Here is a 288,358-nt window from a genome sequence, read left to right on the forward strand (position 1 = left end):
ATAGGAGCTGAACCTCCTACATTGCTGACATAACCAGCATGCAAATATTGTAGGAATATATTTACAGTGTTTATATGCAGCTACTGTCTCTTTGTCTGCTATGGTAGGAGCACAGAGAACATATTGTCTATCGGATGGAAAAGAGAACTACATATGCCCACTTTCTTCCAAATGTGCTAAACTTTTTCAGGTATATTTGCCTTTAAGAACTTCATGATTTCCACAGCTTTTGAAAAGTGAGCCAACTCATGTCTGGTTTTTTTGAAAGTATCAATGAATTACTAAAATTAGGAATATTTTTTCATTCTATATTGAAGCCATTTCTTAAGAAATTCACACAGCCTTGTGTATTAAATTTAACAGAATAGGAAGTATTTCTAGATCACTTTTTATTGTAAATTCTGCCCCTGCAGTTGTGTGATTTAATAAAGAAATGGCTTTGTATAGTATCTTTTGCACAAAATTTATCTCCAAAACACTATGCAGAGTTAATAAAGTTAAAAGTTTTTTTGCCTTTTTACTAGAAGTTAAGAGACCCAGACATGAGAACAGAGACATATTGTTTCCAGATGAAGGCTGAAAATAGATGGAGAATTAGGGAGAGAAATGCAGCACGGTGGTTCCAGATGGCAGGCATTGCAGAGGAGAAGGTTCTTGCAGCCATGTTGGCCAGAGTATACAAAAGGACAAAAAACCAGTCTGATGCCAAGCAGAGGAAGCTGAAATATAAAGTAATGAAAGTAATAATGTAGGAAACTCGTCAAATATTTTTAAAGCAATTAAGTTTTCTTTTTTTTTTTTTTAACTGAGTGAAGAGCTGGATTTTATTTTTTTTTGTGTGTGTGTGTGCAATGAGGATATTTCACGTGAAAAGATGTTATAAGACCTGAGTTTTACTGATGTTCTGCACTCATTAGGTGAGCAGAGTTTTTTTGCTTGGTTGGTTGGTTTTGGTATGTTTTCAAACAAAATAGTAGCTTGTAAGTATTTAAAAGTTTATTGAGTCTTATTGCACTTCTGAGTATCTTATAAATTATTTAATTGTCTGATGGATATGTGGCTATAACTATAGGGCATGAAATATGCTCCGTTCCTCTAATACACTAGAGGAGAGACCTGTTTATAAAGTATTTAGTATTGGTTTTATAATGCACTGTTGTCAACAGGAGACCACGGAGCTCAAAGATCAATCTCATTTTGACCCACAGTATTAATGCTGCTTTATGAAACTCTGTGACAGGTCACTTAGACAACAGCTCTTAATGAAAGGACCTTGTGCCAGTGTGTGGTCGTGTGACTGTCTGTTAGTAAGGCATACTTCAGTCGCTGCCAAGGCTGCAGATGAATCTCTTCGTCCAAGTCCCTGAGGTGACTTTGTGGCTGCTGCTGCTGCTGGCCAGGTGATGGAGCTCATCATTTCCCCAGTTCTCCAGAGAGAAGTGAGACAGAGAATGCTGAGTTCTTACTAATGCAGCTTTTCCTAATTGTCCAGAGAGATAGTAGGACACTGGGCAGTTCAGGCAATTCTGTGTACTGTGAATGAGTCAGTAATTAGAAAAAAATAGCTGCTCTTAATTCAGTCTTGCATTTGTGCATGCAGTGTCTTTTCAGCTATCTAATATTCAGCTGTTCTATATGCTACCAACCTGTCCCCTCTCCTTTTTAGGTAATTTTAATTATTTAATTATGACAGACTTATTTTTTAGACACCAAATAATTGCAACTAGGAAATGGCACAATGGATTATACTATGAAGTAATTAGATCATAAACTTAGCCTACACTTAAGCCCTTTAGGCTGTTGTGGGATCCAAAGGCCTTGCTTTTTATAGACAATTTACTAAAAGGATGAGAGTAATGAAATTAGCTACCAAAGAATAAATCGCTTTGTAAAGGTCTTGTACTAAGCTAGCATCCAATGGACAATTTCCACAGTTTTAGGTTGTTTTTCAGAAAATAAAGTTTCAGAGTTTATTATTAAAACAATAAACCTTGCTTAACACAGATAATCAATAGCTGAAGGATACTTTAATATAATAGTATACCTGTATAATAATATAGCAATAATCTGTGAATGTAAACTTATGTAAATGTGAGGTTTTTCAGACTGAAGTGTTTGAATTGTTTTTCTCAATGATTTACATAAATGAGGTTGATGTGGATTTTTTTAACCATTGCTGTGAGCTTGGTAATATTCCTGTTGAATCTTGAACTTAAGTTCCAGCAGATACAACTGGTTTTGAAATATTTTATTTTAAAGGTGAAATACAATTATTTTTTGTGTTATACAACTTCCTATATTATATGGCATGTCAGGTGTCCTCTGTCTGCTTAATTCTACTAAATCAAAACAGAATGACTAAATACCACTATTATTTCAGTGATGAGTTATATGGACTGTTCATTAAATGCAGTTTAAATCAAAGTCTTTTGTATCTACTCTGCTTTGAACCAGATTCTCATACCTTAACATTGTTATCTATTACCATTTGCTGTAAACAATTAAGTAATAAATAGATAGTTTCTTGTCAGAAAAAGACACTAAAAAAACCACTGATGTGTCATGAAGAATGGATGTGAAACTGCCATATGTGCGGAACAAGCTGCCCTGTTTACCTGCCTGCAAATTAAGGAGTTTGCGCCAAATTTTTGCTGGCCATGTAAAATTCTTCTGAGAAAAGCATGGACTTTTTTTTGTTTATTGCTTTATCCATATATATGTAGTGATTATTACTAGTTGAAAGCCATGCTCATGTGGAGAATACCTTTTAAACAGCAACTAATCACTTCCAAGATTTAATTGGTATATTCAGCAAACTGCTATAACTTGGCATTATGTTTCTTTTTATCAAGTTATTTGTTTTTCTAACCTTTTGCATCTTCCATTTCACCTACATTTTTCACTTATTTATGCGGAGCTACTGGAATTGTGATTCTTTGGTTCCTTCTGCTTCACATGTGTACTCCTCTGTTGTTGGGCAGACAAATTAATATATTTGACACATCTCCCTTACAAAGTAGAGAAACATAGATGTGAGCTCCCTATAAAAAGGAGTTGCAGGTGGCCTGAACTTCCAATATTGGCTTGTTTAAATAAAAAACCCAAACCAAACAAACCCACAAACAAACAAAATGAAACAAACACCCCACAACCAAAGAAAAACAAGAAATCAAACTTGTGTGTTATTAATCACTTTAAGATTACAAGAGCTTTCCTCTAGTTTTTGTAATATCTACCATATTTATGTTCTTCCCCCTCAAACCAGCAAGTAGTCTCCAACATCATGTTACATACTGAAGGACAACATACATAAATGTAATTGTCTTCTCAGTGTGCTTACTTTTTCTGGATTTCACTTTTCTTTTGTTTCTTTTACTTGCTAAAATGTAGCATCTGCATGACTAAAATCACGATAATCTCTGTTTGATGTTTTATCTGCCAGCAATAGGTCACAGTTTTCCCCGTATGTTTGCTAGTGCCACGTCTCCATAAGGGCTCTGTGGTATGGAATGCTGATACTTAGTCTGGCAAAGATGTGACTAGGATTAGTTGCAGTGTGACAGCTTGCTAGGAGCTACAGCTCATAACAGAAAGACTCATGATCAAAAGTTGTCTTTGAGGATAAGTGTCCTGTCACTTCACATACTAAAGAAAAGGCTGAATAACCAATTTAGAGTAAATAGTGTTTGAAAATATGATTTTTAATTAAAGCAAAAATTCAGTTGAGGTTTTGCCATGCTTCAGTTCAACTTGAAAATTCTTCCTAACAAAAAACCAAACAAACAGCAAAAAACCAAAACAACCAAAACCAAAACAAAAGAAGAGATATAAAATATAGATGTGTACACTTACAAATCAAAGTGAAAACCAGATTCATAAATGCACAATAGTTTAGATAAGATAGAGAAGGATTCAGCAAGGACATTTGGAACACAGGGCAGGGGACTTAAAGAAATTCAGTCTCATTGTTGCATGATGACATAATCAGTCCAATGCCTTTTGGCTAAAAATCAGAAGGTGCCTATTAAAACTTACAGAAAAATGTTTTACAAAGTAAGGATGACAGGTCTCAGAGACAATACAGTGCTGTCAATATTTTTTCTTTAGAATGTGGAAATTTGGGTGGATTATCTGTTCAGAGGAGGTTTCTTTTATTATCCCCTCTGACTTCTTCTTTTTTCATTTTAGACATCTGTTAACATTTCATAGAGTCAAACAGATGTTGCAGAGTGAGTCCCTTATATAATTCTTAGGGAGAAGGAGTTGATAAAGAATGACATTACCACGGGTGATTCACCACTTCTTTGAATATGAACATCAAGATGGCTTTGCATAATTTTCAAGTATGAGATAATATTCCTGATAGGACACAATTCACAGCTTCATTGTTATCCATGGATAAAGTATTTAATGTGATTGTTACAGTCCCTGCTTACACATTAAGGAGAAGAATTATTTCATACTTGGTCAAATATATACTTTTTTGGAGGCAATGTGGAATAGTTAGCTCCAAAATGTCTTTAAAACAACCCAACTATATAAGCTTAGTTGTTTCAGCACAAGCAAGGGCTGATTGTCATGCGATGTAGAGGACCATTTTCATTATTTTGGCAAGAACAGGGACAGTTTTGTCCTGACGAGCTGTTAGATGAATAGCAGAATGTGTCACATGAAAAACCACTGATCTTTAACCCAGCTATCTACTTAACCAAGCCTAGAAATGAATAGTGAATGTGGGAAGAGCAAAGGCCAGTTTGCTGTCATTACAAATTAGAGAAACTGTTAATATCTGCAGCCAAATGAACTCTGGGAGTTACAGGTACTAGACAGTAAACTGGTTGAGGGTAGAGACACTTAGGAGAGAAGTTCAGTAACTGTGTATGGTGGGTGTATCTATCATTATTATTGAAGATTGGTACATTTGTATAAAAAGACAAAGTTTTCTAAATCTTCTCCTGGTGACTTTGATGAATCCAGTGAATGAACATCAAATATAAGGCCCTCTCCTTTAGAATAATCGATTGCTTTTTATCTTTAAATAGAATTGCAAAAACTAAATGAAGAGAAATAATAAATCTCTGCTCAGTGTTTTATCTTTTTTTTTCCCCAGGAGTCGTCTCGGGGACACTGCTTCATGTACAGTTAATATAAACATTTATACTGAACTCCTAGATGTTTGAAAAACAAATACTGTAAAGATCAGTAACATTTTAAAATGATCAGTTATGGGAATTAATGCTTACAGAAAAACACCATTCTTTCTTGCCCTGCGAGTAGAATCACATTGTCTCCCTACAGTCTTGTTAGCTCATACTAACTGAAATGCAAATTCTTTCCAACTAATTGGACCTCGTTGAACGTACATGTACAGTACATAGTTATATGCATGTAGATTTTTTTTACTAAATTCCTCTGTAATTATTTTCTTGATTAATATCTAAAGCAGAGACGTGGAACAAAAATCTCTTTAAAGAGTTTACATATTATTGAACATTAAGGAGATAGTAACTGTTGCATGTTTTAACAGCTTAATTAATAATAGAGAATAATTGGAACAAAAAGAAGAAAATATTTTTTCAATGTTTAGTCATTTTGAACTATTTGCATTAACCCTTTGCCTGAACTAATTAACACTTAAACTGTCAGAGTAATGGAAATTAGAAAAAAGTAGGATACATATACATTATATAGCATATTCTGCTGGCTAGATTTTCTTCTTGGCATCACCTGGATTTTCTGTAATCACCTTTCCTATCCTTTCTTGCCATATGGTGCATTTCTGTACCAGTAGTTTTCAGAGGAGAGATGAAATCAACAAATTATATTTTTAAACGATTCAGAAAGTCATGCATATAATGTAATTGTCTTTGAAAGTAAGTAATAAGTATTATTTAAAAGGAAAAGAATAAAATACCCTTAACACCACATACAGTCCACAAAACATGTAACATTTTCAAAAAACACAAGCAGACAACTGCAACTGCACTCTGTTTTAAAGTTCCATTAGAACCTGGATTCTGTAGGCACCTCTTCTATTCAGCATCTGGATATTCCCAGGAGGTGAAAATGTAAAATAATTCCACAGATCCTTTTATCTGTCAGCACAAATGCCATTGGATAGCAGTAAAATACTTGCAGAACATACTCCCTGATTAAAAATCTATTGAAAATGAGATATTTTTTAAATGCTTTTAAAAGGATTTTTTTCAAATTCTTTTAGAGCCCTTACCTTGACTATAGTGTTTCAAATTCTCATATGAGCTAGCCAAAGAGGAGAGAAAATGCTTAGTTTGTGCCAGACTTGTATACTAAAGTTGTGGGGTTTGCTTTTTTTTTTTTTTTCTCCTCTCCTTCTTTTCTTTCTACCCTCCCTCCTTTCGCCCTTTTCACCCCAATCCCCAAACTCATTGCTGTACAGTTAGGTGAGGCTTAAACTGCTACTTGAGGAGGTTGGCTTCTGTTGTATTTTTCCTGCTTGGTTACTTTTATCTCCTTATTGACTGCTACTTTTCATATCCCTGTTTGAAATTCAGGGATTTCTTGTTTTCTTGAATTCAGTATTTCTTGTTTTGGTTTTTCTGTGCTGGCATTATTTTGCCAAGCAAGATGCAGTAGAGACACTAAATTTAAGGATGACCTGAGCTGGACTGGGTCTGACAGAATAAATTTTGTTTCTTCTCTGTCATGTTAGTGGGGTTGGGGGGGGTGGGGGGAATATATCTTTTTGAAAACGTTCTGAAGCTGGGATGTAGAAGTCACACATTTGACAATTAAATGATAGTCCTCCTTTGATACAGTGATATGAATGAGCTTAGATTTCTTCTAAGGTTGTATCATTCTGGCCAAGATTTCTGCTTGGGAAGACCAGATTTGGATGTATTAGCTAGTCAGCCTAATAACCCTGTACAGACTGTATTGATTTTCTAGGAGAGAGTTTATGAACTAAATAAACTTGGAGTTGGTGTCTTAATAAACTGCTTCTCTCAGTCTGTCACATTTCGTTACTTAGCTCTGCAGTTTAGGGGAAAAAAAGGCTAATTCTGTTACAGATTGTTCACAGCAGGGTCTCCAAATTAGCCCTTTGTTTTGTAATGCCACCTTGCTTGGGCTGGCTTTGAGCACATTTCTCAGTTTTACCCTAATGAGTTGCAACACTGATAATGTGGCTGATGATCTTTCATTGATTTCACTATCACTTGCTTGTCTGGTAATTGATCCGTTGCTGAGCCTCTAGTTAATTATATCGGCTTTGACATGGCCCGATCCACTGGGAATTTCAAGTCTTGCAGAATAACAGTTTTAATAAAAGAGTCTATTACTGCAGGTGCTTGCTGCTGCACTCCAGTTGATTTTGTATGTTTGTGTGCACACGCATGCATGCGTGTGTGCATGGATGTGGGTGTGGGGGTGGTTTTTTTATTCTCTGGGAGAGGACTGCAGGACAGGAAAACGATGCAGGGGGAGGGGGGGGGAGTGGGTAAGAGATGGAGATAAAGACTGTGAGCGAGAGCACACAAGAGATGCAGAACGGAGAGGAGGAAGCTTGCTATTGACAGTGTCCTTAAGCCTCCCACAAATAACAGCCATTAGTGGGAAGGTCAGAAGCTGAGCATGCAGCTTGACTGAGGCACTGAGTGCCACTTCAGAAATGAAGAGGCTGGCAAATTTTAGAGGGAGTTGGAGGGGCTAATAGCTAGCTGTAAAGGTACAGCCACTGTTGGTACAATTGACTCCTAAGTGTCATTTTCCCCTCCCCAGTAGAGAATATTTTTATTGACCACAAGTGGACTTAATATATTTTAAAGCAACAGTTCTTGGGGTTCTTCCTTGTTTCTTCTTGGATATTGAATTTGCTGCTTCTGAGACTTTTTTTTTTGTACTTAATGGTGCTGAACTGAAGGAAAGTTTAACAGAAAAGCTTTCAAGAGATGTAGGGTCTAGAGGGGAAGGCACATTTGTGTCAACATAGTGTACATCTTCTCATCTTTTCTCATTGCACACTAATGACACAGAGCTGCCACTGAAGCTCTCTTCTGTTTCTTTTGTTGTTTCAGAGAGTGAGGTTTATTGTTATTCCTGAGTTAAGAAAAAAGCAGTGAGTGGTACATTTGTCCTCCTAAATTTGTAGATTTTATTAGAAGATGAATGTTCCTTATGTTGGAAAGGATACCTTTTTTTTTTTGTTTGTTTTTTAAACTCTGGCCATTTTTTATAAGGTTGCATGAATTTTGTTTTATTTATGAAGTTTTTGCAGAGTTATGATTTCTGTATATAAAGGATGAAATGGGTAAGAGAATTTTTCAAATAAGATTAATTTTAGAAAGCCTTTGTAATTAAGAGCAGTATTGCAATAGTATTATTTAACTTGATGTATAGTACTGTACCTTAAGTACAGGAGATCTTAAAGGAAAAACATTGGTTTTTTTGCATTACTTTTTAGCTGTGTGGGGCCAGATTCTTTTTTGCTGTGGTTAATTTCTTTGTTCTTTACTATTTGAAAGGTGTATTGTATCTGCTTCAACCAGCTTCTTAAAAAAAAAAAAAAAAAAAACAACCAAAAAACTACTTTTGATCTTTTGGGGGAGGGAAAGGAAAGGCTAGCTTTGTCATTTTTTCCATCCTTTCTTGCTCTCGATTCTGCTTAAGACTCTTAGCAGTGGGCAACAAGAGAGAGGGGTGTAGGAGATGAAATGAGTGTGTGACTTTCTAGTTTTATTTCAAAAGAAGTTGGATCATGTCTTTTTTCCCCTCTTGGGTAAGAGTTTCTTTTGGGATAGAAGCTAACTTCTGCAATTCTTTTCTGACTAGTATTTAGAAAATAATCAGGCCAACTTTTATGTTTTATTTGTAAGTTAATATTGAATGTATTTAATTGCTTGCTTTCTCGCTTTTTCTTTTTTTTTCTTTTCTTTTTCTTTGGATTTGCTAATCCTGTGTGGTAGGCAAGTGTCAGATATAACATGCTGTACATGACAGCATTGTTGAGAAAAAACAGAGAAAGACAGGGAAAGGGCCACAGCCTTTTTTTTTCCTCCCAATTCACTCTAATCATTGTGCTTCTTAGAGAGAATGTGCGTGTGTGTGTGTATCTGTGTATCTGTAGACTGAAGGGTTAGTGCAGGATGTCATTTGGTGCCTGACAGTGGAGCAGTGCAGTTGACTCTTTGCTCTGCTATCCAATGACATCCAGTGGCTGAGAGTTTGAAGCTGATGGTTGGGTCTCCTTAGTGCTGCATGCACACCTGACAGGCAGCTGTTAAACTGAGCAAAGGCGAGCTTGGGGAGTCACAATCTATGCATAAATGATAGGGGTCTCTCTGCTGAAGGTGCGAAAGAAGCTCTGACCCTCTCCCCTGAATCCCCCCTTCCCAAATGAAATGCAGAGTGCAGCTAGCTTCTTAACTACACTACACTCCTGCTACTCGCTGCCAAGAGGCTCAAAAAATCCACCTTCACTTTTCAGTCAGAAGAGGCAGAAGTGGATGTGAGAGACAGACACACACAGAGACACAGAGAGCGAAAGAGGGCAAGAGACTTGACTTTAAGAGACTCCTGCACTGACAACTCCATGCAGTTCGGAACAAGAACGGCAGCGACCGACTCTGGTTTCATGGGGACATGGCAGAACACTGACACTAACCTCTTATTCAGAATGTCCCAACAGGTACGTTACTTTCGTTTATTTTAAAACATGGAATTTTTGTGCTTTTTTCCCCCCTCCTTTTTCTCTTTCTTTCCACATTTCATTTTTGTTTCATTCATCACTACATAGTTAGCCTCTGAACTGTCATAACTATGTCATTGGAATGTGCATGGTTACTTCATTTCTTCCCTAAGGGCTCCTTTTTAAAAGAAGAAAAAAATATTAAAGCCTTAAGTAAAAGCAGAGCATTTGTTTTAAAGTTTCCAAATGGAGCTTTGCTCTGAGTAAGATTGTTTTTCTTTCTTTCTTTGCTTTTGTTTTGTTCCAGCATTTTCCCCTTTGCTATCCCCCCGTCCCATAAATAAAAGTATCTGCTATCCCAGGAAAACTCCTTTTTCTTCCTGAGTGCATAAGCCCCCAAAATCAAACTGATACAAAATTTAGGGAGCCCCTCAGAACGGCATAATTGACTTCATGTGGCAGAACACAGTTTTATTCAGGGGGAAGGGGCGATGAGCTGTCCTGCTGGAGCTGCTGCCAGCACGGAGCTGAGGGTCGTTAGAGGAGACAGTTTCAGTCCTCGGGTCTCTCTTCTCCCGCTCCCTCTCCCCGCTTGCTCCCTCTCTCGCTCCCCCTCTCTCTGCGGAGCTGAGCCTTGGCGTCCTCCCCAGAGCTGCTCCTTCACCGGGGGCCGCGTTTAAGGCAGCTTGGTATGCCGGTTCTGACGGGAAAGCGAAAATGTTACTGCAAGGCCAGTTATAACTGATAATTAATCACAGGAGCCAGTGTCTCTGTACCATGCACTTGGTGATACGCGCCTTGTGTGTTACAGTAAATTTTGCACAATTGCTTGGCTCTTCTGGGTGAAGGGGAAGGGAAAAGGGATTAAAAAAAAAGGGGAAAAAAAGGAGAGAAAAAAAAAGAAAAAAGAGAGGGACAAACTTTCGGCTTGGATGGGGCTCAAGCAGGGGAGGGAAGTTCAACCTGGAGGTTTTTAACAGGGTGACTCCCTACCAGGAGATGTTTTCCCCTTCTGAAAACTAGTTTCCAGTTATGGTCTGACACTGATGGATAATAATTGAAATATTGTGTTAGCCAGAAGAGGAGTTAATACATTTTTGTAGTAATATTTGACTTTCTTTTAATGCTGGATACAAAATCAAATTAATTAATTTACCTGAGAGGTGTTGTACCATAAGAAAAGAGAGGGAAAGTAAATAGGTTTTTCTAGTCTAAAGGAACAAAGCATGCCTGAATACTGGCCATAAAACAATATTTTAATATTAAAAAAAAAAACCCAACTTTTAATCCAAGAAAAACTCAAAAGCAGATAGTTTTTAACCAATAGCGGTTAAAAACTATGGGTGACCATTTAAGCAGTATAGCTCAGGACAGGATGAAGGCATTTGAATAAGGAATATTTTGATATATCCTGTAGAGGGACCCTGATTACTGCTGATACAGTATGCTGGTATAGAATGTAATCAACGTAAGGCAAATAAGCAACTCTGTTCAATTTCCCATTCTTGAAAGTAAGAAAGTTCATTTCCTGGTAGAGATGCACATTTCAAAAACACTGCTTGGCACTAGGAAGTGTGAATTGCTACCGCACTGCTTACAAACATTATCAGCTCTATGCCTGTCTGTGATACATAACGTGTTTGGTTTCACTGATATTAGGCAATGGCATGGAAAGCAGTTATCCTAATTACCTGCTGTATTCTTTTAGCAAGAAGTCAGATTAAATTTTAGGGGTGGAGGAAAGGTTCTTTACATTTCAGCCACAAAAGAGTTAACATAACTAGATCCAGATAACAATCAATTAATAAATGATGATTGAACCACATAGATAGCACTAGATTGCCTGTTTAGTATTAGATCTTTTTCAACAGATTTAGACTGTGTGGTCTTTTAAATACCAGAAAATGTTCAACACTGACAAAGAAAGAAAACAAAACTAAATAAAAGAGCATCACAAGGTGTAAGGGGGTAAAATAATTTGAGACAACTAGCTTATTAAACCAGACCAAATATGTATGCACTTAAGCTAGGCTATTTGGTTGCCATTTTTCTTTTTAAATAATATTTTTATGTACTAATTCTTGAATATTAACTGGATTTTGTACACTATTGAACATGAATGCTCATATATTCTGTATAGAAAGTGAGAAGTAATGTACTAAATGACTAAATGTGTGGTAGATGCTGCATCAGTGTAAATTGGCATACATACACAGTAGCACTGAAAAGGTGGTAACATCGAACAGATTTATTTCTTAAAAGTCTGCTCATGACACATTTGTATACTTGTTAATCTCCTTGTCATATTTTGTTTGTTTGTTTATCATGTGCTAAACAGATCCAGTGCAAATATGCTTTCATCATGCTTTTAAAAGGAGGATAAATTATTTTGCTAAATTCATTTCTCCCCTCTTTAATGATAGCATTTTTGCCTTAAATTTCTGATTTGTTGGGACTGTTGTAACTTGCTGGCTTGCACATACAGTGTGCAAGTGCAGTTGCGAATTTGTGTCTAACTTCCACTGTTTCTTTGTAAATCACTAAAATTTTGAATATTGTTTTCTATTATCTATTTTCATTCATTTGCTAGTCAATTATTTTCAGTCCATCTTCTGGAAATGTAAGTATTTTTTCAACTTTTCCTATGCTTTAACAAAAATTGTTTTCACGAGTACAAATAACATGAAGTTATGAAATGTGCATAAGTTGCAAGCAAAGTTTGGCATGGTTTGAAAGAACTGTTTAGTGAAACTTTTCCAGCTATACACAGTAATGCTAGGGATATTTGTCTTTAAAATTTCTAAGTGTAATGCTGCTTTTCCACATATTTTTAGAAGCAAACAAACTCTGAGCACCATCACTTTTCCTTGGAACTGTAACTTAATCTCAAGCAGGTTTTTAGTGGAAAAATTGAAGCATAGCAAGATTTATTTAAAATAAAACAAAACCTTTCAATTCTTCCCTCCTCTTACCTCTCAACTCACACTGCATTGCTATTTGCATAATATAGGAGTGAATAACTTTCCTCAGAATAAAATCAACTTCATTGTGATATGTGTCTTAGAAAAATTAGGATTGATTGTACAAGTTTGGGCTATTTAAACAAGTGTGATGGTACTTACTTTTGGACTATTTTCGCTCGCAAATGAAAGCATAAAAAATGGTATCTCCACATTCCAGAGTGCATTTAGATTTTGGTGGGGTGAGAGGGGAAAAGGAATACTATCCTAAATTACCTGTGAGAAGTTTATGACATGGCCACTTGACTGCATTGTTTTGCCTATGTACCTTTTGTCAATGTAAAAGTCTGTGATTTGCTTGAAAGGGGTCATCCTTTCTGTATACAGAAGAATGTCTGATAACCTCAAGGGGCGTAAATCTTAACTTTTAAAAAGGAGTGCTTCTTTGGGTCACTTTGATCAGTGACAGGTCGAGAATGAGCAGAAACCCTTGGCTTCTTTTCCATGCTCATCTGGTTAGGTCCAGGGCACGCACTGCCCATTCTAGTTCTGGCAAGGAGTTGTTAACAACAGAAAAGAAGGTCTGGGCTTGATTGATTAAAAAAAAAACCAAAACAGGCTTTTGTGATTGTCTGCTTTCATAAATGTTTTGTGCATTGGTCAGAATAAGAAATGCCATTTTTCTTCATCGACTTACCTTAAGGGCTGAAATGTTCTAAAATACTTAAAAGTCATTTCAGAAATGACACTGTAAGAGAAATGGCTGTAACCCACAGTGACACAAAATGCCAGAACCATCCACCTTTTTGTTGAGAAAAAGGTATGCTTAATCCATTTCAGATAAAAAGGTAATAGCCTTTCCAGAAGCTATTTTCAACATGAGAGTGAAAAAGCAGTATACAGAATTATAAATGGATCTGTACATCATTATATTGTAATTTAGGATTCACTCAATGATGTAACAAAATTAACAACATAATTTCATTGTGTAACTGTATCTTATTAAAGAACAACTGTCTGACATTCTCTTACAGTTGCTTTATTTAACTTCATGCAAATATTATTAGTAGTGACATTTCTCTATTGTACATTAGATTCTCTCATTAGCATGATGTGTTAGTTATCACCAGAGAAATCACTTCTAGATAGGTGAGCGAGAAGCCAAGAAAACGAAAAATTAAATCAATGATGTATATTAATATAGACGCATCTGTTCACAAGAGATATGGTACAGTAAATGCAGCTTTTTTTCCTTGCATAAATGCATGCTTATTCCAAGGAAAACTAAATAATACTTATAATATGTGGAGTATGCGCTTATATTACTAGAAGTATTAAATTGCAGACAGCATGCACTGCCTGTTTTGAGCTGTGCTTGTATTCCTGCATCTGATAGTTCCTAGCATTGATGTAGGCATAGGCACATAAACTGTTTATTGAACCTGTATTTAAAAATAGGAGAGTAGTGTAATGTCTAATGGATTGAAGGTGAAAGCTTTTTAAATGTTTCCGGGTTGCTGGTCGTAGAGGTTGTATGCAATTTTAACATTTATTAAGTAATTAACTGTTTTACTGTAGCATATAACTACGTACATGTGAAAAGAGTTCAAACTTAATTTGACAACAGGCTGTAATACCATACATTGATTTACTATGAACATTTTGAGAGGAAGATTGGCTTTGGTAAAACGCATTTCATAGCTTAAAGTAGCTAACAATCACCTTTGTAAGTAAGAATCAGCAAATATAATAATATTTTAATTTTATATATATGTCACACCATTCTAAAGAATAGCTGAGCCCTGGTGGAGTTTACTCCTTTTTTATGCTGTTTGTGATTGAGTTCACTTGCTAATATGAATTTAGAAGATTTATCGGTTACATTGTCTTATTTCAGACACTTGCTTTAATTTTTTTGGGTATTTTGGTAAAGCATGGTTTAAACATGTACTTGTCCTTTTATCAAATAAAAAATATTTGCCTTAAGAATTTCTTGCTGTTTCCAATATACCTCAGAATAGAAACATTGGGAGATATTGTACCTGACAAAAATGCAGGATGTTTTGTGTAGCATAGACAACTAGACATACAAGTACATGCAATGATAGATACATAGCTATGTGCATGATACATGATCAAAAGTAAAAAATCCATTTTAACAGCTTCTCTCACTGTGTTCAGCATTTAAAGGAGAACTAAAATACAGCACATTGTTTCCAATTTTTTTCTATACCTATTAATCTTGAACATATACATATACAGTGTTTGAACATATTTGAGCCATTCTATATCTGTTGATGATGTGTTAACACTGTCAGAGCTTTGAGATATGTATGCACAACATTGTAAAATCTGCATGAATCATTGAAGCATATTAAATCACATGCTTAAATATATATTATGCAATAAGTACTAGTGTTTAACAATTTAAAATACACAGTTTCATATTTTTTTATTTCTATTTTAGTAGTTATTTATTCATGTATAGTTTTATAGGGATTTGATTAATGTAGTGACGGAACAGATTTGGTATCAAACAGCAGCAGAGTCTCCTGCTCTTGTGTCAGGGTTAAGAGCCAAGGCAAATCTTCCCTAACTAATTAGATGCTGAGTAAGGCATCTTAGTGAAGTTGGGGCAAAAGTGAATGGGTCACAGCTGAGGCAAGATTGCAAGGACTGTAGTGATAGTGAAAGCATTCGCATTTGCCAGGTCATTGTGACACTGTGCTGATTGCTAAGGAACACCCTGTTCACTGATACAGAACTGCCGTCATAAAGTAGAATCAGAAACAAAAGCTTTAAAGAGCATTTGCTTCTTACTAGAAATGCTCAAAACCTATGCTGTGTGTGTAGCTTCCTTCGCTCAGTTTTTTTTTTTGAACAATAGTGCTTGTGCTATTGTAAAAGGATTTGCTTTGTAGACTAATGTTTCTTCACAGTGTAAAAGAATTTCCAAACTTGGGGCTCCTAGTATACCCAGGAGGTGATGAATCATGCTGGCTCAAACAGGAGAAGGCTGAAACAGAGAAGAGGGAGAAAGGGAGAATTCCACTGTTACTGTCTCAATCATTTAGTTCAGAAAGAGAACCAGTAATGCAGCTTTTTGCTATAATTCAGAGAGTGTAAAGGCAAAATTTCAGCATCTAGAGAAACTCTGATCAAGGGGTTTGTTTTATGCCCGGCTGACCTGTAGAAAAGAGTAAACTTAAAAAGTATTTTTATATAATGAATTTCTGTGTGTTTATGTACAGTTTTTCAGTGAGTTAAAATGTATTCTTTAGTTTAACATTAATCTGTGTAACAAATGTCCAAGATAAGAGACTGTACATCAGCCAATGGACAGGCATCTGTTGCTTTACTCTTCACCCCACTCATTATCGTAATGCCCTAATACCTCCTTTCCTTTATTGAAATACTTGACAACTGTTTTCTAAATTATTTTAGTTCACTGACAGAGAAAACAGTGCCACTTACATGACTGTGTCACACAATATTTTGTCACAGAAAGGCCATCTCTTTTGGAGGGTGGGGAGGTGAGCATCTCAGAATTGCTTTGATCAGTGTGAACTTGCCAACAGTATACCATTGATGCTATTCTGACTCTCTCGGGAAGCCATTGCATCCCCATCCTCTACTGATGATGCGTATCTGTGCACTTGTGCAAAGGAAAGGAGAGTGTCATCTGCCACTTAGAGAACATGGGAGTTCAGAAAAGAAAATGTCATGATTACGATCGTGCTGTTCCCTCCCATGCACCACACAGAACTCAGCAGTCTGCTCTTACAAAGTGAATAATAAGTGGTACTTCAAGAAGTTTTGTGGAAAGTGAGAAAATTTATTCTGAGCTTGTCATTAAAGTTGAAATGTACTGTAACTGGCAGGTAAACTTACTGTACTATTTGAGGTGGTTTTTATCTGAAAATGGACCACAACACAAATACACCAGTAGAGATTTGTGCTGCAGTCTGCCTACCTGTGGGATTTGGACTATTTCCCTTATAAAGGAAGTTGAGTGACGTGGTAAATGCCTGTCTATTTTTTGTGATAGCTACTGCAATTAATGTTGAAAACAGTGCTTTAATTGTTTTCCTCGGTAATTTTTAACAACCCAGGGAACAGCAAGACACACCTATATGAACACAATTTGTTTATTTGTGGTATTTCTTTTCAAAATTTATTTTACCAGAATTCTAGGGAAAGAGATAGATTACCTGAATCTCATCATGTGTATTTTCTCCATGCATTCTTTAGTGTATTCCTTAAAGATTGGTGTCTTTAAAATGCAATACTTCTAGCTTTGAACAGTTTAGTTCTTTTCATCTGAACAATTCAACACTTGGTGTGCTAGTAAGAGGAAAACAGAATATAAAGGATCACATCCTCACTGCGACCCAAGCATGTGTTTTCCATTCATGTCATTGAAGGCTCTGTCATGCATCAAGGACAACATATAGTTTACGTACAAAATCACAGATAGCAGTGTACTAGCCTTCAGAGCAAGCTGTAAGCAGAGCTCAACTCTATAAGCCTTCTGTACTTGTGTAACTTTTATGGAGCTAAATGTGCAGGTATTTTGCAAGACAAGATTCTGTGGTGGTAGAGAAGGTTGCTCTTGTGTATTTTAATCTCTTCTATTACTTAGACACCAAGGAAAGGAACAAAATTTAAAAAAAAGTAAAAGAGCTATTGCACTTTCTTAAGGAAATCTAAACCTGCTTTCCTGGTTTATTAAAATCCAGAAATTAAACAAGGTTCTCTGTTAAAGTTGGGTCAGGTGTGAGCTTTTAGACATTATGGGCCTCTATATGGCTTTATGTCTCTTTTACTGAAAGCTCAGGGTTTTTGTGTGTTACCTTGGAAGCTACCAGTGCAAAATTATGGTTGCTCTCTGTTTTTCTGTGAACTTTTGCATTTTTCCAACCAAATCACAGAATGAAATTTGGGCAGGGTAATTCAACATGAAAAAAATTGTAGAAGAAATGTTTACAGGACTCTTTGCTAACTGAAATTGCAAACTTTTCCAAAGAAAAAATAGCAACAATAAAGGGTGATTTAATCAATAAGGTAGCATTTTGACAGGAATTATTTTGGTTTACATAAAAATTTGGCTTCCCAAAGTGTTCTTTCTTCTCTATTTTCTCATTAGAAATATATATGTGTAAAAACAAACCAGAAGATGTTATTGTCAGATCTTTTTATGCAGATAGATTTTCTTTTAGCATATTCATTGCCCTTTGCTTGCACAGAATACAAAACCTTGTGTACTGTACTGCAGTTTTATTGCTGCTTTCAGAGGGATGTCTTGTGAGATGTTGCGGCTCCTGCGGAAGTACAACGGCAAAATGTCATTTTATGATAGATCATTATTGATACCCTTTATTTATTTATGTCTTTCCTCATTTTTCTTTCCCTGCAGTTTTTCTTCCTCTGTATCTATATCTGAATATGTATTAAAAGAAGACCTCTTCTTGGTAGTAATTGAATAATTAAAGCAATCTTGATTATAAGGGTCTGTAGGAAGACATAAGGGGCAGAGAGGAGAAGCATCACTTCCAAGGATGGCTTAATGTAAATGCTGACATGGAGAGTTCAGTGTTGTTTTATTTTAGTATGTCTGCATGCAAAAAACATGGTAAAAATGTGTGATTTGCTGGATTATCACATGGAAGGTGCTGAAAAGCATTTCAATTTGACCTCTACTTTGTACAATTTCTTAACCAAAGCATTGCTAATATTTGAAAAAAAAAACTCATTGTATTTGTATTCTCAATATATCAAATATGTTTATTTTACAAAGAAAATATCAAGAAAAATGGGAAAATTAAACTCATGCAATACTTGAATACTATTTTTTTCCACACAGACTTAGTAGACAAAAATAAATCAGACTAGATTTCAGTGAGTTATTCAAAAGCAAATTAAGCTGTTCAAATCAAACCTACAAACCTCTATCACTGTGTTCAGAGTTAATTCTTAATTAAAAATGTGCCTTTTCTTTCTTGCAGGAATTCTCTAAAAATTTTATGGCAATCTGTAAAGTGCAATTCATAGGAAAACAGTCTCCTCGGAAGTGGTAGCAGAGTTTTTCTGAGTAGTGGATGTGTTTTCACACTTCGTGTCATAACTTTTAGTAGCTGTTTGTTCTCTGAACAGTTTACTTTTTAAAATACATAAATTTGATAAGAACATCTGAAATAGATGTCTTGGGGAGGAGGGAGGTAAAAACTAATGAAGAGTATGCAAGGGAAAAATAATTGCTTCCAGCTGGCTTTATATAATAAAGCTACTATTAAAATGAGGAGCTCCATTAGCAAGGCTTTAATTATATATTTTCTTACATTTCTAAATAAACAGTCTAGTCTTTAAAAAAATAAAACTTAAATGAGTAAAGTGTGACAGCTCTTACAATAGCCAGGGAAAAATATTAAGAAGTACCAACTCATCTACCCTGCCTTAATGCCCCACAGCAGTTGACATTGCTGGAATGCCTCCTGCAGCTGGTGGCATATGACTGTCATTTGCAGGCAGGATATACGGAGAGTTTACACAATGGAGGCATTCATGAAAGTGTTCCTCATCTGGGACTCCTGCAAGCTCTCATTTTATTGACCCTGTCAGAATTTAACTGGTAGGCTGTCAAATTATGTGTTGCTTTATCTAATATTAGTTTTTCTTTTAAATTAGAATGCGCAGAAGAAAGGATTGTGGAAAGCAGGTATGAAAAGTAAAACCAACTTCTGGCTTACTGTGACTAAAACAGGAAAAACATAACTGTAAAAACTCTATTATTTGTTCTGAAAATTGTAGGGATTCTGTATCTTGCTCATGATTAAATAATCTTGCTTATTTATGGATTTTTTTCAGGATTTGGAGTAGAGTGGGGGTTTTTTTTACCTTTCAAAGCCTTGAACAGAAATCCGTTTTCTGAATTACTGTTCCTCAAGTGTAACTCAAACATTGGTGTACAAACAGTTTTATGAAACAGCTCATTTTAATTGCTCATGTTCTTAAAGATGGCAGGAAAAGTGCTCTTTTTACAAACTTCTCCGGAAAGAGATTTATTCATATGCTTTTCTGCATCTTCATGCAGAATGGCATAAAGAAATGCCCAGCGAGAACTACCCATTAGCAGTTTTGATTACGTTCTGTAAACAATGTAATAATCTGAAAGTTGATTGATGATTTTAAATATGTTATTTATATCACAGATTGGCTGCTTATTAATTCAGTGGTGTTGAGACATGACCTCTCCAAAGCCATAATTTGCATAAAAAAAATAGAATGCATGCACAGCTTCATTGATATCTGGGAGAGAACTAGTTACAGCAGCAGACAGCACACCAAAACATTGGCTTCATGCAGATGGAGCATACTGCAAAGGAAGTACCTTACACAGTGAGTTACTCATTTTAATAGATCCTCCTATCCGCTAGTCCATTGTTAATGCAATGTTGAAGTTCAGTTTAGGGCGGAGAGGGGAAGAGAGAGAAAGGGAATGAGTGAATGGTCAGATCAGAAGAAAATATATTTTAACCTGGGGTCTATCAATGGCTTCCTTTCTGCTAGGAAAAAAGCCCTCAACTCACCCTATATCTATTTTTTTTTTCATGTATAGAAATAAGGGACATCTGTCTGTCTGACATGGGATCTTATTATCATACATTTTACCTACAGCATTTTTTTTATAATTGTGCTATTCTTTAAAAAAAGTTGGATTTCTACTGTAATAGTGACAGCTGAATAGTAAGCGCTGTTTTAAATTTGTAGAATGTGTATGACTAGCTGTGTTTGTTCTAGTGTATAATATCCACTGTATTCATACTTTGATTTCCTCCTCCTATAAAACAAAATAATTTTGTCACAAAAGAAAAAATAATCTAAATAGAATGTTATTATACTATTTAAAAAGACTTCTTAAAATATTGCTCGGGAACCTACTGAGATGCTGATTTTTCTCTGCAGGGATAAATAAGAAATACAACTGAAACATTTAAATTTAGTTGAAAATGTGGGGTTTTTTAACCTTTAGATACAGCATTCTGAAGACATTGTTTCCCCTAAATATTACAAAAAATTGTTTGTATAAGCTGCAATATTAAATTAGTGTTTAGATAATTTATTTACAAGGTAATTTATTTACAAGAACTCGACAAATGTATAGTCTCTCTCATGAGTGAATTTTCATTCGAAGGAAAATGGTACTTCTCCAGTTTTGGCATTGCAATTATTGTAAAGTGGCATTTTTTGTTTTCTTTTCATTAAAGATTGAGAAAAAATAAAGCTGGTACACATGCTAATGTATTTTTCTTTTTTATGAGGGTAGTTTCATTAGTGGCTTTCCAGTCTGATTGTCTAAGAAGTGATGCAGAAGCTGGGGTTTAGAACATGGGTGAGAATATGGAAAATATTCAGACAATAATAAACAGGGCTAGTATTTTTTCAACATTGTCAGACCTATCTGAAAATTTATTTAAAATAATTTCTATCTATTTTCTTGTGGTGAAAGCTTCATTGAGTTAGTCACCATGTCAGTACACAATTATAGGTGAAACCCCAGGTATCTCAAAATTTTCTGCTTATGCAAAGGTTTTCTGTGGAAAACCAATTCTTTACAACACTAGAAGATTGTAATTTTAAGTGCCTAGTCCTTTTCTCATTGAAATCAATACAAGTATACTTCTATAATCACAGACTTGTTGTGAGGGTTTTGCTCACTGTCTTTCCTCAAGAAAAACATAATTCAGGTTTTGCTTCTTCTGTGATGGAGCATGTTAAATATTGAATGAAGAAATAATTGTAGAAGTAAAATTTGGGGAACAAATTAAAGCATTGTACTCTAGTTTCAAATAATGTATTATTTGTAAAAGCATGACCTTTAAAGTCTAGATTCTTCAAAATTTTAATTATACACTTACAAGAGACTGTGTGGTATATCTAGTTTAAAAAAACCAATCCTCTGATAAGTCAGTGCTCAATAGCTCTGATAGGTAATACATTTTAAAAATTTAAAGTGCAATTTTAATCTTGCATAAAAATGTATGGTTTCTTAATCTATTTCTTCATTTATGAAATCTTTCAGAAGGCAGTGGAAGAAAATTATTTAACTCATAGCATAGACAGCAATGATGTTAAAAAGGAAAACATCACAAACCCCCAAAACAAAACTCACCCAAATTTAAACATCTATAGTTGATATTTATGTAACTGTTGCATGAAATGGCTTAGACATAAAATTATGTCTTCCTCTACATGCTTATTTTATTTTACTAATACTTATTGCTTTGTTTTAATGCTGAGGATAAAAAAGTCAGGTGTGAAAATGTTAAAGCAATTCCATCCATAAGCAGTTTTATAAAGAGGAAGTTGAAATTTGGTTATCTACAAACAAACCCAAATAAATCATGATTCCTATGAGTTTTGAAATTTATGTTTTGAATGGCTTTTTTAATGATACCAAACTGAAATAAAACTCTTCTAACATGTAAAGTTAATGAAATACCTAAATTTGTAAATGCATAAGTAACACTGTAAACAGGGGACTGATTTTAAATGACTGTTTGTTTTTGTTTTTTTCTGAGCCTGTCCTTTTTATACCACATCCCTATCCCTTCCAAAATTCAGCAGTGGTCAGGTGTGGCATTTTTTTTTCTATTTACTGACTTACATATGCATGTTTATACACCTACAAACTGTAAAAAGAAAACTGACTAAATGTGGCTTCAGGGAAAAGAAAGGAGTGGTGGGCGCAGATACCAGCTGGAGCTTGATGCATGTGTTCTCTTCTGTGGCACTGTTTTGTTGTTGATGTGGGAATGTAGCTAAACAGTGGCTACAGATGCTCCACTAAATAAGGATCCACATAAATTCCAGCTGTGAACTCGTGATTCATCCTTCCCTGCACAAAAGATATGTTTCCATATGTCCCATTATGTTCCATATTTGATTTTTATCACACACTGTGTGCCAGTCTGAATCTCGACTGCATGCTTTTTGTGAATTCTGTAACCCTTTCTTTCTTTTTCCTTTGAATTAATTATAACACACTCCAGTCTCCATGCAAAAATCCACATTGCAATCATACAGTATCCTTGTAAATAATTTTTTTGCTAATAAAGTATGTAAATAATGTATCCATGTAACCACTGTAACACTGAGACTGGACATATCTAAAAACATTATACTTTCCGCTTGGAAATTTCTCCAGAAGCTAACTCCTTAAAACAATCAGAGTCCTAAATAATTCAATCTTAAAAATGGTTTGTATCTTGCTTTATCTACTATAAATGCATTTTTCTTATATTATCTTTAATAATTTCAGGTAGCTAACATACATAGCCTCTTTATATTTTTAAAGCATGTAATTGACTGATAAGGAATTTCATTTTGAATTATGAGTAGTATCAATTGTTAACTGTTTATGCTCTTTGAGACTCACTGAAAAGAAGGGCAAAACCATCAGTGGTGCCACAGTACCAAATAAAATATGTAAATTCATAATTTTTTTAAAATATTGCTCTTATTCATGGTATTCTTCAGATTAGAATTCAGGGTATTTTTTCTTCTGCTACCATATTGTAGATATGGAAATTGGCTTCTAGAAATTTAGGTATCCAGGCCCCAAGAGTATAGAAATTCCTGTAGTTTAAAATTCTAAAAAACAAAGTGAGGGTTTGAAAATGCTAGCTAAATTTCAGTGTAGGCTTTTGGGTCAACTTACTATAATATAGTTAGGGGAAACATGTTCCCAGAATTCTACTTGGACTGAAATATGTTTGCTGGTCACCTCTATAAGGAGCAGTAGTGCGAGAGCTTTGCACTAAGTTTCATTTGTGATAGTCATTGACTACCATGAAACCACTCAAAATGTGAGGCATTATTTGCTAGATAGATATGGTCTAGAAAGTCACTGTCTTGGTGAAGATAAAACCTTGCTGTAATTATTAAAGTCATTATTAAAGCACTAAATTCGGTCATTGGTTTTTGCAAGTTGTTGCAGCCAATGCTTTTAGCTCCAGAAAAATTTTAAAATTACATCTCTGGAACTGGATGAAATGCTCTCCATCTTCAGAAGTGAAGTTACTGTGCAGATGTTACAGCAGTGCTGTAATTTCTGTACAGTCAATTACAGCACACTTGCTCATATAGATAGCTGTAATTCTGTTGACTGAAGAAAAGTGTTATGAGAGTACAGTTTTCTGAAACAAGGTATATCAAAGCAAATACTGATATATGCTGTAAGGATGCATCATTTAGCGGTGTGCAGAATTTGATGTCCAATGCCTTTTTTGTCCGTTGTGTTCAGGGAAAGATAAGTTCTGTTCATAATTGAAAATCTCAAGGGAAGCCAGGTATCAGCATTATACCAACTTTTTTAAAAGGAATGGATAATTAATTAGTTTGTAGTTTAAACTGAATTTGTTTGTGTTAGAGATTTCAATAGGAACGAAAGGGAGAATATCTAAATAAAATGATGAATAAGTGGGGTCTGTTCTCAGCCTCAGTACCTCTGTCTGAGGTACCACCGAGTTGAACCACTGGTCATTGTGAAATTCCAATCAAAATGCAGATAAGTTTAAACATAATAAAGTGTTGTTGTGTTTCCAGAACTGTAAAGAAGACTTTAACTGACAAAGAAGCTGGAGACTATCAGTTTATTTTACAGCTAGTTTAGGAATTTCAAATCAAATGAGTGGTGCTGCTTGTAACAAAGCATCTGCAAAGTGTGTCGTGTGACATTGATATTCTGTGTTCAAGAAGTTTGATGTCAACACAGCTGTGACTTACCACTTTTAGCAACCTTCTCAACTGGGAATTAGATAAAATACTTTTAATTTGGGCATGAGGTTGGGTGAGAGTACTGGGACAGGAGTATAATTTCAGATGCTATTAATTTTCATAAAATAACATTTGTGTGCTTTGTCTTGCCAGATACTCTACAATGCTTTTCCTCATTTCACGTGCCAGCCTGTTTTTATGTTATCATTTCCTTCTCTGCTGTGTTTATCTTTTCTGAAAATGGTGAATGTAAGCTATTACTGGCTGGGTGGGTGGCACACATTTTCACAGTAACTTTTAAAACACAGAGCAAGCATTTTATTTGGGTTTTAAAAACCACTGAGAGAACTTAATGCAGCTGCTTTCATGGCATCAAAGTGAAACATGTAAAAATCTCACTTTCTATTCTAAATAACCTTAGGGCTGTTGAGTCAGATATTTCTGGGTTGACATGTTTTGCACAGGAGTGACAGTGGCATTGAGTATATATAGTAAATCCTAGTGTTCCACTGAATCTCTTCACTCTTTCATGAGCTTCACAGGGTACTCATCCTTAACAAAATGTCAAGTTAAAACATGTCACTTTGCCATAGTTGAAATTACTTACTTGTTTTTAATCAAAAAGCAACTCTTAATGGGCTGTTTTACTGTAGGCAGTAAGGAAAGGAGCTTTTCAGTTTAGCAGCAAGTAGTTCCTCTGACCCATTATTTGCTGTCATTTCTACTTCTCATCCAACAAAGTGAAGGAGATTAAAATCTGAGCATGCTGAATCAAGATGCTGGTGCTGCATATCCTACACCAAATAGGATTAATGTTTTTAGGGAAAGCTAAGATTTTTTTAATGCATGTCTTTCTATGCTATTTAGGAGCAGTCCTGAGTTTCCTATGAACTTTACGGTATCTGTGATATCTGTTGACAGAAGACACTGCTGATAGTAAAAGTGATTTGTGGTACAGTGCCTCTTTGATTTTAGTTTTCCCAATCTCAGGATGAATCTAAGATGAGAGGTGCCATATATTCAACATAATCCTTGGATCATATCCTGTGAAGTGGAAGGCTTTCGTAACCTTAGTCACATGCTCAGGCTGCACAGGTTCAATGAATTTAGTTCATATTCTAAGACTGAAATGGCTCTTCAGTTTCTAGGCTAGCTAATAATCCTCCTCTTAACTATGCTGTACATATCACAGATGGTGCTTGACAGACTAGTCAGTGTCTCAAAGGTCACCACAACACTATTAGCTAGATCACTATGCCCTTTGTTTCTTGAGGATGCTTCTGCTACAGTACTTGTTTCTTGAAAAAATTATAGGAGTAAACTTTGGGGTTTGTTCTAAAGGGAAACCTTAACCACTTCTCTCCTCACCAACAAGTGCTTCAAATATGGAGGTTTTTGTTGTCAGTGAAGTGCTCTGAAGTTTAGCATTCTGCTAATCCAGGTATGGTCGGTGGTCTAGTCCTGTTCTTTGCTGTTCTTTTGTGGGAAGATGTAACACTGAGAATGACTGATATTTTAATTTTTTTATTATAGTTTCCTTTTAGAGCTTTCATTGTGTTTTGAGGGCTTATTACAGCACCTGACAAAGAGGAACATTTAAAGCCTTCTAGAAATTCTGGTGTCCAAAGCTGTATGTGTTCATTCAGTGTAGTTTAAAAACACTGAAATGACTAAAGGGTGTTTTCAAAGCAAATAGGAAAAAGTGAGGCTTTAAACACCATTGTTGCTGCTTTATTGAAATATTTACAACCATAGCCATAAAAATCAGCACACCTTTGTCATAGGTGCAGAAACATACCATGAAAAATCTAATTTCTGTTTTGGGTAATGCATGTTTATGAATGTATTTTACAGCAAAAAATTTATTTCTTCTCCCTTGTAACTAAAAGTTTGCACTTGTGTGTTATATTATTTTCAAGGCCAGGCTCAGATTTGGAGAGATAGCTTGCAAATTCCAAAGCTACATTTTTTTGATCTGAGACAAAGGCACTTCCTGAGGCAAGTTCATCTATACTGTTTATATAATTCTTACAATTTTTTTGCTTAAACTGATTGTGCAATGTGAGGCTTAATTTTAAAGTTTTCATATTATATGACTGACATGCTTTTTCTGTTGTATTTAAGAAGTCAAGTGAAAGTATGGTCTCATAGAAATATTTTGTAGTCATTTGTGCATTTTCAGTAATACGTGTTCAAGTACTTATATGCTTCATTTTTTTTGGTGGGCACTTTAAATTATTTTGAATGTCTTATTTCTGTAGTCTCCTTTTTTCCTAATTTATTACCTTTTATACCAGCTGAAACTCCATTTTTTATATATTGTTTTAATTTGTTTTGTTGTTATGTTAGCAGTAGGAATTGCATTTGTCTGTCAGTCAACAAATACTCAGGAAAGACTTGATCTCTTTATGGGATTTCCATTGGTTTCCAGATAGTTAAACCATTATTAGAATTTAAAATTATTTTGCGAAGTGCCATCCTGGATGAAAGAAATTTCCCATATACTAAAAATAAATTGAATACAATGGATGTCATTTCCAAACAGAAACACAAATGTTCTTTTGTAGTACATGATCTCTGTCATACAGGGAAGCATGCTGTAGAAATGATTTTTTATTTACATGAAATATACATTAAAAAAATGCAAATTCATTTAGCAAGCAACTCTGTAAATATTTTTAAACTACTTTTCCAGTGTAGGAAATTTCCATTTTAATTAGATTGCTACAGGTTAATAGAGGGATGTGAGAGATGCTGGAAGTTAATTTGTATCCAGGCAAACTCAGCTAATTTCTTATATCTTTATACTGCTGCATCTCTTTTCCCATCCTCTTACTCCTTTAAATTTCAAGGTTCCAGGAATATCAAGAAAATACTTAATATTTCAAAAAATATTCAGTCTTCACACAACTATTTGAATTGGCATTTCTTAGTGTCCTTGTCCCCACCCCCCGCCACACAGCTGTCACTAACAGAGGAAAAGGACTGGGGGGAGGGAATGAGGGAGCCCTGCTAAAATCGTGTCACGTAGCACTAATTCATCTGCTCTCATTAGAGTGAGCGAGGGACAGCAGTGATGGCCAAGAGCTGCACTCCACACATGACACACGAACAGTTTGGGGAATAGAAAATTGCTTTCTCAGGAAGCCCAGCCAATTAAGGACTTGACCATATTGAATGTCAAGTGTTAATTTAGGTTTTTCTTCATTTTCCCAGTAGTAATGCGGGTCCTGTGATGAGCAAATACATGTCAAGTAAAAGTTGATTGCATGAAGGACCTGGGTATTATATGTCACTGACAAGTCACAAATGTACTCTAGTCTTTTAACCCCTTAGGTGAGTCTAGAAAGGAGGGGAGGGGAGTAGCGGAGGGGGATTAAATGTACTATAATGATAAGAATAGATAGCTTATATTAGGGAGAAGTCTGGATGGGACAGACAGGATTAGAAATTTGTGCAAGAGGCTAGGATGCAGACTTTCTGCAATCAGTGCACATATGTGGTACCTTTCTGGGTTATAATTAATAAACAGACCTAAAGACCCCCTCAGGATCCTTTCAGGTTTTAAACAAGCCTATGAAGCATGCATGTTATATCCTTCATAAGGTTTCATGCAAGGAGAAGGAAAAGAGGTACACAGTGCCAAAAATATGAAGTGCTCCTTAAGGGATTTTTGTTTTGCAAGAAAATAATTTTGCATTCTTCATGGAAAGGAAAATATGTATTTCCAAGTTCTTTGTTTTAAAAAAAGTAACCAGAAAGAAAAGACAAAGCACCCATATGAGAGAATGAAATTATGAAACATTTTTCAGTCAAAACTAGATTTATTTTCCAGTTTCTGTACTTCACCAGGTTAATTTCACAATTATCAGAAATCCCCTGAAAGGCCACCTACCCTTATCTTATGTGGTTCCTGCCTCTACTATGGAAGCAAGGGATGGCAAAGGCGGTAGTACTGAGGTCCATTTAAGTGAAGTAGCATTTCCATTTACTAGATGTGGCTACTTATGTATCATCTATAGCATCTAATTTCCATTCATCAGCATATTATTTACATACGAATGTTCTGAAATTAAGAGAGTGTCTGTTTCTATTGCAATTGTATAATTGACCAAAAAAAATTTCCTACAACAATATATGTGTTGTGTAGTACCAATATAAGGAAATATAAATGGCAATTATGCAAGCACCTAGAAAGTTGTCCATGACTATTTAATTTAATCTGAAATGGTACAAGACACTTATGCTTTCCAGGAATTTTTAGAAATTATTTCCTCTGCCTAAAATTTGTTTTGTTTGTTAATATCTAACCTACAGATGGGTAACTGTTTGAAGCTGGTCAGAAAGCACTATATCTTTTTGTAAAATATTACTGAGCTGATCCTAATTTGTACATGTTATACCTATTGCTCCTTCGGTTTTTGCTTCTCTGCATTATGATGAAGATATTTATGTGGCAAGGTACACTGCCACTGTCCATGATATATATGTTCAATTGACATAAACCAGACTTCATTCTCATGCGGGTAGCTCGACACTTTAAATTAATGCAAGGTTTACCAATAAATATATAAATTAAAAAAAACAAACAACTTGAAACAGACAAACAAAAGCAATTTAGGTTTGATCTGTTTTCTGGGCTGACATTCACTTCTCTCTGCATATGAAACGGTGTTGTCTGTGTAATTGAAACAAACACATCTTTTGTCAAGAAACAGTTTCAAGAACCCGACCTCAAGCAAATCAGTAATACTTTTCTTATGACAGTTCCACTTCAAGTTTGCATAGAAGCTCCTTATACATACATGCTATCTCAAAATAAACCCAACTTACTTCTCCCTCCCCAGCCTCCTCTCCTTTGTATTTCAGGTAGCATCTGTAGATCTCAGCTGGCATTTAGAACGGCATTTTAATCGTGGCAGCTTCTCTTCTGCTTGGTGTGCAGAGGGATTTTGCCAAGTTTCCTTAAACTAAATTCCGATGATGGCATCTCAGGTTGCTGATTCAAGATTTTGCTGCTCTGTGGTGTCACTTTTGACGGATGGCACCTAATGCAATCAGCCACCACTAAGGCAAGGCCTTCGTTTGACCAAAGGGTCCAAAGGAAAAAAAAGGAAAAAAGAAAAAAAACCCCTCCAGCCGTCCACCCAACAACAAAATAGGGCAGACTGTTCCTGAATCACTATTTCCCAATGCTTTAGCAGAAGATGCCTCCCTTTGCGCATGTTTTTGATAAATTTAAGAAGTCAAATCACTGACACAGATGGATAATCCAAGTGTATAGGGTGAAGAGTTATAAATTAACACATTATTCCCTCTTAATGTGAAATACTTGAGAATGCATTTTCTCAGTCCCCTGACATCTACCCAGTGAGGGCTCGCATTGTACTTTTCAAGTGGCATTGATTTGTTAAAGCGCTGAATTAGCATCTCAGGCCAGCTGCCTGTTCCACTGTTGTGTTGTTGGGTTCATTCTCTTTCTCTCTGCCTTGCTTCCCGCTGCCTTGGCCACACACAGGGCTTCAGCCTGCTTACCCCAGCTTTTCCCCTCTGTTATTTTAGCTAATCCACACTCACCAAATGTGCCTTGCCGTGCTAAGTAAATTAACATATTTCTCATTGCATAAAGCTGCTAATATGCACGTGTGTGTGTATATCTGTGTGCACATATGTGTAATATTTTTTTGGTTAGACTGGGGAAGGAATGAGCAGGGGGCAGAGGGGAGAAGGCTACAAGGATGAATGTATGCATTTACCAGCCTAATTCTCTATTGAAGTTACACATTGTTCATGTATTTAATTTGTGTTGTGACGAGGTCTTCTGTACAGCAGCTGAGTCAAAGGGAAAAGAGAGAAGAAGTAATATATGTCAAGTCAGAAAAGCTATTGAAATGCAATATTAAACTGCATACCTTAGGTCTGAATTTAAGAGCCTCTATTACTTTGTCTAGTTGATCATTAGTGAATGCCTACTTGGATCTAAAGGCAGTTTGTGCTTACATGTTTGTATTGAAATATGTTATTTATAACTGTGGATTTTTTTAGTCTGATTGTTATTATCTGGTTTAAAGACTTTCTTATTCCCATCCTTCATTTCCTCTCTCAGCTTGTCCCTATTACTGCTGCCTTGCTATTCACTTTTAATATTTTCAGTGTAACTCCCCATTTTATATTTCTCATGGTGGCACCTGATTTGTAGCTTTGGCCTAATTGACTTAATTGCACCAGTAATATGTATGCTGCAGTAATGAAGATTATGTACATGAAATTGATATTATATTTCATTTAAGATGACTAATAAAATGCTCATATTTTTATCTGTTGTTCCTTGGCATAGATGAATGAGACTTCTAGAGTTGAGTAGTGAAATGACATTCTTGCATACTGCACATTCATTATTCCTGTATTATTTTGATTATCTTTTCCTTAGCATTTTTTCTGGTGATAGTTTAAGGTAATTTCCTCACAAAGCTTTGCTTCTGATAATGGGAATTTCAGGAATAATCAACAGAAATTTTCCTTTCTGTCTTTTATAGCATGACAAATTCTGTTGTTTGGAGCACAGTACTTCTGGAAAACATTTTCTTCTTGCAGTGATACATTTTTCTAGACATTGGAAACAGAGTGTGAGCTGGGTTTGGAGTCTCAAATAAACTGAATAAGATCCATGTGGGTCATCTATTTTGTTAATATCCACTAGCATAATCTTCTAATAATTGCATAATATTTAAACTAACTAAGGGCCAAGTTTTGTTAATCTTAATTGCCATTAACACAAAGAGACATTTCAACTGCATCGAAGTCTGGATTAGGTTTGTTGCCTATTTATCTTTTTATAGGTTTTGCATCTATTTGGCTTCCAACACAGTCAAACCAGAGTATTTGCTATTTACAAAACATATATCACTTTTCAAATATAGATTCAAAAGTGTTTTTTGCCTCGAGATTGCAAGATTTGCGAGATTTGCCTTGCCTACATTTAAAACCTAAACTCAACAAAGATTAAAATAATGTCCTGTCTGAGTAACCAGTCCAGATTCCATAGAGATATTTTCTGGTTGATAGGGGTATTAGATTTATGGCTTCATAGAGAAGAGGGGATTAAACAACTATTGTCTTTTAAACTGTGCTGTCAGATGTGAACTGAAACCACCAATAGAATAGAAACAGAAGACAGTGGGTCTCAGTAGCACGTTATTACTTTCTTCAGAGTAAAGTGCAGTGCCGGTATTGCCACTGTAACTTCGTGCAAGCTGCAGAGGACAAACCAAGTGTGCCCTGATGTATTTACTTTATGTAAACCAGAGGTGCTGTGCTGATGTGCATCTGATACATTGTGGATGCAGATAGATAAATTTCTACTTTTTTAGGCAAAGATGGTCTCTGCACCATTGGAGACTGGTTTAATTGTGCAAGTGGCACACTCAGCTTAGGGGCCCTGCAAAAATGAATGTTGTGTAAGTGATCTCAGAGCACCTAGTTTCAGTTAAGGCATAATTTAACCTTTAGTAAAGGTTTTTGCGGAAGCTTCTGGATGCTATTTGAGGAAAAGGTGAAATAAGAGTAAGGATGTACAGAAGGACTAATGAAGAAGTACCAACTAGAAATAAAGCTACTCACAATACAGATACCAAAAGCTGAAAGAGATCAGTGTCTCCTTCATTGTCCCAAATTTGGTACAAATCTGCAATATCTGATCTTTCATATCTGCAAGTCATATCATGGGTTAAAATAAAGCTACACATACCATCTTGCCATAGAAAAAAGGGTAAGATATTTGGCATTTGTTGCAGCCACAGATTTTAAGCAGGCTCTTTCTTGAGGCTGTGGAGCAGTGTCCTGATTGCAGTTTCCTATCTTCAGTAGGATTATTCCTTGCACTGGTTGAATCGAAACCTCAGTTGGTGCTGTGCTCATGCCTTCTGTTGTCATATTAGAAATCTATGCAGTCTTGTCAGACTTTAAAATTCAATGGGAGCACAATAAAGGAACAAGAAAATGTGGAGAATGAACTACATCTGTAGATAATCTGACTATAAGCAAGGCCGGAGTGGTCATTCCATACAATTAAAAAGAAAATTTTAAAAATTCAGTTTATAAGAAAGACTTCAATTCAGTCTTGTTATTATTTTTATGAGACACACATTAGAACCTGGACTTACTAGAATGAGTAAGCTACATGCATTTGACTGGAGATATATATATATGACCCATTTCACTTTTAAGAAGGAAATAGTGTTAAATAAATCTGTGTCACAGTACTTTATTTCTTGTGGAAGCTAGCACCCAAATAGAGAATTAAGTTACTTCCCTGAGTACTATGGCAAAGTAGAAACTGTATTTCTACGTGACACACCTGTTTGTAACCAAAGGAACTGGTATGTCTTTGTAGAGAATTTAGTATGAGGTATTGCTATTGCTCCACAATTAAATTCTTCTGGTTTTTAATGTATTTGTGCATCATTTTTTCGCCGAAGATGCCAGGATCCTTACAAGTCCCCAGTAAGGGGAACAGTTCATAACTGGGGCTGTGAAATAAGAAAAAATTATGAATGTCAGGTTGAACTGCAGCTCTTTTGTCAGACTCTTCTCTACATTTTAGTTATTGCACTCCACAAACCTCTTTTCAGTAACAATGATTCTTCACCTGCCTTCTGAAATGAATGTCAGTTGTGTCAGGCCATGATCTGGTTCCACAACCCTTAGTGATTTGAAATAGATGCAGGCATGCATATTGACTAAGTTTTCAGGTTGAGACCCTGATCTAATGTCATGATGGAAGGACGAAGGAAAGGAGTGCTGGTGGCCAGGCTTCAGATAAAGAGTCTTTCGTATGAACTGCCAAATTTCCTGAACACACTGTGTGAATATCTGTGTAGGAGTCAAAGGGGGTAGTTGATGGAAATAGCAGAGTTCGTGTAGCAGTCTTTCTGTGCCCAAATTCCCTATTCCCAATTTCCAGAGCATGCAGCCATTTTCTAGCATGTCAAGTAAAGGCTAGTTTCTTCCAGAATTACGCATTTGTATGAATGTTTCTACTAATTTTGCCTGGGAAGAAATCTGTATTGAACCTCTTGGGAGGACTTTTGTGCAGATGGTGATGTGGGAGCCCCCAGAGCCAGACCCTGGCAACTGAATAAGCTGCTTCTTCCAGGTCTTTGGAGGAACAGAAGAGTTGTACTAGTTTGATACCTCAGCATCCATGCCCTATGAACTCAGTAGAAGACTGTCATTTCAGATGCTTCTCCAGAGATACAGGAACCTGAACAAACAGCCAGAAAACCTTTAACTGAAGATGTGAATTCACTCATTTGCTGCCTTTTTTAGGACTCTGCAGCTGTCTCCTCTGGCACTAGCTGCTCCATTGATTCCAAATCCTAAATAGCAAAAGATTCTTATTGTTGTGGAGGAGGAGCAGACAGGCACCCAGATGTTAATTCTCTTGCAACTTTCACTGTGTTTTTGTTTGTGCTAAATGTCCATCCTCCTTGAAGGCATTAATGTGATTTATATTTCTTAGAGATACTACCTTAGCTTTTCAGTTCCAAGGAGTCTGTTTATTTTCTTCAGACCACTATCTTACTTTCTCTGGTTTTGTGCCAAACTCGCAATACTCAAGGCAACCTCCCTCAGAAAAATGGTTGAACTTTTTTTTCCCCACCCCATATAGCCCTGCTTTCCCACATATCCTGTATGGGCAGAATTCTGATGGACTGGGTTTATTTTCTGATACTGTAATATCTCTTTTTTACCCTGTCAGCAATATAAAGGTTAGTGGAGCACAGATATTTCTAGACATTTAGTACCTGCTTGCTAACTTCATCCATTCTATAATTCAAGGATTCATCAATTAACTTAGAGAAAACATAGCTTATAAAATGCAAGGCCATGGACAGAACTTAAAGAATATGTCAGGATCGCAGGATATTTTCTTTCTCAGTGGAAAGAAAAGGATTATTAGGAACAGCTCAAACCAAACCTTTTGTGAAACATTTAGGAAAAAGTAAGATTCTTGGTATGCTGTGGAAGTGTGTACACAATGGATACCTTTGATGATTTTTCTACAGAGAGGAGCTTCAGTAGAGATCCTTTGTCTTTCCCAGATGGACATTTTGTCACCTGGCAGAATGTGCAGGGAAATATCCCTTTTTTTTCCCTATCCTGCATCATGTTAATTTTAACTCCTTGAGAAATACTGAGGGACCTGAAAAAAAATAGATATGGTGCCTCATAGTATCTTTCTAAGCATTTTGTTTTGTTTTGTTTTGGCTGGCCTAATGGCTTCTTGGCACTTCTTTGTATTACTTCATGATGTCTAGAAGGTCAAGGGCAAATAAACCACTCCTAAAATAGAAAAATCAACTGATTCTGTAATTACACTGAAGTTGTATCTAAGTCAGTCCATGAGAATGTCTGTCTGAAGTGAAGGCAGGAGTGTATGACTGAAATTCTTAAGGTATATCACCACCCATAGATGTTCTGAGCTATGACTTAGAGAGCCATCAGCTTGTGCTGTATATACATTCTTAAATTTTTGTTGCAGTACAGATGTTGATGTGATAAAAGTCCTTATTTCAGTAGTTGCAAACAGACAATTTTTGCATCTTTTACTCAAAATTAAATTGTATTCTTCAACTCTGCAGCCCTGAAAGACCTCTTGATCCCTCTGCAGCATAGTTCTCTCCATCTGTAGTCTACATGCTCCTTGAGATTTGTGTCTAAGCTGCCTGTGAAAGATAATTAAGGGAGGCAGATCATATATCCTAGAGAGCAGTCTGTATCTGTTTATACACTCACTGTAAGAAAATTTTAGGCATCCATAGGAAAAAAATCAGGTTCAGTACTGGTAGTCTAAATTACTTGGGTATATATTAGAACCAAGTGACAGTTTTGTCACAAGCAAATCTAAACTCTACTACCTCTCAAGTAAATTTTACTCCAAGGTGTTTTGCAAGCACTGTTTGTTTTGCTGCTTTTTTGAATGGATACTATACAGCAGAACTGTATGAAACGGGCAAATCTGCTCTGCTATCTACCCATTACCCTCCTTTCTCTCAATGGATATAGTAAAATAAGGAAGCCCCTCTAGCTGACTAGTCTGTGCTATAGTGAACTGTTAACAGAATAATTTAATGGAAGAGCAGGGATATTTCTTTTAGGTGAAAGACCATTAGGAAAGACTCAATAGAGCTGTATAAAGCAGAATTTAGTAGAAATTAGCAAGTGCTCATTATCAGAACTGCATGAGAAGAAACCTTTTTAAATGAGAAGTGATTATAGGCACAGACAGGTCATATTGAGCACTAGAAATCCAGGGTTACTTGTCTGTATATGAGCTTGCAGGCATAGGTTTGTGGAGTTTACAAGCCTTCTGTATAAATGCTGAATACACTTATTCTAGGCGAAGTTAAAAGGAGGTCTTTTAAAATGATGGCAGGTCTTTTACAGTTCATGGGTTTGGGTCATTTAGCTGTAGAAAATTTTCTAAATTGCAGAGTGTACCTCTAAAAGAACAATTATGGATTTCTAGCAGCAAAGCTAGATTTTTCAGAACAGAAAAACAGTTTCTGGGAACTCTGTGTTCTGAGTCACTATATTATCATCCATAGACTAAATTTAAAGGATTGTTTACCTTCAGCTGGGGAACAGCTTTGACTGCATATATGCCTGCTTTTGTCTTTGCTTCAAATGAAATTCCTCATGAACAGTTACATCGCTGTATTACATATTCATGATAAGCATAAAGCAAACTTGACTCTTTACATCCAAGCATATTGGAAAATACTTTGTTTGTGTAAGGAAGTACTTTTTTTACTTCCATATTGCCTAACACAAGTACTAATTGTGATTTAAATGAAGAGTCAAGATTATTTGCTGTTATCAGAAGGAAATTCTGCAGACACCAGAACAGTATTTGCAAAGCAGAAGCTTTTCTCCCCAGATTATCTACATCTTCACATCATGCCATAAACCAATCCATAACAGGGTGGAGATTATAAAAATCTGTTCTGTGGGCAATCTAGCCTATGTTTGTCCAATAGTGGATATCTTTCTGTGAAGTATGTGGTACTAACCACTGTTCACTGCGGTTGCTTTGGCATTTATAAAATCTCTGACATTCTAGAAAACAGCGAATCAAACTTGAATTTCCTATAAACATACACTTTATTCAGACAAACCTGGAGTCAAGAGGAATTGCTGTTTTCTTTTCAATTATGGAAACATGATTCTCAACAGGAAATCACAGAAAAATTATTTTAAATGCCAATGACACAAGGCATTCTTCATCAGCAAAGCTGTTAATCTGTTGCAGCACTTGGATGTTGTGAATTGATGGAATATCATTCTAACCTGTGTTTGTTTCCCCTGACTTCTGGGTGATTACATGTGAAGATATGGTTCCAGATGTTATGATGTAGGAATGAGATACTATCTGACTAAAGCCTATCCCCTGGGCCTTCAGATGTGGTAACCACTTTCTCTTCCTCCTCCTCATCTATATGCACCCTATACTTGGTGCACAAATGCTAATGTCTCATTCCCTTTGTAAACTCCTTGGGCAGAGGGACCTATCCTCTTGGGTCATTCTGTAAAGCATCTGTGGAACCACAATGGCATGTCAATAATTATGATAACATTATAATCAGTCACGAGGGAGTGCTAGTTGACTCTCATGAGTTACAATCAATGCTGTGTACTGCAGAACTAGGAATGCTTTTATCTCCTTATATAGTTTACAGACATCTGTAATAATGGACAGACACCTGTAGAAGGGACATAACAAGAACACATGGTATCAGTGGTATCAGTTCCCTTTTTAGAGCAAATGCCAAAATGGCTAAAGGTATAGTTCCAGTTTTTGAAAATGTTTCCTTGCTTGTTTGTTCAGTGCACTCTGTCCACTTAAAGCAAAGGTAGTTCAACTGCAGAGGAATTAAAGGGAGTAATAAAGAAGGGTAAGGAACACCAGGAACACCAAAATTCTTTTTGGTGAAGTTGTCTCTGCTGCTTGTCACTCAGAAGTAAGTACAACAAAGTAAGTAAATTCAGGTCTTAGAACTCTGTGTTCACTGTTTCAAAATCAAAATGACAGGTAAAGACTTCTTGAGTTTTCACTGGTGCCTTACAGTTTTTGCAGCAATCCTGTTACACAAAAGCACTAACAAAAGGCAAATGAGATACTCAATGTTTTCCTATTGACATCATCATTCTTTGTAAATCATCAAGGAAATGCTTCTGTCTTTTCTTCTTTTCTTCCACTTTTCTTGAATTGCAAAAAAAAAAAAAAAAAATAGGCCTCATAGTCACTGGCAATTGGAAAGGTTGGGTGGGTTTGGGTTTGTGTTGATTTTTAATTTTTTTTTTTCCTTGGATGGAAGAGGGTGTATAGTTGCTGAAAGGTCTTTGGATTTAAAGAGAAGACATTCAACAGTAACAATAGAGTATATGTTAAAAAAAACTGCTGGAAAATGTAGGAAAAAAGAAGACGGGGGAAGCAACCACCCTCTGGCAGATGTTCAAGTGCGTGTTGAGACAGAGCAGCAAGTCAGTGAAAGGCAGGAGTTGCCTGCTCAGTGTTGTGACTCTGCAGAAGTCCTGAAGTGACACATGCATCACAGGGCTGTCACAGTGCTGACACAGGCCAGGGGTCATGGTTAAGAGCTGGGTGTTGCTGGAGAAGGCTGAGGAAGCAGAGGTGGCCCCTCTGTGCTCTGTGTGTGGGTCTGTGTACTCCTTTCCCGTCAACGCTGGCCCAGCACAGCCAAAAAAGCGGTTCCTTGGCAGGGCTTAATGGCAGGATGATGTAGTCTGTTGTGACTAGTGCATTCCTTTCAGGTTAAACTAGGGAAATGGCATTGTGTTAAAATTCCAAGTCGCATGAATGTTTTATTGCCACAAGTGCATTCAGGCCTCAAGGGGAGTGTGTGTGGTGGGGAAAGGAGGAGGGAGGGTGACTTAGTGACTCGAGAACTATCAGAAGAGCACTTCCCCTGGAAAATTTTACCCGGCAGCACGAAGCTTACGGGCTGCAATAGTCACTTAGACAGGTTTCACTTTTCCTAAGCTGTAGCTGTTTAAAATCTCTCAGTCCAGACAATTAGCAGCTGAAGAAAATATGACAAGACACACGCAAAGAGATTGGGAGGTAGAGGGAAAGGAATGCACTAGGAGGGAGCTGGGTTGCCTTCTGTAAACTGCCAGACCTCTCCCCCATCCCCCTCCTGCTCTGCTGCCCCAGCCCATGGCCTGGGACAAGGGGAGGGAGGTTTTTTCTCCTCCTTGTCTGTTGATGGCCAGGAATGATCTGTTAACTGTGCACCCCTGGCTGAGAGGCCAAAGCAGCTCATGGTACTGTATGTTACCATTACTACTCCCTCATTCCTTCTTACATTTTTTAAACATCTCTTTGTATTAATGGTTGACATGACTCAGGAGGATTTAATTTTAGACTGCAAAAGGACTAAGTAACAAAACATAACAATACTGCACATTTGTGAGATTTTATTTCTTTAAGGGAATAAGCTTATCCTTCCAACTGGCGTTAGTTGTAGTAATAACTTTTAAGCAAAGTTTAAACAGGACTGTTTAGTAGAGCAAGAAAAGGCAACTTGGAACTACAGTCCTGCAGATACAGTCCTTGGAAAGAAAGTTTGTCTTGAGTCATACTTGATTTTTTCAGTGTCTCTGTGTTTTTATATGGTCTCAGGCTACTCAAGTCATGTGCCATGTGTGATTTTTTAACGGATTTTTAAAAATAAATTACTGTGAAGTCTTCAGAGCTCTTTGTTGTATAAAATTATAGTATATGTAATACATTAATTGGTTTTATGCACAAATTACTGGTGATTAATGTGAAAGTACTCTGTGTGGCTGTGTATGTGGAAGTGAAGTTGGGACCTCTGTGACATTTGTGGGTTATCTCAATCTCTAAAAACCAGACTATTTTTACAAAATTTAGACACCTGTATTTGGCCAGTTTTGCCATGGAATTTGTGCACATGTGCACACAAATAAGCCAACTCCTTGGCTTTTTGCATGTACTCTTGGGAAACTGCTGAAGTCAAAGAAGCAGCAAGGATGTAAATAAAGACTTATTAGATCTCCCATGTGACAAAATATTCTAGATATTTATATATGTTTATCTAAACATCTTAGGTGGAAAAATTCAGTATGCAATTTTTGTTTACCGAAAAAATGACACAAGTGATGTGATGGGTTTTGGTTTTGCAAGTGAGAAATGGCCACAGAGGTCACAGAGAAGATTTAGTGTCTTGCAGTCACTTGCAATAACCATGTCGCTTCAAAGGTTGTCTATGGTCTTAAGTTTATTGTTGTTCATGTTAGCATTTTTACTGCTAGATGGTTTCCTTTCTTGCTAGGGTTCATTCAGGCCATGTATTATGTAGATATATAATTGATTTCTGAATGATATGCTATCAGTGATATCAAACTTTGTATGCAAGAGTAAATAAAAACTAATGATGGTTAATACTGACAGGTTAGCATGAAATCATGAAAACAGTGAAAGCCTACAGTACTTAAAATAAGAAAAAAATTAATGAATAAAAATAAGAGGAACTTCTTTCATCTTACGTAAGTATGTATATAGTCTCTCTGTACAGATGTACAATTTATTCTTCCAGAATTTTGAAGGTAAAAATTAGTGTAGTACATTTTAGCAGCAAAGAGAAACACAAGACTTGTTTGAAATGTTTCACAGTATAGAGCAGATGCACACACTGTAATTTCTTATTTTTCCCTGTATCTCCCAGAAAATCCAGTTATACTTGACATCTTTCCTTTAAAGAATGTAGCACTAGGAAAGAAAAGAAATCCCTAAACAACCTATAATAAACTATATCCTTTTTTATATATTGCATAAGAGCTGTTAGGACATCTGTATTTGGCTTTACGCTTAATTCTTTTGCTTGCATAAAATGAGAAAGTTTTATCAATTAAAGATGTTAATTTGATTATTTCCCATTTATGAAGGTTTAGGGCTGGTGTTTTTAAACAGTTGAATTGACAAGGCTTATGGAAGGTTATAAACTCAATAAGCAATCAGCCATAAAGGAAAATAATGATTCATAGATAGAATAATTACTTCAAATTTAAGAAACCCTTATTAGCACCTTTCATAAATTCTAAACAATATGCATTTTTAATATGATAGAAGTTTCAAACTATATTCAGAACAAACTCACTAAGAGTTTGTGGATGATGGCCTGCAAATTAAAATTTTAAAATTACTCTTATTGAAGATATATGGTGAGTGATCTATGATCATATAATGTATGTAAATATATTTATGCTACTATAGGTAACTGTTAAAAGTAGTTTTCCAAGTCAATTACAGTGAATGGTAACACACTTCTATAAACTGTGGTGAAGAAAATTTTGGAAATTCCCTGCAATCAGATTCCTCAAATCATTCTTAAAAGAGGTAATTTGACAGAAGGTCAAATTTAGCTACAGGTCTGATGTTAAAATAAAATAAAGTTCTTTGATAGTTTTTAAAACAGAAGATGCATTTTCTCTGTTTGCAAAACAATGTGAAAGTACAACTAACTTTCTACGTAAAGCAGAGCTAGCACTACATTCATTTTGCAGTCTTGTCTCAGGGTGAAAAATGATAGAGAACCATTTTGATTTTAGTGTCATATTATGAAGGGAATAATTGCAATACACGATGGTTGGGAATTTAGGAAAATGCTAAGCATTCATTGCTAAGCATTTTTTGGATTTTCCAAAACAATGATACTGGTGTAAAATGAAGTCTTAAAAATATTACATTTCAGATGAATATTTCTGCTTTTTGATACTTTGAAATACGCTAAGTTCAGACTTTTATACTTTGGCTTGCAAATATAAAGTAGAAATTAACCTTGTATTTTACACTGATGCTTCCAGTAGTTGGGTCATTGTGCCCCTGCCCTGTCAACCCCCAACCAAAAAAAAAAAAAAAAAACCACCAAAAAAATTCCAAAAACTCAAACCAAAAAGAAAAAGGTAATTTGAGGAATATACATGACCTAGCATATATCTGTATATACACATCTGTATACAGATCCGTAAGGTCTGTATATCCATGTACATACTCATCTAATTATGCTACTATAAGCTCAACTGTAGGCTTACTTGTTTAGACCTGTTTAAATTTTGGTATAACTACATTGAACTAGACCAGTAATTCAATGAACAATGACTCAAAATATGATCTGGTCTTGTAAGTCTGCTGAGCCACACAAATTAAGTCCATCTACTTAGCACAACAAATGTGAAGTAACACATGTAAGCAAAGCCCCTCTGTCACTGAACTATAATTGTCCACATTTTACCTCAGGATTACAGTGGGTGATAAATGCATGTGCCTTTAGGTATCATTGTCAAGCCGAGATGCAACAATTTTTTAAACCGTGATAATGTGTATGAACTCAAAACTAGATTTATACTAATGTGAGTAGATCTTATCTAAATATGTCTAGATTATGGTTTTGAACTACTGTAATGATCCATTTTTAGATGAATTCATGTATTTTGATGCAACCTTCCTAATAAAGACAGACCTCCAAAGATGATAACTTACATTATACCTATATTAACTTATAATCATTGCAAATGTTATTATTTCTATTAATAAGACAGCTTAAATTGTCATTTTGAGCATTTTTCTTAAAGGGTCTTGAGATATCATTTAAGGATGAGTTTTTTATCTCTCTCATGTTTGTGGTGTGCATATCATGTCAAGACAAGTTAATCAAAAGAGAAAGGTCTTGAAGGCACAAACCTGAATATTACCAGTTGTAGAGTTATTCCTTTAAGTGGGACTTTAGGTTCAGTCTTCATATACCATGCTCTCACATGACAAAAAAAAAATTAAAAAATCAGTGACTTCTTATCACTTAGCTATATTTGTTTTCCTGATTGCATCTCTGTTAGAAATGTGGGTTGTTTTTTGTGTTTTCAGTATATTCTTTTACACTTTGGTTAAAGTAGTTCCAGCTGGTTTATAATGTCAAAGATTTGCAATATTTTTTTCCCATATAGCTCAATCCCCACAACAATATATAGCTTTAAACACTGTTATGTAAATAATTCCTGTTAGCAGATTCTTTCAAGGCCAAATTTGAAAAAAATTATTTGGATATTTGGACTATGAATAAGCAAAGTATTTATACATAAAATGATGTTTCATATGTTTACACTTACATACTTGGCATATATATATGTAATCTGAATTAGGAAAGAAAATGAGAAATAGACAAAGCAATATGTATGTGTATCTACAGGAAAAGTTTGAAAAGTACATAAATGATTTGTTGTTGAGTTTGTAGCAATATTGTTAGTTTGTTAGCTCTGTTAATTAAAAAAATTACCATCTGACTGTGGCTGCAAAAATCAGTGGCAAAATGAAACAGTTGCAAGGCCTAGAAATAAAATGTAAACTGGAGCAAGCATATATGCTTTAATTTCTTTTAACTCTATTTGTTCTTAACTCATTCAGAAAAAAAAAAAAAAGACTGCTTGTAGGTATATTTAGAGTATTAGGAAAGATAAAATTTCCCCAGTAGTTTCTGAAAGTTTCCTCTTATTGCCTTGTAGAATTGTTTCCAAAACTGCCTTAGAATGTAGACTGTTTGCTGGTGAACTATTTAGTTACTTATTTGGCCTGTTTCTAGCTGTTTTCTTGTACTTTTAGGTAAGCACATAACCTCAACCAAATAGTGGACTTTTAGATCCCCATAGAGGACAGTGTGGACACGGGGGCAGACCTAAGTGGTATCCTTTCATACAGGCCGTATGTTTTCAGCAGATTAGTCCTCTGCTTTCTAAGCCTTGGATGTGAAGTGGAAGACAGAAATACATACATCTGCACCTTCTGAATATGGACTAAGCTTGATGCTCCTTGGCACTTGCTGACAAACTACTAAGGCCACTTTCAGACACTACTTTTTACCTGCACAAACCCTGACCCCCACCCATTCCTGTTTTATTAAAAGGCCTGTAAAAACATGTTTACAGCAAATAAATGGGTTTCTCCAGGGAATAGGCTGTCTTTAACAAAGAGAGAGAAGCAAACCAACAGGTTGCTCATTCCTTACATGGAAATTGAAGAATGGTAATAAAATGCTTAGAAATAAATTCATGTAGTTCTTGTTTTGATTTGCACATGAGATGGTTTTTCACAGCAGAAATGTTGCATAAGCACTGCCACTTGATTAGTGTTATCTGTGGTGGGATAAGCAGGGATAAGGACAATAAAACATGTGCCAAGTTGCACTGATTTACAGAGTAATGTATATTCCTCCCTTTTACATGTCTAGTGTTATCTAAAGGAATAAATTGCATGTTGAAGGACTCAGGGTATTAATATTTAGTTATTTATCTAGCTAGTCTTCCTTTCCTCTCTGAAAAACAGTGGATGCTTACCTCAGTCTAACATTGAGGTTGACTGGCACAGAACATGGGAGCCACCACATCATGCTATCACAAGTGTAAATTACTAGCCTCTTTAAGTTCAAAAAAAAATACTTTTATTTGAAAACACTTAATAAATCTTCAAGAATTTTAATTGAAAAGAGCTATGTGTAGAGCTTAGAATAACAGAAACATAGGAAAAATAGAAATGCAGATAAATAAGAAAGAGAAGTCTGATCTAACATCTAATGTGAAGATTCTGCATAATGCTCACAAAAAAAAAAAAAGAGAATCCACTGGCTGTACTGATGTACTGTTGGAGAATTTTCCTGCACTTCTGTTCCATCTGATAGCATTTAATCTCCTCATCTTTTCCAGGTGTCCCATTAAATTTTGACCAAGAATATAATGACAATTTTAGAAAAAGTAAAATACTTCTGGGTTTAGGCCTGAAAAGTTTGTATAATAGAGAAGAAAGTGTTTTTATATAAATGCCCATATTCAGTAATCAAGAAGTGTATTGGCAATGTTCTTATTTCTTATACAGCAAATCATATTCGCTCTCTTTTTTCTTCCTTTATCCACAACCAATTCATTCCTCCTTCCTATGGAGTAAACTACCTTAATTTATTGATCTTGCTCTAAGGACTATATTTTCATATTCTGTCACTAATAACTTTTGATTTAATGTTAGGATTTTACTTACATGCTGCCCATTTCTTAGAAAATTGCACTAGGAAGGAAGTTGGGTAATCATCTATTGAATTTTCTTGCAAAGTATGCTTTAGATAGTAACATTTTGTAATATTTTCTATAACAATAACATGTAAAATAGTTGCATATTTGGAACCAGCTGGAAGTATAGCCTTTAACAATATATTTGTCACAACAGTGTTTCTTGAATCAAAGATTTGTTTTTTGTCTCCATGCTTTGTCTTATGGGATTTTTCTCTTCCTCCAGGCAACAACTTCTGTTGTAATTTTCTGGTACTGATGAAAACATTGTATACTCCATTCAGTGGCTCTCCATCTCAGTCATTAGTGCGTGGATATCCAAAGTGTCATTACACTACTGGTGAAATAGTATTCTTGCCAAAGTCCTTAAGCCTTACCCATAGTTGTACCTGAGTTCTTTGGTCTGCACAGGTGTCTTCTCTGACTGTGTGTCATAAATGTCAGAACTAACTAAAGTAAGTGCTGCTTTGCCTTCTGCTTCAGAAATCCTCTTCTTGAATTTTTTTTGTGCTACTCATATGAGTGTATGGACTGTCTGCTGATTTATCCTTATATTTGCTCTGTATTTGTGAAGGCATGCATGTCTCTCAAGGGTTCTGTTGGTGCTAATGAGCCACAGCAGAACCTTTAAATGAGGAAAAAATCCCACTAGCATCAACCTTCATTCTAGCATGGTTTAGGTAAAAAATAAAAATTATTAGAGGGAAAGGACAGAAATTGCCTTTATGAAATAGGGAAAAATATTGAAAAGAAGACTGTACTTCCATCTTTTCCTGAACTTTCATCTGGTTTCAGTATCCAGACTCTTGGCACCATCTCTGGGACTGAAGAACATGCACTGCTTCCACAAGAGTTTCAGGGTTGCCTTCTGGTAGCCCTCAAATCCCTTTGAACTACAGAAAAATTTCCACAGTGTCAGTCACATTCCCACTCTGGTGACATGTCTTTGATCTGTCCATTGCCTGTTGCAGATTTTCCCTATGACCTGTTAAAATTCCATAATTCTTAACCTTTCCTTGACAGTCACTGGCTCTGGCCTGAAAAGGCATTCTGAGTCTCATTGTTATTTACAAGAAACATCTGGCTCTGGGCGCTTTCCATTAGCTGCACCAGTCATTGAAGTGTCTTTCACGTCTACCTCTTGTCACTTCTTCTCTCCCTTTGGCCTATCTTTTCAACTCCTGGTCAGAACATCATCATTCCTATTTTATTCCATGTTCTTATTGCCCCTGGACAGCCTTAGTATGGAAAGGCAATGTGTATATGTGTCTTCATATCAGTGTGAGGAGGGAAGGAGTGAAGGATTTGGCAGATATTTCTCCCATAGCTCAGAATAACTCTTACCTCAAACACCCCTAGTTTACATAAAAGGGCCATGCCTCTACTTTCCTCTCCCCTTATTTCCTATATGGGTGGGAGGGATAAATGTCAGGAGGGATAGACAGGGCGAAATGCCTTTATGCTTCTTGTATCTTTTGTTTCTGCTGATGATACACAAGGCAAGTTGTAAATAGCTCCTTCAGATAGTGTTGTTATTCCTTTGAGAGAGATTCTACACAGTAGCTGTGCTCTCAGCACTGCTATGCCCCAGGGATCAGAGAGGGACACTTTAAAGATCTTTTCATTCATTTCTGCATTTTTGACAGAAAGAAATTTGGCTTTTTATCAGACAAATGTCATCCAATCATTAAAGCTTGAACATTATTTCAAAATTTTTAGTAGCAGTCAGCACAATATCAAACAATGTCAAACTATGAATTTGCATGACACTCAGAATCCAAAGCATTTGAATCCTCGTACACTGCCTGCCATGTACAACATAGCACACAAATAAAAAGAACCAAAGAAAAAAAGACAGCTCAGGTACCAATTTTATCAGAGTAATAATGGGGTTTTATTCCATTTATTCACCCATCATTCAAATAAGGTTCAGAGACCTGGATAATATTAGAATTCATGAAGTGAAAGACACTAAATACTTGGCTAATTATACTTGTTCTCAACCTGGTTTTAATATTTTTACCACTTGGGAAAATAGATGACAAAGCAGATTGTAGTGTACATTTCTGTATTACATTTATTAGAGAATACTTTTGTCATTCCTGGGAGATCGACTTTATCTGACAGCTTTTTGTGTGACTTAAAATGTGTTAAGGGAGCTTCTGTGTGTACAGGTATCTATTTGCTAACATTCAGAGTAATAACATTCTTGTCTTCCTTGTTCTTGAAATATAGTGTATATGGTTGTATATTTAAATTTTAAAGTTTAAAATTGAAATCCTCAGCTTTTAATATATTTAAAACTGATGCAAAACTTATCATCTGCAACCCTGGAGTTCAGCAGATACCAAGCACCTTTCTGGAAAATTAAGGTCTAGTTCAGACCCTAATGGAATGGATCATTGGATATAATAATTTGGAGTGGAGGGAATCCATTGAGCCTGGAGAGCTAAGGTGAAGAACAGGTTCTAGAAATTATTTTGCGCTCTCATTTGTTGTATTGCTGTTTATATTGATTTGAACAGTTACAGTGATGATCATGAGTGGAAAAGTAAGATGGAGTAGCTTCCAGAGTCATTAATTTTTGATGATCTATGGAACACTTGCTGCTGGCTCACAGACATCTGACTAGTTCTGTGGTGTTGACTTTCTTCTTTGATTTCTGCTGCTGCATTGCATGCACACTTTCCTGCTTGTAGTCTTCTAGGACTCTGGACACTCTGGAATGTTAAGTAACAGCAGGTGGGAGGGGATCCACATCACCATGAATGGGAGGAAATGTTGTCCCACACAGCATTTTGTCTCTTAAGATGTTGTCCAAGCTCTTAAGCAGAAAGAGAATCCTTGAAGCATTGGAGAAAGGAAAGCTTGACTATAAATGCAGATGTTTACATAGGAGACCGTAGTTATGGAAAAACAGAAAGATGCAGAAATGGAAAATAAAAAGTCACTGAGGTTGAACTGGCCACACAGAAGAGGAAAGAAAAAGCTGAGACCTGGAGAAAGCTGACTTAATGGCTTGAAAAAGATAGTGAAGAAAGTCCCACATTCATAGAACAATGAAAATAGAAAGATAAAAGGACAAATAAAAGAAGTCAGGACTAAGACCATGCTATTTGCTATTTGCACTGTGTTAAAATACATTGTCAAAGTGAGTCATTGGAGTAATTTTGGATCCCTGGAAATTCAGATTTCTGCCTCCATGAAGACATTCGAAAACTAGGATGGCAATTTCAAATCAGATATAGGTCAAAATCAGAAACTGAGAACAATGATGCAATATTAATCTGCTTTCTGTTTGGGATTCAGTGTTTTGGTCCTTATTAGATCAGAATGCATTGAGCTAGACTGTGACTCCAAAAGTGGGCAGGATGGTAACCAAGATAACCTAAGATTTAAGACTCAGAAATAAATCTGTGTCATATCCCAGATTGAACTGACCGTGGGATGATAAGGTACAGGAGCTAATCATCATGCTAAAACCAACAATAGTCTCATTCTGAAGAGAGCAAAGCTTGTGACTCTGAGGCTGTGACAGTTGACTAGACAAGAAAAATAACAACATCCTATAAAAGTCTGTTGCTCATTTAGGAAAAAAAGAAAACAACTCAATTTACTTTTTACAGTTAATAGTGGATTTAAAATCTTTTGGAGGTCTTGAAAAAGGTATTTTTTTAAATAATCTATGAGGAAATTTTAAATTCCACAAATGTTTCATTTCAAACCTGGAATTTTGTCTGTGCAGTATTTTTCTGGAAATTAAATACATTTTCTAGATTAAAGAGGTCAGTTTTAGTTGCCACATTGCACTTAATGGTGAGTTACCATTGTTTCAGACATGTGACTCCATTCTGTGATACGTTCTCGGATTTCAATTGGTAGACTGCCCAAAATGGAAGGGCTTTCATGTGAATGATGGATTCTCTATCCTTTTAGATGAGTTCTGAAATGAATTTTTTTAGCTGTGAAATGGAATAAATGGTGGAGAGGGCAGGTGTTTAACACCATTTATGCAGAATAACATTCCATCCATAACAAAGGAAGCTGACTTCTAAGGCTGGAATATTGTGACGGTATATCAGGTCACTACTACTTTTTAGTTCCTTCTGAGGTTAAGAGTTCAATGTAAACTAATGGTTTATGCAGAGAAAGCATAAACATTCAGATAGGACTTGGTACTATGTTTTAGCCTTCTTATCAAACTGCATTTCTGCTTTCATTTCATTGTGATAGCTCTGGAATTCCTTAGTGTCCTTGCCATCTCTGTGTAGTTTTCTGTCCATGTCTCTGCTGTATAAAATCTCCAAAGCTGTTTGAGACATGTTATCCTTGTGTAAGTGCCTTCCTAAAAAGCTTACAAACTCAAAGAAACCCCCAAAATTATCACGACATGAGAATGCAGAAGGAAGTTGCCTGAAGATATTCTTTTTTCAGTTTCACAGTGTAAATTGTCTTTGGCTATTTTTCTTCCAGACTTTTAAATTTTTTCGACATGACAGGTGTCTTGCACAGTTGATACTTGACAAAAAAATGACAGTGAGAAAAAAGCTATCTTGCCTTCAATATTTTGTTTTCTTTTTTTTTTAAAAAGGTGTAACATTTCAACTAAATTCGGTTCTAGCTTTATTTTCCAAAGGACTCCCCAGTCTGGCTCTTTTATTTCACTTTTCTTCTTACAGGTGGGACTAAGATTATGTTCAGATCATCATTTTTTTCTCTTCTAACATCTGCTCAATAATCCTGCTGCTAAGGACAGAAGATTGTTCTACTTTGATTTTTCTATATTTGATTCTAAATCTCTTAAAAATCCTAAACAGCACAGCTTTCTGATTCTTGAGAATATTTCAGCATAAATACTATCCTGTGAAGGCATCATTTACATTTAAAATTATTTGAACTCTTAAAAAAAATATAAAAATGTATAGTAACAGCCAATGATAGAAAGATTTATTTGTAGAAAAAAGATTTAAAGTATTAATGATGATTTTAAAAGAGTGTTTTATTGAAGGGTAGTTAGTATACCTAGCACTGTGTGAAAGAGCAGTAGTAGATGGCCGTCTCTTGTAAACATTCATAACTGAAACTGATGTTCAGAATGGTCCAAGCGTGAAACACTGGCCCTAGGTGAATGTCTCTCTCTGAGCTCTGCAGTTGACATTTTATGTAAGACACAGGCAACTTTTTCTATGTGACTTAAAGTCTTTGTGCTTTACATAAGAAACCAGTTGTTTTAAAGGATGAGTGGATTGCAGGAGAGGAGGATTGCTGTACAGGTGTGAAAAAAGACATGGAAGACAAGAGGTAGCTAAATAGGCGAGGGAGGAGGAAGGCTATTGGCTGCAGGGAGTAGAGTGAAAAGAATATGATGGAGAACAGAAACATAACCAGAAGCAGGGTTGTTCACAGCCTTGAAGTTTAGCATGAAGAGCCTGGACTTGAATCAGTTTCCTTTACCTTCCACATCAAAGAAGGGAGTGACATGATCCAGGCAATAGGTGAGAAAGCTCTTATATTACAAGTTTCATGCTACATTAATAGGAAACATAAAAACTGAGGCATTTAAGAGAGAGGGGGAAATAAAAGAGTATTAGCAAAATTGTCTGTAGGTGAGAAATATTAATTTGACAATCAAACTGCAGTTTAGTTAGTAGCCATCTTTTGTTTAGCACTACTTTTGTGCAAAAGCAGGCCTGCACAGTAATGTTGACTACTGTACTGAGTGTACAGTGGAGAAACAGATCCACAAGACATTGATTTTATGAGGTGAAAAACCATGCAATGCACTGGCTTTGGGAACGTGGTGTGTTTCCTGTGTTGTTTTATGCTCAGAACCAGAAAGGGTAAATCATTAAAAAATGGACACAGCCTTCAGTTTTGTTTTAGCAGCCACTGGCTTTTAGCAGGTCACCAGCTTTTTGTTTGTTTGTTTGAAAGCAGCTTGAATAGTGTGTTTCAGTTTGCCTGTGTGGTAGTGTTCATTGTATTGGAGTGATTCAAAATAGCTTACAGCCCAAAAAGCAGCCCAACAGCAAGTTCACAAAGCTCTGTGTGGGCTGCTTCTCTCTGGAGCAAAATTAAGTAACATATTCTGCCATTAGAAGGCAGAACTCATGGCTTCAGAGTCATTCAAGATGTTTTCTTTGCCCAAGTTCATTTCTGTCTTAGCTCTACTATCCCTGCATGGCAACCTGCAGTGTAGAGAACTCCAACAATAACTTTAAAATATGATTTGAGATGATAAAAAGATAAGTACTGCTTGGGACACACATGGTTTGAATTTTGGCAAAATCTGTATGTTTCATTATTTCATTCAATGGAGAGGATTTGTGCTGGACATTTGGAAGGATCTCGCAAGCAGAATCAGAGCTGGCAGTTTTGAGTGGGTCAGAAAGGAAAGCAGTGGGTTAGAACCTTATTTTCTCGGTGTCTTTGTTGGTGTTGCCCAGTGAACATTGTGAGCTGGGTCTGCAATTGTTGGAAGCTGACATTGTTTCCACTAAAAATAACAAAATATTTTCAGCACTGATAGAGATATGAATGTTTCCCTTGATCCAAAAGTCACCATATTTTAAAGGCTATTTTAAACCTAAGCTAAAGGTTTTGTCCAGCCCTCTCTTTGCCCTATTTGATACTTTTATGAAGAAAAAAACCAACATGAATAAAGCAAGGGGGAAAAAACCAAACACCACATCAACTAATGGGCACGTATTCAGTTAACTGGAGACTATTTGATTTTGTGATCCTCCTTAGGTAAGAGAATGCCATCTCTCTGTTGTCAAGCAATGATCAAGAAAGAGTATGTTCATAATGGACTTGAGACTTTCAATAAAGACACCACATTTACTAAAATAAATGTTTGTGTGGGTGGACTTAGAGAGTGTGCTCCAGGCCTTATTTGTTTTCCTTAGTGGCTTAGGAGAGCTTGGAGATGATGCCACGATGGCTAGTGGCGTTTCTTCCTACTTCGATTACTACACAGGACAGCAGAGAGCAGAGAGCAGAGTAAGAACCATAGAATCATTGAATGGTTTGGGCTGGACAGGATCTTAAAGATCCTAACTTTCCAGTTCCAATGTAACCCTCCAGTTCTTAAAAACGTAACTATCCAGTTCCAACCCCCCTGCCATGGGAAGGGACACATTCCACTAGACCAGGTTGCTCAGAGGCCTATCCAACCTGTCCTTGAACTCTTCCAGTGATGAAGCATCCACCACTTTGAGAAACCTGTTCCAGTGCCTCACCACCCTCACAGTAAAGAATTTTGAAAAAGTGTATCTTCTTTATCTTAATATGTCAGTGAGTGCATATATAATGTTTTATTAGTGTATAAAAGCAAACATAATCCTGAAGTGCAAGCAGAATGGCAGACTTGCAATAGTCATTAAAGTTTACTTCCAGCTGAATAGTGACCCTGCTGTCTTTACAGGACATATCTGGTAGAATAGTTGTTTATTAATGTTTAGACAGTTTTTTGAAGGTGGAATGCTTTTATTAATTGTTGAATATTGTAACTTTTACTTATCTCTTACTGTTATGTGTGGCTTTATGTACAGCTAGTCAGGGGGATCCACCAGCAAAAAATAATTAATTCCATTTGTATTTCATACAATCCTAATAGTGAACTTTTTGGTGTAACGTGTTATTTCTAATGCTTCATTCCTGCTTGCTGTGAAATTTTCAGAATTTTCTCTAATAGAAAACACATATTTTCTCCATCCTGGCTTCTGTATGGTGTAACACCTTTGCTCAATCACCATTCCATTGCTACTAACACAATTGTTCGTTGGGCTATGCTGCAAACTTGATCTCTAGAATGATCTGAGGTGAAATCACCTTCTTTGATGTTTTGGGAAACCATTTCAGGCTAACTAATCCCTGGAGTTATCTTTTGTCATATTTTGTGATATTGAAGTATTAGAACAAAGTTAAACCTGTTTTTGAGGCTCCCTATATTGCCAGGAATAATGATTCATGTAAATTTGCACTCTGAGGCCTATATTTGCAATTGTAGTGAGAGTGAGATGATAGCTCAGAGCATAAATGGGATGGGTACAACCACCATCTGATATATAGCTAATTGGTGGAGGAACACTGAACGAAAGCTAAATCAGCAGATTTGTTTATACACACATAGAAAGTAAAAGAGAAAAAAAAAAGAAAAAAAGAACCTCTGTGCCCCAATGCTTAGTAAACTGTGTATTTCCCCCCCATACCCACATGTGTGGAAGCATTTTCTTCCCTGGTGCCCTGCTGCACTTGCTTATGCCAGAGAGACTTCATGATATGGTCTTATTGATATGCTGATACTAAGGAGCTTCCTGAAAGCATCTCCACCTCTCTGCCCCTCTTTTCTCACTGACTGCAAGTTTGGAACCTGAAACTCCATTGCACTGTGGAGGGTATCAAGGAGAGCACGAGCCAGTTGTAAAGGGTGGGTGCAATTTGTGCAACACTGCGCACAAAAATACATATGTACATGTTTGTAGATGAAAATACTTATCTGTCTATCTCTTTGTCTGCCTATATCTTTATAGCCACAGGTTTGGGTATTTTTTCTTTTTCAATTAAAATACATTTCATAGCATTTTGCTGATGTTTACAACTCCTATGATTAAAATAAAAAGAGTTGCTTGAGAACAATATTTCATGGCAGTTTAACTCAGTAAATATAATTATTGCTATGACTTGATCTAAATATCAAGGCAAAGTTTTTCTTCCAGTTTGTAGGTATAGCATCTTGAGTGATTCAGATGTTTGAGGTCCTTCCTCGTGTGACTGGAGTTCTTTTCCCAGGCATACTGAAGTACAAGTGCAAATTTCCATAAAATTTAAATAAGGTATTTCCTGTAATAATGAATAATTGTGGCTGCTCTCTGGTCTGCATTGTAATTAACCATGATCAGACTTGTTAGGCAGAGATATTGCTCCTGTTATAATTTGGCAGGCTACTGTGATTTTGCCAGCTTAAACAAACTGCAGCTTTTAGTTTCAGAATCACAGGGACAAGATGTGCTTCTGCTGCAGCAGTTTCTCCTTAAAAGCAGAGGAATAAAGTGACAGCTAGGTATGGAAAGCCACCAGTGGTACCAGTAGCTATTCAATTTTTGTAATGACATTTTCCCTAGGAATATTTGTAATACTGTATGGTGTGACAGCAGTGAATTAGTTAAATATGGCATTGTGGTTCAGGAAAGTGACCCTTTTATGTTTTATTTAGCAGATATTTCTGCAGGATAAATCTCTATGGAAAAAAAACAAGGGGGCAGGGGAAGGTAGGGGAGGAAGCACAAACAAAATCAAACCCAGAACTATAGCAGAATCATAAAAATAGCCCTAAATAAGTTTTTTGGTTTTTTTTTTTTTTTAAGAAACAGCAAGTGACCTTGTGCTCAAATACACAAGGTCTGCTGCTTGCACTAGAATGATCTCTGTGGACTAAGTAGCACTGCATCTGGACACTTGGTCAGCCTCTGTTTCTCTGTCTTTCTCTTTTTGTGTTAAGAACTGTTTGAAACATTACTGTCTAGTTACTGCGGTGTCTTTCATTTAGATTCTGTTTATTGACTAAACCACAAGGATTCCTGCCCAAAGTACCAGGCAGCCTACGCTTGAATGATTTTGATTTTCTAACATCAGCCCTGGAGTTTATTTGAAAAATGTACATACACTGCAGCTTTAACAAGTCAAGTGACTGCATGATTTTGACCATGGATTAAAGTATATCTGAAGATCATTAAATTAAAAAAAAAAGGTGGTGCAGGGAAATAAATGTAGTAGTCATTGTACTAGTACTGTGCATGTGTGACACATGTTTTTCGTCTTTTCATCTTCTACAAGAGCCAGAAAGTTTCCTGCCGTTCTCTTTCCAGCTATTGACAAATGATTGCCAGATGTGAGATCTTTGCTGTGCTCTTTCCCGTTCACAAACCTGCAGTGATGGGATATTCGATTCTCCCTTGCCCATTTCATCTCCTTTCCACATCTGCCAAAGATACACAGGCTATACATCCCTACATGAGAGTTTAAAGTTTATTCAGCTCCTCCACTCCCCCCAGTAAAACATTTAGAGACAACAGAATGAAGTCCATGTGACTCTCCATAAATCTCAGTGCATTTCAGGGTAGGTTGTTTTTTTCCATTTGTACATATCTAGGCAACTTTGCTTTATTTTTGGCCTGTATTTCACATATAAACTTATACCAACATATGTATATAAATGCACATATTTTGTGGAAAAAGTAATGCCAGTTTGAGACTCCTCAGGAGTTCCTGTCATTGTCACATTATATGACTCTCTCCTCCTCCTGAAGCTGAAGCTAAAGTGTAAAATTTTACAGGATTGTCTGATGAAGTTATTGAAATAAGGAACTAAAAGAAACTCAGTATGATAGCTGTGCTGTGAAAGATTTTAAAATACTTTGAAAAATGTAGATGGAAAAAAGTGTGTCTGTTACAGACTGTAAGATGATGCGTTAGCTCTCACTTTCCTCCAGTTCTACTACTGGATTTCTAGGAAAATTCTGAGGAGACTTTCCTTCAAAGTAATTTTTTGTAATCTAAGGAATGAACTAATTTTTACCGTAGCAGAAATAATTCTGGGGTGACCACACACATAATCAGACTCACGTACAAAAGTTTTCTGGCACTGCTGTCTAGAGTTTGTATTGATAGAGGTTATTTTTCCCTTCCAAGTCTGCTTTTACAAATGTCTAGTGAAAGGGAAAAAAAACAAAACAAAACCAAAAAACTCAAAGCAAACATGACCCCCCCAAACAAACAAACAAAGGAATGAAAACAGGGAGAGAGACAGAGGGACAGGCTTTCCAGCTCATGATCTTCCTATCAGGTGGGCTAACACAGGTGTCCTTTCTGTTTTAGGACTATACTTTCTGGCAAACTGAGCAGATCTTCAGTCCCTGAGACAGATCAGCAATTTCTTTTTAATTAGAAAAAAAGTCAGTAGAATGTCTGCCATATGTGCTCAAAATAGTGGATGGAACTCCAGGAACAGAGCAGACTTACTTGGGTTTTAATATTAAAAATGCAAGGACTTGCTGTTTTGTTATTCCAAAGGTTGTTGTTGTACAGTTGTTACCGTTTCTGCCTATGCCTGTTGAGAAATGATGGTATATCCTCATCTTTAGCATGTCCAGACTCACTATTTCACTTTTGCCCCTTCTAAGATCTTTAGATACCTCCCATAGAGAAAAATACTTGAAACTTATGAGAAGAAACCTGTAAGGGAAAATCATCTTCCCACTGGGCAAAACAGAACCCAAACCTAAGCTGAATGTGACTAAAACTTTTCTAAGACTCCAAGTTTTTTGCATTCTGCTTTTGAAGATGATTTGATAGTGAGATAACATTGTTGGTTAGAGATCATTGGCCTTGTGGTTACCATTTAAATTTCTCCTTTATTTTTTTCCCCCATTGAAGAAAGGAAAAGTTATTTTTGAAGGAACACAGAAAACTTCTCACCTTCAAGATCAAGACAAACAGTTGTCTGTCTTTTCATGAAACAATCAGGCTTGAAACTCCAGTAGGAGGAGATGAGATACATCAAGTTCAGAACGCTTCACTTAATTTGTCCTTACTAATGTGCTGACTGGTTTCTCATGTCTTCCTTCTTCTTTCACCATGGTTACTTGGGGAGGTAGAGAGGTGCTAAGCAATGGAGGTGTCATCCAGCCTGTGCAGTGAGGGAAAGTCCTTCAGAGGACGACTTGTCACTAGCCGTCAAAGAAGAGAGTGGCTTTGTGGTCTCTGAACATCTGGCAGCGCTGCACAGGAAGCTGAGGGGGTGTCATTAGTTGTGATGAAATAATTTAAACCATCAGGAATAAATGAGGCTGTTAAGCTAAGTTCAGATTCCATTTGCTGTGCACATGTGTCTAGCAGCCTGTGTGCAGTTAAAAAAAAGAAATGAATTATATTAGCTTGTGAGTAGAAGTGAAACAGATACTGTAAATGAAGTGAGTTACAGTGCGATGACATCATGTTGAACAACATTCAGAGAGTGAGTTTTGTAAAATCAGCATGCAGGAAAGTGGCATGTTACTTTGATAAAGTTTTGCTTAAGATTGCACCTGATGATGAGGGTAAAGCAAGCAATGGTTTGGTGTATGATTTGCAAAACTTACCTTGTAGTTTCCAAACAGAAGCCTAGCTTGTGAACAGAATTTTTGCCTACAGATTTAAGCACAACTTACCCATTATTCTGTACATATCAGTCTGATACATTTAGAACTGGGCCATAGCAGAGATATTTACAAATAAGGGCTTGGGACCCCTGTATGGAGGGGTGCTTTTAAAATTTTGTCAGCTTCATTTTGCTGGAGGTAGAAGGGGCATTTGCTGATGTGATATTTTCTTCACTTTTTGCCACATGTCCTTATAAATGAAGAAATTATACTGCACCAGATTTCAGAGAAGTAGGAAAACACATAATCTTGAACTTGTTGAAAAATGAGTAAAAGCATATTGGGTAAAAGGTCTCAATTTCCTTTTTACTTGCATGTTCCTCAGGTAAAGAGCATTCAGCATTCATAAAAATACAGAGAAAATGTCTGTTAGCCAAGTTATTTCAAATAGTTGTTAAATTCAAATGCAATTGTTTCTAAAAATGGTAGATACAAACTGACTTTTGCTGAGCAGTGGCCTGAGAAAGCAGAAATAGTTGAAAGTGATAGTCGTAGGCATCTCCAAAGTTAAGAAAGTTCACAAATTTACAGATTCATCCCAGGCAGATTTTTGGCATTTGTAATAATTCTACAAGACTCTAGCTGAAGGTAGGACACCCAGCCAGAGGTCACAGCCCATGCTTTCACTGTTGTCAGCATATGTACTGGTAGGCTGCTTGCAGTGATACAGCTGGAAGACTGCTTTAAATTCTGACAGTTACCAGCAAATTATTGTTGGGCTTTCTTTCTGTGAGCAAAAGAGACCATGGATACATGATTGGGACTTTCTTCTGCCTGTATTACAGTCAGCTTCTAAAATTGTGCTCACTTCTGTTCCATTGTCCAGTTGCCTGTTTGTGGAATTCCAGTTTTCTTTGGTCAGTTCCTGTTTGGAATAGAGTACTATAATATCTGAGTACATGAATTTGCAGTGGATGAGTTTTGGTTAGATAGGTCTGGCATCCCTGGTAAATTTTTCCATTTCCCTTGAAGGAGTCAGTGTCGAAAGTAGGAATTAGAAAATAGACCTTTTTTAAAAAAATAAAAATTGGTTATTCTTTTGGACTTTAAAACTATTTTCATTGCTAAAATTGGAAGTATTTTGTGTTAGTCACTTATATTATGTTGTCTAAGGGTGCCAAAACAGGATGCAATGGTACAGCAGTTGGTGAAAAATGATATTTGGTCACAGGAAAGGCCATGTACAGAACACCAGTGTTTCGGGAGTATAAACCTCTCCTTGCATACCCTGTAGGTGAAGTAACTGGTTATTTTAGTATAGAAATACTAAGGAAACACTTGTGATAAAAAAGTTATATCCATACAGCTTTGACTCAAAAGATTTTAAAATTTTCAGCTGGGAGTTCTGTACCAGTCTTTCCTTCTGCCTGTAACAAGAAATCTGTGTTTTGTTTATCAGCAAATTTAGGCTCATATCAGGGCAGTCTGTAGAATGCTGGGGAGCTGTTTAAGTGTGTAGGAGCAGGAGTCAGAAAGTGAATGCCTGGGCCCTGTAAGGAAACTGGCAGAACACTGGAACCTGGAGGTGCTCAGCACTTTCAATCCCTGCTGAGACTCCAGGTAAAATGGAAAAATGGTGCATGTCAGATTAAGGGATTTTAATATATCTCTAGATGCTGAACTGCTGGTCAGTGAATTTGAAAAGTTTGGTTTTGAACAGTTAAAATATTACCATTATTTCTAAATGAAAAGCATGTTAAATGTTTTTTCCCTAGAGTGCTTTAATAGCACAGAATGTACCCCACTTTGAATATATTTGAAATGTTTTTGCAATATATTTAGGTCATGTAGTTTGCTGACATGAAGTTGCAGAAGAAATGAAAAGTTTCGGTTTTAGATGATTCTGCCATATCTGAGATACTGGAATTCTCTACTCATCCTTTCAAAAGAAATTTTTCCTTTTGCAAGGCCTCTGCAACCTCTGCATTTTACTTACTGGCCTTCTAGACTGTCACTTTCTTTCTGCCTAATCCCTGTCATACATCAACCACATTTGTTTTCATCCTGCGTAAAGCCATAAAGAAACAATTCTTCAGTGATGTCACTAGAAAATGAATAAATAAAAGCTTTGTGTTACCCAGACTAGCTTCTTTGAGCTAGCATACACTGAGAGATATTTCTGTGAAACACTCTGTGTGTGTATTTTAGATTATACTTAAATAATTGAGTTAAAATATGACACAGTAGAGGAGGAGTAAGAAGGAACAAAATAACTACAGAATGAACAGATAGTGCTGCAGACATTGTTAAAGCTTAGACTAAATCTGAAAGTAAACCCTGAGAATAGGAGGCAAGGGTGGCTGTACTAGATGGGTGTAAATGTTAGTGGGCTAGCTGCAGTGTAATGGAAACTGCTCAAATTACTTTAATAATTATAAAATAATATTTTAAGGACCCTGTTTTATCTGACAGAAATAAACAAGCCCCCCCTCTGTCTAGAATCATGTTAAGTTAAAAAATATTCAGAGATGTAAATTGAACCCATTTTGAGCATGGAATATAAATGTGCTTAAAAGGCAACTTACCTTGTTTTGTAAAGCTCTTGGGTGAGGTTTTTGATATAATAGCACAACTATTGTGATTATCAAACAAGTTTCCGTGCTATAATTTTGTGATCTGTTAGGATCTTTGTTTTTTTGCCACTTCTTATGACAGAACTCTGAACAAAGTTGCTCAAACTTCTGGATAAGACGACTACATGCTCTACTCTTAATTACAGTTAAGTTTGTTTTTTTTTTTCTTTCCTAGGATGGGAATTGTACTCTTTTAACCCATTGTTCCCTGCCTCATTAAGTACAAATACCCTCCAGACACTGCTTTCTCAAGGCACATCAAAGTTTATTATAAATGCAGCTCAACCTTTGTGGGCAGTGCTGTTTTGTGCTGCTTTGGTACAAAAAAATATTTCACTGGCATGTTAAGTTTATTAGATATTCCTTATGTAAACCAAAGAGGTGTTCTTTGATGTTTAGACAAATCATGGTTTTAGCAACTAACCATAAAATCACTAGTTCAGTTGTACAAGAAACTTCCCTCAAATGCTGCATTAGTTGATTACAGATTTCTTTTCATTGCTGGAAAAAACAATAAGTAGAAAACAAAATACATGAATTTGAGTAACTGAGAGGTCCACAGAACATCTCTACATTTGGAACCAACACTTAGGCTTGCTCAGTTACAGGCTGGGACCTCTGCAAGGATTGGGGCCTGACTTTAAACAGGAGAGCTAATGGGTGCTACATGGGTCCTGAGTTTCCTGCACAAGACACTGATTAATTTCACTGAAATTTTGGAAGCCAGGAACTTATGAGAACCAGACCAGTAGGGTTAATCCACATTAAAAATAATGAAAATTGTTCTGAGTGCCATTTCAGTGGCAGCTAGTAGACAATAAACAGTGCCACATTTTTCTACATCCCTGTATGCATCTTTTGTGTGTCTGATTACATCCTCCCAGTGCTTTCCTACCATGTGAACATATTTTCTTTTGAGAAACTGGTTTGAAACGTGCTGTTTTCTATGGCATCAACAGGTATCACAAAGCCCATGTGATATACTCACAAATATTATTTTTATGAATTGAGCAATTAGTGTCTGATGTAGCAGGCATTTGTTAGACTTGTCCTTGATTGTGTTTGATTTATTCCAATTTACAGTGAATTGATGCAGTAGAAATCTGTACATAACGTGAAGGGTTCTTTTAAATTTATTCTGTGCTAAGAAATAAAAAAATGGCTGAGCTAATGCTATTAAAAAATAAATAGTAGTTACTGGAAAATTTAAGCATTGAGGCTGTTGCATCTGTGTCTAGATTTTCTTCAATGAAGCAACATTTTAGTAATGATCTCTTGCTTAGCACCATCTTTATTATTAAGAGTATGTCTCATTTGTGTTTGTGAATCAGGATGAAGATTTCTGAATAAAATATCCATGAGTTATTTGTTCAATGTTTTCCTAATGAAAAAAAGAGGATAATAAAACCACATTACAATAAGGGTACAAATTAATTGTGGCATTATACCTGGACTTCTGTTGAAGTACCTTAAGCATGCCAGTGAAACAAAGCACACATTTTTCATTTGAGCCATGTAGACAAATCTGAATTAGATTTCATCTGCTTTCTCGAGGTTGGTGAGTCTAGCTGTTATTTTGCCTTTCCTGAAATTGAAATATATATATCTATATCTATTAGAGCTGAGGTTTGTAGTGGAAAATAGAATGGCATAAACAGGAAAGGGGGATTGGCAAAGTGGTTTTTCTTAGATCTGTGATTAAAAGTTAAACAAATAATTGGATAGATATCACTGCTAGAACTGGGAAAAAATAATCATTACTATAATAATTTTTTTAAGAAGTAGTGAAAAAAAAAAAAAGGGAAAGAAGTCGGTCATTTGCCCACATAAGCCACTGTCTTTTCTTTGAATCTACTGATTCCCACCTGGTTTTCAATTTTTTTACATGTTTTCAAAGTTGAATAGATGTAGATACTTAATTTGTATGGTGCTTGAGTTCTGTTCCTTAGGTATACTTTCTCACACGTGTAGGTGTGCTTTGTTGCCCAGAAGGGAGGTTTGAGGGAGCAGGTAAACCAGGACGGATAGGTATCAAAAGTTATTTTCTAAAGAGGTGGCTGTCACTCTGCCACAGCGTGGCAACAACCATGTTGTATCTCTCCATCATTCTGAGACTTGTAAGTTACCACCAGTAAGAGACAGAGACTCATTTAAGCTGAAATTGTCTGAGGACAAGGTTTTCTCTTAATAGAATCATAAAATGTCTCATGCTTGAAGGGACCCATTGGGATCATCTCATCTAACTCTCTTTTTGCAAGTAGGGATGCTGGAGACTGGTTAATAACCTGGGATGTTCTACTTGGGGCATGCTTTTGGGATCATACGGTAGCTAGCTGAAGGGGATCTGCATATGATTTTGCATTTCAGAGGTGGGTGATCGCTGCTAAATTTTGCAAATGTCTGACTTTGAAGATGGAATTATGTAAACACTCTTCATGAATTATAATGGGAGTGAGGCAACATGATTTTTTGTGGTTTATTTTTTGTTGCTTATTTTATTGATTTCATAGTGGAATACTTTTATTTATGCATTTATTTTCATAAATTACCAGGTAAGAGACAGTGGATAAGCAGATGAAACAAGATCAAAGATTAAGCCAGAAGGCCTTAGGGTGAAACTAAATTCTTTAATGCTGTATTCGCTTGTGTAGCTGCAGAAACCACACAGTGCTTTTTCTGCTCTTTTCTGTGCTGTACAAGGAGCAATGAGGAGTAGCCCAAAGTCTCCAAAACTGGAAACAAATGTCAGTGCTGGATGCTGTCACCAGCTTGAATAACTGAGAGCACTACTATAGAAATAAGTTTAGCTGCTTTATAAAAATGTTATTTTTCTTTATTGTTATGACTGTGTTCATTATTTGTATTACAGTGGTGCATAGAAGTTTCAGCTATGAGCCAGGAGTCTGGGTATTGTACAAGCATAGAACAAACCTTATTTTTACAATGTGTCAGTTCTAGGGTGGGATGCTGCAAGTACTGTAAATCTTCATCCCAACGATTTGTGATGATTTATCAGGAGCTTTATATGCTCACTGATCTAGAAATAAGGAGAGGACTTCAGAAGAAGTGGAGCAACGTTAGCTAAAATTGCTTGTGCTTGATTCAATTTTCATTTTGCTATGCACATTATTTGGAAATTTCTTCTGTCATGTCAATGATAGCCAAGCAGGAAGATGCTGAGGAAGGAAACTACAAAGGGGGCAATATACCTGATTTTTTGGATGTGTTTGGGAGTTTTCTGGTTGTCAGTAGTAGTATATGGTGGTTCTGTTTGTTTTATTCACACTGAAATTTAGTAAGTATTTAGAAGATCTATGAGAGAGAGCTATGAGAGCTATTTCTTATCAGATAACAGAGTCTGCCAGCAGAACCAAATACTGGTAAGAAGACATAACAAAATGGCATCAGAGGCTTGTGACACAACTTTGTAGGCAAAAGCTTCTGCAGACAAAATAGAATCTGATGTGCACTTGGGAGGAATAAGACACTTACTGACTTCAAGTGTACTGTGGGAAGATGAGATGGAAGTTTCCTTTGAAAATTGTTGACTCTCAGGTTTAAAAAAGTGAAATCTATAGCTTAATGTTTGCTTTGTATCTTGTTCTCTGCCATCCTTTATCTAGTAATAATGACTTACCATATTCAATTAATCCAGTCAATATATACGTCATAATTACTATATGACCTAAAAATGTGAAATGTGGTTTATGAAGATCTGATAAATTTGAAAGTCTTTTAAATACTGAACATGTTGATACTGTGACTAATTCTATTCCCCTCAGCACAGTCAGATATTTTCCTTTGTATGAAAATCCTGGGAGAGGTTGGAGAGATATTACAATACCATAAGCCACTAGCTCAAGTTATTTAGATCCAGATTTGATCCATTGTCATATATTTTTCATTCATATGGTTGTGAAATATCACATAATTTTGGCAGAGATCTGCTCTGATTTAAAGTAATTTTTAAAATCTGAGAATCTATCAAAACCATATTTCTAGCTGTAGCAAAATGTATATTTACATTACAGTCTGTCCAAATGAGTAATGTCAACAATATTACAGTGTACATTTTATTCCAGCTAACAACAGTAGCTTTATCCAAGTTCCAATCAGAGGTACAGTGTAAACACAAACCTAAGTTTTATGTTTTTCAGTGGTAAACCAGTCATATTTTGTTTTTTGGTTTGGTTTTTTTTTTTAAGGTTGGAAGTATGTGTGTATATAACTATTACAATGCTTCTTGCAGATGCATTTTAGTTTATTTTTTTGTAGCCAATGACTTACTCTCAAATATTTTTGCATTTTAGTTGTAAGCATAGAAAGTGTGGGTTTTTGTAGTCTGCTCCTTTTTGAAACTACCTGTGAAAAGACCCTAATCAAGAGAAAGAGTTGAAACCTTTTTGATAGCCCTCTGTAGTCCATTCCACAGCAGGACATAGACTTGGTCAGGGCAGTGCACAGAAAGATAGCTGTAATGATTGTAGCATAACCTAACTTTCTAGTAATAACAATAGCAAAATTTAATAGGATGTGATAATTTTGCTCACTGGTTATTGACTAAAAACTCATAATTGGGCTAAAATTATGTGGTATGGCAAGTCAGTTATATGCCCTTTGGCTAGCAGCTGCTAGAAATGTCTTCACTCCTTAACTCTCCTGGTGCTTACTTGCTAAGGGTTATGTTTCTTAGAGGAGCAATAATGCTCTTTGCATGTCTTAGACTGAAAATCATTATGACATTAGACAAATATAAGCAAACTGTCTAGCCCAGATAGAATAGTTTTCTGAAGATTTGTGGCTTGATGTAGATGATTCTTCTGTATTTTTTTAATATCAATTTTGTTCTCATCTAGTTGGGACAATTTTACAAAGCTCAAGTCCTCATTCCATCATGATAAAGTCCTTTTGAGGATGTTTCTGTGCGGACTCTGGAATCTTGGTGCAGGATCTGACTGACTTAATGTTTCTCTGAACCTGGTAAACTTGGGTTCTACTTATGCTTTACACTGTAACAGTAGATCTAAAGTGAGCCTAGAATTACTATTTTAACAATACATAATATCTGTGCAAATTTAACCAGTGGAATATTATTAAAATGCATTATGTCAAGTTTAGTGAATTAGGATCTTTTGATTTAAAAAGGAAATAAAAAAAAGGAGGACTGGGGAAAGAGTCATTGCTGAAAATATTTTTGAGGAGTCTGCTTGGGTTAGATGAGAAATATTGTTCAGGATGAAAGGTTACCAATGATATTTGGAAGAAATACAAATTTGATATCTACTATGGTAACATGTCTTTTATTATCAATACAGAACATACAAATTCAAATAATCTGTTAATCTTATCATGTGTGTAATTATTTTCTTATGCTTTGAGATCTGTTACATAGTAATTATGTCTTTTTAATATTTTTGACTTGCAGATAATAGGAAGTATGTCCCCATGACATGGCACACACACACATGCACACAAATTAAGAGGAGGGGGTGGAAAGAGAGAAAGAGAGGGAATTTCTCTAAGCAACATAGGATCAAGGGATGCCAAAACTACTAGAAGGAAGGAAAGCAGAGAACTGAAGATGAGATAAAAATTAGGGTAACATGTAGAAATCAGAGCTCAAGAGGAAAAGTACATCTTCTGATGCAAGTGTCCAAGAACACTATAGTGATTTGATATATAAGTTAAAATGAAATTAAATAGAATCCAATAAAAGCAAAAATGAATATGTAAAAGAAATGTGAATCTCTTAATTCTAAAAAGTGGAATAATATATCCCTGAAGTAGAAAATAAAGTGAAGTGAAATCCATAGTCATTATGAGGTTACCAAGTGATACAAATAAATCTATAGTAATTAAGGTTTCCACATACTAAAAATACACACATATATTTCAGTTTCTGATAAGCATTACTCATACAGAAGACTAAGGTCCTTATCATAGACAAAAATTCATAATAAGAATGCATAGAGCCTTGAGACCTGTACTGTTATCTTAGTGCATAAAGTTAAATATGTTTTTAAAACTTTACAGTATTGAGGCCTGGGCATGTAAAAAACAAAGTACAGCAAGAAAAATACCATAACAGATTTGCCAAATATATGACATCAGAATAACCTGTATTAGAATTGTTTATTCCAAATTTATTGTTCAATTTCAATATAAAATGTGAAAATAAGTTTGGATCCAGAATTTTTTTTTTTTTTTTTTTTTTTTAACAGATTTACAATTTTCTGTGATGTTATGGTTTGGGGTACTATCTACCAGATATCTAATTGCAGAACAATATGCTGTGGAAAATTGTAGAACAATATGCTGTGGAAAAACAATATGCTGTGGTGCTAATTGTAGAACAATATGCTGTGGAAAAACAACATGCATGAAAAAAGGCTACAGATTAAAGCCTACTGGGATTTAAAGCATGTGTTAGAGATGTGCTTGTACATATGTTTTCTGCAAACCATGAAAGTCTGCTGCTGTATGAAATGTGAGTTGAATTTGCAGCATACATGTTGTATGGCACATTTTGAAAAGCCAGTATAAAGCTTCTACAAGTTTAGAGACACTGTACAAAGTGCTGTTGTAGTTTTACTGCACGTTGTGTGATACACATTTCTGCTGCCAGTCTCTACACCCTCACATTCCCCTTAAGCTGAATTTTGATTGAGGTGCATTGTTACCAATGACTTTAAATGTGGGAGAAGAATTACTCGTTTCAATCTGTAAATTGGCTTATTTCCTAGGAAGACCATGAATGGTTTGGACAAATTATGGAAAACCTTCTTCATTTTTCATGTGGTGTTTGCCTTCTGAAAATCAAAAGCAATACACTGATAGTTAGGAAGAGCAAGATAGAAAAGTCCTTTACTGGACTTTAATTGGCAACCGGTGAGTTCCATCTATTTCAATGAAAAAGAGCATGTGGGCTATTTTGGTATATTCTTTGTGAAGTATCATACTTCCATGGGACTTTATGATAACTAAAGAAAAAGAATGTGAGAATTCTTGTTTTGGATCATTTTTATTTGTTTATTTGGAGGACAACCATATGGCAAATGCAGTTCTTTCCCTGTAGACAGCTCCAATTATGTACAGATTCACAAAGCTTGAGGAAAGAATTGGATCCGTTGTTGAAAGGGTCACAGTGTGTAGCTAGTTAGCCAGATTTCTGAAGAGTAAGGGAATCATTAGGAGTTTGACATTCAGGGCTCTAATTGTGGTTTTGAGTATTAAGTTAAAGGATCAAAAAGTGATATTCTCCTTGGACCATCTGGAGTTATTCAGGCCAGCAGTAAATGTTCAGCAGATTTAGGATTGTTGTTAACTTTCTAACATTGTTTTCTGTGGAGCGGTTTGGGGTTTTTTTGGTTTTTTTTTGTTTTTTTTCCTCTGTTTATTCAGGGGTGGTCTTCAGGTCAGTAATAGTAGGTACTTCATAGAAATATTGGTGTTTTGGGACAGTGACATCATTTCTGTTGTGTGTGGGCAAGCAAGAGTGATAGTCCTGTGCTTTCCTCAGTGGGAGAAATCAGCAAGTATGGTATGGGCAGAAGGTCAGTTGTTCCTAGTAAGAAAGTGCTGACCCTTTGCAAGCTCATCAACATGACTTTCATTTGTAATGACTGTGCTTAAATAAGTCTTTGTTCATTAAAATATGCAAGCAAAGCTGCTTGTTCTTTCTGTGAATAGTGAGATGCTGATTTAATAAGGAACAGCAAAAGGATGTATGTGGAAGCTTGCCACTGTTCAAAATGGTGGGAAAGTGCCAAGGTGAACAATGCATAGAGCAGATGTGGTGATCTCACTTCTCCAAAACCAGTATGAATTAAAAGCATTTGCTCCAGAGTGTGCCTAATCCTTGATTGTCTTTCCTTCCCCCTTATCCTGGGCTTCTTCCCAATCAGATCTCATCCCCCGGCATTAAATCCAGCATAGAGGCTTTGATCTTGTGACCCAGCCAATCTAAAATATATTTTGCATGCAGACATGTTTCAATCCCTCACACAATGACTGGTGGCTAACTGTTGTTAAACCACAATTATTGATCCACTGCTTTTGCATTACGTGGATGAGGATTGGCCTCTTTGTTGCTGACTGGATCGGAAGAAAATTTGGAGCTTCTCTAACCAATGTTCTTTTCATGATGTCTTTACAGTGAAGAGTTACTCACCCGGCATTACAAGGTGTTTGGTTTGACTGAAACGGCTAAATTAACATGAATGGATGCATTTGATGTACTCAGAATGGATAATAATTGTCCATTGCACTTGTATCTGAGCTGGCTAACAGGTTAACTGCTGAGAAGTAGTGTACCTGGAAGAACAAGCCTGGTGTAAAACTCCTTCCAAGGCAAATATACCTGTGTGATATATGTTAAATTTTACTGAGGAAATGTTTCCACCCAAATATGCAGTTAGACAAAACAAATACATACTGCATAAACCTTGATTGGTTCAAGACTGTCCAATTAATTTTGTTCAAATTATGTTCAGTTAACTGTTTTGTTAGTGCTGGTTTTGCTTTTGGGTCATACTTATAGTTTTAACAGAACTGGCCCAATAATTCATATTCAGAAATTGAGGAATTAATACTGGCACTGACTGTTGGTGACAGTGACCCACAGAATAAAATACACGGTTATTCTGTTATCCAAGAAAAACGGGGGAAAAAAAAAAAATATATATATAGTGTATGTGCTTATATATAGTGTATATAATTATATATAATTTTTAAAAATAGATATAGAAATAGATAGATAGATAGATAGATAGATAGACAAAAATAGGTCATCTCCCTAAACTTTGTGTTTTAGCTTGGAAGGATGATGAACAAGAGAATCTAAGATGGAAAATTTGTTAAAAATGAAACCTGAAGGACTGAAACAAAACTGCAATTCTAATAACATTTTATTAGTGCCTGGGAGCCCATGCCTTTGCTACAACCCCCTGAATGTTTTATTTTTGTTATAATTACAGTATCTTGCCTGCACTTTGTCCCTCTGATCCTTTGTTAAAGCCCAGATCACTATGTGCAGACTGTGCTTGTAGGTGTGATTTATTGAGTGACAAGTAGCTGTAGGGTAGAACACACGCCTCTGTACCTGAGTAAAGTATTAGACATCACAGAGCTGGGGGGGGCGAGAGAGAGAAGAAAAGCACAGAGCAGTAACACAGCAGCTCCTGGATACAGATCAGACAAGAGGTTCTGCCACAAATCACCTAGAAACATGTCAGACGCTGCATGTTTGTTGTTTTACACTGAGGGCACAGCCGTAGTCCAAAAGTATTGATTCTTTTCTTTGTACAGAGACAGAAACTGTCAGCTCTAGCAGGCTGACCTTGGTATGGCTCAGACAACTATTCCCCACCCTGCCTACCATATGAACCCCACAGGAAAAGTCCAGGCAAGATATGCCAATGTCCGTTTCACATAAACAGTGAGAAACCCAAGCCTGCCGAAACAGCTCCCGTCTCACCCTCCAGAGGTCCATGGTAGCAGTTCTGCACCACATTCCCTATGACAGAGAATTTGATTTTTTCCACTTTTTCAACATTCAAGAAACATTAATTCTACTTAATCATTCAGGAATTCAAGAACTGTCTACAGAAAATAACAACAACAACAATAATAATAATACTAATAACAACAATAACATCTACTTCTCACAAAGAAAAAGCACTGGCATTGTTTTTATGGGCCTGTTGTGAAGAGTGAGAAACAAGCCCACTTTGCACTAATCACAGGCAGAAATGTTTTAGTAGAATTTTTGTGTTAGTATAGTAAAATCACCTAGACATATTGTACATATAAAAACATCACTGTACTTCTGGGAAATATTTGAGTTAACTTTAAACATTCTTTTGCATTTTCTTACAATGTATGTCAGTGCAGTAGAATTATGTGGTGTCTTTTTCAAGGCTTCACTGTTTTATTGATATTATTTCTCTCCTTTTTGTTCCCTGCCCCAGCCCTAACACCCTCATTCATTCCGTGATGAACAGAAATCAATATTAAGGAATACTATTGCTATGCAAAAGGTTAAATTGAGTAACAAATTTGATTCCAAGTATATATGGTTTGGTATCTGTGAAAGTAGCAAAGCTTTGAAAAGCCTTAATCTATCTGTAGTAAACCTTCTTCATCTGAGTTTTAATGCAGCTCCATGTTCTGACATTACACATCACCAGGTTCCATCATCCTTTGCTTAATAATTTTTTGCTGTGGGAGCATATAGAGTATAAAACTCACCGTAGATATCTTGGTTAATGCTATTTTTATTTAAAATCCCACCTTAAAACACAATGCACTTGGTCCTTGGACTATTTCATAACTTGAGCAGTATTTGCTATCTATATTTAAGGTGCTTTATAGAATGGAGAGAGAAGTACTGTGTACGAGCATTTTACTTAAATTTACTTAAATGGTTTACTTGTGTTTTAGTTAAAGCAGAAAGTTAATGTAGTTGACAGACGAAGAAAATCCAAAAGGATAAATGAAGAAAGGAGCATATAGAGCTTATATGTTATTAGAGACTTGCTTTGCTCTATAAGAGTTGCTTATTTTCATTATGGCTGTTATTTAGTTATTTTTTTAACTTGAAGGTACATTCCATATTTTTGCAGCTTTCCAAGGAAGAGTCTTGATCCAAACAGAGATTAATTCAGCTTTGTATTATAAACTGTAAACTACCTAAATCTATGTTTCTGCTGAAGTCTGTCACTTAACCATACTATGTGTTACGGAAGCATTAAATCACCAAGTTAGAGTGGTTTTGTCATGTCAGAAAAAGGTGAAGCAGATTGGTAATTGAAGTCCCTTAAGGATCCCAGCATATTACAACTTTTTGTAAGTCCTGCTAAACAAAATAACTTTTGAAACTTGTGAGTTCTGAAAATTCATACAATGTTGTACACTTAACTGAAACCCCACAGATTTTGGGAAGTGCTATCTGACATTTTGTAAGCATACTACCATATTAGTATGGCTCTTCATTCAAAAAATATGTTACTTACACTGAAAAAACCTCCTTGCTTCCAAGAGACATAGGGCCTCATAATCACTGTCATTGATCTGTCAAATGATAGCTATTGCAGTAATGAAAATATATTGGCAGAAAATAGTTTTCTTCTTTTGGTATTATTTGCGTTGTGCTTTTTATAGTGGTTTTTGCATGTTTTTTCCCATCTATAGTTATTTTCCCTTTTTCACTCAGTAACTGCAAAGAAGGCATTGCAAACAGTTTGAAATGGATTGAAATTTATCTAATTGCCTAGGTTTTTGAGAGAAGGATGCAAATGAAACTTCCTAAATTAGCTGTCTTGCAGACTGTGTCATTCCAATGCTTTATGTAGCATTCTGAAAACCTTCCAATCTTGAAGGAAATTTTCAAGAATTCTTCCATACCAAATTACTTCCTGTCACCAGGAAAATGAATAATATTGAAGCGGTACCTATGGTTTCTCCTCTTTAAACTGTTTCTATTTGTTATAAAAAGCACAATTGAACTGGAGAGATACCTTTTCTATTCCTTATGCCCTCTCTAGTGCTACTGTAACTAAATGTATTTTTCCATATTCTAAACTAGTATTTAAAAAAAATGTTTTCACTGTAACAAAAAACAAAAAAAGGAGATAAAATTATTTGTAAGTTTTTGAGGCTATAGAATAATATAATTATGCTATTTTCAACCTATTTCCAGGTTGAAGAAAAAATTATTTAAAAACATATGGGTTTTTTTATTATTCCATGACAAAACATTGAGTGAGGGTAGTATTCAGAGATGTAAATGATTCCTAGATAAAAAAATTTCTTTATGATGACGTGGATTCACAGGGTGGGTATGCAATAAGAACAGTGTATAACTCAAGTATTACAGCATAGACATAAAAGGAGCAGAGACTATATTAAATTTTTCTGGAACACCAGTGATGCAAAACTAAAAATGGTAGTGCACTGGATATTGCCAAGTCTTGTGAAACCTGTGTTATACTCAAGAACAAGGTCGTCTTCCCTTCGTGTATGTCACAGTCACATGATCTCCTTCGCTTTTCAGTACTGTCGACTGGGTTATGCTTTTCCTTGTTAGTATGGTGTCAGGACAGGATCTATAAATCACTAAGTAATATGCAGGTCTTTTGAAAATGCACCAAAGGTTTATTGCCAGTAACAGACCAGTGGCCTTATGTGGACTTTACATGAATAAAACAGATTGATGAGCCATTTTATAGCATTACAAGCTGTATTACAAATATATCACCCTTTTCAGTAAATTAACGTGAAAAACAGTCTAATGAGCTACCAGTTATAATCTCCCAGAGAACTGAAAACACTACTAAGCTCATAGACCAAGAGATTAAATTTTAATTAAAGGCTAGAAATTTAGAAGTTTTAAAACGCTTTTCCTTGTTTTGTGAGAGGTTTTTTTCCTTAGTTTTTGAATACTATATTAAACAGGATATACTATCACAAATTGTGTATAACATCTTATAAAATCTGGCAGGTGTGGGATAATGAGAGAGGATATAAGGAAAGGTTTCAACTTTGATATAACTATGAAATAGATTAAGTTTTTTGTTATATTTGACAAAATTTGCCAAAAGTCCTCAAGACTTATGTTGAAATATATGGATTCAAGCTATTAATATTTAAGAAAATCATTAGACAAAGGGAAAAAATGAATTAATAAAAGGAGAAAACCAATGAAAAATAGCAAGTTTCTGCGATTTTTTTTTAATATGGCTAGCAAACACACTTCTACATGAGTGCATTTTTTACTGGTTTCTTCTTTGTCCAGATTTGTGTAGTAAGATAGCAGGAGTTTCTGCACAAATATATAAAATCAGGACTTTGTTTTTGTCGTGACTGTTCATAGGCATAATAATTTTGGGCAAATGAGTATTCATGCAGTGCATGGGAGAAATTGCTTAACAGCAAACCTCTGACAATAGGAGCATACTACATACCAGGTATTTATTTTCATGTAGGAAAGTGAAAGGAAGTAGAAAAATTGTATGTGAAGGAGAAAGGACAAAAACAAATTGGCAGGCCTCTTGCCACACTTGTTCCTGTAAATTCTTTGTTGTTAAAAATCTTTCTGTCCTGCTGGAATTGTTAAGTAATATGATCTTCTCAAACCTTTTTTTTTACTTCTCTTGATCTCTATCTTTGCTGTCAAAGATCTGGTATCAAATCTTGATTATATCAAAGTGACAACAAAAGAAAACTTTGGTGGAGTTAGTCACTTTCAAAATTTATGCACAAATGTTTATCTGTAGAAATGATTTGCTTAGATCATATTATTTTAAATACAACTTTAAACTCAGAATTTAAACTTAATTTTTAAATAAAGAGATAAATTAACAATCTGTCATCTATTAGTTTAAGAGGTCCTTGAGAATTTTTGAAATTGGACTACAGTTTGAAAACTTTACTTTTATGGCTTAAGAACAGTTTAGAAACTAGTGTACAGTTAAGAATTCACAGGTAGATTTTAATCTTTTTTTAATGTGAAGCGGACAGGCAAGCAAGCGGCTCAACAGTTCACACATAAAAAAAGCCTTGGTTACATAGTCTAGAAGGCAAAGCTCTGAAAACACTCTTTATAGAATTTATAACAGTATTTTGCATGATAAGTCTAAACATTTGAGCAATGGCCAAATCCATAAGGGTCTTTGCCAAGGACTTATATACTGCGGATCCATATTCTTCACATAATTCAAAGAAGATGCGCCATTAATATCCTATTTACCCCTTTAAAAGTGGTTGAAAAGTAAACTCCCTTTTTTACAACAAATCTCTGCATATCATTTATGTTTTGGATTTAAGACAGCCTTCCAGTTTTTATGTCATTCCATATTTTGTATTCTAGTCTGGTTTACAGTACAACTACACAGGGTATATGAAGGGTTTTCATATCTAAGTAAATAGGGTAGATCCTGAAGCTCCATGACAAGCCCTGTGTTGCAGATCCCAATTGAAACAATGGGACCGTTACCTGAGCAGGAAAGCTGAGACTGGGAAACTAGGTTTCTCAATAAATAGTCTGTTTAGTCCTTCAGACTACTGTTTGAAATGAGGACTTCAGGAGATCTTTACATTAGCCAAGATGTTTTCTGTTATCCATAAATATAAGGGTCTTCAATCTATATTCATAAAAATCTTGTGCCTGCTTAGGGTAGCTGTATTGGCCTGAGCTACTCACCTTGCAAAAACTATTAAAATACAAAAATCTCTAGTAGTACTTTGGACAGTTCAGAGTCCTATAAAATTTTACACTAATCCTGTGTGTATTGAGGAAATTACAAGTCTTAGCATGATGTATCAGCATTTCAATGTTGTGAATGTATAGGGTGGTTGTGAAAAGTTTCAATATGGCACTAAACTGGGGGCAGTGGCTGATCCACCTGAAAGCTCTGCTGCCATTCAATGGGACCTTGATCAGCTGCAGGGTTGGGCAGAGAGAAACCTGGTGAGCCTCAGCAAGGGCAAGTGCCAGGTCCTGCACCTGGGGAGGAACAGCCCCAAGTGCCAGCACAGGCTGGGGTTGACTTCCTACAGAGCAGCTCTGTGGAAAAGGACCTGGGACTCCTGGTGCATCACAAGCTGTCCATGAGCCACCAGTGGCCAGGAGGGCCAATGTCATCCTGGGGTGCACTGGCAAGAGTGTGGCCAGCAGGTCAGGGAGGTGATCCTCCCCCTCTACTCAGCCCTGGTGAGGCCAGTCCTGGAGTGCTGTGTCCAGTTCTGGGCTCCTCAGCACAAGGGAGACAAGGAGCTACTGGAGAGGGTCCAGTGGAGAGCCACAAGGATGATCAGGGGTCTGGAGCTTCTCTCTCTGATGAGGAGAGATGCTGGGAACTGGGCATGTTTGGTCTGGAGAAGAGAAGACTGAGAGGGGATCTCATCAATACACAGAAATATCTCAGAGGTGGGTGTCAGGGGGATGGTGCCAGACTCTTTTCAGTGGTGTCCAACAGCAAGATGAGGTGAATGACCATAAACTAAAGCACAAGACATTCTACCTCAACATGAGGCAGAACTTCTTTGCACTGAGGGTGGCAGAGCACTGGAACAGCTGCCTGGGGAGGCTGCAGAATCTCCCTCTCTGGAGACACTCCAAATCCACCTGGACGAGTTCCTGGGTCACCTTCTCTAGGTGACCTTGTCTTGGCAAGGGGGTGAGACTAGGTGATCTCCAGAGGTCCTAACAATTCCAAGATTCGGTGACATTTTGCAGTAAAGGGCATTAATCTTTTTACATAGTGTTTTTTCTTATTTCTTCAGTGTTTATTTGGCTGAAATCATAGGAATCTTCTTTGTGATGTATCTAGACTGTGTAAATAGGGAAACTTAAGCAGACTTGTATGGAAAAGGCGCAGAGCTGCTATACTTTAGAAACTTAATAACCTGTTATAGTCACATTTCCTTGTGATGTCATATTTTTCCTGCAATAATTCCTGCAAATGTAGATTCCTACATTCTTGGAAATCATTCCTAGAAAGCTGCCCCTTAAGTTTGTTGTTTCTGCAGACCTTCATGGCAGAAAACAGTCTTCAGAAAGTAAACACAAAGGAGACATGAACAGACAGAGAGAATGTTCAGAAGCATTTTGAGTAACTGTTCATAAAAACCTGTTAATAGATACACATCTAGTTTTGTTAAAGAGAACTTTGAAAAATGCACTGTTGAGGGACATGATCTTCCCTAAGAATTACTGTGATGCTTGGACAGTTCACAGATAACAGTATCCACAATATTTAGTGGAAGTATTTCTTTCAACTTTTCTTCTGGTCATTAGTTCTAGTAAAGTGTTATTCCTGATATTGCGAAGTGCTATTACAATGTGTTCAATGACTGTTTACCTCATGACATATGATCCTAATCCTTACATTTCTAGGAAAATAAATTGTTTCTGTGTTACTCTTTGTGGTGGAAACAGGCAAATGAAACCCCTGTAAATCCCAAACTAAACAGATGTTTGACTGGATGAGGAAGAATAACTTAATGTGACCATCTCTCTAGAGCACTTATTAGGGTATGTTTGTCTTTCTGAGCAGTGGAGGATGAGGAAGAAGACATGCCTCCATATCCAGAGAAGGCTTGGAACAGTTTTTATCTGGAACCGTGCAGATAGGGGACTGCAGATTCCCCTGCCCATGACATCCCTTTGTGTATTTGCAGTGAAATGGAGATGCTTTTTTAACTCTGTCACTGGTTGTCCAGAATGGCATTATTATCTCAGACTTCCAGTGCTCATTTTTTCCCTTTCACTTTTTTCTTTTAATTGATCTTCTTATTTCCCACTCACTTTATGCCATCTTTGCTTCTTTCTTTTGTGACATCATTATTCTTTCCATTGCTATACCATTTCTTGTTACCCCGTTGGCTACTGTTTTGTGGTAAAAACCCCAACAAATTTAAAATTAAAAAAAAAAAAAAAAACCTCAAAACAAGTCTGATCTAGGCAATCAGCACAAGAGAGCAAACAGTTTCCAGCACAGTAGTTTTGTTCCTTGACTGAGGTTTTCTCTCTTCCTAGCAGAGACCAGAGACTGTGCTTCCTTTGTGTTCATGCAGTATTTTCTCAGTATGAGGCCAGGGTTCTCTTTGGGTAGGTTCTATGAGATTGTACTGCCTTGTCTGCTATTACCCAGGTACTACCCAGGTTAAAGAATAATAGTGACAGTTTTCTTTCCATCTCTGCCTTCTTGCCCAGCCATGTACGCATCGCTGAAGTGATGAGGGAAGTGATGGTTATGCAGAGGGACACAGTATTTAGCAGAGCTGTAATTTACTTCAGTCATTTATTTCCACTACTGTGAATCAAAGAGGCATCTTGGTTTTGTTTCAGAAGCATCAAGATGGCTAAGGGATGGCTTACAAATAGGGGGAAGTGTTAAGAAAACATTTCAGTCATGCTGATTGCCTAATTTCAACGTGTTTATCCCGGTTACTGAGTTCTCACTTCAATAATGTTTTTACAAGAGTTCTTAGGACCTTAACAGAATCCACTCCCTTTTCTTTCCTCTTTAAAGCACCTGAGGAGATGGTAGAAAACATTACCTAAACCATAATGTTTTCTAATCATTTTCATCACTAGTAACTTTTAACAGAATTTATTTATGAACAGCTTGCTCTCTTTTTCATTTTGGTATTTAAGTGTCTAAACAATGATAATTAATCACTTCAATTTTTCGATTCACACATTACTGTGCATAGGTCTGATTTTTTGTGTGTCCACTTGCTTGTAATCAAAACTTGTTTTGTAGAAATTACCAGAGAAGCAGAAGAGAAAAGTTAAAACTGCTATGCTAAGAATGTAATACAATGTAGAAGTGATCAATGCCCTTCTGCTAACTGTAACTGTGAGAAGAGTGCTGAGTGGGGGGGGGGGGGGGGGGGGTGTCAGTGTTTTTTTTGGCTTATGAAACAATTAAGATAAATCTTAACTGTGAAAAGCAGGTTTAAGCCAAATGCTACATGTTGCTAAGCAACGTGTTGCTTTTAATGTTTGCTTATGGCACGAGAATACTTGGCAAATACGGGAAAGTTCTTTTTTTTCTTTCTCCCACGTCTTTGAATTTTAGTAAAGACTATATTTGTGCTTAAAACAGAAGCAGGATGTTGCTATGGGGCTGAATGCAGTTGGGTGTACATGTAATAATTTAATGAATGTTAGACAAAGGTTTAGGTTGTATCTGGTGTTTTTATAATATGGGTGGATTTCCATCACTTTCTAAGATCTAAGGCTCGGTCTTCAAGGCAGTATCTATGGATAGTTTTCTGCAACCATATTCATCCTGATATATATATAAACATCTTCAAGTATATAGCGGTTCACCATTTTTTATGGCTGAGGTGTCCATGTAGTCACTCTCTAGATGTACTGAATCCCTCAAACGAACTTCAGCACTTAAAGGAGAGATTTCTGGAGGACTTTTTTGTCTGTATACATTTTGGCATCAACAAGAATGCCTCACTTCCTATTATCCAGCCAGAGACATTGACAGAAAGAATAATTGCAGTCACAGTTTTTGGAGTGTTCAAAAGTTAATTTGCAAGTATCTGTGTTAAATCTCTTTCTTCATGGGGGAAAAAGTAGCTGAGTTGTTTTATTTGTTTGTTTGTTTGTTTTTTATAAAAGGCTGCAATTTAAAAATATTTATTTTGATTTACAGGATAGTTTCTGTAGAAGGGAATGCTGACAGTACAGCAGTTTATAATGTTAAAATACCACACAGATTAAAACATGTAGTCTTTTCTTAAATGTTTAAATGTTTTAGAATTTTTCTTATCTGAAAATATTTTATAATATGCTAAGAATTAAGAAGGCTATTTAGAAATATTTAAAATTGCTTTTCAGATTGGTACAATCAACAGAAATTGTAGCACTGGATTATTTCACATGGAAAAGGTCTCCCTAGGAGGTGCTTTTCAGTAGAACAAAGGTATCATTATCATGTGGGTAACCACTCAGTTATTGTAACTAGTCCTGTTTATTCTACATAATTCTCATCATGAGGACAAATAATCCATCAGCAAGCAAGCAGATTTCTGATTGCCTTGTTGAAAGGCTGATGTGGTGTGTAACTATGCCCATTGTATTTTTGCCTAGGATTTCCTGGACATAAAAATGTCTTCACATTCTCTGCAGCACATGCTCAATGAGTCTCACGCTTCCAAGAAATGCCAGGCCTACTGCACGTGCATTGAGTCTCTGCAAAGTGAGGAAGGACAGTGCCTGTGGGACCTGTTGGGATTAGTGCATGTGAATAGACCACCTGTGCTACTGACCCTTCCTGAAAAGTCAGAGTAACTATGTATGAGTTGTGCAGTAGTTTTTGAAAGCTTGCCAGAGAGATAAATTGTCCTTAAAGCAATCTGTGAAGTACATATAGAATGGGGTTGATCCTACCTGGAGGTGCAGGACATGGTTATGATTTATAGGTAACCAGGCGGCCTAGCTGAAGCACAGAACTAACCAACTGACTTTGGATTTATCACAGATAAAATGGGATTGCAGGTGTTATGGTGCTTGTAACTCCCAAGTTCTTATAGTGACACCTTTGAATAAATCTCTTAATGGTGAGAATATCGACAAATAAGAGGGGGTAAAAACAAAGCAAGATCAGAAAATGGCTGCTGTCTGCCAGTGGACTTTGTGTAGCTGGTGGGAATGCAGCTGCAGTAGCTTTACTCTAGTCAAGCAAAAAGTAGGTCAGGGAACGTGAATCAGGAGAGTAATACGGAGAATTTCAGAAAATGGCCTTCATAGTATGCAAGCATACAGGAGACTTAGTTTAGGCAGCTGCCTTCTGAGGTCCCACATTTCTTCCCGAGTAATATAGGTAACAATTAATTCTTGGAAGTTTCTAATGCTTCTGTGCTTTTGAGGATTAGACTGTTCAGTATTGAACTGAATAATTTTAGGAGGTACTGTAAATGGAGCGGCCTCATACATCTGTATGTGATTTACCTGCTCTCCTTTCATGTACTGCCACAGATTGGTGGAACTGAAGGGTGCTGGATATGAAAACTATCCATTTTAATTGTGAGTTTGACATCATCGTGTAGCTGCTTTCCTGTGCTGTTTCTGTAGAACCTCTGCACTATGATTTGAGGAGAAGTCACTTTACAACAGCACATGTGAATGCTAGCTTACAAAAATGACTAGGAGAGACTGAAATAAAGGTGCAAAACCTGTGATGGTTTCTCTCTTATGGATTGAGTTCACGTTAACAATTTCACATTTCTGTTACCCTAACAGCTAATCTCAGCTTCTGCAAAAACAGTGCAATTCAGAAGTTCATAAAACAACAATACATTTACCCCATTTTATAGCCATATGTTGATGAGTATGTAGAAACTGGAATGTAATAATTACTATTTTATTGGCTTGAAAGAATTATATTACAGTAGAGTGACTAAGTGCAAGAATAGACTTAAATCTGCAGGTTTGACATTTGTTAAAATACAGTTTTTTAATGTAACAAAACATTGGGCTGACTGAAAGGGGAGATCATCATTGTAGTTTCCCACTCTGTAAAGTTCAGTAAATGCACATTTTAAATTATCTCCTATACTAGTTTTACATCTCTCACACAGGTAACTACTCACTGTTGCCCCTTTGCAATTTTTAAAAATTGACCAAATTAGACATTTTGAACAGAAGTAGATAGATGTCTATACTTCTGTTTCAGAGGATTACATATACAGAACACATTATTTCTATCTATCTTGAGAATTAGACTTTATTTTATGGTAACCACTTGATGACATGCTATTCATCAAAGCAGGTTTATATTCATGGCTTTTTATATCCCTGACTATTCTAGACTCCTGGATTTTTCCTTTATACTATATGTAAGTGTAAAATTAATTGGAATGCATGCCAAATTAAGATTTTGGTTTTAACTGTACTTTCTCCAGTAATGAACATGCTAATCTGAAAAGAATCAATAATCAACAGCCCAGTTTTGGCCATCTCTTTGGTTTTCGTCACCTTGAAATCATTAATGAACTCTGTGTGTTTGACATCTGTGTGCAGAAGTCAATGAGCCAAGCAGTGAGCTTTTGTTCTGGTTTTGACATTAGTAATTAGTAGCAGAACACTGAAATTAGAAGTTAGAAAAGTATGAACATACTTAAATTTTATGCCAGGAGTAACAGACTCACACAATAACAGTGAGAAGTCTGCCAGGTTTTCTGTATTAAATAGATCTGACCCAAACTGTATATAATTATCTGTGAAAACAACATGTGATTTTGTTTAGAATTTAGTGATAGCTACACAAGGAAAAAATATGATTGTTTATTGATATTAGATACATATTCTCTGTGAATAGGAACTCACAAGTTCTCCAAGAATTCAGATTGCTATCTGAAAAATAAGTAATCACTATCAGTGATTACACCTGGTTTTATAAAACAGAATCAATCATGAGGTTTTCATCTGGAAATTAAATATTGTTTGAGATATTTGCCTGAACTGTCCATGTAAAGTGCCCATGCTAAGTAGCTTTCTGTGTACTGCCCATGTTAAGTAGCTTTCTGAATATCAGGAATCTCAGCATATTATGCATAGCTGGATTCAAAGCATCAGTAAAACAGGAACCAAAAATTTGTGAAGTTTTGGATAAGAAATTCTTAGAAATTTCACAGGATGCTTGATTTAATTTACTCAACCCAGAAATTTAGAGCAGTTTAGCTTTACATAGAGATAATTTGTAGATGTTTATATAGTGTGAGGATGATTTTCTACTTGTTATATTAGAATTATAAACCCATTGCAATGCTGTTTATAGGTCTTTTCATCACCTGTGTATAAAAGAAATTTGTCGAGTAAAAGGATCCATAAGAATGAGTAGTTCCATTTGGTTTCTGGCTGTTCTCTCTCACTGATTTCTGAGTTTTCTAAACCTATGAAGTTGAACTTTCTTAATGGGACTTTGGTTAATTACTTCCAATTTCCATTTGGTATGTAAATCAAATCTGTAAATTGTGTTTGTCTTTGCAGCATTTTCAAGCTTTGAGTGATGCATGCTGTCTAATTGTAATTTGTTAATATAATACTTTATCCTGTTCATGAGATTTCTCGTTTAAGAAAATGTATTCTTCTATAAGAAATTTTGAAAAGTGCCCTTAAAGAGTAATTTCATTGTCTTCAAGTTGTCAGCACTTTTCTTGCTATTCCTCCCTACATTTTTACAATAAATGTTGCTGTTGGTATTTACCAGCTCCCTTTTGCCTTGCTGGAGAGCAGATTTCTTAATGGCCCTTGAAACACGGGGCTGATGACAGAGCCTGTGTTTGGGAAAGCTGTCGGTCTTTGATAGATAAAAGTCGTGTCAGAAGGCAGGTTTTGAGTAGTACCTGGATCCTACACCCACCAAGTATTGTCTAGTAGCTCATTAGGTTTGTGAAACAGCTCCGTCTTCAGGAAGTGGCCAAACAACTCTGGCTGTCCCAAACTGTGGAGAACACATCAAAGTATTCTGTGCACCTGATGGCAGGTAACTGTTCCCTCTGCTTTAACTGGGATTCTGCTTTTGATGAATCAGTTGGTCTGGAGAGAAATGCTGCCTCTGAATTATGGTATTATAAAGCACTAAGGCACTACAGTAATGTTTGGGCAACTGAAAGTCTGTTTTGTTTACATAAACAGCACCACCTCATCTGCACCCAGGAGGGGTGTTGTTCATGTCAGTGTTGGCTGTCCCTTATACTTTAAAACCTTCCTCTTCATACTGAAGTGTCTGTGTTCAGGCAGTGTGAAGTAAGCCCTACAATTCAAAAAATTTTGTGTAAGTATTTATATAGTGGTCAGTAATTCAGTTATTAATCCTTGTTGGTCAGAAAAGTAGGCATAAAAATATCCTCATTTCTGGAGTCTGTGAAAGTGAGGCAGCTGGGAATTCTTGACTTACCAGAAATCTTAGATAGTCCACAAATTTGGAATTGGAACAGGAATTCCTGGCTCTCCCTCATGTTCTCAGGCAAATAGATTGCATCTCACTGAGAAGTGTGCGAAAGCTGATAACATTATAGTCCAACTGATAACTCTCTGGGGAGAAGGAGAGCTCTGCCTTGAAGTTCACCAGATGTTTGGAAGTTTACATTGTATGTGAACTATGAAAAATTGTATCCTTAATACAAGCTTTCTCAGTTGTATGGAATTATGTTATAGGTAGGAATTATGATATAGGTATTTATACACAGAAAGACTAAGTTTAAGATTTTAGCAATGTTGTAATTTTCTATGAATTAATTCTGGTTTTCTAAGAAGATTTCGTCTAAGTTGGTAAGCACTACCTTAAAATAGCATTTCTTTTTTAATTTCCTTTTAACGTTTGTTTTTCTTAGTTCATGGTTTTCATTAGAGTTCTCTGACTAGCTTATTAAGGTAAAATCCTTAAGCTTTTTTCTTATATCTTAAAGATTTAAATAAAGAACAGAGGAATGGGGTAGGCCTGGTCTTGCTGTAATAGCTTTTTTTATTTTTCTGGAAGTGCTTTTGTTAGAACTTGCTTTTTCTTCCTGCTAACTGATATATTAAACACTTTATAAACTTGAGAGTTTAATCTGGGCACAGCAAAAGAATAAAATTGCCATGAACTTCAAAAGGATCAGAATTGCAGCCTAAAATTTTACAGACCTGATAGAAGAATTATCTCTTTTGCCCTTAGCTTGGTAGAGAAATCTAAGTAAGCTTGAAATGTGCAAGAAGGCATTTATGCCTATCATTAGTATATAGTTCTCCATGTTTTCTGTTTAATGTATACCTTATATCATGTCTAATGAAATGTAGAAGGTACCATAATTTTTAAACAGTAATACTGAAATGTTACAGAGGTACACAAAGTTATGATAAAATGTTGGACCATTTTGTGATTGTATTTCTTTGTGACCAGTTGGTTAATTAATTTTATATGAAAGGAGCTGAAGTAAAGAGACATATCATAAAGTAGACAATTAAAAGTCATTAATAAATTAGATAAATTATGATGTTCATGCAGTGAATTGTTGTTATCAGCCTACGTTTGAAAAAACTTTTAGATGAGGATAATTTAGTGCACTAAATTCCAAAGAGGCCAGTCATCTTGTTACCAATATGGCATGGGATAAAATTAATCCCTTTTTAACTGCAGTGTGAATATTCAAATTGCTTGTTTCATGAGCTAAGTATCTTATTAAATCACAGGAATTGCACAGCCAGAGAGAGGCGAGAAAGAGCCTGCCTGTGTGAGAGCAGGGCAGAGTGTTCATTATTAAACACTGGTTGCTGCTAAAATATGGTTTCCATATGGAGCAGACTACATGTAATTTATGTAAACCACATTGGTAATAGTTTTTATCAAGTGGTGCTAAACACGAGCTAAATCCAGCATAACTGTTTATGTAGACTGTGTGTAAGTAAATTGTGGGTATTACTAGGGCTGGTGAGATATTTCAGGAAAATATTTCCTTTGCTGTCCCCATTATATAATAGCACAACTCACATCTGCAGCAATGCCTGCTTTGAATAAGATGATTTTGGAGCTTAGACAGGAAGTGAAAGAAACTGATTTGTAATAAACCACCAATAGCACTGATCTAAAATATAAAATATCTGTTAAACCTTCTCTGCACGTGCAGTCATATGTTTTACTCTTCCTTCTGAAAAGATGGAATAAAGACATGGTAGAAGTTATTTACTCCAAACTATAATGAGGTACCTAATAGTGGTGATCATTAAGAAAAGGCAAGAAACTAGGAAAGTGAGAAGAGGCAAGAAAAGGCAAGAAATTAGAAAGAAGATGCTTATACATGCTTTTGTTTTGGGAGAGAGTTTTGGACAATATATGGGAATATTCTAACTTAGGTTAAAAACTGTACAAGAACGCAGCATGAGATGGAAATAAATGTTCCCTTCTGAGGTGATAAAAAACTTTAGTATTAGCCCATAAATGTTTTGTATGTTCATTCTTTTGTATGTTCATTCTTTACTTGGAAAGGAGTACACAGGGTTAGTTTGCTTCGCAGGTAAGAATAATGTGAAGTCTGTTTAAAAGAAGGAAAACACTGATTAGATAATAGTTTTTGATGGATTGAACTGCAAGCTCCTGGCCTCTGATTCTGCCTGCGCCATCTCTTTATGGACAAGTTTTCCAAAACCCATGTTTATTTTTCTTACTGCAGATTGTAATTCTTAAAAAGTTAAGTAAAAAAATCTGTATTGGTAACATTTTAAAACTAAGAAAAAAGCAAAACCATAATAAAATAATTTCTAGGAAAATTCAACCAGGAAAAACATGGAGCGAGCTGCTGAGAAGTATCCCGGCTTTTAGGACAGACTTGGACCACAGAACCTCCAGAGCTTCCTTCAATCTAAATTAGACTATGATTATAAAAATACCCAAACAACCCATTGAAAAAAAATACCAAAAACCCATACCAAAATAAACTGAAAAAACCCCACCTCCCAAAACTAATGGTGTATATATGTTACCTAGATCTGTTCTTGGGCAAAAGCACAAATTTCTTCCTGAAAACTTGTATTTACACATTTACAATTAGGCAATTAGGAAGAAAAATCTTCAGGTTGGTTTTTTTGGTTTTGGTTTTTTTTTTTTTTTTCATTTAACTGTGAAGGAGCCATCAAAGTGTATATATATAGGAACACAAACACAAAAAAAATCCAAATTGTAGATTTTATAGCACTCTATGGCTACTGTTTGCATGCCTCATTTTGAGCTGCCCATTCTGTTGCCTTACTAACATGTCCAGAGCACTGTTATGTCTGGGTCATGTTGAAGAAGAGATAGCCTCAAAGCATTCTCTACTGCCTTGGCTTCTTACTCCTCTGGGAGAGAAGGATAATTATTTCCAAAGAAACTCAAGGTAGACCTGAAGGTAGATTGGTTCGTGATTTTGATATGAATCTGCCCCTCAAAGAAGCAATGAGTAGTACTGTTGTTTCCAAATCTAAAATGGTTATAATTATTTTTCTTAGAAAAAATAATATGATTTTCATATATTGAATATTATCTAAGTACCAAAGGCAGCTACCACATTTTTATAATTGCTGCTCTTGATTATACTGCGGCCTAGTCAAACTGGTAAATTGTACTATAAATTCATTCCTTCCTTTCTATAAAAAGTGCATTAATGATTTGCAATTTGTAAAAATCATGCTATTGCTGGGAAAAAAACCCCAAAACTGTAGTTTTCACTTCAAACAGTCTGACCATCTCTGGAAATCACAGAATGAATTTTGCAGGTGACTAAGTCACATGATAGTGTATTTGAATCATAGTTGATTGGATTAATGATTCAAAACTTTTTGTCGAGAAAAATATTTAGTTCTTCAGTTTAATTCTTCTCAGAAATTCCTCTCCTGTAATTTTTTAAGCATCTGAATGTAGAAAAGTGAACCATTAATTATAGGGTAGGGCAAACAAATAAAAGGAACCATTAATTGAAGTCGGGAAAACAGATTCAGATTTTTGTTCAGGGAAGTGTGCATGAATACATTTTGCTCTTCTCAGGAAATTATAGTGGGGTGAGCTGACATATAGGGTACTGCACATTGTACGGTTATTTTTGAAATAATTTTAAATTAATTTTTATTTCCATAATATATAAATTTCAGAAAAAAATGGAAATGAAAATATTGTGAATATTATGAATAGGTGAATCATATGTTTAGTCAGTTCTTATTGTAGTAAAATGTAATAGGGAATTAGAATCAGCTGTATAATTGTACATGAAATTATAAGACACAGTGCAAAAGATATTCCTCCTGTGTTGATGCTGGATATTTCTAATTGTCCTCTCCCAGTTCTTTCTTTGCTGCTTGACTGATTTTGTTTTCTTTTGAATTTTAAAAATGAATGAGTCTCATTTTTGTACTCACAGAAAAATGATGCTTGCATTAGAAAGTAATGTAAATAGTAGAGCTAATTCAGTGATAGCTGCTTATTATTGTTATGACTATTCTTCTTTGGACTCTCCAAAGACCTCCTGAAGACCTTTTCCATTTTAAGAGGAAACATATTTTATTAGTTTTTAATTTGAGGTAAACCAGTAAATCATTAAAACAAAACCACCTTCTGCCCTAGAGTTAAAAAAAGGTGATTTTTAAGTGTGGAAAGAGCTCAGGTTTGTTATTTCCTTTTAGCTTATGTTTACTAAAAGGATTAACAATTGATTGCTGCTGTTGCTGGGCTGATGTTAGGCTAATACACAAGATAACTTAAAGAACTTTTCTATTCTTTTCATAACCTGCTATATCTATTCCACCCAAAAACACCCCTTAGTATGCAGACCATCCAGTGCACCTCTTTGAAGGGCTTATGTCTGAGCTGTCTTCAGTCTATCTTATCAAGAAGGAGGAGATGGAGATGAATTTCAGCATCCTTTGATCACTCCTCCCCATTCCACTGCTGGTGAGAGCTTCAGTTGTACAGCAAGAACAGCATCAGGATTTTATTTGGTATAGGAAACTTGACTACAAATAGATTCACAGGCTGATATACATATAGCAGAAAGGGATGAATACAAATATCATGAAGGGGATTTGTTTACCCTCTGAAAATGGAGTAAGTTCATGCTTCCTTGTTGAATACATGGCTCATCTAGGAATGAACAGTCAGAGCAGCTCTTAAAATCATGAAGCTGTTTGGTATGTAAAAGCTGACTTGAATAATTTTTCATCACTTCTTAGTACTGTGAGTTGAAATTCTTTTTAGTTGTTTAGCTCCCTGATTACTGAAGCAAGTCTGTATAATTTGACTTGCAGTTCATGCATTACTCTTTGTATGTCAGCATGATATCACAGGTGCATTCCATAGGGAGAGATCACAGTCTGTGTATTTGTATATACTTCAAATGTATATTTAAGTACACATATTTTATATTATATTTATACTATAAAAAGTATATTTATTTGTAAACTTAAAACAGTTTTCCTACAAAGTATGTGTATACAAAATATATAATGTCATACTGCATTGAAGTGTTGTTTGCTCTTGATTGGGAGACTCTGAATAGCTCACTTAATGGCTTTATGGCTTGGGGAAATATGACCATCCCCAGTGTGAAACAAAAGCCTGAAAGCTGCTAAACATGCTCACAGTGCCTTTGTGCACATGTAGGCTCTGTACAAAAACCAGTCACCACAGGTAGACAGACTGCTGTAGGTTTTGGCCTTTCTTACCTGCTTCCCAATATATATTGAATGGGGCATGTCTCTGTTTGCTGGAAAATCCTGTGATAGATGTGTGATGTACTGATTGCACTGTTCTCAAAAATCCATCATGAGACAATTACTTAAATCTATATTTTTTTCAAAAATTCTGAAAATTTGTGGTTAATTTAAAATGTATTCCTTTAAAAAATTTCACCTTTTGCTGTGTGGATACTCTCTAAAATGCATACCTATGTGAGCTGTAAGGTAAAAAAATACCAGTCCTCCACAGAACGCTTGAAATTTTAAAGAATATTAGGATTTATATCATGCATTTCTGCAGGCATGGAAACATGAACTGAGTTTTTGTTGAATGTGATAGGGGAGAAACAGGCTTCCCAATGTGATGTTCAGTACTTCTTTTTAATCCTGAGCTGGGAACACCAGACTTGCACTTCATAGCATTTCTACTTCTTATGTAAAGGAAAGCTACTCTAAGCCAATTATTTGTTGTTTTGGTTTTTTTTTTTAAATTGCTTAATTTTTTTCTCCAGCCTCTCTCAATCAGCTACAGTAAGTTTATATTAATTTTCTTACCTGGGCTTTCACATAGAGGAATCAAAAAATTGTCACTCTGAAAACTTGTAAAAATCTCTGAAACACTGCTGGAAAGTATTCAGTAAAGTATGTGGCATTTACAGCACATAACATAGTTTGGTGGGCAATAGCTTTTACTGGTTTTCCTGTCAGGGTGATGTATGCAATTAGAGATTAATGAAATAATTTGTGAGTTTTGTGACCTTCCCAGATTTAATCTGATAAAATCTGAAGATCTCAAGCAGCATTCTTCCCCAGATCCCTCTACATTTGTGCAGAGAATTCTGTGCTTTTAAGTACAAACACAAATTTGTGGACATAGTGTGTTTTAAGTATACACGTGTCTTTTTCTGTGCTTTAAGCTGTTGTACAAGCAGAGCAGACGGGTAGATGCATACTCTGTCTCTTTAAATTTCCTGACTCGGGCTGGTTTGACAAAGACCTCCTTATCATTTTCTTGAAATGCAGTTTCCTGAATCAGCGGATTTTTTTCCCCCCCTTGAAACTTCTGAAACTCTGAACTCTGTCAAAACAACATGGCTGGCAAGTTTTAGGGACAGAGCAGAGACATAGACAGAGACAAAGAAGCCCCTGAGAAGGCAGACGGACTTAAATTGCTTGTGGTTTTTCAGTACAGCTGGTTTCAGATGTGTCGGCCTTGTTCTGCACTGGTTCCACTGCCAAAGCAAGACTGTCACAGCTGGTAGTACTTACTGCACTTGCGGGAAAGTATGTGATTCATTAGTTGGAACCGTATGTTTTTCACCAGTTCTGGTCATGTTTTTGTTAGGATGTGGTAAAAGCATAAGCAGGGGGTGAAGGGACAATGGAAATATGTGACTTGTTAAAGATTGGCCCCAACCAGTTATTAGCTAAATTGTATGCTGTAATAAAAAAAAAAAAAAAAAAAAAAGAAAAAAAGAAAAAAAAACCACCAAAAAACAAAACAGCAAAACCAAAACAAAACAGAAAAAAAAACCAAAAAAAAAGGAAAAACAAAAAACAAACAAAAAAAAAAACCAAAAAAACCCCCAAACCCACACTAAAACCAAAAAACCCCAAACAACAAAAAACTGTTGCTCTTATGACAAATGATTTCATTTTTTACTGAGGGTCACTTAGTCATATATAGTAAAGAGAAAAAAGAATTGTCACCATCAAATTCATTTTCTCATCTTTTCTGTGGAGTACCACAAACTTTTTAAATGAAAACTGTAGTACAGGATGAAGACATGCAAGCAAAAAACAGTAATTTAGTAAAAAAACAGACAAACCGGCCAAAAAATTTGTATTTTTTGAGAGGAGGTAGTTGCTTCTACTGATAAAATACAACTGTGGCATGAAGGCTTGTGGCAAATGTTTGGTGTATTGAACTATTTGGTGAGAGCTGTAAGTGGCTGTTGCTGTGCCCACAAGTGATAAAACAGACCAGAATTGTAGGTGAGATGTAATAAGCTCTTTTGTTTATTTTTTTTTTTCCTGAGGTACCATTTACACTATTTTTGACTGCTGGAGAGGGTTTTTGTACTGATGTTTACTTTATCGCTGTTTGAATTTAAACATAATTGATGAAAGGAGAAAAAAAAAAAGAGGGTTGTGGGAAAAACAGTTAATTTGAAAGAAACATTATTTTATCATCAAGCTGTTAATATAGTTCCCCCCACTTTCATAGCACCAATTACATGAAGAATTCAATTTTGTGTATTTTAGAAAGCACTTTCACACTTTCCCACTCCCCCCATCCCATTTTCCCTCCCAGCCTCTTTATATGTATACACAACCACTGGACTTTATAGAACTAGAACCAGGTCTGTCTCTGATAATTAGCTCAGTTGGCTGCAGCATAAATAAAGAAATGCACTTAGGGGCTGTAGTCTGTGACATGGTTTAACAGAGCATAAAAAGGTGCATCTGTTAACATGCCTGAATTCAGTCACCTTACTGTCACCCACAGAAAGATACCACCTCTGAAATCTGCCAATGCTATTTTGCAAACAAGAGGCCACTGTTGTATTAAATTAACCAGACTGTGAATGTGCAAAGTGCTGCCTCTTAAAAATCATGCTGTCTTGGCTTACAGTGGTGTTGCAATGAGTCCCTCCAGTATCTATTAGGATGACCTGTGGCACTGAATACTTCAACACTCTTCTGGCTAGTATTGTTGACCTTTGTCAGCTTGATAAAAAAGCAGAGCCTAGAAATGTGCTTGTCATTTTTAGTGAACCAGGAGGCTGGAAAGTATGGGGAAGGGGAGGGGGCTGCAGGGAAGCACAGAGACGCCAACAGCCTGTTTTTGCTTAAATTAGGATGCTGAATCCAGGACAAAATTGCAGTCTGCTTCCCTTCTCCTCCCCAGCAGCCCCATGTCTCTCACCCCTTTCTTCCCCTGACTGTTGCTACTTGATTTGAGGTCTGAAATAATGAGGAATGTCTGCGTGATCAAAGTTACTGTCTGCCTCCTGATCTCCAAAGAAGCCCTGCTATATGTATTTGGTAGGCGACAAACAGCTTGTTGTAATGTATTTGAAGGTAATACAATCACACTTTTGTAATGTTCTTTGAACATTTATTTGCTTTCTAGTTTAGTAATCCTTATGAAAAAAAATTAAAACTATGTAGGGCTTACTTTTATTTAGCTGTATAAAGATTTTCAAATTATTTGCAGGGAAAATATAACTTCAACAGGGGATACAGCCAAGCATACTTCACTGAATTGATAAGTTCTTAATTTCACAGACAGGTAATTCCTTTGAAAATGTTGATTAAGATCTAGTTAGCTTTGTCCAGATACTTTGCAAGATAATAAGGTATCTGTTTTCAGTACACATTTGTGCTATACATACTTTAATTTTCTATTGGTATGTATTATATATATATATATACACACACACACATATATATATACTAAAACGTATTATTCAGATGGTCCAACTGTGTGTCTTATCCATTAGAGAGTGATGTAATGCCAGTGGGAGCTAGTCCCACACAACTTGAATCAAAATTTATTCCACTTGGCAGTAACAAAATGTGAATGACCAGGAGGGGTGATGCATTCTCTACTGTATTTTGAAGTTGTTACACTGGAAATATCCCACCCAGTTGTGCTTGGCCCTTTAGTCCTGACATTGGGCCGCACCTGCATTCCTGCTATCCAGACCCATCTTTGTTTTTGCCAACTGTCTTTACCAAGGAGTATCTCCATGGAAAAAACTTAAAAATCTGAAAAAAGAACCCAGAAAACCCACACATTAACATTTACCTTACTGCTTGTAGAGAGAGACTGGGGAGGGAATGAAGTTGCTATCAAGAGAAATGATAGTGCTGCAAAATCCCTTATCTAAGTGCTGTGGAGTTATAATAAGCCAGCTGTAAAGCAGAAGAAAAAAGTCACTAAGTTCTCTTCAGTTCTCTTGATTTTTTTTTCCCAGTTATGACTTTACCGTCTTTTTTTTTATTATTTTATTTTTTCTCCTCTCTTTTTAAGCTCCAGGGAATTTTGAGAGAAGCAAACCTAAAGGAAAAAAAAAAAAGCTGAGGTTTATGTAAGAAGAAATTAAGGTTAATGATCATTGGCTTATTTTCCTAGTCCGTGGGCGTGGATGGAGGAGTAATCAGTGCAGGTGGCCTTGCCAGTTGGGAGTTTTTCTTTGTCATCAAGAAAATAAGGAGAGTGCAGGGATTGAATTACCACAACTATTTCAGGGCTAACCGTATTTTGTTTCCCCATTGGCTCAGATTTAAGGACAGAAAGCTGGCATTAATTTTATCCGAAAGAAAAGCACAGTTAATGCTCTATATATTCTGAGATAATTTGACTGGATATGTAAGAATCTGCTTGTTCAAATGCATGTCTAGTGTAATCTTACAAATAATTTTGCATATAACACACTGAAAAGCAAAGTACTTCTCTTAATTTGTTCAGACAATTTATTCTTCTGTACCCAATTACCACTCACTTTATTGAATTTTTAAGAGCTGCTTATTAAAAAATGTGCTCCAACTGCTTCTGTTGGCTTCCCAGGTGCCTGTTATTACATGTCAAGATGCTCCCTTCTAAGTTCTAGAGGATGTACAGAATTGAAGGAGTTCTAAAGAAGTGTGTGCCCTGAAACGATATCTAGTGGGCATTCATATCTTCTCCATGGAAGAGCAGTTCTTTTAAATAAAAAAAAAAAATATTGGAAAATAATGAAATGACAGATAATTCAGGCAAACAATCCCTTGATAAATCCTACTTAGACATCTTCTACATCAATGATGTTTGTGTATGCTGTTGCTGGAAAAGGTAATGGTCAAGAGATTTCAATTTCAAATACGGGAAAATGAGAAATAAAAGTCAAGGGGAGCCTAAAAAGCTATAGAGTGGAGAAAACAGTAGTCAGAATGTTTTGATATGTTTGTGTGTGTGCTTATAACACATGCAGTTGCCCATCCATGCCCATCTGTCCATGTTTGACTGAAGGGGATTGTAACTACCAAATAGATAGTCTCACTTTCAGGACATGATGTAGCAACTTTCAGGACATCAGTAGCAACTGTTACTTAAGCACAAAATCTGTGTGAATTTTACATTACAAGTAATGTTGTTCCAGTTTAAAATAAAGACTTAAAACTGCTATGTGTTTTCATTGTTGTGGGGATTTTGGTTTTATTTAATAAAGCTGATAGCAATCCCCCATTCACACTGTTAGAGGAGCACCAGTGTTACAAATTTAGTTGCTATTATTCAAAATAAATTACAGCATGAGGAGGATTAACTTCAAGAATAGGGGTCCAGATTTTGGTTCCCTTGGTCCTCAGAGGTAAGTGTCAACATATAGCTGAATATTCATGAGACATTCATTAATATGAATAGTTGGTCTGCTGCTGCACCTTACCATGGTTTATTAATAACTTATGGACAGACCACTCCCAGGCATGCAGAGGGCAAGAATACTTTAATGATTGAAGGATCCTCTCAGTAAAAAAGAAAGAATGAGATGTTTTATTTCAGCAGCACCATTTGAAAAGCTGTAGTTAAGATGTGTGTCATACACTGTGATTCAGGTTGTATCAGTAACGTTTGAACTACATATCCCAATTTTTTTTCAGTGTTTAAAGTAGTATATAAAATTTTCTTCCAGGCTGAAAGATGACATAAAGAAATATTTGCCCTTAAGGAACTATTTTTTGGCCAAATCTTTTATCTTTTTTCTTTTTTTTTTTTTTTTAACTCAATGAATGGAGGGGAAATAAAATGAATGTTACTATTTCAAGGCTTTCTTCCTCTTTACTGATGGAAGTCACAGGAAATTAAATTAAAACCAAAAATGCTGGCATATAGTCCATAGCAAGACCTAGTGTTTCTGGCACTGAAAAAACAATGTTTCTTATTCATGCAAAAAGAAGTTTTTAAAAACTCACCTTCTGTTAAGTCACCCTGCTGTTGATAGATGATTGCAGTTATGATGCGTAGATAATCTCACTATAGAAGGAGAAAAATGTAGCAAAGATGGTGAATTTAGAATTTTTTTTAAAAAAAAGTTCTGCTCTTGAAAGCATTTAACCTTGGCCATATAATTTCTTAAAGTTTTTGAGATACTCATAGCATACTACTCAATAAGACTATGTAGTCGTATTTTGTAAATAGTATCTACAGTATAAGCATATCATGCTTTCTTTCATCATTTCCTAGTCAGTTAGAAGCTTAGTAGTTTCTCAAGTAAAAGTACATGCTGTGATACTTGATTGTTATCCAGAATAATGCAACTTCAGTCACTTCAGAGAAGTAGTCAATTTTACTTTCTGTGTACACTTTTACTCTAAGTTAGTAAGCGCTAAGGCTGTGTTGTGAACCCTCCATTAAGCTGAGAGTTGACAGTGTTGACAACACTGTTGTTACATCTTCAGTGCACATAATTACATTCCACAGCTTGTACTAAGACTACTCAGCCTTTTTCCCATTTTTCTCCTTTTCCCTTTTTCCCTTTCTCCCCTTCTCTTCACTTCTCTCCTTCTCCTTCTCCTTCTCCTTCTCCTTCTCCTTCTCCTTCTCCTTCTCCTTCTCCTTCTCCTTCTCCTTCTCCTTCTCCTTCTTTCTCCTTTCCTCTCTCCCTTTTGTGTCTGTGTGTCTTTTAAAATTCTAATCCTGAAAGACCACTGACATAAATAAAAACTGAGTCATGAAGTGGAACTGAAGAAATTTCATCCATGAATCTCTATCCAACAACAGTGGGGAAAATATTCAAGAATTATTAAGAAGGTTCTTTTGTTTGGTGTTTCTCCCCCTAATTTTTGGCCTTGATAAAGTTAAAAGAGGATCATTTGGTGGAAGAAACTGCATGTTTTTTCATAAGCTTTTAATTTTTTTTTTTAGTATCTAGCATGCTACCTTCCAATGAAATCTCTTCTGGTACTGTAATGTTTCTTTTGTGATTAAAAGCACTGAAGTACCCTGGATCAGGGGATTACTAGTTAGATACAGATTCTTGCTGCTTTAGGTCACCAGTTTGAATTCAGTCCAGGCCATCATCAGACTGCTGTTAACATCTGAGAGCATCATGGCATTCTCAGACCAATTCCCAGTAGGCACTTTTTCTCCCTTCTTCCATTCTCTAGTCTTTCTCTCCTGGGTTGAATTCCTTGTGTTGGGAAATCATCCTGCCAAGTTTAAGTGAGTTCTGTCATCCATGCTTGGATCCAGTTCTCTTTCACCTATGAATAGTTCATCCACAGTCACTTCTTTTATATTACTTACTCGGGCATGACATTACCATCATCACCATCATTGATGTGTCCTTTTAATGTTTTAAGACAGTGTGAAGTAGGCAGATACTTGCCACAGAAAACTGAAAACGAAATAAACAAAAAAATGCCCTAAAATAAACAGTTCTCCCCTCTCCTTACTCCCCCCCTCCCTGAAACACAGCTGTGCTGTGTAGGGTTTTATGGATTAAATGCTTGGCAGAGGTGCTGGAGTTGATAGGATTTCTGTTTACAGTAAGACAGCCTCATCCATGGAACTCACTTAATTTCATTTGGCTGCCAGACTCTGGGCGGCTACCCTTCTGATCATTCTTATCTCTCAGGAAAGATGAGAGGGTAAAGTTAATATTAATATCTCAAGGGGAAGAGGCAATGGGGTAAAGTTAAAATTACCAGGTTTTTTGTATAGGACATGGGAATATTTCTCTTTGGATGCTTTTACAATCATGGAAAGTTACAGAGAATTTTTCTGTATCTTTGTGGAAGAAATAAGCAGAAAGACTTCTGGGTGATATTTGTGTAGGGCCACCCACTGCAGCCTTTTTATCGATATGACCATTATGTTATGTGCCTGTATCTCTGTATTTGGGTACAGAAAAGAAATAAAAATAAATAAATACATTGGCTAAGTTGTCAGTAATCACAACAGGAGGCTGAAGGATGAAATGAGCCATGGAGGCTAAGCTACTTTTTCAGCCGTGAAATTGACCTTCTTAGGTCAGGGTTATGACATGCTGGTAGACCGAAGAGTGTATAGAAGCTGTACTGCTGCTGCCTGTGGTGGTAGAAAAAAGGGGACTTGTAGTTCTGAGGTTACCTGTTCACCTCTTATTCAACCATTACATTTGCCCTTTACAGTCAGATTTTTTTTAATGCTGATGTTATTCTGAGCATTGAAGACATCAGCAGATTATTATTGGAAATGTTTTGTACAGGGCTAGGAAATATTAGGGAAATAGCCCAGTTTGGCAGCAGGAAGGCAAGGTGGTGTAATTGTCCATTCCTTTCTAGCATTTCTATGATAGATTTTATAATTAGTGGGTATACTTCCCCCCCTCCCCTCCCCCCCCCCCCCCCCCACGAAGAAAAGAAAAAGTTACATCCTTTAGCATTAAAATAAATAATTTAGAGCAAGACATAATTGTGCTCTTAGATCTGAAAAGCAGAAGTCAGGTCCATTACTCTGCTCTGCCTATGTGTATGTTAACAGTGATGCCTAGACAGGATGGTGGGATGATGGAGAGTGGGACACAAGTCTTTGCCCTGCAGGTTTAAGAAGAGTGCATTTCCTTTCATCCAGCTGCTGAGTTCAGAGTTTATTCACATCACCTATATGCAAAGGTAAAGGGCATATGGGATAAGTATAGTTCTGAGTTTCCTGAAGTGTGACCATAATCTGAGTCTTAGATATCTACTTATTTTCTGGTACATACTTTGAAGCTTCCTAACTAAGTATATATTGCCTACATAATATTTTATTCTAAGAGTACGAGAAGACAGAGGCTGTCCATGGTATGTTTGTCATACAAGATTTGTACCTGACTTCTTTGTCATGAATGCATATAAAAACCCCATATTTTTCCAAGCCCTTCGACTATTGAGAACTGGAAGTTATCACATATTTTTCTGTAAAATTTGTTTTTTTCATGTCCCTAAGTGTTGCACAAATATTTTGTCACATACACTCTATTCTCTGATGCATAGTCAGACTCTTAGGGGTCAGAAGCGGGAGTATAGCAGTTTTACTTAAAATAACTAGTCTTAGAATTGCACTTGCACCACTGCAGGAGTAAAGTATATATCTAAATAGATACACAATTAAGTAACTGCACATTTAACAGTAATTTGCATAGGTAATGAGCTTTTTTTGTAAGCAAACAGAGTAAGAGAAAGAGGATGAAGGGGCTCATGTCTGGTGCCCATCTTTAAAAATTGCTGCCAGAAATGTCTCAGTTTGCATAGTGAGTAAGATTTAGCAGGATTTGTTTGGAATACTTGAGAGACTGTAAACATACTACAAAACGATGTTAACACAAGATTATCTTATTAGACAAACCTCTTCAATTGCTTTGGAATGCTTAGTTCGCTAATACAAGCCAAAGTCTTAGTGTATTTATTTATTTATTTATTTTCTATCCTTTTTTTTTTTCCTCCCTCTTGATACTGTTTTAGTGAAAGAGTGATTGAGGAAGGGGGAACCTCTTTTTTTTTCTTAGGAAAAGGAATCTTGCCCTATTCCCTGACCACAGACAATGTTACAGACAATACTTTGTGAGTAGATAAAATTGCTCTCATGCTTTCTTTTTGAGGGTAAAGGCAATTGTGCATGGAGTTGGCCAGCCTGTGGCTGTCCACCATCTGTGTAAGGAATTCACAATCCCAGACAAAAGAAATTGGCAAAGTCTTCTTTCTGTCTGTTCTCCAGAGCCTCGAGATAGCCATAAAACACCTGGACAAAATCAGCAGGTGATGGCAGGGGAAAGAGAATGATCAGTCACAGGCATTGTTGAATCCTTTGAACATTACTTATAGCTTGGACACTGCTGTCACCAGACACAGTTTGATCTTTGGTGAGCTTTCTGGAAGTGTTTTTTTCCCTGGCTTTATGACAACAGGGGGAACCAGATAATACTGTGGAGGCAAAGCAGAATTTCCCCATCTTGCAATTTTTATCTCACCTTGTAACTTCATTTTTTTTTTGTTACCTGTATTTGTGCTTAAATAATCTTGCAGGAACAAAGACAGATTTTTTATATGCAGAAAAAAAATGTATCGTATCTTTTTACCTGTGTTTCCATCCTGACAAGCAGTATTTATCTGTGACCTGAAATGTAAACTTAAAAATGTCTTAAAAACTGAGATACATTACTGTATTTTTTTTCCGTTTCATGCTGATTTGCACAAAATTGGAAATTATGACAATTTTAAATTTTCTTTCAAAGTTCTTCTGTTATCAAACTCACAGAAAACTCACTTTCTTATTTATGATTTCTTAGAACTTTTTGTTGATGATTAATTATGATCTTTATGTAACTTCATACTTCACAGTATGAAGTTTGTGAAAAATCTATGCTTTCATTCACTTAATGTTTTCTTGTACTCTTTCCACACCATGGGTATGTTTTTTGACCTGTGCAGATGTTAGCATAATAAAATTAATCTTAAATTTAAGAAGAGGATGAAGTGCGGTGACAGTTTAATATCTATAGAAGAGCATCTATACATGAAAAAAATACAGCCACAAGAACATGCCCCTTTTGACAGGAAAGGAAGAAGCTTCCTACCCTTTAACCTGTTGAATTGGAGTGAGAATTTCAGTGCAGGGATACTTAGCATTGAGACTGTCTTCCCAGTGTCAAGGGGTAAGTTTCTAGCTGTTGTTTTGTTGCATTCCCAAAGTGAAGTCTAAACCATATCAAAAAACTGGTGGATCACTTCAGCTGTCCCCTGAATCCTTCTCCCTCCTGGTGTTTTCTCTCTCTTGTCCCCTTTCTATGCTCCTGTAAATACAACCCTTCTTCACAGAGCTGGTGTCAAGCTTCAGTGAATATAGCTCTGTCTTGCTAAGTGTATTAATGCTGCACTCTGCTTCAGACATGAACCTCATTGCTCACCATAAAGCCTCTGTGTGGGTTTGTGTGTGTATATGTGCAGGCATGAGTTGAGGTTGTTTGTTAAGGGAGGGACTGAATGCTGCAATTGTTTGACTGTTTCTGTAGCCCATATTACGCCTTTTAATCAGCGTGTATGAACCTTAGGGAAATAAGGGCCAAGATTTAAGGTTAAAAAAAGTTAATTAGAGAAGATTCTGTTATTTAACTGCAAGACAATTTGTGGGTAACTGAAACTAAGAAAACTTTATATTCATTCTGCTTTCTCAATGTGGATAGCATCCGTAGAATGAATTACCAAAAAGTGTTAATATCTTTTAAAAGCAGTAACAATAATCCTTTCACTTTAGTTAATCATGTGCTAATCTCTTGGTAAGTCAAAAGTATTAGACCATTTTAAATTCATTGTGTCAGCTCAACTGAAGTAACTGGCACAGTAGTGTAAACATTTGGAAGAAAAATCCTTCAAACTAAAATAACAATGTCATAAAGTAAAGAATTTTGCTAGTTCTGCACAGGAATTCTAAAGATGTGTTTAGTTTCAGGTGCTGGAGAAAAGAATTTGAGTTTATACTGAAACAAAATACTGCTATTTTTTCCTAATGTGTACTATTTCTGAATTGAACTTCACTGTTTACTGCTTCTTACAAGCCATAATTATTACCTGAAAGATTTCTTTACTTGTAATGTTTTTTCCTGTAAATGTATTACTGATGTTTTCATGAAGCTACTTGTTCCTGAGATTTTTTAAGTTTGTAACTAATGAGGGAATTTAGCATACATTATTTTCTTTTAATATTTGTCTTGGTTGTGTAGCCTAAAAAAGCTAATACCTAAGCTTTTATCATAGAATCATAGACTTTTAAGGCTTGGAAGAGACCTTAAAGATCATCAAGACTCAACCCCCCTGCCACAGGCAGGGACACATCCCACTAGAACAGGTTGCTCAAGGCCTTACCCAAGCCAGCTTTGAACACTGCCAGAGTTGGGGCACCTGCAACTTCCCTGGGCAACCTGTTCTGGTATAATGTGCCAGCTCACCACCCTCCTAATAAAGAATTCTTTCTCAATATCTAGCCTAGATTTCCCCTCTTTCAATTTGTACCTATTCCCCTTTTTCCTGTCACTACAATTCCTGATGAAGGGTCCCTCTCCAGCTTCCCTGTAGGCCCCCATCAGATAGGGGAAGGTTGCTGTGAGGTCTCCACACAACCTTCTGTTCTCCTGAACGGCCCCAGCTGTCTCAGCCTGACTTCACAGGGCAGGTGCTGCAGTCCTCTCATCAACACTGTGGCTCTCCTCTGGGCTTGCTCCAGCAGTTCCACGTCCTTGTTTTGTTTGGGACCACAGAGCTGGATGAAGCACTCCAGAGAGGAGGAGAGGAGGAAAATCGCATTCTTCAACCTGGTGGCCACATCACTTAGGATGCAGCCCAGGATTCCATCCTTTTGCTCAAGCTTATCTCCTTACAAATTGTTTTTGGATTTGTTTTTGTCCCATCTACCACTCTTCTTTACAGTATTCTTCAAATCATTCTCTGAAAAGCTAAATCAATTATTCAAAATCTTCATAATTAGTGTAGTCAGTTTGGACTCAATATAAATAGTGATAAAAGTTAAGAATTTAAGAATAATTTTTGCTCCCACTGTGTCTTACATGAAAAATGGCAATATATCCTGTTTTATGTAGTTTTGCCTTTTGTAAAAGACTTCAGTGATTACCCATGTAGCAGTGAAAATCTCCTTTTTGATAGGTATCAGAATGGTTAATACACAGGCTCTTTTCTATGTCTAAAACATTTTCAATGAAAACGCACATTCTGAGAAGAGAAATTGTGTTTCATATAGAAAATGTGAGTATATTATCAGAATACTGGAAATCTCAATAGGCCTGTTAGTAGGAAGTTATTTCTATGTTTGAAAAATTGTTTTTATATAATAAAATTGAAAATTCATTTTTTAAATTTTAAGTCATAAATTTGAAAAAATAATTTTAATTTCTTTTTATGTTCACCTAAATTTCTTACTTCTCTGTCGAAATCATTCATATCATGTACACAAATGAAGTTTGTGTATGACTGTAAAGATTTAGTGATATTTTAATTTCTATTTTGTGGGGAGTTTTTTGTTTTGTTGGCTTTTTTTTTCTGTGTGTGTCCTGAGTATGTATGAAGGGGCCACAGGTGACCTCAAGATCATCTTCTACTTGACTTAGCATGTGTGTATTCTCTGGGTATAGCATAACAGATAGTTGTACGTTTTGATTAGTTTTGATTGCTGAAAGCAAATAGAACCCACAGCTTGGACATGGTGCTTTATGTCTGTCAGGTCTGAAGCACTCTAGGAATGAAGCCACTTTAGTTATTCTAATTTCTAGATGGGAAAATTGAGTGAAGGAAAGTAAGTGAATTGGCCAATGTAATCATGGTGGATTGTGTCAGGCATTATCCTTTGTGAAGCCTACAGTCAAATAAAATAATTGTAAACTTTCAGGTTTCTCTGTTTGCTGATCAGAGGTAATATTTAGATCTGGAGCTTCTAGGTGTAGTGAAAATGCAGATCATCTGAATCCATTTTGCTAAGTGGTTTAGTTAAACTATGATAATACTGTGCATGAGTGTTCTAATTCAGAAAGAGAGTAGCCTGAAGTATTTTTCTGTTTCCTTTAATGTCTAGAGTTGCATTCTCCCATCTCTCAGCATTGTTCATTCATTTGGCCGAAAGAGACTGTTGATGGAGCCTGATCACTCCTGCCTCAGTGTGCATACCTCAGCTCTCTGAGTTGTGTGAGAGGTTGACAGACAGAGATATGCTTTCAGCTTAGGCATGTTATGTTACTCAAATTGTCCATTTATTTTTAAAAGCAGCATTTATTTAAGGGGTATGGAATTATGTATTTATACAAGAGTGTGAGTTTAAACCAGTGGATATCTGAGAAAGAAAGAGAATCCCCTAAGCTAGGTACTTGGGTGACTTGTGCAAAATTGCCTGGATTGTAAACTTCTGTGTATGTGAAGTAATGGAAAATTATTAGTGACAGAATTACTCGTTGCAGTATTTACCAGGAGGTGAATGTTTGTAGTATGAGGGCTTCAGTTCGTAAAACATTAAATAAATGTACTCTGGTATATAAATATTTTTCAGTAGCTGTTATTCCCAGTTGATTCATGCTGCTGTTCAAGTGTCCTGTAAACAGCTCTAAATGGAGTAATAGTCAGTGTAGGATGAGCATGGAGGTTCAGGCACTTTCCCTACCAGCTGTCTCTCCCGACAGCTTCCCCCAGAGCCACTGCAGCCACGTGGCAGAGGGAAATTACACTCATTGATCAGCAGCTTCTGTTCATGTCCTGGTGAAAACTGGGACACATTTCTCCATCCTCAACTCTTTACTAGGACAGTAAATTATGGGAAAGTAAAAATGACAAAATACGGGTGGTAGCAATGTTGTGTCACAGCCTTTAACCAGTGAATGTGAGATGGACTTCTATAAAGCTGTATTTACCTTTACTGAGTGGAAATTATATTATGTAATATATGTACAGCTCAAGCAAAGCTGTATCATAAAAAAATCTACAGGTAAAATTTTTGAGACTAGAAGATGAGCTGAAAAAATTTTTCACAGAGCTTTCTTTACCTGACAGTGGGTAACATAAAAAATACGTGGTATGGAAAGAGCGAGCAGTGTTTTAGTATGAGCTTTTGGTCAGAAGTGGTAACCAGGATTTGTTAATATCTAGCTGATATCTAGCAGACACTTAACCTGCCAAATTGAATATTAATCATATTGAACAATTTTTCTAAGTCAGACCTCGGCACTGTAGAGTTTGTTTTTCCACCCTGTATTGGATGGTCAAATTAAAATATATTACAAACTGTCATAACTTCAGATATCTTCATTTGTAATTCAGAGACACAATCACAAAATAATACAACCTAGATCTGAAGTGTGAAGTGTGGTCCAGACAGTGATTTTTAGTGATTAAGGTGGAATAATTCTTTAGTTGTCCTACGCTTCTTTTGTTTTGCGAATGTATTTATTTTAAAAGTGGAATACATTTTTTCTTCACCTTTGATTCCTAGTTAAATTAAACATGAATGGATATTCTTTAAAAAACCCCTTCTATATCTGGAAAAAGAATAGCACTACCATTAATGTGGGCACTGCGTCATGGAACAGCTACTTAATTTCAGGAAACAGTCTAATGAATATGAACACTTTAGAAATTAGTTGCCCATTTCATTAATTGTTTATCTGTGAATGAAAAGAGCTAGTCAAGCAGAGATACTGTTTGGTTTCTGGAAATTGCTCCACCAAACTATCTCCAGATGTTGGGGGAGATGGGGAAGGAGGAAACTTCATCCACGTTTTAATACATGAAACTTAAGTAGCAAGCTCACAATTCATGACCTGTGTTTGGATGCCATTTTTGCTTTGTTTTCTGTGAAAGAAAGAAGATCTTCCCTCTTTCCAGCCTTTTCCCAGCAAAGCAAAGTTTATAGCAAGGAGTCTGCAGCAATATGTTCTGCTGAATAGGAAGTATCTAGCTGGAGAAAAGAAACTTGTTGTTACATTTTCAATTTAAATCATATAAAATTTGAACTTTTCTCTTAACATAAATAATTGAAAAATTAATTAAACTTTATGATATTTTAGTGTAAATTATACACATCTAACAAGAAAGGACAGATATTAAAATAATGAATTTCAGCAAAATACGTGGTAGCAAATGTATTTCTGGAGTGCCAGTGTGCTTTAAGATGGTCTCCTTCCAGCTTCTTATTCAAGTTATTTCACTCTTAAAATAGATTTCTTTCTGAATATGTGTAGGTGAACAAACAAGTCTGTGTTCTGTTTTCGATATTTCATTTATTTTTTCTCTTCCTTTTAAAAATGGAATTTTTCTGGACTGCGGGCTTAGATTTTTTGTTACAATTTGTTTGCTCTTTTTTGTCTGAGCAGTATCTCACTCCTTACACGCTTTACTCTTCCCAAAAGAAGAAATACAGCTTCTCACAATTTTTTCTATTAAACATTAGGGGAACTCATTTCTGAGTGATAACCAGCCAAAAATAATACAGGATTTGTGTTCAGGGCTGAATTTTTCATATCTGTTAAAAAAAGCAACTGTGACACAGTTCACTTTACAGTTATTTTCCAGATTATTTTAAATAATTGAGCATTAGAAGAATCTGTCTATTCCCACAGGAAAAACTGTCCAATAAGCCTCTCCCTTCATCTAAGGGTCACAGAGGAAACCCTGGCTAGACGTTTTGGTGACTAATTTAAACTATCTGGCAAGACAATTGATAGCACCCTTCCTTTGTGTTGTGACAAATATATTTCGACTGCAGTTTATTAACATAATCCAGCACAACCACAGACATATTGTATGTATTATAGCATAGAATTAGAAACATTTTTTGCACATCACAGTCTTTATTCTCTCTCTTTTTTGACAAGGATCTGGATAATTGCCTCAGCAAATGAACTGCTGTGTTCAGTCTGTTTCTGTAATTCCATAAATTGTTTTCCATGCTAAAACTAAGCAAGCTTTTACTGAGTAAGTATAAAGAACCACAGTGTAATTACAGAGGCAATATTATTAAAAAGTGTGACAGAAATGGCATTTTAACTGACAACTACTTTTTCTTTGCTTTATTACTACAAATCAAATATCTTATGAAGTGCCAGTTAGTGAGCAACAGTGTCTTCTGCTTCTCTCGGTGTCTCTCTGCCTTTCATGCACACATGCACACATATACACAGGCTTTGAACTGAGACTTACCATAGAAGATTAGCACGTAATCTGGATCATAAATTACTAGGTGAAGTTCCCACCATTCCAGGAAGTTTTATTTAAAATTTAAAGTAAGAATGTTTATCTCACACTTACATAAGTTGAATATTTAGCTTTTGAGCTTTTGTCAGAATATATTGGTTCCCTTTATTGGTAAATGGAATTAGAATTATTCCCATTACATGGATGGAAAAAGTGAGATACAAGAAGTGATTAACTTTTCCCAGACTCAGATGCAGTGAATGACCAGGCTAAGAATGAAACTTAAATTTGCTGTCTTAATCATTGAACCATACTCCCTGCAATCAATATGGCCTTGATCCAGAGCCCACTGAAATCAATGAAAAGGAAGGGTTTGACCAGGTCCTGTATGTAATGTAAAGTCCTTCCTTTAGTTTATTTTCCTTCTAATGATGTGGTTATTAAAGTGCAGTTTTTCCATACAATACTTTTGTAGGGAGTAATTAAATCAATCAGCAACAGTGATAGAATTTGAATTAGGAGTAGTGGCCAGCTTCCCTATTTCTGACTCCTGTCCTCTTATTTTAAGTGGGACACCTTTTTTTTACATGAAATGTTTATATATTTAAAATCCATTCATTTTATTTAAATATGTGTATTTAAATATGTGTATGTATAAAAATGCACATTTTTATACATATATGCATACACACACACACACACACACATATTATATATGTAAGGAATCTGGTCTACATTTCTTAATGGTTTCCAGGGTTCTGTATTCAGTCCTTTGCATTTAATAGTCCTCAAATGAGCACACATGCTGGTATGAACAACCCTATGTGAAACACTAGCATGTATCATTGAGTTTATAAAGTGTATGCAGGCTGGAGCAATGTGGGTTGTGAAGTTAACTATACTAAAGAAAAAGTAAAAGGAAAAAAAAATAAAGGGTTTTGAGAAAATATTTAACTAAAAGCATGATGTAAAATTGTTTTTACTGATCTTCTGATACCTTAGAACATAATTATAGTTCTGAAGTCTGTAGCAAGTGTAATGTTTTCAATATTTTTCACAGCCTTTTTTTACTGTCTTTGGTGTGATATGTCCATAGGTTTTTATTAGTTTAATAGAATTGCTGCAAAAATGAGTGAGATTGTCATGAAAGATAAAAGGCCATTTCATTTATGTTTTGTAGTTCTGAGAACAGGGAAAAATGAGAACAACTGCAGTACCTGTTGAACTGAAACATAGTAATGGTATTTAGTTAATCCCCTCACAAAAATTAACTGCATGAAAACTTGCCTTGATTCATGTACTGGTCATTTGTGATCTTTAACATTGGTTCACCTAACAGCTCAAGATCTGTGAAAACCTGAAATGATTGATCCTGTCTCATTGGTGAGTTCTGAGTTCTAGTGGCAATACTAAGGAAAGAGTTTAAACAGGTGTTCCTTCCAAGGAGCCTCCTGGTGAAATATTTTTAAACAATTTTTTTTGAAAATAACCTTTGAAACTTATATAAACATCTCATATACAAGTCCATAAATCTCTCTATTTTCTAGTAGGCTACTTCAAATGTGGTTTTAACATGTCTGATTTTACAGTTATATTTACCTTTTTTTGTGCAGTACTCAGAAACATATCTGGTGCTCCACATCTTGTTCATGTCTGGCAAGGACCTGTACAATGTCATGTACTCAGGTAGTTTATTTTAGCATTTTTCTTAGATGAAGTTTGAGGTATTCTGAGTTCTTAGATGTACAATAATTCTTAGTTCCAGGCTTGGCATGATTAAAGGGATTTTTCTTTTCCAGAGTCGGATTTGAAATTTGAATTGCCTATATCAGGCATACTGTTCAGTGAACAGCAGTGTTAGTGAAACCAAATCTACCACTTTATTATTGTGCTGAAACTTATTACAGATCTCTGATCTCCCCCAAAGCTTCTCTCCAGCCCACCTTCAGCAGCACTTGTCATCCAGAGCTACCTTTGCTTGGTTAAGGAAGATGTGCGGTGTGTCTAGGCAGGAGCTGCTGGTTGATCAGCTGCTATCTCCTCACTGTTAAGGATGTGCAGTGGAATTCCCTGGCTGGAAGTACCTGGCAGGCCAAAACAAAAGGGTCTAGGGAGTGCATGTAGCTTCTGGGCTATGTTTTGTGCTACTGTATTATAAGAATTAGGTACATTTACAAAGCCTGCTTTTCTACCAAGGACAGCAAAAGGACATTCAGGGATTCAGAAATTGTGGAAGGGTAAAAGGATTGACACATGGACTCTGGAACTGCTTAACTAGTGTTTTCCTTGGAGACATAGTCAGATAGGTTGACAAGCCTTTTTGCTAAATCATGCTATAATTATTTTCTTAATTTAGTAGGACAAACATTTTCCACTTTTTGTCATACCCTGGACACAAATGGGAGTTAAAGTATCCCTCTATCTGGCTTCCTTTAACCAACATGCAAGCTGGAGTCCAAGGGTCTTCTGGCTGAATCTAGTGGTTCATGGGGTGTATTTGTCCCATCTGCTCTCCATGCTGAGGTTTCATGCATGTGGAGTTTTGAGGAGTGTTTCCTATACCAGTTCATTATTTGTTGAGAACCTACTGTTCTGTAAAAAGCAATTCCTCAGAAAGCTGCTGATGTTGCTCCATTTTTTATATTCGTATTTTCTGTTCTTGAAAAGATCAGGAGCCTTTAGTTTATAAAAGGAATAACGTTTTATGAAGTAAAGATAAAGGATGAAAACAAAATACTTCTGGCCTTTATATAATTTTTTCTCAAAATATGAGTGGTTTTTTGACCTGGCAAGTTACAAGCCTTTTTGGAAAATTGTCCATCAGTGATACAGATAAATTCTCAGTAGTTAAACTCTTCTGGTTCAGAGCTGCACAGGTGAACCTCAAGAACTTGCAGGTGCATTACAAAATAGTTTAAATTAATTTGAGCTCCTAACATTTTGCTATAACCATTAGCTATCAAGGTAACATATGTACATGGAAAACACTAGGAAAATGTCTTTGAAAGGAGTGTGTGTGTGTGTGTTTGGGGTATTTAGTCTAGAAGTCATTAAAGTGAATTTCATACTTCCTCTTTTGGTGATTAATGTCTGTCTGGATTTCAATAGGATGGATACACATGATGTGCAATAGCATGTTTTCACATGTGAGCTTTGCAGGGCTGTGGCAAACCAATCAGTTTGTTATTATGCCCATTACTCCCAAAAATGTAGTACTTAACCCTTAACGTATCAAATTTAAAATTCTTCTAAATCTGAGAGGTCAGTATTTCTGTCTAATTTTCCTCTAATATATGTTTCCATTTTTTCATATTTGCATCTTTGTTCTAGGTCTTTTGATTATTTCTGTCTCTATCCCTCCACCTTCTGCCTTTGTCCCTCCCTCCGTGTTTTTTCTCTGAGTCTGAACCAGTGCTTTCCTTCACGTTTTACTTCCTTCACTATTGCTGGTCAGGTAGGTGTTCTGCTTCTCTCCACATATTTTTCACTCCCTTGAATTTTTACAAGGCAGTGGAATAGCTTTGCAACTTCTCCTTGTATTAAGTAAACAATTGAAAATTCATCACTTGCTCATAAGCAGTGATTTCCCAAAGCATGTCAAGTATTTAAGATTTAGGGTAAAAGAACAACTTGGCATAGATGCAAAATCTCATCTGACTTTAAAAATTGTGCCTGACCAAAACCCCTCTGAAAACATTAGAAAAAAATCACAGAATTAACAATTTTGTTTTGGGAAAATTATGTGAAAGTCTGTTCTCATCTGCCAGGATTCCCTTCAACAGTATTGAATTTGGATGCTGACTCTAATGAAGAATTTACAGGGCTCCCAGAATTACAGGTTTCTTTCAGTGGCATTTAATAATATTACTATCTAATTACTATTAGATACTGTCCTACTCAGTAATTGGGTGAGTGAGATGCCTTCTGAGTTAACATTTTTGCCAGTCTCCTAGGGAGCATCTGCTTTTCATCTTTCAGTCCTTACTCAATGGGGCCACTGTTTCAGAGAAGGGAAGAAATTTTTAAGTGAGGTGAAGAACATTACCATATATGCTTACAACTGAAAGGTGTATTTTAAACTGCTATACCAACAGACTTGAATGATAATTTTGAGAAGTAATACATCTGCATGAATGTATGGATATCTGCCAATCGTGGCCTCCAATGGTTTCAGAGCAGTAGTTTTACAGAAGAGACCTCCTTTCTGCTGTTTAGTCAAAAATGGTTCTAAGCTTGCTTCTTTACCCTGCCACTGCCACTCACCCTCTAATGCTGCAGTGTTTCTCCAGTTCCTCAGTCCTGGTCCTCAGTTACCCTTTAAGCCAAGCCTAGCAGTTTTTACTGATGACTGCTGCTACACCTGATTTATTCTTTCTTTTAGCCAGGCAAAATCCCAGCCTGAGAATTTCTCCTGATTCAGATGAAAACAGCTTTCAATCAAGGGTTCTGCTAGCTCTCCTTGTCTAATGAGCTCCTCCTTCAAACCCTGCCTCCTGGGAACTGTCCACACTCTCTAGTCCCTTATCTTGTTTTTCTCCCTACTCAAAGGAGCCTCACATCCTGAGCCCTGACACCAGCCCTAGGGCTGAGCAGCCTGCCCTGCTCTCCTGGGCAGGGTGGGATCTGCTCTGGGCAAGTTCAATTTCCCAAAAGAAGAGGTGTTTGAGAAAGAGGAGATGCCCTTCATGTAGCCAGAGAGATTGCCTTTGCACTGTAGCCCACTGTAGCCCATGGTCCGCCTCACCTTGTGTTCCCCTGCTTGCTGGCACAAGGTAAATCTCAAGATATCAGGGAAGGACAGAACTTGCATGTGGTGGGGAAAATGGTATAAGAGTGGAAGAACAGCACACACAGCAATGCCCTAGATGTAGCTTTTCAGACTTTGGTCCTCAGGGTGTACATGGCTTCTTTTCTTCTGTCTCCTAATTTGGGAATTTCTGCTTTCTAGATTTAATTCTCAGTCTCTCTTCCTGAGCTGGTAATTGTGATTGAAAGGTAGAGGAACTGAAGAAAAGATACATTAAGCCACTCAGGAAGTCAGTGAAATTGGTCTAGAAGCAACACCTTCATGCAGTCATGTGAGGACCTGTTCCTTGTATTCATGTTTGGCTTCAGAAATTCCTTTGCTTTCTTAGCCACTGCAATTAGTAGGTGGAATTCAAACATGAGTAACAGGCTTCCAGTTTCTGTGTTGAGGACAGACCTGCTAGACTGATATTTTGTGCTGTGTGTCATGATGGCATCTCAATGCACTGGTCCTGTGCTGCTGGGAAATACCTGCCCTGCTTTTATAAAAAAACGCTTGGGTGCCAGAAGCAATGTGGCCAAATGTGTGTGGTGTGCTGCTTTTGCAAATCTCTGCAGAAGAGCTTTAAGAATTTCTGTATGGCATTCATTCCACTCTGCAATATGGTCATCACTGGCCCCCTTCCTGCCTCTGGCCCAGCCAGGCAATGAATCAATGTTTTCATTTCTCAGAAGTATGCTAACACCATGCTAAAGGCCACTGCCATCTTCTTGTGTAGTTCAGTCTTTGCCTAGGAAAACTGAGGTTACTCTCTGTACTTGGTGTTCTCACTCATTTCAAATTTGTGCAGATATATATGTATATATACACAAAGAAAATAAGTAGGAAGGGAAAATAATATTAAGTATCATTAATTTATATTTTTTTGATAACAAACAGATCAAGTTCTTTGACGCAAAGACAAGAAAAAGTGTATCTAACCTAAGTTGGTAGGTCTTCTGTGACAATGTACTTCACTTAAACTGTTTAATGTACAGTTTAGCATGGAAAAAAAAGGCTAAAACTCAGAAGAGCTTATGTTTTCCTTATGTTTTATGTGGGTTTTTTTTTTTTCAAATTGAAAAGGATTTACATTGATTTAAAGACATTTTTCTAGATTTTGCTTTGAAAACAAATCATGTCATAGAGCTTTGCCAAAATAAACTTGGCAGCTTACATTTTCTTTCCCTTTTTTTTTGAGTGTTGGCATGTAATGAATATTAATGGTGCATCACTTCCTGGTTTTTGGAATGATACTTTCTTCATGTAAATACTGCTTTTTGAAATACCAAAAGCCCGTGTACAGTTCAAGTCTTCAATTAAATTTAGATGAATTTATGAAGAATGTTGATTTTTTTAATTGTGAATGTGTTGAAAATTTGTATTAATTTTGTTGAAAATTTAGGGGAAGGCAATTTCATTAATTTGAATTCCGTAGCTACTTAGCACATCTTGTTCCTCTATGTTTGTGTTTAAACTCCTGAAGTTAAACTCCTTTTCTTTTCGAGGATTTCACAGCAGCAGGCACATTTTCACCAACCAAATAATAATAGTGAGAAGAAGTGAATCAGTCTGAATAAAGTGGAACTGACCTGAATTTGATCCTCAAACTGAAACTAACCACAACTGTTTGGGTTTTTTTTTAGAAATTACTATCACACACCTCTGCACCATCTGGCTTTTCCTAGGAGTTGAAACAGACTTATCAACATACTCTGTTTTTGTGTTGTGTCTGGCAGAACTGTTACCCAAAAACTCTGGAATTCTCACCAGAAGGGTGGTTTTTAAGCAATTTCCAGACTAGTTTCCACACCAAAGAGTATTAGGTGGTAAGCAGAATGGAGAAAAGAGCGTATGCTTATGATTGCATCTTGTTTTTTACCAATCACTAATTTGTGCTAGGCTAAATACTGCTTTTAATTACGAGCTGATGTAACTCTAACAAAAAATGAGAGAAAAGTCTCCCATTTGTCTCATTGTGACTTGAACTTTTCATCATGAAAATCTGGTGGCTATAATGAGGTGACATATGAATTTCTTAGAGCTGACTTTAGTCCTCTCTGTAGTGCATGCTTGTTTAATGTTATCACGTAGACCCCAAGGTCTACACAGAGGAACCCATTCCATCTGGTCTGTGCTTTTGTCCCACAGGACAAAAAAGTTGCAGTTAAGGGTGGTGATCTAACTCCTTCTGCACACAGACAGGCATTTACTGTGCACCTAATAATGCTATACATGTATGTGTAGGTAGATGACAGCAGGAAATGGCATTTCTGATGGTGAGGATGGCAGCAAGAGCTCATCAGAACTGCTGCTGAGTTGGTCTGGGGAGGAAGGGCACTAGGGAGCAGCTACAGCAATGTCTGCAAATAAAGAGTACCAGCCATTTATACCTGCTATGGTTACCACAGGTTTAAGCTTCCCTATGCAGCCTTCCTACCCTACAAGCATTAAAATGCTGAGAGCAGGATTTGTCCCCTCAGTGAGATAGTTAGGCTGATAGCTTTGTGCTTTACTCTCTTAGGCTGATAAATTTAAAGTGTACTAGAAACTATAATAATCCTCTCAATTTTATAGGTTGAGAGAGCGTAGGTAGTTACTGACACATTTTCCAGGTCACTATGTTTTCTCTTATTTCATAAAACAATGAAAAAACCTATGAAGGGCTTACTTGCCCTTCAGTGAAACAGGGGGAAACGTCTTATATTGATTGCAATGGGAAGAGACTCTGGGCCAGTGTTTTGCATACACCAAGCCATTTCACTTTCTACCAGCCTGGTCTGCTGGCCTGCTTTTTCCACAAATGTGCACAGTATGTATATGTATTTTCTGAAAAGCGTTTGCATATTACATGGTGACCAAAGTAACTTTTGTCCTCTGATTAACTGGAGGGTGCTATGACAGGAGTAAATACAGGGCTTAGCATGAGCACAGCATGTTCTCATAAGTATACATGCTGGATTAGAGCCTGCAGGCTGGACTTTGCATAGGGAGTGAGAACATTCCTCTTTCTGCCGACTACACTTTGCGCTTGTGTAGCAGCAGGATTACTGTAGCTGGTGTTGCACTTGGCGAGGTCTAACACCAGCATGACAGAAGGCAAATGAAGGAAATACTAAACATGGAAGGAATATTGTATTCCTCTGGATGAAGGTGGGAGAGAGCTTGTAAAAGAAGCTAGGAATGCACTTAATTCACTTAACTTTGTCTATGAGGATATGGGTTGATTTTTAGAGGTGCTGAACACTGACAAATCAAAATGGACAGTCAGGATTTGATAAATATAAGGTACCAATGAGCACAGGGTTTGCTTCTTATATTAAAATAAACTAGAAGATAAATGAGTTCAAATACAATATATACTGCCAAGTGGCAAAACTTGCTGTTACTTTAATGCAGCATATTAGAATACATTCTTTTGGATGGGGTAGCCTGATGGTTGCTGGGATATCTGTATAGCTGTTGTAATTTTTGGCTGAATGCGTGTGTCCAAATAGATAAGTTTTATTTAATAAAAAAGCTTATGTTCAATTAAGAAGAAAAAAAAGAAAAGAAATAAAAGAGAAAAAAAAGAAAAAAATGTTCTTCATTAGTTTGTTTACTTTTTCTGCAGAATTGTCAAAGTTTAGATATGCTGGGAGTACAATTTTCCTTATTCCAGATCTGAGATACAGGAACAGATTGTCAAAACCAAGTCATAACTCCCATTGCCTAATCTGTTTTAGATCTGTAGATAAATGACACTTTATTTTTATTTTTATTTTTATTTATTTTTATTTTTATTTGTAGATAAATGATACAGGGTCCAGAGATAATATTTTAACATGCATTTCAAGGTATAAATTCACCTATTAGTGAAGAAGAGAAATGGATAACATCCAAGTCAGACTGGTGACCACTCCTGTCACTATATGATACACAAAAGCAATGGAAAATATAAGCAAAACAACTATGATTTTTTTTCCTTTGGTCCAGTGTAGCATCTGAGTTCTCAATTGATTTCAAATAAATATATGCAATTGCTAAGCTATTATAAGTAAAGATATTAGAAGAAAAACTGATTCTGTATTTAAACGTAAAATGTCCTGTGTGTTTATATGAAGATGCCTTCCTAATTGCAAAACCAGGAGAGAGCACATTTATTTTTCAAAAACAGTTTGAAAGTCATTTGGCCCAATTCAGGTACAATAACTGTGATCTGTGCAAGACGGTAATATTAAGGAGTTCAAGAAGCATTTGGACAATACTCTCAGGTACATGGTGTGACTCTTGGGGGTGGTGCTGTGCAGGGCCAGAATTGGATTCCGTGATCCTTGTGGGGCATTCAGCATGTTCTCTGATTCTGTGACAAATTCGTAAGGTCAGAAGCAAGAAATGTAGCATCTCTTGACTACCTACTTTGGTGCTCAGGGGCACGTTACTGTTGCAGAAACTGTGGTAGCAGGCTAGCATGTCTTACCTAACACAGCAATAAATATGCAGGTGTAAAACAGGAGGCAATGGTATTTGTAGGACTGGTGACAAATATGAAAAGCATTGCAACACTGTGGTAAGCTTCATAGGCTTTGTTGTTCATCTTCCTGGAATTGTGCTTACAAATGTGTTTCTCCTTGCTTACTGCTTCTTTTGTTTTAAACAGATACAGGATTTTCAGACTGCCATCAGTTAAAAAAATAAGAAAGAAAGAGTTTCTGTTCTCCCTCCAACACTGCCCCCAACATAAAATTTATTCTAGTTTCATTGTCAGCAAATTACTTTATGTTGTCTCGGGTATCACTCAGGACTATTGCCTTAAACTGCAGCCACCTGATCTAATTAGTTTTATTTTTTGCACATGTCATCAACTGTTACACATAACATTATAAAAAGGAGGAGTGATAAGGAGAACAAAAGTTACTTAAGATCAACATCCTCAGAACTTCTGCAGGTATTGAAGGTCCTTTATACTTCCCAAAATTGAGCCCCAAATCAAACTGGATACTAAAACTTGGGAAGCATCGAGAAATAAATAATGAGGGTCACTGCCAATGATCTGGAATGCTTTCATTAGATAAAGCCTTTATCTCTAATTGTCTCACATATAATCTTTTTACACCCATTTAGTACAACCAATTTTAGTTTTCTAATTTTTTCTTTTTATGGAAAGTTGTTAAAAAGAGACATTGCTCACTTTTGCACGTGACAGGACATTAAAAGGAAGCAATGTCTTTTTCAAATTGATTGGCATTTCCTTTCTGTGACTCTAGAAATTAAATGAAGGTTGTAGGTCAGGAAGAGGAAAGCTGCATTGCTGCATATTCATTGCAAAGATACTGTTTCTTCCATTTAGAAATATGACTGGGTCTTTTGTCTTCTACACAAAAAGGGTCATAATCTGGGATATATTGTCTTTTGTTTCTCCTCACACTGCATCTGAAATCTAGAAATAAAGTAATGTTTTAGCATAGGTTATGGATTTCAAGTCAAGACTGAGCTTCTATGTATCTCCTCTGCCCACCCTGAGACAGACAGACAGAAGTCGCTGTGACAATTATGATGTACAGTGGTGAAGGTAGTTTCTGAGGATGAGTTTGTGTTACCTGCCATATGCTTTCAACAAAGACTTGCTGGCTGAGCAGATCCTAAGGATTGCGTCAGCCAGGGCCACATGTCATATGGAATATAACTCCTATCCTGTGAAAATTACTTTTGTTACTGTGAAGAATGTTTACACTCAAAGGTCTGCTGGCACACATGTTTCTCACTCTCCTAGCAGTTTGTGGATTTTAGAGTTAGTAAAATGCTTACTATGCATACACACATCAAGTCCTGTGCCTTTCATTAGTGTAGCACCCTTCCTCAGTCTGATGCTCAGTCTGATCTTACCAAACCTCCTAATTCTGAATGAGAGTGACATTTAGTCAAGATCAGATTTCTTTGATTTAAAAAAGAAAAAAAAAATTAAGTAATTCCACAGTCATTAACAACTCCCTTTTAAATGAAGTTATTTCACTGCTGAAAAAACACCTCTGTAGAGAAGATAGTTACCTCTGTGAGAAATTTACTCTCCAGCAATAAGGGAAATTAAAATTTCCAGCTCATGTGAAATTCCATGGGTTTTAAGTAAGACCTCCATGGAAGGTATCTTTAAAGGTCTTGTAGGAGAGACCTTCACCATCAGTGTTATGGTTTTCATTCGGCCTATGATCCTTTTCACAGCCACACTGTGTGTCCTCCAAGCTAGGTGGCGCAACCTGGTGAAAATGCAGCTGAAAGAAATGCCAGGTAGTGTGGCTTGCTCTTCTGGCAGTTTTGAAGATGTGTGTTTTTACGGGAACTCCAGAAATGGGAATTCTTACCTGATTTTTTTGTGTGTTGTTCTTAGTGCACACAATGATTTATTTAACGAATTGTGTGATATTTTTTCCTACCTGTATAGAATGCGAATATGAGTGTATGTAAAGAGTGATGGTGCAAGTATTTGTAGAATCAGGTGGTGTGGTTTGTTGATAGACATTAAGAAATAGTGGAGCAAACCATAAAAGACCTGGAAATATGGGGTTTTTTGCAAACCCTTACTTGTCTTGTACTTTGTTCTTGTTTGTTTGTTTGCTTATTCAGATATTTTAACACATAGCTGTATCATATAATTATTGTATTAAAGATAAATGTTGTTGTATATATGACTTGGCAGTAGATCTTTGATTTCACATGTTCACAGAATAAATTAAATCTCTCTTTGTGTACACTACAAACATGTTTTGCCTAACAAAGCATGTCCTATCTTATATGAGTTGGACATTGTATGTTATAAATCTGTGCAATTAAAATAGTGCTTTTAAATGTATGTTACAATCTTTAATGAGACATTAACTTGATGATCAAAATTATTTAAATTTTAAGGTTGTGTAGAGGGGAGGCCTGGGAGAATAACGATCTTCTGAATTCCTACATGGTACTGTAGGATGGAAACCAGCTTTGTACCAGTACATATATTAGGAAAACAACAACAACATCAACAACAAAAACAAAACAAAAGACCCTACCTTACTTGAAAAAAAAGGACAACCTGATAAAGGTTCTGCTTCAGATTACAAAAGCAAATAAATATATGTATGTTATATTGTATTTTATCTATTTCTGTTCTTTAGTATAGCTAAAGGACAACTTCCCATGAAATAGTGCATTCCTTTAGAATTGCAGATTTTCATAATTCTTTTAAACATTCCTATTGTAACCTACATCAAAAGGGCAGCTATGTTTCTTGTGTCTGACTATACATATGCATTATAAAAAAGTGAGTCTACTGTAATTACCAGTTTGCAGAGCGAATTCCTGCAGGGTTTGTACTCTCCCCATTAGTAAAAGAGATAAGTTGAAATGTATTAAAATTTCACTGTACAACTGGGAGTTTTTGTTCACAGTAAATGTGGTAATGTTTCTTCATTGCTTGACTGTTTGTGTTTAAATTTAGGCAGTGTGCCCAACAGGGACAAAATTATAGGATAAAGCTATGTATAAAAGAAAATCCTTCTGAGAAAACCAATAACATTTCTCCCTCCACTGCCTGCCCTCCTTCTTCCTCTTTTCTCTCTCTCTCTCTCTCTGGTTTTATTACATGTATGTATATATGTGTATATATATATTTATTTTTTTTTAATGTTCCATTCTGGCCAAAGAGACACATATTTCATACTTACTGGAATTCTTCTCTCTCCTAAATAAGGTGAAGGAATAGAATATACTTCAGCAAATATTCGTGAAAAAATATCCATTGCTTTGTTTTCAGGAAATACCAAAGAAGCAAAATTTAAAAGTTACATTAATAAAAGAAATGCATATTTAAGTAATTAATTACTTCATCTAATGAGGAGAACATTTTTTCACCTATTAGTCTGGCTTTTTGGGGGCAAGACAAAAAAATTGTGTGTTTTTTCTTATTATTATTTGCTTATAGTGTCAGGTTAGTGGCTAACAGGGTTGGTCACTGAAGGAACAGTGCAGGATTGACTATTTTATTAATGTAAATAAGAAGTTATTGCTTTAGGGTATAACTTAAGAACAAGATACATAGTATGGAGTTTTGACTTTGAAGAGAGAGAAAAGATTATTTTCTTTTTTGAATTATAATAAAATAATAAAATAACAAAATAATAAAATCTTTCATCATAATTATTTTATTTCACTTCTGTAAAACCCATATTTATCTTCAGTGGCTAAAATTCAGCACAGTGCAGTGTAAATCCACACAATTCTTTTTGTCAAATTGAAATCCCATCATTTAGAATCCAGAAAGCAATAACATCTGAGAAAGAAAAAAAATCCTGAAAGAAAAACCTTCCTGAAGAGCAGATTAGACAGTAAACAATTTATTTGTGATATTATTTAAGGAGAATTCCTGAATACATGGACAGAAAGAAATAGCTACTCCATGGGCCATGCTGCATTTTACTTGTTTAAATCAGATCTTGCTTATTCTTTAAATTAATAGAAAAAAGATGGAAAATAAAAAATCTAACAGATTTTGCTAACATAATTCTGTGTGTACATTTACATTTTTTTTATAAGGTTCCCTATTTACTTGTTAGAAGTGATATATTCACTTGTAATTTTTACTGGACAGACTAACTGAGATTGATCAAAACTAGTCTAGAGATTATGAGTTATCTGATCACCTTTAAGACTTTTAACATTCTCATCATCTTCTGATTGATTTGTGGAGAAACAATAGATGAATAATAGATATTAGGCTTAATAGATTTGTTATTTGATTTAATAGATTGAAGTAACTCCTTTTCAACCACTTAGTAATTACTGAAAAAATCCTCTTTTGTGGATTAATGACCCAATAGTCCACATAATGTTAAAAATTGTTGACAATTTCCTTCCATGTTCATGCTAGATCCACAGGTTCTATGTCTTTTTGAAGATACTAGAGGTAAAAAAAACCCAATTTTTTGAGCATATTTATTTTTAATTTTTACATCACAAGTTTTAAATTATTGGTTGACATACTTTATTCTGAAACGTCTCCTATAAGGCAGTAGAAGTTTGTTTTGAATGGCAAGGCTGATACCACACTATAAGAATATATATATAGATATATTTATATAATATTACTTTACAGTAATCTATATAAAATAATATATATACTTTATAGTATATATATTCTTATAATGAGAACATACTTTCTACAATTTAGTTGCCAGAAAGATCCACTTGTTTTCTGGAAAACTATCACCTGGACTTTTCATAGAATCATGGGCTGATGGAGAGGTTAGGGGTGGAAAGAATTTTTAAAGATCATCTAGTCCAACCCTCTGCCATGGGCAGGAACATCTTCAACCAGATCAGGTAGCTCAGAGCCCTGTCCAGGCTGACCTAGAATGTTCCCAGGGATGAGGCATCCACCACCTTTGTGGGCAACATGTGCCAGTGTTTCCCCACCCTCCTCAAAAAAAATTTCTTCCTTGTATGTAATCTAAACCTACCCTCTTTCAGTTTAAAGCTCTTCTCCTTGTCCTGTCACTACATGTCCCTGTTAAAAGTCCCTTTCCAGCCTTCTTCCAAGCCCCTTTAGGTAGTGGAAAGATGATATATGTACTCTCTGGAGCTTTCTCTTCCCCTGTCTGAACTATCCCAGTTCTCTCAATCTTTCCTCACAGGAGAGGCATTCCAGCCTTCTGATCATTGTAGTCCTTATTTGGCCTAGCTCCAACAGGTTCGTGTCCTTCCTTTGCTGAGGACTCCAGAGACAAATGCAGTACTCCAGGTGGGGTCTCACCAGGGCAGAGTAAATCACAGGTCCAGGGCAGGCCAGTAAAACTAGTGGAAGCAACTTGCCTCCTGTGGTCTCTAAAGGAGACAGTGAGTTGTGGTTACTTGAGATGAGTGCCTGGGTGTAGCTTGTGGTGTCATTCTCTAAAAGAGTCATGGTTAGAGAAGGGTTTCAGAAACATCCGTGCATGGTTACCTATCTGACACTGACTGCTGCCTTGGCAACACACGTGGCTGAACTCCAGTGACTGACAATGTTGGTTTCATAGCAGAAATCTGGTTTTCATCTATAAGAACAAATATCTGTATTTGCTAACAGGCTCTTGGGCAGAGGGAATCTCATTCTTAAATCAACTGTGTTTTTTCTTCAAATTTTAAGCAAAGAAGCTCTTGTCAGTCTTAATTTTTTCAGTGCAAATAACTTTGATGCCTGAGACGCTCAGGGTAGTTTTGCATGCTATAGAAACATAGGGTGATACTTACTGTAGTCTTTGTATAGGATCTGTAGGCAGCCCTGTGAGCTGAATGTCTAGAAGCAGCATAGAAGCTCTACAGACACTTCCTGAAAAATAAAACATATATTCAGAGTTATATTTCTCTAGAAAAGTCCAGGTAGCATTCCTTAACACTCAGGTTTCTACTTTTACGAGTGTCTGGGGTAGAAATGAAGAGCAGCTCCTAAATTAATGCAAGATTACAAACAATTTTTTTTCTTCTATTCTTATTCCCCATTCACTTAACCGCTCTTTCTCAAGAAGACTTGAAAACAGTTTTTAGCATGCTTAGAGACTAGGCTTTCTTTACTCCAGGAAAAGCTGTTTTATCCTATTAACAGCTTTCTCTCTTGTTAGCATGCTTCCCTTCCTATTATATTAGTAACTGTTTTCTTGAATGCTACAGAGAAATATAACAATATTATTTGAAACAATATTTCAAATTGTATTTACTGAAAATAAATACAAGTAAGAAACAATACTAATGTAATGTGATGTGAAATTGCTAATAAAATACTGCAATGCAGTGAATAACTCAGAAGGTATTTGAGTATCTCTAAATGGGAGAGAGATAAAAAATATAATAGCATTACATGAATGTTTCAGACCATTCAAATGCAAAGTTAATCCCCCCTTACTGTTTTTTGTTTTGGGCAAAGCATTGTTAGGCTAGTAGTATTGAAGTTAGTTGTGGTCATGTATCACTTACTGTCTCTAGGTGAGTCCTATTTATAAAATCATTCATTTCCTAATGATAAATCAAAGTGAACTTTTATTATAAAAAAATCTGTAACATTTTTGTGCCAACAGAAAAAATAATAATGCTGAATGTTTCTGCCTTACCTGCTTCATCATTCCTCACCATGTTGTGTGAGCAGCTTATTAGTCTTATCTCTGAAAAGGTATAATATTAGCATTACCCATTATTTTCAGATTGGGCAGTTGTAGGTTGAGTGGTTAAGTGCATCTATTGGAGTGACAGACCTGGGTCGCTATCGAGGCATTCCCCCTCTTCCAGTCCAGTGTTTTGGCACTTAGCTGAGTTTCAAAATTGTTATTTTTGTACCAGAATTGCATGATGGAGGAATAGTCATCCTGCATCATTCTGTCATCCTGCAGAGACTGAAATACTTCTGCGTATTTCTGCTACATTCTGGAGAAAGTGCAGCAAGCACTTCCACCCCAGTTTTTCCTGTTTCTTAGAAGTTAAAATGTAGGTGAGAAGGGGAATAATGAATCCCTTGTTTAATTTTGCTTGTGGGCTTTTTGCTTTACCTACCAAACTGTCTTTATCTCAACCCACCAATTTTTTTACTCCTCCTATTCTGATTTCTCTTCCCTATCCCACTGTGAGTGAAGTGAGCAAATGTCTGTGTGGGGCTTAGATTTCTTAGATAGCTGGGTTTAAACCAAAACAGTTCCCTATAATATTAGTCGCATTACAGGAAGGTGACATTGTGCATTTCCTAAATGTCAGTGTACAAATGATCCTCCTTTTGGCATTCATTTGAAAATAAATTGTATTCTGCCCTTGATTTGCCAGCTATTAAAAGTAGTGTAATTTCATTTGGATCTTTTTGCTATCTCTACAGCAGAATTTTTGCTGTGATCTTTTAAATAAGTACTTAATTGGCAGGAAAAAAATGTTTATTTGGATTCATAAAGTAGTAAAGGAGTGACAGATCTTATAGGAGCTTTTTAAAGAACATATATGTGCTCTAAAAAAGAAAAGAAAAAACTCCGAACCTAAAACAATAGTATGGTACATTCCTGTCATATAGACATTATCTTCTTAGCTTTATATCAAAGAAGCAGAATGAAAAAATTAATGGCATAGGAGACTTACTGTTAATAAAGTGTTGGAACATTTGAAGAACTTTTCTGTTGTCTTCTACTTCATAACTTATTCTGTCATGAGTCAACATACAGCAAAACAAGTGTGGATCTCTGTCTTACTCATTAACTTTGATTATTTTTGTGTGCCATCATGTCTCAAGATCATCTACTTTATTTAAAAGCTTAAAATTGTTCTTCTAATGACAGTGTTATTTACTTTCAATAAAATATTAATTGAAAATTATGTAATTTTTTATTTGCAATAGAGAGTAAAACTGTTTGACAATGGATAGAAAATGTTAATTTAACATGTTGTGTTTGGGTTTCTCTTAAGTTGAGACATAAGCTGCAAAAAGTGCTTTTTGCTTCTAACACTTCCCATAGTTTCATGCAAATATTTCATTCATTGGTATACAACACCCAAACTGTTATTAGTTTTAAAAACATAAATGAGACTATTTGCTCTGTCAATTAAATGTGGAAAGCTCTTGCCTGTATTACAAAAATACATAGAACTTGTGAATTGTCTTTATACAAAATCTTTACTGTACAAAATCTACATTTCAAGTATACACATGTGTATATGTGTGTGTTTAAAACCCATGGCATCTTTGCTAACTAACATATTTGTGTAGAGTGCATACTCACTTAGTCTTAAAGATTTTAATGCAGCTGCCAAGAACTGCACTTATGCACCAGTTTGCTTGTTTGCAAGTCTCACTAAAAAATTTCACAGGACTAAATTACCTTCAAGCCTGATGCTTCTGTGGCTGGTAACATTGGATTTAGATTAGGTAGCTCTGTGGTGTAAATGTACAGGAGATGCATTAGAAAGGTAGATGGAACATCAATGCAGAGAATGAGTATACTTCACTCCATTATGTATTCAGGTGCGCAGTGATACAGATGTAGAAAGAAGAAATTTTTAAATACCTTTTTGAAGGCATTTGAGAAAGGTGAGGCAAGGACACTAGGAATAAGACTCTTTAACCTTGCCACTGCATAGAAAGACGTAGTTGAGGCTTCAGTAAGATGCTATTCAACCTCACAGAACTCTTGAAGCCTCACTATGAGTTACATTACAAAGCTTTGTTGCAAAACTTACTCATCTCTCCAGAATGTTGGACCCTTTAAAATGGCCTCCATCTATTGTGATCAGTTGTGAGTAATCCAGAGAAGGAATCATATCTGTTCTTTACATGTTCTCCTTCTTCTCCCACAGTCGTTCCTTTCATGGCAGCTTATTGACTCTCATCTCTTGGAAGCTCTGCAGAATAGCCAGAAAGATTGATTTTTCCATTACTGCTGTAGGCTATTTCTATTAACATGTGAATAATAATTACTTTTTAGAAATAATAAAATCACCCAAACAATATTAAACTAATATCCTTGGTCTGGGAGAAACCCAGAGAAGTCAGATTTTTTAATAGCCATACAAACTTATGCATAGGTATACTGACATCATGCTTTAATATTAGGCAGACATCCTTTCTTTTTACATTATGATGCTCTTTACAGGAAGAGCATCTCAAAGAGAGCTGCAGGATATTTCTCAATGTCAATTTTAAAATTTTAGGATTTAGTCAACAGTATAAACTATTTTAAATTATTCTACTGAAGTCAAGGCCATTTCCTGCATAGGTCCTCAAGGACCCTGTAATTTTGATACAAATACAAGAAGCAATATGTTAGGAACTCAGTGAAAGATATGTACTCCTGCTAACTGCAGGCCATCAACACATTGACATGGTAAAATATAACAGCATGTATGTTTCAAGGAGATGTATGTAGGAAAACATGTTTTGTTAGGTACTTAAGGTGTTAACCTGCAGGTTGTCAATCTAAATACATGATTGCTCATCAGCTAATACACAGGAGACTGTGTGTTCTGATTTTAGTATTCCTTTCACTATTCACTGGTTTCTTTGTGGCTTTCTTGGGGAAGCTCCTGAGGAAAATCTCAGTCAGGGAAAATTTCTGTTTCTTTTCCTAGAAAATAGTGTAGTATGTAAAGTCCTATTGCGTAAACATTTTTATCAAAATCTTGAGAAGGCAGAATTACAGTGCATGACTTGTGGAATGCCTAGCTAAACTCTTTCAGAAGCATTTTCTGGCAAAATTCTAACATTGGTACACCCTTGGATTTTTATACCTACACTTTACCAGGTTAGAACAATGATTGCAATATTCAGCTGCTACATTGAAGATCTTTTTATCATCCCCACCTCCCACCCCATCCCTTTAAAACTGAGCAGTTCCAAATGTCCAATTACAGTTACACCAACCCACTCAGCTACCTACAGGAACACCAGCTACTGTACCTTAAAATCCTGCTGCTGAGGAATGGAGGTCTGCATACAAACTTTGGGTTCTTATGTTAATCTATGCCACATTCACCTTCAGCTGCCCTTCTGGCCTTCCTGAGCCTGTTGCACAAGCTGTCAGTGACTTGTATTCCCAAGTTAAGTAGTATTGAAAAACAGGTGAAAATACTGTTCATAATGGTGGTGCATATGTTTGTAAGGCTCAGTGAGTTTGCTAGTTTCATTGTGAAGGTCATAAAGCACAATAATTTCTTTCATGTTAATGAATGTTAGCGTTCTGATGCCATGTATATGATCACACACTGTTTTTGGCATCTTGAATCTTCCTATCACTGAGTTCCATTGGCTTCATGTTGGGTATTGTAGAGATCTCAGGTAGTTACAGTAATTCTGAATTAACTAAGCAAAGTGAAAAAATAATCTCTGAAATAAAGAAAAAAACTCTATTGGAGAGTTTCAGTAGTCTCTACTACTACAGAATGGCTCCAAATTTATGTCACATCTGCCCTGGCAACAATTAATGCCATTGTGTCTAGTTGTTGTTTAGGGAATGTGGGCATCAGGCTAACAAAATAATTTTCCCAAGATCATGCCAGAACATGAGTTACAATTAGTATTTCTGGTCCTAGATGAGCATCTTCCAGCTTGAGGGGTAATCCTTATCATTCAGAGGTATGCATGGGATTCTCTGTAGTGGAATGGGAAACTACTGAAACCAAATTACGTCCTGGCATCAATGTACACCCTTGGCAGAAAAAGCAGCCAAGTAAGGCCAGGCTGAATATTTTGGCCATGCTAATTATGTTTTGATTTTTTCATACCAATTGGTATGAATTTATAAAAATGCATAGCTCTTTTTGAAGACTTTCTAATTTATTTATTTATTGGAGGAAATAGCTAATATTTTCATGTTTCTAAAAAATGTCGGTGAATATTTTCAGCAATATGTATAAAAGACAGAAATCATACCAATTAATTAGTTCAACACTTTACATCATCAATACTCTCTTTAATTCAGAAAAGAGGAAAAGAAACATGTAACCTCTAAACTTCCCCCCCAGCCCCCCCCCCCCCCCCCCCCCACAAGTTTATAATCTATAGTGGCTAAATGGGTAATTTTTGAATGGGTGTAATGAAACTTACTCTTAAGCTTCAACACTGTATTTCAGGTCCAAGCTGAATCAAATTTTTACAGGCAACCTGTTGACCTCTAGGCCAAAAGTGGATAGGGTTGTAATGGAAATGCTGATGAGCCTTAATAAAGCAACTCTTCCAAATGTCAGAGTTTGATCTAGTACGTGTACTGCACTATATTACACCTTTTACATGTACTGCAAATGACACATGAAGAAATCAAAATATCATCAAATACAAACAATGTATGTCATATTGGTGCAGAGATCTGAAAAAAAGTGGTGAATGTGAGAAAATTTTCTATGGTAAAATAAAAATATCATTTTGAAAGACCTCCTTCTTGCAGTACAATTAATTACTGAGTTCATTAATTAATGAACATATTAGCAAAAGAACACCATTACTGACCAGTGTAGTCTTGATATATTACCAGGTCAATACACTATTGAACATGAAACAGGACCTTCCAGGAGATTTTTTTCCTCATAACCCACAAACACATATATTATTCCTGCATGGTCAGCACTTCTTTGGTACCCTTATATTTCGTGTTACTAATTCTTTTAATCACGCATCCATAGAGCAATGTTTTATAACCTGGCTAATGAGTAATTGGACAGGTGACATTGGGACTGAGGCCCTGAAGTGTCAGGCATAATAGAGCAGGATTTTTTTCCCTCACTAGGTTTTTGAGAGTAAAAGGTTGTAAAGGAGCAGGCAGGATAAGAGGAATAAAGGACTCTTTTAACAGAAATTTGTCAGAGAAATACAGATATTAAATGTATCCATGAACTATAAATGTCTTTACATTTCTTCTGATGCAGATAAATAAGTGAAGGGATCAAACATTTAAAATAGTTCTGAGGCTTTTTCATTTTCAGCAGCCAAGGAGCTTAGCCAGGCCAAGCTAATGCTGAATGTAATTTATTTAAAGTCACTACAGTTAAGATAATATTTTTTTATGGAAAATATGTGTATTAATTCTTCGTAAAAGGCAAGAGTCTTCATAATTCTTTGGTTTCTCTGTGTCAATGCTTACCAAGCACCCTTCCCCCACCTTAGCCCCCAAGTAATCATTGATTGCATCTAATTCTATAGAGATACCTTTTCCTGGCAGCTCTGGTAGTTACAGTAGATTGTTAATCTGTGAATGATCAGAATAGGCCTTTCTGTCTCAGAAATCTCCATGCAAATTACATCTAAATGCATGCCATAAATTTATCAGTAGCAGTTTGAAGTGCACAGGTCATCTTCTACACTATTTAAAAACATATGTCTGTTACATTAGAAAGAGTCTCATTCAATTTATATTCACTTTTCTGTGGCTGTAGCTAGCCCTTGTCAAAGTAAACCTTGTGTAATTTTTGAAATAATTCTAAAAAGGAAGATGAGAAAGTCTGTTATTAAGGAAAGTGTATTATTAAGCAAATTTGAGATCTCTGCATGGGACTGGAGTTTCACTATTCCTACTTTAAAACAGAGAAATGCATGTTTAACAAATGAGGAGTTTTAAGAGGTAAAAGGCTATTCCTAAATATTGCAAAAGTGAGAGATGTAAAGGCAAGTTACAGGATGTTTTTTGAACCAGTCCTATTCTTGTACCTTGATCAGTTTATTGTTTTGGGAACACATAAAATCCACAACTTCTTTTTTCAGAGTTATGTGTTAGCCTATTTGGTGAGCCCAAAAAGGAAATTCAAAAATAACCTTTGGATTCCATGAAGGAAGGGGAGATATATTTGTAGTTTTCCTTTCCATATGTTTTTGCTTCCTAATTTTTATCTGGATTTGAAACTGGTATGCTGCTATGGTAAGACGACCCTAGTTACTTTCTTTCCTTATGAAGTCAATGCAAAACCAGGATATTTATGGAACTCCTACACCATCCTCATGCTACCAACTTTTTTTTTTTTCCTAAAGAAAATAGAGGAAATTTTTAAAATATTTCATGAATTTATTCATCTCCATGGGACCTACTGACATATGTTCTTGAAAGAAAATTAATTTCTACTTAAAGTAGGAGCTAGGCTTTGAATCTTAGAAGGCTGGGGTTTTCTGTGTAGCTCATATCATTCTAACTATCACAACAAATTTTTACATGCAGGAAGAAATACATTAACATGTGTCTTCTGTTTCTTTTTCCAGGCCATCCGCTGTACACTGGTAAATTGCACATGTGAATGTTTTCAGCCAGGGAAGATTAACCTGAGAACCTGCGATCAGTGTAAACATGGCTGGGTGGCACATGGTAAGAAATATCTGTTCTGGGCTTGTTTTTTCAATTCTTTCCATCCTTACCAGTATCTTTAAATAATAATAACTGGATTGATACATACAATAGTGGTACCTATTTGTCTACATATGCATGTGTGCACAATCTGTGTTTGTCCTTATGTATGCATGCACATGCTTTTTTTAGAGCAATTTGTAGGATGTAAAAGTAAGAGTCTGTTATTCTGGCAACAGCTTCAAGTGCCACTTTCAAAAGCTTGTGTACAATTCAAAATAATATTCTAGCCTCCAGAAAATAATGTATTTCCTGCAGGGCTTAACAGAAAGGCAAAAGGTTTACAGTACGGTTGCACAGCAGAGTTTGTATTGCAAAGAAGCATCAGCCAAGAAGTCATGGGGCCAAATGGAAATTTAAATTTACCAGTGTCAAACATTCAGATCTCACATGTTCAGAGTGTATCCCATATCGCAAAGAAAATCTGCATATGTGATTTGTGAGCTAAACCTCTCTTCCCATGTTTAAGTATTGTAATAAAGATAGGAAGGATTAGAACTCCCAGATCAGGCATGAAAGGCACAATAGGCATAAAAATTCACAGAAGGACCTTCAATTTTATTTATCCTTTTCTACTTAATGTTCTTGGAAGGGTTTTTTTCTTGATAGTTATTATTAAATTAGCGTGAGAGAGCAGGAGAGAGCTATATACACCATTAGAAAGCAAATAAGAAGGATACCTAAAGTGATTTAATAAAAGAAAAATAGGGAGGGTTTGGGGGTGGGAGAAAGAAAGATTACTATATGTGTGGTAGAAATTGCTGTTGAAGTTTTCTTCTCATGATCTAGAATATTGGTACCTAAGCAAGCACAGCTCTCATCCCCCATTTCTGCCAGACATTTGGGGGGTTATATTATGTGAATTTGATTTTATTTTGATGAGAACTTTGGTGAAAGGTTAGTACTTTCCGCCTAAGATAAATTTGATCTCTATTTATTTAGTTATGTCTGTTTTGTGCTGGAGTATGCTGACATATGGTAAGTATGAACGCTGAAAAAATGCAACAGCATAGATTGACAGAGAAGTTTTTATTCACATGTATGGAAAGAAAAACAGGTATACAGGTACCATGGAGTCCCGTGTCACTGCCGAACATTGCTTCCAGACTGCCTAGAAATGCCCTAGCACCACTCATCTGGTAGCTGGTTACAAGTTTATTGTATACGTGATTATCTAGGGACATAGTATATCTTTGTTACTCTTATTTCCCAGAAAAGGATATTCAGTCACTGTATAACCAGATTCACCTTTCTTAGAAGAATCACTAAACCTCACAAAATTTGTATGGCTCAGGCACTCTTCAGGTTTTGTGTAGAACCAGCATCTGAGGTTTTGATGATTGGAAAATAGGGAAGCACTGTCTAGGTATTTTCCAGGGTGTCCTCCTGATAAGCAATAGAAACTGAGAGTCTAGCACTTAGATCCTGGCTCATGGCCATCCTGAATTTTCTTTTTAAGGAGTACATTTTGGAAGAGTTTGGAAGAGAATAATCAGATTTTCCTCCCTGTGACATGATTCTTCTCTGTGAAATGATTGAATTCAAAATCAGAATATTATGACAGTGATCTGAGATTACCTCTGTGCATATAATTGAAATGTCCCTGTTTTACAAATCCAGAAAGTTGAAAGCGGAACATAATGATTTGGAATACAGCACCTGCTCCATACCTAAATGCTTAAAATTCCAAAGAGAAAAACTTTAAACAGCTATGCATTATAAGGAAGTGTTTATTTTGCTATTGTGCCAAGTGAATAATGCTCTTCTTTTTATTTTTCTTTTTTTCCGTTTTTTTTTTTTTTTAGCGCACTTTGTGTACAATCATCTGGAGTACTTACATTTTATGGCAGAGTGAGACAAGTCAGATATATGTTTCACATCCATCAAGCATGGTCTTGTAAATTATTTTCTGGAGACAATTATGTAACTACTTCAATTCTTGATCTTAGCTGTTTTTGAGGATTATGAGGGCAGCATTCAGGAGACAGATCAATTCACTGCACTCTAGCACCTGGATTTCAAAATGACTAAAATCAAGTTGCAGCTCGGAAGTCCTTTACTTTAAAAATGTTAGCACAGTACTTTTAGAAGTTGTTTCTTGAGTGCAAAGAATATTTCCTGCTGCTTTAATTAAAGGGTTTCCATATAATTTTTATTAATGAATTCCAGCTCAGCTCCTTGACACATGATGTAGTGCTTTACTGAATGTAATTATCAAAGAATAGGTGTTTCCAAGAGGAAGTACTGTGCTTGTTCAGTTCTGATAACCTAGAATCATAATTAATTGTATAGCTCAAAAAAATAGCTTAGAACTGCATTCTACTCATGCTGTACTTGACTAATCTGTGTGGAGTTAATTCATTTTAATAGCTGCCATTTAAAACTTTGGAATTCTTAGAGGGAAGAGGAAAGGGCATACAACCACCACTGTACTATTGCACTTAGCAGCTGCTGGCCTGTTTTTTCTCTCCTGCTTCCATTGTCTTTCTCACATTTTCCCTCACTCAAATAAGCTGCACACATCTTGAAAGAAAAGGTTTCCTACAAGTTCAGATACACCTGTCTGGAGTTGCCAAACCTAGAATTGCAATTAAATGAACAATATTACATTGGAAAGTACTTTTGTGGCCGTCAAATGTTGCAGTTGTTGAAAGTTCAGCTTACCAAGTTTTGACTCCTGTACTACAGTAGCAATCCTACCATCAGTGTTTTTAACACCAAAGCCAAAACTGCACAGAGCTTTACAGCATTATCAAATACTGCTGTGCATCGTGGAGAGTGGGTTAGTCCTAGGATGAATCTCTGAGTATTTTCAGAGATTTGGGTGACTAGACTGTTTTCATTTGCTTTCAGCTAAAGTGAAAACAGTGTTTTCACACAGTGTTTCACACATAAAGTGTTTTCAGCTGTCTTTCATTGTCAGGTTGGGTGGGGATTTATTTTCTGACCCAAAAATTAACTGTTTTAAATTAGATAAGCCATTTCTTAAACTTTAAGAAGTCAAACAGATAAGTGTGTGACTTCTTTTCTTTTATAATGGTAAAGATAGTTTGTATAGTCCATATGGAAAATAAAATCTCATTAAAATCTTAATAGTCATTTTTTAATGCAGGCAATTGGTATTTTGTGGCTTTTAAATAATATGGTACTTACGTGACTACAAAAAATAATACTCAAGTTCTTAATTTGTTCTCCTGCTATTTTTTTGTATTAAAAGAAGCATACTATCCTGTGAAGATAATTATGGCATTTTACCCTCTTTAGCACAAAACCTTATTGGAAACTTTATTGGAAATAATGAAAAAGCCCCACTCTATTTGCCATGTATTTCCTCTAGCTGAAGTATCTTAGCCTATGAGGAAAGAAATTAAGTAATTCAGCAGTAAAAAGACATTAATTTCATTGACTTTGCATTTTGTCTTTTGTATTTGTGATTCATGTCAGAATAACAATTACCATACTGCTAGCAGGAACATACTTATTATATCTTGTCCAGCAGATCAAAAGACCCAATATAGTATTAATCAAGTACAATCTTACCTACTCTCATAACTGTTTTGCTCCAAAAAAATATGTTAAGGTGGCATAAGTTATAGTGGACTAAAGCTATTATTTCTGATATTCATTCTACTTATTTTAGTTTCAATACCCCCACAAAAAACCCAAACAAACAAAACAAAGCAAAACAACCCCTCAGAGTATAATAATATTGCTAAGTTTGTGTGAAATCATTGTCTTCTTGTTTCAGATACAATCAGAAAATTAGAAATGACAAGTTTTTTTCTTACCCTGAAATGGGTCACTGGTAAATCTCAGAGATCAACAGCATGTGTCTGGTATACTGTGCATACTTGGACCAACTGAATTTTACACTAATCAATCTACTCTAGGAAACTAAGCATCCTCTAAATATTTTTGCTCTCCCCCTTCTTTCTTTCTTTCTTTTTTTTTTCCCCTCATAGAAAAATGTAGTCCTTAGTCTTCTAATGGTCTTGGATGTCTTTTCATTTGCATCATGCCAATCAGCTCAGTTCAGGGCTCAGCTATTAATTCAAGTGAAGTTTAACACCCTTCTAAGGTATGGTGAGGCCACATACAGTCCCAAATAAGATTTGGTCAGATGTTCTCTCTGGTAACTTTGAGATTAAGTTCTGTTAGGTTGTAATAAAAAAAAAAAAAAAAAAAAAAAGATGAAATAACATTAACTAGTAGATTTTGGCACATAGGGCCCATCCATTATTTTTCTGATTAAAGCTGCCATACAGTGAAGAGTAGTAGTCAGAGACTTGCCATGTGAGTTACAATTTCACCTTGTAAAGGGATTTTTCTGGTGCTATGCTAGTATTTATATAAAGCAGGTGCTAGCTTGCTGTTAATGAGACTAAGAATGGAAACAACCTCCACTAGAAAATGGAGAATGTCGTAAAGTCAGATGCATTACATGACTGTGACTACTTCATTTAGAATGGTTGAGTTTTCTGAATTTCTGCATGTTAGATCATGAAATTGTCAGTTAAAAGGAACCTGAAATGAAAACAGAAGGAAGGATAGGTGGAAATAAATAAAGAAAAGAAACAGAAGAATGCTGTGGAAATTTTAGAAATCACATCTCTCCCTCACCCTGAAGTTTTGACTTGATTTGGGACTTGATCTAGGAAGAAGGTTTAGAATTTAAATGTGAGTTGCACAGGAATGAGATGGGAATGAGTGCTATGTTGAAATTAAATTAATCTGAATTCCTAAATTTGTATCAGTCCAAAGATATTAAGTGAAAGAAAGGTTTGCAAAGTCAAAGATCATCTCTAACAAAGTAAAACAAAATGAAAACATGTCACTCTCTAAAAGCTGGCAGAACTGCCGTGTTGTTCTTTACTTAAAAATGGAGATTTTTAAGCAAAGAGTAAAATTTTAAAAAGCAGGGTGGGGGGAAGGAAATAAGAGAGAAATGTAATTATAGTTGACTAGTAAAATAATTGGGTCATATCTGCATCATCTCGTAGGATATAAAAAAATTGTCACCATTTATGATATCAAATACAGTTGTTTCCTTCTATAAATTTTATTTAATTATTTTAAATTACTTGAGAAAATGAATTTTAATAGTTATTTTTAGATTATTAACAAATTTATTTTTAGATTTTTAACAAATCTAAAAAAAGTTATTTTTACCAAGGTAATTCTCTGCAGCTCATTGATAATGAAAGCTAGCCTTTCATGACTTTTAAAGTAAAACTGTTTTAGATGTAATCTGGATTTTCCTGTCTTTTACTTACAAGATCATTTTAATCCACGTGTTATAACTCTTTTGACCCTGAAGGTGGAGGCATAATTTTCATTACTGAGTTGCTTCCAGGAACCTTACAAGATTAACCTTTATTACTGGTAAATACTTTCTAAAGTGCCCCCCTTCTGCCTATGCAATTCCTTTATGCTTCCCTTCAGCAGGACTTTCCAAAGCAGCCAATGCAGCACAGAGAAAATACACTCTGTTATCTGGTGGGCACTCTGACCCAGTATGTGGTTTTAAATCCTGTCACATTGATAGGAATGATGGGACATAGTGTTTGCTTTGTGTTACTCTGGTATCACCCTTAGTGTTGATCAAGCTGAGGTGAAACCAAATCCAAATATTAGGGCATCCAAGATAAATAATATTGTTTCAAAAGTTTATGAGACAGAAGTGACAGAAAAGAAATAATGCTTACCTGCCTCAAGAGCAAATAAGAAGCCTTCCTTTTTCATCCTTCTATTTAGCTGTTACTTACATAACCATGTGGTCAAGAGTTTAATGCTCATGCAAATTTGACACCCTCAGGTGTCAAGTAATCTTTTCCTGAGGGAAAGCACAGGCTCTACTCTACATTTGCTCACACTTGCACCTCCTTGCATTTCCCCAGGAATCTGTTCAGTTTAAAATACTTTTTTCTTCTTCCCTGCCACCCCCAGGACATCTTAACTCAGTCAGGAAGAAGTTAGACCTTTCCGCTTTTACCAACTTCATTGGCTTACATTCCTAGGTTTGAGTAAGCCCATGTCTTTTGGACATGGCCAGGTGAGATTATAGCTGACCAGGCACTAAGCATTCAGCTAAGGACTGAGTGTCTGCTAAGCTCTAAACAGGCCATGACCCATTCTGAAGCACAGTGCCTGTTTCTGCTGGGTTGCCCTATATTCACAACTAAAAGTGAAATCTTTTCTCACTGTGAACATTTTATATTCTGAAAAACTTTTAAATTGAATCAGATACTAATTGGCAACTCTGAAATACATTTATAAAATTATTGTTGCCTTTGTAAAACTATAAAATGCCCACAGACATTTAGACTAAAAGTATTTCAAAACTGCAAGATATTCTTATTTGGGTGCCCATCATTATTGAATTTACAGTTTACAGAGAAGGCTTATTTTCACTTAATACACCCAATACCATAGGACAAAATTCTGGGAGATGTCTCAGGTGATGATGTTTTACCCTTTCTTCTTAAGGAGAGAATCCAGAAGGAAACAAATAGACTTGCTATGTGTAAGATAGAAAAAAGGCTAAAACAATGATTTAAAATTAGCACCTGGAATTCTTCTTTCCAGTTGCAGTAGCAGCTGCCTTTTGGAAGTTAGTTAGTGAAATCCATGATTTTGAGCCCCTTAAGTGTGATGATAACAAGTTTGCCACATGGTGAAGCTTCAGATGGGAGCAAAAGAGTGTCTGGTGATTGCTGTCTGATTCCCAAATGAGCAGGATAAATTCTGTGAGACATGGGAGTTCAAATCACCAACAGATTTGTGGGGAAGCAGTGGTGGGCTTCTGCAACATGCATCCAGTCCAGGATGTTTGGGTGACAGTACCTGCTTACTTGTCTCTTTCAACACCTATGCTGCTGCACATGAATTGCTGTGATGTGCTAACCACTTTATCATTTTATTACATCATAAATTTTTATATCTTCTTAACGATCCTACAAGAAGCTTAATTGTTTATAGGAACATCCTAATTAACTAGAGTTCACTAGGTTAAGCAGAACACAAATTGAAACAGCTCTAAATGAAACAAACCCTACTACTTCATTCCATACAACTTCATAAGGTTAAAATGTGATTTGACTGCAAGAATAAAAAATTCATACTGCTTTCAGATGTTTAAGTGATAATACCGTGGGTAACTTTACCTCAGCTTTCCCTTTTGCAAATGTGAAATTGAAAGGAAAAATTTTTTTTTCCTACTAGGAGGAATTTTATTTTGAGCTATAGCATTATGAGGACACTTGCCCCAGTTTTATTTAGCAGACAATAGTGTTACTCAATTATCCCATTTCTATCTGGATTTTAGAAAGAGAACAGATTATACAAGAAATGTACAGGTGAGTCTCTGAAACTTTTCTAATTCTATCCTAATTGATTACAGTAAATTTTTCTGAAGTATATTTAACAGGAACTTTGTGAAATGGCAGAGTACATGAATTGGAATGGGTAAGACTGATGTATGTGAATGGTAGAACTAGTTTTAAGAACCAGTCTTCCCAGGGTGTGAACACCTTCAGCTGTTAGCAACCTTAAGACAGCAGATTTTCCTGAAAAACTGAGGTGGTTTAGCACATGTGGGAGAGCATTTCATACGCTTTTACCAGAGCTACCCCCTAAACTGAAACACCACCATGGTGTTGGCTTGCCTTTGTGAAATACATCTATGACATGATTCAAACAGAATGATATTAACGGGTGGGCAGTGCCTATTGCATTTTCATCACAGTTTTCAAGGCTGCATAGAAGATGGAATAGGTTGTCTGAGAAGAGGTGGAATTTCCCCTCCCCCTTCCTCAGGTTTAAATATAAAAGACAAATCTTGGCAGAACCAACTAATCTAAGGCCCTGCTTTCATTAGAAGGCTGCACCAGACAATCTGTAGAAATCCCTTCCCACTTAGAATTTCTGCAAAACTGTGAATCACAATTAATGGAATCTTAGGATTAAGATGGAAATCCTCCAAATACAGACCACAGTCCAGGACTCCCAAATGTGCTTATGTCTTACTGTGTATAATATGTCAACCAAATGATGTTACGATGATTAAGATACATATTAAACCCCATCTTACCATAATTAAGAGACAGAATAGTTTTAAGAAGGTGTTAATGGTTGATAGGAAGGGTACATTTAGCTTTGGAGTCAAGAGACTGGAAAGTTCAAAGTTGAATGATTAATCAAAGTAATAGAAAGAGATTACTTAGCATCTTCCATTACAGATTATAGATTTCAACAATGACATCATTAATCTATGTTTCAAGGAGCAGCAAAAGTGAACTGTCTAAGCCAGCAGTCAAAGGCAATGAGAGCACTGGCCATGCCTGCACCATGAGCACAATTCCTTAAAGTCTGACCATGATGGACTGAATGAGAAGCTGGTAATTGTGTCCATTGACAATCTCAGGCATGGCAAAGGATTATAGTCAGGTCAAGGGTCCATCTACAGGCTTCAATCAGGAGCAAAAGAAGTAAGTGCCAAAGGTGGGATAGAAGACCAGGCTGTAACATGAATGTGAGGATAATCTAGAAGACAGGACTACAGCCAGACACACCTACAATGCAGTTTAGGAGGGCAGTGAAGGTCCAGGCTTAGGCTTTAGCAGGGGCTCTGTACCCCTGGACTTCGAATCCAGGCTGGTGGGCAAAATTGGTGCACTGAGGACTGTGACACCATGATCCATAGCTGCTGTCTTCAGCAGAGGAGACTGTTGATACCAAGACACACAAAAGCAGCTGTGTGTTGGAATGCTCACATGATTAATCTACACGTGTTTCTCCATCACTAATCATCAGACTAATCTTTTGTGTAGGCACCAATGCACATACTGATGGAGAGTACTACAAGGTCCAAAGCCCACACAAGTGTCTCTGTCTTATCTTCTTTACCCTGGTCCCAATAGTTAGGTGTCTTCATTCCTGCAGTATGCCTATGCAGGAAACTTCTAGCCCAGATATTTTTCTGAGAACTTGGAACGAAGGTTCTTTTCAGCATGTTCCTTTGAGCATATTAGTTGTGAAAAAGAAGGGGGGAGAAAAAGTGTACCATTTTATTTTTATTATTAATTTAGATGGCCAATTCTGGATCAAAGACACACTTTTGAGGTACCACTGCATAAACTTAGATATAAGATGAATTTCTGGGGAAAAGCATTTGGGGCTCTTTTTTGTCCCTTTATTTTTTTTTTCTCTTTGCAATCATATTTTCTACTATCAAAGAAAAATGTTTTTCTACAGAAAGAAAACATAGAGGAAGACACCTGTTTGGCTTGCAGGAATTGGCCAGGGAGGCTGTTTTCCTGACAGGCCAAAAGCAACTAGCATAGGGCCCCTTTAAAAAAAAAAGGTCAGGATACTTTTTTTTTTGTTCCCCCCCCTCCCCACCCCATCCATTTCATGTGAGCATTGGCAGAAACTCTGACAAGCAGTTCTTCATATTTTATTATGTTCTTGTCTGGCAGAATCTCTGTCAGGCAAAAACCTTGTCAGCGGAAAACCTGTCGTAGGATCAGAGGAGACAAAAACAGGTGTCACAGAGGCAGTCAAAACTGAAGAAAAAAAAAAGATTAGGCTAAAGAGAGAAAGGCAGACAATTACATTAATGCCATTGCTTTTATCTTATAGATGTGTGTTATTATCTCGGGGTGCTGAGTGTGCAATTGCCTCAAAGAAAAGTAGACAGGAGACAAGGGGAAACTTGATAGTTATTAACTGAAGAGGCAGTGTGTCAAAGCTGGATGGGGTTCAAAGTTTTGTAAAGGGATAAAAAAATTGCAGACAGCAAGCAACGTCTGTGAACAAACTGTGGTTCTGCTTTCGGCTACATAAACCTAGTAGCATTCTAGATATTTTAACTTGGAATCAGATCATAGGCAGAAAAATTAATGAACGTTTTCATTCAGTCTTTTTTTAATAACATTTATTTTGTGTACATGCAACTGAAGTGCTGGGGGGTTTTTTGTTAGAGCATGAGGCATGGTGAGGCATGAAAACATATCAGTTTAGTTGCTGTGTTGTTTGGGTTTGGAACACCTATTATCAACACATGTTTAATTTTAAAATGCTATTAAGAAGCCTTTTACTAAGTGTGAACATCTGTACATGCAAGCTGTAAATTAGCAGATCACATATGTGTCCCTCAGTCAGAGACTCACTGTGTTTGGCAAGTGGTTTCTTTTATTAGTTTTTAAATACAAAAAACAGTGTTACCAAAAACAATTGATTTTGCCTATGAATTGGAATTTCTTTACTTGCTCTTCTTCCATGATTTTTGTCTCAGTGAACATTTATCTTATATATGGAATTAATTATGAAAGCAATGAAAAGAGAGGTGAAAAAGAGATTACGAAAGGATGCTATGTTGTAGCTGGAACTTGTACTCAGGATTCAGGATGTTCACACACTGATGTAAGTGTTCATGTCCCCCACTCTCTTGCTCCAGGAATGAACGGGATCATTTCATACACCATGAAAATATTTGAGTTCTTCAATAGATGTGGAAAATTTTTCTTATCCTTAGTCACTTTCTAAGCACGATATTTTTGAGGAGCAATTTTTTTCTGCCTTCAAAATGCACAACATTGCACCATGTTGGAGGTGGTATTAAATCTATGTACTGAGGGAGGCTACTTTCGACCACCTTTTATGGTTGTGATAAGTGGTCCCTGCAGCATTTTAGTCATTACTAAGGATTTGTTGCTATTTTTTTGTGTGGTTGATGAAAAAGAAGAAAATCTTGAACTCTGAAAATGTGATGCTGTTCATCTTCACCACTAAAATCAAGAGTAAACTGCATTGCTCAACATTGCCATTAATAGTACTGTACCTGTTTTACCACACTCAACATACTATTGTTGCAATGGTATTATGGAATAATTTTATATTGGTATTATATTATATTTCATCTGTCTTCTAATTTTAGTTTCTTTTAGTTTCTTTTGCTGCAAAAGGTGACCCAGTTATTTAGGTTTTTAAAATGTCTCGTAAGGTTTTTGTTATTGTCTGGACAGATACTACATTTTTTTTTTTCATCTTCCTGTTCTTGAACAAATCTAGTAATCTAGAAAGAAGATGATGGTTGTAAAATTTTGTATGTGTTTGTGTACTCCAACATATTCAACAATATCCAACTTTGGCAAGTTGGTAAACTGGCTAGACAGTATGCCAGAAAATCCAGAGTGGATATATTGGAGAGCTCAAAACTAAAACTGAAATGGAATGAGATCCATAATGCCCTCTTGCAACTCATAGACTCTTCTCTGTGGTGTTATGAGATACACAGACAGGCAAATCAGCCAAGACCTTTCACTAGACCTTTTCATCCCTCTCAGGTTAATAAAATATTTATCTAGGATCAGGAAATTAGTAAGAGGTAAGTGTATTTGCAACTCCAATTGCATTAAAACTAGGATATTTAAAATTCTTTTCTATTTAGTAAAGGCAAATTGTCATGCTTTTATTGTAGCTGTTCAAAAAAATAATATCAGACCTCTAAAGTACAAAATTCATCACTGCATATTTGTATTTCTTTTACTTAGCAAAAATGGAATCTGCTCTGAGGCATGGCTTTTAATTTGGTTGACCTTTTTCACTGCATATTGGGAAGGAAGGGGTCTATGGGCAATGAGTAAATTTGCAGAGCTGAGCCTGGACACAGTATAAATGAAATTAAAAAGTCTCTTCTTTGTTTTCTGTCTTTTGATAAATTGAAAAAGAAGTTGTGCCTTATTTTAATGTATCCTTTGTACTTAAATTCATTTGAATTACATAGTCTCAAAACTCCAGTAAAATATAAATATGGTACATTTCCCCTCCTTACTTTACAACATTAAAAAACACCGAACAAAACTACCAACAAAAAAAAACCCTACAAATGGAACATAAAAGTTTGTTCATTGATTTATTGCAAAGATGTCTGAAGCTTTTTTTTTCTGAACTATTACATAATAAGAATACTGAAGGCTGTAATATGAATATTGACATTGAAACAATTCCAAAGTTTTTTGACATTTCAGATTATACTGAGCAGAGGCTCAGTAAAAAAAATCTGAGGGATTTTTTTTTTTTCTATTTAAGAAGCTAAAAACTGAATAAGCAAACAGGGAGATTCGGGCTTGACATTAGGAAACACTTCTTTAATGAGAGGGGTGGTCAAGCCACAGACTTCCTAAAGAGGTGGTCAATGCTCCAAGCCACTCCATGTTCCAGAGGCATTTGGACAATCCCCTCAATATGGTTTAACTGATGATCAGCCCTAGAGTGCTCAGGTAGCTGGATTAGATGGTCATTTTTGGCCCCTTACAGTTAAAATGTTCTCAATTATTATGGTGCATACTTGATACTTCAGAGTTGGAAAAACAATGTTGAAAGGTTCCTAATTCCTGTGCTAATTATCCAGTTAGTGATTTTTCATTGTTAAAGGCAATCTTTAATGTCCTCTACACAATCCTTGCTACTCCCCCCCTTTAAAACAGTTTAAATTTCTGAAACAAGTACTTGAAATTGGGAATTCACCACAGAAATGTTACTTGACTGAGTGTTGTCAGAGTAAAACACAGGGGTATTTTTAGGCCACTCCATGAAAATGTTGATTGCTCAGCAACTACGTAATTTTAAGATTAGAATTCTCTTCTTCCTGTATCAGAGAACACCTTTTCACATATACTGAATTAAAGAATATCAGACTATCAGGGCAGTGCTAACAATTAAATTACATTGTTAAAAAAAGGTGCCTGTCTTAGTTTAAATACATAACTGATCTCAGTCATGGTTTTGGAAAAGATTGGGCAGGTTACAACTAAAAATGTCTCAAACATGCATAGGTGAACTTTTGATCCCACTGGAACTGTACAAAGGGTCAGTAATACCTCACACTGCACCAGGAATGGACTTCTTATGTGTGCTTTGTGATATTCAGTCACTGATAACTTCTTAATAAAGACACATCTGTTTATGTCATTTTCAGGTAGGATAGAGCACATTCTTTTGTATAGCATATTTAATCTTGAAACCTTCTTAGTGCTTATGAAACCATAAACTCCTGCAGATACTGTTGAATGTACTCACCTGTAAAACAGTTCATTGTTCACTAGCCTGTATAAATTAAACCAATGGTTTAGAGCAGAAAGTGATGAGGAATGCATTATCCACATGAAATTATGTGGGCAATTCAGGGCAGCAGAATACAACTATTTATGCAGAGATTTGACAAGAATCAGAAATTTGTCGAGAAGGCCAAAGCTAATACTCCTTTCTTTACAGAAAACCAACAAGATAGGTACTTCCTTACCTCTTATCTGAAAAAGTGTCTATCAACATAAGTGGCATCTTGAATCCACCTAGAACACTAGCATTAGTTCACTAAGGGTATCAGAAGAGAAATGAGAAATACTACAAAAATTCTGTCAACTACATTCGTAGCAATCTTTTAAAGAAACACAAAAATGTTTATAAATTACAAATTAGAGTGAGAATTTTCATTCTGACAATTTGAAGGGATATCAATAGTTATTTTTCTGAAAGAATTTCAGAATTTTACAGTACTGTTATTTCCCATATGAACACAACTGTGTTTCCTTTCATTTAATTTACAACCTTTTTATTTTCATGTACCAGGAGGTTTGTCTTTAGCTTGCAAATGTTCTTGCAATAATGTATGTTTTGTTGTGTTATAAATTCCACATTTTAATGCATATCCTGACCTGTACTTGAAAAGGATAAAATTTGCTGCTTGTTTATTATTTAATACACATAATAAGGCCACAAATCAAAATTGGAGATAATATCACTGTCACTTGGAATGTTGTTCCAATATTATGCTAATTAGTATTTGTGTGTGTGTGTGTTGAGAAGCAGATGTCTATAGATAGTGCTGCTAAAAAATTAATATTGCAGTTTAATGGAACAGTACAGATTAGATTGCAAAAATTTCTATCAGCCAGTCAAAGAGTGTGCTTAGTTATTTAAAAAAGATTTTATTTGTTTTTTTCCCTCTTCCATTCCACCTCAACCTTTCCAAAGCTATTATATGGTCACCTTAAATGAAGTGGATATATGTCCACAGAGTTTTGTAATCTTATTGTTAGAGAAATTAAAAGCTATTAGATCTTTCATCCACCCAAGAATCCTTAGATAAAGATGTCTTATAGTCATTCTCACTTGGACCACAGTAGAATAATGATCTTAACATCCTCAGCATGACAAGTCTTCTTTAAATGAAAGAACTTCTTTTTTCTCACTGCAGGCATGGTATTTGCTGTTACAAAGAGAGAAACAAATATTTGGATACATTAGAAATACAGTATAATTCAGTCATTAAAAAACATAAAGTGTTCAGAAAATATCCATTCATGTCTTGGTTCTAGTCTAAATTTGCATAAAGTTGGAGAAGCCAGTTAATATCTTTGGACCCTTTTCTGTAAGACTGAAGTTGAAAAGCTCAGGGTGATCCAGATCTGCTCAATAATTTCAAGAGTCTGTTAGAAGGTGTTCTTACAGAGTATCTGTTGGATACTCCAAACTATTTACGCCATTCCTACTGTGAGTAATGCTTATTTTATTGCTTCTAAATGGTTGATTAGTCCCTCAGATACATATATATACATATCACCACACATACTGCTCAACCTGCAGAAAAAAAATATCAATTTTCTTGGCTTTTTCCAGCCAAGAACTTTCATGACACATCCATTATGTCAGTAGCAAAATAACCATCTTAGAAAAAGATCATACATAAAATGGGGGGAGGGGGGGGGGGGGAAGCAGAACAGTATTTAACCTGCTTAAGCTTCAATCAAATCTCATTCATTAGACCTTGTAAAAAAATTAGTCCTACATCATGAAGCCTACATAGGTGTAGTAGTTTGGAAGAAGAGCTGTTGGAGGAAAAAATTCTGCTCTTCATGTTCTGCAGTATAAATGTCCTGTGGAGAGACGTAGGACTGAAGTCCCTAGGCTTGCCAATTTCTTATCTTGTTTGAATGTGAAATTAATATTTAAAGCTATTTATTCAAAATTGACTTAGCCACTAGAATAGGAAAGATCAGACAATTCAGTTGCAAGAAATGAAGTATGAGGAAACTGGAAGTCTTTGACAATGTAGTCCTTGGAGTAAACGTGGTGAAAGAAGCCAGCAAGTAAATGATAAGGGCCTTTGCGCTCTGGTTGTAAGAAGGCAATTTATCAACAGTACATGAACTCTCTAGTGACCATAAGACAAGAAGAAACCAAGTACAGGAGAAGTCCCTATAAGATTGTTTTAAATGCCCAGAAATTTCGTTTGGAGAAGAAGAGAAGCTTAGGTGCTGCAACATAGTTCATATATAGAAATAAAATTAAATATAAACATTTATACATCATAGAATGCATGATGTCATATGCAATTCCATCTTTTTTAACTTCACAAGGGGATAAGAATTACCTTCCTCCTGCAAATTTCCCTTATCGCTGAATTATTCAAATCACAGTGAATAACATGGAATTCATAAAGCCAGGTAAAAGGAACTATCCAGCTCTAGTAGCAGTGAATTAATGATCAAATTTTTGGTAAATCAGGAGCTTTAGTTTTAACATGTTTAAGAGACTGGAGTTAAGGGAGTATCTGTTTTATTTTTTTCCTCTAGAGATTAAGTATCAAATCCTTAACAGTCCCATTTAATTTGGCATTGCTTCAGTCTTGGTCATTAGTTAATCATAAATTTCTCTTGAACTATGAGTACTGTAATTTCTGAGTCTCACCTGAGAACCCTTCTGCCATAGCAATTAAAATTACTTGTGACCTTTGGAAACTAGGGCTGTTTTGGACTGCATCTGTGAAAAAGGATCCCTTAGTAATGACTGGCATCCATCAGGAGTCCATACCAGGACCAGTACTGTTTAATATCTTCATCAAAGACATAGTGAGGCCATCAGCAAATTTGCAGATGACACCAAGCTGAGTGGTGTAGTTGACACAGCAGGATGCCATACAGGGGGACCTGGACAAGCTTGAGGTAGTGGACCCATATCAACCTCATGAGGTTCAACAAGGTTAAGGTGCTGCATCTGCGTCAGGGCAATCACAAGCCCAAGTACACACTGAGAGATGAACTCCTGGAGAGCAGCACTTCAGGGAAGGACCTGGGGAGCTTCAGTGGGTGAAAAGCTGAATATGACTCAACAGTGTGCACCTGTAGCCCAGAAAGCCAACCATACCCTGGCTCCACAAAAGCAGCATTGCCAGCAGGGTGTGGTAGATGATCCTGCCCCTCTGCTCCCCTCTGGTGAAATGCCACCTGGGGTAGCAGTGACCAACTACTACTAGTAGTCTGGGGTTCTGAGCAAAGGGAAGATATGCACCTGTTGGAGCAAGTCCAGAGGAGACCACCAAGATGATCAGAGGGATGGAGGCCCTGTCCTTTGAGGAAAGGCTGGAAGAGTTGGAATCCTTCAGTCAGGGGAAAAGATGAAAAAAAGCTTAGGCAAGGCTCCTTGGCAACCTTATTAGGCTTTCAAAAGAAAGGGGGTCTACCAAAAAGCTGGGAAGAGACTTTTGGCAAGGGCATGTAGTGATTGGACAAGAGGTAATGGCTTTAAACTGGCTTAAATCAGAGTAGATTTGGATTACATATAAAAGAGATTTTTCCAAAAATGTTGAGGCATTGAGGTAGTTGCCCAATGAAGCTGTAGATGCCCCATCCATGAAAATATTCATGTAGGATGAAGCTGTAAGCAACCTGATCTAGTTGAAGATGTCCCCATGGCAGGGGAGTGGATTAGCTGATTTTTAAGGGTCCCTTCCAACACTGTGACTCTATGTTTCTATGAATCATCCAGGTGATATTTCTCTGGAAAATAAGTGTATCTGCCACATGACTCTTTGGAGTTGTTTTCTTGTCTTTTCTTTGCTCTTTCCTTATACTTGACCCCTTTTCTTTCAGCCTTGGACAAACTTAGTACTCAGCACCTCTACCACCCAACCCAAGTGGAGATTGTGCAGTCCAATGTTGTGTTTGACATCAGCAGCCTGATGCTCTACGGTACTCAGGCTGTGCCTGTGAGACTGAAGATACTGCTTGACAGGCTCTTCAGTGTACTGAAGCAAGAGGAGGTGTTGCATATTCTACATGGCTTAGGCTGGACACTGCGAGACTACGTTCGAGGCTACATTCTTCAGGTAGGAAATAAAGCAAAGCATGTTTTCAAACCCAGTAGATTGATTTTTTTGTTGTTGATGTATGGATGTAGTGATGGTGCACCCAAGGTAGAAAGTAGAAGGATATGAAGTGAATTTAGTCTGGCATGTTGAAGCCTAATGATGGTGCTGGCAAAATAAAATATTCAATTTTTCCTAAGCTAAAAAAATACAGGTGCCTTCATACCATAGTATTTATTTGTACTTGCTTATGTTTACTGTAGGAAATGCCTTAAATACTGCAAATACTGAGGTTAGCTACCTGCAAGCATGATCTGGCCATCAAAGGCAGCTGGCAAGTTTTCAAGGGCTACTGTTTGACTTGGGAAACTAAGATGCAAGTCAGCAGCTCTGTCATCTTCTCTCTCCTTCTTTAGAAAGATACCTAAAAATGTATAGATGAAATTGGGGTTGTGACCATGACTATATTGGAAAGTATCGTTATGTATAAACAGGAAAATCCTTTTAATAAGGCCATTTTTGAAATATTGCTTTAAATAAAGTATTGCGTGCATTTTAGTTGAAATAGACAATCAAAAGTAAAATATGTTCAACAAAAAGCTGGACAGACTTGTTTTATGGGTATGGTCATAAATATACGTAGAGCTGCTTATCTGAAAAATTTCATACTCTATTAAATTCCATAGTAAATTTTTACATTTTGTAAGACTATTTCTGATTAATAACCTAGTACTTCATACTTCTGAATTCTCTTAATTGCTGCTGACTTTGTAGGAGCTCTTTCTTATCTAGAATGCATCCAGTTATTGAAGTGGACATGCCTAAAGAATTCTGAAAATTTTAGTTGCTGATTTATTTCTTTTTTTTGTAGGCAGTGATAGCATGCTTAGAACTTTATTGAAAATATGGGATTTATACCTGCTCTGAGAAATCCTGACTCTATTTCTTAATTTGTCTTCTGGTTTCTGTACTTTGTGTGGAAGAAGTAAATTAGCTGTATGTGGATTCCATGGAAAACTTCACCTTCTGTGCTTGTAAATATTTTCTTAAATGCCCTATATTTTAGATTTTCACAGAAAAATGTACTGAATTTTAAAACAGCCCTAGAGTAGGAGAACTAAAAAGGTTTACACTTCAATAATGAAATTGTTTTATTCTTGTTAGGACATATATGGAATGGAGCTCTTTAATTGTTTCAGGGTTCTCTCAGGCATCTGTTTTGTTCTATTTGAATAGGTGCTAAGTGTTGCACCTATTCAAATAGAACAGAATCCATTTTTTCCATTACCAATCTAAAATTAACATATAAGAATATATCCATCATATTGTACAGCAGATATCTATGATGTTTGTATGATATAAATATATGATATTACGTATTTATACATTTAACATATGATATATAATTAAGATGGATACATGAGAGATATCTACAGAGATATGTACTGGGATAATGTGCATATTACATCATATTTTAGATTCCTGGATTCTGAATGCTACTGATCTGGAGGGCTGAAGAAATTTGATTTGTAAAGGAATTAATGTAAAAAATATATAATTTTTAAGATATAATGTTAGAAATCTGGTTAATAAATGTGATTAATAATTAGGGTTAATATATTCCAAGCATGGAATGTAATTCTTTGTTTCTTATAGACAAGAAGACAGACTGAAATCAGTAGTTTTCTTGTTTAAAGGCGGTTGAATCATGCTCATATTGATTTTTTTTTAACTATGTTTTGGAATGACTTAATATATGCAAGAATGGTTTGTGATATGATTACATAGATGTTTATACAGACTGAGACTGTGACCTATGAATCTGAAAGGTGTAAAGGCCTGTAATACCCGATTAGGTCACAGTTCAGTTTATCCAGCTAAAAGTCAGTCACATTGTAGCCTCCAAGGCATGAATTTTGCCATTACTATATTCAACAACAGTATATTGAATATTATGCCATTTAAATGAGAACAATTATCAGTGAAAGTTAAGGGCAGCTGTTACAGACTTGCCGCATATTGACTTCATTAGCACTCGACTCTGGATTTTCTTAATGAGTGAATGAAGACCTATGAAAGGTGTGTAGTCGAGCATCCCGTTAGTTTAGCTGTCTAATTTCAAAGAATCACACACTGCTCAAGGTTAGAAGGGAGGTCATCTTGTCCAAACCTTCTGTCCAAGTACAGCCACCTAGAACTGTTTGTCCAGGACCTTGTCCAGATGGCTTTTGAATGTCTCCACAGGAGAGAGCAAAAAGTGCTTTGTTGTTTCCATTAAAGCAGAAAACACAGTATACAGCAGAAAACGAAAATTCTTAGTAAAACATACATGCAGAGAAACATTGGAAAAATGAATTAAATCGATTATAATAAAAATGTCTTCTTTAAAAATAGCTCTATTGAAAGTATCTGTTACAAAGGAGAAAGGTCTGTGCAGGGAAATTTCAAAGGAAATGTGTAGTAACACTAGCACGGTATAAGTGCATACAGGTAATGTCTTCTTTGGGCAAAAGACATTGTTTCATGAAGCTTATCATTATAGACTGAAACTTTTCAGACTTGTTTGAGGCTTTCAGACTCAGCTTTTGCATACAGAAAACTGAATAAAATGTTGTAAGCATCGTACAGGAGTTTCAAAAATATCAAGTACCAAAACAAATCATCCAGAGTATCACAAACTATGGGACTGTTGATAGGCTATCATGCAGTGAACTGAGGAACATTTGACTCTCAGTCAGGAACTGCAGTTCTTTGTAACTTGTCTGTCCAAACCCACCCACGTTATCATCTAATTGCAGTCAATTCTAGTAAATTTACATTCATACATGCTCATTGTACACCAAATGCAGAAATATCTATCTGTAGAAAAAGGTTTACCATGGTAGTGTAGTTAGAGAAGAACAATCTAGTAAAAATAATACTTTTCACTTGTAACTTTACAGAATCACCGTTCTCCTGTTTTATCCTCAGGGGAGGAAAAACGGGAAGCTTAGTAGCAAGGACTAAGAGAAGTAATAGAATAGAAAAAGGTAATGTTTGTAACAGATTCCAGAATACTTTGTCCAGGTTTGAGTTCCAGTGTTCATTAACCACCATGCAAGAGATTTGTAAAGCTGGTACAAAACTTGAGTTTTATGCTTTGGGATGCTCTAAGGCATCCACCTGTGCTGAATGTGTCCTCAGTGTGATGAAAGTGTTAAAATATTTTAACATTTTCTCTAAATGGAGGTGTTTTGAGGAGTAGGGTAGATGTATCCACTCAAAATCAATTACTGTTGTCAGATGATTTCCACAACCAACCAACCATCCAACCAACCAACCAAAAAAACCCCAATAACCAACAAAATGAGCAACCACCCTGCAAACCTCACAACTTTTTCCTTGTAACTTTACAGAAAAAGCTCATGGTTTGCTCCACTGGAGAAACAAGAGAAAAACAGTTGTTTATTAATGCTGCACAGTGGGTGGGATCATTTGTAATACCTTCATTTTGACTAATAATGTTTCCAAATAGCAAATTAAAAAGCAATGGGCAGAGAAAAATACAGTATTTATGCCTTCATTCAGTGGATGCATTAATAGAGCACAGGAAGTCAAGGAACCCTGAAGCCGCGGAGGTAATTTGATAACACCGCCTTTTACATTTGGGCACAGTCACAATATTGCCAGTAATGGCTGAAAGGCATTAAGACCTGGCAAGATTCTCTGGCCTCCATGCAATAAATTGAGTTTCTAGTGAATAGATGCCTATCAATGAAGTGTTAGTGACAATTTGGTCACCAATCTCATCAGACTGCCACAGGATTAATGTCTTGGCAGAGGAGCTGTTCTCTCATCTTTAGAACTGATCCTCAAAAAAACTTTATGGCATAAAGGAACATTCTGGATTGTGTTTGCTCCATAGGAATTCAGAGTGCCTCAGATTTTAGACTTGTTTTTTCTACCTCAAGGAACTAATTTACTGTATTTGGTATCAACCCGTATGCGGTCGATAGTGAGCCTGTAAGTTTTCTCTTTTGGGAACACCTAAATTCCCATGTCTTTTACATGACAAAAAAATTATTTTTGTCAAAAACAGTGGGTGTTTTGGGTCAGATACTGCACACATCAAAGAGATGTATATGACTAGTCTCTCTATTGATTTGAATGATGTTACATCTTCTGTAAAGAGCAGCTCAACTGTGAGTCTCCAACCCTGGTTTAATTCCAGCTAAGCTGAGAGAAGAGGTAACTTTGCCAGCTGTTGTATGATCCATCAGAGATCACAGAATTGGGGAGAATACTTTACCCCATCCATTTGCTAGTGTAGCTACATGTGTAATTGCTCCCTAGCCAGGTTCTCTTTAAACAAACCAGGTTAGAAAAATCCTCCTTCTAAGCATGTGTAAGTTAACGCTCATTATTCTGAGAGGAAAGGGCTAGAGTGCAATTATGCCACTAGCAGTGAACAGCTGGGGCATTCAGCTTTTACGCTAGTCCAGCTGCAGAAGACAGGACATGTGATTACAACTTAGAGGCCATAAACTGACTCAGTGCAAATAATGATTCAGTGTTTGAGTAACAGCTCAACACTTTTTCAACTGTTTTGTGGTCAAATAGTTGTACTCTCTTAGTGAAAAAGATGAAAATACATATTTTCTTTACAATACAAAGAAGGAAGCAGAGGCACAGAATAGAACATTGGCAGAATTAGCAAAAATGGTCTAGGAGTCCCATTCTTATCATCACGCCCTTGAAAAAAGTAGATTAGTCAGTAGCTCACAGGCAATGTTTTAGCTGCCAGACTCTCTGGTGCCGCCCACAGCTATGAGAAATTTTTAAAAATAAAAAACACAGAACAAAGTCAAAACTAAAGCCAGCTGGAAGACTATGGATATTTTATAGATACAAAAGGAGATTCACTCACAAAAGTTCATTTACTGGACATTGCATGGGGAATCACTAATCCTAAATGAAGGTCTTTTCTGTAGCAAAATCAATTATGAAAAATGACGAAATTCAAATTTATTAGTTTGCTTTAGGAGAATTAGTCTAGTCTTCCATTGTTGTGCTTGTTCTGTAGTCCTAAAGCAACTGTAAAGCAAGAAGTCAGCTAGGAAGGCATGCTCTCAGAAGGTATACATGGCTCAGGGCAGAGAGTGGGGAGGTGCAGGCAGTTTAAGAAATCTTTTCAAAAAAACCAAAATCCCAATAACTAAAACAAACTCATTGAAATTATTAAATACATAGCAGTGTTTAAGTAATTCAGTTCTGAGATTTTAAAATAAAAATTAGCTATATGCATATTCAAACTACATGCTCACATATATTGATATATATATATATATCAGCATATATATATATCAGCATATATATAACTAATATTGTCAGTTATATTTGACAGTTTCTCAAATTTTTGTAAAACATTTTTTCTCTTGGTAGTATAGGTAATTTGGTTTCTGTATTAGTTTACCACCACTTGTTTGTTCATGCATACTATTTTTACATCCAGATTAAATGAAGATATTTGGGTAGAGACCAAAGAAGGAAACTTCAGCATATTCAATAATATCATTCCTAATTTCTTTTCTTTTCTTTCTCAAAGTAATCCCTTAGCACTTCACTTTTTAAATATTAACCATATGCACAGACAGAAATTGCTTTACCGTTCTTAAACTTAAATATTGCCCACCTTTGGCTTGTCTGTGGAGGATTTCAGAAAAGGATGGATTCTGTCGCTCTCTAACCTCTTTTAGAGACTTTATAGAGTCTTAGTTTTTCTGTCTGAAATAATTTAAGATCTTTGAACTTTTGCTGTAGAACCCAAGCACAAGGACTATTTCATTTAACAGCCTCCAATGCTTAAACATAGAGAACATTAAAAGGAAAACAAATAAAAAGAAGCTCTGATATGAGCTTTTGCAATGTAGGCATGGAATGTGAGGTTGCTGTAGTGATGACATACTTTCAGTTCAATGTAGTCTGCTATCTATAATCATGAATCATGAAAAGTTTCTGTCAGGTTTTTTCCCCAAGTACTGTCAGGTGATTTTACACAACACGACAAGAACACCATTAAAATGTTGGTATGCTATATTATTTGTAAAAGAAAATTAAGAGAAATAGGCAACTAAATTACAAAAAAAAAAAAAGTTGACTGTTGTAACCCAGCAAATATTAATTGACAGTTACACGTATGGATAATTAAAAAAGAAAATTTATTTGTGAAGGTGTTGTATTTATTTTATTGGCATTGCTTCCTCATTGGTCTATTTGCCAATACCTTAATTAATACTTTACACTCTTTTAGCTGTGGCCACTGGAGGATTTCCATGCGTTTTAAAGAAGTAGTCACTTGGTATTTCCATGCCTCTATGAGTAGCATGCCTTTTTTGTTAAAAAACCCCATACTTGTAAAAGTGATGCAGATAAAGATTAAGAAGTTTATCTGGTAAAGATTTTAATGACACCAAAGTACAGTGTACAATACATACAAGATTGTGTTACCCTTAGTAACTGCCACCCACATTTAATTACTTGATAATGAAGAGAGCAAGCTTTTTACAGATTAATACTTTTTTTCATTTTTGTTAGGTACAGTTCTGTCTTGTTTTCTTTTCTTCCTTGTAGTTATTGTTAACACTCATGTGTGTTCTTTAGTTCTGATATTTTTCAACCGGGGCCTCAGAGCAACCAAGACTCAAAGCTTGGTAACATTTGTCCAGACATCTAGTCCTGCAGTACACATGGGATTTAAAAGTGTCTCTTTTGTAGATGCTCTGCCTGTTTCTTTTTTTTGAGCCTCTCTGTTCCTTCGTTCCTCTTTTTCCACTTCAACTTCCTTTTCTTTTCTTTTGTCATTGCCTCCCATTTCCCTCCCTTTTTTACTTCTTCCCGTCTTCAGCCTCACCTTAGTTTCACTTCCTCTTGTTCTCTGATTTTGCCTCTTTAGCACAAGAAGATGAAAAGGATCTGTTAGATGTCCATCTCCTGAGTGTATTCTATTCCTCCCATGGCATCCCTGTATGCTAATATTTGACACTCTGGAAGAGTTTCTCTTCTCCCCCGTGTGTCAGTTTAGTATGATTCCCCTACACTTCTGTGGAACAGAGATTCTCTTCTATATTCTATAGATTCTCTTCTATATTCTTCTATATTCTTCCTCTTCTGCATTCTTCTTAGCTGTTCTAATCTAGGTGTTACTATTCTATCTTTACCATAAACAGAAGGTGGAAACAGCTCAGATAAACCTTAAAAGACTAAAAAGAGAGATAGGAAGCACTGTTGTGTGTTTGAGCAAAGCAATGCCACTTCTTCTGTAGTGTGGAGTACTTTCAGATTTTTTCTGTATCTGCAGTATCTTGCCTAACACCTCTCTGATGCTTTTGGTGCTGTACCTCTAATAGTAACACTACTGATCACACTAGTACCACATCAGGATATGTATCATGGTTCACACTTTAACCAAGCAACAACAAAAATAAAGTCCAGTTTGATGACATTTCTGAATGCCAGCAGAACAAGTTACATGACAACAGATGTCTCAGTACATGCAAAGATCATTGGGTTTTCCAGAATATGTGCAGCTGGAGAGCTGTGCTATTGCTGCTCTGTGTCTTGCATCTTGCAAGGGTAATGAAGCAGAGGGCTGTATAACCCCTGGTAATCAACAGCAGTATACATCATGCTAGTTCCTAATGACTACTATGAAATAGTTAGCCTTTATAGCCATAGTGCTTCACATTGCTCAGAAATGTAAAGGTGGCCCTTTAATGGAAAACATTTATGGCTGTCAGTCAAAAAAAAAAAAGGGAGAAAGAGAGAGACTTTTGTGTAGGTGTGTTTTTGTTCTATCTGGAATGTGTACTGACCGTTTACAGTACTAGGGTGATCCTACTAGCTGTGATCCTACTGATGTACTTTTTGCACAGCTAATAGACTGCAGAGCATGGAAATGTCTGTTAGTGAAGGTCTGTCAGGCATGTGCCAGGACCATGTGTGCTTGCTTTTTAAAATGGAGCTGAAAATCTCTTCACCTGCCAAGGCCTGAGTTCATGATCCTGTGTCTCTCTTGTGATAGTTGATGAAATCACAAACACCCCAAGCACAGTGAAGAATGAAGGAGGTGGGAGGAATAGTTCATTCCCTAGGCTGTTTTAGGTGTGAGTGATGCCATCAAGCATTTCAGAAGAAACAGAGCCCTGAACTTGGGTCTTGGCAGGTAAGCCAAGGAGGAAACTATTTCCAGCTTTCTTGCTTCAGAATGTGGTTGAATTTCTATTAACCATTTATGATCACATTTTCCTTCAAATATGTGAGTGTATGTGTGTGTGTGTTTGTGCATATATATGTATATTTGTGCATATATACATGTACTTTCACAATCTGTAAATTGTATTTATATTTTTAATTGATTGTGATTGTGTGTGTCTTTGACAAAAATCTCTGGGTTTGAGATTGATTCTCTGTGGATGAAGGGAGGGGAGAGAAGGGCTTTCCTGGTAGCCTGGAAAATCACTTTTCTTGCTGACAATGCCATGTTGAAGCCTCTACCAGAACATATCCTGCACTATGTCAAACAAATATCACCACTGAGTTGAGGACAGGATCTTGGGGTTACTGTTCACCTCAATTTTCTTATGGGAAATGCAGTGACCTGTTACAAAATAAAGAAACCCACTCCCTTCCTGACTGTGGAGGGGAGTGGGTTGTGCCAAGAATCTGAGGAATTAACATAATTCTACTCACAAAAAGCAGCTCAGAGATTAGAACTTCTGCTTTTTATAGGCTACTCGCTTTGCAGAGAACCTTGGGCTGAATTCAAATCATGGTCCTGGAGGTGATAAGGTTGTGATATTAACCATTCAGCTACACATCAATGGAGATTAACTCAATCAGAGAGTATGGAGTCCAGACCATGACACTTAAATGGATTTAAGATTTTTCCAGTTTAGAAACCTCTTGCTTTGAGTTTAGATGTGGTTTTGATTGTCTGTGTGTCAGCCCTGACTTCAGGCACTTAGGAAATTTAGGTCCACAGATATTTAGGAATCAAGAAGGGCCACAGAGAATCAAACTTGTCATCTGTCCAGCATCAGTTGATTTACTGTTTTTCTTGAAGTCCAAGAGATCTCAAGGGGACTTTTTTCCCTTGCAGCACTGATCTTTCAATGAGGTGCTAGTGCCTGTCCTGAGCAATAACAAGGAATAACAGTGAAGTGTGAGTGACTCTTATTAGGAGGGGTAAATGTCATGAACACTTACTGTTGCCTTCTAGGCAATAAGAGGACAGCATTGAATATAGACAGACAACCCCCTTTTACTTATCAAGGTACATTTTGATTCTAATGAAGATGAACTCCCATATTTTAATTAAGAAATTTACTTTTCTTTCCTGTATGGAAAAATCTCTGATTCACCTGTCATTTTGCACCATGTTCTAGAATGTTGAATACTTAGCTTGAATCCAGGAAGTGTGTATTATTCTACTGGCTCTAATATATTAATTTGCTGCACAAGTCCTTTGTGCTTCAGCTTGATTTTTTTCTCCTCCCCCACAGCTTTAACAAAATGTTCTAATCATCCCAATTTATACTTGGATGTTGTTAATTAATGTTTATGAAGTGCTTTGAGATCCTCTAATGAAATGCAATGTGTAATTATGACCATTCTTTAGTAAAATTTTAAAGCATCACCATCACTGGAACAGTAATTTCAGTAAATTTTTTTAAATAATTTTTTTATCAAATAGAAGAGAAAGATTCCATGTCATTAGTTCATTTTTTTTTTATAGTAGGGTAAGGTATGTCTTTTTCTATCCAATCTTAGTGGGTTCTTCATGATGAATCTTGCCAGAATTGCACCCTGAAGTCTTGCATTCCATCTGCTGGAAAGGGCGTGGAAAAAGGGTGTGGAAACCTCTGTTACTGACTGGCAGTTCTCTGCACAGAAGGAAGTAATTTGTAGGACAAGTAGATTTTTGTATATGTATATGTATATGGTATATGTATATGCCCAGTATATGTCAGCTTGCTGGGTTTGTTTGTATCTCTGTAGCTTGAGTAGTGATGTAGATATGGTAGTAGAATTAACATAATTACACTTTTATCCATGCATTCTGGATTTTGGGTGTCCGTAAGTTGTGTCCAAGTTGACATACGGTGCTGAAAACAGGAATAGAAGAAATAAGGCCACTCATCTGGTTGCTTTTAATGTAGCTTATGTTGCACCAGGCTTTCCATTAAAAGCTCTCAGACTGTTTAGAAGTAGCTAGGGCAATGTCTGGGAAAACTTGCTCTGTTCATGCTGAGTATGTAACGTTGTGATCCACACAAATGCTTTTGTCCAACCCATCTCTTTTAGAAAGGATTTAATCTCATGTCATAAATAAAACTAAATTTGGGGTGAGAGAATTTAACTAGTACTAATTTTGTTGCTTTCCATGTGGGAACTGGTTTCCTCTTGATAGGAGCTTTTCAAACTGTACCACAGGATGCAAAACAGAGCTCTTCTCTCTCATTTGTAGGTTCAAAGGGTTGTGAGGTAATACATATAAGACCCATGACATTAATTTTCTCCCACAGCTGGAGGCAGAGATATGTTTCTTGGTACAAAAAGAGTGAGAAATTAATAAGGTCCATAGCAGATTGCACATGGTATTGTATTTGTTGTGAGGCTGCAGAGAACCTGGATGTTAGAGAACGCAAGAAGCTCTTCTGGGACAACTGACCAGCAGACGTGCGGCTGTCCAGAGGTAGAACAGCAGCCCATTATGGTGTTCATACAATCTCAGACCTAGTCATTTCCAGTCTTCATTTGGGGGCCGTGGCATGAGAAGCCTGTGTTCCCCCAGCCACATATGGCTAGGAAATTGATTGTACAGGATGAGCCAAAGTTTTTTAGTTTCTTTGGTTTGTTGTTCTTTTGGTGAATATTAACCTGCAGGATGAAATAATTCAATGAAAATATGGTACCTTAGCATAGAACTGATATTATTGTATCAATGATGAGATTTGTTTCGAGTGCGAGAGAAGTACCAGTGCAATGGAAAATTTTATAGGCTTTGAAGCACATTTGAAGAATTTTAATGTCAATCCAGTTTGAGGTGCTTAAGAAGTCCCTCAACCTGACAATTCAAAATTAAATTATACATATGCTCACATGCCTGAATAATAACTTCATAAACACAGTAAGAATTTCCAGTACTAGTTACATCAGTCTTTAGGTGTGTGTCTGTGAGGCTTTTCCCCACCACCAGTCTGCTTTTTGCTGGAGTACTCTGTAAGTTCTTTACTAAGGTACCCATTTTTACTTCAGCACAGTGTTTACCTTCAGTTCATACAAGATAATTGTATTAGAATTTCAGCAGCTACTGCGCTGTAGAAAATCAATCTTTCTTTCTTTCTTTCTTTCTTTCTTTCTTTCTTTCTTTCTTTCTTTCTTTCTTTCTTTCTTTCTTTTTCTTCCTTCCTTCCTTCCTTCCTTCCTTCCTTCCTTCCTTCCTTCCTTCCTTCCTTCCTTCCGCCACTTCCGCCACTTCCGCCACTTCCGCCACTTCCTTCCGCCACTTCTGCCACTTCCTTCCGCCACTGGAATTCTGTGGGGTGAGTGCAAACATAATGGTGAGCACAAGATCCTTTCCCACCCCGCTATCCCCTCCCCAGTGTCTGTTGGTCAGCTATGGATGGCTGCTGCATCCCCAATTCCTTTCCCTCTAGCTGGGGACCAGGCCACCCTAGAGCACAACTCTTTGACTCTGGCTGCACAGTGAACCAAGACTGTGACCAGACTGCTAATCTGATTACATAGTACATACATGTTAAGGTATGAGTTTCTGTTACCTTTGAAACATGTGGACATCATTTACCAAATACCTTCTGTGAAAAAGGGGAGGAGGCTTGCAAGTACTTGTTAATACATGATGAACCAGGGTAGCATGAGGAGTATACAGCACATCTAGAATCAAACACAGGGAAGGGAAAAGTCCTTGAATCTTACATTTCCAACAAACTTTGGCATGTTTAGAAACCAGCTCTCCTTTCTAGTATCCTAGCTTTTTATTTCTGTTGGCAGCTCGTCCTTTGTGTCACACAAAAACTTATAATGAATCCATAAAAAACCAAATAGTACTGCATTATGTTTGGAGGAAAAAAAGGAGGCCTTCTTTGGTGGATGGACTAAGTGTGTGGAGCTGAAAAAAATACAGTTTTCTGTATAATCTTTAGAGCATTAATTTTGACCCAATAACATGGTAAATAATGTGGACTGAAAAAAAAAACAACACACTTATGGTTTGCACCATAAGCATTGTAGTAATCCTTGTGACTTTGTTGGTTTGTTTTTTTTTGGTTTGTTTTTGCTGAAAGGTAGACAACAAAACCTTGAAGTTATTCTTTTTGCATTTACAGTTTTTAAAAATAAGTTAGTTTTCCTTTTTTGGGCATAATAGCAACAGGCACTGATATCTTCATGCAAACTTGGGTATTAAAACACAGGCTTCTAAATTCATAGGCCTACCCCTAAAGAGAAATTAAAGAAATTGATATTTCAATTTCTATCTGTGAATACAAGAAAGAAAATTCTCATTCAGAGGCAAACTGCTTGTAGCCAATGGAAAAAAACTTGTGCAGTAAGACACTGTTTAATTGAAATGTAGGGATCAAAACTAAGCTTACCTTGCTCACTGTAAATTCCATGCTTTTTGACAGTAAAGCTTTGGGAATTAACTTTTCAAATTTCACTCTCTGAAATTTGACTTGGTTTCCTATGCCTTTAGACTAGGTTCTCTAGCATGCGACTTTTAAACATTAAAAAAAAAATTAAAAGTAGGATGGAAGAGAAACAAAGATTTAATCAATATCTAGGGAAATAAATGTAGTATTTTCAGAATGATACTAATGGCAAATTCAACTAATGTTCAGTTCCTGAATCTCTTACTAAACCTTTAAAAATGATGTCATGTTTCTTTTATGCTCAAAAGTTGTGTGAAAAGCAGTTTCCACAAAGCATAGTATTTAATAAAAATAATGATCAATTGTAAAGATAAAATGTAACTATCTCACTTGCTTTGATAATATATTTAAGTATTGATTCACAGTGTGAGAAGTTCAGACACTGAGGAATCATAGCAGCTTTCCATAAGAACCAGAATGAAACAGAGGAGAAATACTTAAATATTATGACTATCAGGAAGAAAGTACTTAGTAAGTTTTACTAATGTCACATCCACCCCCAATACACACATGCAGAGGACTATTTGCCTTTTAGTGATGTTCATTTTGGAATGCTAAAACTGAAAGATTTGGACTAAATCCTGAAAACAGTTACAATACTGAATCAGTTTCTACCTTTATATTTTAAAGCCTTAGAAGCTTCTTGAAGTGTGAACCTTTTCTGGCTCGCATATCTCCCTCCTCTAGAGCATACAAGAGCACAGTGTGCCTATGGTATAGAAATGAGAAGAGGCAGTAACCATAGATAAAAACAGTTTTCCCCCTCTACCTTGGAGGAACCCAGGTGTTGCTGACTAGCCTTCTTTTTTTCTTACCATTTTAGAGTCTGTGTGAGACTATTTCAAGTAAAACTGAATTTTAAAGTTTTAAGCTTAAGCATTTAGATTGTTAATGCTTTTCCTCATTTCCGCCCCTTTTTTCTTTCTTTTTTTTTTTTTTTCTTTTTTTAAGATTAGTCATTTGGCACATTTTGTTTCAGGTAAAAGTTGCCTCTGTTCCGATATCTAGTGGGATCTGTTCAGATATCTGTTCAGATATCAGATATTCAGATTTCTGCCTGTGCTTTGTGCAAACCTAGAAGTCAGTGAACCACCTGCTTATTGTCTTGGAACCTGGCTGATCTTGCAGGTATTTAACTCCTCTACTGCATTAAAAGCCCACAAGAAAAGCTATCAAATTATTTCTTAGGCTTTTTCCTTGCATGTAAGCAGTTACTGCAGAGACACATCTTTGCAGTGGAATAGGAAAGGACTCAAAAGCAGTGGAATAGGAAAGGACTCAAAACCAGTTTCTTTCATGATCATGTTCACATTATGAAAACATTTCCAAATTCCTAATGAGGGGAGGGGTGTTTGTTTGTGCATTTGGGGGTTTTGGGATGTTTTGGGGTTTTATTTGGTTTGTATTCCCCGCTTCTTTTTGTTCAGAATTGTACTAGAGAAATAGTTTAGAAAGGTTTTTGTTCAGGCCACTCATAATATACTCAGTACTACAATGCTTCATTCCTTTGGGAAAAAACTAGGTGACTATATTATTGTAGGTATTGTAAGAACGTTATATTATAAGCTTAACAATGCGTCTTTCAAACCTGGGAGGGGGCTGGAGATAGAAGAAATTATCTCCACAGTAGAAATGTATTACTTCTCATTTCAAAAGAAAACTTCTTTGAAAATATTTCTTTTGCATATCATATTTTCCCCCCATTTATTCATGTCAGTACAGGACATATTCAGCATCTGTTCTCTTCCAAAAGCCCTCAGGAAAAATTAAAAAGCTGTTCTTGCAAATTCATCATTATTATTAAGAACCATATTTCACCTCATGGTTATCTCAGCGCTTCTCTTGCTCTTATCTGCACTCTGTGATGACATTGCCTACTTGAGCAAGGCATCGTTCCAGCCTCGTCTCGTCTCTCCCACCTTAATTTGTACCGATGCGTTGCAGTTTGGTGACAGGCAGTTGTTCGTGCTTGAATAACCCAAGATTTGAATTCTACAGTTTGTGGCATCCATGTAATGCTTAGCAGTGGGTACAGCTGTTAACTATTCGCTTATAAATAATCTTTTTCCCCTCTCAACCTGTCTCCCAGGTAGTGTACCTGTCACCATTAATAACTCATCGGTAGCTCCCCAGTGATTTGGCCCATCACTTGTCATTCACAGTGGAGCACTGCTCCTGCCTGCTATTGAAGCTCACACAAGCTCCTTCAGCTATTCACTCATCCCAGCAGCTGTGCTGTTTCATATTCCTGACTTGCGGGAAATTGCACTGATGGTTCCAGTGCTAGGCAGCTCAGTTGTCCCCTCTCATCACTGACTGCACGCCAGGCCTTGCCTTCAGGAAGTATAATGTTGTCTGCTGCAGACAGTGAGACACCTCACAAACTGTCTTAAGTCAAGTCTCACTGAGCCATGTTGATTTCACTGAAAGTGTAACCCTGGAGTTATTTTGAGCCATTATATGTAGTAAGTATGTGCACACCTCCATTTAATGCTAAAAGATTGGTCTTACTCTTTCTTTTACTGTGGTAGTGAAAACACCCTCAATGATGTCCATCCTCCAGAAATCTGTACAAAAAGACAGCTGAGACTGTACCATCTACCTATATAGTGGAAGGGGAGGGAAGATAGAACTGAGTTTGGTTGACACCTTGTTATAAAAGGTTATGTTTTTACTCCATTACTCTACATAACAGAATACTAAGCCCTTTCAGAATAGTGTGCTTCCTTTCCTAAGAAGCTCTGACTGGGGAATTTACTGTTACTTGATCTTCTTCTGTAGAAGAAACTTAACTGTAAACATGGTGCAGTCTGTGAACAGGAAATCATTAGGGTCAAGGCAAAAAAGTGTCAGGTCCCATGATCAAGGGCAGTGCTTTGGAGAGGTGCTCTGAAGTGATACGTAGGTAGTTGCCACATTATTTTTTTAGGTGTGGGTAAAGACAGTTTCTTCTTTACTTATTTCCTAAATAAGGAAACTGACACAAAGCAACTTGCACCATTTAACAGCATTAATATGGTGATATTTGGAATACTGAGCTTTAATTATTTGCTAATGTAAAGTTATTTGCAAATATTTGCCATAGGTGGGGACATCTTTCACTTGAACAGGTTGTCCAGGGCCTGATCCAACCTGGCCTTCTAATAAATCAATAAAAACCAGAATTTTTCTTCAGGAGTGGCACTGGAGGATTGCCTTGAGCAAGGCATTATTAGGAGAAAGTGCCTGTATTGAGTTCGTTTGGATGGTGATTAAATGACAACTCTTAGAGGGAGGCATCCCATGCAAAGAAACCTGAAGGTGGAATACTCTTTCAAACTCTTTGTAGTAGTGAAAACCACTGATTCTATGGAGGCACATTATTAATCAATGAGCACCACTGATTCTTCTCGTGTGTACTTAAGTCTTTTTATCTGGGTTACAAATTGAGTGATAATATCCAGTGAGGAACACTAACTTAGCAGAATTAACTTCCCTAAAGTAGCACTTCAGTGAGGTGAACCAGCAGTGGAATATTTGACCCCTAGTTACGGCATCTTTTAATACTCATTATCCTACTAGATAAATTAGATTGCTGACTTTATTGGTTTAGGTGCAAAGCCCATTGAAGTCACTGGGAGCAATTCCACTGCAGGCAGGGAATCACCACAGAAGACAGGTATCAGACGTTACTTGAGGATGCAATGCAGGCAGTGTGTTGAAGTGATCCTGGCCAAGTATGAAAGGGGAACTCCACCTTGTGAAGAACTGGCATGGTTCTTTTGGGCATCAGTATAGTGGACTGTTCCACTCTCATGGGGTTGCTGGTTAGAAGCCTTTCTTTTTGTTGAAATAAAAGCTTCTTCCTCACAATTAATTATTAAGTGTTCCAGGACTCTATTATATATTTATATGTTCTTGAGAGCTCTTCTCTTACATGTGTTCTCTCTCATTGGTGTTATAATGTCGCTCTGATAGCTGTTCACTCGCTTCATTTCTTTCTGTCAGTTTCTGGTCCTGTCACACAAAAGAGAAGGATGCTGTATTGCAGAGAAAATCATGAGACCAACAAGGCCTGGAGGCTCATAGATAAATGAAACACTCTTTTTTATTCTAAAAAAATCAAATTCTATATTGATTTGGAATATTTAGGTTCCACTTTAAATTTTAGAAATATTTTTACCTTACTGCAGACCAGCTATCCTGTGTTGTTTTGTGGATCCCTTTAGGTACAAAATGTCTTCCTAAGTCTGGCTCCAGTTGTTGTTTGTCAAAGAGAAAAGCATCTGTATCTAATTTTATTACCAATATATTTTCTTTTTTACTTTCCCCTCTGTCACACCTTTATTTTTTCTTGCACCTCTGTTTGTGTGAGGAGTCATTCATCAAAGAAATCTTTAAATGTACACACATCCACATGAGATCACATTGACTCACAGTCTCCCCTATCTCTTCAGAGGCTGCTCTTAAAAAAACAGGCATGATTTCTCAGACAGTTATGCACGTTACTGGTTTGCTCTATTGCTCTCTTTCTTTGGTTTGAAGTACTTGCTTTCTGCTGGACACAGTGGGGTTAAAAAAAAAAAAAAATTAGTGGTTTGGCACTTTCCAGCTGCTTCTCAGGAGAATATAAAGTGCTAGTGGATCAGGTCCAAACCAGTGGATGTTTAAGAGAAGGAGAAAAAAAACCTAGCTGAAGAGTAACATTCTTGTGTGACTTCGTTACCTTCTGTTGTGCTAAAAAAAATTGTTTTGCTTTACAGTTTTAAACACTCAAAAAAAGTTAGAAACACCAAATGACCTCCAGGCCCATTGGCTCTCCAGACTCAGTTTATCAAGTCTCCTCCACCTTTTTGCCTGTAAAAATCCAAAGTGAAGTGTGAAAAGCATCAGAAAGTCTCATTTGTGCCAGTGCAGCCTTTTAGTCGCTTGCCAGCACCTTCATTTCTTCATATGTTTCTAGCTAAGGTCTAACATGGAACAAAAACCCGACAGCAATAGAGACCAGATGCCAGTATTTCTTCTCTGTCACTTGGCTGCTGAGCAGATGGAATTTATATCAATCGGGCATGCTAGGAGGAAGAGGCCGTGGCAGCCAACATGTGGAACTGGGGCTGAGTGACATTTTTGCTAATGTTTTGTCCTTGTAGAACATTATGCTTCCTCTTTGCTTATGAGCTGTGGTTTTCCTGACTCAGACGAGGTTCCAAGCCCAGCTGGAATGGTTGTCTGCCCACTGCCCCCCCTTTTAAGGGAGTGCTGGGAGCGATGGAGGAGTGGTGGGGCCCTGCACAATGGAGCTCTTTATAAAAATACCTGACATCTGCATGCAATGCACCAAATCATCTTAGCTGAGCACAGAAATTCACTGGGCATTACCAGTCACTTTTTGTCTGTTTTTGTATGCTTGTTTGATTTATATAATGAGTGAATGCCTCTGGCAAAGGAGTACTTTGAGCATGTTATTGGACAGGAGCAATTTTCCACGAGGTATTGTCATACATGGTCTCAGAGTAAGAGTATTAAAGGAGGGAAAAGAAAAGAAAAAAAAAAGAGAGGAAAAAAAAGGAAAACCAGGCTTTTCCTTTCTGTTTTCAATCACCTCTTGTAAGAAAACATTCAAAAAGCAAAACCTTGAGAAAACTTCATAAAGCATAAACTACTCCAGTATCCACTTGCTTAGACCATTCTGCAAGCAGAGATTGTGTACTGCAAGAGCCATAGAATGAAACTTGGCACTGAAGGTTTGGAAATTGATATGAAGGCTATGTATGCACAAAAATTAAGTTCCCAATGAGGCTTCCAAAATCAGCAAAGAAACAAAGCAACAGGAGGCAGTTCATTTCAAAAGCAGGAGAAACAAAAAAGTTGTGGAGGGTTTGCCACAGTGTTGTGGTTTCTGTTCTAGCTCTGAAACTCTTGCTCCTCCACATGAGCGACGTTGGTATTAGTAGAGAGATTCTTGTGGGTAAGGATCTGTACAATCAGACTTCAGTGCCAGGAATTTATGGTTGTGCTCAAGTTAAATGGTTTATAATCACTTGTGCAATTAATTCTAAATCAGGTTTAGATTTACATCTCATAAAATAAATGAAAGTATTTGAGCACTTTAATTTGACAGAATTCGTTGCAATCTTTAAAGGAGGAGTGGCACAGGAAACATGAGCTTTTGAATCCCTGAAGACTTTTGTTTGACCTGTGTGTCTCATCCTAAACTCTCCAGCCAGCTAGCTTCCCTTCATCTGAGAATGCCGCTGTAGCTTGTCAATTTCTCTTCTGATTCATCTGGAGGGGTCACTAGAGAGTTGGTGTGAGGTGGAACCTCCCCTGTCATGGTGTGAGTGAGCTGTCTGAAGGCAGCTTTGGACTGGTTTAGAAATGAAGGGCTGAAGGCATCTTTGAACTGCAGTCTTGTAAGTGCTATAAAGCATTTGCTTTCTGATTGAACTGCTATTTCATCCTGGAATTTTGCACATGTCTAATACTTTGCATACCAGCCCTGCCAGTTACATGGAATCTAAGACATTTAGCAAATCAAGTCAGGTAACAAGTCATCATATTTTACATTTTTGGTGAATATGAATTAAAATAGTTTCCTTTTATAAGGCAAAGTGCTGTATTTCATAATAGACCACTAAAGCAATGTATAAGTGTTAGGTGCTGGTAAGATGAACTGAATGTTGGTGCAGTCGATGCAATGTGACAGGTGGAGGCCACATGCATTTTAGGCACAGTCATATAATATTTCACTTGTCACCAGCTCAGTTATATTCATTGTAGTTTAAGCATGAAGCCCACCGCCTAGAACCATTTTTTTTTCTTTTCCTTCTCTTGGATGGCTGTCCTCTTTATCTAGTCAAACTACAACCATAATGGATACATATCCATTTGTGACCAGGAAAGTGTTTGGTGGAGTTCTTTTGGTTGGTCGGTTGCTTGCTTGCTTTTGGGGGTTCTTTTTTGGTCTTTTTTAGTCATTACAGGCAAGAACATGTAATCAATAAAACACTTTTAAATCTGATCCATAAAATCAAGCTGGCATAAATATATTACAGAATTCTCTTATGCTTTTTGTTAAGGGAATGCTCTGATAAGTAACATTTCCACACTGATTTTATCACTTTGAAATGTGGAAGCCAAAAAAAATTTATTGCAGTAAAACCATATTAATGATTAGAATGATTTCTCATTATTTTTATCCTGTGGTGTTTGAAAGTCATGTGAGAGTAGAGAAAAGAGGGGGATTTTATGATAGACTTTGCCAGTAAGCTTAGAATTATTCAATTGCAGAAGGGAAGCAGACTGGATGGATAACTCTGATTTTTTCCTTGAAGAATCCAGTGCATATCTTGACTCTCACCTCCTGAACTCTTGCATATACAGAGGTAAACAACTGCCATTGCAGTAAAATCCATAGCTCTTCACAAGGCTTAAGGAAATACCATTTTTTTTAATCAATTAACCTGTGTTTATGACAGTATGTTAGTAACGGTTTTCTGGTACTGATTTTAATTTTTTCTGGTTGAAATTAAGAGATTAGTGCACAAGGAAATAAGACAAATTTGAGTCCCTCACATCCTTTTAAGTATCATTGGGGTAGCAGATCTTGGCTATTATTTAATTGTATTTTGCTTACATACAGTATAAGAGAAAAATTGCCATGTAGGGGTATGTAAATTGCTGATGTTTCATAACCCAGCTGAATTAGCCTCCTTCTCCCTCCCATACACATGAACACTCGTAGCACTGTTTGTAGAACACTACATAAACTTAAAAATCTGAATCTTATCTGAATCCGCAGCATTTGAGAGAATTGCAGAGAAGACTGTCAGCACAAACAGCCTGTGAAACTTCATATAGATTCGGAATACAGATCCCAGATTTTCCAGCAGTGACATTGTAGTTCAATTAACACTCACTCTTAAGCTCTGTGTTTTGTATATGAGATGTTACATCTCTGCTTTAGTCATGTCAGGATGTCTCTGATCAGTTTGAGCCACAGTAACAAACAGGGCATATTAATACCAAAGGTGATGGAGTTGTCTTTCGTTTTCTCATTAGGGAATGGCTGCTAGTATTGTTTTTGACTCGGAGGGAACATAACCTGGCCTTTTTATCTGGAGAAGAAAGTATACCTTGTGGCTAATATGAAATCAAGAAAAAGAACATTTTAGAAAAACATCCAGAAAGGCAAAAAACATGCCTGAGTACTCCTAAATGACTGTTTGCAGTTGCTACTGTTCCAGCTGTTCATTCTTCATGTAAAAATGCTAGATATTTAAATTTCCAAATAGGGGTAAATTCTGAAGATGCATTTTTAGAGACTTTTTCAAAGTTAGTTCTAATTTTTTCTAGTTGTACCAAGCAAATAAGTCTCTGCATCAGTGTTTCTATGATGCCATGTTCTTCATATAGCCTTGGAAAGAGCTTCATTATTAATTGTAATGCTCCCTTGCTGTGAATAAGGAAAAGAAAATTAGACTGTATATTGTGTTAGGATTGTTCAAATGCAGCCTTTTATCTGTGTTAGTGTAGATGGCATAGCATAAGAAAGCAGTAGCATGAATGTGTCAGAGAACAAAAGTTAACAGTTTTCACAGATTTTTAGCAAATGGTATATGCAGCACTCTGTGTCTAGAAAGAAATCAATGCAAGAAAAACAGTGTAGTTTTTCTATCAAGAAATCCAAGCAGTATGAAAATAAATGGGACATGGCTATATATGAAACAGAGGGATAGTACAAAAAAACCCTACAATAAATAACAAGCTTTTTGCACTGGATTCACAATTCTCTTTGTAGCCTGACTGGGTGAAAAAATTTTAAAATCATGCTCACGGTGTTGAATATTTAACAGAAATTTGTGGCAGAGGACTGTAAAATACAGAAGAGCTCTTGTATTTACCAGGCCACCCCGAAAGGCAAGAGGGCATAAGGCACTTATAAACAGTGGCAGAGCACAAGCAATGTTGTCTTTGAAAAGTTTCATTTTTCCCTTGAATCAGCTACAGTCTCTTGCTTGAGGTCACCACAGTTTGCAATCTTTGGCAGAAGGCTTCTTCCATTTTTGGTAGTGGCAGTCTGAATTTTTTGGAAGTGTTTTCTTCTCAAACTGCCATTATCTTCCAAACCTGTTTCATGTTATCATTGTCAGATGCTTCTTCCCTGAGTTTCTCAGAACAAAATGTTGTGTTTTCCATGGATTGGGTTGTGGGGTTTTTTAAGCTTGGAATTGAGAGTCATATGGTTATGATTTGAGAATGTCAAGCCTGATTTTTTTTTTTTTTTAAAAGCAGTACCTTTCTCTCTGGGCAGTGAACTCACTGCAGAAACATCAAAGGGAATGTGTGCTGTTGGATCAAGGTGATTTTTTTTCCTCGACCACATCATTGCCAGCTGTGGTGTTTATGATTAGAGGCAGGCGTTCCAGACACCTCTGAGTCCTTGCTAAGCGTCAGATCTTTAACAGGATCCATCCCAGCTGAGTGACACTAAACAGACAGCCGGGGGGAGTTGGTGGGATAGAGCAACAGAGGAGGGGGCCTTTGGTGCTCAGCGCACTCGCCAGCCAAGCTTATAACAAACTCAGCTAATGCTAGGCTTTAGGCTGCCTAGAGGCCCTGCATTATGCCTTTCAGGACTGCTTTCATTAGCAGAGGGGATGACTAGAGCCCAGCAAATGCTGTCATTGATCCTCTCACACTGAGTGCATGGACGTGCAGCATTCAGGTCACAGCCTACTCAGCTTTGAAGCAGCTCCATTTCACACTCCTGACAGCCACATACTGCCGGCATGCCAGAGCTGACACAATTCCCTCTCCGATCTGATTCTTTGCTCTTTGCAGCTAACTACATTGAATTCCTTATGGATGTACCTTCCACTAGAAATATTAACACTTGTTTACTGCTCCTGTTGACATAAGAATTCTGCAAATAGCTAGCACTTCTGATAGCAATACTCCATTTCATGCATTCTTGCTTTTGCTGCTCCTTACTATACAGTTCTAGAGAGTATTTTAACTGTGTCTATGCTAAATTGTCTCCAGGAGCAGAAAACAGGCTGTAACATTTTCCTCAGAATAAAAGTTAGATACCCAGATTAGATCCACAGTCCCTACTCTAAATACTTTGCTCTTAATTGGAACTTTTTAGAGGAAAGCAAGTTTCAAATCCAGCAATTAGCACAGAAATCAGCTGGCTTGTAGTTGAGCTAGTGGTGTGGAAGCAGCTATTGTATATAGTGCCCTGGAGGCCATCCAGAATAAAGGTCACATAATAAAGGTGCTGGTTAGAGCAAAATCTAAAAGAATGTAAATCAGTCAAATGTCACTGTAACAGAATTTCAAGACAGTACATTGTGCTGAAATTTCTGAATATTTTCCAGTGCAATTGTAGCAGATTTTAAGAAATCCACTTTAAAAAATCTTAAAAATTCTGTTGTGTGAAAATCTTTCTTCCAACAATAAGTTCCTTTTACATTTCACAGTGTTTTAATTTTCCTGAGCTTATGCTAAAGCAATGGACATCCAAATCAGTACAGAGGAACTGCATTACTTTGTGGCATATAGTAGGAGTCAAGTCAGCCATCTCAGTGTAAGAATTTTTTGGTTTTGCTTTGAGTCAGAATAAACAATAGTAGCTGTTCCAGTGTGAAAGAGAAGAGTTCCTGAAATCAATCAAGTTCCATTAATCACTGCAAGATGAGGATGAAGTTTATTTGGCCACATGGTGAGGTAGTTAGGCTTTGCACATGACTTTTTGTTTCAGTCTTTCCTAATGGTGGTAAGCGACCCTCAAAAAAGTTAGATACTTTGATTCAGAAAAAAGTTTCCTGCAGTGTCTGGAATTAAAGCTTTTCTACTTTTTTGTTTTTTTTTAAATGAACACAGAAAATTTGACTTTGGAAAACAAAATCTTGATTATAAAATTGTGATTGTTTTCAGAACTGAAAACCTTGGAGTTCTATTTCAAAAATACTTACAGGTGGCTTCTGCTGTCTAGCCAAGTCTGGACCTCATGAGTCAACCACTTCTCTGCAAGGATTTCAGCCCAACATATAAAAATGAAAAAATTGAGATTATGGGGGCCATGACGCCGTTTCTTAGATGATTCCCCATTACCACTTGTTAGCCTTTTTTCTCTTTTTTGATTAGCTTTTGTCATTAACTCAGCTCTTTTCAGTCCCTGGTAAAGCATTTCTGTATTTTTCCCCTTATTGCCTGTAATCATCAACCTGCACAGTTCATTTTTCCTAATTTAACAACATTTTTTTTTCTTTTTTTTTTTTTTATTAATAATACTATTCTGTGAGGAAGGACATTGAAAAAGACATGTTTGTTCTTGTTTGTCTGCCTTCCTTCCTGAAAGAGAAGACAGTAAGTGAACAGGGTGCAGTTCTTTTACTTGATACCATACGTCCTGTCTTGTCTTAGTCACTTATGCAACAATCTAGAAATGGTGACCTCAGGGTGCTGACAACTGTTTTCACTGTCAGGAAGCATTGGTTGGGGTGCTTGGAACTACATTTGGTAAGGAGCTGAGCTGTCAAGTGACCCACATATAAAACCTGAAGAAGTGAAATGGTTTTATTGATTAACTAATCTTTCAGTTCAACTCAAGAGTGTCGACTGCCTGTCCAGCATAATTATTCAGTAAAAAGGGGAAGGGAGAGGAAAAGAGTGAAATGGAAAGAGAAATTGGTTTTGCAATTGGCATTATTTTATGATATGATTTGCACCTTTCTGATGCACTAGCAGCCCCAAGTCCCTTTGCAGAAGAGTATGTAGTCTTTTCCTTTTCACGGTTAATGATATATATGGAGAACTACCAGAATGCAAGAATAAATTTAGTAGTTCTTCAATAGAGTATGTTTTCAGTAGGACACACAAGTTTGTTAAGACTGAGTGAAAACATTAGTGAAAATATTCTCTTTTTACTTAGACTTGGGGCCAAGACTCCTCATCAAGCCTTGAAAAGGAGTTAAATATGTCCAAAGATGCCTGTTCGCCAAAATTACCTTTCCCCTTAAGAATTAAAGGTCTTCTTCTGCCTAAGGAGAGCCACTACCTGAATCCACATATTTTTACTACCATTCTTTTGGACATTCAAAGATATTTCTTCAATAGTTTCATCTGCAGTTCTTGCTTTTGGAAAAGACAGTTCAGAGGGGAAAAGAGATGTTGGATTACAACTTTGGCTAAGAAAGGGAAAGGGAGATATAAGATTCTAAAAGGGGTTTTTTTTGGTAAAGAAAATAGTCAGCTCACAAAAACATAGTAGCAGTGTGGTGAGCATCGCGAGATAATTTTAAAAAAGGTAGAATTTAAAATACAAAAAGACTATGAAGAAGTTTCAAATAATTATTACTCTGCAGTGGAGACTAAAAAATTGGGACCTCTTATTTATTTGTACCTAACAAAAAACATTTATCCTCACCTTATCCTTGTGACTAAACTTGAGAGAATAGAAACATCTATGAAAATATGACTGTCCTAAGAAAGCAGGTGTTTGAAAGAATCATGAAGTTTCCTTCTCTGTCCTTTCAGATTTCCTTACCTGAAAATAATTTCAGATCTATGTATTTAATGATAATTTAATTTTCAGTGATTGTATTCAACAAACCAGAAGATTAGGAATTTTTCTTAGGAGAAAAAAGCAGGTAGAGAGGAAGTAGCGTAAAATATTTAAGATAAAGGAATTTTGATATCAGGAGAAAGGGATGTATTCTTTGTTGACATAACTGTGTTTTAAAAGGGTTGATGAGGAACTTCCATTTTTAGAAATCGGATGAAACACCTCGCTTTTGCATGCTCTAATTATCTTCCTCTCAGAAGTTATTGAATGTAGAAGACAAAGGGAATAGGCAAAAAATTTGGAAAGCTGCACATGTTGACTTCTGAAAAAGAGAATGTTTAATACTGGCATTAAGTCTCACAAACATGCCATACAAGTATCCCCTTGTGTTAACATTTTGTACACTAAGTGAGTTCTTTTGCTTCAATAGTATACAGGCTGATGGAGATGCCATAAATAATACCAGAGAAAGAACCACAGGCAATACTTTGAAGTTACTTGGCAACAAAATTTGTTTGGGCTGCTAATGTCTCTTTCTTGAAATTTTTGTGCTTCATATTTCATTTAAAACCTGCAACCTATCCTTGAAAGTTATACAAAATATATATATACATGTAGCCTGTTTGGTGTGTATCACACAAAGCAGAATTAGAGTGTATTCAAATTGTTTTCCAGTAGTGAGGAAATTCTGTCCCTGAGATTGCATCTTAGCTTCAATGCCCTTCCCTTGGGCACATAAATGCATGATATGTTTCTTGATTCCATGAGCACATACTGCTGGTAGAGGATGGTGGTAGTGTTTGTAGTTTGTTTGTTTGTTCATTTACTTTTTAGGAGGTAGATTTTCCTTTCTTTGTTTGTTTTCCTGTCAATAGTGGCCATTCAGTATTTATTTTGTCCTTTTAAAGGATGGTTCTGGGAGTTCCTTGGCTTCATAATTGAATTAACCTCTGGAGCAGAAGTACAGGTTCACTTTTGGTCTTTTCTGTGTTGATCATTAAAATAGGTAGCAAGCAAATAAGTAGCTCCAAAACCGTGATGATATATTTTGCCTTACTTCCGTAGATTGTTGGTTTTATTTCCGCTCTGTAAGATACTGAAAAGACTTCTAAGACATGTCTTAGAAAAGAGAAATATTTTTGCCCCTTCTTTTGATGTTGATTTTGCCAGATCTTCAGGAAACATAAAATAGTGTAACATTTGGTCCATTCAGAGTTTGTTTGATGTCAGTTGTGAGCATTTTGTAGACCTTCCCACTCTGTCCTAAAGAGTGCAGTTCAGCTTGCCTAGCTCTGGAGGTGTTTGTGATAGTCCTTCCACACGAGTTGATCATGCACACTTTTCTTCCTGTCAGGGAAAAAAACCTTGTCCTTCTGTAATGAGATTTCTGTTATCCTGCAGCAGATCTATAAAATAATAGTTTGAATTGTGATCTAGGAGTGCCACATTTTCTGCAGGGACATGAGCAGGAGTCTATTCCATCAAGTTCTTTACCTTGTAGGGATTAGGAGAAAAGAATGCTACTTTAAACACTTCATCCCTGTCACTATTTACCTGAATCACAGAGAAAGAAGCAATCACAACAACCTAAAGTTCTACCAAGAGCCTTACAAGGGAGGAAATGCCATGGCTGAGTATATGCTTGTGAAGAATTAACATCCCTTTATAAAGATGTTGCCATTTTTAAAGGAACATACAGGAAATTCTTATCCTCATGATTTGTGTGTATAGAGGAACCTTCAGAGCCACAATACAGTTTTGTTCCATCTGAGCTTTGTCCCTGTCTTGTCTTTGGCATCTTCTCTCTCATGCTCATTGTGCAAACCACTTACTGAATCTCCAACTGAATTTACTGTCCTCACCACTAGTGCTCTTTTCCAGTCCTATTTTTTCCCTGACAGTGGTGTCAGTCCAAACTCCTGGTCTCTGTATTTGCCATAAATCTCATCTGTCTTGCCGTCATCAGTTTTCATTTCCTGGCTGTGAGAACAAACATTTGCAAACAACTGCCTCCTCAACCTCAGCCACATCAGGCTGGTGCAGCTTCTATTCAGACTGAAGCTTTAGGGAATGTAGATCTGGAGTTCTAACATTGCTGCAAACTGCCTTATGTCCTGGCTTGACAATACTGGAGCTGGTTTTCACAGGTACCACAAGGAACATACTGGCAACATTCATATAAATTGTTCAGTAGATAACAAGAAATAAATTAGCTATTGATACTGAACCTCTATTACTGCTTCCACTACTGCAGTAGTTATTATTAATTGTTGTGAAACTGACACTTGGCACGGGCCAGAAGCTCAAGGCAGGCAAAATGAAACAGATGTTTGTAACAGGAAGTTTTCAAGATCTTAATATGATCACCTCCAAAGTCATAGCTAGTGCTCCTGGTATCAGTGAGGGTCAGAGATAGCATCTTAATTTTTCAATATTGTGATAAATTTCTGAGAACTGCTTACTTTGGGAGTTGTGGGAGAGTTTAGGAGAGCAATAAGAAAGCAGTGCAGTAGGAGTATTACAACAAAAGCAGCTGTGTGTTCCTCACTCTATATAAATAATAGGATTTTTGGTGTCTACACTTTAATTTTACTTCAAGACAGTATAGCATGTGTGGCTGGTACTTACTGACTTGATCAGCAGAGTCTCAATGACCTTTGCAGCCTTATATGACTTGTACTTTCACATGGATGAACTGTTCCTGAACAGTGACTTCCAAAATACTGGGCACAAGCAGTCCTTTTACTTACTTTACTTCAGGTGCTATTTCTGCTGCTTTTCTATTTTCTCTCTTTAGACTTTTTTTTAATTCCTTTTTTTTTTTTTTTTTTTTTTTTGGTCAGGCTATGGTTCCTTTTCGGTGTCCATTAATTTTTTACCTTATGGACAGCAGAAGGAGGTTTCATTTTCATTCCCTCTGCAGAACTAAATATCAATATTCTGTTTGTGTGGAAGTCTGTCCTATCAAGACATACTTTAATTCCTTTATTTTATATCTGAGAGCAAAATCAGTTTTCACTAAAATATTTTTTTTAAATAGTAGCAAATTTACCAGATGCCAAGGTAGGGTTTTTTTTAGTGCTGAGGCTTCACTAAATTTAAATTGTTACACCTGAAATTGTATGTGGTCTTTGGCTTTCTAATTGCTTTTTGGGGTTTGCAGGGTTTAGTAAAAATGGAATACAGGTTTTTTTGAGATATCAAATCTTAGAAGGAAAGGAAGTTCTCCCAATTTAAAAGTTTGCACCTTTTTTTTTTGGAGCAGCATATCAACTTCATGAAGAAATACTGTTTTATAATTTTTCCTACATCAAAACTGTGTTATAGAAGTTTTACATGTAGGTTCTGCATTTAATAGTTATATTAAATTATAAATCCATAGAATTATAAATCCATAGAAGATAAATTTTTAATTATATAATAGCTTGTATGGCATTGTTTTGATTTAGTGGTCATATATCTTGATCATCCTGTGCTACTGAAAGAACTGTTTTCCACTTATTTCAAATTTAATAATTTAGTAAACCTTACTATAACATTTGTGTTCATGTACTGACATAAATTCATGGGTTTTGGCTATGTTGGCTTATTAAAGGCCATGTAAGATTATAAAGAACTGAGAAATTATCATGCCTTGCTGACTGCTGATCTTCTGTGCTGTAGTCAACCAGTTAGATATGCTGAAGGGGACAGATAATTTTAAAAATAATGTATTTGGTTTTGATTCTTTCAAAAAAACTGTACAACAATGAAAGAAATATCCTGTCTCAAAAAGGGGGTTTATATGTAGGGTTACATTACATTTCAATGAGTAACTGCCATGTGTAGGCACTCAGATAACTAACAGGAATAGTTTTTGAAAGGGAGGTACTATATTCAGGTGGCCAAGTTTTATAATGAAAAATTTGGTCACTTTAGTTGGTCAAATATTGGCAAGCAGATTTTAGTAGTTTAAATATTAATGATCATTAAAATAGTGCTCTAAAATATGAACAATTTGTATTCAAAATTCTATGAATAAAAAATCCCAGAGCTTACTAGTGAACTAAAGGCAACACTGAAAAATAGTGCCACTGAGGCCAACATACCAGCTTTCCATTCCTGGTCTGACATGGCTCAAGATTGCAATGACTTGTCCATCTACAACAGGCTTGTAGTAAGTGAGAAGGAAGTTCATATTGGAATTTCTTTCACCACCTCTCCTGTGAAATCATATTTGGGAAAGAACTATGTCTTGAGTGGAGCCTATTACATTTTTGATCATTATGAAAAGCTTGCAAAAATAGAAGCCTGTGCTCTCTCTGTGCCTAGGACCCTTTCTAGTGTTACAGAAGGCATAGATGTAGTAGGAACTTGAACTGTGAAATAGGTCTTGTAGAAATTACAGTTTTTGGGAATGATTTCTAGTCTTGGTATCTGATCTCACTGGAAAAATGCTTAATTTGCACAGATTTAATAACATGGAAAGTTTTCTGAGATGCCTTCAAATTTTCATAGACCTAAAGTGGATTTAATTAAGATTGTACTTTGTGTGCAAGCATATTTGCATTTGGGAACTAGGATGTTGTAATTAAAGAACCTCAGTTATGTGGATTTTTGTCTTGCTGGAGTTTGATGGCCTGAAAATTCATAGTTCCATTTCTGGAATGTAACTGATTCTGTGGCACTGTTTATTAACTATCCTTCCAAGTATTTTTTTTTCCTTTCAAGCACATCCACAAATCTCTTATGTGAGGTAGCTTATACATTCATAAATGTACTCTTATGAGTACAGGTCTATCTGTCAGCTAATAAAACAGTTAGACTGCAAAAAGAATTGTCCAACACCAGTTTCAGATAATAAGACAGTAGCAGGACTGTACAATTTGACCAGGTCCACTGGTCAAAAAGTCACATGAATTCTGTGAGCAAGATGGTACTTATCCAGTGCTGGGGGTAGAGTTGAAAATCAAATAACATTGTTTATTAAGTGATTATTCATATATGCAAATATATAACTGTCTTCTGCATTTAGGAGCTCTTTGGAAAAGGGTTGCAGCAGTTCTCAGGGCTGCTTGCTATTAAATATTAACAATTGAATTAACTATTGGAAATACTATATGGAAGAACTGAAAGTCTTTTCAGTCTGCCTGAGGACCAGAGTCTCTCAGGACTTGTATACACAAGATATGACTGACACCAAAGGCCATGTATCATGTTGTATCTGGCATCGTAAGTTTTATAAGATAAATATTCATTATTTTTTCAAGCCCATTTATTTCTGTGTAAACAAAAAAAAGGATTGATCTTAAATGGTTTTGTTTTTCATATGTTCTTTTTGAAGTTCTGTGTTCAATACAAAAATTGATCAGGAAAAATTCTTACTTGTAGTATATTTAAAATTCAGATGTAAGGTGATCTTCTGATAACAAAAGTAACATGTTAGCCACTACAGTTTTTCTTTAAAAAAATGTTTTTAAGTGTTTCTTTTTTTTTTCTTTTACATGCCTTTTTTTCACAGGCCTTTGTATGGTGCAGATTTTCATGATTCAAGGGTTAAAAAGCCAACTTAAGGTCTATAAATCAGAAGACAGTTTTACTTATCAGAGTGCTGTTTTTTACCTCAATAGACTGCTGGCTCTGTCATTCGTGCCAGGCTCTGCCTTATCACAAAGCCATCAGCCCTGCATAGTGGAATGTTCTTTGTTTGGATTATTTACTTCTACTATAAACAAAGATTAGAGCAAAAAATTTCAACTACGGGGCCCATGCACTGTCAGACTTGCTGGAAAATCACTGTCGTGTGTTGCATAAAGCTGCTTGCATTTCAAAAACACAACTGGCAATAGAACATTTGTTTTTTAACACCAGCATATTTCACAGATGGTGAGAATTATGACAGAATAGCCAAGACTTTTATAACTGTAGAACCACTTGTTCCTTTCTTTTCTTCAATTGTCAGATGTGAAACACTGACGTGTTATATGTATAAAAAAGGAACTGCACAAAACTGGGATTTTTTTACTTGATGAATTAGCCATTATTTGGCTAATTGAACTGAGATTCTTCATATTATATATCATATGAGATTTCATGGCCAATTTTAGTTCCAATAGATTGATAATATTCCATTGTGTTTCAGCGTCTCCTCCTCTGATGTAAATCAGCAAATATTCAGAAAAACTAATGCTGAGAAGTCAAAATATTTTCAGTTTTGAAAATATGCTGATGTGTGTTACAGTAGCAGTTAATTCCAATATTACTTACTGAGTTCACAAACCTGGGTTAACCATTTATGGGTTTGAATTTTTAAGTGACATAGCAATCTATCCCTGAAGATGTCTGTTCATGATGGAAGCCAAAGACATGAGAATCTTCCCCTCTTCAGCTCATTTTTGGTAACACTCTTGACTTGAAATTCAGTAGTGAGTTTTCTGCTGTGAAATGTGACTAAAGCAGCAAAGAGGGTGCGAATTCCTCTTCAGTTTTTTCTGCTTTTCTCAGAAGAATAAGATCTGTTTTGTATTATCTTGGAGGTTGGATTTTTCAAAGTGTGAGAAGTTTTGCTTTCCAGAGATGCCTTTTCTAAATTTGGCACAGAATTGTTAATCAGAAATGTGGCTGGGTTTAAATGACCTTTGCACTATTTAGAGAAGTGTTCAGAAAAACTAAAAGGACTTTCCTATTCATAGGCTATTGGAAAAGTTTCTTCTATGCTTCCTAATTGAATCTTCTGAACATCCCTTTCTTGAAAGCTCAACTTGAAACTGTTGAATTCTCTTTCTAGATAAAACCCACAGAAATTAATAAGCTTCTTTCTAAATATATTTTATGGGTTTATTGACATATTAAAAATTATAGAACATATTATTGGCACATAGATTGGCCAGTTTAATTGATTAATAGTGATACATAAATATTTATAAACACAGTACTGTGTTGATGTATATACAGACACATCATTGCAATGTCAAAATACATTAGTACATTAACCATTTGCTAATTTTGAGGCAAATAGATATTATATATTGTTATATTCTGTACAAATTATGTATAATATATTACCAATACAAATATTACCAAATTGTGCATATATAATGTATTGACTGCAAAGGGGATTTAGCTGTATTGTGATAAGATTCCCCTATCAATATTGCTTAGGGAGTCATGTAAACATCAGGAATGTGACCGCCTGTCTTTTTTGTCATTGAAGTGGTGTGTTCTATCGTGTTTTAAAAATTCCTTTGGAAAAGGTGTGTTGTGATGGATATGTATTTCATTAACTATTCCAGTGACCATATTTTAAGTCTGAGGGGGATTTTTTGACTGTGTGGAAGTGTTAAGTTAAAAAAAAACATACTACATCTGCCTAAAACAACTTAAAACAAATTTTTCTACTGAATCTCTCATTTTGCTGCTGCCATTTTGTAATTACCCATGCATTTTGCCTTAAAACTGGAGAAGACCATCTCCTTCCTCTGGGTAAACCATGATAGAAATGGGCTCTATTGTGTGGAATGCCAGATTAGCAAGCTACATCAAATCCTTCTGAGCACAGAATGCATTAGGGCTTGTGCTTCTGTCTCACCTTCATCACCATACCCTTTACAGCTGGAGACAGCAATTTTTCAAGCATCCTGCAGGACTTATATTTCCATTGGTGGAAGCCTGTGTAGCAATCAAGCCCTTTTTCCTAAAAATGTGTGAGGAAGAGTAACTGTCTTGCAAAATGATTGGGGAGATACTCTGGTTGCCTGTAAATATATGATAAAATGATAAAGTTGGCAGAAGTTACAAATTGAGTGGTACAAAGAATGGATCAGTAGGAGAAAAATGCCCAGTTAAAATACATGTTTTTCTTTTCTTTGGTCAGTGTATATAGAAAACCTATTGTTTTTGGGTTACCACATTCAACCCACAGAGGGGAAGTGGTTATATAGGCAGTTGGGTAATTTCACACAATTTTTTTTTCTTTTGAGAAATTATCTATTTGTCACACAGGAAGGTACCTTTTTCTATTTGCAAATGTTTTATTCTGTCAAGAACACTGTGTAGAACTAAGAAAAAATGCATTTTAGAGACTGACTTACTCTCACTGTGATGCTTCTGGTACCTCTGTATTCCCAATTACCGCTCCCATGCCTTAATAATTATCACATTCTCTTGGCTGATACAGTGAACAAAATTGTGGTATTTGAGGGGTTTTTCATTTTAGGTTTTTTAATTAATGCTTTAAATATAATACATCTGGAAACACTGCAGAACAGAAAATTCTGACTTTGTTACCTAGGGTGAATGGCTTGCCTGCATGCCAGTCATGTGTATAAGGCCTTCTCACCCTCATTTTGTCAAGCTTTGCTTCAATTTAGAAAGAGATATCAAGAATCATGTGCCTTCTGGAAGGACTGCCAGAATGTACTCCAAAAGTTCTAATAAAACATGGAGAATTGTCATGTCTGTCTGGCTAAGCAGAGAACTTAAAATTGAATCTTTGAAAGATTTTGAAGGAATTAAGCAACCAAATTCCAATGAAATTAGATAGCTATGATGGTGAGTCATGGGATGTTCACATTGCTCACTTTAGACACCTGACACAGATGCTACAGCTGGAGCTCTGCCTGCCTAAATTGTGGAGAGACAGCAGCAATCACCTGAGTTAGGTGCCCCTAATGGCCTGATTTCTCTAAGGTTGTTTTGTCAAATGATGGCAGGGGTTTTTTGTAGACCTGATAAATTCCTTTCCAAGCCCCACATTTCAGTGTAGCTGAAGACCAAGTCCTTTATTAATACTTTTTCTACTTCTTCTAAGAAATGGGGAGAAAATTCTAAACCATAACTTTACCAAGTTTCTCCCACCTAATTTTGTGCTCCCACAAGTGTTGAACTGGACAGAATGGCATATTTTTGGTGGGAATTTTAACCACCCATGGGATGGTTAAAATTAACCATCCCATGGGTGGTTAAAGTTAACTGGGGAAAAAAATAGTTGAAAAGGATTAAATTAATTTCATGATTTTGCAGATGTTTTAGATATTTAAACAGCAACAGCAACAATAAAAAAGAGCCATCCAAAGGAAGACTGTTGTCATGCTCAGTGGCATAGAGGATTACTTTGGATTATTTAAATAACAACATTCTTTGTGTCTTGCTGGTAGTAATAGTTACCCAGGTCTGTCCAAATTTGCCTGAAAGTTGACTTGAGCTAAGATTTACCATATTCTCCTGGGAAATTTTGAAGCTCTTGTGGAGTAAGCCTGCACAGTGACATTAAATCCTCAGACAATGCTGTATGGTAATGCTATTATTTTAAAACTGGAATGCCTGAGAAATGCCTCTTTGGCCTACTCTCTTCTCCCACAAGTCTTAAGATTGTCATATTTCAGTAAAAATTAAATATTAATCTTGCATTTATTTTGTACACTTACTTTTGATCAATAATTGTGACTTTTGAAGAGTTTGTAATTTTTTTTTCTTTGAAATCTAGGCCAGGACAAAGTTCTTTGAACTTAAAACGCATCAGGGGATAGTTTGTGGCTGGTTTCTGATTCCGTGCAAAAAGGACAGATTGCTGGTGGCACTATAGGCAAAAATACGCAATTAAATAAAAGAATATTGTAGCTGAACCATACTGAGAATACTGGATGACAGAGCAAATGGGACCTAAAACTAATAAGATTTGGAGCGAAGATTTTACCCTGTAAAGTGTTCCCCAAAACAGCCTAGTGGGCCATGTATACCAATCACTTAATAAAAAGAATAAATGAATGACATTAAGTTAATGAAATGAAACAAAAAAAGATGACAGGAAAAGCAATCTCGCACAATGTCAGGATTTTATTTCAATGTATGAGAAAAGGAAAACTGATTCACAGCAGATGATGTAGCTTTTCCACACAGATTAGAAAGAGATCTGTATTCTGCAGAAGTTGACTTACCCTAAGCCCTTATTTTCCTCTCGTTTTAAGTTTGTTCTGTCTCCACAATTACCAGAAGACCTTAGGAAGACATATCAATTTTTGGGGTGGAAATATCTGTAGGACCTAGACAGGCAATGAGATACTACAGGCAGTGGAAAGCACATGTCTGTATGTTGTTTTGTCATTTTGTTTCACAGGACCATGTATATGGGGAAGTAGTTCCCATTTTCATTAAGTCAGCTGGGACAAACCTTCAATACACAAATTTCCTTTTTTGCAGAAGAGAGCAGAAGTATATGTGCAAATAAATTCTGAGCTCCCTGAAAAGAAGACAAGGCCTGAGAAATGTTGGTGCTCCATGCTCCCGACCTTCCCACAGCTAGAAGGATTAGATGATGTCATGGCAGGTGGTACACAGAAATGGAATTAATTTTGGCTATATCTAGGGTACAGTGTAAGGCTATAATTTGGTCATATTATTTCAGTTTCTCATAGTAGTATGCCTCAACCATTTAGCTTACTGCTAGGATATACTCAAGCAGTTGCAGACGAGTTTTGTAAAATTGTCAATATCCTCATTACAGGCCCTAAACAAAAGACTAGTCTGTCAAAAATGAAGAATATCAATATACACAATGCATTTTATAGTTGTGTGGTGGCCTTCAGCAAGAAGTGAATTCAGCAACAGAACAATAAATAAATAGTATAGTAGCCTACCTATCAATAAAGCACAACTGTTCTTCTTCAAGATAGCTTGAAGTAATACTTTTGGTGGTTTTTTTTTCAGGAAAGGTCTCTGTTGAGTTTCAGAGCTCTCTTTGGTCTTATTTAAATTATATTTTATCAGTCAGAAAAAATAGTATAAGCTATAATATAGTTCTGCTAAAACAGATTAGAATAAAGATTTAATATGCATTTCTCTGTGAAAAATCTGATACCCACCATGTAGTGCTGTAATAAAACAGAAACAAATGAGCCAACTCGAAGTTATGACTCTCCATGGTTTTTAGGTCTCTCATACATTTTTATAAAACATATATGAGAATTTCTGAATTGTTAAATTGTGTGGGTTTTTTTAAATGAATTTGTGCTCCAACATATGTCTAAAACAAAATTCTGTTTGCAGTTCTGTGTGCATTGTAAAATACTAGTACTTCACCATTAATTCCCTGTCTGCTGAGCAAAATTTAAAACCAAATAACTATTTTACTTACGTAAATATATGCTAAGATAACGATGTGTTCTTTAATCAGGAAGTTGCTGATCTTGCAGGTTAAATATTCTGTCCAAAAGTGGGTTTTTTTCTAGACATTGCTTTGTAGGGTTTTTTTTTAGTTGGTTGGTTTTTTTTGTAAATACTTATTTATGTGAACACTAGTAAAATCTTTGTGTAGACAGGCATATCTGAAACAAGCTAAGTGTAGCTCCTAGTGTTCACAGAAGGGTAAACAGGATGGCTTATGAGTAATAAACATACAGCTCATGTGAGTAATAATGGCAATGACTCGCCTCTGGTTTCAAGCATCAAGCTGGAAGTGGATTGCCATCATCTTCTCCCATAAAATTATTATTTTTGTCTTCAAGGAAGGCTATTGCAGGTTTGGGGATTTTGCTGGGTTTTTTTAAGTGATGGAATGTTCATCATTACACTCTTACTAAATGTCTTTTCCTCTGAGACACAAAAAGCTATCTAAAGAGAAGGTTATTAAGGAATGACTACCAACTCTGGTAATTTAAGTTTAGCATTTGGCATTCTTTGCCTTCCAACAGCATTATAAATGCGGGTATAGTTTATTTTTACTCGTAAGTTAGCTTCGCATCAGAACAAACATCCCTAAAATGCATTAGCCTTACAGCAAAGGAATGGAAACCTATGAAGCAGGAAGCCTTACAAAGTCTTCAGGGAAATCTTGAGTGCTTTTGAGAATGATTTATTTTCAAAGGGCTTAAGCAAAATCATCTCCAGAAAAGATACGAATGTTTCAGGCAATGTGCAGGGAAAAGACATTGTGACTCCAGCATGGACTTTGCCTTCTACAAATTATTTCACTACAGCTGCAGAACCTTCGTATTTTTACAGGCAGTCATTCACAGAAGAGCACAGGTTATCAAGGGTGTGACAGATTTACAAGCCGTTAGATAACGCGTTAGAAACTGTAAGTCAAGGCAGTCTGTGAATACATTAGGCTTCTGACTGGATGAAACAGGTATTATAAGTGTACCCACAGTATTTTTAGGTCAGAAATCTAAAAATTTCGGAGCAGCAGATTCTGTTTACAGACCAGAGGGAGCACCAGTAAACATGGGTAGGGGTGATACTGCATCAGGGCTCCCAGAAACAAGATTGTCTCAGCAAGGCAAATGTTCCCAGTGAAATAATAGGGGAAACTGATTCTTAATTAGGAGTGGTACCTGAGGAAACCAATATCACATAGGTAAAGAGACAATGAGAAAAAGCATATGTGTGGCTTGCAGTCAACATGTGAGCATAAATATATCTGCTCTGTGAGTCAGTCTGAAAAGCAGGAATTTCTTTCAGAGTTCTCGGACCTACTCTGCCTTTTTTTCCTCTCTTTTCTTTCTATTGAAAGAAGTAATTTTAGCCTGAAAACTATAGAAATTTTTACCCTTCAATTTTTAATTCACAAGTAAAATCTGCAAGGTCTAGATGAGAGCTTATATGGATGGTTATGCAAATAAGTCCTTTTATTTTTTTCTAAAAGGGAAATGGGAGCTTCATTGAGTTTCATTTTTGAGAGTGTTTTAGACATTTGAGAGGTAAATTCCTGTTCACTGTTGGTGAGGATTAGATCCCTAAATTAAGGCCCTTTATGGCCTTTTTTATGGTTTTCTTCCATATAATTTCTAATAATCTTGAGATAAACATTTTAGTTCTTGATAGGCAAGTCCCTTCATTCTTTTCTTCCTCTTTTCAGTAGCAGCTGTTTAGACAGTAACTTAACTTGCCCAGATTCTTGTCGAATTCCTTGTGTCATCTGGGTATGTCTTTGTCCTTGCAAATGAAGCAGAATATGTTCTCTGGACCAAATGCTGTTGCTACTACAGTAAAGCTTGTTGACAGTACTGACATTTTTAAGTTTTGAGGAATGACATTAAAATTACTGAGCTCCTAATTTAGATTGTTATTACCCCCTAAAAGTAAAATTCAAAAACCATTAGCTGGGGAGAATAGGTAGCAGGTTTTGTAAAGCATAATGTCAGTCTATCCCTCTGAAAGCTCCTTAAGTTCTTCTGTTACCACTTTCCCTAATCAGATCTGTATATTTACTGCTACTTAAGAGTACAATGTGGAGTTTCTTGCTTGAAGAAAATTGTGCAGGATGACCAGAGACCAGTGTATCTGGTTCTGATCTATTGGCTCAAAAGCACTATGCAAAGATTTTGAAAGAGAAGTGAACATTACTTGATAACTAGAAAGATTTTACTTTGAAATGGAGAGGAAGGGCAATTCAGTATCTTTAAACGGGATTTATCTCTTATAAGGAAAGGTGAAGGCATTCACAGATTATTTACAAATAGTCTTTTTTCCAACTCTTGTATGGAAATACATCTATGTATGGGTGTGTGTGCATGTGTATGTTTACAAACACAAGAAAATATATGTTTTCTTTCTATAAAATTGCAATTTCCAGGTTAGGAAACTCAGGAGTTGGAAATTATTGAGATTCCTGAAAGCTACTTGATAGCTTACTGTATAAACCACAGTCTACATTTTTTTAAAGTAGTTAACTAAAATAGTTGTAAGATATTCCAGACAATTAACTCATTCAGCTCTACTGTTCATGATGGAATGAGGGCTGTATGGCCTGAATTCTTTTGAAGTACACATGGATGACAAATAACAGGATGCTTCTCACTGTTGGTGGATGAATACAAAGTTCTGCAATATACATGGAGTTCTGCATCCCAGCATTCAGTCCTAGTATCTTCACTCTCAAATATTTGTATTTAGATTAATTTGTAATAAAAAATAAACTGCGAAGTATTGACTTGAGTATGCTTTTAGCATTGTGACCACAGTCCTTTAACAGCACCAATTAAGACAGATGAAATTTCCCACTTAATTTTGAAGTAGCAACATTGATTTTTTTTTCTGTAGATTTCTTTAAGTTTCGTTGATAGAAATTGGTGAACTCTCAATTACTTTCTACTGTTTGACCAAATGACTTTTTAAGGTTTGGTTTTCTTGAAAGGACTTTAAAAAAAAAAAGAGGAGAAATAAAATTTAATGCTAATTGCAATGAGTGATATGACTGTGTTCATCCTTCAGTAGATCATGTGAGAATGTACAATACAATTTTACTAGGTAAATATCACCCTATAGTTTCCCTCATTAGACAAGCATTAGAGCACACAGATTTCTTATGGTCTGTTGAAATAATATCTAAATTTCTAGAATAAAAATATTTGTCTCATAAAAGTTAGGGGGACTAGAAAATATTCTCTATGGAGTTCACCAAGTTGAAAATACAGTATCTTCCAACCTGAGCAAAGGCTGGCAGAAATTTTAAGAACCCTTCAAGATGTAGAGTCAAATAAGTTTTACAGCCCTCTTTCTATTGAAATCTACTCCTTAAAAATGAAGGCTCTTCCAAAACAATTTCTTCTGGAGAGTTTACAAACTTCATTTGTTTTTTTGCAAACATACTTTTTGAAGAGTTAATAACTCGAAACTTTCAAATATTTAACCCATTACAATAGAGATACCTGATCATTTTCATTATGGAATGACAGGAATATTGTCTGTCATGATAGTTTTCACAATAACATAATAATTTTCACAAAAGTCACGAAATGAAACATTTTAAGATGCCTAAATCATTATTTCATTAATAGCAAGAAATGTTTGAAAGTGAAACAGATATTTTCAGTGGTACAAGTTTACTTTCTCTCATGTTCAAATAACACAAAAGAAATTACTCAACAGTTTAAAGATTTTGCTCAAGAGAGCAGACGGCTTTGTGGAGGAAAATGTCTGTTTCTTCTCTACAAGTAGTTACATGGATGTAAAACTGTGATTTTTTTATTAATACTGTTTTAACTTAGAACTAGTGGAGTTGAATAGATGTTCTGTTAACAGAATGATCACCCAGAGAAATCTCTCAAAATGTTGTGATTGCAAGTAATTAATGATGGTGAAGTTTCAGAAGACATGATAAAGGGAAAAAAACCCCACAATTAATAATTTAGATTTAATATATAGATTTTTACATTTGATGTATATATTTAACTGTATAGATTTAATTGCAACCACTATAGATGAAGATATTCCTCTAAAATATAAGTCCCAGTTTACAGTTACAATCCTTCCAAAAAATATGGAGAGTTTCAAATATGCGTAAGATACAGAATGTTATCATGCTATAGGGATGTAGTCACCCATTTCAAACATATTAGGAGTATATGCTTTTTTCCTTTGTGGGCAACTTCTTTACCTCTCCTGTACTTCCTGGACCACAAACTGTGTCTTTAAAAGAAGAAATGAAGAAAAAAGGACAGCATACTGTATATGCCAGCTAACTCTGGTTTTTTTTCAACACATGATTATTTTATTGGGGTGTACATTAATTAATCCTGAAATAAGATCCTGTGTGACATTCAAAGTTGTGTTGAGAAGTGCAGAGTTTAAATATTTTAGTTTTACAACTCTGTTATGCTGGCAGCAAACAATAGTATCTCAGTGAAGTCAGCATATGAACACTGCTTGTGATGACATCTGGAAGGCATGTTTTATCTATAAGCACAGTTGTAGACAAATGAAAGCAGACAGATGTAAGGCTGGTGTGGCATCTTCGCCTCAAGCATTCTCTGGCTGTACATTTTCCAGTGTGTCAAAAACAGGGAGCTTTTTTCTAGAATAAAAACATTCTGTCACATCTGTACACCAACTACTGTGCTGCCTTCTCTGAGCTCTGAGGTGTAAAATGGTAGATATTATTCAAAATTTAACACAAAGCCAAATTTCAAAATGCTGAGAACTACCTGGGTATTTGGAGTATGAGACACCAAGGGACAATAAAACTCACAAATTATGAGCTTACATTCCTAGTCTTTTCAATACTGCCTAGTAGGGAGATAGTTTTGGTGTTTATGGCAAGGATACGCAGATATTTCTAAAAGTGCCTTTCACACTGGTATTTCATTTAAGTAACAAATGCATTTGAGGGAGGATGAGAAAAAAATCTGTCTGTGTCGCAAGGTCTATAAATGCCTCATTCTTTGAAAAGTGTAGTCTGAGTCTTAGCACAAGTCATATTTGTTGGGTGTAGTGACACTTTAACAGTCCTGATGTTCTGCTGTGTAGAATTAATTTTCTGAAGAGAAAAGTACTATGTGTTTGCAGAAGATAAGCAGGAAAAAAGTGTAGGCATTATTGTGTGGGAGTTTTTATTTTTAGTTTTTTTTTTTTTTTTTAATGAGTTGCTTTCCCGTAGTTTTCACCAGGGATCTGAGCTGATACAAGCAGTAAAATGCACTGCACCTGCTATGGTGCATGCAATTTAGTCACAAGTCTCTGGAGGTTTGTGGGTTAAATACTCCATCCAGTGTATGTGTCACCTAAGCTTTTTCTAATTACATTTAAGTGTATTTTTAAGGAACTGGAAACTCTGGATAGAATCCAGCCTTTTCTAGAAAGCTCTCATTTATTGTACTATATTGTAAACTAAACAAAAACAAAACAAAAACTAAAAACAAACAAAAATCCAAAACAAACAAACAAAAAAACAACAACAACGAAAAAACACAACAAGAAAATTCTTACAAAGAAAGAAAATTGTGCATTGGTACATTTCAGTAACCAGTAGCAGAAACTGCAAAGTTATAACAGCAATCAGAAGAGAAGTCCAGAATCACTCACCAAGACTTTTTACTTTCGTGGTATCCTTTGCCTAAATAGAATCTGTCTGTTTTCCATTATAGCATATCTTTCTGCTCTGGAAAAATCAGTAGCAAAAGGTGGTGAAGTGCACAAGTTTTTTAGTAATAGAGAATCATTACGCTATTAACCTGGGAAATACAGTTGTCCATTTCCTGTTTGTCCCCACCGCAGTACCATCAATCTATTCAGAGTGCTTTGTATTCAGAGCCCAAGGGCCCCTGATAAGTGCCTTTGTGTACATAAAATGGCACTTTTTTGTTTTACATGCTGTTAGCATAGGGCAAAGGAAGTGAGTGTGTAATCGCATATGTACAGCAAATAGCCATTTGTACCTGCAAGGAGCAAATGGGCCCACTCAGATGGATTGGTTGGCCTTTAATAGCACTTGAGTGAGCTGATAGGCAGACATAGATGTACCTGTTACACCAGAGACCTGAGGCCCTTGTACCTTTGCATGACTTTTCACTTAAAAACTACTGTTTGTGGTTCAGTGGCTCCATCACTCTATTTGTGTTCCTTTGCTTGTAAGACCGTGGACTGCTCCTGAGAGTCCTGGTTTCTAAAATTTTAATGCTGTAATGCTGACCCCTTGGAAATGCTCCTATATTGGAAAGCACATTAGCCTTAACTTGAAGGATGTTTTTTAACAGCCAGCAGTAAATATTTTACTTTGTTCTTCTCAGCATGTTTTTGTATAGGTTTTTGGGTTTTTTTAGTGTCCAAACTGTAACAGAAGTAGCAAATCCTATAGTTTGACCACAGACCATCATTTCACAGCCACTAAAAATTCGTGTCTCATCACCTAGCTGATTGAGCAGAGCAGTGATGATATAGAGACTGCAAAAAATGTAGGTACTCTGTACACTGACACATCATCAATCACCTACATAAAAGTAAGGAATTAAATCCAATATTCTGTGATTTGTTGGTTGTGTTGTTACTACAATAATTTTATTGCATTATGGTAGCAAACATTTTCACTCTTTCAGCTTAGTACTTCTGGTATTTTAAGCATATCTAGGGTAAGAATAGCCTTGACCTGTGTACAGTACATTGCAAACTTACTGAAAACCCATCTGAGACCAGGACTACTGTAATTTCCTTACAATTGAGTGATCTTTTACTTCCAATACAACAAATCCGCCTTTTCCTGCCTGCTATATTAACTGCTTTTTGTGGTTTAGAAAACATTTTGGAAGTCTCTTTTCTGTAGCTCCTTTTTTTTCTTTTAGTGTTCTGCACAACTAACTGGCAACAGATTTTAATTGCAAAACTTGCTGGGTATTATTTTCATTGCTGTATCTAAATTTATAATTTAAATTATGGTAAAATTCAGAGGTCCAAGCTCAGAATTTGTGCATGCCTATGCTAAAAGCAATGCAGAGATAGAGTTAGTACAGGTCTACCTACATATGTCAGAAGTAAGTACTTTGATAAGTTTTTTACATATATGTTAATATGTATAAGTGCAAGAAATTCTACTCCAGTAGAAACCAAATGGTGGACTGCAGTCAGTGGTGTTCCCCAAGGGGTCTATACTGCATCGAATCTCATTGAATTTGTTTATCAGTGACCTGGAGGAAGGGATCAAATGCACCCTCAGCAGGTTTGCTGGTGACTCCAAACTGGGGGCAGTGGCTGATCCACCTGAAAGCTCTGCTGCCATTCAATGGGACCTTGATCAGCTGCAGGGTTGGGCAGAGAGAAACCTGGTGAGCCTCAACAAGGGCAAGTGCCAGGTCCTGCACCTGGGGAGGAACAGCCCCAAGTGCCAGCACAGGCTGGGGTTGACTTCCTACAGAGGAGCTCAGTGGAAAAGGACCTGGGACTCCTGGTGCATCACAAGCTGTCCATGAGCCACCAGTGGCCAGGAGGGCCAATGTCATCCTGGGGTGCACTGGCAAGAGTGTGGCCAGCAGGTCAGGGAGGTGATCCTCCCCCTCTACTCAGCCCTGGTGAGGCCAGTCCTGGAGTGCTGTGTCCAGTTCTGGGCTCCTCAGCACAAGGGAGACAAGGAGCTACTGGAGAGGGTCCATTGGAGAGCCACAAGGATGATCAGGGGTCTGAGCTCCTCTCTCATGAGGAGAGACTCTGGGAGCTGGGATTGTTTGGTCTGGAGTAGAGAAGACTGAGAACGGATCTCATCAATACATAGAAATATCTCAGAGGTGGGTGTCAGGAGGATGGTGACAGAATCTTTTCAGTGGTGCCCAAAGCCAGAATTTGGAATAATAGCCCTAAGGTAAAACACAAGACTTTTCACCTCAATATGAGGAAGAATTTCTGTACACTAAAGGTAGCAGAGCACTGGAACAGGCTGCTGAGGTAGCTCATGGAATCTTCCTCTCTGGAGACATTCAAAACCCACTTGGACAGTTTCCTGTGGCAGCAGATTGGACTAGATGATCTCCAAAAGTTCATTCCAACCCTAAAAATTCTGTGTTTCTGTGAAATTAATATCATAAGTAAACAGATATTGCAGTCTTCATTGACTATTATGGAGATGTTGATGGAGTTTTACCCTTTTTTCTCATTTTATGACAGTTAATTTTTAAATCATGTCTATTTTTGTTGGTCTTATCGGAGATTATCTAAAAAGCACAGTTTTCTGCAATAGCAAAATACAGACTTGATTGTGTAGTAGCTAGTATTCAAGCTAGTATACTAGCATAAACTAACATTAACAAAATATACATTGATAAGAGCTTAGTGCTGAACTGTCTTTTCTTTGCATGTTGACTGTGATTTTTTACTGTCTTATTATAAAGTTGTGGGGATTTTATTTCTTCTCAATAGAAGAACCAGTGTACCAGTGGTACACCTACAAAAATGATCCTTAAAGCTAGGGGTGTTTTTTTTGTGTTCATCAGCATGATCCAGTGGCCTGGCGTAATTGATTCTAACTGGCAACATTTTTTGACAGTAGAACCTCAAGGCTGAGGCATAGCAGTGAATACTACAGGCCATCCCAGGCAAATTTTCAGTACAGGTGACAGTGCCACAGTTAGTACCCACCCATGCTTTGGGCCTCATTCTTGCCAGACAGGTTGCTACTTGCATTGCCATGGCATTGAGCACAGCACAGATGATGCAGGCCCTGAGACTCTGATTCCAATCAGTTTCCCTCTAGTTAGTTTGAGCTTTCCCTTTCTGCTAACTTGGACTGACACCAAACATCCACATACACATTGTGACTTGGATTCTGGGAACTTGCAATGGAAAAATGGTCTTAGACTGTGTGAGAAAAGTGTTGGGGTTTTTTTAAATTCCCTTTTGTCATCACCAAACACCATGACACCATGACTAATTTCCCCTTTTTTTTTTTTTTCCTAAACAAAAAAACCAATTCAGTATATGGCTTTAACTTTACAGATGGACCGTCAGGAGAGTTGAAAATCTGCTGCACCCTCAAGCATTATACTAAGTTCTTCTTCTAGTATATAAAGATGTATAAACTTACACACACACATGACTAATAGTAGAGGGTCATGCTTTTATGTTCCCCATAGTGGAATGAAACTCACCTGTGTCTTCATCTATGCGCTCAGCTCATTTTGCTTAGCTCAGCTGATAGCTGTCAATAGTCCAGAAATGATATTTCTTCTCCCTTACACTAAGTGACAAGCTCTCCTTTCATAATGCAAAAGCAGATTTATTTTAATACATAATGTTATCATCTTGGTGGTACGAAACCATGATTGCATACTTAAAATGTGCTCTTGTGCAGTACACCAGCATCCATGTGGCTAATTTAGGTCTTGTGCTTCCTCAGCTAAAAATCACCTGTACAGGAGATGATCTGCACTTATTAGATCTAACAGTTCTTTCATCTTATAATTTGCATTAAAGGATGTTTTTAGGCAGAAAATTCTGTGTTCACTGAAGGATAAAAACAGAGATTAAGTAATAGACCATCCAGGAAAAAGGTCACAATTTAAACTCTTTCTGCCTGAGTGTACTAAGTTTAGGTATTTTTCCTTTTTGTCTTCCACTGTTTCCATTCTTATTCATTTCTCCTTTGTGCTGCTATGAAACAGTAAAAACTCACATGTCTGCAAGTGCGATGCACCTTAGCCTCAGTAGTTCCCATGGCTTGCAGAATTTTATTATTTTAAACAAAATGCAAGCAATCTCTTTAAGGAAATCAATGTTGGCTGGAAGCAACCCATAATGTAGTCTGGTAATCACTCTGGTGACCTTCCATTTTATGAATGAGTGCACAATTTTTATTCATTTTGGCACATCTCTGTGGCTATCCTGGCAACTTTGGGAAGAGCATCTCTCACATCAAGATACATTTTGTATTGAAAGGTGTGGTCAGTTATTCTACTAGAAGTGAATAGGTGGCCAGAACATAGTGAAGAAATGTGATGTAAGGAAAGTGCAGCAGCAGGATCAAAAATAAGGAATGAAGAATAAAAAGTTTATAAATAACAGTATTGCTATTACATTTATTCTTTATCTAATGAGACACTTCTAGGATTCAATTAGTCCACTGCGGTTCAGAGATAACTGGAGATGCAGCTTAGGAAGAGTATTACACTATTGAATTGTACTTATCTCCTGTTAATTAATCTATTATTTATCTGCATTGCCATTCACTTTGCCAGTGTGAGAGGGTTTTTTTTTGCCTGTAGGAAATCTCAAGATATTTAGACATTATTTTTGTCAGGGAGGAGCTGGATGACTTTTTCTTTGCCTTTCCTATAGCAGTAGGTATGGATGTTACCATAGCTCAGGTACAGCAGCTCACTCCACACAGGCCTGCCTCTCCTTCAGACACAAGGCGTGATCTAGACTGGACCTGATTAATGTAGTCTGATTCACTGACAGGGGGTAAAAAAGAAGATTAGGTGAGTCAGATGAAACATGATTTTGAAATAAATCTCTCTTGTTTGCCGTACTGATGAGGGTATTTCATTCCAGATATCACACTCATTTTTCCTTCATTGCTTTCCTTTTCATTGCTATACTTTTAAAATGTTTACTAGCCATATTGTCAGCCAGTGGGTACAGACTCACTGGGACCAGAGGATGCTTTTGATCCTTTAAGAATTCCTAATTGGTTTTGTATGATACATTTGGCAGAAGATTTATCCAAACCCATTAATTCAATACTGGTAAGGAAATGGACTGTAATGATGGTAAAGATTGTTATCAGAGAAAGGGTAAATACACTTGGCATACATCCTTGTACTCATTATTTGCACACAAATATCAGTAGGACTTGGACAAGGAGCATAGGAGAACTTGACATCATATGTCCTTGTAGGCGAAATGACATTCTTTTGAATCTTCAATAAGGACTTCAAACATCAGAAGATTTTTATACTTACAAAGCCCAGCAGTGTCTACATATGGGATATTGCAGTCAAAATATGCAGTATGAATCCTATGCCAATCCCTTATAATTCTGAAAAAAAAAAGTAATAATTTGAAAATAGTAATTTTTTTTTCCCAGAACTCATGAGCTGAAAAATTTCTGAATTTTGAGTGGTTTTGAATAAGAGATCTGAACCTAATCAGATTAGATTTTTTTTATGATTAAGACACAGAAAATTCTAGTTTTAAAATTAAGTGAAAATAAAATATTATATGGAGACCTTTTACTTGGAGATATTTAAATAAAATGTGAGTTAGTAGGGAAAGTCTTCCAGCCCTTATGCACAGCACAAGAAAACTAAAACTTGGAAGTTCTGTATTTGGTGACACAACAGCAGGTGAAAACACAATGATTTCCATTAAAACTGAGTGCACTTGATGTTGAATCCTTCTTGGAAGGGGCCCAAAAGGACTATTTCTACCTACTTTGGCCCATGCAAAATTGCCACATATGCTCTCTAGTTGTTTGCTCAGAACAGTAAAAACAGAATGTCACTTAGGCAGAAGAAAAGTGTTTATGTTTATGTAGAAAAGTGTGTATTTGGGCCTGGACTCAGGAAAGCACAGGTTCAGGTTTGCTCTTCTGTATTTATCCAAGGTAAGTCTGAGGGGATGAAATTGTTTCCATTGGCTTCATTAATACCAGATTTCACTCCTAATATTTTTTCATGTCATTACTAAGTAAAATCTTTAGCAAAGCATATAGCCATGGCTCAAGAACTCTTCCTAGAGATCTAAGTGCTAACTGTATGTGAATACTGATAAACTGTATCTTAAATGTTTGTTTCCCTTACCTTCCTAATACAAGCTTGAATTAAATACACGTCTTGTTAGATATTTTTTACAAGAAAATTTTCTCATTTATATTAACTTTACCTATGATTTGCCAGTGTTTTCTGTAGTATTTACACACAAAAACTCCGTCTAGAAATCAACTCCAAATTACTTGGATTCTATCAGGATTGATTGTTAGTAGTAAGTATATTTACATGCTAGATAGTAGTATTTCAGTTAAGAAATTTTCAGTTCAACTGCAGCAGAAAAAAATCCTAAGAATAATGAACTCTACAGCTCTGATGCTTATGAGGGTGAGGTGAAATGATCTTAATTTCTGATATATAAGATAGCAAGATTTTTGAGATGATATATAGTTTTAGTCAGCATTTTGTCAGTCTACCCAGACTCCCATTGCCGAAAAATGACAGATAAGCTGCCGCAAAACATCTAATTGTTTAAGAGATCTCAAATTTTAAAAGATTAAGTCTTCAGATTTTGCCTAGTTACAAAATAGTCCAGTTATCTAATATACAGGTTTTAAGATGTCTTTAAAATTATGGTTGTACCACATGCAGTTGGCTTGCTTAAAGGACTGAGTAGTGATAAGCATTAAAACAATTATTAACAGTGAAGAGTAGTTAAAATATATTGTTTTAGCTTTGACTTTGAATTCATAATCATATGCTATTAAAATATATATTCTACTGTTTATATAAAATCCAGGTGCCAGTATATGTTTGTACTCTTGATAATTGTCTCTATAGATCTGTACATTTGCATCTGTAATTTGAAACCAAAGCTTTAGGATTCAACCTTTTTTACTTTTTTGTATCATGTAAGTAAAGATTTGAGCCAATTGTGAAACATTATCAGGAAATTTTATATATGCCTGAACTGTCATTTTTTCTGAGTCCTTTTTACACCACTCATTGATTTTTTTAAAAAAAATGAAATGTAGTTAGCGTTTTCTGGGGTTGATATTTTTTTCCACAAGCAGAATGAAATTTTTAAACCTTTTCTGCTGCCACCTGCACTATCAACATTTGACTTTATAGCAAAAAAGCTGCACCCATGTCTACTGTTCCTGGAAAGATCTGGGGAAAAAATAAGGGCTAGAAAAATGTGAGTGCAGTTTCCTTTGGCATACATTGCTGCTAAACTGGGATGAAAACTTCTAGCTTCCTATCCAGTGAGTTGTCCTGCATTATTTATAATGTCACAGTTTGACACTGAAATTGTGAACACAGGCAGACAGTAGAGTATGGATGCAGTATGCCTTAAGTCTTGTTAGAAGACCTATCTGTGTATTTAGGAGAAATTGTGCACTATGATGATTGGGCTGATCTGCAATATGGACTAATTAGTGAATTTGCTTAGGACAAGCACTACTCTCAATTTAGTTTGCAAGCTCTACATTCAAAAGTTGTGTGATTATTCAAAATCAAAGCCACCCATAACTTTACTCTTCTTAAGTGACCACAGAAAGCTAACAATGAAAAATTGTAAGAACTTACAGGAATATGACATTGAGAAACATCTCCTAGTATAACTTCAGGAATTGTGAGGCTGTCAGTATCGTGCCATCCTTAAGGTTCTCACAGCAGTACATTACAGGCTTTAGACACTGTTCTTTCCTTTTGAGCAGTGACTCTCAGTGTAGTTTTCTGTTGCATTGTAAAATATTCCCAACGTGAATCCTGAGTTGCACTGAGGAATGAGGATAAAAGACAATGTTTGGTTTATTAATTTCTAGTGGATTAGAACTACAAATGTTTGCTATGTTTTTAATTTGAGAAGTAGAGAGAATCACATCAGCTTTTAATTATGCATTTTGTGTAATGCAGCCCTGAATAGAGCAGAGCAAAATTAAAATTGTGGATCAAATGCTAAATCTGAGTAGTGACTGAAGTGAGCTGTAGTGTAATGCTAATGGTTTTGCGTCTTCTGGCATTATGTCAATAATAGCTCTAATCACATTAAAGAGAGAGCCCATTAGCTTATTCTCTTCGGCAGCATGCACCATAGCAACATATTGTGAGCCTTGAAATAACTGGAAATTTCTTTCAAAAGGATTGCTGTCTATGACTTAAGGAGGGTGTGGTATTAAGCCTCATAATAAAAAAATCCCTAAACCTAGGAGAGCTTCCTCTGCATCTACTTAATTAAGCCTCTGTTAGCTTCCATTTAATTTAAGAACTTTAATTTCTACTTATTGCCTGATTTAGGTGGTTTTAGTGAGAATCCATGACGGTTTTGTGAGACAGAGTGATTCTTTGACTGACTGTACCTGAAAAATTAGCTTTTACAGAATTTGAACTTGAGGGCAGGGACTTTTTCAGTCACGTTTATGAAATTATTTTTCTGCCAACCTGTTCCAGCGTGTATCATTGCTTTTATGTTATTACATGTGCATTGAAAAAACTACAATCAAAATTGATCAACCTTCCCTTTTTATCCATTTTGCATTCCCTTCAGAATATACCATAGACTAGATGGTTATTCATAAAACCAACCCAAACCAAACAAATCCAAAACAACAGTAAAACATGCCATTGTTCAGTCAGACTGTTCCACAAAACTCAGTTTTTAGATCCAGTTTCACAGGAAAAATATTTTGAGATCCTGTGAAGATGACAGAATTGTTCACAATCTATACCAGAGAATAAGCTGAATTCTGAGGAGAGAGACAAATTCTGGCCTTGCATGTTCACATGTATGTCTTGTCTACTTCAGTAGAAACTGTAAGTCTTTATTGTGCTGGGGAAATTTGACCACTGTATTCCTTCCTTCTTTCTCCACTGGCTCAGCTCAACAGCAAATGATTTCCTCTATCTCCCGCCACAGGCTGCTTGTCATGGCTCATGCAACCTCTTCTCTAGCTTTTGCTATTAGATATAGTCTATGCTTTGTTGGCATCTCTGTTTCTTCTCAGGTCTCAGTTGAAAACACTCCTTTTACCTGTGACTCTTAATTTCTCCCTCTGCTGTTATTTACAATTTCAGTGTAACACTAGAATATAAGTCTGTGCAGAATTTTAGGATACAGCTTGTTTGAAAGAGGCTATACTAAATAAAACTGTGTTTTATGTCTGCACAGAGAACTATATCCTGCATATCTCCCTAATATATCTATAAATCATTTGCCACATAAATGACTGATTCCATTTGATACCAATTTTAGTTTCACTTACTGGGTTTGTAGAGTGTTTTATTTCTTTTGCATCACAAATATTATATTACAGGAAAAAATAGATACTTGAAATGAATACTAGTTGCAGCAAGAAATTGTTGTAGGGAGACCAGTCTTCCAAATCAGGTTTAGGCATTCTCATTAACTTGCTTTATCCACTGGAAGGAAATAAGTTTATTTAGCCATATTTGGTGAAATTCACATTCAGACAGATAGCAGAAGAAACAAAAACAAGGATCTGAAGGGTCCAATCCATAATGCATTTGTACACATGGACTGCCTCAGTGAATATAGTTGTATTCAGAAATACAACAGGCATGTTGTACCTCAGAAATATTCATGGACATAGAACATGGCTCAGCTATGTCTTAAGTCACATACATTTTGATTATTTGAAACTTTTTATCCATTTGCATTCATCTAACAATTAAGGTGCAGAACAAAAGACAAAATCCATTGTTTCAGATTAAATATGCAGTGTTTAACGTGGTACTTGAAGTCCCATTTTTCTTCTTTTACTTGTGAAGAAATCATATCTTGGTTATTTATGTAAACCAAAAGAAATGTAATTCTTAACAAAGAAGTTATTGAAAAAATATATATGTATAGTTTCTAAGGAAGAGAATTTTATCCAGTTCAGCTAAATTACAAGAATTTATTTTGAGATTTTGTGAGTACTTACTATTTAATACAGAATTGAAGGTGTTAGAAAAAATACCTGAGAAAACAATGCACCCTGACAAATAATAGGTTATAAAATTCTGCAAAGTACTACACATTTCATATTTCTGCAATTTCTTTATCAACTAGTTTTGTATTATTTAAGTGAAACAGTGAGAATGAAATTATTTTCTGGCCACCACATGCCATAATTCTACCTATTCAAAAATGAAACATCAAGACAACCAAAAAATACCAAGCATGGGTAAGATTTCTAACTGGTATCACTTTTACTATCTTTATGGGCCAAACCTTTTCACTAATATATTAGTTCAGGAGATCCAGATCTGTCCTAGAGCTTGCAAAAGAAAAAAAAAAACTTTAAAGAAAAAAAGTTGGAGGAATTTACAAAAAGCATGAGTGCAATAGTTTTCTTATTTTCTGTTGACACGCATACGAAATGTAAGTAATGCTTATGCATCCTGAGTGTGCAGCTATGAAATAATGGATATCAAGGTTCACACTTTCAAAGGGATCTCACCTTGGGAGGGAAGAGTAAAGGGGTTATTTTACTTTGTAGGCATATAGGAAACTGATTCCCACTGCCTACTCATCATATAAAATGTATTCCTATGTGTTTAAACTTTGGATGTGCTTTCAAAAAACTCCTGTTCGCCATTTTAGATTTCTAACATGAGTATGTCTTTGAATGACTCTGAGACTTCCCTAATTCCTTCCATGAAGACCTGATAGAAAGGAGAGCTCCTGCTTCTCTGCACACTGGTAACTCTCATGCTGTCATATGCTACATGCAGTCACTAGTGAATGATGAGAAAAGCCTCTTTGCCCTCAAGACTGTGGTCAGTAACACTCATAAAACCCAGACAAAATTCTTTCATGTTACATCATTTTGACTGTAGATTGCTACTTTCCTTTTCTTTTATTTTCAAAGTGTTGAATTTTTAACTGCTGTGTCTCTTGCCACATAACATTTCTAATGATAAGCATTTATGATTGCCTCTGTATTTCCACACTTAGGTCTTGGTGTGTATGCATAAGGGCCAATACTAAAATACTTCATTCCTATTGTATTGCTAAGCATTCCGGATTCCTACATTACTACCAAGTTATCTGTATTGATACTGGAAATATCGTGCAATTTTGTGAGAGACTTTTTTGTATAGTGTTTGCAAAAAGATGCATTGTTTCTTAACTATTGCATGATTTGAGGTGACAATGTGTGAAGACTGTTTTACAGCTATTGCTTGAAAGTAGGACTTATTTTTTGTTTATCTTCCCATCATAAATAATAACAGCAAAGTCAATATGCTTGAATGTTTCATTGTATCAGTATGTGATAAGGTTTGGACATCTGGGTGGAGTGTTAATGAGAAAAAGTATATTTTTGGCTAGATAAGCTTATTCATATTAATTTTATCTCATAGATATATAGTGATTTTAAGAAAAAAAAAGAACATCCCTAAACAAGACACTTTGATAGTCTTTGTTCCTGACAGTACTATCAGAATTTAACCTGCAGAAAAAGAAGAGGCTGTAACACAGTGTAAACTCCATGTACTAATTTATCAGTCAGTAGTGGGTAAAGGACATTGTAGGCCACTAATGCATGCCATTAGCATGTTTTCTATTGATACCCAGCCTCACTATGCAAAGTGTAGAGAAATCTAATGTGATCCCAGAGCTTGTGCCTTTCCTAGCTTATGTCTGTATTTTATGTCTGCAGCTAAAAATTAACTGGTTTGGGTCATAGTTACATAAGCTACTGTGTGCAGTTTTACCTCAGAGCATATAATTTGTGCAGTTTTACATCAACAAGTAGTTGCATTGGATGCTTACGTAATGCGCAAAAAATTTGAATTTTTGATTTTTGGAATTTTTAATATGCTGTCTTTTAAAAAAAAAAGAAAAGGCAGTTAATGGGTCAAGCACTGTGATAGATAGCCAGTTTTCTATGCTTCCAGCACTTCTGAAACAGTGTTTGGACAAATATTGTTAGGTATGTAAGTGGATTTATTCTTAGAGCAATAGATAAAATGGAAATGGAAAGGCAAGTCTAGAAGAGTGTCCTCTCCCTCTCCCCTTTCTCTTATTTTCACTCTAATTCTCCCTGGTTTTCTTTTGCTTCCTCCCTCCTTTCTCTCCATCTTTTCCCCTTCTCTTTTTCTTTCATTTTCTTTCTTCTGTCTATTTTTTTCTCCCTCCCCCTCCCAACATATAAAATACCAGCAGTCATGCACTGTAGATTCATAAAAGGTGGGAATATTTCTAGCTCTCTGGCAGGTAGAAGACATTGTTATGGGCTGAATACACTTATATCTGAATAAATTCCCAGGGAGGCTGAGAACCACTGACATGGTAGGTATGTAAAACCATGTAACTGACATCAAGGCCTGTTGCACTTGTGTAGCCTTATTGAATCAGTGGAGCGCTCAGTCCCTAGTGAGGCAGATGTCACTAGCATCTGCATTCCTGACAAGCAGCTGCACCTGAGGTTCAGGGGACACTTACGTAGTTATGCTGAGCTGTGCGTCACTGAGACTTCATCACCAGCTTTGAAAAGTATATTTTTTGAAAACTAAGACAACAGCTTTTATATGTTGATTGAGTGTAGAGGAAGGAGTCATTAGAGAGCGAGTTCTGGGTTGTCTGTTCAAGTGTTAGGAGTTCTGTGCTCATGCTCCAAATGAGACTGGTTCTTCTTATGATAACATCATGCCAACGCTAATTAATTTCTAAATACATGAAGTCAATTGTGACTCTTGTGTTTTCAGTTTATCTGAAACATGGCCTAATATCTAATCCCTCCTTCTCTCTTCCTTCTTTTGTCAATTAGTTTTGTCTTGTTTCAAAGCCAAGTATGGCACAAGACAGGAGAAGGACTTTTTTTACTCCAATATAATAGCAGACAAGTTACAAGACAAAATGCAAGCCAGATATGGCTTGAAGAGTTGAAGTGATGGAAGAGCACTTTTAAAAGCCACTGTATACCCTACAATCAAACAAACACCAAGACATCCATGCATAATAAAGTCCAAGAAAAAATTACAATTCTTTCAGGGAATTCTGCCTCACATTCTTCAACTAGACAGCTTAACTTGGACAATGAAGATGATGTGATGATCAAAAAACTTCAAATAAGAGGTAGTGTTGTCTAGAAAATGTAGGCAAAATGCGTGAAATGTGTGTATATGCATATATGTGCAATTACTTTAAAGCTAGACACTTTGTTGTCTAAGTTTATTGCTCTTCGATTCTGTGGCTGACTTAACACTATGTCTTGCAGTACATGCCTGTATTCCTTACGCCCTGGCTAATACGTGGGCTTCTTGTGGTGAGTCTGAAATTCCATTGCAGGATTTTGAGCAGAGAAACTCTTGTGGTTTATGGCATCATCAGTATCTTGAGATGGAAATGAGGCTTTATGGAGATCAATCTTCCTAAAGGGCTCTGTACAATACAAAGTGCTTAAAAAATAAAAAGTGAGTGCTGCTTTTACTGTTTTGGCATCAGCCCAGTCTGTGTTCACTTATGGATAGTTATACTATAGATGGGTGCTCTTCAGCCACAGCGCTTGCTGCTCTGGTTGCAAAACAGGAAAAAAACCCTGACTGCAAAGGGGGTTTGCTATTGCTTTATCCTCTCTCCAAATTCTCACACACAGCTTTTTACTTCTTTTTTCCAAACCTCACCTGTCCTGTTTCTATAAAAGCACAGCTTAATTTTATGTCTGCTTATGTCTAAGTTATTTGTGACAACTGCACTTAAGGAAAAATGGCTTTAACTTGATTTGACAACATCTTGTGTTTAAAGGTTGTTCGTATGTCATGCAGAACCAATAGTGCCTTTTTGTGTAAATTCAGTGCTTTTCACTTCCTCAGATCAGTGAAAGGACAAGTGTAAGCCACTGCATTTCTGCATGTTCTGGCCTACTGCTGCTGCTGTTGGCTATGTCCTTGCTGCTATGAGTGTACCACAATGTAATTGTCTAAACATGCTCACACTGCTGTGATGTGCCTATGGTGAATCCTGCATAGTAATTTGATTTGATTAATGGACTTTTGAAGGGGTAGTCCCCTCCTTAAAACTCATGTGGTTTGAGACAACCATGTTATAGGTAACCTTGCTTGTTTAGCTCCACCAAATTGAATTAATTACTGTAGTTCACTTAAGAAAAAAATTAAGAAAAAAATTCTGGGAGTTGATCACATAACAATACTATGTTGCATTTCTAATGACTTGGCAGCAATTATGTAGTGCTGAGAGGAGTGCAAGACATACAGGTATGCTTTTAAATGCTTATAAATTATAACTGTTTATTGTGAGTTTTGCAAATCCTTATAGACGTCTGACCTTATTGTCCTATGTGGGCAAAATTGACATTGGCTTGTAGTCTTCAGTTTCCATTTGCCTCTTTTAAAGATTGCAGGAATATGGACTGAATATACAGAATCTTCTGTGTTATTGTCATGCTTGAGCCAAGCTCAGTTGGTCTGCCTGAAAACAATGAAATAGAGAATCTTACATCTCTCACAAAACTGTTTAAACAATTTCTTTTCAAACTTTGTCATCACTTAGGAACAGCTGAGGGAGACTGTGATTGCTGAGATATTTGCTTGGTTCTTCTGTACACCATGATACTTTCTCTTCACTCTGTAGTGTAATTTACAATGCATTTGACTCCATGTAAGTGCTTACAGTGGTTGGCATGTTGCTATCCAGACTATTCCTTGTTTTATTTTAAAACAGTGCAATCTGTTAATTTTCTAGGTTTCAGAATGCATAGTCAGGATTGTGTTTTTATATATATATACATATACATATACATATACATATACATATACATATACATATACATATACATATATATATGCGTGTGTGTGTGTGTGTGAGAAAATTAATTTTATTTTAATAATTTATTTCAGTCTTGCTGTAAAATGCAGTAAATAAATGGGATATAAAATATTTGCATCATCATGGCTGTGGCCTGAACTTCATATACCGCCATAACCTTGTCATCTTTTGGTTTTGATATAAAAAATCAAAACCAAGAGACTTGTAATCCTCCATATATTGATTTTTTTATTATTAAAAAGTGAAAGTTGAAAGGCAAGTCTAAGTCTGCTTTATCAACCACACTTGGACTGACTTTGGATGCCATTTCTAAGAGCTGTAGATGTGCCAAAGACATTAAAATTAACTTTCTGCTTGCATTTTGCCAAGGTAGCCTACTTCTCTTTTTTAATGAAAATAATTAATTTTATTTGCTTTGCAACAAATATTTTTGTTCAGGGGAGTATCTTCTGCATTAGGCAGAGTCTTACCTCTGGGGTAAGAGGGCAGCTTGTAAAGTTATCAAAAGAAACTTGTAAGTATGAGCACTGTTATTTCCTTTAGAATTTGCTGTGCTAGAGATACTCTAATGACAGTTCATTGATGTCCGTTTGGGGAAGAGGGATTGGTATTTTTATTTGAGAATTATTTCACTTGGGAAGCCTTGAACATAATAGGCATGAATGAAACAATTGCAACAAAGTGTAATAAAGGTTGTTCTCTGAAAGGATGAACTAGAAAGGGTGTTCACCGGCTGATGCAAGCTTACCTATCATAGAAGTGAATCCTTACAGCCGTGTCCCTATCCTCCACTGAAAAAAGGAGTGTGAATGTTACTGAAATTGTCTAGTAACATTTTCTATGTCTTCATTTCTCTTAAATTCTTCTGTAGCTTAGTTTGCTTATAACCTTGATTTCGGGCAGAGTTTTTTGAATACTCATAGAGGCAGGTCAAGTTCACAATATAGAATTTTATTGAGGTTACCTCGAATCACAAAATCAAAGAATCAGTTAGGTTAGGAAAAACCTCTGAGATCATCAAGTCCAGCCTTTGACTGATCACCACCACTTTGTTAACATCACATCAAATGCCAGATCCATTTATAAATGGATATCTTGAACACTTCCAGGGATGGTGACTCTACCACTTTTCTGGCCATTCCAATGCCTGACACTTCTTCCACCTCTTCTCCTGTTGTCCCCCTGAACCTTCCCTGGCACAGCTTGAGGATATGACCTTTTGTCCTGTCACTGATTGTCTGGGAGAAGAGACAGAAGAACACCCGGCTGCAACCTTCCAGGCAGCTGTAGAGAGTGATAAGGTCACCCCTGAGCCTCCTCCTCTCCAGGCTAAACAACCCCAGCTCCCTCAGCCACTTCACATGCTGGGGAGACCACACCCTTCACCAACGCTGTTGACCTTCTCTGGACACACTCTAGCACTTCAATGTCTTTCCTGTTGTGAGGGGCTCAAAACAGGATTGGAGATGTGGCCTGCCCAGTGCCAAGGACAGGGGACAATCCCTTTCCTAGTCTCACTGGCCACACTCTTGCTGGTACAGGTCAGGATGCCATTGGCCTTCTTGGCCTCCTGGGCACAGGTGGCTCATGTTCAGCCACTGCCACCAGCACCCTCAGGTCCTCTTCTGCTGGGCCGCTTTCCTGTCACTCTGCCCCAGCCTGTGGCACTGCTTGGGGTTGTTGTGACCAAAGTGTAGGGCCTGACACTTGGCCATGTTGAGCCTCATGCTATTGGCCTCAGCCTATCAACCCAGCCTGTCCACATCCCTCTACAGAGTCTCCCTGCCCTCCAGCAGAGCACCAATCCCTACCCAGCTTGGTGTTAGCTGTGAATTTACTGTGGGCACACTTGATCTCCCCATACAGACAATCAGATTTTTAATGGGGCTGGTCCCAACACTGATCCCTGGGGGACACCACCAATGAGCAGCCACCAGCTGGATGCAGCACCGTTCCCCTCCACTCTCTGGGCCTGGCCACCCAGCCAGTTCTGAACCAGTGAAGGGTGCTCCTGTCCAAGCCATGGGCTGCCAGCTTTTCCAGGAGAGTGCTGTGGGAGACAGTGTCAAAGGCCTTGCTGAAGTCCAAATAGACAACATCCACAGCCTTCGCCTCATCCACTAGTTATGTCACCTCATATAAAAGGAGATCAGGTTGGTGAGAAAGGACAAAATTCTGTCTTACATATAGAGTCATAGAGTAGTGCTCCATAGACTTCAGCCTTTCAAAGGCATGTCTTCACAGGTCTGTGGCATATTGTCTTTTTACAATCATAAAGTAAGGGGAAATGTTTTCTATTTCCATCTTAAAAACAAGGATCTGAGATATGGAAAGACCATGATTTGTCCAGAATACACAAGAAGTGGCCGGTGAGTCCAGCAATTGAGCTTCAGTTTCCTTGAAGATACCCACCTCCACCTTTTTCTCTGAGATTACTATATGACAAGGCATTAAAAACGTAAAAATACTGGTTTTCTTTTCATGTGATACAGATTATGAGATTTCTGTTTTATGTTTTAGATCCTTCTTTAAACCCTCCTAAGACTAGGTATGGATTGCTCACTTTGAATTTCCATGAATCTCAGTCATTTGCACACATAGTTCAAAATAGTAAATCTGAAGCTGTAAACTCATTAAAAAAAAACCAAAACAAACATTTTTTGCACAAGAGTTAAGTTCCCTTCTGTGCTCATGTCCATCATATATCGGGCTCTTTAAATGGAAGAATGAGAGGGATGGCAGACGCCTCAGCATGGCTCAAATTGAAAGAATTTACTCAGTCAGAATTTCCACCATGTTTTGAAAAAAGAAGTTTTACATGTATACGGGGTTAGGCCTGCAAATGGTGCTTGTTTATTTCCAACACTTAGCATTCTCTTGCTTTTTCTTCCATTCAATCCACACTGTCAACATGTGTCATTAAGTTCATTTTATGACAAGGTAACCCACCTAGATGACCAAGAAAAAACAACTGATATAATGATTTTGATTTTCAGTAATGCTTTTGACAGTTTCTCTGCTATTGGCAAAAGTCAGAGGCCAAAGCAGCTTAAAATTCAAAGAGAAATATAGATAATTTAGAAACTTTTTTTTTCCAAATAAGATTGTACATGGAAGTGACAGCATTCTGTGTCCTTAAGTTTTTTTAACCATGTGTTGCACTTTAACATCTACCACATAATTTTTTGGATTTTTTTCCTTCAGCATAGAGAGAAAATAATATACTTAGAGGGAGGGTGAAGGGTTACTACAGCACTTTTATTTATTTTTGCAGTGGATACCCTGCTGAAAGTTGCATTGACTGAGCACAGGACAGACACAAAGATCAATCCTAGTGGGACCAAAACCCTTGAGGTAGTGCTTACTCAAAATTGATCAGTCCTTTCAGTTGTCCCTGGCAGTGATGGCTGTTACATTTTCTTACTATTTCACTACAGCTTTTTCTTCCAAGTTATATTGAGATCATGGTCAAAGGTGCCGCCCTCATCTCTGTTCCATTCAAACCGCAGTGATTTCCTGTAATATCAGTAATTTTGCTACATTTCAGTCTGCCCATTCTTTCTGGATGTGACACTATCGTAATACAACAAAAGAAATTTACACTTTACATTGATAAAAGGGTTTTCAGTGTTGGTATAACCTCCTGAATTGCAGTAAATAATCACCATATTTGGAGAGTTCTGACATTTTCTTTTTCTTCTACAGTGGTTTAAACTATCTTATATTGCTGCCATTCAGGAATCATAATTCTGCTCCAATTTCCATGTTGTCTTCCTTGCTTCAGATTTTTTTTTGTACCACATTGGTCAGGAGCTGGTGCTGGGCATATTTTAGTACATGTGTAGAATGACAAGGTTTACTACAGGAGGACCTATACAAAATATAAGGCAAAATTTCATATAAATTTCAAATATTGTAGCATTATATTTGTGGATGTGTTGTATAAGTGCATAAAGTGTATCCCCAAATATGATAAAATGTATAATGTGTAATCTCATTACTAACACTGTGCAATTACCACGTTTGCTAGCAATACAAGCCAGTACTAAAAGGCTTTCTCTGACTCAAGGAGGGACCTTCCCAAGACAGAGTGGAACTTCCCTGTCTTTGTTATATGGTTTGCAAAGGACTGTGTTTCCTAAGACTATGAATAGGGTACCCTCCCAAGACCAATATAGGAAGAGGCATTATTTTTAAAAGTAGCTGCTGTTTTAATGTTCTTTACCATAGGCTAATTTTGTCTCTGAGCACTCACTATGTAGGCACTTCTGGTTGAAGACATTGAGATGTCTTTGATTAGAGAAGGGATCAAGCACAATAACAAGTTCAACCTTCTTTCTCAAGGAGGAACATACCTATCACAGCAATGTTCTACCAGTAGGGTACTCATAACTGTGTCATCGAAGTTGCCTCAGACAAATGGAATATACAAGGAAGTTGGTATTTGCCAATTCTCCGTTCCTTTCCTGATGCAGATATTGTTCTGAAATGCATGCATTAAATTAGCATTGTTTGTGGTTTTATGAATGCTACTTCTCTTCCAAATTTATTTGGATTTTTCAGCTAAAAAAGTATCCCATGTGGCTGTGGTCAGAAACAATAGAAATAGAAATTGTGTAATTCAGCACAGCCCTAAATATGAGATTGTTTGAAAAACATCACAGGCTCATCTATCAACTGTTAAATTAACAGAAGAGTTCTCAGGAGATAATCATCAAATTACTACTAGTGTAGCTTTCCATAGTTCTTCTGTTTTAGTGCTCTTAGACTTAGCACTTCAGAACCTTCCACCACAGTGTCCCATCCATGTCTTAATATATCTCCCAAAACATTCAATATGTGTTTGCTAATTGTGATCAGGGTGAAATTCAAGTGCTATGCTTGGGGGACATTTTTTTTATCAGAAGCTGTATTTAAGTGATGATACACAGTAATTTGTTCATTCTTCTGTCAGTGTAATTTACAAGGCAACGACAGATAAACATAGCTATACAAGATTCATTTACAGTGACACAATGGCAGATACACAGAGCAGAACCCTGCCTATGAGATAAAGTGGACTGAGTGACTTATGCAGTAATTAGGGGATAATTGTCATTAACCTCGCAAACAGTAGTTTACCCATATTGTTTAAAAGGCTCCAGGATGCATAATGACAAGGTAATCTGTCAAAGCGCTAGGGGGAAATATTAATAAGATTTGTGCAAGCCTGGATAGAAAATATGCAGAAAGCAGCCACATTAAGCTAATTGGTGGATGAATATACACTTGTAAAAGTGCTTCTAATGGCACGTTTGCTGCTCTCCAAATGACTACTGTTAATGTGGAGAAGTGGGCTGCCTAGAAAGTCAGGACTGCTGGGACAAGAGGGTATTAAGACATGAAGGCACAGTTATTATTACTTTGTACACTGTAATATAATTTCCCCACTTTCTCTTGCATTTCACTGCCTCTAATAGGTTCAAACTGATAGCTCGCTTCATGCCCTTTTATATTCCAGTGACCTTTGCCGTTTTGTTGTCACTTTGCACCCTGCTGCCTCCCTTTTGCATCACATTGTCACCTATGACACACCTGTGTTTTATTGGGGTAAATTTTTTCGGTAAGCAATAAAAGAAAAAAAGCCTCATTAAGATCTTGTAGTATATATTGCAAGTAATAATGCATAGTCCCCTAATGAATAGTAAAGATGGAAATCAATCTCCTGATTCTGCTGCCATTCATATATCCTGAATATAGTACAGCTGAATCCCCTTATTGAGACACAATTTGGGTTCAATCAGAAAACCAAGCATGTAATGAAATCCAATTTATGAGTATAACTCATTGGCACTTTCATTCCAGTGTTTATGGCCTTGGACAACTTCTCAATTCCTTGCAATGCTCCTGGTTAGGCAAATTTCTTACTGACTTAGCTGGAAGTTTTACTGAGAAGCCCAGAAAGATTCAACTTTCTTGGTTATGTTTTCCAGTTAGGGTTTTGGCTTTAGTCAGTTTAGATTTAAAGTGAGGAAAGGACCGACGGATAATTTGACTGGTTAGATGTCTTGCCGTGCATTTGGTGCAGTCCATGTTAGTAGAGCAAAGATATCAGACACGATTTGTTTATATTATCACATAGCTCATTGGGAAAAGTCTCAGCTGAAAAGAGGCTGGGTGTCTCTTGTGGCTGTGTGTATTGCAAATACAATACCTTATGAGTGCTCTTTGTGAATATTTCCTGTTTCTCATAAAAATTATGTGCCATTCTTTCAGTGTTAGTGAAACTGAGGCTAGGAGAATGCTTCGTACACTTACTGAAACACTGCCAGAGCACAGAAAACCAGAGAAAATATAATTTTACTTCTCAATGAGTTTTGCAAAAAGTAAAAACACAAGTGATTTTTGGTGACTGATAGTATCAAGGCAAAATTTTTTATGTACCATACCAAAATGGGCAAATATATATGCAAAAATTGTGGAAAGTGAGAATTAAAATCAATCATTATTACATATGCTATTGTTATATGAATGATGATTATTTCCATTATTTACATGCAAAATTGTGTTCTAAAATTATTTTGTAGCTGAAATTATTTCAGTGGCTTGCCATGTTCATGTCTCTGTTTACATGGTATCTGAAAAGTGCCTGTGGCACCTCATGCACTCTAAATTTTACACACATACACCATGCGCTCAGTGATTTAATTACCTCTAGTAGCCATGTTGGCCTAAGGACAAACATGCTGTTACTTGCCACAAATTAGTGGCAAAGCTTCTTCAGATACTTCAATGAATTTTCCACTCTAGCAGGTTGCAGAGAAGCAAAGCCATCAAAATACTCTCTGTACTTTGGGTCCAAAGTTATGGACTCCAAAGCCATTTAAGAAATTTGAATAAACAACTCAATAATTCAGGAATGTTGAAAACAAATGCTTACCCTTAGTGTGCATTAAAAATATTTTAATATTTTGAGCAGATTCTGTAAACTATATATATTCACCTCACATTAGTTTCCCATTTGCAAAAGTCTTTTGGACATCACAACCAGAACAGATGGTAAAGGGAATAAATGTTGGCATTTGAAAATTTGTGCAGTTCTTGGGGTTAGAAGGACAAAATACTTGGGAAATGTCCCTGGTACTTCAAAATAAATGAGATTAGGAGAACTGCTAAAAAATTGCTCTGGATCTTCTTAAAGCTCAAAGTGTCAATTTATATCCATGCTAATAGGAGTTTTTCTGTCATCACATAGTGGGATCTTCTGCCTTATAACACTGCCATCAACACAACAGCTGTAAATCAAAGCAAATGTTGTTGACATCACAATACCTTGTCCTGGCTTTGGCCGGGATAGAGTTAACAGTCTTGTACTGGTGCAGTGCTCTTTTTTGGATTTAGGAGGAGAATCTTTTGAACAACAGCGATTTCTATTTGTTGCTAAGTAGTGCTTACCCTAAACCAAAAGCTTTTTCAATGCACTGCCAGCAACCATGTGCCCAAGAAGCTGTGAGGGAGCTTGGCCAGGACAGGTGGCCTGAACTGGCCAAAGTTACATTCCACACCCTTGAACATCATGCCCAATATATAAACTGGGGGAGTTGGCTGGGAGGGGCCAGTCCCTGCCTGGGGACAGTCTGGGTATCAGGCAGCAGGCAGGGAGAAATTTTATTGTGGATCACTTCTTTCTCTTGGGTTTTATTCCTCTTTCCTTTTCATTTCCAGTAATATTAGTATATTTTATTTTATTCACTCACAGAGGGAATAGTGAGTGAGCAGCTGTGTGGTGCTGTGTGGGGCAGCTGGGGTTAAACCAGAGCAGTTATACCACTGTGAAAACTAGTAAATGTAAGAAGAGTATCAGACTCTGGTTGTGCTTAGATTTTTTTTCCTCTACGCATGGACAGACACCTGCTGTGAAAAAAAGTTGTCTGGCACCCAAATATAAAGAGACTTGATGTATTTGCTATGATTAAATAAAGCTCAAGCTGTTGTGATTAAGTACATTGTAGCCCCACAGTGATCTATTATAATTTTAAAAATAGAAATACTGTTTTTTCCTGAGTAACACTGCGCAGTGTTACTCAGGAAAATACTCACTGTCTTGTGAATTATACATTTATACATATTATCTGGTCCATAATCATCCATAACAAAGAGAATATTTTATCACAAGTCAAACAATGTGTTTTAAAAATCAGAGAAAGCATTTAAAACTAGTGTCCTTGCATCGTATTAGTTTCACTGGAGTTGCAGAGGTGAATGAAGAGGGGAAAGAGTTCAAATTACTGGGTTTTTCGGGAATCAGTAAGAGACATTACCCCCAATCCATGTGGCTACTTTACAGCTGGCAAACGAGAGTCTCATCCTCTCTCAGGGCAATGATTTCAATGGCATTTTAAAGTTGATGAACCCAAAAAATGAAAAGGCATCCTGGGATTGGGGTACACAGTGAGTAAGTTCAGTCCCCAAAAGGAATCATGTATTCAGGATCTGGTGTTTTCATACCATTCCAGGCAGCTTAGTCCAGAACGAGCACCCCAGCAGGTTGCTTGTGCAGGGAGGGATCTGCACTGCTGGCATACATCTTTGGGATAAGATATGAAACAGAAGACCTGCATACTTTTGGTCAATAAAGACCCTGAAGGCCATTAAGTGAGAGTGTGGGTGGTTAACGGCGGTGTCCTGGCCAGGTTTCCGCTGCAGTTATTGCATTCCACTGCCTTATGTTTCATCTGCAGTTTCAGCAGGACATGGTGTTCCTCACTTTCACTCCAAAACCATTGAGCAGCGCTCCTGTGCGTTGTTACACAGCTGCTGTGCTCCACCATGGTGGTACGCCCCCATTATATATTCACACAGATTTGGCTCCACATACTGTTTCAGGGCTAAGTTAGGTCAAAATTACTTTCCAGCATGGTCTGTGGAAGTACTCCAGGTTTATGGTGCAATTATTCCTGATCTAAAGTGCAGCCAGATTTGCCCCAGTGTCTACAATATCAGTTCATAAAGTTTGCAAAGGTCTTTGGGGGTCCTTTTGGTGAAAACACAAAATGTTTTGCTGCTGAATGCATAAAGGGATGTGGCCAAGAAAGAGGAACCACGGCAAGTACTGTTACAAACCCGACAGCAAAGTAAGCATATATGGTGTGTATATATATGTGTGTGTATGTATGTATATGTATGTATGTAAGTAAATAAAGTCTCCTTCATGCTACTCTTCATTTGAACATACACTGCTACTGTCATTCTCAGTGAAACTTTGGGGAGAGACAGACACCTTCTCTTCTCCTGTAGCATGCAGGAGATATCCTTATGCCTACCCTGTGTCTTTGGGGCAAAGCAAAAAAGTGGTAAGAGAAAGGGGGTGCCAGAAGGGAAGAATATCTATCAGTTTATGCAAAATGGAGGCTGCAGTGAAGTCAAAAGATAAAGATTTCCATTATTGACTAAGAACTCAGTAGTGCTGCACTGTTTATTCCTGCTGCAGCAGTATAACTCAAGGAAAGGGCTGCTGACACTTAAACATTCATTTTTTCATACGGTTCCTGTTGGTGAAGGGAGGCTGGTGGGAGGTGGATGAAAACTGACAGCTGAGGGGAAAAAATTTCAACCATGCCTCTTTGCAGACTCAGTATGTTAAATCTCATATTAGTTGCACATGTGAAATCACAGTGAGCAAGTATGCACATCTTTTCTTCATGTTTACCGGAGCAAAGGTGAGGGAGATTCAGCATGGTAAAAAATCCTATCAAGAAAAAGAGTATCTGATTGCCTGTGTGAGTGTATATTTCCATGGAAAACTAGATAGAGGGCTTACTTTGGTCCTACTGAGATCAGTGGGAGTTAGCCAAAATGAGTTAGAAATGTTGCCTACTGTCCCATCTGTACTAATGTGAGTTGGTGTGTGCTGCACAGTTTTGGTAACTCTTACTCCAGGAGTAGTAGGACTACCCAGAGTGTAGCAGCTTGAAATTTAATTGTGAAGCAAAGAGATGCTTCTGGGAAATTCAGCCAAACAAAAAACAACAAACCCTAAATCATGGAAATTATGAAGGCTTTTTTTTATTGGAAACAAATGTGGATTTTTTTTTTTTTGGTCTACACACTAATTAAAACCATCCTGTGCAATTATAGTATGACCAAATTAATATATTTCAGTCTGCTTTTCAACTGTTACAGCTGCATTCAAAATGTTTCTTTGAGATCAGCTAGAAAATACACAGATCCTTAGAAGAAAAATTCAGGCTATACCCTGAGCTAGCCTAATAATTTAATCAAATATGTATTTGTGCAATATTTTTTAACAAGGAAACTTCACTGACATGCATCAAAATCCACTGTTTAGGTGCATATGCAAACTTACTAAAATATGAAGCCTAGCAATTATTTCTTTTTTCTGAACAAGTTTGAGTAGTTCTCAGAAGTTATCACAGTAGTGCCTGAAAATAATCCTTGTCTCCCAGAACATAAAGCTAGTTTTAGAAGCAATTTATTTTTTAACCTTTCTATTAATCTCAGCCTTGTATGGGCATCTCTCGCTGTGTATGCAGTCAGGTGTATATATCGGTTTTTCCTATTCTAAGTGAATCAGTAAGATAGAACAGAACTGCAAAAAGTCAGTGTTGTGTATGTACACCAATGTGTTTGTCTGTGTGTAAACATATAAGATTTCTGCCTGTAATGCAGTCATGGGAGCTTCTCACACAAAATTAAATTTAAAACAACTGATTTCATAATAGAAGTTCCAAGTTTACAGTGTATGTTTATGGTGTATGCTTGTGTAGACTGCCCTTATTTTCTAAATAGGCAGTTTTTAAACTGGGAGGTTTTAAAGCTCAGTTGAAAGATTTAAAGGCTGAAGGCCTTCAGGAAATGAAGACTCACCTTGACACCCCTCCCCAGTTAAGCTCCTAAAAATTAGAATGATCTTTGTGTCCATCCTCTCTTGTAGTTTGTGTCATTCAAGATAATCATCTTGATCCCACCATGTGTTCTTCTAGACACAGAAGTTTAAGACAAAATGTACTCTAACATATCATGACACACACCTTTCTTCCTAACATATGGTCACCAAACTTCAGGAGGCAGGTTCAGGGTGATAAACCATGGCATTACTTTACAGATCTAATGTTGCATGTGTGTATGTGGATCTGTTTATTCAAATAGGCTTGAGTGCGTGGTTAGAGTTAGAAAAGGTTATGGGTTATGTCCTGGATCTTTGGAGGTCAGTTTAATATAGTTTAAAGATCAAAAGATTTTCTCCAACTGAAATTGTGAGAAAGAGATCTAAACAGTAAAATAAAATTTAATAAATAAATAAGTAAATAAAACAAAATCAAATTTATTAAATTAAAAATCAAAGCAAGGCTGTTTGGACAAGTAGGAAGAACATTAGTGTATGCTGTACAGATTTGGCTTACTTGTCTCCTGCCTGGCTTAGAGCTGTATGCATGCAGTGATATCTCTGTACTCACTGAGTTCCTTGTACACATTGTCACTGGAGGCTTGGCTTAATCAGTTGTGAGCTGAAAAAAGTAATATAAATTGGAACCCTTTGTCATGAAGTATTTAAATGTTGATATGCTTTAATGGCTTCGGGGAGAAAATTTAGCATGAGAGATTGTAAGAAACAAGAAATCGATTACATGTAAGAAAGGACTTGAACCTCTAATCAAGTATTACCATATACAGAAAGATCCCTAGCTAGTTATAGCTAAATTCAAATGGGATAATGGTTAGATTTTTTTTTTTTTGTTAATTTTAAGTTTTATCAAAAAATGACATTCCTATTCACTCTTTATCTAGTTTTGCATAATACATGCTTACAATGATTTATGGAAAGTTTTCACTGTGTAAATATTGAAGAATATGCTAGACAGTATCCATAAGCAGAGAGGGTTTTATGAAATACAGGCATCTGCATATTTCTCTCTGTTTTTGTTGGGTAAAAAAGGCCAGAAAACTTCTTGCTGAAAATAAAAAAAGGTAAAGCTTGATATAGCTAGTAGGAGTACACAAGGAGTATTTAAGAGCAACTTTCTCGTTCCCTACTTTTTCTATGACAGCAAGGGTAACCCCATGACTGTCACATCCTTAACTGCCAGTTTGTCTGATCAGTGGGACTTAGCAGCTGCTGAAGGTCTGGTGCTCCTCCTTGTAAATTCTTAAACAAAGTGAAACAAAGGGTGATGGTGTCTCATCAAGAGGTAACTCATCTAGCTAAATGCCAGCTTTGCGCAGTTAAGATGTGGAGTAATTCCCTGAAAGCACAAAGGGAACCCCTGCATTTGTAGGCTTGCCTGCCTGTTCTGTGTATGCAGAGAGCTGGCAGAGAGCTGCCGTCAGGGAGGGACTGTGTGACACCACCTTCCCCTTACATGTGGGAGTCCGTTACAGGATCTCTACCTACTATTCTCGTGAGTTATTGTTGTGCTAGCTGTGATTAACTTTTAATTACTTATATATCAGTTTTTGTAAAGCATCCATCTGTTATATAAGCTTGATTTACAATGAAAGCAAAACCAACATAAAATGTGGCAGTAGTACATTACAAAGCAGCCTGCAGCCAGTGGCAGACAGGAATCCTAATTCAATGCAGGTAAGCATTGTGAATTAGATAATGTTATTTCCATCTTTAAACTATGGGAGTTACAGTTAGAAGGAATTAATATTTGTGATTTGGGATGGGAAATGTGTGCAGATAGATGAGGTCACATATGACAGCAAAGGCCTGGAGATCAAAATCTGATTCAAATCTGGTTTTGAAGCTCCATGTAGGAATTATCCATATGTTGAGCTGCTATGGTTGGTTGGAAGTTGTTGAATTAGATGTAAGAAACTTTAGATCTTACCCAAGGGGAAAGTAGCTAAAGTTATTTAGGTGGAAAAAAGCAAATAAATTTTGGATCTTTAAAATATGAACCTGTCCTTCAATTTTTTTTATGGCATTGGTGGTTTTTTCCTCCCACCCCTCACCTTATTTAGGTTTGGTTTTGTTTCACTTACTTTTCTTGTTGGGGGTGATATTTGATGTTCCAGATGATTTCTGTTAGATAGTACTGACTGCCTGTAAACTACTGCTACATCAAGAACTGTAAGGACATAGAAATCAGACATGTCCACCGTGCTTAGGGGTGTTCAAAGGTGAACACATTTCCGTACTAATGCAGCAAACCAAAACCAGCATCTGCATCATGATGTTTCATTCATCACCATAAATACAGAATGAACATTTTCTATATATATATGGGTTTTGGGGCTTTCCCCAAAACCTGGGTTAACTGGGTAAGATTTTGCAAGTTAATTACTGTTGAGGGTTTTACTGTCTTTCAGGGTTTGATTGTAAAAGTTCATGTGTGAAGCATTTATAAAGATGTTGTAGTTGTTTTTAAGGTACTGAAACATACATGGCATTAATCTTCAGCCAGAGAGGTGAACTGAACTGAACATTTTCAAACTGAAATAATAAAACCAACTCTAATCAATTAAATACATGCTTTGTTATTTGACATTGCAAAATTATATTTTTGGTACTCTAGGAAATGTGAGAGAAGAGAAGTATCAATCATCTGAAGACTGAAAATAATTAATTAATTTAATAAATAAAAAAATAAATCCAGGGGGTGAAGGGTCTGGAGGGGAAGAAAGGTATTTCAGACTTCATAATCAAACAAGAGTTAATGATTTTTGCAGCAGTGTGTAATCCAAAGTCTTCAGGTAAGGTTCTGAACCTGAGATTCAAGATGTAAAAATATCAGAGGCAGTATGTTGGTCTGTCTTGTAAGGCTTTCAAACTGTCTAATGCATGAGGAAGCATTGGAATAATTCTGGTTTGATGGCCTTCCACATTTCTTGTTGGTTATAGTTACTGTGCTAATTTTATGTCCAGCATTTGCCCAAAAGGAAAGATGCCAATAAAATGATATATTCATTATATAAGTATTTTAATATGTTTTTATCAATACTTGCTTGAATGGATTGCCTGACATTACATTGCAGAATTTTTAAGTCCTACCTTCAGGCAAATCTCATGCTTACTAGCAAAAATGAAAGTGTGAAATGCTTTTTAATGTATATTTAACAACAGATAGTCTTGTGATTACTGATGTGTATTCTCTCTGGATTTTTCCCTTGCTATCAGAAGGCAATGTTAAGAGACAACATTTTTACACATTTATGCTATTTACATCCATCAGATCCTTACTTTTTTACATATTTTTAACTGTCATTTATAAGAAGGCTACAAAAAAAGTAATCTTTCAAGTCTAAACCATACCAAGGTTGCAAGTTTACAACCAATCAATTGCCAGTAATAGTCCAGGAAAAAAGGGATTAAGGTGCAAGTGTTAAGTGCTGTTTCCAAGACATTTTCCCTTGCATCAAAGTTTCTTATGAAAAGGTTCAGTCTTGTATCTGCTCATATTTAAGGAGCAAATCCATCAATTGTATTTATTTAGCTCTTTCTAATAGTGTTACCATTTAATAGTGATTAAGTTACAATTTTCTGTATTTTAGAGTGGTGTGCACAACAGTTCATGTTTTACTAATTTATTCTAAACAGTAGCATTCTACAGAGATCACTGTTTTTAAAATAAAAGTACTGAAAGCATTTTAGATCACAGAGTCCCAGGGTCTACATTTTGTGTACTCTGACACTGTTAAACTCAATCTGTTTTTTTAACTATGACTCTAATTACAGTATTTGCATGGATGGAAAGTTTGTGTTGTTTGGTCAAGTTCTATTAACACTGTTTGCATCTTGTTTTTTGAGCTTAGTGTTTCATGTTCAGGCTGCAGAGCACCTTCTTCAATAATTATGCAGAATCAATAAGCTTTTCTTTGTGTTTTGTCTTTGTTGTTTCTTTGATATGGCCTCTAGGATGCTGCAGGCAAGGTGCTGGACCGCTGGGCCATCATGTCCAGGGAAGAAGAGATCATTACCCTTCAGCAGTTCCTGAGATTTGGAGAAACTAAATCTATTGTGGAGCTGATGGCAATTCAAGAAAAAGAAGGGCAGGCTGTGGCTGTGCCATCTTCAAAGACAGATTCAGATATAAGGACTTTTATTGAAAGCAATAATCGCACCAGGAGCCCAAGTCTCCTTGCTCACCTGGAGAATAGCAACCCTTCCAGCATTCATCATTTTGAAAACATCCCGAACAGCCTTGCATTCCTGCTTCCATTCCAGTACATAAATCCAGTCTCTGCTCCACTTCTGGGGCTGCCTCCAAATGGCCTCCTGCTGGAACAGCCAGCAATGAGGCTCCGTGAACCAAGCCTTACAACCCAAAATGAATATAATGAGAGCAGTGAATCTGAAGTTTCCCCTACACCTTTCAAGAATGAGCAAGCATCCAGCAGGAATGCTTTGACCAGCATCACAAATGTGGAGCCCAAAACTGAGCCAGCCTGTGTCTCTCCTGTTCAAACACCTACACCAGTCAATGATTTATCGAAAACTGAGCATACAAAAAGCTCATTCCGAATTCACAGAATGAGGAGAATGGGGTCAGCCTCCAGGAAAGGAAGAGTGTTTTGCAATGCATGTGGCAAAACTTTCTATGACAAAGGTACTCTTAAAATCCACTACAATGCTGTGCACCTGAAAATCAAGCATCGATGCACTATTGAAGGCTGCAATATGGTCTTCAGCTCTCTCAGAAGCCGCAATCGCCACAGTGCTAACCCAAATCCCCGCCTCCACATGCCTATGCTAAGGAATAACCGTGACAAAGATCTAATTCGTGCTACATCAGGTGCCGCCACTCCTGTCATAGCAAGTACAAAGTCCAACCTCACTTTAACAAGCCCTGGGCGTCCACCGATGGGGTTTACCACTCCCCCTCTAGACCCAGTACTACAGAACCCTCTTCCCAGTCAGCTGGTCTTCCCGGCTTTAAAGACTGTCCAACCTGTTCCTCCGTTTTACAGAAATTTACTTACTCCTGGCGAGATGGTGAGTCCTCCAACCTCACTCCCGACCAGTCCCATAATACCAGCTGTGAGTGGCATGGAGCAGCATCCCCCTCCTCCTTCAGAGTCATCGGTACCGTCAGTGTTGATGCCCACCCCGGAGCCCAATGCAGATCTTGCCCCCAAGAAGAAGCCAAGGAAGTCAAGCATGCCAGTAAAAATTGAAAAGGAAGTTATTGACACTGCTGATGAGTTTGATGACGAAGACGAAGAGGTGAATGACAGGAGCACAATGGTGAATGACATTGGTCATGACAATCACTGCCATTCTCAGGAGGAAATGAGCCCAGGCCTGTCTGTTAAAGACTTTTCCAAAAGTGATAGAGGCAGATGTATGTCCAGACCAGACATAAGAAGGGCAGACAGCATGACATCAGAAGACCAGGAGCATGAGAGAGACTATGAAAATGAGTCAGAGTCATCAGAGCCCAAATTGTGTGAAGAATCCCTGGAAGGCGATGATCGCCTCCATGAACCTGGTGAAAAATCTATGATGCACAGTGACCGACCTGATGAAAACCACAATGACTCTTCCAACCAGGATGTCATTAAGGTGAAGGAAGAGTATACAGACCCTACATATGATATGTTCTATATGAGCCAATATGGACTGTACAATGGAGGCAGTGCCAGTATGGCTGCTCTTCATGAAAGTTTTGCTTCTACATTCAACTACAGCAGCCCTCAGAAGTTCTCCCCAGAAGGTGAAATGTGCTCCAGTCCAGACCCCAAGATCTGCTATGTTTGCAAGAAAAGTTTCAAAAGTTCCTACAGTGTGAAGCTTCACTACCGAAATGTTCATTTAAAAGAGATGCATGTCTGCACAGTGGCTGGCTGTAACGCTGCGTTCCCATCACGGAGAAGCAGAGACAGGTCAGTAAATATTAATTGATTTTCTGCATTATTAAATGTGTTGAATTATGGAAGAATAGGCAGTTTAGGCTATATGAAGAAATAGAGAGATGCACAGTAATGACAAGTGACAATTGTGTTCCCATGACATTGAAAAAGATTTATCACTAAGATTTTCATTGTTCCTTGGCATTCAGAATAGTATATATTGGGCCATCCTCTTAAGTGACTGCCTAGATAATAAATGTCATTATACTTTCTATATTCCTGTGAACATGTGTATTGTACTTCTGTTTGTAAGCTACAGCCCTCATTACATTTATTTTCTTCTTCCTGTAACATTTAAAACAAGAACATCTTCTATTAAGAAGTAAATATAGAAAATTATATACAATATAAATATCTCCATTGCATGCATATCAAACCATAGAACTAGGAAGGAGGGCAAAGGTGGATGGGTGGTCGAATGAAAAGATGGAGATAGGTAATAAAGGACTGGAATTATTTCCATCCTCATAGGGTCATACAAAAGCAAACAAGAAGCATTAGAAGGTTGTTCTTTACTATTTTTAAATTTTAAAACTAGGCGCTATGTTGTAGTGAGAACAAGTAAATATCAAGAATTAAGAAAATCATTGTCTGTTTCTTTAGTAGAACCTACACACATCTCTATCCACTATGGTCATTTAGATTACGTTACTATTTTCTGCATGTGAGCAACTGCCTTCTCCACCAGTTGAACTTATGCACATTCAGAGAGAAAAGGCTCCTCTACATATTTTTAAGATCAACCAGGGTATATTCTGCTGGCCCTTCAGATGACATCATGCCTGAGCTATGCTGCATCAATACAAAAGCAGTTGGGCTTAAACAGAAGCAGCTGGTCCATAAACTCTTTGGTTTAGGGTTTGCTTTTTTTGTTGTTTTGTTTGGAGGTTTTTTTGGTTGTTTTTTTTATAGACTGTTCTTTTTGATTCCTGAGGAGAATGTAATACAAATGGAATTTGTCAAAGTGATAGAATAACACAGGTATTTCATACTTGTGGATAGCAACTCTCTCATTTGATGATCATACTGTCACCATAACAAAATCTCTCTGGTTCATGGAGTAATGGTGACATTGCTTCACCTCTTTTCCTTTACTTGCATTTCATATTTTTTCATTAGGCTGTAAAAATTCAGCAGACACAGTAAGGAAATTAAAACTAGCTAAAAATTTCATACACAGCTCCTAATTTGTTTTTGTATTTTTTCATTGAAATTGATGTGGTTTGAAAGGGAATATTTCTCATCCTTTAAAATGAAAGCATGAAAGCAAGTTAGTGTTAAGGATATTGAGGAGCCAAAATTCACTATTTTGATGAAGAGCACTGTCCCTAAATATCTCATGTCTTCTCCTATCATTTATGAAATCCATTAAACAGAAAAATATGAACAAATATAAGAATACAAGTTCAAAACACCGAAGAGGGACAATCTAGGAAGCTTGCATTTCAGTAGGTTAAACTACTAGATACAAAGCAGGTAGATCTAAATTAAGACTCAATTTCTTGCTGTGTGCTGATAAGTTTTATGAGTCTTGAATTTGACAAGGGAAGTATATGAATCAGTAGCAAAATCTATGCTAAGCTTAGATGTGTGAAACCCCTTTCAGTTCCTGAAATCATAATCTTTGTTAGTCAAGAATTTGGTTTAGTCAGTCTGTTTCCTTAAATGAATTATGAAAAATCAGTCATGTACTCCACAAAACAGCTTTGAATTGAGCATGAGATACAAGAGTTGATTAGCTTTAGGATGTGGAACTTTATGCAGTCTATTAAATTTCAACCGTAATACATTGAAAGATCAAGGTAGTAATAAAGTTAGCATAGTAAAGTTTTAGATATTCTAAGAGTGACTGTGATGACATGCATAAAATTTTTCCAAGACACAAACCTCCATATAGGACACATTTTGAATTTTTTTGTGATACACATTGGATACTACTATTAAGCTTATTGAAAGAAACATGAAATAAAAAACTGATTTAGTGTCTTAAATTGCAGGCTGCTAATTTAAAGATAAAATTGTTATTTCCATATCATTTTGACTTGTGTAAGGGACAAGACCCTCTTCTTTCATCATTCCATTAGTAACATTCAGAATATGGTTCAGTTATGTGCTGCACCTGGGACAAAAGACTTTTTGCATATTATATTTTTTAATGGTTCTGTAATTCAAAAAATTTACAGGTAATTCAAAAATTCAAAGATAAAACTTTTCATTTTGTCTGTCTGCTACTTAAGTAGGATTATTCATTACTCAGGTTTGTCTTTTAGGTTTAAATTTCCTCAAAAAATGAGCATGCATGGTACAATTTGTGTGCCCTACTAGTTTTTATTTGTTATCAGTTTTGATTCATAGCAGTAGTCAGGAAATCCCATTAAAGAACCAGGAAATTCTCTCATGGTTCATGATAATTCTTTTAGATACTTGAGCAAGAAACATATACAAAACTTCCCTGGGCTATCCATTTTTATCTAGAAGTGCAACATCTAGAAATGTGCAGAAATGAAAGCATAGGTACAGTATGTCAAAGAAAGCAAATGAAAGATTTAAGCAACATTTTCTAATACTTTGTCCAAAAACTGGCAGTTTTGTTAAAAAAAACCAGGAAGTAAAAGTTAAATCAATGTATTCTCTCCCCCGCCCCCTTTTTTTTATTTTTTTGGGTGTGTTTGGGTTGGTTTTTTTTTGTTTTTGTTGTGGGAGTGATTTTTTGTTTGTTTGCTTCTTTGTTTTGTTTGTTTGTTTGGGGGTCTTTTGCAAACTGTTTAATTACCCCCAAAATTTTTCAATTAAATTTGTTTTAGGATTTTTTTTCTCATCATCCTTTTGAATATATATATTTTTCTCTTTTTTTTTCCAAGAGAGAGAGTATATGCAGTTCCCAGCTTTTCAGATCATGGAGACCACCAGAAAGATAACTAGATAATTAGATTAACAGGATTGCAAAATGAGAACTTCTTCCAGCCACTTAAATCAATTTCACTTAAAAAGTCAGGAGTGTTTTGCTAACAATTGCTGTATGAGAAATAAGGGTTAGCTACCTACAGCACAAAATAATAACTCATGGATAATATTTGAAATGGATTTGCATCCCATTTTGCACTCATTACAAAAGTCTCTGTGATTTGCTTGTGCTATGAGTCATATAATCTTTGATTAGCTGGAGTGTCTTTGCTTTGAAAATGAAAATGAATTTTTTTTTTCAGTACTTCCTGTACTATCTCTGTAATGAAATCAGAGTTCTAACTATTCCATAGCTTACAGTCTTGTGAAGTTTTTATCCTTTTTTTTTGTCATTTTATGAAGCCTAATTAATTATATTAATTACATTGTTAATCTTAGTATAACTAGTTATATATCTAAAACTCACAACTCCAGCTATGTTCTATAATAAAATACAAGTTTAGGTGGAGATAGATAACATTGGCTGATTATTTTTGTTTCCTTTAGAGGCATCTGATTTGGTTTAAGTCCTTTTCCAATGCAACTCTAGTTAATCAAGGGTTAATCAAATTTTCCCCCTTGTACATACACAAAACCCCAAATTGTTGACAGCAGGTGGAGCTACTGTAAAAGGGGCTTTGGAAAGCAGGGGTTGTGATACCGACTGCTTGTTACCAGCGGTAGCATATCGCATCAGGAGAAAAACCAGTGCTGCTTGGACAACGGAGGGGTTTTATCTGTGTCAGAGCTGCAAACTCTGCCTTTGCAGAAAGCATCATGTAGCAATTTGTGCTAAGGTTGACCAAATCTACCTTTATCAGTCCTGCATCATTCCTGCCAAGGTCAACACCTGCATAAATATCCTTCTGCCTGCAGTGTTGGAATATCCACTGAGATCTATGGCCAACCAGTGCTAATCTTTGCAAATTATGGTAAAGATCACCAGAAGATTTTAGAGTACCACTTTGAATATGTTTTTTTTTAATTCAGGAGGAAGGGAAGCAAAGACTTCTTTTCCTTACTATCAAAGACCCAGAAATACTATTATCCCTTCTAAAAATTAAACAGTATTGTTTTCCAATAGTCAAGCTCTGTTTAGCCTAGATATTTTTAAAAGCACCTATTTTCATCATTCTTCTGAGTTACAAGTAGCATCACTCATTGAATCACCCTTAATGCCTAGATTTTTTGGTCTTTTCCTCAGAGTAGTCTTTCTGACTTCTTTACCTAGAAGCACTAGACTTGAGTAAACCACTTTTTCATCCATACTTCAACAACCACTTCCTGAATAGCTGTTCTTCCATTTCTGTTCCTGTATTTACTTCAGATGTCCTTTCTTCTGAAGACATGATGTTCAGACTAAGTCTTGTTGCAAAAAGACAATAGAGAATAAATAGGAAAAGAGACAATATTAAAAATTTTGTCAGAAACAATGTCATAAGCCTCCTTTTGAATGGAAAGACATCTTTTCAAGTAACTTTTTAGATGGAAGAGAGATGGGAAGAAGGTACATTCCCTTGAGGACTGACCATTTGAATGGAATGATTTGCCCTTGGGGATTGAATTCTCTCTGGAGTCAGAGAAGATCTTGCCTGCAAGTGAGAAGAAAAGGCCAGTGGCTGCAGTAGTCAGATTCCCCTGGGATCTCTTTCCCAGCCTCATCTATGAGTTTTATCCCAGCACACACTGAGTTTAGCACAGGGTACAGCTGCTCAGAGAATGATCCTGAACAGTGGATGAGACATTTGGATGGGAGGAGGGAAGAATTATTTCCTGACTGAATGGGACAGCAATGCCAGAGTTTCCTCTACGTCTTAAGTAAAGGTCTGAAAGGTACAACTTAGAGTGGTTAGCTTCATTTTTGTCTATCACCTATGAGAGCCAAGAATTTTGTGGTCAAAAACAGTGATGAAACAGGTGGTAGGTGGACCTTTTGCCTTCATTAGGTCTTGCTGAGAAACTTTTTTTTTTTTTTTTTTTTTTTGGAGGAGAAATAGAGCCATCTTCTCAGTTGGACTTAGTGCATGCTAAATCTCCATTGCACCTCACTATTGACACTATTAAAGTCAGTTTAAATAAGGGGTTTAAGCTAGGACACAACAATAACAATAGGTGACTATGTTTTCCTTTTTCTCAAAGTATGGAAAATAAATAAATTCTCAATGTACCTGTTCAGAAGAACAAACCCAAACTTTTCATTTTGCCTGTCTGCTACTTAAGTAGGACTATTCATTACTTAGGTTTGTCATTTAGGTTTAAGTTTTCTCAAAAACTGAGCATGCATGCATATGCATGTGTATGTGTGCGTGCGTGCATGTGTGTGTGTTCCACAAGATGGGAAAGGTAATTGAGCCCCATGAATAAATTTTAAAACAAAATAATATCTGCTCAGGGTGACTTATAAATAAATATGAGGCAACTATTGATGTCAAGTGTGATCGTGCCATTTGATTGCAAGTTAAATCAGTCCAGATTTAAAAACGTAAACTCCTTGATTTGTATGGAGCAAGACATCTGTAGGTGGTTTATTAAAACCTGCTGATGTTTCCAGAACTAAATTTGTGCAGATATGGGCCTCTGGGTAGCTGTATGGAAAAAGCAGAGAAATACTTTTTGTCTGGTTACCTGACTTCCGGCCCTCGTACAGGTGTGCTTGAATAAATTAACATCAGTTACCTATGATGAGCCACTGTAAACATTATCAAGGGAGGTGAAGATGTGAGAAATCTGTTACCTGCCTCCTGTTATCACCTCCTTGACACAATCATCCTATTTGGCTTGGAATCTTCTGCAAATAAGTTTTTAGAGAACTGTTTTCTATAAATGCTCTCAATTCTAGCTCCAAGAAATATAAGACTTCACATCAGTCCATGATAATTATTACTGTATTCCCCAAATATAATTAGCTGTCACATACAACTTGGATTTCCTCCAATAAGAACAAGAAAATCCAGTTTTAAGACATCGGGTGTTTGATGAGCCATTTGTAAAGAGACAAAAATTGTATCTGATACATTTTAAAAAATATAAACACATTTTACACCTGTACTATTGCTTCTGGATGTGATGCAGTTCACAAAGAGAGTAGCTGCATATCCAATACAATTGAATGAACCATTAGGTTTTCTCTTGCAGAGACACTAAGATGTGTGTCATTGCTAATGTTCACATAACTCTTCCTTACCCAAGAGAAGCTGTATCATAAAGAAACATTTTGTGCCACCCATAACACAGATCTACTGATCTAACCTCTTCCATGAGTAGTCATGTTGAACACAGACTGCCTGTCATATTGCATACTCACCAATGTGAACAGAAGAAGCAGAATTAAAACTAGAATGCATATAAAAATGTCTTCACAAGATGTTTAAGTAGATTTTAAATAAGATTTTTAAATTTAAAAGAAAATAAAAAAATTGAAGCATGAGTCTACTTATGTGAGCAAATATTGAAGCATCAGTTCTGGTGTGGAGGGACTTTTTCCCAACTACATACAGTCATTTATTTGGGATTTGAATTGGAGGTGGTGGTTGTTTTTTAAAACAACTTGCTGTCTACATTTTCTTGTTCTGCTTTGGTATACAAAATTATGTCGCTAAGAGAGGGAGGATACAGTTTTTTATGCAGTTCAAGAAGCCTCATTTTTATATGAACTTGCAAATGAGCCAAGATATTTTCAGTGACCTGAAAAGTTTATTTAAACAAACTGCTAGACCAGGATTAACATAGGTGGGAAGCATAAGTAAAACATTGAAAAGACTAGCCAAAAGCAGAACATGTATTGAGCAATATTTTTGCCTGGTATTTATTGTGACAAATAGTGTAAATGTTTAATGTGTTTTGTCCAAGTTTCCTGCATAAGTTCTGTGTGTTTTCTGTTTGGTGAATGAGATTATCTGGGAAGACAGGACAGGGAACATAACAGCCTATCATAATATCCTGGTTGCCCCTAGGTTCCTAGAAAATACTGGAAGAACCACAGATTTTCCAGAGAGAGGGAGACAATTATTTTCCATTCATCTGAGTAAATGTAAAGCTGTTGCCCATTTATGAAGATGCCTCATCTTCCCTCAAGTCTTTTGGAAGTGGGTTAAATAAAACATCTACCCACATAAGTTCCTGCAGGGAAAGCCTCTAGCTGTTCTTTTATACTTAAGAGCAGAAGGTTGTAAGATTTCTGCCACAGTGAAAGAAGCTGGAGTTTACACATAGAAGATAACACCAGGACACTGCATCCAAAAGTCTGGTTGGAACAAGACACTGCACACTCTCAGGTGCAGGAGTGTGGGGAGAAATAATGAACGGTGAGGGAAACAAATTTATTACTGCCCTTTGGATTTACAGCTTTCAGTGAAGGACAGAGACAGGCAGGTAAATGCTGTCATACATACAATCATGATCCATTCATTTGTCAGCTGTGCATGTCTGTTTGAAAAGAGAAACTCTCAATTCAAGAAGTAAACTTTTCATCAGCTCTTATACCCTGACCAAAGCTTATTAATAGCTGAGACCATTTTCTTTTCCCCATAATGACAATGCTGCTCTTTCCCCTAGATTTGAGCTGTTTCATTCATTGGAACATGAACTGAGTGACTGTGTTGGGACATATACGAATTAATGTGAGTAAGAAAATTGGTGAGGCAAGTCTTATGAATGAAAAAAACAAGCAAACAAACAAGCACACACACACAAAAAAACCCCAAACAAACCTGAAAGAGGGAAAATTTACCATGTGTAGATGCCTCAAAATAGCTATAACATTTTGTTAAATGATAGTGTGCCAGTTCTGTCAGTATATCTACACAGAGGTTGACATTTCAAAATGTATTTTGAAGTAGAATTATGTAGCAGGTGATCAGTATGTTAAAACAAAGATCATTTGGATTTCTATTCAATTGCTTTTTGACTACTGAGGCAGGTGAGACAGGAGAATTTTCCACTGAAATACATCATAGTAAAATATGTTACTCAAAAACAGTTGTCAATTTATGGGCTCTGGGGAAAAGAAACTCAAAATCCAACTTCTCTAAACCTGGAACATTTTTTATGATTATACAAGCTGCTAGTCATTAGCAAATATGACAGGGAGTAAAAGCAAATTTGTGAAGTAGAGCCTATAGTTTCAGAAATATACTGTTCAGTTAGAAAATATTAGTGGTAAAGCTAAAAATACTGCTCACTGCTTATCTCAGAGTGATCCCGAAGGAAGACAAAAAGAGTTATGAGAGAGAATTAAGTGCTCCACAGTGTCAAGGAAGAGAGCACTGTATAGGTACTGCAAGTGCACTGCAAGACACTGTGCACAGCTTTTTACTACCCCTTAATCCTGACTAGCAGTACTAGGAGTTTGCTATCCTTTGTCTCTTCAGGCAAGCAGTGCCACACATCATGTACCAGTATTTGTGATGCTATGCTGTAGTACCTCAGTAGAAACCACTCATTCACGTCCAGCACGTACGCATAAAATGTTCTCTAATGGTACCTCTAGAGGTACCTCAGATGGTCTTTTGGGACCTGAGGTAACATAGGAATATCTCAGGTGAGATACCTCTTACGGCTCATCACAAGTTAAAATTTTAATGGCAAACATTGGATATTTCCTGACAACAGTTTTAAGCCCACTGCTTCTAAAACAAAAATCTAAGGCTTTTTGTAGTGCTTCCTGCTTTTCAGCAACATCTTTTAAATGAGCAGTTTGCCATGTGCTAAGAAAACTATTTTTTAAATTATTTTTTTTAATTAAGAGTCTATTTCACATTTAAGCTTGCCCTGAATAGTATTGCTTTAAAAGATCTGTCTAAGAAATAATTTAACATTCTTGCCATGAGGCACCTTCAAGCTTCATATAAATGGACCTGGAAAAGAAATGAAAGGGTTTTAGATTTGCCAGAAATATATGCTCCCATAAAGGAGAAAGAATTGCAGGACTTTGTTGGCATTGTGAATAAATGTAAAATGGTTTGTTTTGTGTGGGGAAGGCAGGGGAAGAGAAGGAAAGAATAAGATTGTAATAAGAAGATATTTTTTTATGTCACTTTGGTTTTCTTTTTTTTTTCTTTTGAGCAAAGAGGGGTAAGAAAGTCCCAAGCTGTATGTCTGTGTCAAACTATAAGAGGCTAAAACACAAAATGTAAATTATAGGGTTTATAAGTTGTTATTTCCAATGTTACTGAAATTTTTTTCAGTGCTTTACAAACTTTATTGCTTATTTTATTAACTAGGGAAAAGTGTTTCACATTTCCAGTTCAATACATTTTTTTTCCCCTTTCTTTCCCTCTTCCTCCCTCTCTCCTTTTCTTTGTTATGCCGGAATAAAGAAAGTAATTACAGTTCAGCCACTTACAACAGAAAATACAAATGGGACATAGTTAATTTTGCTGCCTGTAAACCTTAGGTTGTAGTTTTGTGTTTTATACACAATATGCGGAAATAAAAATAGACCAGACGTATGTGTGCCTGTGGATGTGTGTACTGAAAGAAAGACATACATTATGTTATTAGATAAGGATGTAAAAGTACAATGGATAGAAAGAGAACTTGGATTCCCTCTCAGATGGTAAATGAGCCCTTTTTCAAGATGAAGATGCATACAGATATATCTACAATATATATATATTATATGTTATGCAAGACTGAGAACCAAGATTTCATGAGGAGGGGCCCTGGCAGGAATGATAACAGATCCTGCACTGGATGTCTCTCAGGTCTGATAGCCAGATAGGGGAACAGCACTAATTCTGTAGCCTTTTTAGTCTGTTCTGTCACAGAAGGGGCACTGCTGGGTCAGTCAGCTCACTAGTAATTGTGTTTTACAGACTTCTAAAGCAATTGGCTCAGTCAGTCCCAATTCAATAAAAGTGTAGAGCGAGAGTGAGAGCACTTTTGTTCTATTTTTTACTTGAAATTATTTCATTCAGCAGTCTGTCTTTTTTATTACCAGGATTTGACATTAGCACTCCAAGCTATATTAGCATCCATTTCAGCAGTTCAGTAATGGTATTAAAAAAACACTTAACTTCAACGGTGAATGGTTGTATGACAGTACCATAAAAATCCACATTAAAAAAAAAGTATGTATTTGTCCCTGCAAATTATTTTTCATTCGTTTAACCACTTCAAAACTACACTCTCTTGACTGGTGTTTGCAGGAGCTTTAGCAGCAAGGAAGGCTTGAAAAGGGGCTGCAACTGCAGCAACAATGGCATAAAGAGAAAAATTAAGACATTTGAAGAAGAAGAAAAATGTGATAGGAACATGCAAGCATACATACATATACAACAAAGACCTTTCATTTTGAGTGGGTGCCTGTCATTCATCAACTGAAGTAAGATTTTTAAACTCAAATCACTCGAGGTAAAATCTTTGGCATCTTCCAGATTTCTGGGATTTAATTTTGAACCCAGCACTCTCCAAGCTTGGGACGGCAGCTTAACTATCTTGGCACTGCAGCGCATTCATAAATGACTGCATTAGGTTCTAAATTTTGATTAAACATTCTGTAATTAATCAATGGTAGACATGAAGCAGTTGGCAAGGTCCAGAGCTGCAAAATGTTTAAGACATAAAACATTACAAAGTAATTAGAATGTGCTCCTTCAAGAGAAGGATTGCCTTCAATAAAGAGGTAAATGATAGCATCATGTTTATTGTGGACGTAGGCAGCCAGTGCAATATGATAAACTGCAGGAGATACACGTATCAGTAATCATCCACATTATTAGTGTCATTAATCATAATTCTAAAAATATGACAGCAGCAGCCAACTTTTTGACCAATTTTGCCTCTGCCTGTTGGCCGTTATAACTTCACTAATAGACTGCAGAGCTCCTGTGCCTGGCAGTTTGCATTGAGAATGGAAGGTTAATTATATTTGAGCTGCTGATTCCTTCTCTCCTCGGAAAAGACTGAGCACTTTGACAGTCCCAGGAGCTCACTGCTGTTAAACCAGTAAAAGTACTTTATTGAAATTTTCTTTGTTGGTCAGGAATGAGTAGATGTTTCAAATGAGATATAAGCGCCAGGCTGGGACAGCCGCTAATGTTTCTTCCAAAATAATCCTTGGACAGCAAGCTGAACTTAGATACCTTTGCACATTCTCCTGTGGATGAGTAAAAAGTTGAGAATTTAATAAATGCTGACAATAGCACGTATGGAAGGATCTCAGAGGATTGAAATTATTGAGAAGTTGGGGCATCAATAAAAGGAGGTTTTAGGATAATCAGCTATCTGTGGACCTGATAGAGGTCCTTATTTAGTAATTTAAAATTACTAATAGAGGAACCCTATTGAAATGCCACATCATATTTGGTTTTATAGTTCCTCTGGTATTATATAAACAAAAACAGCATTTTTAGACAAACAAACATTAGGAATGAGAATTACTATTGCATTTTCATCAAAATAAATGGTTTACAGATTTGCTGTGGCACCTGAAATTGTACAAAACTATCCCTGGACCTCAGGTTTTATTATTATTATTATTTTGAACTTGAAGTTCAATCAATAAAGAATCTGTAAATCTCCTAAGCAAACCATGAGATAATATGTTGCTGTGCATCAACATCTAGAGAAAATATTTGGTTTGAAATAAGAGCTAGGGGAAAACTAGGAAATCTATCTGAATTTTTTCTTTATTTCTGCATAAACCGAAACTTGGGGTTCAGTAAAATTCATGAGTGGCATGCTGAACTTTAGGGTCTGTTTGTCAAAACTTGCAAAATTATCACTTTTGGCTCTAGCAGTAAAATTAAATGAAGGATGAAAACTTCTGATTGCAAAACTTGGTTCATGTAAAATTTAGATAATTTAGGTTTGAAAAGAAATATTAATACATGTATTCTTCATCCCTTCAGTATTTCTTAAGGGAAAATGCATCTTGTGTCAAGGACTAGCAAATACTTCAACAGAGTGGATATGAGCACTTCATGCATGACTGCAGTACACTGCACCAGCTAAACTTCTCTGTAGAGCTTGTGTAAATTGTAGAAAAAGCTTTTGAGTGATAGACAGCAGTGCTAAGCACCTGTTCTGCCCATCAAAGGACTTTGTCATATGTATAACGACTTCTTGTGCCTGTAACATTGTGACACTGCGTTAGTTCACTTAGAAAATATTCTGTCAGACAAATCCTCTTATTCTAAACTTTCTCAGCCAGTCCAGATATTAGACAAGAGTTCATTCTAAACTTTCTCAGCCAGTCCAGATATTAGACAAGAGTTCTGGCTATTTTGTAATGAGTCTGTTTTGCTTCCAGGCAGCTAGTAAAGTGAGAGGTTGAAGTGTTGCAACACAGTTTTGATCATTTCTCAGCAACTTTGGCAAGTATGCCAGTTGTTGTGCTTTTCGTTTGTAACATCTTTTGATCTTTAATGGACAACAATAGTAATATATTAAAGAGTTCACCATAACCTCAATGCTTCTGAGCACGCACAACTGTTGTGAAGGCGTAATTCTGTTCACGCCATAAGGACCATTTCATTAAACACCTCAACAGGTGTGTACTGAATCATTGCACCTTTCAAAAGTCCCAAGCCTGACAGATTGGGTTTTTTTAATTATTTGGTAGCAAAAATTGCCAACAAATATCAGTTTCATATTTAACCTGAGTATTTGCCCACACAATCAAATATCCTGCCTTCCTAAATGCTATCACTGCATTAACATTTTTTATGCATTCCATGGTGATGATAAATTGTTTTCTGACTCTAACTGTGGATTAAGTATGCAAAAGGCATGTTTGCCACTGCCAACAAACCAATAATTCTCACTAACATCTTCAGAGTTACAACATTTATAAAGTTGCAAAGTGGAGTAAACAAACCATCTGTTTGGCTTTACCATATATGTCATGCTCTCTTATTAGCATATTACAATTCATTTAGTAAACAAATTTGGTGATTTTGTTCATGTCAAAGTTAGAGGGAGCTTGAAGATGATTAACATTCCTGGGACAGGCACATTAATACATTGCTTCCTCTGCAAAGTTAAATGGCTTCTCAGGAGAATCACCCCTTGTTGACAAGATGAGACTGTCAATTTTGTTTGCCTGCCACATTAGGGGCCGTAAGGGGATGGGAAGCTCTGAGAAAGAGGAGCAGTGTAGGCAGCATAATTCACTGTGAATTGAAAAAAGAAGTCTAATTCTGATAAATGGTCGACCCCAATACATCCTACCTGTTATTACAACAGACGTGCCGTATCTGTGCAGTAAATTAGTTAAACCCCTAAAGAGTTTGATAGGAGCTTATCTTCAAGTGAATAATTTGAGTGTAGAGGGAGCTGTCTTCGTGACCAGTGTGAGTGATTTGTTTCATATTGAAAGGGATTGAAATGACTGGGCTCCACATCTTTAATTTGCAAGAACTTACTTGTCCTTTATTTCCTGTATTTAATAAGCACTGGGGTTTTTTACTTTTTTTAATAGGTGCTGAACTGTATTTTACCTTTTGAATTTTCTTCCTATGAAAGGTTAATATTTTTCAGATTCTATGCAATTTTAGGCCTTAAGAGCTGATGCTATTACCTTGTTCATGTAGAAATGCCGTGGTTTTATCAGGTAGTGTAGTATTTTTGCTTTGACTCTTTCTGAAGTGTAGCCTCTATACCTACTTTTCCCCTAACACTCAGAGGCAAATTAAATATGATCAAATACATGGAAGCACTAATGTACAGACTTAAATTTTGTCCCTGTTCAGATAAATGTGAATTTTATAATTTAGGTCAGATCAGGATCTCAAACTGTTACAATCTTTGCTTAGATTTATGGATTTTTTTTCTTTTTAATTAAAAGAATGCAAAATAAAACAAATCCTGTATCAAAGACTGCTGATAGAGTGCCAAAATTAGAACAGTAAGTGAGACAATAATTTCTTTAACATTTTCTGTTACTAATTAAATTCCAGGAACTGTTTTATTGTTGGTTCTCGTAAACAAATGGGAGAAATGATTGCTGCTTCTTTCTTGAAGAAATATCAGAATTGAGGCCATTTCTTTCTCATAAATATGTACACTGTTATATTTAGCCAGAGTCTTACTTTCTGGTTCTTTGATTTTAGCTGCATGAAACTCAGCACTTTCAGTCTGCCGAGATTCTGAGAAAGCATAAAATTCTGGGTTTCCATAAAATTCCAGTTTTCCATAGTGTTCACCTATTCTGGGCCTTTCTATGAGTTTCAGGCTTAAACAAGCAGGAAAGGTACATGAAATTGAGGTAAGAACATGTTACTAAATTGTGTTCACAACTAAAATCATGTGAAAATTTAAAACAAAACCAAAAGTCTTAATTCTCTTTGCCTTTGAGGTGAAGAGAAACAAAGAAAACTTTCCTTTTACACTTCATTATAGGTAAAAATGTAGGCTGAATACTGAGCTGAAGAAAAAAATCTCACAGGAGGGGTAATGAAAATTTCATTGTTTATATTTTAAACCAGATTGATAGAGCTTAGTTGTAGACTAAGTATAGCAGGAGGATAGCTTTTATGGGGCCTGTACAACCAGAGCAGTAACTTCCATATCTAGCTTTAATAAGAGGTTCATCAGTTTGTACTTAAATCACCAGCCAATTGTGTTCTGGCCTTTGATTTTCTAACAATATCTTCTCAAACTGCTGAAGATTTTGCGTTTTCGGGTTTTATAACCCAATAGTAACTTCTGTCTTCTTTAAAAAAAACAAATCTACTATCACTTGGAAAAAACATAGTTAGACAAAAAATAATTTTATGCTTTCTTTACATGCATTAAGTCTCAAAATATAATTTTATAGTGTTACTTAATGCTGGGATCACTTATTGATCTTGAAACAAAGCCGAAGACTGATGGCCTCCTGCTGTCATGTTCTGTTTGTGATTTCTTTGCAGTGTTAGAATGGTAGGGCTAGGTGGTATTAATTTATCAAATCATGTGTTTGCCAGAAAAGTCACATTCAGAATATCTGAAATGTACGTAATTGGGATGGTGGCTTTCTTGGAAATATAGGAAGAATGGTTGTGGCTGGATACAATTAGAAATGTGGAGATAGTTTCAGAATTTTAATGAACAATACAGCTTACTTCGATGATTGACTGAGATCTTTATCAGGGAGCTTTGTCATTTACAGTCAGACAAGAAGTAGTAGCTAGAACATTTAACTGGGACATCAGTTGGCTTGGCTTTTCTGTCTCACTGCATCAAGCAGTGGAAAATGGATTTACACAGTCCCTAACAAATGTGCATCTCTTTCATTCTCACTCCTTTTTTCTCCCTCATCCCATAATATTTAAGTATAATCATACTTTCCTCATGCTAAAATAATTAATAAAATAATACTATATGCTTAATTTTCAACAGCCTGTCCTGTTCTGAGCTGTGAACATATTCAACCTAATTTTTCATGCAGTTGGTTTTGTGCCCTCTATAATGCTCACATCTAAAAAAAACATCTCTCTTAATCAGAATTCTTTCTCTCTGCTCTGTGCATCAGAGATGAGGTTTGCCGTGGTGCAGATAGGACTGCAGCTATGGGCGCATCCAAATTTGGCCTTGAGTCATCCATAGAACTCATGCCAATTTCTATACCAGGACAAATTCTACTCTGATAAATTCCTTCTCACTCACTTCAAAATGACATTAAAAGACTGACTAAATAAAAAAACTAAACTAAATTGGCCATTACATTTTTTTTTCCAACAAATGGACAGTAAATTTACAAAATCAGATTCCTTGACAAGTGTAGAAGGAAACTGCTAAAAAGATCCCAGTCAGGATTTTTATCTGTGTAAATAGAATGTACGTTTAATTGACCATATTTCCTAGGTTTATAATCCCCTTCCTTCAGTTGGTGCATAGTGCATCTGTCAGTAAGAAATTTGCAAGTAGTAGGTGGGGTGTAACCAACAATGAATTCTGTTAAAGAAAGAATACTTCCATGAACTGTGCAAGAGAAGGAAAATAGTACCACAAGTGGGATCATGCCCAGAATCAGGGAGCTTCTGTAACTGTTGTAGGATTCTGCATTGCACTGCTGCTGATATTCCTGTCTGAAAAGGCAGCGGTGAACTCAGAGGTTGACATTTCACCACAACCGCACATCTTATGTGTATGATCATTATCATTATCATTATCATCCTCATGGCAGAACTGCTCCATTCTTATGGCCAAATTCAGTCTAGTGAGAGCTTTGCACACACTTTTGCCTTCCATCTAAGTCATTAATTAACAGTAACTTGGAAAGTGTGGTATTTATGTCAAAAAATCAGATATTCTGGGTCCTAGAATTTGCTCAAACTTCCTTGCCACAACAAGCTACATTTCAAAGCATCTTGGAAAAAATACCCTCTTCATTTTTATGGGTATCTGACATGTAGTACAGACCTCAGCAGGTATTCGGAAATTCTTTGCCCCAGACAGTATTTTCAGAACCAACCCTCTTCACCATCCCTTGTTCCCTAGGAACTGATGGGTATAGTAACTGAAGCAGAGTGAGATATGCCTTTAGTTAAACTCATTTGATGGCATATTTCTGTCTGGAAGACTTCAATCACCAGTTCTCTCTACACAACATTTCCACTGTGAGGATCAAATGCCATTCTGGTAGTTGATGCACAAATGAACAATCTGGGAAGTCCAGAGGCTTTCAAAGGATTTAATTAGGTCAAATATTTTGTTTCATACACATATATTTATTTCTCCCAATCATTTATGTTCTTTAAGTTCTTTTCCCTGCAGATACAGCAGCAGTTGAAGTGTTGCAAATGACACCAGAGATGGCCCTAAATTAGCTAGCTGAGGTATGAGAAGTAATGAAGCCATGGCAAGATGAAGCTCAGCAGGTTTTGGCACATTTTGCTTCAAGATTTTCTGTCTGTTTGATGGCAGTATTCATGTATTGGCACAAATCACTCTGCCTAAGCTGTGCCTCGACTTACTTTGGGACCACTGTTTACACATACCGGGGAGCAGAGGAGAAGGACGTAAGGAACTGTGTAAATCACATCAGGGAACAGAATAGCTGAAGCAAGAAACTTTAGGTGTCATGGGGAGGAGCGGATGAAGAATATGACAGGTGGTTAGCATTGGCTGAGGGCTCATAGGGGTCTCCTAGGGTTTGGGAGTGACAAAGCAGAGGAGAAGGGGTTGGATTAGGATGGAAAATGTCTGTTTGGTATGCAAAAGGGGGTCTGAGACTTTGGGGTTTTTAACAAGATCTCAAAACTTCAGTATCTAAATAAATGAATTTTTTTCACAACTTATACCTCCTTCTCCACTAGAATATTTTCACATATGATATTTAGGGACAGTATTAAGCACAAGTGAAATAGATTAAGAAATGAATGTAAAAGAATCAATTCTTTTGAACTGTGGTTGCATAATGGAAATCGACTGCTATGAATGAACCTATGTTCAGAAGTTATGAACAGCAGAGCTAATGCACTGCCATGAGTTCATCTTTATTATTGCATTACACCTGAATCAATTGATAAAGTAGCTTCTTTTTAAGGCTAGGAATGGCACTTAATTGAATAAAAGTCAATGTAATTATATTAGGAGAATCCAACAGTACTGCTGACAGCGGAAAAGGGACACTACTGAGCAGGGTGCCAGAACTGGTCCACACATTTCTGCACATCGTTTGCCTGACAGATATTATGTGCTGGTACATACTTTAACTAGATTACTGATTGTTACTGCTGTAAGTGAGAATTTAATAAGGGAGGCATCTCTTCTTATCAGAGCATCAGCAGAGTTTGTATCCTTCCACTGGTCTCTCTCAGAATGGCCTTTATCTATCTGGGGCTTGGTGCCCCTCTTTAACATGGCACTTTATTCTCATCTCTTCATTTAGTGAATGCTGAAGTTTTTTTCACTGCATGCCTGACTGTTGTTTTTCTCAGCAGAAAACCAAGGAAATAGAAGGCACAAATGCATGGAAGCAACAATTACAGTTATCCTAACTAGCTTGTATGCTGAAACAAATTCCCATAACACAGGAGTGAAGAGGGGAGAGAAGGGGAGAAATTATAAGTACACACATGAGTACTTTATGAGTAGTTTTCAGTTAGCCTTATGATGATAAGCACAAATGTGCTTTTACAGTCATTTAATAACTCAGGTCAGTGTGGACAGGCCTTCACAGTACGCGTTTCCTGTACTGCACTTAGCAACTTTACACAGAGCTATATTCCATCTGAAACCAGAAAGGCAAGGGACCATCAGGACCACTGTTTATCATTCATGTATGTGCACTGCATGCATCTGTTCAGAACTCATTTGTGGATAATAATCGGTATGGTGTGAATATACTTTGATTAATTTGCTTTATGTTTTCTGTATTGTGTGATTGAGTCAGTATCCATCAGGACAACAGTATAAATGATATTACAGCTGACAAAAACCAGGTTCACAATCAAGACTTTTTTTTAAGTCTGTGTTTTATTGGTTTCAGATTTTTTTTTAACCAGATATGTCTGGATTGGAATGTGAATTTGTTCTCTCTCTCTCTCTCTCTCTCTCTCTCTCTCTATGTCTCCTCCCCCTCCCCTTTCTTTCTCTTTTCTCCGCTCCTCTCTCTCTTTTGTGATCTCAATTTAGCAAAAGATTAGAAAGCTGATCTTATCACAAGGTAAGCTCAGCCTTCCTAAGTGCAGTGTGGGGATATGCATAATTACACTTCTATGCCTCAAAAAAGCAATGGTGCTATATTTGCTTGTGTGAAAAGAGTATTTCCCATGTGGGACAAAACCAAGAAATACTCTCCACTTTTTTTCCGCCCTTGCCCATACCTCTCAACTGTCTCTCATTAGGAGAGAAATCCTCTGTTCTAGATCACCCCCTTACTGGAATAATTGCAAGTACACACAATTCAATTAAACTACATTTTAGTATCAGTTTTATGTCAGAGAACAGTTACTTGCATTTGCAGATGAATGGGACAGATTAGTTCTATTGCTGTTTGTTTATTCCCTTAAGTTATGTGCAACAGATAAATTAATCACAAAGTGTCAGAAAATTACAGAGATTTACTCCACATCAATTTAATCTTCCTACATTTGCATTTGTTTTATTTATTTGCATTGTATTGCTGTACCATGTTTGGGACTTTAGTTGGTTGAGAGGTATGTTTTAAAGGGTTTCTTAAAATAAAAGCTTCCAATAAGGACATATTGCTAATAGCTATTGTTCCTCTTCTCCCTTTTTTGTTAATGAAGGACCTGAATGTCTGTAAAATATTTGATCATTGTTATGTCTTCCCTTGCCAATTTTGTACCTAGTGCTTTTTGCAAATTAAGCTATTCCTATGTTAAAATTCTCTCTTTCTCTCTCTCTTTCCCCACCCTCCTCCCGCTCCCCACCCCCCTTCTTCTTTTCCCTCCTACATTTGGGCTCTGATCTGCAATTTATAATGGGCAGACAGACTGGTGAGTCTGCATGTTGTAAATTGCGGGTTTGGGTCCTTAGCTTGCAAAGAATGTTATGCAGTAGAACTTCGCTAATTCTTTTTTTGCTGACTCGAAATTCAAGTCACCCTCCAAAGAAAGTGAATAAATATTTGTCATTTCCTTAGCAATACTGCACATTCTGAAAACTGAACCCTAAAGTTTTCTATTACTGAAAACTTTACACTGATTTCGTATACTTAAGCACTTCAGCAAAATGAGCATGTTCTGTGTTCAGAGGTCTTTGGTGTCTGTCATGTTTGTTGGTTGCATCATTAATTCAGAAAATGCAGATTTTCAAAGAGGGTTTCCTGACACTACTGCAAATCAGTGAGGTTCTACTGCAGTGGATGAATAAAGCCTATGCCAAAAGTGGAGAGTAGAATGCAGTTTCAAATAACAGGTTATTTTGCACATTTACTAACCCAAAGGCTTACATTGTTTGCAAACGTAGAGCTGTATTTCTTGAGAGCAAAGGCCCAGATCCTGTAAAACACTTTAGAGTCTTTTAATTTGCAGCTCTTGGGATCTGATTTAAAATCTACCTCCATCAGTGACAGTTTTCCATTGTCTTGAATATCTGCAGTAACTTCAGCAAATACCTAAACCAAACCATGCTTAAGTTTTTTGATTAATTTGAGGCAAAATTCTCACTGCCAATAATAGGGATTTTTGCTGGACATTACACTGCTTGAGTCAATCAGCACTGCATGCAGACAGTGCAGGGAAAAGGAAAGGAGGAGTGGCAGTGACAACTTAGAAGGATGAAACCACTAACTTTGATTAAGATTTTCAGAAACTTACATGAAGATTTCAAAGACTTGTTCTCTTAAACCCCTCAAGTCTTCTTCATCTTGATTTGGCCTGATTCTGGATCCCTTTATACAAGAATTAAATTACCAGAATCAGGACCTCTGACAATGCCTTATTTGGTTACCTTTATTTTACTTTGCTCAGGTATTTCACTTACAGAGTTATGTGAGTACATATATATATCTATATATCTATATCTATATATATATATATATATAAACATCTTTTTATGTATGTATGTATGTATGAATAAGTATATAAAGACATGGCTAGACACACATTCCATATATTAATATTTTTGCCTCTTGAAGAGAAAGAAAGTCAGCAGGGATTCAGGAATCAAGAAGATCATTTTGTACTTTCTGCTAGTACAATTTATTGTTTTTTAAATTTCAAATAAAAGGCCTGTAGCTGCTGTTGTAGTCTAATGTTGAGGAGCAGCAGCTAACAAGAAAAACAATAAGGGGGGGAATTTGCTTGTTTTGTTTAGTTTTTATGTTGCAATTTGCCCACTTATAGAAAGACTGAAATTTCCAAGCAACATGGATAGAGGATATTTTTATGAGAAATTATCAGTAAATCATAATTTGGATTTGGTGCTTGTTGACTGTATGTTTAATCAAAAATACTGTACATTTTTCCTTTTCTCCCCTCCCTCTTCCTTTCCCAGACACAGTGCTAACATAAACCTGCACCGTAAACTGTTGACCAAAGAACTGGATGACATGGGCTTGGACACTTCACAGCCTTCTCTTAGTAAGGACCTCCGTGATGAATTTTTGGTGAAGATATATGGCGCCCAGCATCAGATGGGGCTTGACATAAGGGAAGACACCTCCTCACCTGCTGGCACTGAGGATTCCCATATGAATGGGTACAGCAGGGGCATGGCAGAAGACTATATGGTACTAGACCTGAGCACCACCTCCAGCATCCAGTCCAGCAGCAGTATCCATTCCTCAAGAGAATCTGATGCAGGAAGCGATGAGGGTATTCTCCTGGACGACGTCGATGGGGCAAGTGACAGCGGGGAATCTGCCCACAAAGCAGATGCCCCTGCCTTAGCTGTAGGTATGGGCACCGATGTCCCAGGATCCCTCATGTTCAACAGTGTTTCGGTGAGCAACGGTGGGATAATGTGTAACATTTGCCACAAAATGTACAGCAACAAGGGAACCCTCAGAGTGCACTACAAAACAGTGCACTTGCGAGAAATGCACAAGTGCAAAGTCCCTGGGTGCAACATGATGTTCTCCTCTGTCCGTAGCCGAAACCGGCACAGCCAGAACCCCAATCTGCATAAAAACATTCCTTTCACTTCAGTAGATTAGGTCAAGAGGTCAAGGATGGACACAGCATAATGCCAGCTCTCAGAGAGGGCCCACTACATCTGAACTGCCATATACAGTCTCCCTTTATATATATATATATATATATATATATATATATATATATATATATATGTATATATATACACACACTCATAAATATACATATATATATAATCTTTTCTTTTTTAGCAAAAGAAAAAAACACCAGGTGCTTTTTCCCCTTTCTTGGTTGTTGGGGTTTTTTTCTTTTTTTTTTTAATAGAAATAAAAACATAGGACCTTTAATTTGGGGGAAGAGATTCTTCATAAAAAAATAAACAAAATAAAACAAACAAACAAAAAAACAAATAGAAAAACTGCGGTTGTCCCTAGTTCTGTTAGAATGTTTTTGGTCATCTCCAAAGAACCAGTTTGTTCTTCCCATAACTTTTGCCTGAGAAAAAAAAGAACAAAAAAGAACAAAAAAAACCAAACCCAAAACAAAACAAAACAAAAAAATGAACAAAAAAACACACAAAAAATCCCCCCAAAAACACAAAAAAATTGCAAACAAACAAAAAGAGAAAGAAAAAACAATCTACTTAGTTGTCTTTGTGTCTTCTAAGCATTGGGGATAACGTTCTACTAAGCATGGCTGTTACACTTGTATATATATATTGAGCCTTGACAGGCCTATGATGTAAAACAATTGTATTGATGGTGGTTTAACTCTAATTTTTTTGCTTAATTTTTACAGTTACCTTCAGCTGTTAGATAAGCAGGAAAAATAGTTTGCTGCCTAGTTTTACTCATTTATGTTAGCTTTAATGCACATTTTTAAAAGAACCACGGTCTTGTTTTAACTACCTGCTAGATATAAGTAATACAGAGGTGCTGGCATGCTTTACAGTACCTGATTTGATACAGTTTTTTTGTCTTGTACTATTACATAAATCCAGTCATGCACTTTTTCGTACACTACAAGGGGATGTGTAATAATATCCATGCTTTTTTTTTCTTAAACTATTGCCATATTTTCAGTAAGTGTCTTTAAAAAAATACACTTAGATAAAAGTGATCTGGTCAGTATGAGGGCATGAATGCCAAACAAAGAGTATTAGTGTTTAGTGTTAATACAAAAGTGCCAACTTTGCACACATTTTGAAAAAAGAAAATGTAGTTGTTCACCATAACCACAGTTGTAGTTTTTGGACTACACAAGAAAAATACTGGGGAGGGAACAGAGGTAAAGTGAAATACAGAATTCTTGGTGCTTTTTGCAAGTGCCAATTATTACTAGAAATAATAGTGCATCCTTATTCCTTATATACTACATTGCATAAAAATTAAAAAAAAAAAAAACCCAGAATTTTGTCATGTGAACCAGTAGAAATTTTGTTTTGTCAAACATGCATAATATTTGGGGATACAAATGCTGATACTACTTGTCACAGAACAAAGATGAATATAATTTTGTGTGCTTCTTATTATAGCCTGGATTTTTGTGGTGTTTAAAAAAAAAAACAAAATGAACAGGGAAATAATGTTAACTATGTTGTTCTGTAAAGTTGTCTTTTTTGCAATGGAAAGTGCTGTAGTATGATTAAGGCATGTTTTATAGAAACAATCGAAACAAATTAATGACAGAAGCACTTAGTAGCTCTGAAAATATATGCTGGACTTTTTATTGGGTAACTTTCCCTTTGGATAAAATTAGAAGACAGAGAAAAAGGATGTCTAGTTGTGTTAATGTTTTGTGTTTCACTCGCATGATTTGTCAGAAAATAACAAAAGTCCAAGAAATATAGTGAGCAAGAGAGTGAGCCCAACCAGGAGACAGAGAAGGAGCAAGCAGTTATGAAAGGCAGAGAGTAAGGAGGCTGCCCTCTGAATTTTTTTGCTTCCTGTGTTTACACATGTTGCTTGAGCTGGTAAACCACACTGGCAGCCTTAGTCACCACAACATACTGACAGAGGGATGGTATTTACTTAAGCTCAATCTACAGCCAAAGCCATTAGGATGTGTGTTGTAGACTCTTTTCTTTACAAAACGAATAATAACAAAATCAAAAACAAGCAAACAAAGAAACCCCTAAGGGATATTTCAGCATACAATAAAATATTCCTTCAGTGAGAATGTGTTCCTTTTCTGTATTTACTGACCCAGAACATTATTCTTAGCAAAGAGTCAGAAATGCTCCATTGTTTCAGCTTGTCGTTGTATTGTTTTGCTGTGCATTTTGATTATTCTTACTTTTTAGGTCCACTTGAGTACTTAACTCCTATTACATTTTCTAGAGGAAACTCTTAATATAGATTTCCTCTTTTTTAGTACGTTTTATGCATTTCAGTATTTTTGTTTCCAAAAGTAGGAATCAATATCTAATATATCAGTATTTCCAGTTGTAGAAAATAAAAGAAAAGTATTTCTCTATGAATTCTCATTATGTTCCTGTGAGTTACAAGCCTCTGATCATTTTTTTATTTTGTGCACTCATGAAGCCCTGAAAACATTTGTGAATTCCACAGAAACGATAAGAAAAATTTACCTTCTGGTTTATCAAAAAGAAACTTTATAGCAAAAAAGTAAGCTGTTTCACTGACATTTTTCTTTCATCTTTTTTATTTTCTTCAAAACCTCGACTACTTTGCCTTGTTAAATTGAGTGATATGCTTTGTTTTGTTTTATGTTGTGCAAGCTCAGTGTGTTTGTGAGAAAGGGAAATTAGAACAGTAAGGGTGCATTTTTCCAAAACACGTGAACCTTTGTAGTGTTACCTGTACTGCACTCTCATCTCTCCTCCCAGGCTAATAGGAACAAGTAATACAGAAAGTCTAAAAAAGAAAAGAACTAAAATGGAATTATATATACAGGATAAAACCCCACTCTTTTGTAGTATGCACGGTATAAATAAATATAATTTTTTAATGAAAAACGCATTTGAGATATATAAGAATTCCTCACTGAATGAATCACTGTTCAGCATTCTTATTTCACTATGGTTCTGTCAGAGGTCAATTGGGTTTGATAAGCTTGTTTGAAAATTTACACATCACCTGTAGATAAATTCAGAAGATCATTGATATAGAAGAAATAAAAATCTGTTTATTACATAAAATTGGACTGCACATACTAAAAGGTAAGGAAAAAGGGACAAACCTCTGAAAAACTGTTAGGACCTCACAAGTCCTATTTTTAATTTCATTCAGATTTTGCTTAAGCTATGTAGAAGATATAATTTCTGTCTTGTGGACAGAACACTACTTACTGTTATTTTTAGGCAAATCTAGGCAAAAGTAGTTTCTTCAGTGTTAGTGATACTAATGTCAGAACAGTGACATTCTTTTTTTTAGAAGGGCACTTACACTTACTTTGAATTGAATGGCATTTCCCTCCTTTCACCTTAGCATGCATCTTTATGAGAATCTGTATTTATCAGAATTGTTCTTGTGGTGGAATTTATATCATCTGACATTATCTGAAAAATTCATAAAGGGGCTCTGGCATAGCAGCTTGGTTTTACTGAAAGTAGCATTTCTGGGTGATCTCAGCAGAGACTCAGAGTGCAGTAATAATGACCAAACATCTCATCTCTTCAGCACAGAACATGGACTGTAATGGAGTGATGACATGATAAGTATTGTGCAGTTGCTTATGTTATGACAAATCTGTGGCTATCCCTTTGGTTTCCAAACCTGTCAGTCTAAACCATTTTGCAAGAACTAGACCAGCTTTGAGGAAGATCCTCTTTCCTTTACGTTGAGTTTGTTCCTTCTTTTTCAGTTCCTGTAGTTATTGTGGTCACTCTTCCCATATTGTTTCACTGTTTTATTCAAGGTAGTTGTATTTTTCTGTAAATATCAAAAAACCTTGTCTGCGATTAGAAAATAAGTGTACTGAACCTCCTTTAGAAACTGAATTATTTGTCTGAGGTTGTTTAGGATTTTTCTTTTCATTGTGAGAGTTGGAGGGTATGGTGGGTCGGGAAAGCATATGTTAATGGTTAATCACTAGGTATCTTTTGAAAAAACGTAAGAAAATTTGGAAGGAAAATAGCACAATCAAAGCACAAGAATGGAAACCATGAGTTTTAATACCCCTGGTAGCCCCTTCTAACTTTTTAGCCTCATACATATAATATCACTTACCCACTTGTGTTTCAGTCTGTTAGGCTATCACTAACACTAATATAATTTTGCCCATAAGTGTGCTCCTGTGAGGACCAATTAGCTGGTATTAGTAAAGAGCTAATTTAACTCATAAATATTTTTGCACACCTTAAAATATTTAGTCAATTTTTCTGAGCTATATTTCAATCAGGTACATTTTATTATGTAGATGAGATTTTAACCTTGCCTTTTAAATTGTAGCTGATGCTGTGGTGACACTGTAGATGTGCACACAAGGTATAAGCACTGTCACCAAGTCACAACTTAATTCGACAAAATGTGAAAGGTATAGGTTAAAAACTTTAATAGCACATGGACACTGCTCTTAAAGATCTCTCAAAGGCTTTTCATGTCTGAGCTCATAAAATTTGTATGTTTCCTAGGGATCTGTAGATATTTTACCCAGAAGAAATTCTGTAGCGTTTGCCATGGGTAAACTTCAGTGTATCTTCCTTCCTTCCCTCCTTCCTTCCTTCCTTCCTGCCTACCTGCCTGCCTTCCTGCCTTCTTCAATCTCTCCCTCCCTTCTTCACTTTTAACCTCCCTTCTGCCCTCTCTGTCTCCCTTCTTCCCTGTCTCCCTTCCTCCTGTTGTGGAACTGAAAGTGTCCTTTTTCTGCCTGTTCTACAAGTTTATACATTTTCCGTCACCTATATGTCTCCTATTCCATCCCCAAAAAAGGAACTGTTTAGGAAAAATTAGTCGAGTCAGGTTCTGTGAAGTAGCTGCCAGCAGTGGCCAGTACCTCAGTTGATTTGGTCTAGTACAATTAATAGGAAGTGGGGCTCCCAGGATGCACTTGAGTTTTCCCTGAGTTTTGGCCTTTTTAACCCAGTTGAGGATCTAACATAGCTAAATATATGGGGTAGGAATGTAAAAGCAACAAGACAAAGAGCTGTGTGGGTATCATGAAAGCTCTGAAATATGATAATTCGAGGTCTGATCTGTTCCAGAGATAGGAACCATTTTCAAGACCAGGGATTTAGTTCCAAAAATTTCTCCTTCAATGTGTATGATATTTTGTAATCAAAATGCTTGATGTGGACCCATTTTTCACATGGTGGTCATTAAGGGTGTCAGCTGCTGACAGAAAATAGGACATATTTTTAGAAATGTATTTGTACTCAATTCTGCAGGACATTTTCACAGCAACATTGGTGGCAGAGTAAATTATAAGGAAGGGAAAGTGTGTGGTCAAGGAGTGGACACATGCTCCTCTAAGTTTTTTTGCCACATATGTGAACAGAACTGTTCTTCAGTCACCAGAATGTTTTTGTCACTTTTCTCTTTGGGTTAACAGAATCACTCTTTTTATTTAAAAGGAGAAGCAAAGGTGTCTGTACTAAGGGCAAGAAGGCAGCAGGGGTTCTCTGTGGGGAAAAGGTGAGTGGCAGACACATGATGGCAGCTGGTATATTTCAGTTCTTTCTTAGTTTTGTCTTTTTTCTTATGTAGTGACATAAGGAAAAGACTTTGCTGCTATAGTAACTCAACAAAACAGTGACTGTAGTGCTACTTTGCTAGATAAGCATCAGCATATCCTGCTGTTGCCACATGATGAGTTCGGCTTTTTTCTCCCGTTCTGTAGGGACATAAAAGGAACTCTTTTCCATGCCCATTTCTACTTCAGGAACAGAGCAACATCATATGATGGACTGAACCTTTCACCCACATGTTCGCCCAAATACATGTCTGTTCCAGTCTCATGGTTTCTGTCTCTTCCTGCCAACACTGCAGCATTATCACTGCCTTTAAAATGGCTGTAACAGAGTGAAGTAGCAACTATTTTACATAAGTAGTATTATCTTGAGTCTGTAGTTAACCAGTCTTGTGTGGCTTGTTTTCTCTGTTCAAGTCATGATACTGAATGACAGCTTTGATTTTTTGATCAAGGTATATTGATCATGTATATCCCAATACTGTTGCTGTTATGTTTGGCACTGACACTTAAATGAAAACGGTTCTGGACCACCAAAGGGTTAAAAAATGGACATGTTTTTGACAAGTCCTCTGACTTTTGCCAGTATTATTGTTCATTATGATGACACTGTGTTTTTTTAAATAGCAGCTGTAGTTGTCATGAAACTATTTTCCCATTCCTCTCCTTTAAAGTGTGATGTTGTAAATTCATGTGACCTTTCCTGCAAAGAATAAATATTTCTTTTTTTATATAAGATCTCAAGACAAGGCTTGTTTTGTAACAAATAGTGGCCCATTACAAAGCAGGAAAAAAACTGAGCTGAGCAGAAAGAAGCTTCAGTTCAATTTCACCTCATATCTTTCTAATAACTTACTTGTCACTTTATTACCTTCCAGTAATGTGAATGCTGCTGACAAGACTGTCACACTAACAGCAGACAACACCCTCTCTTCCTTAGCCCCAGCTCTCCTGGCTACTTATTGCACTGGCCCTGAAGGGACACAAACTAATAGTGTGCTTTCAAGTTCAGCACTTGGCCATCAAATATAAAAGGATGTGTAATTGCCTGTTTATCCCCTGTGAAGGCAAAATTGAGTATAAGAACCAGGCTTTCCCTCCCCATTCCCTAACACACACACGCACGCAGACACACACACACACACACACAAACATGCACACACATCTGCAGTGAGTGAAGGGAAGTCCCATCTGGAGCACTTTGATTTGTCTTTGGGAAGCCCAAGGCTGCCACTGGCTGCTCTATCCAGCTATCAGGTAGACAGTAACAAGATGGCTTCTTAGCAAAAGGTCAGCTGAGAAATACTGTCTGTAATGGCATTTTTGTCTGCTTATGTAGCAACTAATTGCTTTGTATTGGCATAAGCCATACTGTGCCTGCTAGAAATAGCTGTTTGAATTTGCTACATGTCTTGCTGCATAGGTTCAGTGTCAAACAAGATGCACAGTCTATTTTTTAACAGGTTTAGCCCATCCCTGGGTAAATTTTAGATCAATCTCATCCTCTTGGGTTCCTATCATGAATGCCAATTCCTATATCCCATTCTATTGTCATAGGAGAATCTCCTGCTGAGGTCACCATGAAATTCAGTAAAGTTTATAAATAAATGTATCTGAGACACAATCTGCTGATCTCATGAAAAGAGGAATTTTTTTTCTCATTTATACCTTCATTTGCAAGAACGCTGCTAAAAGTACAGGCTCCAGAAGTGCTTCTCAGATAGACCATCAGAAGAGAGAGTTATATAGTGAAGTAACTTGAGAGCACATGCTATGTTTTAAGAAATTTTAAGTGCATGAAGGCCAGTGTACCGGGCTGCATTCACTCCCCTTCCATTTTGTTGTGTGCTTTCTGACTGCTGAATAGCAGTTAAAAATTCAGGTAGGCAGAGGAGCTGCTGAAGCATGCTTTCCTTGTAGGGTCTGCAGCATTCCCATGCCAAGATCATAACGCCGGTCCTGTGTGTACCTGCGAGCATTGGGCACTATGGGTTGAACAGTGCTGGCAGCCAGTGCAGCACCAAAAAATCAAACACAGGTTTCAGACAAAGCCCAAGACCAAGAGATCTAAACGCAGCCATTTTGGGATCAATTAATGGCATTGGTTGGCTGCAGCACCTCTTTGCTGCTTCCAGATGCTAATGCTGTCAACAGTGCTGTGCGGTAATTTGATGTTTGCTGCAACAGAGGTGATGGTGCCCACCGTAAATATGCTAAGGTCTTTTACCAGTCAAAGGTCACTGATCTTTTCCCTCCTTTTCCTTCCGAGTTCATCAGAAGCTACAAGGGTGAAACCAGCAGACAAATTCCTGAGGCCTGTTTGTATCAGAAGTCTAAAGGCTGAGCCCAGACTCTGCTCCCCTGTCAACTCCATGTGTGCATGGCACTGACGGAGGTTGAAGCAGCTGGATGAGCTGACCTGCGATGATGAGCTTGGGCAGCCTTTCTTGCTGTACCATTTCCAAGGCTCTTTGTGAAAACTGAGGACTTTCAGATTGAAGAAATAATTTGTGTCCTTTGTGTGTGTTTTTGAATATGTGTGTGAGTGTGAATGTGACAGACAGAGGAGAAACAGAGTGTCAGAACAAGGAGCCTTAAGATTACAAGTGAGCAAAATTATATAATTTCCATCACACTTACATAGGTGTATATATATATATATTTCCTCATGCATTTAAAAGAACAGGAAGAGTCACGTAGCAAATATCTAATGTGTAGAGAGATTTTTCTGGTGTTCTACAGATTTTGTACATTGCTTCCTTCAAACGTTCGGAGACAAATATTTTAGGAAGATTAAGAAAAGCATCCAGGACAATTATATTTCTAGAGAAGAAAGAGAGAGCAAGACTAGCTAAGTGATGCATAAAGATTTTATAAGGCATCCATTGTCAAACAAAGGGATGAAAATGATCAGAGGATAATGTACAGTTAGGATGGCAAACACATCAATAGTTAATTACAACCTGTCCAATTCTGCCACGAAATGCAAGAAGCTATGAACAGCAGCTCTGGGGCACCAGTGGCAGTTGTGCATGCATGTGTTCATGCCTGAGTGTGGAAACCATTATGCAGTCGTCACATCCAGATCAAGACATTTTCACATCCCCATCCCCCCACCACCTCCTGTACTGATGGGGCGGAATGCATCCTGTCCCAGTTACACCTATGAAATGGTACGGTAGCCACATGAACTGTGATTCTAAGGATGTTCTTCTTAGTTTACCCCATGACCTACAAAATAAATAGGGACACCTAAGCTGTACACAGGCAGATTTATTAGTTATTTTTCAATTATACTTTTACATTTTGGAATTTTTTTTTTAAGTATTATCTTTAACAAATACTTGTACACCCTTTAGCCATTGTCTTTAATTTTCCCATATTCTTTGCCACCCTTTTCCTTTCATTCCAGGAGAGTGTCACATTAAAATTCTCTCAGAAAAGTAACACATCCTCCTAGTGTTCTTCATTTTGGAAGGTTTTATGCATTCCATCTGTAAAAATGGTTACTGTTTGTAAAGTGGCAAGTTAATAAAATGGCCACTATTATGTGTGTGTGTTTCATTTAGCTATTTAAAAATAAAAAATTCAGCATGCTGCTTTTTCTTGTGCAAACTTTGGTTCCTATATCATATGAGGTTCCTTTCCCAGAACATGGCTTGTCTCTGATGGGCAGCATTGGTGTTCTCAGTTCATGCCTCCTGCCTCCAGTTTATAAGAGTGATCTGCGTTCCAGAGCAATGTATGTGCAACAGGTGTGCAAGTAAGTTGATCTGAATCTGAACACAATCTAAATTTACCCTGGCTGAAATTCCACACACTTTTACTTACCACAGACAGCTCACTGCAACCTGTTTGTACCTATAAAAATAATGCATTGTAGAGATGGCTGAAGCAATTTGAAGTTTCATTGTTTGACTGAAGGCTCTTGCTCACTGTCACAGTTGACATTCTAACAGCTTTTAACATAGAAGGTCAAGAACAGTGATTTCCTCTATAGCTGTCTGCTGTGTTTCAGTTCTCCTGAACTGGAAAGATCGGAACCTGACTGGGGGATTCATGTGAAGATGTAAGCTGAGATAAACTGGATTTGAACCTTCATGTATTATGAAGTTCTTAGTGGTCTGGCAGTGTGTTCAGTCACAGAGGCATAAAGCCTGGAAACCCCTCTCTCAGTAGGCATGGGAGGGCTCTCACAGCCTGGCTGCAACCCCCTGTGCCAACCAGTGATGCATCAGCAGCAGCAAGGGGACTGCTGTGTAGAGAATGGAGAGCTTGCTGATGGCTGGCAAAGCTGGGCTTGGTCCAGTGGACTTTGTCAAGATGTGCTCCTGGGGTACCCACAGCCAGCCACAGCCAGGAAAGAGTGGAGTCAAGGCCTGATGGACATTTTTTACAAAGGTCTTTCTATATTTGGAGTAGAGGAAGTTTTTAATTTTCACTGTTTGATCTCAATGTGAGCAAAAAGTGAATGCTCTGCTGTCCTGCCTGCAGAACCAAAGCATGCACTATGGAATATAGCTGTACAAGGGGATACAAAAATTTGCATCATGTTGATCTAATAATCGTGACATTAGTAACTTCATAAATATTGTATGTAGTCTAAACAAGTTTTTTCCATTAGTAATCTGAGGGAATTAAAAGTCCTGCTTTAATTTGACATTTCTTTTCTTGTATTTTCTGTACTGTAACAGTCCTACAATATGTCTTTTGCATAAAATGCATAAGGTTTTGGGGATATAAATGGAGTTTTACTCATACTTTGTCCAAATACCTCTTGTAATTTGTATCAAAATTCTTGTACAATTTTTATATTAAAAATTTATCACTCACTGATCTTTTTGTCTGTCTTTTAATTTTTTTTTCATTTTTTACTGATTCAAGCAATGCATATTTCCATGGAAAGACAGATGGTCACAGAGGGATGCTCACCTGCAAGGTTTGCATATGGCCCCTTGCAGTTTGAAAGCTGCACACTGCATTTGAGAGTTTTGCATACTTCCCAGAAATTGAATAGGTTAAAGCTTTTTGGAAAGGAGATAATTTTTTTACCCCCTAGCTTTTACACATTTCTTAGAAATGTCATACTTAGTGTGGCATCCAGAAACCTACAGCCTCATTAATTTAGTCATCTGACCGTCCGCAAAAACCCTTAAGATGGACATTGCTCACACTTAAATATGTCTGACAGATGAAGTGAAAGGTCTTGACAAACTCTAATTGGTGTCCTAGCTCAATCCTAGTTTTTGCTTTAGAAAGCAGAGGTACACAGCTCACTAATCTCAGTGTTTGGGTAAGAATTCTCTCATGCTTTAAAATGGTGAGAACACTGGCCAAATGTATCACCCCACCAAACTTTATCTGTAAATCTAGGGCAGTAACATAAAAATTTATCACCAAAGGATTCAACTTTGAGTCCTTTGGATTGGCTAGTGCTCCATGCTGACTAGAAGAAGGTGCAGTGTGAGGAGATGTTTCAAAAATCCATTTGCATGGCTGAATACTTCCTTTGGCTAAGAAATCTTGGTTTTCTTCTAAGGGACATCTGTGTCAGCTAGGAAAATGTGTGCAAGGTTCTTCTGGGGTAAACACTTTTGGTTTAGCTTCCACTCTTACGGTGCTAGTAATTTTCTACATACTGTACCTCTTATCAATAAAGACAACAAAGTAGCCTCATAATAGGATAGTTTTGTCCATTGCTCTGCCCTCATAGAGACAAAAAGGCCATGTTACAAGCATGTCGAAGACAACGTGTTGCAATAAGATTCATATTCATTCATTCTACAAGGGAAGACCGAAATAAAACTCAGCTTGTTAAGTGCCACAAAATGCTGAGCACTGAGGTGGTGATGCCTCAAAGCGTGCGGGTATGTGCTGAAATTCCAGCAGTCCTGTTGGACACAATGGGAACAGATATCTGCTTGCAAATGAGCCCCTCTTCAAACAGCGTCTAAAGAACCTACTCAGTGCTTGGCCAGAGTCAATAACACTTTTTTGGTTGTCTCACATTTCCTGATCAGCAAAATGGAGGAAACTGGACTCACCAGCTGAATGTGGGGGTGGGGAAAGAAGGGGATGTGAAAGCCAAATAACCAGAATTTGCTAAGCACTGTGAATTGTGAAAAGTTATTGGTGAGTAATACATACTCATCATACTCATATGTATGAGTATACATTTAGGATTTTCCTAAAGTGTTTTCAATTCAGACCCCCAGCCCTCCCCAGGAGGCATTTTTCTGCAAAATATCTAGCTCTAAAAACAGGACTTCACCTTCTGATCCAGCTACTTCACAGCTTAAATTTAGTTCATGTGTTGAGTCATGAGCTATGATGATACAAGACGTCTGCCACAGGTACACTAAATAAAGTCTTGAGAATGTTTATTTCATTTGCCTGTTTTTAATCAGCCTGACATAAACAGCTCAATACCAGGGTGAATGCCTTTAATCTATTACTGACTTGCAGTTGTCAGCTTCCCTTCCCTTCCCTTCCCTTCCCTTCCCTTCCCTTCCCTTCCCTTCCCTTCCCTTCCCTTCCCTTCCCTTCCCTTCCCTTCCCAGAACTTCCCGGAACTTCCCTTTGCTTCCCAGAACTTCCCAGAACTTCCCTTAACTTCCCTTCCTGGAACGTCCCTTCCCGGAACTTCCCGGAACTTCATTTCCTTGCACCTTGCTCCTTCTTCTTCTCCTCTTACACATTCTTTCTCCCCTTATTTTTTGTCTTTTTACCCCCTTTCTTTTCTTCCTTACTTTTCCTTTCTTTCTCCCTTTTTTTTTTTCCAAAATACTGCAAGAACATGCAGCTCCTTATTTCAGCAGGCACGAAAAAGAGGGAAGAAGGGAGAAAAAAAGTTGAGCAACTTTGGGTGAAAGTCAACCTTTGTTGAGGCATGTGGTTATCCTCCCGTGTTATTAAATGTCATAGATGTGTTAATGTGGTTCTGCATGGAAGCCAAGCATAATTATAATATTTTAATCTGTCATAACACATCTATAATTGTCATGAATTCCCCTAAACCAATTTTTTTCCTAGCATAGGGTTTTCATACTCAGAGAAGAGATATTACCAGGCATCCAGAAAGACTGCTTTTGGCAAGCTCTGAGCTGACTGCTTGGGTAAGAGCCCTTTGAAGTACACTGGGCCACTTGAAACTTGCTGTCTGCTTGTTCACTCCCTGCAAACCAGCAGTATGACAGTAGATTAACTGCTACTAATTTTAAAAAGCCACTCCTGCACTGATGTTGATATACCAACAATGAGCAAGGGGTGGTAAGAAGAGAGGAGGATAAAAGGTACATTATTTTGCCTGAAGTGATACTGGGAAAAAAAAACCAACTCCTTCTATTGATCTTATGTGATGTACAGTTATTTTTAAGTCACCTGACTCATGCTTATCCAATCCTTACCCATATTCATCAGAGACAGTATAATGAACAGATATTGATTAAATGGGGTAGCTGGAGATATTTCCCAACAGTGCTAGTTCACATTGATAGGTCTCCAATGGGAATACATGGAAGTGCAGCCCTGAACATAACTTACTGTGTTCTAGGTCCTTCAATTGATTTTATTTGAAGAAAAAATATACAGTGGCTCTCCCGTGACCTTTAGCTGAAACCTCTCTGTAAAGAACATGAAATGACAGACAAAATAAGCATTGCTGCTTACACTCCTGTCTGTCGTGGCAGAGCCAAGGTAGCTAGGTACTGCATGTGTGCTGTGGTTTCCATGGGATCCCAGTACATGGAATAGCCCTGCATCTTCCAGTAATTAGCAAAAATAATAAAAATTGTATTATAGCCTTTATGTTGCTCTAGTGCTTCAGCTAGATTTCCATTCTGTCAGCAATTTTCTGCTGATCCTCCCACAACAACCAACACAGAGTTCAGCAAAATATCCTGTGACTGTAATGCCTTTGAACTGGTAATGCAGTGCAGTACTAGTCCTGAATGCTGGCTTCCCAAGAAGTTTAAGCAATCTGAACAATATGCCACATGGAACTCATTGAATGCCCCTTTTGACATTTCCTGAACTGCTCTGGATTGCTCTCTCAAGGCAAGTTCTTGAGAGCAGGGTGCTACTGATGTATGGTCTAGATCCCCATTTTCAGCTCCATTCCTAAACACTGTAGCAGTAGCTAGAGAAAATATCACCTACCAGTATGTGTCAAAAGGAATGCTAGTAATAAGAAAAAAAAGCCTGAAAGGAATTTACAGAGAAGACCAAAACTGGCAAGCCCAAAATGCACATTTTAGAAACCTTAGGAACTTGCCAGAAGTCAAACTGACTCGAGCTTTGCAAAATTAAAGCAAATAGCAAAATATTCTTTCACTGGATAAATGAAGTGAGACCAAGCAACAGCATGAAGATTCTTTCGGATGAAGTGCAAAGGCTTTCTTGATCAAATATGATTCCAGAATTTATCAGAGAAGTCATCTTCATGAGAGTCTGGACAGCACCACGACAGCTTCCCAAACTCAGTTACAGCACTGCATATATTTCAGTTGCCCATGGACAAAAAAGAAAAATTCAAAGAAAGTCTGTGGGTGCTTCAAGAGAACAAAATAGGCACTTTTACAATGGTAACTTAAGAGAGCTTGCTTTCCATATCCAAATAAATGAGAGCTGAAAGAGAGGAATGATTGTGCTGTAGAAACATATAATAATGGATTAGGGTGTAAATACGAAAGACCTATGTATGCTAACCAGAACAAATAGTTATATATAGTGTTATGCTGGAAAGTGGAAACAAGTTTAAGTGCTGGAGCACAGACCAGCACTCCAATATCAGCAGAAGAGGCCAAAATGAGAACTAGCTAGATGATAGAGAATCAGTTTATCAGGAGATTTAAAATATGGTTATCTGCAAAAGCAGGGCTTGGACTTCCTTTCAGTCTTATTTTATCTATACCCAGTGGTGTTTAACTAAGTAACCAGACTGTTACAAGGATAAGTTCAAGGCCCTTTGGTATTCCCATCTGTACCAGAGTGCACAGTAAATGCATTCATCTTGCCAACTCATGTCTAAAAGAAATATCTACACTTCTACCATATCTGATGGTAATTTTTGCTCCTTATCAGCACTTTTTTGGGTCAGTAAAAGTATCCTTGCTATATGAGATCTTTTTCTCCTTCTTTCCTAGATGGTATTTTATGCAGCTCTCTCTCCTTCCTATCTTTACCCTTTTTAACAATGCATTTTAAGATCACTGAAATTTTTCTTGGTTAGAACGTTTGATTTAATTTGTCCCATATGTTTTAATCCCCTGTAACAGAATTGCAGAATTTTGTTGCACCATAGTTTTGTGAAATTTTAGAATTAAGATATCTAAGGCAAAGGACTTCCACATAGACTGTACTCCTCTAGAAGTCCTGTCCTCAGTGTTTCACAGGAGCTTCTTGCATTGGAATATACTTTAGATAGATTCTCTCTCATTGGAGATTAACAAAATTAACAACATATCTTTTCCAGTGATATGGAAAAGATGCTGAGAGTCATCAAATCAGACATTTGGTATTGCAGGTTGTCTGATCTATCTTCCTTGACTTGAGAAAAGATAAAGTTTGTCTTGAAATTTGTATTTTAAAAAATATGTTTCTAGCTGCTCTGTTATTTTGCATTATGTAAAACATTACAGTTGCTGTATAAAATTTTCCGTCCTGTTCCCATGGCCTCTGGCATCCATTCACATAACTTTACACTCACTGAGCTCCATTTTGGCCTGGGTGTGTTCAACACAGCCTGGTGAAGAAAGGCTCTAATCAGTTTGACATGCCTGGAGCTGGTCGGAAACTGTACTTAGTATCCTACCCCTGGTCTTGTAATTCACATCAAAATAACAATGGTCAAACCCTTGATGTGCTACAGCAGTCAGTGTCCACTGATTCCAGTGATAAATGCTGCATGAATGAAATGCAAACTGCAACTGAATTTCATTATGGTATATATGCATTGCATATTGGTTTACAAGAATTCAGGCCAGGAAGTTTACAGTATTTCAAGTTTCTCTACAAATCCACTTTATTCTGAGAACTTGATGTTTCCTTAAGCTGGCCACAGCCCAGAAAAAGCTTCACAATAATTTTTTTTTTCTTTTTTTCTTCTTCTTGATGTCTAAGACCCCAAAGCAGATATTTACCTAAAAGACGGTAAATTGCAAAATGCAGGTGAACCTTTTGTTACACTATTGCAAGCTCCAAGAGCTAAGTCATACAGAAAAGTCAGACAAAGCTGTTAAGTCACAAAGAGGATGTCAGGGATGCCAATTTTATGCACATATTTGAAATGAATAAGCTATAGCAAGAATTTGCATGATTAAAAATGCCAGGTCACAAGAAAACAGTGTCAACAAGCACAAGAGAGACTCATGGACTCTGTAAAAGAATTAATTCACTGAGATCAAAGGGTCAACTATAGCTAATAAAACAAAAATAATGCATGACTAAAGAGCTTGCAAAATACAATCATATATCATGTTAAGACAAGTTCTCAGGAGGAATTTTTGTACACACTGAACTCCAGTATTCTAGAATGACTCTTTCTGTAAAACATAAAATGAGAAAACTTCTCATCTTAATTCAAAGTAACACATCAGTGCTGACTTGTGAAATAGCTTTAGTCTAATACTAAGTAATCACAATCCAAATATAATCAGCTTCAGATCTTCTAGAAGAAAGTTGTTGGAGGAGAAAAATGATCATTCACAGTTAAGTTTTAAATCAGGAGATTGTTTAGAGACATTATCCAACAAAAGCATAACATGAACATTTCTAGATATTGCATAGAGATTATTTTAAGCTACCATAACTTTCAAAAGTAGGAGAAACTGAGAACAGGAAGGCCTGAAAAAAAGACTGCTATTTTATTTCTAACCTAGTCAATGAGTTACACCATCTGACTGCATGCATCTGGATCTGCCTGGCTGGGTGCATTTCTTCTCCCCAGTAACATGAATGGATACAACTTATTTCAACAAAATTTAGTAAAAAGCTAGAAACTCCAAGATAGTAGGTGTAGTAGTAAAGGACAGGACAAGAAAGAGAGTTTTTTACCCTGGGAATCATTACAGGAAGGGGAACAACTTTCTTTTCTGCTACTCTCCAATCCAGGAATAACACCTTGGAGAAAATAGACTTTGAGTTAATTCTCACAGAGCTATTTGCCTGATAGAAAACGTCTTGGATGACTTAGGCAATAAAAATAATTTTTCTGGGTTGTTTTGTTTTGTTTGGGGTTTGTTTTGGGGGTTTTTGTTTGTTTGTTTGGGGTTTTTTTGTTGGTTGATTGGTTGGTTGTTTTGGTTTGGTTTTTTTTGTTTCTGTGTTAAGGCTCAGCCCTTCTCTTCTGAGGAGTGGTGTGGTAAGGCTACTTGCTTAGTTGTAGTTAGGGCTTGGGCAGCCATCCGCAGATCCAGAAAGTCTGGGAAGCTCTGGGCACCATCATTTCAGCACGGTGGACATCCGGGGCCAGCTATATCAGAGTCATTCAACTGGTTCCCACCTTTCGCAAGAAGGAATTGATAGCTCCTTAGGCTATCATGACTGGCTATTGAAATGTTTTGATCCCTGCTTATCATCCAAAAGGTGAGGACAGCACTCACACCCAAGACCCACTGCCATGAGCTGAGGCAAGCAGGGGGCAGAGGAACAAGGGTCACCTGCCTTTTCTACCACCACCTCCCTCCATACCTCACAGCTTTCTGGGCAGGTCTGAGCCACCAAATCCAGCTCAGCTGAGCTCTGGTGGAGTAGCACATTGCCATCCACCAAGCCTGACCCTTTCAAGGTTTCCCAACTGCTATCTCACCCAGCCCAGCATCCTGTGGCTGACAGGCTTCCATCAGGGAAGACTGGCAGTTTCCCAGCTTTGGCTGACAGCAATTGCTGCTAATGCTCCCCCAGAGGTTTTGTTGCTATTGGGTTGGGTTTCTTTTCTACTCATTATTGAGTCCATTATTGACACTGCTAGCTGTTACTGAATCTATATGGCCACAGTTCTGCATGGAGAGTAGATCCCATGAAGGAGTTTTAACCAACAACCTGAAAACCAACAAAATGCAGGTCCACCTTCCCTAGTCACCACTACATGGCATTACAGCATCAGGCAGCTTGCTTACTGTTGCATCCCTATGCAAGCCACAGTGTCTCAGCAATGATTTCAAGAATCAAGGCCTGTATGTGCTAAGTCATTAAAGCCAAATATATTTTAATCTATAATTGTGCAAGATTTATTTAATTTAGGTGTTTTTAATTTATAGTTCTATTGGAATTGTAATGTATTTTCAGCTTCCCATATGAAGATTTGTCAATTTTTACTGCATCTTTTAACTGTGTTCTTCCAGTCCAAGTGCCAGCAGTTTTCCAAAGCAGGTGCTGGAGGAAAAAATTGTTTCCAGCTTTTACCTGAATTACTTGATAAGATAGCTCATTCTTTTACTAATGGGTGTATGCTCCATACATGGCATTACTGAGGCTGGCCCATTGAACCCTGAATGCCGCAACTGTTGTATCAACTGTACTCATCTTCAAAAAGAAGGTTTTATGTTGTTTTTTCCAACTCAGATTTGCTGCAGCAGCTTAGATTAGCCCTCTCTCAATCCTGCTTATGGCCCTTATCTCTCTCTTAGCTGCTCTTTGCTGGAGCTCTGTCCCTGCTCCCCTTCTCCCAAGCTCACCCTCAACAGGAACCTGGGCAGGAATGCAGCAGACTGACATTTCAGCTTTCCTTGCAGTATACCCACCTCTGGTGTCCTTGACCACCTGTCTCTCATCAACCTTCCTGTGTGCAGCCCCTTGTGTGTTATCCTCTCTCTGGCTATCAGGGATTGGCTTCCCAAAAAAACATGGTACAGCCCTGCCCTTTCCTTTTGAAGTAGGCAGGGTTCAGGGAAGTCTGGATCCTGGCCCTGATCCCATCCCTACAGGTAGAAGGATGGCAGAGTCCCAGGTTAAACCTCCTGGGAGGTTTGTCAATGTGCTTAGTGCCAGCAGGACAGGGAGGCTCAGGTTTGGTCTGCCATGATGTGGGAACCTCATTATAAGGCTATCAGAACAAAAAATGCCAGCACAAACAAAACAAGACAAAACCTAAAATTAAAATCTGACCACCATGGGAGCAATGTGATATTGAATGTCATAATGCAGCCTCTGTGTGAAGGAATGATTCTGAGGGACTTACTGGCTCAGCAGCTTCACTGTGTGTATCCAGGAGTTCAGAAAGTAATGGAGTGAACATCCTTTTCTCATAACTTTTAATAAGACAGCTCATCAGCTGCGTTCACTGCATCCAGAGCAGGAAACTTGACAAGGTGCTTTGTACCAGGAAAGCACATCCAGTAAGCTCAGTGTCAGGTCCCAGTAAAGGCAGCTGTGAAGTATTATACAGATTTACCTTCTGTGTAGTTAAGAGGGCAAGCTGGGAATTCCAGGGGACAGAAAAAGCCACCCCAACTGAATAGCTGTCAAAGTGATAATCCTTTTAAGAGAGTATGTTTGCTGTGTGCTGCTTATTTATACAGAGCCTGTGTGCCTGGTGAAACTTTTCAGTCCTCATGAATTCAAAGAGGTAAAGTTTCCATTAACACAAATGAGGATGTTATATACCAAGATCCTGGGGCTCTGAGAGTAGAATATTCCCTTGAATCACTATAAATGTTGGAATCTTAAAAAAATTGACTGTTCTTTTTTTTTTTTACTTTAATAAACCATTTAAATTAATGTCACAGTATTAATATTCCATAGCAGGATTTCCATTTAAAAAAAAAAGTATAAAATATCTAACTGACTTTATGTTTAGAATCAAAATTAGGCTAAAAGCCCCTTTGTTTTCTTCATGCTGAACCAAAAAAGACAATCACAAAACACACAGATCCTAGGCTAATTTTTCCTACATTGTTTTTTTTTTGTTGTTGTTGTGTCTTATTTTTGTCAATCAACATTACTGGGAACTTAGAGGTGAATTCTGCAACTGAGAAACTACTTCAGTATGGATGTGCACTTGACCCTGACTCCTGGGGATGAAGAACTTGTCTTGTCTGTGCCCATTGATGTAGATCTCCATTTTGACTGAAGCCCATAGTTACTATTCTAATATTAAAAATCCAGAACAATGTGCCCCCTGTGATGAAATCAATAGAGAGTATGTGTGTCTCCATATATGACTCAGAGGGAGAAAATGAGACAAAATTTGGCAGTGTGGCTGCTCACTGCTAGTGACAGTATTGCATGGACTGGTATCCCTGAGAGTGAAGGTGTACCACTGCCCAGAAGGTAACCAGATTTGTCACATCAAACCGATGTGTTTAAATACCACTGACTGGTCAGTGAGCATCAAGGCTCTCCTAGCAGTGGCAGAAAAACCTTAAGCAAATTTTCTGTTCCTGTCCTCATGTCCAGTCTGTAAAGGCCTCTACGCCATTGGTTCTTTAGCTTCCTCTGATTGTGAATTCAATTTAAACAGGCACTTAACATGTTTCATGATTTTTAAATCTTTTTTAAGAGAATTTCCTAGCTATTTCATTCTAACAAAGTGGGATGGGAGTAGTTAACATGTCCATTTGCCCATTCACAAACAAGCTATTTGACTCCAAAATGCAATTACTTTCTTTTACCTGTTAGGAAATAATACTGCTAAGTATCTCTGATGTAGGCGGGAGAGGTTGCCTCCAAAAAAATGGCTGAGGCATGGGCCTATTAACCTGACCATGCTGCACTAATGATTTCACTAATGCTTTACCTTCACATGATTGAACAGGGTTTCCCTCAGATGACTGGACAAATGAGAACAGATGATCAGCCGAGTTCATAAAAGTGAAATATCTTATAGCTGCACCCCTGTTGGTCTCGTGTTATGGGTGAATCTGCATGCAGAGGGGTGAGCAGGAAGAGAAAGGGAGTTGATTGTAAAACAGCTCCATAATTACCACATAGATGAAGCTATGCATCAGTGAGAAACTTGTTTTAAAATATGTACATTGCCATAGGCATGACTGCCAAAGTCTGTTTTCACTTACACTGATAGAAACCTGGAAAAATCCTATTTTCAGTTAAGTGTCTTCAATTTGTACAAGTAAAAGTAAGAGGTGTCTCTGCCCCTTCAGAGAAAAAAAAAAAAAAAAGAGGGTGAGAAAACCAAGTGCAACACAGCCAGACAAAGGGCATGAATCCTTTTGTCCAAGTCCTTAAACTAATCGTATTTCCTAGTGACATAGCTTCCTTTACACATTGCAAAATACCCTATAAAGACTCTTTTCACCTTCTAAGGAAAATGTGGGCAGTGTTTTCAGAGTCCATTCTTTATTATTCTTTTAATATTCATCTGAATTATTATTTTGCTATTACCAGTGTAAGTAATGGCAGTGCTAATAAAACAAGAAACAATAAATCTTTGTCAAGTGTTCTTGGTGTGGGGTGAATAACCAGTGGTGATGCTGATTCCTTAAGAAAACTCATTTCTTGTAACATAAGCTCTACTGAAGATGGTCATGTCAACTGATTAGACTTTTTACTTGGCCATATTGATTCTGTTCTACACCAATGCAGCCCATAATGCTGGCTAATGTTATTGACGAGCCATCAGTCCTGCAGAGACGTGTGGGGCATGCAGCTTTCTCTGAACCACAAAAACCTATCCGTGAACAATGATGGAGAGGAAGAGGAAGATGCAAGCAAAGCACTCAGGCTGGCTTCATTCAGCCTGTAATACATTAATGAAAGACATACACTCTGTTGGAAGAGACAGATGTGGCTCTCCAGAAGCCATTTATTTATAAAATAATTATGAATGCATGGTCAAGTCATGGATTTTCATTACAGTGTGCACGTCTAACACTCCTTCTTTGTTCATATTGTGCTCTAAATGAAATATAAAAGGAGCAGACGCCTAAGAGAGATTACTCTGTCTTTCCCTTTACTACCTTTTTTAAAACATTGAGGACAGGTGATACCTGGCTTTGTCAAAGTAATGCAAAGCTGTTTCTGGAAGGCACACTTCCATTGCAAGCAGAGAGGCGGCCTCTGGAGAAGTGCAGTAGAAGGCAGCATCCCAGCTCCCTAAATGCTGGAACTTGTTTGAACAATGCAAGATCATTGATACCAGCTGCTGCATGGAGAGGAGTCAGTTTGATCTTGAGGACTGCTGAGCACAAGGCCTAACCACTTAAATCTCCATTTCATTTCCTTTTTGTTTCCTTTTCTATTCTTCCTTTCATGCTCTGTCTTTTTGAAAGCCCAGAGTTGGGGCTTTGAAAGTTAGTCTGCCTTTTTCTGTCTCAAAATGAGAAAAGCAGAATAGAGTTATGACCTAGTCATTCAATGAGTTCTGTTTCTTGAAGAGGAAGAAGACTGTGAAACTGGTAAAGAAGGCAATTATTGTACCACACCATTCAATTTCTGGCATAATAGTTCCATTGTAAGCTGTCCTATAGTAATAGGGAGATAGGTAAACATTAAGAACTTACAGCTTAGAGTTTGCTCTGTGTGCCTTTCTAGGGAGAAGCCATAGGATCAGGCCATAGAAAGCATACAAGAAGAGGCCCTTCTGCTCTAAATTTTGCTGTAAATTCAAGTCATCTTTACAGTCTTCCATTTGCTTTTCAATGTATCTATACTGTACAGGCTGTTTAAAAAGACCCATTTCCTTCTTTAGTCTGTTTGGATTTTAAAGTACAAATATTACTGAGTTTACATCATGTCTATGGAAAATCATGCCACTTAGCATGCTCCTGTAAGTTTGTGAAACAATGTGTCAAATACACTGATAGCCCTTCCAGTGTTCATCAATTATTAGCACCACTGATTCCAGGACAGGGAGCTGTATGTTTGCAAGACAGGAAAAGTGCTATGTAAGAGTATAGATACCAATATTATTGCTGGCACTCTACCGAGCACGTGACAGAACAGTTCAGGCAAACTGTGATGACCTGCTGCACATATCACACGTGTCAAAGGAAATGCCTGCAACAGAAAATTAACAATAGGAACAAACAAAGCAGAGGATCTGAAGTAACCAACTCCTCTTAAAAAAAAAAAAAAAAAAGCTGGCAATTATTCTTGAGTGAAAAGACAAAAACTACATTGGCTGTGGGGTTACATCAGAAACATGATAGTCGGCTCTTAATGAAAGTTTTGCTTACAATTTAAATGAGAGACAAGGCTGGGAAGGTGGGTCAGTAATGCTAAAACACTTGAAGAATTTTTTTAAATTTTTTTTGCGAAGTTCAAAACATGGATGAATTTTGCAGAGCGCAGCTGCAGTGGTCTATATATATTATTACAAACAAGATAATAGTGTTCATAAGCAGAGATGAAAGTGAACAGGAGCTGGCAAAATAAATGTTAGCTGAAACTGAATCCCACTAACCTCCTGTGGAACATTTGTGATATTAACCCCCTGTACACCCACAGCAGAACATTCACAGGGGGAGGCTGAGCACAAAGCTTGGTGATGTTTAATTTTAATTTAACACAGCTTATCCAAGAGAGACCATACTGCTCTGTGGCATCGCTATAAGGCTGTTGAAGAGAATGTGAGTGCATGTATGTGGGTACATGCATGCACAGTTGCAGTCAAAACTAGGTGTCAAAGCAAAATGATCTGGTTTTAGGCTTATGATAAAAACAAATGGTTACACTTTGGGTCACATTATGTCAGTGTAAATCCATAGAAAACGTGTTTCACAGCACTGGGTATGTTCTGTACTCAGAGATCAGAATTTGTGTATTTCTCAGGCTTTTACATGGCCTTTTCTTTTTATCTATTACCAAGGTCTTCTTTTGAACATTATAATTCCCAGGACATTAAAAATTTGTTTTAAGCAATTTTTAAAATAATAATTTAAAAACCCATAATGACAAAAAAAAAAAAGCCAAAGAGAATCTTAAAACCAAACCAAACACCAAAACCCAAAAAGTAATTAAAAAAAAATCCCAGCCTTCAATCAAATATTACTATATTCAGCATTTTATATTGTTTTCATTTGACTAGTTGAGAGTTGTAGCTCCATGTACATTAGCAGATAGAATTGACCTCAGTGTGCTATCCTCTTCTAGGACACTAACAGTAGCCTGAATCATCACATTCAATCATGATCTTCAGTTCACAGCTAACATGAGAGAAATCTTGACCCTACTGAAGCCATTGGAAATGCACTGGCACCAGAAATTCACTGCATAACTGTCAAATATTCTGACTGAAGCATATTCCCTATTAATTTAACCAATCCTAGGCATCACTGAAGCCTAATTTCTTGTGAATCTCTGAGGTAATTAAATTACTCTCTTTTGACTCTCACGAGTATTTTCTCTGGAAGCTCAGGAGATTAAAATGTAGCCTATTCTTATGCAAACGGAAGTATATCCAGCACACAGACTTTTTAATTTCTTCAGCTGCCCTTTACAGTTCCCCTTTGTGACAAACTGGTGATTTCTGACATGAGAGAGCTTAGAAATAAAGTGTAAGTAGACACCATTTGCTGAAAATTGTCTTACATGCAGAGTTTGAATGAGTTTTCTTTCTTCAAGCATACATTTCTTCTTTCAGAAAGAAGGAAAAATTGCAGCCTATTTCATAACCGACTATCAGCACCATATATAGTGTAAGGTCTACAATTCCTTCAGCTGCAGATGCGAAAATCCAGCTTACTAATTTGATCCTTGCAGGTGGAGTTGTAAACATGGGTTCCCATCTGAGTAATTACACTGAAGTCTGTGGTATTTCTCACATCCTTCACTATCATACCTGTACTTCAAAAGAAGAGGATATTTCTATCTCTGTATGTGCTACAATGAGAACTGAAACTCTACATGTATACTAAGTAGTCTATTCTTGAGAGTCGCTTAAACTTTATTTGCTTTCAGCTGTGGGCCTGGTCCACCACAAACTTAGGTCCATTGTCACTCTGGTAGTCACATTCTATATAAATTTACTCTCTGTACATAAAATTAATAACTTGTCAAGCATTTTTCTTTTAATTCTTGCTCTAACTTCTCTTATAGGTTCCCCTGGGACTGAAGAGACCTCCAACCTTGTTCTGTGATTTGGGGAAACTGATAATCACCAGCATTAGCCCACGTAAAATTTTTGATGGTGGAAGAAAAGAAGCCATCCTAAGAGTAGTATTTTCTCTGGACTGGTGACTCAGAGACTTCTCATTATTTGTGTAAAACTCATGCAAAGCAAATACATCGATAAGCATGGTTTTCTTTCATTAGTTGCCCACTTCTGTCTGAGCTCCTCTTAGGCCTTTATGTACCCATTGAATAATTCTCAGCACAGTATATTGCAGTCAGGAATTCCCCAGAAGTCTTATGCCAGCATGTTGTATAGTATTACCTGGGTTACTATTCAGGCACCTTTCACCTTCTGCCCTGCAGCAGTGAGTCTGAAACAGCGGAGTCCTGTGCTGATGCTACTCAGAAAAATGTTCAGCAAACTTTTTGTTGGAGGCAGGGGGGAATAGCACAAAAGAAGTCACAGGCTGAAAACAATAATCAAATATTCTCATTATATTGTAAGGGTGTAGAGAGTTCGATTTCTAGCATGTGGCAATATAGGAAGAACTCCTGGGCACTCCCTGCAGAACCTAAATCAAGGGTATTTTAATTTGTAGTCCCTGCTTCCCTTCCCACAATGAGACACAGGACAATAAGAGGGAACATATTTCTCTTGCAAGTTAACTCAACATGCAATATGCAGAAGATTAGTCAAGCTTACTCAGTGCTAGCAATCCACAGTTTATTGATCTCACCCTATCACTGCTTACATTTTTTATTCTTTAATTTTCTTTCCTTATTTGCTCATTAGTTCAAGAGATGGAGGGAAGGGGGAGGGAGTGTTAGAAGATCTAATCATTTTTAAGTTGCATTGGAAGAAGAAAAATCAAACAGAGGAATTGTCAAATAGCAATCCCTGAGTAAGCACTAACTGCCCAAACTTGTTCTAGGTTATTTGTCCCAGCCCACACAGCACAGCAGCATCTGGCCAGCCTTGCAGCACTCTACAGAGGTTATATTTCTAACCTATGTGGTTCTTGCTATGAAGGGATCATTCCTGCTTCCTAGACAGGCATAGCCAAGTTACTAAAGAAGTACTTGAGAAACAATTCCCACTGAGTGACTAAGAAATGGATCTTTCTTTTCTGTTTTCAAGACAAATGTCATTACATCTTTTTTCAACTTACAGTATCTGTTAGAGGTACACAGCAACAGCTTCTGAGGAATTACAGATGTGTAATTGTTCAGATTAGTGGTTAACAGTAAAAAGCAGTTACTTTCCCCTTACACTATTAAAAGCAGCTAACAAGGGTGGTAACTGTGAGAATTAAGACTTGTCTGGGGAGAGGGAAAGCAACAATATCTTTTTCACAGATCTGTTTCATTTGTCTTTTTTACCATCTCTCAAAACTCCTCACCTTCTCATTATTGTTTACTCTATTTTTTTTCAGATTTGCAAAGCTTGGCAGAGGATAGTGCTGAGAAATTTACACAGAATAAACATCTGATTTTCAACATAATAAGTAAATGAACACAAATTTAACTTCATGCCATTCAATATTAACTATTTTCTAATGCTGAAATAATGGCCTCCAGCCATCTCTGAAGTGTGCAGAGAATAGTTAGTCAGCAGCTAAGCACAGCTTTCTTTAACCACTATGCTATCAAAGGGAAAGTGGGCAAAGATTGGGAATTTTAATGAACAAATGGCATTCCTAAAGTTTGCAGTTCAAAGCTAAGTAAATAATGAATAGCTTGAATGCAAATTACCCCTAATTAACTTTGCTAAGTCTGTTTTTAATAAGGATAGATATGAAAGAATCACTAAGACTATAATATATTACATGCACCACAAACATTGAAGCAGTGATTTTTTTTTTGTAGGGTTGTAAGTGGATGGGATGAGAGTTTTTCAGCATCTTGGATAGCAGTGTACAGGTTGTTGGAGAAACAAACATTAGTGCCTACTGTATTCAGGAAACAGATGTGTCCATGGTAGTAGCACATGCAACATCTTAGATGCCACCCAAAAAAAAGGAGGGAGGGTGGGGGGAATGGGGAGGAAGTGAGAGAGAGGAAAGAGGGTGCTGAACTCAGGAAGAGGAGCTGCACCTCACTTGGAAAACACAACAGAGCCCACACAGGAGGCATAATTAGGAGAAAGCTCAGTAGATCCCAGCACAATATACAGGCCTGCCTTTTGTACCTCCATCAACTACAGTGAATGTTGGGTGTGCAAGGAATGCGAGATAAGGCCCTGAAGGCACAACTCATTACAAACAAAATAATTTAAGGAAGAACACCCACAGAGCGGGAGTAGTCCAGCACCTGGCATGCCTCACAGAAAGGTGGGTTTTCAGAAGTTTTCTGAAGCAGGGGAAGGGTGTATATCCAAACACATTAAAAGGACAGCATGAAAGAGAATAGCTTGAATCTAAATAGATTATATCTATGCTAGAAATAAAATTAATGTTGTATCTCTACAGACTTTATTTACTGAGAAATGGGCAGTAAGCCCCTGCATTTTTAGGGACTGGTACACACATTAGGCTCCAGATATTCTTGCTGATTTTAATGAAAGCATAAATATACTGGCATAGGAAAATAGTCCAGACAAGAAGTACTTGGAGTAGCTATTCAGGCATTTGTCTGCACTCTGGAGCCCCAAGAGCACAGATGGTTCTGAGTGTTACACAAGTCTGATCTCTCTGTTCTTTATTCAGGAATTACCACTTGAACTCTGAGCACACGGCAAGTATGTTTGTAGAGAATTGTGATTATGTACAGCTCTGCATGAGTGCTAGCTATGAAACAGATGATTACTATTGTATTTATGGTGTGCACTAACAACAGATATAATCCGTTAAAATATATGTTTCACAATGAAATTGCGAATCAAAAATAGATACACAATATGGCTGTATAAATCTTGCAGAAAAAAAATCTGTTTATGCAATTTACTGACTTTTGAGTGCTTGGTTTCAATACCTTTGCCTTGCAATAATAATAATAGTGATGATGGTATTCCTTTAGGAACCTTGTTACAGTTTCTTGGTTTAAAACAGAGCAAAATATTTCACATCTAGCTGGTATTTTCTATGCAACAAGTAATCCAGGAGCTCTATCTTGAATTACAACATCATATTCTGGGTTCAGACCTGCCTGTTGAACACGACTCATGTTGTTCTTACATACTTGAATTCTTTTCAAACCCACTTCTCCAAAGGGACACAAACATGTAATTCCCTTTATTGTAACTTCTGTAAAATCTCCCTACATTTTGACAATATCCTTCTTTCTTCAGATGAATATCACATTGCAGATAGAGTGCTTGGTTTTCCATGTTCTATTTTTTGGATTCCAGATATTATTCCATCTTTTTCTTTTCTTTAGTAAGACAGAATTTTCTTTTTTTTTTTTTTTCTTTTTGCATTTATCTGCTATATGACCTAGGTCCACAATCTGTAATCATTTGTTTTGTTCTCCAAAATGCAAACAAGACCCCCAAACAAAAAACCAAGCCAGCCAGGTTTGATGGCTATGTGGAAATATTCTCAGATCTGAGTGGTCAGGCCAAAAGCCTGGACTCCACATTTTATCTTTTGTCTGTTATACAGGACAAAAAGAGCCAATGAAAGTGCTTTGGACTGGGAAAGATACTACCTCATGTTTGCTCTACAATGACCCCTCCAAGTGATCAAGAAGGGTCCCACACTTAGTTATGCTCAGCCAGCAAAGAACATTTTCATGTATTGGAGAACACATCCAAAGGAAGCGAAAATCTAAGCACAGACATATTGGAGGATCCCTTCTCATCCTTAAGGACAAAAGTCAAACTAAAGGCCCCAGAGAGTCCAGGAGAACAGTTTAAAAAAAAAATAAAAAAAAAATAAAAAAGAGAAAGAAAGAAAGAAAGAAAGAAAGAAAGAAAGAAAGAAAGAAAGAAAGAAAGAAAGAAAGAAAGAAAGAAAGAAAGAAAGAGAAACCCAACAAAAACTAAATAAAAGCAATGGCTTTGAAAAAGGACTTCAGAGAGATTTGTTTAGAGAGAGGAGAACATCTGGCTTAGGGTGAAAAGAGAAGTGGTGTCATCTGGGCAAAAAATAAAACCATTCTTCTCAAATGTGTCCTTAAAAAAGGAGGGGGAAAAAAATTTTAAAAAAAACCAAAAAACTAATCATGCAGGAAGAGAGAGCAAGTTCAGGGAAAGCCAAAATCTTGTAATGTTTTAGGAGGGCTTATTAGAGTGAAAATTAAGTGTCATGCAGAGCTTTGCTTCAGTCCTGATGTCTTTTATTCAAAGATCCAGCACCCTGTAAACCAACTTTAACAACTCCCTTCAGATGAAATATAAAAATTAAAGACATTTACAACACAGCTTAGTAGCAGATGTAGTCTTACTGTGGGGGTTTAGATCAAATGGTGATGTAACCCCACCAAAAGGGGTTATAACTCTAGTGAAAATCTCTCACCAGAAAAAAACCTTGGATATCTGACAAAATATAGGCTTCTATTTTTGCTTTGAATCCCATTTCCCATTGTCAAATGGGCTTGACTTTTTATTTACCTCTGGAAGATGGAAAAAAATTTTGCAATTTTGTTCCTGGATAGATTCCCTGTTTCATAATCTTTCTCCAGCTCTGTGTTAGGGTGTAGCATAAACAGCAGGGCCTCTGCTGGGTCAAAGTGGAGGTAGGCAGGAGTTTACAGGAAACTTGTAAGAGAGACGAACTTAGGCAGGTTTGCCTTAGACTATGTTCAGGCAAGATTACCCTAAGTGGTCAGAAAATTTAGCAAATTAAAACAGTCCCTGTGTATTTTTCTTATTTTCCTCATAGTGAAGTCTTTTCAGTAAAACCTGTAAAAAAAAAGCAAAACAAAATTAAGGGCAGAAAGTAAAAGGAGATCTTGGTACTCTGTACAACTACCTGAAAGGAGACTGTAGCAAGGTAGGATTTATCTCTTCTCAAACTAACAAGGTAGGTTACTTGTGTACTTCTCACTTGCAGGAGATGAGGAAAAAGTCTCAGCTTGAAGGGAACTTTTACATTAGATATTAGGAAAAAATTCTTTAGAAAAATGGTTCCCAAGCAGTGGCAGAGGTTGCCCAGCAAAGTGGTTGAATCACCATCCCTGAAGGTATTTAAAAGACCCAGACATGCAACTTAGGGATATGGTTTAGTGGTAGACTAGCAGTGTTAGGTCAATGGCTGGACTCAATTATTTTAGAAACCTTTCCAGCCTCAACATTCCTATGATTCTACTATCATTCTGTATTAGTCTCTGTTAAGTCAGGTAATTTGAAGTTCTGCTCTCTGACATGGTCCTTTGATGTAATGACCCATGACACTCCTCTTTTCAAACTAGTGTGCTTAGTGCTGTCTGTATACAGTGTCTGGTACCCCAAGTTCGCATATGTCAAATTTTCCTTTTTGGGCTCCCATTCTTGGTTGAGCTAAGGCATAAGTGTTAGATACAAATTATTTTTCATGGAAATATGGTAACTGATACAGGACAGAGAGGACTTTAGAGAACTGGGCCATCACTCTGTTCTGATTGTTGACTTGTGATGGTGAAACTGGGCTTTCTGCTTGTGACATTCCATCCTATGGCATGGTTGAAATTCTGGCTGACTGGTATCTGCATATGCAGCAAAGCACACTGGTAGACTTTCTGCTGAATGGATTTGTTTTTACATTAAATGTCCTCCTACAAAGGTTAAAAGGAAGAGGAGTGGACATGCTATTGGGGAGACAAGTTTTTTTTATATATGTCATGCAAGTATCCCTGTACAAAATCCTAGTGTGGTCTAGATTTATTCTCTTGCAAAATGTAGAGCCTGTGAAAAAATTAATTTCTCAAAAACTATTTCATAAATAGCTCCCCAAAATGAAGTAAAAGATGATGACAAAAAACACTATCTGGGAGAATAGTGTTGAAAATTCTATGTCTGGTGTGATTTCTCTCTTTGTGTAATAAAAAAACTTGTTTCTTTTTTATACTTAATTAACACATCCCTACATACACCAGTTATAAAATATTAAGTGATCTTATTTCTCCTACTGTTTATTTCTATTTTGCTGTGGAAAGTGCACATGTGGACACCCACATTAGAATTTTATGTGTATGTGTACATGTATATGTGAGCTCACTTATCAAGGGGTGTAAGTTAAGGAAATGAGATATTTGGGTTTGTTTGGTTGGTAGCTATCCCAGGGCTGAGCTAGAATCCACCATCACAACACTGCACAAAAGCTCTACTGCAAGAATGAGATGGGAGCTCACTCGTGCACCCAGGCTTTCTGTGTGGAACTGTGCTTTCTGCAGCTGCCAGCGGGAGGAAAGAAAAGTACCTCTGCCATATTTGTAGTTCTCACACCCCAGCAGCTGGTTAGGAGCCAGTTCAGCCCACAACACAATTAAGGGGAACCTTGGGGCTGTTTTAACAAACAATAGCCCCCAGGATTATGCCACAGTTCACACCCCTTTCCTCCCTGCCTCCTGGACATATCCCTGAGATGTCCCCTATGCCAAAAGCTGGGAAAATTCCCCAGAGAAATTCTCAGCTTTCTTGTTGAGCTAGTTTTATGGAACTTTTTCTATCCTTATACCATTGTTGATAATTTTCCTATTGAAAATATACTATTTTGCCATTCAAATTGCTCAGCAAGTTTAAAGAAGATGACAGTTTGTATAGGAGTGATATGAGCAGAAGAGTGAAAATGTGTTTAGTTCAGGTATGACTACCATCTGTGTAACTGGGACAATGGCTATTTGTCTACCAGAGACAAATATAATTTGGCCTATTGTTGTGCGGTTTTTGTACCTGAAGGGGATATATTTAAGTCTAACAGGACTCCAAGTCCTTTTAAGTATTCATATCCTTACTCTCCCTCCCCAGGAAGGTAAGGATAGTTGTGGGGAAAGACACCCAGCACAAAATCCTGCCGTTCTTGTGGATAGAGCCATCCATTTAGCCCCCCTTACCTGAGAGATATTTCACACTGTTCTGACTTCCATCTGATCAAATTCCTTCTTCTATGACCTGATTGAGCCTGTGTCCCAAGAAATTCTAATCCACTCACTCAAAGAGTGAAAGCACAGAATTTCCAATAAGCCCCACAAATGATAAATCTCAGTCCAGGTGTGAAGGTTTATGTTATCATGCATGGGACCAGAGAAACTAAAAAAGCAATCTAGGAAAATAAGACTTTTTCTTAGTTTTTAATTTAGGATCATGCTTGAACATGTTGTTTTAGGTTGATTTAGACTGCATCTTCCCACCTGTTCTAGACCAGCACTTAACACAACCAGTCTTTAGCAGCAACAACAGAGCAATGAGTCTTAACCAAACCCAGAAAATAATACATGCCCAAAAATAACAGTGATCATAAAGCATCTTGTTCCAAAGATGAAAATTCTCCCTTACCTTAGAGGAAAAATGTGAGAGGAAGAATTTCCATGAGTCTAAATGCTCTTTGTTCCCAAAACAGAATGCACCACATGAGAGAGGAAAGATTTACCTGCTGATCTTCATTGATCTTGACTAATACCTCATGGACTTGCTCTCACTTAATGGCAGAAAAATAAATGCTGAAGACCAAAATAAGGGTGGAAGAGCAGAATTTATTTGCAGGTTCTACTTCTGGCTCCTATTAAAACTACCATGCTGTATGTCCTTAGTTTCCACATCCATATAGGGATGATAGTCTCCACACCTCACAGAGCTTAGCCTCTAATGCCAATGAAAATTGTCATAGTCTCAAGTGATGGACTCTGAAACACAAAAGAAAATGGATTTCTGTTCCAGGTTCCAAAAATAAGAAGCTCTGTGGGCAGCTTCTGCACATCATAGTGAGGACTCTGCATAGTTCCTCTGCTACATGGTGGGAAAGGACATACCTAGAATGAGTTCACAGTTATTTAAATGCTCTGCTTTATCTCTCAGCTTGCTCATATGAGCAGCCTGGCTGCTTTTAGTGGGCAAATGTACTCAAAAATGAAGGACAAATGAGGAAAGGGTTTTTAATGTGTTTGTGTATTACACCATGACAAGCACAGCATTCATCTCCCCCAGTCCAAACTTCACCAGATTTAAGATTATGCACCAGTGGTAAGTGCTGTGTTTTCATTCTTCTTGTATTTGGACAAATGTGCTTTGTTGATGAAGCATACCTCGCTCACCCCATCTGTTTCAATAAGCTGTGCTGTGCAGGGGTCTCTGGGGGCTGTCGCAGGAGCATGCTTTACTCAATATCCCAAGAAGCAGCAGCTGCAGCTCCTCTGTGCAATATGGCAGGGTTTGTAATTGTAAAAATGGCAGCATTCAACTAACCACAGTGCTGAGAAGAGAGAATGCATATCACCTTCCAAGCCCTATAAGATGCAAAGACTCCGGGAGTCTGCACAGATCAAGCCTTTGACAAATTAATTTGGTTATCTGCCTGCTGGTGGGATCAGCTTTTCAGCCCCTGGGAGAAGTTTTTAAAAAGTAGCCAAAACAATTAGCTGTATATCTAGTCATTTCTGGCCCCTTTTCTCCCATTTCTTACCCAGATTTCAATTGTTACCCAAAAATATAAAAATAGTAATAATTTTTAAATAATAATTAAAAATAAAAAATAAAAATAGAGGCATGTAAATAAAATGGCATTAACTGGAGAAATCTGGGCCTTGAAGCCCACCTGAACACTTACAGTCTGTGAATGAGTAGACAGACAGAATGTTTCCTGCAATGTAGCCTATTTTGTCCTCAGAGTTCCTTGCTACATGGTTTGATATTTTAAATAAAGTTAAAAAACAAAGCTAAAAGAAAGAAAGAAAGAAAGAAAGAAAGAAAGAAACAAAGAAAGAAAGAACCAAAATATTGGAGAAAATTTCAAGACAAGAACTGTTGCTTGTTTTCCTTTAATTTTAGAGGAGATCTTCACAGCACCTAAAGCTGAAATAGGAAATGCATATCCTTTTGGACAGGATAGGTCAGACTAGGTACCTGATGTCATGAAAATTGAATAGTGCGTTTTGTTTTGCCTATACAGACATACGTGCCTGTAATATGCAGACACTCTAACTAAAGCAACATTTGCAGGGTTTTTCTTCTAAATTCTCTAGAACATCTGGGTAATTTCAAAATTCCAGGGACTTGAGACTGAATTGTTTTGCTTTCTCATCACTAAGAAATTAAGTCTGCTTAAGTTACCAAGGGTTACGTTGAACAAGGGGTGTCAATGTATTTTGTGTCAACTGCAAGAACTTAAGAGATGCTCTTACCAAGTATTTCAGCAGTGTTTGTCACTGCAGATCTGTAATCTTCAAAGCAGTAGCCAAAATTTGAACTCTATGTAAGAGCTGACACTGTCACTCTAAACCATTTAATTTTCCAGACTTATTTCTCCTCATTTTGTTCATTAAAACAGAAAGGGGCAGTTAATACATTTACTCTCCGAGCAGAGAATACATATTTTACTGACTGGGCATTAAGGTGTAGTAAATGGATGTCACTTCATATCTTAAAATGGAAAAGATAGATTTCATCGCACCATAAAATCTTAAAATATTCTGAGTTACAAGGCACCCACAAGGACTATCAGCTCCTGGCCCTTCACAGGACAACAATCACACCGTGTGCCTAAGAGCATTGTCCAAAACCTTCTTAACTCTGTCCAGCTGATGCTGTGATCACTTCCCTGGGGAGCTGTTCTGTTGTCCAACCACCGTTTGGGTGAAGAAACTTTTTCTGATATCCAACCTAAACCTCCTCTGACTCAGCTTCATGTTGTTCCTTCAGGTCCTGTCACTAGTTACTGAGATTAGTGTCTTCTCTTCTGTTCCCATTGTAAGGAAGCCATAAACTACATGAGGTCTCCTCTCATTCATCTCTTCTCCAGGCTGAACAGATCAAGTGACCTCATATATCTTCCCCTCAAGGCCTTTCATCATCTTCATGCCCTCCTTTATATGCTCTCTAACAGCTTAATATTGTTTTAGATGTGGCATCCAAAACTGCCCTCAGCACTCGAGGTGAGGCTGCCCAAGCTCAGAGCAGAGCAGGACAATCACCTCCCCTTGATGCCCCTCAGGGCAGGGTTGGCCCTCCTGGCTGCCAGGGCACTGCTGACCCATGTTCCACTTGCCATCAACCAGGACCCCCAGGTCCCTTTCCATGGCACTGCTTACAGCATTTCATTCCCAGTCTCTCCAAACATCCAGGACTGGCATCCAGAACGTGCAGGTTTCAGGACTGGCTCTTGTTAAATTTCATTCAATTGGTATCTGCATTTCAGTCACTGCCATGACTAGAGAGAAGGAAGGAAAGCAAGGGAAAGAAATATGAAGAGAGGAATGAGAGGAGGGAAAAGAGCCCTATTCCCCCAGATCAGATACCAATGTGTTAATGTATTCTCTCTGAACATGATACCAAATGGAGGTGCATGAATCTCAATCCTGAAAACTCAGTGGATAGAAAAAAAGCTGACTGCTTAAGCCTGCAACAACTTCAGTGCATCTCTAGACACAGCCTGGAGCAATAAAGTATGAAAGAATTTTCATTTATTTATTTATTTTAATATTAGATACTTATTCTACTATTTAGCACATTATTTTTAGCATTTGGAAACTCTAACTTGTACAGTTAGTAGGCTTTAAAAGGCAGACATATCAGCCACAAGAAGAAAAATTGCGTCCACAGAAGAAAATGAATACACCTCAAAGATCTGTAAAAAGGGCACAAAGAATGAGGCATATGCTCTGGGAACCCTATCGGGAGGAGCACAAAATGGAAGCATGTATTTGGACGGACTGTAGTTCTTGCTTTTGCCCCACAGGAGAAGTTCTTCACTGGGGATGAGGGTAGGGAAATATTATAGGGAAGAAGCAGCCACAAAGTAGGGTTGGAAAGTAGGAGAGAGTTGCTTTAGGCTATGAACTGGCTTTCTGGGGGGTCTCAGATGCCACAGAAAATCTTTCAGGTTTGTATGTGTGCATGGGTGGATGCACATCAACCAAACCTGCATCTAAACTTAAAGGGTATCTTCTTTCATGACTGATCCCAGGCCACCTGAAATGGGACACCCTCTCTATGCGCTATTGCAGTACAAAAAAATAAACAATATCTGCAACTCTGGAGCTGGACACTGCACAGATAAGAGACACAAGTCCAACAAGAGCTTTTTTTGGTGGTTTTGTTTTGTTTGCTTTTTGGAGGGTTTTTTTTTGTTGGGCGGGGTGTTTGCTTTTTGTTTGCTTGTTTGTTTGGGGGTGTTTTGTTGTTTTGTTTGGGTTTTTGTTTTGTTTTGGTTGGTTGGTTGGTTTTTTATTGTTTTGGGGTTTTTTTTTGTTTTGTTTTTTGTTTTTTAATTTAGCTTGGTTTGGTTTGGTTAGGTTTGGTTTGATTTGTTGGGGTTTTTTTGTAGGAGTGCTAGCAAAGGTTCCATATTTGTGGCTGAAAATGTAATCTGCATGTGCAAAATAACTCAACCATCATCCGAAGACTCTTCCACTGATTTTGGAGGTGGAGTCCAAGGGGGACAGGATGATAAGACTGACCTATTCAGAAATGTGTTTCTAGTGTGGGCAATAACCAGCTGAAAAACAATGAATCGATGCTTGTGAAGCAGAAGCTTCCCTAAGTTTTACCAGGATATAATTCCAGTGAAGACATGGTGATCAGCAGTATGCTATGCAGGACTATGTTCCCACATGCCTTACCCCATGTGATACTGCTCTTTGCCAACCCCCTTTTCCCCATTTGCACCAGAGCTAAATATTTGCCGACCTCTAACAAAATAAAAGCACACACAAAAATGAGGTAAGCAGAGCTGTTAGTTCAGATGCTGCTATTTGAGAGCTCACATAACTCTGGGGAAATAAGTACTCAGTATGTAATCCCAGCAATGACACTAAAGGTAAATGGATTTGGGGATTTTTGTCATGTACTGTGGTAGCAATAACAGCAGTGACAGGGCATTTGTATCCTCACATCACATCTGGTGAAAATATTTCATCTGGGAAACACAGCTTTTACCACATAATTTGCTCCCATTATTTTAGTGGCTAATGTTTCACGCTGCTGGTGATCCTCACCTGAATGGTGGCTGCAGGGTGTCACTTCCACTCCACTCCAGATTTGGGAAGCTTGGGATATAAATTGAAGTCAATACATCCACTATTGGAGAAACATGTATTATTATTAAAGCTCATTCATCACACACTGAAGTAAATACCTTGCATGGGGGAATTGGAATCATTTTCAGTGAACTAGATCCATCACCTTCTAAATCAGGTACATCAGCTAGTGAATCAAATGCATCACCTTTGAATTACATGGAATCCCAGTTGAATTAGATGCATCACCTATTGAATCAAATACATTACTATTGAATCAAAAACTGTACGTCACCCAGTAAATCATGTAAATGTTACCCATACTGCACGTTGAACAGCTGCATCACCAATAAGTTTAACAGATGACATGTTAAAGCTTCTATAACATTTAAACAATTACCATAAGAGCCAAATTCAATATGTCAGTTACCAGTCCTGAAAGATCAACTTTTCAGAGCCAGTAAAAACGCTGTAAAGATTTTCTTTTTTTTTTCTGATATTTTAAACCTATGAGTAGGCAAAATAAGAAGGACTAAGAGGGAAAACAAGATGCAATTCAATAATATTGCCATGAGATGCTGACAAAATCAAGGCATAAGGTATGATGGGTGCTCCATAATATCTTTAACAGCTATACCACATGACTCAGAGAGGGCTAAGCCCATTGCTTAATACAGTGACTACCTTCCATCTTTCACAAGATTCTCAGTCTCACCAACACCATTGAGGCTGTAGCAGAGACTATTAAATTTTTGTTTTTTCTTTAGCACAAAATTTATTCCTGGGATAGGCAAAGTTTGTAAGGGTAGCAAAAAGCAAAAATGGACAACACAACTCTGAGTACAGAGCTATGCTCTGGAATGTAGTTTGAGTCAAACTCAGATCTCAGAAGATATAATCTTTTATGAGCTATTATGAGCTTACAAATGTTTTGTAAGCTTTAGAAACAGCCTTATTATCAGACATTTTTAATAATTTTTATTGCTTCTTATCTGGAATTGTAAGCAGTGGGAAGAAATCAAAGTATTACTCTTTCTGACTCCTGACCCTCTGATAAAAACATGGACAATCCCATTTTAGAGACTGGCAAAATGAAGAAGGCAGACTTTTAGTGAATCTATAATTTTCATCCTCTTTTATGTTGCACCAATCATACAATGAAAGCATCATATTTAGATGGAGGAGTTTTTGACTTTGTGACTGACTGACACATTTTTGGCAGAAGAACATATCTGCCTTAGTTTTCTGGAGTGGTGGAACTCTAGTTAGCCCCTGCAATAACATGATTAAGAGGCAGTCGAAGTTCTGTCTGAAAGGGGGAAGCACAGAGGACATATATGCTCAAGAGCACTGCAGCAGGATTGCTGCAAATGAATGAGAGCTGAGTCTGTGCTCCCAATTTAGAGGAATTTCTTGATGTTTTCCTTTTGCTGAGGAACCCACATAGGAGAAGCACAGAAGACCAGAATGAGAAGGGAGAATAGATAAAGGTCTGGTGCAGGCTGGGTTAGTAAAAAGGAGAGGGGGGAAAAAAAGGAGGACAGTTCAGTAAGGATATAAATATACAGAATTACTAGAATACTAAAATGCTCTGGTAATGGTGGCCAAAATCAGCAGCTCCTTTGTTTATGATCTGAGAGAGGATGAAGCAAATGTAAATGAAAGAAGTGTGCTGAGCTGAGGAGAAACTGACCTGTAAGATTAACTTCATATTTTCTGTAATTGTCATTTTAACACGAGAACATCACTATCAATTCAGACTTTCTGACACTGAGGTTATGTAAGCATTCTCTTTTCACTGCAAGCAACACCCAGGATAATGATAGAAGGATTTCTTGACTTAGATGCATGTGTGCACACTGAGAATGTTTTTTGAACATGCACAACATTTAAGATCCTTTAGACAGTTTAAGCTAAGCATACTGTACCTTGCTTTTTCAAGCATTGTCATATTCTAGAAAAAAAGAAAGTGTAACACTCAACTCACAAAAACCTCCTTTAAAAGTTCCCAATGAGAATGGCTTGTCTTTCCCATCCTTTGTTATCCTTGTGATAATCGTAGTATGGAAGTATTAGGAACAAGACATCCAAATTGCAATGTCCAGTCGTCCGTAACAGAGAGAAGTTTCATGCTCTACTCCTTAACCTTTTAAATAGACTGGGGTTTTTTTGAGTGGCTGGTTGTTCCACCTTTTTTCTCCCAGGTTTCCAGGGCTGCACAAGGGGAGAACAGGAATCAGTCAGCCAGTCAGTCCAATTACAGCACATGGAGACTACTGCTGTCTTTCATGAAGGGCATGAGTGAGGAATGAAAAAACCCCTCATTTGTGTGACGAGAGTTTCAGAGAGAAAAGAGAATGAGACTGTATCAGCAGGTGCCTCTGAAGGTGGCCTGCACAAGAAGCAGGTGAGCCTCTATCTATTATTTCCACTGTATGGGGGAAAAGCATATCTTTATATTCCTCTTTTGATGTACGTTATGCAAATATCTTTCTTGAATAAAAATTTCTGGTCTTTGTACCCAAGGATCCTGAAAGGCCTTCCCTGGCAAATCAAATTCTATCTGCTAAGTGTGATACAGGCCTCACTATGTGTGCCATTCCTGCCACTGGAGATAGTCTCACTGCAGGGTCAGCAAAATGGACAAAACAACGGGTGTGCCGATGCCTCAGCTGATGCAGTTCACAGCTTAGTGGTTGCAATTAATATGCCAGACATGGACTGGAACACCTGATGTATGGGCACACATCCCTGCAGCTGGAGGGGGTGATTATCTGTAAAACTACTGCAAGTAGGTTTATGAGAGAATATCTGTCAGAGCAGTTATCATAGGTCTTGATGATCTTCTTGTCTTCACAAGCAGGCCATCAACCTAACTCAAGAGGGAAGACATCTGTTTCAAAGGGTAACTTAGAGCACTGGAGTGAGTAGATGATATATCCGATTTAGATGGCAACTTGGACACGTCAGTATGAAATACTACATCTCCATTGCAATTCCTTGCGCAAAGCATTTCCTTCCATGCAGGAGGTATATGTGTGCCCTGGGGTGGGTGTGAGGGTGAGAGCACATTCAGTTTGAATAGTTAACAGGCACAGCAGCCTTTATGGCTGTTGTTCTGTATAGAATCTTTGCTGGGGAAAGCAAACTGGCAGGCATGGCACTGAAAGGACATGGAGGATTAGTCCAGGCTTGGGGAAAGAATTTTCTGGTTCAGGTTTCTGTTATCAGGGCCTAACACCACTTGATGCAGACATCACATTGGAAAGAGCTTCAGAAAGATGTTGACTGCAACCTGAGTACTTCATACATATCATCCAGACAAAGGTAGGCATGCCTTTCAGCTCCAACACCACAGAACTCAGCTGTATCCAAAGATACTGCTCTCAGTGAGCACAGACTCTTGAACAAAGCTGATCGGTAGGAGTAATTCCCATTTCCAAGATCATATGCATGCTGCAGCTGTTTCTGGGTGGGTCACATGCTGCTGATGATTTACATGCAGAAGATAGTTAAGTACAGCTTGTAGAGACACGTTCTCCCAACAGCAATATAGTGGGTTTTGATGGACGTTCAGGAAAGGAGAAGCCACAAGATTTTTCCACCAGTGCACATCTCAGCTAGACTTTGAAATGGGAGATCAAGAAAAGAATAGTATAAACATGATTTTTAGGAACTGGCAGGTCCTCACAGATGATAATTTTTCTTGTGACTGTGGGCAACTCATTTTTCCACATTGACTCTTTGTTGTTTATGAGATAACATATATAGTACAGAACATATTTTACTGGGCCTTCATGGTAGGTTATGGACCAAAGACATTCTAATACAGTCATAATTCAGTGTCATGGAAAAGCCAAAGCTAACAATGGTGGAAATAGTTATGCAAATCAAGCAGAATTTGGCCTCCAGCAAAACATCTGTAAATGATGTGGTAAGATCTGCAAGCTAATCACTTTTTACAAATAAGAACTGTGTACTTAGTTCAGCTAAGGGGACAAATTTGAAGAAATCATTCTTTTAGCTGAGCTTCTCTGAGCTTATCTCAGGAGAGTTAAGTACAGACCGTGACCACATGCTGTGGATGGCCTCCATATTAAAGGAGAAAGGCAAAATTCCCATAATTGGCCTACAGAATTTTTCACTCTTTCATCCTCCCTTGTTGCTACACGTCTTTCTTGCTTTTATTGAGTCATTATGTGATTTATAGAACAAATGCAACTGCATTTGCAGCACTGTACTAAGTGATGTAAAAAAAAAAGTAAGTAAATATTTACTTTTCCTGCCTGCTTCTTCTTTATCTGCAGGCGCCCCCAGGAGAAGACATGTGGAAATCTAAAAGTCCTCCTGATATTATACCGCTTGTTGCTTCACAGAAATGTTTCTCTAAATGGGATCAGCCATCACTTCCTATTAGTACAACCAGCCTTTTCAGTGATGACATTACACAACAGGCAAGACTGTGATTACTTAGAGTCATAAGACTAGTCTTGTGAATATACTCCTGTGTCTTACTGCATTCTGAGGGGAGAGTGCTTTGCTTTGCAAAACTGTTGCAAAGATTTGAAATCTCAAGTGGATGTAGAATGCTATACAGCCGCTCTCAGCTCTTTGCTATCCTCTCTGGTATTGTGCACCATATCTTAATCTCTTCCATGTCTATTTTTCATAGACACTATCTAGCTGGCCTTCTCATTTTGCCTTCTCAATAGAGACTGCCATGCTGTTGTGAAGACTAATAAGAGTTTTCAGAGGAAACATATTAGGGCAGTGGGGAGAGGTTGTAAATTTCAGTATCATTCCACTGACAAGGGAGTGAACTAAAGGTTAGACCATGTGTTTGGTCTGTGGTACTCCTTCTCAATGCTTTCCACAGTTCACCCTTTCTAAAATCCTAGCAAAGTCTTTGTCACTCAAAAATCCCTAGCTGATGTAATGCTTCCAGACGAGTGTGTCTTTGTGAGGTGTATGAGAGAATATATTGCTCATAAATGACTGGAAAAGTAACAGGAGATCCGGCTAGGTAGATAAGGCAGTGATGGACATTAACCACAGAAAAATAAACCAGCAAGCACTGGATCTAGGACTGAAAGAAAAAAGTAACTGCCCTCTCTCAGGGGCTTACTGTGGCATGGGTCACCTCCTTTTCTGAAAGGCCACAAGGAGATAGGGTTTTTTAATCTATGCTTACCCTCTTATATTAACTCGTTGAGAAAGTGGGTGACTTCCATCAGCTGTTCAGAGGTAAGATATCCATCTACCCTTCCTCTATCGCATGTGAAGTGTATTTCTTGTAGTCACACTGGACCTGTGGTAAGAAGAGAAGGCACTGCTAGTGAAAGATCACCTTCAAAATTTGGATTGTTCCTACACCAAATGTTGGGAAAACTGCAGACAATGGGGGCAGTTCAGGCTGAAGCCTGAATTATATTGAGCAGCATTTATTTTAAAACTTTGGATCAGAACAAAGCATTAGCTGGGGCAGGAGTTTCTTAAAATTCTGATGTGCCTGAGCTGTTTTAGTGGATTAATGGTGAGGTATTATCAGTGAAGCAGACGCCCTCAGTTTGACTGGTTTTGTCTGGTCTCCTTTTCTTCCAGCTGGATGGAAATATGGAATGCTACCTAGGCAGAAACAATATGCTTGATGCCTTTTATGGAAAAATGGGTACAGATCTGCAAGTCACAAAAAAGTATTTATCCTCCTGTGGCATTTGAGTGCAGTCTCACATTGTGCTTGCTCTTTGCCCTGAGAAGAATTTTGTTCTTTGCAGAGGTATAGCAGAGGATTTCAGCAAGTCCTCCAACAATGAAACTGTATAAGTGACAAGCTCTGGTAAGAGGGGGTCCACCAAGTAGGCTCATAGCTGCCACAAAGTAATAACTTTGTCAAGAAAATGTAAGAATTACCCCAGGAAAAGAAACCCAAGTGTCTAAATTCTTCTCTCATAATGAAACTTAACTATTACAGTTTTAAATTGCAAGACCAGTGTTCTGATTTTGCTGTGGGTTCATCATGCTGTATAGGCCTTATTGAAAAATGAAAAACCAGCCCCCTCCAGAACAGCCCCATTCTAATCTCGCTATACAAACTGGGGAGAGATCCAAAGAAGTCAGTGACCTAATGTGGATGTAAAGTCAGAGTGAGTGAAATAACAGTCCAGCAGCAGCTAACCTAGCTCTGTGGATGCCTGGGTACACAATCACTATAGTGACCCCAAAAGGAAATATGTTTGAGGAGATCACTTCGCAGAATATACGTGAAACCTTTCTCATAAAAGTTTAAATTGAGCATTGTGGTACAGTCCCTTCAGCAAAACCAGGGCATTAGCAGAGAAGAGAGCAGCTCGTAAAAGAGGTAGAGTATTCCCTCCTCCCCCTTGTTCTTCTCCACTCTCACGGTTGTGACAACCCTTCGCCCCTTCAATCCTTTCATGCTAATTTCTTTTTTAAGGGCACCAAGAAAAATAAACAGTTGGTTTTAAGTTAACAACAACAACAACAAGAAAGTGGAAAATAAACCCTTGGGATATTGCTTAAAACCCAGAGGTCATAAGCCCCATGACAATGGCATTTGGTGCACCTGGAGTAGGGGAGTCCACATCTCAGCAGAAAATTTGTGAGTTCTGTGTGGGGCCAAGATGAGAATGATGGTGGTACAGGAGGCAGGAAGCCCTCAGTCCAATTGCTGCAGAATTCATCCCATGATCTGGATCTGTCTGCAGAAACTCCAGATTTAAAGGTGACCACTGTGACTGTGAATTGGTTCCATTTCCAGGTGAACCTGCAAACCACACAGAGTATCTCCAGGCTGCTGCTGCACAGAGTATCAGAGAGCCCCTCTGTGCTAGTGTGGGCCTGCAGATGTATCCCACAGAGTGTTACTGCCTCAGGTCTTCAAAGAGGATAATTATATTTAAAAAACAAACCTTGCCTCTAAGTATAACTTACTAGTTTGAGCTGAGTAACACACAGATCTAGCTTTACTATTTTCCATTCTGGAGCTAGGTAAGGCTGCAATAACTTGAAGATCCCTCCACTGTCTCCCACCTCTAATTTTTCTGTGTACAAAGAAACAACTCTCAGCTGGTTTGTTTCCTGAAAAGCCTTTTTTGACTAGCATGAGTGGAATTGATACACAGAAAATTACTCGGGCTGTAATAACAGAGTAAACATAGATGCCTTTGATGGATTAAAAAAGTTTTGTGCTGTGTTGTCAACTATATCATTAAATGGCTCAGACTCTGGAATGAGTACACTCTCTTTCCATGACAATGTAGGTAATCCTAAAAGAATATCCTAGGTAATTGTGTAAGAGTGGGCACAAGGGTCCCTGAGCAAGAGTGGGAACAAGGGTCCCTGAGCAAGAGTGGGAACAAGGGTCCCTGAGCTAATATTTCAAAAGCAGTTATCCATCCCTCATGACTTTGGGGTGGGATCAGGATCTTTGTGCAGCAGGTAATATTGTGCAACAGTTCCTACAGCTTCTCAGGGAAGCAGCATTGAAGTATGTATGGAACATTTACGCTGCCAAATGGGGACATCTAGTGCCATTTCAGCCACTGTCTGGCTTGCACCTGCAGGTTTAGATGGTCCCAGGTCTCCATAGCCCCTGTGTCAGTTCTGCCAGCTCCCTACCGATGTCATGGGTTGCACAGATTCCAGAATGGATTACACAGCACCACAGAAAGTCCTGTGTTAAGCAACTGAAATGTGCCAGGGGTGCTGGGGCTGCTGAGGTGACAAGAAACTGGTGATACCTACAGCAGAACTAGAAGAAAGTAGAAATGAGAAATGCAAGAATGAGGAAGGAGCTGGGGCTTCAAGTGTTGGGTTAAGAGTTGGGTGGCCTATATCCAGTACCCTGTCACAAGCTTTTGAATAATAGGAGAGTAGTTAAATTATTAAATAATATTTAAATAATCTTTCTTCATCTTCTTTTGCCATGTGTTTAACAACGGGTGATACTTGTCATTTCTTTCCAAGATATTTAGAAGATATTTAGTTTGGGGCTCCAGCTGTTACTGCGTGTCTGCAAAGTACAACATGGATTCTTTTACAGTTCTCACAAATAAGAGAGGGAGGACAGAGGGAACAATTCCTTCTTCAAGTTCCATCTCTTTCCTCTTCATCTGACTCTCTGGCTCTCTTTCTTTTCTAGTTAGAAAGAAAGCATGCCTATCCTCCATAACACTTATTTCTGCAGTTTGCACTAAAAGCATTAGGATAGGTACTTATATCAAAACCACAGAGTCTCACTTTTTAATTTCTCTCTTGATTATCTGATTTTTTTAAACTAGAACACCTCTCCCTCCTTCTCTGATATGTTTTTCCCCTTTTAAAAGTGTATCTGTTGCCCTAAGTGCAGCTGAAATGAGTGAACATGTTATGTGGTGCTTCAGGGAATTCCTGAAGGATTGATTCAATTCTTCTGGGATATGCATTCTGAGAACTGAGAGCACAAGTGCTGCAAAACCTGTTTGTGATACAAACCCAAACATTAATATATATTAATGTGTGTGTGCATGCATGCATGCATGTGTGCATGTGTGTGTATTAAGGGAAAAAATAAAGGTTGACTCAAAGAAAGAAAATCAGAGGCAGAAAAAAAGACCTGGTTCCTGAGGGTTTTGGGGTATGTTTTTTTAAGTGAAAGTTAATGGAATCCAATATAACTGCTGAAACCTTGTCATCCTTGCTATCAGTGAGAGCCTTTGAATAAGCTAAATCCTTAATCAGTATAGCCTAAGACCCCAATGACTATGTGTAGAAGTGTTAGTCCAGATAAATCCTTGAAGGTTTCAAAGATTTGAAGAGCACTGGCACTTTTCTGTGTAGTGCCTGCCCTTTGTCCTTTTCTCCATGATGTCATTATTGAAGTTTTACACTCACTATGCATGGTGTAAGTTGACATTGACAGTTTCAACACTTTCACACTGACTCTGGAGGATTTTTAGCTTTGAAGCTATTTGGCCTTGAGCAGTGAATTCTTTTTTTGAGCTCATACTGGCTTATAATATCTGAGAAGGTTTGCATCAGTATAGCCCCAGCTTGAATTATGAGAGAAGGCTAGTTTCCAACTTGGAACTGATACCCACATGATAGAAATAGTGAACATTATACCATTTCAGATGGGCAGCAAAGTCAATGTTCCTGAATCCCCCCGGGATGCAACAATGAGTTTTCATTTTAACATCACAGTTAAAGCAACCTCGGCAGCATGGCTTTTCTTGTAATCAGAACTCTGAAAAGCAGCTAGGCTTGGAAATGACTGTAAGAATATGCGATCTTCTGCCCTGTGATCTGTTTGTTATTAGGCTTTTTGGAAACATCTGCATGGGGCCAGAGGCATATTTCATATCAGTGTAATTTAATTCAAGTATTTTATGAAAATAAAAATAAAATGCTGTGTGGTGATTTAGACACATTGAATATCAAAGCACACAAGCACTAACAAGCAACACAAAGAAAGTGAGCTGTTCAGACACTTACTCATATGAGTTGTCCCATGGAACTTTATCAAGATGACACACATAAGCAAAGATTTAAAGGCTGGGTCCAAAGCCTAAGGCATTGATGACCAGTTGGTGGTAGGTTTTGAGACTGCTCCAGCTGTAACAAAGAGACTTCTCTACATGTCAAAGAACCTTTGAGGCACAAGGCCCCAGCACCTTCAAGGATAAAGGTCTCTTGTAACAGGAGAGCTATAGGAGAGAGAATCTTCCAGGAGTTTTGAACTGAGTCTGTATCTGTCCTTAACAAAATTTCTAGGTTTTTCATGCATTTCCTGGTAAGAATAAAATACGATAGTAGGAAATTCAGCTACCTGAAAATTTCTAGCTCAGGAGGTGAAATGCCATCAGCTGCCATCCTTGAATACAAATGACATCTAGAGGTTCAAAATACAGTGTTCCTTTTGAAGTTCTCAACAGACCATATCAAGACAAACCCAGCTGAAATACCAAAAGAGCAGGAATGGAATTCCTGAAACAGTATACCTGTTTCTTTTAACTAAGGATGGAAACAAAGTCACTAAATCAGGATAAAAGTTTTTTATCCACCTGTACGCATATTCAGCTTCAATCCTTTAGTCAGGTATTGTGAGTAGTCACAGAACTTATTTGAACAGCCTTGCATCTCCTGTATTGTCAGAAGCATAGCTATCTTGAACCCTTCTCCCAAAATGTCTTGAATCAGTGAAAAGTTTGTTGGATATTCTAACTGGCAATATTTGGCCATTGCTAATCCCAGAGCTATGCATGGAACACATAAAATTTTAGGGTTTGAGAAGGTACCAAAACCTCAACACAGAAACAGTTGTATGAATAATAGATACTTCTTCTACTGAACTTTTGGCTGTGGTTCATGCCCTCTGCTCTCACATGCCAGCTGTTGCCTTCTCCCTTGCCATCTGGATTCAGGCAGGCAAAGTCTTGGAGCGCACTTGGTCCCTGTGAGTGACACAGGGTGTGTCACTCAGCAGTGACACAAGTCTGTCTCGGTACTTCCCCATTTGAGCTGGAGTCAAGTTCAACCAGTGTAAGCACGGGAATGACCACATTGGGTTAACACCAATTAACAGTTTTCAGGGAGAAGTGCAATAGGGAGTCTTCTTCTCAGTAAGAAGAGAGATAGTAAGAGTTGCCAAAACATGCATTTCAGCCCTCTAAAAGAAAAGGTTCTTTCATTTTCTATGGTCAGTTCTACTAGCAGAAGCTATGAAGGATTCATTCTCAGACGAAGCAACTTCTGTAACCTGCTCACCAAGATGTGTGGGCAGAGTTCTTGAGCTCCTGAGCTTCAGTCTCTAGAGTTTTCGCATCCTTCTTTTTTGTCTGGAGGTCAAATTTCCCATATATTATTTATACTTAAAATTTAGGAGATTCAAATTTAACAACCAGTCTTAAAAGACAACTCCATTTTCTGAGTTCTGGATGTAAAAAAAAAAGCATTTCCAAACATTTTTCTCATGATGTCTTGCAAAGAAAAATAAATGAATGATATTAACAAACACTTGAGTAAAGGTATTTTACTTGTTTTGGCGACAGAAATCCACATGAAAGGCAATAATCTTATATTAATATATAATCTCTGTAAGGTATGAAAAGCTCATCAATAGTATTATAACTTCAATCAATTTCATCTCTGAAATTGCTTAAAACTTCCATCAGTGAAAGAATGAAGGGAACTTAATTTACTGATTTTGCTGGACTTTTTTCTACTTGAGCTGTAAACTTATGGGTAAGGTAATGGGTGGGCTTTCTGAAGGACAGATGGAATTTTAAGAATTTTGAGAGTACAAATAGGTACAAAGAAATATTACAGTCTTACCAAGTACAATCTTATTAAAATGGTGTAAAATGATAACCTGCATTTTATTTACCTCTTTCACTTTCATACCAGAAAAAAATTAACTGAAGTCTACTGCTGAAAGTGCTTCAACCCAGTTCCTCAGTCAGTATAAAATGCCCTAAGTCACTGAAATTAGGGGGCTAGTACTGAATTTCACCCACATAGGTAAGGTGGAGCAATTGCACTGAATTGTTCTTGAATTGTGTACAACCTGTGGTACTTCTCTACTAGTGCTCTGGAATCTGCTGGTGTTACTGTATTTATAAATTGCTTCTGGCTACCTACTCAGTAGGTCACCATAAATGTAACAAAAATCAATATAAGAAAAAAAATTCTTGTTGCTGCTATGATTTTCTTCTACTTATATAGAGCCTAAAAGGTTCACAGGAAAACTACTTCTGAGGCTTCAAATGATAATTTTTCTTTTCTGTTACCTAGTTTCTTGACATATGGACTCACTTTACTTTGAGGTAGAATCGTTCTAAGACACAGTTTTAGTCTGCTTGGTTTACTGGTGCTTTTGTGGGCACAAAATATTCACATCTCCGTTCTGATGAGAGCCATTGTTCTCATCTGTAAGTGACAGTTTTTTGAGTGGTTGGGTTAAAACTTGTCTTAAAGCATCCTGACTTGGCCCTACATGATTCTGGTCCAAGATCTAGCTGCTGATTGGTAAAGATTACATAAGGCAGGGTAGTGTGTCAAAATCCCTAGTCAGGGTGAATATCTTCCTCTTGGTAGGTTAAAAATTAAAGTATTTGCCAGATAAGGACTTAGTAATATATATATGTTGTTGTTGAGAGCTACAATAAGATTCCTATTGACCTTCCATGACAGCTACTATATCATTTACTACCAAAACTCTCAGTCAGTTGCTCAGTGATTTCTCTCATGTCCTGGTGAAATATTTTGGTACAGAACAACAGTTCCCCTACAACTATTTAATGCAGCATTCCCACAGGTGGAGTATGGGCAAATGGGTAAAAAAGAACAGTAGTGAACATTTCTCAGCTATCAGTGTGGATTGACACCACCTCAGACTTGAAAAAAATGCTTTTTCCCCAAAGTCCCAACCCTTCCTCAAAAGAGAGAGGATCATTTACTTATTTAATTTTGCCCACAATACATTTGTGAATGACAAAGCAACATGAAAAACAGAATGGAACAAACACTGACTGATGCAAGGTTCTGAGGGGCTTAGATCAGGATTCTTTGAGCTCTGGTGCATCTTTGGGAGGCAGAAGAGCAACTTGAAGTGGGTGTTTAGCTACCAATCAGCTACCATTGACTCTAAGCACAAAGAAATTAATGAAAATTAATTACCTTAGAGCCAGAAAACGATGTGGATTAAATTGAGTTTTTCATCGTCTTGCCATTTTTTACAGCCAAGTGGTGTGGGAGTGGGTCAGAAGACATCTGAAATATTTACAGAGTTTGGGAATAGCAAAGGGAGCAAGACAGGATAGAAGGTTAATGCCATCTTTAATATGGAAAAACTACTCTCTTCCTGTGACATATGCCTTTGGGATAATCTTGATAAATGCATGAGTATGATC

The 288,358-nt window shown here is 36.9% G+C and overlaps 1 protein-coding gene across 2 annotated transcripts; it reads left to right on the forward strand.

Annotated features, from left to right (window-relative positions):
* The first annotated feature begins 8,734 nt into the window (after window positions 1-8,734).
* On the forward strand, window positions 8,735-238,771 carry BNC2 (basonuclin zinc finger protein 2). Of its 2 annotated transcripts, XM_071424954.1 has the most exons (9): window positions 9,467-9,668; window positions 84,592-84,611; window positions 100,477-100,488; window positions 113,289-113,325; window positions 114,953-114,963; window positions 126,197-126,299; window positions 143,270-143,505; window positions 215,282-217,248; window positions 238,111-238,771. In XM_071424954.1, the coding sequence occupies exons 1-9, from the start codon at window positions 9,569-9,571 to the stop codon at window positions 238,769-238,771; spliced, it is 3,147 nt and encodes a 1,048-aa protein (XP_071281055.1). In that variant the 5' UTR covers window positions 9,467-9,568. The 2 variants fall into 2 exon arrangements, with proteins under 2 accessions (XP_071281053.1, XP_071281055.1); XM_071424952.1 differs by lacking the exons at window positions 84,592-84,611; window positions 100,477-100,488; window positions 113,289-113,325; window positions 114,953-114,963 and adding an exon at window positions 8,735-8,755 and having other exon boundaries at window positions 9,464-9,664.
* The last annotated feature ends 49,587 nt before the right edge of the window (window positions 238,772-288,358 follow it).

This window comes from Agelaius tricolor, unplaced genomic scaffold (assembly GCF_023055355.1).
Source record: "Agelaius tricolor isolate 1412-34295 unplaced genomic scaffold, bAgeTri1.0.p SCAF_4, whole genome shotgun sequence".
NCBI lineage: Eukaryota > Metazoa > Chordata > Aves > Passeriformes > Icteridae > Agelaius > Agelaius tricolor.

Coding starts and splice junctions, on each gene's coding strand:
- BNC2 (XM_071424952.1), top strand. CDS start 8,735: ATGTCTTTTTTCCCCTCTTGG. Junction 8,756..9,463: donor TGTCTTTTTTCCCCTCTTGG/GTAAGAGTTTCT, acceptor TTCACTTTTCAG/TCAGAAGAGGCAGAAGTGGA. Junction 9,665..126,196: donor TATTCAGAATGTCCCAACAG/GTACGTTACTTT, acceptor TTCTTTTTCCAG/GCCATCCGCTGTACACTGGT.